The sequence below is a fragment of the Neoarius graeffei genome, chromosome 12 (assembly GCF_027579695.1).
Source record: "Neoarius graeffei isolate fNeoGra1 chromosome 12, fNeoGra1.pri, whole genome shotgun sequence".
NCBI classification, from domain to species: domain Eukaryota; kingdom Metazoa; phylum Chordata; class Actinopteri; order Siluriformes; family Ariidae; genus Neoarius; species Neoarius graeffei.
The window spans coordinates 66,676,187-66,917,194 of record NC_083580.1 but is presented as its reverse complement, the minus strand read 5'-3'; the positions used below and the strand labels follow the sequence as shown (position 1 = coordinate 66,917,194).

General features: G+C 42.4%; 3 protein-coding genes across 4 annotated transcripts in view; all 3 read left to right on the top strand.

The window, feature by feature from the left end:
* The first annotated feature begins 69,258 nt into the window (after positions 1–69,258).
* Positions 69,259–215,200, top strand: ppp3ca (protein phosphatase 3, catalytic subunit, alpha isozyme). 2 transcript variants are annotated; one of them, XM_060935185.1, is made up of 14 exons: positions 69,259–69,501; positions 119,162–119,362; positions 165,842–165,966; positions 174,495–174,606; positions 181,770–181,915; positions 182,028–182,167; positions 202,123–202,200; positions 202,377–202,471; positions 206,617–206,742; positions 206,855–206,932; positions 207,130–207,214; positions 207,346–207,443; positions 207,870–207,920; positions 214,752–215,200. In XM_060935185.1, the coding sequence occupies exons 1-14, from the start codon at positions 69,453–69,455 to the stop codon at positions 214,928–214,930; spliced, it is 1,563 nt and encodes a 520-aa protein (XP_060791168.1). In that variant the 5' UTR covers positions 69,259–69,452; the 3' UTR covers positions 214,931–215,200. The 2 variants fall into 2 exon arrangements, with proteins under 2 accessions (XP_060791168.1, XP_060791169.1); XM_060935186.1 differs by lacking the exons at positions 207,130–207,214; positions 207,346–207,443.
* A 4,194-nt stretch (positions 215,201–219,394) lies between these two features.
* On the top strand, positions 219,395–231,117 carry ecscr (endothelial cell surface expressed chemotaxis and apoptosis regulator). The gene is made up of 8 exons (XM_060935184.1): positions 219,395–219,662; positions 222,931–222,999; positions 223,502–223,561; positions 227,329–227,385; positions 227,475–227,570; positions 227,660–227,693; positions 227,802–227,872; positions 229,895–231,117. Exons 1-8 carry the CDS (start codon positions 219,605–219,607, stop codon positions 229,954–229,956), a joined length of 507 nt encoding a protein of 168 aa, XP_060791167.1. The 5' UTR covers positions 219,395–219,604; the 3' UTR covers positions 229,957–231,117.
* Positions 231,118–235,496: 4,379 nt separating this feature from the next.
* Positions 235,497–241,008, top strand: part of dnajc18 (DnaJ (Hsp40) homolog, subfamily C, member 18) — a 17,059-nt gene continuing 11,547 nt past the window's right edge. Inside the window, exons 1-4 of the mRNA XM_060936278.1 lie at positions 235,497–235,768; positions 235,872–236,090; positions 239,461–239,665; positions 239,777–239,922. Coding sequence (XP_060792261.1) covers positions 235,949–236,090; positions 239,461–239,665; positions 239,777–239,922 — 493 coding nt within the window. The 5' untranslated portion in view covers positions 235,497–235,768; positions 235,872–235,948. The remainder of the gene's footprint in view (positions 235,769–235,871; positions 236,091–239,460; positions 239,666–239,776; positions 239,923–241,008) is intronic.

Sequence of the window (241,008 nt, the reverse complement as noted above, 5' to 3'; positions counted from 1 at the left end):
TGCCATTGCAGTTCCACAGCCGATGGGCTTTTACTGCTCTATGAGCAAAAGTTGATATGTCCTCATACCTCTTTAAGACTCAACTTTCTTTGAACACATTCATGTTTACAGTGAAACAATGTCAAACACAGATGCACGTGGTTACCGGGGGCGCTATTAAAGCGCCTTGTTTTGCGGATTGTTTTGGATTGGCTTGTTTTTCTGGACAAAACAAAATAATGAAGAATAATACATGATACATAATACGTAATATATTTTAATGATGATTTTAAATCAGCAATATTTTATCAGCTATATATACACATAAAATTATTATACATGCAGGACACTTTTTCCATGGAATAAAAACGTGTTCTATTCCCTTCTAGCAAGTTTCATTTGTTTAGTTCAAAAGCATGCAATATTATTATTATTATTATTATTATTATTATTATTATTAAGGGGTGGCACGGTGGTGTAGTGGTTAGCGCTGTCGCCTCACAGCAAGAAGGTCCGGGTTCGAGCCCCGTGGCTGGCGAGGGCCTTTCTGTGCGGGGTTTGCATGTTCTCCCCGTGTCCGCGTGGGTTTCCTCCGGGTGCTCCGGTTTCCCCCACAGTCCAAAGACATGCAGGTTAGGTTAACTGATGACTCTAAATTGACCGTAGGTGTGAATGGTGGTCTGTGTCTATGGGATAGGCTCCAGCTTGCCTGCGACCCTGTAGAACAGGATAAAGCGGCTAGAGATAATGAGATGAGATATAGACGTAAAATTATTATACATACAGGACACTTTTTCCATGGAATAAAAACATGTTCTATTCCCTTCTAGGTTTCATTCGTTTGGTTCAATAGCATGCAATATTGTTATCATATCACTTATCCTACGTCACTCTACCCAATGGAGAATAAGTGTTGAATATAGTTTACGATATTGCATAGTTGTCAAGACTACATGACTTAACAAATCAGAGCTGATGAGACTATCCAATGAGAATGTTTTCTGCTGCGCATGCACAAAACCATTTGCTCACTGGGAAAGAGAAAGACGTGTTGAACACACGAAAGGCTACCAAAACTTCATTAGATATTCTTCACACATATTTACAGGAGAAAAACATACTAACGGACATAGAAAAACTGGAAAAGAGACATGTCAGAGATGTAAAACTTCCATGCTAGCAAGTGACTGGGACAATTTGTAAACAAACATGGCCGCCAGGTTTGCTTTGTGAAATATGGAAGATTTTGAGAGAATTTTGAAAAAGAAAGACATGTTGAACACACGAAAGGCTACTAAAACTTTATTAGACATTCTTCACACATATTTACAGGAGAAAAACATACCAACGGACATAGAAAAACTGGAAAAAGAGACACATCACAGATGTAAAACTTCCATGCTAGCGAGCGACTGGGACAATTTGTAAACAAACACGGCTGCCAGATTTGCTTTGTGAAATGTGGAAGATTTTGAGAGAATTTTGAAAGAGAAAGACATGTTGAACACACGAAAGGCTACCAAAACTTCATTAGACATTCTTCACGCATATTTACAAGAGAAAAACATACCAACGGACATAGAAAAACTGGAAAGAGACACGTCAGAGATGTAAAACTTCCATGCTAGCAAGTGACTGGGACAATTTGTAAACAAACATGGCTGCCAGGTTTGCTTTGTAAAATATGGAAGATTTTGAGAGAATTTTGAAAAAGAACATGTCGAACACACGAAAGGCTACCAAAACTTCATTAGATATTCTTCACGCATATTTACAAGAGAAAAACATACCAACGGACAGAGAAAAACTGGAAAAGAGACACGTCAGAGATGTAAAACTTCCATGCTAGCGAGCGACTGGGACAATTTGTAAACAAACATGGCCGCCAGGTTTGCTTTGTGAAATATGGAAGATTTTCAGAGACTTTTGAAAGAGAAAGGCACGTTGAACACCCGAAAGGAATGTATAATAATAATAATAATAATAATAATAATAATATTGGCTGGCTTTTTTTTCATGGTATATCAAATATTATAGTAACAATAGTAACAGGATTACTATTGCAACAACACATCATCAGTAGGGTAAAACTAACCTGTCTCACGACGGTCTAATCCCAGCTCACGTTCCCTGTTGGTTCCCTGTTTTTTTTGGAACGCCTGTATAAAGCGTCCTTGGGTTTGTGAAAGGCGCTATATAAATTGAAATTATTATTATTATTATTATTATTATTATTATTATTATGGGGTCGCATGGTGGTGTAGTGGTTAGCGCTGTCGCTTCACAGCAGGAAGGTCCGGGTTCGAGCCCCGTGGCCGGCAAGGGCCTTTCTGTGTGGAGTTTGCATGTTCTCCCCGTGTCCGCGTGGGTTTCCTCCGGGTGCTCCAGTTTCCCCCACAGTCCAAAGACATGCAGGTTAGGTTAACTGGTGACTCTAAATTGACCGTAGGTGTGAATGTGAGTGTGAATGGTTGTCTGTGTCTATGTGTCAGCCCTGTGATGACCTGGCGACTTGTCCAGGGTGTACCCCGCCTTTCGCCCGTAGTCAGCTGGGATAGGCTCCAGCTTGCCTGTGACCCTGTAGAACAGGATAAAGCGGCTAGAGATAATGAGATGAGATGAGATTATTATTATTATTATGGGGTCGCATGGTGGTGTAGTGGTTAGCGCTGTCGCTTCACAGCAGGAAGGTCCGGGTTCGAGCCCCGTGGCCGGCGAGGGCCTTTCTGTGTGGAGTTTGCATGTTCTCCCCGTGTCCGTGTGGGTTTCCTCTGGGTGCTCCGGTTTCCCCGACAGTCCAAAGACATGCAGGTTAGGTTAACTGGTGACTCTAAATTGACTGTAGGTGTGAATGTGAGTGTGAATGGTTGTCTGTGTCTATGTGTCAGCCCTGTGATGACCTGGCGACTTGTCCAGGGTGTACCCAGCCTTTCGCCCGTAGTCAGCTGGGATAGACTCCAGCTTGTCTGCGACCCTGTAGAACAGGATAAAGCGGCTAGAGATGATGAGATGAGATGAGATAAGATGAGATGAGATATATTCCATTCAGCTACTCGTACCCCTTTCCCTACAGGTGCAATATCCTGGGTTGCATGAATGTGTGCATACAGGGTTGGTTTTGGTGATGGTGATGTGATGTGGTGATGTGTCTGTCGGTGTCTGCGCGCTCAGCTCCTCTGTCCTCTCCGCGGTGAGCTGGAGTCCACTCCGGCTCTTTGGAGAAGCCGCTCCGCTGGCAGGCGGCCAAGTCGAGTGTGTGGAAATGACACCGCCAGGGCGGCAGAGATTTTCCTTCATTTCTCTCCTTCCCGATCGCAGACGGGCTGACATTGGCTAGAAAGTGGAGCAGCTCGTCAGGGACAATCGATGCGAATCGATCGGGCCGCGCGGCTCGAGGCTTTCCGAGCTGGAAAATTACGAGAGAGAGAGAGAGAGGATGTTCCACTGATAGCGGTGCATGCAACCCTTTTTTTTTTTTTTTTTTTGCGCACAAACACCCGCCGCTCACAGCGCGTTTATAGCCCGCGTTAATCTTCCATTGAATGCTTTGCGTTTCGTTTCACTGAACCGACACATAACTTGGGATTTTTGGATCACACATTTTGTTCCCAATCCACTTAGGGATGAACTCATAATAACCTGTGTCTCTCCACTGTACAGACAAGTTTTGTTCTTTATTATAACAGTCTTTGTGGACTAGGATGTGTTTATTCTGTCCTTTACGCACAGGTTGGTTTGGTTTGGTTTGGTTGATTACTAACCTGCATGTTAGCACTGTCGCCTCACAGCAAGAAGGTTCTGGGTTCGAGCGAGGGCCTTGCTGTGTCGAGTTTGTATGTTCTCACCGGGTTTCCTCTGGGTGCTCCGGTTTCCCTGACAGTCCAAAGACATGCAGGTTAAGTTAATTGATGGCTCTAAATTGACTGTGAGTGTGAACGGTTATTTGTGTCTATGTGTCAGCCCTGTGATGACCTGGCGACTTGTCCAGGGTGTACCCCGCCTTTCGCCTGTAGTCAGCTGGGATAGGCTCCAGCTTGCCTGCGACCCTGTAGAACAGGATAAAGCGGCTAGAGATAATGGATGGATGTTGATACTGGGGGCGGCACGGTGGTGTAGTGGTTAGGACTGTCGCCTCACAGCAAGAAGGTCCTGGGTTCGAGCGAGGGCCTTGCTGTGTCGAGTTTGTATGTTCTCACCGGGTTTCCTCCGGGTGCTCCGGTTTCCCTCACAGTCCAAAGACATGCAGGTTAGGCTAATTGGTGACTCTAAACTGACCGTAGGTGTGAATGTGAGTGTGAATGGTTGTTTGTCTCTATGTGTCAGCCCTGTGATGACCTGGCGACTTGTCCAGGGTGTACCCCGCCTCTCGCCCGTAGTCAGCTGGGATAGGCTCCAGCTTGCCTGCGACCCTGTAGAACAGGATAAAACGGCTACAGATAATGGATGGATGGATGGATGGATGGATGGATGGATGTTGATACTGGGGGCGGCACGGTGGTTAGTGGTTAGGACTGTCGCCTCACAGCAAGAAGGTCCTGGGTTCGATCGAAGGCCTTGCTGTGTCGAGTTTGTATGTTCTCCCCGTGTCTGCATGGGTTTCCTCCGGGTGCTTCGGTTTCCCCCACAGTCCAAAGACATGCAGGTTAGGTTAATTGGTGTGAATATGAAATTGACTGTAGGTATGAATGGTTGTTTGTCTCTGGCGACTTGTCCAGGGTGTACCCCACCTCTCGCCCATAGTCAGTTGGGATAGGCTCCAGGTTGCCTGCGACCCTGTAGAACAGGATAAGCGGCTACAGATAATGGATGGATGTTGATACTGTTAGTTCAGCTCTAAGTAGTTTCACTAGATGAGGGACACTCAAGTGCTCTTGCATGGCACCTTTGATTTTAAATCTTAATGCGCTTGACAAAATTTAGATTAGGAATAAAAAAAAAAATCACACACACACAATGAAACAAGGTTAACCCTGAAAGGTTTTTTGTATAACCTGAGACTTTTATCATAGAAAAAAAGTATAGCAAAAAAAAAAAGGTTCTTTGTCTTAATTGTAAAAGTCATGGAACAATTTTTATGCCATGTAGAGCAGTTTCTTTTAAAAAGTCAAATAAAATTAACTAGAAGGGCACTTGTTAGAGTGCATGCCTCCGCCAAGCCACATATTATCATCATCAAAATCAACTCATTTGAACCTAGGATGGGTGGCACGGTGGTGTAGTGGTTAGCACCATTGCCTCACAGCAAGAAGGTTCTGGGTTCGAGCCCAGCAGCCGACGGGGGCCTTTCTGTGTGGAGTTTGCATGTTCTCCCCGTGTCCGCGTGGGTTTCCTCCAGGTGCTCCGGTTTCCCCCACAGTCCAAAGACATGCAGGTTAGGTTAATTGGTGGCTCTAAATTGACCGTAGGTGTGAATGTGAGTGTGGATGGTTGTTTGTCTCTATGTGTCAGCCCTGCGATGATCTGGCGACTTGTCCAGGGTGTACCGCGCCTCTCGCCCATAGTCAGCTGGGATCGGCTCCAGCTTGCCCACAACCCTGCACAGGATAAACAGTTACAGATAATGGATGGATGAAGCTAGGATAATACTAAAGCTGGACACCAAATTTCATCCAAATCCGTTCATTACTTTTTGAGTTACATTGGGAACAGGCAAAAAAAAAAATCCTGGATCCACATACATATATGGATTTGCATCAAAATCTAATCGAATGTTCATTGGCCCATGTTTCATTAGAGGCATTTAGCAGACGCTCTTATCCAGAGCAACGTACAACAAGCACACACAAATACACATACATCCCCAGCACCTGGGGAGCAGTTGGGGGTTAGGTGTCTTGCTTCACTTCAGCCATGGATTTTCCTGCCAGTCCAGGGAATTGACCCAGCAACCCTTTGGGCCCATTGCTGCTTCGCTAGTCTTCAGGCCATGGTTGCCCTCAAAACTTCCTCAAAATCCGTTCATTACTTTTTGAGTTACATTGGGCACAGACAAACAAATAAACAAACAAACGGAGGTGAAAACATAACCTTCTCCAACAAACTTAGTGGTGGTCATAACAAACTATATATAACACCATATAGTCTACAGAAGTTTCCACATGTAGTGTATTAGGATACTAGAAGAAACTATGCTTTCTTAGTTTATGATTGTCCTAAATGGATTTTTTCTTTTTGACATTATGCCATGATAATAAAATATAATATTAGCGATGCTATTAAGCGATGCATTATCGATGTCTCATCAATGGAATAAGAAGTAAATACAGTAATAATGTGAAGCAAACTCTTACACACACACACACACACACACACACACACACACACACACACACACACACACACACTTAAAGGCAGATAGGCAGCTGCATTCAGGATTTCTAATATTTCTAATTTAAATGTTTTAAGTCCCTCATGCCAAACTGGCTTCATACTGTGTTCATTATACCCATGACTGTATTCACACACACCTTCTCAATCACTGATAATGACATGATAAGGATGTGTCAGTCAAGAAGGCTCAAACATGGAGTCCAAATGGAGGTGGTGTTCCAGTCTATGGAATAACCTGACACCAGGCTTGTAGTACTCGAGTCCAGGACTAGGACTCAAGTCCGACTTCATCTCATCTCATTATCTCTAGCCGCTTTATCCTGTCCTACAGGGTCGCAGGCAAGCTGGAGCCTATCCCAGCTGACTACGGGCGAAAGGCGGGGTACACCCTGGACAAGTCGCCAGGTCATCACAGGGCTGACACATAGACACAGACAGCCATTCACACTCACATTCACACCTACGGTCAATTTAGAGTCACCAGTTAACCTAACCTGCATGTCTTTGGACTGTGGGGGAAACCGGAGCACCCGGAGGAAACCCACGCGGACACGGGGAGAACATGCAAACTCCGCACAGAAAGGCCCTCGCTGGCCATGGGGCTCGAACCCGGACCTTCTTGCTGTGAGGCGACAGCGCTAACCACTACACCACCGTGCCGCCCAAGTCCGACTTGTGCCCTAATTTTAAAGACTCATGACTCGACTTGGACTCGGACTCGTGCATTAACTCCATTAAGCCAGTATCTCACTAGGCTGTGACAGCTTGCGACAAATTGCGAACGTCATTCGTGAGAGAGTTTCAAAAGTGTCTTGAAACATTCGCGGGGCTTCTTAATTTCGTCGCATGAGTCGCAAAGTGTTGCTCCTTCATCACTGAAATTTTGAACATGTTAAAAAAATTTGCGTGACAAAATTTCTCTCAAAATAGCCGCAAATGTGTCGCTGGTGTCGCAAAGCCGTCGCGACCCCTTCTCAAGTCAATTTCCGTGAAGCTTCCTCTACTTCCCTGCCTGCCGAGGGAAAGCCAGGCTGCGACAGCCTGCGACTAGTTGGAGACAACAATTATGGTAAAATATGCGAATATCAATTCAGTGTGATTCCAAGTGAAAATTGTCACTAATTCGCATATTTTATCGCAATTGTTGTGTCTCCAACTAGTCACAGGCTGTTGCAGCCCAGTGAGATACTACCCTTAGGACTCGGAAAATGGAAACGAGGACTTGGATTTTTTTCTTTATTTTTTGTAACATATCATAATAATTTGACATAAGATATTTATATCTAGGGCGGCACGATGGTGTAGTGGTTAGGACTGTCACCTCACAGCAAGAAGGTCCGGGTTCAAGCCCAGTGGCCGGTGAGGGCCTTTCTGTGTGGAGTTTGCATGTTCTCCCAGTGTCTGCGTGGGTTTCCTTCGGGTGCTCCGGTTTCCCCCACAGTCCAAAGACATGCAGGTTAGGTTAACTGGTGACTCTAAATTGACCGTAGGTGTGAATGTGAGTGTGAATGGTTGTCTGTGTCTATGTGTCAGCCCTGTGATGACCTGGCGACTTGTCCAGGGTGTACCCTGCCTCTCACCCATAGTCAGCTGGGATAGGCTCCAGCTTGCCTGCGACCCTGTAGAACAGGATAAGCGGCTACAGATAATGGATGGATGGATGGATATTTATCTCTACATTAATTTTATACTAATTTCGTGTAAGAGTGTCACACCTGCATGCTTTGGTGCATGTATGAAATAGATTCTTGGGCGCTCTCCAGACAGCACGTGTGTGCCAAGCGGACTCTCATGCGCACGCCGTAAACAACTCGCACCTGCACAGGATTAAGATGCAGTCAGCACGCTTATATAAAAACTGTGAAAAACACACTTACTTTGCGAAGTATTGAGTCGCATTGCTGATACATTACAGAGCCTTATTTCCTTGTTTGGTTTCCTGATCCGCCCTGCGATAACCTGACGACTTGTCCAGGGTGTACTCCACTTCTCACCCAGAGTCAGCTGGGATAGGCTCCAGCCTGCCTGCGACCCTGTAGAACAGGATATGCGGCTACGGGTGATGGATGGATGGATGGTTTCCTGATCCCTGATTTCCTGTTTCTCGTCTTTGATTCTGCCGAGTCTCCGATAGCCTGTTTGTGCCTCGCTCGACCTATTGTCTGTTTCCCCGTTTTACGATTTTGCCTGCCATTCTGGATTGTTTACCTGTCTTGACTTGTATTAATAAACACACCTTCTGTACTCACATCCATCTCCCAACCATCTCTGACAGAATACTTCACACTCCCTGATAAAGAGAAGCACATTCACCTATTCATACATCATGTTCAGGAACAAACTAATGTTAATGGCGTTAAAACAGCCACCGTCAAATGGGGCGGTTGGAGTTTTGTTCTTGGACTCAACTCAGATCAATAGTGGACTCGACTTGGACTTGACTTGACTTGAATTTTTTTTTAATGACTTGGACTTGACTCAGACTTGAACACTGGGGACTTGAGACTGGACTTGGACTCGAGTTTTAGTGACTTGACTACAACACTGCCTGACACGACTGTCACTGGATCTACAGTCTGAGCTAGAAAGAAATCAGACCCAGTGTCATACCTTCATATCCTTCTGTATGATTTCCTTATGAGCATTTCTGAAGTGGTTGCACTTGATGTACCAGCAAATAAAATGATGGGAATGCCATAAATGAAATCTTATATTGATGTCTTTTTATCTTTGAACAACAGGGTGTTACCCAGTTATACCAGCCACCCCGATATAATAATAATAATAATAATAATAATAATAATAATAATAATACACCCTAAACATTAACACATTGGCATTACTTAGAAAATAAATCAGGTAACTGATTTAATTGAAAAATTCAAGTTGTTAAAAACAGCTCTGGATCTGTTTATTAACTCAGAATCGGTTATAATTAAACATATAAGTTATTTTAAGTGCAGTATTCTCATATTTTGTAACAACACAAAATGTATATGAGAAGAGGACTCATCATGAGACATAAGCACTACATTTCTTTTGAATTTTTGTTTTCTTTTTCCTGCATCTTGTCACACTGCACATTTTTCTGTCGTCAGAATCAAAACCTACAAAATGAGTAACATGAAAAAAATATCATTGTCAAACACTGCAGTTTATTGTTTCAAAGTGATCATGCCAGTGTTCTGAGGCAAGGATGGGCATGTGTGTGTGTGTGTGTGTGTGTGTGTGTGTGTGTGTGTGTGTGTGTGTGTGTGTGTGTGTGTGTGTGTGTGTGAAATTGAACTCAGAAAAATGTATTAAGCTTCAACAGAAAAAATGTATTAAGCAATTTTAATACAATTAAAAATGTATTAAGCTTCAACAGAAAAATGTATTAAGCAACTACTCTAAAAACCTAAATAAATAAAAATGTATTTTAAAGGAATCTCTGACATTAAAACATATTAAACTCTACTTGAAAATGTCTGCAAATTTATCTAACTAGACTATCTAGTTTAGCTAGTTAATGTTATTTCACCTGAAGCAACTATGTGATCATAAAAATATACTTGCCCATCCTATCACACTTGACCTAAAGTGATTTCTCTGTATGTTTCCCACTGCTCCTGTTTAATCTCTGTTCCACTGTGGCCCTATTCTCCGCTATTTTTTCCTGCTTCACCATGACCCAATTCAAGCTACTATGTCATGCCTGACGTGATGGGCTTTCCCCGTTCATGCAAGGCATTGTGGGATACAAATTTGAAACAGGAGAGAAAAATGAAGGATGTCTCATCTCATCTCATTATCTCTATCCGCTTTATCCTGTCCTACAGGGTCACAGGCAAGCTGGAGCCTATCCCAGCTGACTACAGGCGAAAGGTGGGGTACACCCTGGACAAGTCGCCAGGTCATCACAGGGCTGACACAGAGACACAGACAACCATTCACACTCACATTCACACCTACGGTCAATTTAGAGTCACCAGTTAACCTAACCTGCATGTCTTTGGACTGTGGGGGAAACCGGAGCACCCGGAGGAAACCCACGCGGACACGGGGAGAACATGCAAACTCCGCACAGAAAGGCCCTCGCCGGCCACGGGGCTCGAACCCGGACCTTCTTGCTGTGAGGCGACAGCGCTAACCACTACACCACCGTGCCGCCCAGCTGATTAGATAACTGTGTAAAACCGCAGGTGTGCCTAATAAAGTGGCCAGTGAGTGTATAACCATTGCCTTTACCAGAGAACCCTTGCAAAACTTTTTCTTTTTTTTTAAGTGTATAAAAGTGTTTTCCAGTCAGAAATGGTTCTTGAAGGAAGCTGAGAAGCCTTAATTATAGCTAGAACCCTTGAGGAACTCCTGAAGGGTTCTGTATATACTGACTAGCCCATCACCCCATCATAATTATATACTTGGCCACTACAGACACATTAACCTTTGTATTTCATGATGTAGTTACATGCTTAGAGTCTATAGTACATGTTTTTATGACACAATTTGTATTAATCACCATCTACCCAAATATTGTACTATCAAGCCATCAGTAGTCCTTTAGTGGTCCCTTTCCAATGATGTTCCTCATAAAGAAGGACTGCAAGGAATGGTGCAAGTTGGAAAGCCTAAAATGTCATTATTTTTTATCATACCAAAGCACTGTTGAATTCTCGATGATGATTGGTCTAAAAGTGTTGATTAATTTTCCAGAACAGTAGCTCTGACAATCATGCCAATTGTTATTCAAGTCACAGGTTTATATTAATGCACTTGTTCTAATATATTTAACAGTTATTCTACGGGCGGCACGGTAGTGTGGTGGTTAGCGCTGTCACCTCACAGCAAGAAGGTCCAGGTTCGAACCCCGTGGCCGACGAGGGCCTTTCTGTGCGGAGTTTGCATGTTCTCCCCGTGTCTGCGTGGGTTTCCTCCGGGTGCTCCAGTTTCCCCCACAGTTCAAAGACATGCAGGTTAGGTTAACTGGTGACTCTAAATTGACCGTAGGTGTGAATGTGAGTGTGACTGGTTGTCTATGTCTGTGTGTCAGCCCTGTGATGACCTGGCGACTTGTCCAGGGTGTACCCCACCTTTCGCCCATAGTCAGCTGGGATAGGCTCCAGCTTGCCTGCGACCCTGTAGAACAGGATAAAGCAGCTAGATATAATGAGATGAGATGCGTTATTCCACAAAATCGAGTCGTACATGAGCTGATAGCCGACGAGGAGCGTAGTGCCGAACTACAAACATGGCTTCCCAAGACTACAACGCCCAAGTTCACAGCACCCCCGTCTCCCTCTTATTAAGTTCAGCTGACTGTCATTAACTGTTAATCAGCAGTGCTACTTAAAGGAGATACACAGAACCTTTATTTTTAAATACATTTCTGAGTGGTTAGTATCTCCATCTTTGACTCTTGTATGCTGCATTAATGGGAATAAAAATATATATTTTTGAGAGTTAAAATCAACCGCAAAGTTGGCATTCGAGTTGCCCTGCTGAGCCAGCCAGCCCTGAGTGCGTGACATCACTGCGATGACCGGTTTTAAGGCCAAGGCCTTTGACAGCTATAGACCAAAGTCATATCAATAAAAATTTATGGTGAAAGTAAGAAGTACTGTCACCGACTTGCTCAACTAAGACTGATTTGACTCAGGGCTGTAGCCAGCATTTTAAAATCGCCGAGGTCCGTGATGCGCAAAGCACGCGGCGAAAAATTTTCGACATATTTAAATGAGAGGGGTGAATTACATGTCACACAAGATATCTACTCCTGAAATGACCTTTAATGGTGTTTGAACTGAATATCATCAGTTTTGAAAACAAAAAATCATGTATGTGGCAAGAGTAAGAATAATTTAAGCTTGTTTAATGGTTTGATCTGGGCCAAGCAATGAGGACAAAACTGCGCTGCTTCGAAAATGTAAATTTAACAGCTTCATGAAAGTGTGCTGATGGCTACCATGAAAACCCCGTGCCTACTGCACTGCATTCCTCCCCCGAGTCATGTGCTCATTCGCTTTTGTATTCTTGGTCTCACAGCGGTGTGCACGAAACAGACACAGAAGACAGAATCAACGTTTAACATAATTAACAATGCACTTTTTACGGAGACATTTTAATGTTATTCTTTATTTTTTTTATCCAGTTGAATATTTAGCGTACAAATGTATTTTTAGCTCTTAAAAATGACCGAGGTCTGGACCGCGGGGGCCTCAGAGCTGGCTACGGCCATGATTTGACTTCATTGATTGTGGGTTGACTCTCATTAAAACAGGATAGGTGTTATGCAACATACATGTACATGCATGCATTTTCACTGACAAAAGGCTAATTAAATAATCAGATGAACTGAGACAATCACATTCTGAAGCAAATTAAATAATCTTATACTGGTAACTTAAATACACAATACAAGTTACATGGATTAATCTAAATGCAGGTAAACAAATGAGAGTTGCAGCTTACCCGTCTGTGTTCTTGCTTCTTGAAGGCCGACCTTGTAGCCGATTGTTTTGAAACAATCTGACTTTCAGTTCTCCGTTCATTCACTTCTTCCACATAAGGGCGAGATATTGCTGCTGAGGCAAGCGTATCCAGGGGAGAAATCAGATGGCTGGTCCACTCATTCTCCATTTTCTCCATACTGAGTACTCCGCCATTACTGCGCGGCTCAGGCAATTATTAAAACCCGGGAAGTGACGTCACCAGTTTTAGCAACAACCATGGGGAGGTCACTGCCTGAGTGATAATATGTCACGTCACGTCCTGCCCCGGGTTTTAGCAACAACCCTTGGCTCATACTCTGGGAGAACTGATCCAACTGAATTTACTTTCCTTTTCTTGTAGTTTTCTTTTCCTTTAATTGTTGGTACTACACCCTCTTTCAATACAGGCTTATAGCCAGCGCTCCTCAACAGATCAGAGGTCTCGTACGAGTCTTCAGTAAAATGTGCAGAGCAGAGGAGAGACCACTTTGTAGGTGCCCAATACGCCCGTGAACTTCTCACAAAACATGTCCAAATCTTTGCAGTTTGAACATTCTTGGGCCATGAATGCAATGTAAATCCAGCTTCTGTCATGTTGCTGCACTGGCTAGCAACACATCTACGTGGCATGGTGATAAATTAGCTCAAAATGGAGGATCGGAGTTGCAGTCAGCTCTGTGTTTTAGGATAGCGGAAATGGCGATGAGACCGATAGCCTTCCTGCGGTGACATCACAGATGTCAAGGTCATTCACTCAGACTGCTACCTATACGAATCATTGTAATCGTAAAAATTACTATATTAGATTTATTGTTAATGCTTAAAACTATTCCTGTGCCATTCTTGAGGTCTCAAGGCATTTATAAACTAAAAGTGAGGCCATGGTTCTGCATATATGCTTTAAGCCTCTCCCTCACACACCTTCAGTGTGAAGTATCATTCTGTGTTTACCCAGTCATACCAAGCCTTTCTTGCCTGCCTGCCTCTAGTTTCCTGAACCTTTGCTACGTTTACCTATTTAACTCTTTAGTCTGCTGTCTACTATTCTGTTTGCTGATCGACCGACCCCTGCATGCTTTCTGACTACGAGTTTGCTTACTGGTTTGACTACGCTTCCTGTTTGCATCCCCGCTCTCCCCTGCACTTACATCCATGAGTGCCTGCATCCTGACATCGAAGAAATGACAGTAGCAATTTGTGAAAAATGCTATAATAATAATAATTCTTGAAAAATAAAAATGATATGTTCTTACCATCAAATACTTTCATTCCATATTTTGTTGCTTTTTTGTATTTTGGGGGGTTTCGTTTTGGGGTAGAGTTGTTATTTCATCCTTGGTCGGTTCAGCAACATGCTCTGCCTTTTTGTTTTTCTCTTCTCATTGTATATGAGCTGATAGTGTACCGGTAGTAGTAGAGTAGCCAATCAGAGCGCGCAATTGCTCATATCCAGTGAATGCGGATAGAATAATATAATTTGTAGAGTAACAACTCACATCTTGTATCATGGACACGCCAAATAATCTAATAATAAATAATTTTGATATTTAAGAAAGAACAGTGTGTACTTACTGAGATTGGGAAGCTTTCTTGAAATATTTATGAAAGGAGTCCTGCCTGGGCGGCACGGTGGTGTAGTGGTTAGCGCTGTCACCTCACAGCAAGAAGGTCCGGGTTCGAGCCCCAGGGCCGGCGAGGGCCTTTCTGTGCGGAGTTTGCATGTTCTCCCCGTGTCCGCGTGGGTTTCCTCTGGGTGCTCCAGTTTCCCCCACAGTCCAAAGACATGCAGGTTAGGTTAACTGGTGACTCTAAATTGACCGTAGGTGTGAATGTGAGTGTGAATGGTTGTCTGTGTCTATGTGTCAGCCCTGTGATGACCTGGCGATTTGTCCAGGGTGTACCCCGCCTTTCGCCTGTAGTCAGCTGGGATAGGCTCCAGCTTGCCTGCGACCCTGTAGGATAGGATAAAGCAGCTAGAGGTAATGAGATGAGATGAGATGAGATGAGATGAGATGAGATGAGATGAGATGAGATGAGAGTCCCGCCTGTCAGCAGTTTATGTAGTTTTCAGGATAGAAGACTTTGCACATTCTGGTTTCTTAGTAACATGATAAGCTGTGGGATTTTTTTTTTTTTTGGTCTTATTAACTTTAAGAGAGAGAAAAAAAGAGAGGCTGGAGAGGAACTCACTTGTCTGGTGGACGTTTCCCAACATTAAATGCAACTGCAAGTGGCAAATTATGACACGTCCTCCATTAATTAAAATTGATTGCTATCAAATTGAAAATGGTAATCAGACCACTGCAATCTGAAATTATAAGAATAAGAGGAATCATAGTTTTGGACATCCTTTTCTTGGAAAATAATCAAGTTTGGGCTTGAAACCCCATTTTTCTTATAACAACATTGTCTGTCATGCTTTATTTAAGTAAACTACACTGAAACTAATATTACGAAGAGAAGTGCCAGAACTTTACACTATTCCTTGTAACTCTTATTTATTTATTTATTTATTTTACTAATGATACTTTTGCAAAGATTAATTTTTCTAATAGAGTTTCCTTTATAATATAAATATCACCCATGCAGAACACTCGGAGAAATACAGGGTGCAAAATCCACTCAAGCTCCATACAAGCAAGGTTTGAATTAACATGAATGGCGGGGGGCGGCACGGTGGTGTAGTGGTTAGCGCTGTCGCCTCACAGCAAGAAGGTCCTGGGTTCGAGCCCCGGGGCCGGCGAGGGCCTTTCTGTGTGGAGTTTGCATGTTCTCCCCATTTCCGTGTGGGTTTCCCCTGGGTGCTCCGGTTTCCCCCACAGTCCAAAGACATGCAGGTTATGTTAACTGGTGACTCTAAATTGACCGTAGGTGTGAATGTGAGTGTGAATGGTTGTCTGTGTCTATGTGTCAGCCCTGTGATGACCTGGCGACTTGTCCAGGGTGTACCCTGCCTTTCGCCCGTAGTCAGCTGGGATAGGCTCCAGCTTGCCTGCGACCCTGTAGAAGGATAAAGCGGCTAGAGATAATGAGATGAGATGAATGGCGGGTTTGTGATTTATCTCTATGGACCAGTTGTTGTGTACGGAGACTACGTTTCACAAATATTGCAAAGTGTGATCACAGCAGATCGCCTCCTGATAACTATCACACAAGATGCTTCAAAAGGAAAGAGTAAAAGGAAGGGAAGAGAATCGATGAAAAACCGGGTGCCCAAGGTTAAGAAAATCTATAAACAATGAGACTGGATTATTCACAGCAAATGAAAGACCGCAGAATTTATTCTAAAACTCTAAATCATTAAGTCGAAAGCACTTGTTTCAGCATTGACGTAATTGGTGTTTGTGTGCGCTTTCATGCCAAAAGAAGCTGCGTGCAGCCTCTCACGAGGGGAAAACATTGGACACGCATTGCTTTCTAAAATCCCTGGAGTGTCTCCATTTCCCGGCCAGGCCTCACCGTGTCTTACATTAAGCAGACGTCCTTCTGCGCGTCCTGTTTTAGCTTTTCAAAATCACTTCCATGCCTAAGTGGCCAGCCGTTTTCTGTGCTCTCCGGGAGAAGGAGGGAGGGAGGGAGAGAGGTAGAAAAACAGTTGGCGTGGACTGCCGCACTGTTGACGCCATTTTTAGTCACTGTTTACCGTAGACCTGAATGGCCTGAATGGTTACCACAGCCTGCTTCAATAGAACACATCAAGTGACTCTATAAATGGTCACACTGATTATGGATACTCAACCTGGTTCATGACCCCAGTCCCCTCTCTCTGTCTCTCTCCCTCTCCCTCTCTCACTGAGTTCTAGCTATCTGTCTATCTGCCTGGTGCACGCTTTACTACAACAAAATACCACTGGACCAAAGCCAAGATGTAGTGACGTCAGCAGCCTGGAGAAGGAAATTACCACTTTGCAGGCAATTACAACTGAGCTATATCACTAATGCTAATGGGTTTAGCCTGTAAACCCCCCAGACTCACTGGTGTATCCACACTTCATTTTCACTTTTGTAGCTAAACATACCTTCCTACTTGCTTTCCCATAGTTACTGGATAATTCATCGTAGCAAGTAAAGAATGTATTGTTGCTTTTTGTGCATAATCATTGTCTATGAGTGTGTATATATTCTGTCCTGTGTACAGATGATTTGGAACTGATCTATGGGAGAAAAAATAACATGAATATTTAGTCACGGGAGAAAAAATACTGAATAATATGATGATCTGCTGTGAGTCACGCTGACAATCCTGTAAGAGTACAGCTGTAATTCACAGCCAGGGGTGTTGGGTTGGAATTGGCAGATAACCAAAAGTCATCATGGCCTAACTTTAGACATGAAAGAAGTCCAGTGCATCGTGACTGGCAGGAGCCAGCAGCCAATTAGGTGTGAGAAAGGGTGTGAGAGTGCAAACAAAGCAAACTGGAGTGTGAACATGTGATAGGATGCTATAAGAGGAAAGAAGATTCAGGACTGATGGAGTTAAAGATTTTTTTCTCTTCTAATTTGGTGGGAAGTTAGTGAATGATAAATGACAATCAGCTGATTTTTCGGAACTGGGATTGTCACCCAGTTGTTGAGTTACACAATTCATGATTACTGAATCGTGACTAACTGGAGGTGTTGAGTTTATGTGTAATTTTGTAGCAGAGCTCCCACAGGATACCATAAGAGAATATGGTAATGCATTGACCTGATTTTTGATGGCTTTTGCGACCGTATGACGTCCGTATGTACGAATGATGTAAAGGAAAAAGGGGTTGGTTGTCACCCGGGTTGGTCATCACACTCATCAAAACTCACTCACTAGAGGGCGCTGTCATAAACTGATGAAAAAAATCCAGAATTGGGGTCAGGGGTCACCTACAAGGACATTTCTGCAGAAAGTGCTGAGTCATTGCGGTGAGAGGAATATTAATGTTTTTCATGTCAAAATGTAAATATTTAACACTTTGGTATTTCTCTTCTAGTTTTTTACACAATGGGTTTAAAAATCTCACCTCGTTATCTCTAGCCGCTTTATCCTTCTACAGGGTCGCAGGCAAGCTGGAGCCTATCCCAGCTGACTACGGGCGAAAGGCGGGGTACACCCTGGACAAGTCGCCAGGTCATCACAGGGCTGACACATAGACACAGACAACCATTCACACTCACATTCACACCTACGCTCAATTTAGAGTCACCAGTTAACCTAACCTGCATGTCTTTGGACTGTGGGGGAAACCGGAGCACCCGGAGGAAACCCACGCGGACACGGGGAGAACATGCAAACTTCGCACAGAAAGGCCCTTGTTGGCCACTGGGCTTGAACCCAGACCTTCTTGCTGTGAGGCGACAGCGCTAACCACTACACCACCGTGCCACCCGGGTTTAAAAATAATAATTATTATTATTAGAATTAAATAGTTTGAAGGGAGAGCTATAGTTTTAATATGTTTTTTTTCTTAACTATGCTACAACAGGTGGATGCTAGTATTCATCTCATCTCATTATCTCTAGCCGCTTTATCCTGTTCTACAGGGTCGCAGGCAAGCTGGAGCCTATCCCAGCTGACTACAGGCGAAAGGCGGGGTACACCCTGGACAAGTCGCCAGGTCATCACAGGGCTGACACATAGACACAGACAACCATTCACACTCACATTCACACCTACGGTCAATTTAGAGTCACCAGTTAACCTAACCTGCATGTCTTTGGACTGTGGGGGAAACCGGAGCACCCAGAGGAAACCCACACGGACACGAGGAGAACATGCAAACTCCGCACAGAAAGGCCCCCGCCGGCCATAGGGCTCGAACCCGGACCTTCTTGCTGTGAGGCGATAGCGCTAACCACTACACCACCGTGCCACCCTGCTAGGATTCAAAGGTGGACAAAGTACCCAACTTCATTACTTAAGTCAAAGTACAGATCCCACTGGTCAAATGTTACTCCAATACAAGTGAAAGTTGTACAGTCAAATTTTTACTTAAGTACTGAAGCACTTGCTTTTCAAAATACTTAAGTATTAAAAGTACATTTTCTGTCAACGCATTATTGTATTATTGCCACAACACTTACAAAACCTAATGCCTCTGAAGCAACCTACTGGATTTACTGACTAGCTTGTAGAACCTGTAGCACTGAAGATCCACCTGGCATGCTAGCAAACTCTTTTCAAACTCAAAATCATATTGGGTAGCTAATGTTACTAGAAAAGAAAGATTTCTACATTCTGTTTATTTGGCAAGATTATGCTAAAACATATTTCTGAAAGGACTTCAGATAAGTTAACGTTATTCATGTTAGTGTAACTCCGTTTTTACATCCTAACTAACAGTTTCAATGTTAGCCGTGGACAAGGCGGGTAACTTGGCGGGCAAATCCATCGAAAGTCATTTGACTAACCAGACTGCATAGCTATTGCAACGTCATCGCAAGCTCTAAAAGCACAGACAACTTTATTGCAAGCTTTCTCTTGGATTAAAACATTTACATCCTTCAATATGCTTCCGCAGGTTGGATGGCAAATTTTTGTAGGCTGTGATGTGGTTTGTTTTCGGCAAACAAAGCAAACATTTAAAATGAAACGAATCTTTATTCCTTTCAGAAAACTGAAACATGGGTTCTAGGTATGGCCATGAGTGCGTGCATTCCTCAGGAAAACCACCTCCTTCCATTCTGCCATCAACTGAACAATCATGTTCAAATAATGCTGCGGAGAAATCCTTGAACTTGATTTTATCCAGTCTATGGATGTGACGTTACCCTAGTGATTACTGATAGGCTGTCTCAGTGTCACCTACGAAAAAAAGAATCACATTTTAGAAAAGAAAAGAAAAAAACATCCACTTTCAAAGCCACTTCATAGAAACAAGTAATGAGGACCTTGATCGAAATGTAGTGGAGTGAAAAGTACGATATTTGTCTTTCAAAGATAGTGAAGTTAAAGTCATAAGTTTCCAACAAAAATAATACTCAAGTAAAGTACAGATATTCAAAAAGTGTACTGAAGTACTGTACTCAAATAAATGTACTTTGTTACTGTCCACCTCTGCTAGCATTAGCATTAGCAAAACAGCTCAGTTGGGGATGGTTGTCACATTCTCTTTGTTGGCATAGACATACATAGTGTGATATATCTACTCCTTTTTTTCTTTTTAGATAGAACAATGGGTGGGATATTTTTTAAAGAAGACAAACCAGGGTCAGACTCCACCAGATGTAATGCTAAGGGCAGTCAGAGAGGTGAAGCTGCACAACCAAACCATCAGAACCACTGTGAAGGAATTTCAGATTAATTACAGAACACTGGCAAGATACTTTAATAAAATAAGTCCATCAGAGGTTGCTGGAGATGCAATTTAACGATCCCTCCCAGTAGGGTATGTGAAAAATCGTTTAGTTTTCAGTGAGGAGCAGGAAAGTCAGCTGGCAGAATACACAATGACTGCGTCTGACATTTATTTCGGCCTATCTGCTATTGAAGTTCGGAAACTTGCCTACACATATACTTTCCTGTTTGCTTCCTTAATCCAGGATATTGTTAGGTTGTTTCATTTCCATGAAATAAATGTATATTTTTTTAATTCATTTTTAATAATGACTCCACTTTTTTATTTTTCCCCATGAAGTAACATAGGGGCAACCAACCTCACAGTGTGTGACTACCAACCCCACAATGGGGATGGTTGTCACAAATGCGCAAGACATATTTGACAGTACACATCTTTTAAACAGAATAAGCTGAAGGAGAGTAAGGGCATTCTATTTCTACCTGACACTGTAGGCTTCCATTACAGATTGAAAGGGACACTATAAAGGATATATCCATCCATTATCAGTAACCAGTTATCCTGTGCAGGGTCGCAGGCAAGCTGGAGCCTATCTCAGCTGACTATGGGCAAGAGGCAGGGTACACCCTAGACAAGTCACCGAGCTCATCACAGGCCTGAGACATAGAGCCAAACAACCATTCACACTCACATTCATGCCTACGGTCAATTTAGAGCCACCAATTAACCTAAACTGCATGTCTTTGGACTGTAGGGGAAACCGGAGCACCCGGAGGAAACCCATGCAGACACGGGGAGAACATGCAAACTCCACACAGAAAGACCCCTGTCAGCCACTGGGCTCGAACCCAGAACCTTCTTGCTGTGAGGTGACAGTGCTAACCACTACATCACCATGAAGGATACAGTTTTGGAGGAATTCAAATAAAAGTAAAAAGTGTGACTACCAACCCCACTCTCCCCTGCGTGTACCACCACAGGGTAGCTGATCATAAGTGCAAGGCAACATATCTCATCAACACTTGACCAGTGGACAACGAAATTTGTATCTTTATTTACATAAGATAAATGAGTTTTTGTCCAGCACTTATTTTTAATTTGATTTTGAAAAATTAATATGGATTTTTTTTTAACTAACACTGTAGCAGCCCGTGGTACATCCTTGTGTGTTGGTGGTATAGTGGTGAGCATAGCTGCCTTCTAAGCAGTTGATGCGGGTTTGATTCCCGGCCAACGCAGTCTCTGATTTTGAGCGACACAGTGGTTAGCACTGTTGCCTCACAGTAAGAAGGTTCTGGGTCTGACGGGGCCTTTCTGTTGTGAAGTTTGCATGTTCTCCCCGTGTCTGTGTGGGTTTCCTCTGGGTGCTCTGGTTTCCCCCACAGTTCAAAGACATGTGGTTAAGTTAACATGGGGTGGCCTTGAGCTGAAATGCCCTTGAGCAAGGCACCTAACCCCCAACTGCTCCCCGGGTGCTGTAGCATAGCTGCCCACTGCTCTGGGTATGTGTGTGTGTTCATTGCTCACTTATGTGTGTCGAGGAGGAATTTCATTGTGTGCTTAAGTCTGTGCTTGAGTGTACGTGTGACAAATAAAGGCTTCTTCTTCCTCTTCTATTAAGAACAACAGCTGAGAGTCTCTGATGATTGCATACGTGTTTTATTCCCCTTGAACACAAGTATAGCATTGAACACTGGACATCAAACACTATACACCGTCCACCGAGCACCATGAAAACCAAAGGAAACAAAACAAAAATAATGAACACAACATGGCTGTAAACATGCAATTTTGCAGAGCAATGTTTACAGACTATGCTCTGAATGTTACACACCTTGTTCTGCTCAACCAAGGGTGATAATCTCTAGAAGTTAGCCAAACATGCACCATTAGCCTCTGTGCTCAAAGTCTTCTGCTAAACCACAGTTCAACCAAAGCACCAGGGCGGCACGGTGGTGTAGTGGTTAGCGCTGTCGCCTCACAGCAAGAAGATCCGGGTTCGAGCCCTGTGGCCGACGAGGGCCTTTCTGTATGGAGTTTGCATGTTCTCCCCGTGTCCGCGTGGGGTTTCCTCCGGGTGCTCCGGTTTCCCCCACAGTCCAAAGACATGCAGGTTAGGTTAACTGGTGACTCTAAATTGACCGTAGGTGTGAATGTGAGTGTGAATGGTTGTCTGTGTCTATGTGTCAGGCCTGTGATGACCTGGCGACTTGTCCAGGGTGTACCCCGCCTTTCGCCCGTAGTCAGCTGGGATAGGCTCCAGCTTGCCTGCGACCCTGTAGAACAGGATAAAGCGGCTACAGATAATGAGATGAGATGAGAACCAAAGCACAGAACACAAACACAACACACTCAATAAACAGCACACAAATTTTACATTGTATATGAATGACATATCAGGATGGCAGACAGCAAAGCTTTATAACATACCACGTTAAACCTCTAATGGAGGCACAAGGTGGAATTAAAATGGATTTGGGGGGGTGGGTTAGCACCATTTGATTTACACAACACTCCTACCATTTTAAAGTGTAAATTGTTTTTTTTTTATTGTGACACAAACAATAATTAAGATGAAAAAAAAAACAGAAATCTGGAGCGTGAATAGGTATTTCCCCCCCAAGTCAATACTTTTTAGAGCCACATTTTGCTGTAATTCCAGCTGCAAGTCTCTTGGGGTATGTTTCTATTAGCTTAGCGCATCTAGCCACTTGGATTTTTGCCCATTCCTCAAGGCAAAACTGCTCCAACTCCTTCAAGTTAGATGGGTTGCGTTGGTGTACAGCAATCTTCAAGTTATGGCACAGATTCTCAATTGGATTGAGGTCTGGGCTTTGATTAAGCCATTCCAAAACATTTAAATGTTTCCCTTTAAACCACTTCAGTGTAGCTTTAGCAGTATGTTTAGGGTCATTGTCCTGCTGGAATGTGAACCTTTGTCGCAGTTTCAAGCCTCTGGCTGACTCAAACAGGTTTTCCTCCAGAATTGCCCTGTATTTAGTGCCATCCATCTTTCCTTCAGTCCTGACCAGCTTTCCTGTCCCTGCAGATGAAAAACATCCCCACAGCATGATGCTGCCACCACCATGCTTCACTGTAGGAATGCTGTTCTCAGGGTGATGGGAAGTGTTGGGTTTGCACCACACATGATGGTCTCATTTGACCACAGAATCTTCTTCCATCTGTTTGGGGAGTCTGCCATATGCTGTTGGGCAAACTCCAAACGTGTTTTCTTATTTTTTTTCTCTAAGCAATGGCTTTTTTCTGGTCACTCTTCCATAAAGCCCCACTCTGTGGAGTGTATGGCTTAAAGTGGTCCTATGGACAGATACTCCCATCTCCGCTGTGGATCTTTGCAGCTCCTTCTGTGTTATCTTTGGTGTCTTTGTTGCATCTCTGATTAATGCCCTCCTTGCCTGGTTTATGAGTTTTGGTGGGCGGCCTTCTCTTGTCAGGTTTGTAGTGGTGCCATATTCTTTCCATTTTACTATAATGGATTTAATGGTGCTCCCTGGGATATTCAAAGTTTGGGATATTCTTTTATAACCCAACCCTGATCTATACTTTTCCACAACTTTGTCTCTGACCTGTTTGGAGTGCTCCTTGGTTTTCATGTTGCTTGCTTAGTAGTGTTGCAGAGTCAGGGTCCTTCCAGAACAGGTTGATTTATACGGACATCACGTGACAGATCATGTGACACTTTGATTGCACACAGGTGGATCTTAATCAACTAATTATGTGACTTATGAAGTGAATTGGTTGGACCAGCTCTTGTTTAGGTGTTTCATACGAAAGGGGGTGAATACCTATGCACACTCCAGATTTCTGGTTTATTTTTTCATCTTAATTATTGTTTGTGTCACAATAAACAGTTTGCATCTTTAAAGTGGTAGGCATGTTGTGTAAATCAAATGGTGCTAACCCTCCAAAAATCCATTTTAATTCCAGCTTGTAATGTGACAAAACAGGACAAACACCAAGGGGGATGAATACTTTTGCAAGACACTGTACAACTCGATTTCATGGAATAACTGTTAAATATCATGAGCAAAGCTTGTTTCATGGACGTTCCACAACAGTACATACAAGTAATTAGGTCAAAAGTATGGTGTCATTCTTTAATTAATGTAAAAAGAAGTTGCTGTGCTATATGAGGAGTTTGGGACATGCTGCTATTGGATGGTTAAAGCCCTCAGATTCACACCACCTGGCTGTTGATTGTTTTCCTATAACAACATACACTGTTGTGTTTTATTCCTTACATAATACGCTCACCGGCCACTTTATTAGAAACACGCATCCACTTGCTGTTTGATGCAGTTCTCTAATCAGCCGATCCCTTGACAGTAGCACAATGCATAAAATCATGCAGATACAAATCAAGAGCTTCAGTTAATGTTCACTTCCAACATCAGAATGGGAAAAGTTGTGATCTCAAAGTGTGACTTTCACTGTGGCATGGGTGTTGGTTTGAGCCAGATGGACTGGTTTGAGTATTTCAGAGACTGCTGATCTCCTGGGGTTTTCACACACAACAGTCTCTAGAGTTTACACAGATAGAATGGTGCAAAAAACAAAAAACATTGAGTGAGTGAGTGAGTGAGTGACAGTTCTGTGGGTGGAAACAAACACCTTGTTGATAAGAGAGGACAGAGGAAAATAGCCGGACTGTTTCAAGCTGCCAGGAAGGATATAGTTACTCATATAATCACTCTTTGCAACTGTGTTGAGCAGAAAAGTATCTCAGCATGCAACAGCAGAAGACCACATTGGGTTCCACTCCTGCAGCCAAGAACAGGAATCTTAGAATCAACAACAAGTTCCTATTAAAGTGGCTGGTGAGTGTATGTTCATAATGCCACTTCATAATATGAGGATAATACCTATTCAAAATTGCTCATTTGGGGTCACTGTATGTGTACCATTTCATACAAACTGTGACTTGTTTCTTACGAGCATAATGATAAAGGTCATAGTTCAGTAAAGCAATAATAGAGAAAGTCTGAGTCAGAGACCTTCAGGTTATAATAACAACACTACTCATCTACTTTACGCTTAGATTAAAGCAAGTGTCCAAGTTATCACAGAAACGCATCATATTACATTAACGGTCTCACGTAGTGGTTTCCATTTAAATGAGAGAATCATTTAGAGCTATTTGAAATCATTACTGGCTGAAAATTATTGCGGCTGAAAAATACAGCTGACTGTGTCACAGTAACCTGTAATAGTCTTTTATTTCTGGTTCCAGAGCTGATGACTAATCTTGAACCATTACACACTTTACCCCTACAAAAGAGACGACAAAATAGTACTGGTCTGGAGTCAAGAACTGATGACATCAACAGCTTGGGGAAGGAAATAACCACTTTCCTGGCAATTACTGTACAACTAAGCTATATTGCCACTGCTAATGGGATTGGTTTTTAAATTTATAGGACTCATTGGCATTTCCACACTTCGTTCGCATGCTTGTAACTTGCTTTCCTTTAGTTACTGGATAATAATAATAATAATAATTATAATTATAATAATAATAATAAGTGTTGCCAGGCAAAACAAACCTCGCCCGGTAGCACTTATTTTAGTGTTATAACAACTGATTCAATCTCACAAGTCAAAACTCGTCCCAAGTCTCCTCGCTCTCCCCTACCGATGTTAGTAGCAGAACCGAATGAAGTGAAGCTTATCCCTGAAGATCCTCTCACTCTGTCAGTGTTTGTCTGACTCACTTATGGCATCACATCTGTCTTATTTCGTTTCTAGTTCTGATTAGTTCCGAAGTTTAGAACGGGCAATCGAACTTGATCAGGATAAGTGCTGATTGGTTACAAACGCTGTGTCCTAAATCACTCGTTCACTATGCCCTACTCACTATATAGGGAATTACTATATAGTGAACTCATTGATTAAATGATAAAACTTCTTTGCCGTGGCCTTTTTTTTCTTCTTTGTCGCGGCATTACCATACTTTTCGTGATGAATTGTAAGATACTTTGAGTGCACTGTATAGGGTGTAATAATGCTCACTGTACATTCAGACAGCACTACAAAATGGCGACCTGACTATATAGTCCACTATGTAGTGAGTAGGGAGCAGTGGCGGCTGGTAGTCTTTCAAACAGGGGAGGCTGGTCGGTTACGATATTTCCAGATTTTAAAAGAAAAAACACATCAATTTTGCCCATACTCTTGCCTCTCATCTGGCTGATTGTTGGCAGGGTCACAAACTGTGAAATAACAGGTTCTTTTGGCCCATTAGCCTACTGTCCAATATACATGATGGTGGTGTTGGGGGGGGGTATTTTAACATTTTATATTTTAAAATTGTCTCATGTTGTTTAAAAATTGACCTCGGCTGTGTTTTTGTTTAAAAATGTTTTCCAAATTGTAGCGGTGTTTAATTCATATCCAGAAAAACATATATTCCAATATAATATACTCAGCATAAACATTTTAAATAGATTCTATATTTTTGGTCCATCCATGACATATTACTAAAGTAGCCTATTTACTGTTGTTGATGTGGGTCACTTGCTGTTAGCCAATTCACTTTCTCGTACCAGGAGAGCTGAAAGGAACGAGTATTATTCCCTACCTTTTTCACCAAGTCAGTTTGAGGCGTTGGTCTACCCTGCTCTTTAATTTTAATTTTTTCCTCGAAAGGAAGACTGGCAAATGGCTTCGCCAAAATTAAATCAGCAATGCTTGGCATCCGTGTGCAGCTTTCTTGCTAGCTGACTAGCCCCCTCAAGTTCAAGTTCAGTCACTCAAATAAACTAAATTTCTGGAACTAAGATAGCAAACTTGACAACACTATATTTACACTTTATTTACAATGAAAATATATACAAACTAAAAAAGCTGGTAGAAACCGTATGTAATGAATGAAATCGAAATGTAAGCTGATCTCTTACAATACATCACAGCACTTGCGAATCCGCATGGGACTGAACTGATGTTGCCAGATACTGCTGACGTTATCCAGCCCAAAATATGTTCAAAACCCGCCAAAATGCACTTAAAACCGCCCAATTGGGCGGGAAACCCCCCAATCTGGCAACACTGTACCGCTGCTTGTCTATAGTTCAAACGAGCTGTCAATCAAAGAAAATATCCGGCCGCTTTCACCAATCACCAGTCTCCTCGCGGAAACTGCCATGTCCCTCCCATGTGAGGCTCGGAGTCCATGGGCGGGCATTTTCGCAGTACTTGTCCAATAATCGTCTTGCATTTTGAGATTGAAAAGCGCATAGCTCCCAAATGCCGTTGAAGTCCATTGAGGCTGGGAGTCCGTGAGACTCCGTGGGCAGGCATTTTCGCAGTATTTGTCCAATAATCGTCTTGCATTTTGAGATTGACAAGCACATAGCTCCCAATCCACTGAGGCTGGGCTGCATCGCGCTGTCACGAGGGGGAAAAACTCACGCACACATTAGGCGAACTGGGGAAAGTTATAACGGAATGATTTCGCAGTTGGGTTGAGCACATATATTTCTATGATTCTGGATCTGAAATAGCAATGTTATAAGGTCGGCTATAACATAAGCCTAGCGCAATTCATCCTACACAATGTTCGTCATTTTTAAAGGAGGCTGAGCCTCCCTCGTTGTCTTAGAGCAATCGCCTGTGGTAGGGAGTGATTTGGGACACATTCGGGATATTGGGACACCATTTGCACCAAAAATGATTTTGACCTTTTTGGTGACCTTGACCTGATGACCTTTAAAATGTTGTCGGTTCTATTTGAGACTAATGCTCATCTATCCTCAAAGTTTCATGAAGATTGGTCCAGCCGTTTTCCCGTAATGTTGCTAACAATAAAAACAAAGAAACCCCACCGAAAACAATACCTTGCCCCCTGGTGGACTCTGTCCCAGGCGAGGTAATAATAATAATAATAATAATAATAATAATAATAATAATAATAATAATAAGTGAAGGGATAGTAAGCTCGGACTTTACAGGGTTAAGGAGCTAGACACTAACTAGAAAGAATTTCTTTTGTACACTGTTCATTATTTAACTTCTACTTGTTCTTGAAAAATGCTTCAGATGTTCGATTAGTGGAAATATAAACCACTTTTTAGTTCTTGGAAAAGGTTCACTGGTTTCCTGAACAGCCAATTGAAATAGAAATATGACAGAAAGTTATTTTTGCTACCACTAAAATATTTAATTAAAAAAAATTATGTGCATTGATAAAATATGAGATTCAACTGTTTAAATAATATTGGCCAGTTTTTTTCATGGTATATCAGATATATTCCATTCAGCTAGCCAGTCGAAGACAAGTTCAATATCATGCTAGCTGAATGGAATATAGCTGATATATCACAAAAAAAGCCATTATTATTATTATTATCTCATCTCATTATCTGTAGCCGCTTTATCCTTCTACAGGGTCGCAGGCAAGCTGGAGCCTATCCCAGCTGACTACGGGCGAAAGGCGGGGTACACCCTGGACAAGTCGCCAGGTCATCACAGGGCTGACACATAGACACAGACAACCATTCACACTCACATTCACACCTACGGTCAATTTAGAGTCACCAGTTAACCTAACCTGCATGTCTTTGGACTGTGGGGGAAACCGGAGCACCCGGAGGAAACCCACGCAGACACGGGGAGAACATGCAAACTCCACACAGAAAGGCCCTCGCCGGCCCCGGGGCTCGAACCCAGGACCTTCTTGCTGTGAGGCGACAGCGCTAACCACTACACCACCGTGCCGCCCATTATTATTATTATTATTATTATTATACATTCCTTTCGGGTGTTCGACGCATCTTTCTCTTTCAAAATTCTCTCAAAATCTTCTGTATTTAACAAAGCAAACCTGGCAGCCATGTTTGTTTACAAATTGTCACAGTTGCTCGCTAGCATGGAAGTTTTACATCTCCGACATGTGACATCATGCTATCCTGACAACCATGCAATATCATAAACCATATTCACTGCTCATTCTCCATTGGGTAGAGTGATGTAATACACATCGGATAAGTGATTTGCTAACAATATTGCATGCTATCGAACCAAATGAATGAAACTCATGAGAAGGGAATAGAATACATGCTTTTATTCCATCGAGAAAGTGTCCCGTATGTATAATAATTAATACATATGGGATAAAAATCTACACACAGCACGCATATATTAAATCTTCCTCCAGTAGATGGTTTATGTCACCCAGAACCTACCTGATCTGAATGATAGTAAAGCATAGGATGTGATATGCTCTCTTAAAGTGCACTTAAGCTGTCTGATAATCTGTTATCTGATCATACATAAATTTCACAATCAATATCCTCATTCTTCAATTTCAGTTTTGGCGTATCTGGGGGCTCAAACTCATGTCTCGTCAGAGTGTGGGTCAGTTTGAGTGTGGCATTTTAACAACCTGGAAGAAAAAAAATGCTTCATTCATAGTTTTAAAAAATCCAAATCAATATTTATATCAGTAGTCACGTCAAGAACAGAATATTAATATGCATTCATAGGTAATGAGGTTTAGTGTCAACATGTAATTTGTCATTGTGAATCAGAATCTGCAGATGTAGACCTTTATTAGTTTATTGATCCTTTAACTAAGTATAAATGCATTTACCTGGACTCCTGTTCAAAGAAGAATACTCTGTAAATATTGCTCAGTTCATAATGAACTATCAACCCATTACTTTATTATTACTTACTGAAGAAATAACCAGGAGTGGCATGGTGGTGTAGTGGTTAGCACTGTCGCTTCACAGCAAGAAGGTTCTGGGTTTGAGCCCAGTGGCTGGCGAGGGCCTTTCTGTGTGGAGTTTGCATGGTGTCTGCGTGGGTTTCCTCCGGGTGCTCCGGTTTCCCCCACAGTCCAAAGACATGCAGGTTAGGCTAATTGGTGACTCTAAATTGACCATAGGTGTGAATGTGAATGGTTGTCTGTGTCTATGTGTCAGCCCTGTGATGATCTGGCGGCTTGTCCAGGGTGTACCCCGCCTTTCGCCCGTAGTCAACTGGGATAGGCTTCAGCTTGCCTGCAACCCTGCACAGGATAAGCGGTTATGGATAATGGATGGATGGAAATATCCAGCATTCATTCGTAGTTAGTGATGTCAGTGTTAATCTCATGCTATGTCTTTATTCCTGTTTAGTCCCTGTTCAGTTACTTATGAGTTATTGAACATGCTTTTACGTACATTCTTACCTTCATCTTTCTCCACCCATAAGCTATCAAATTAATCTTTGGCTTATCTCTTACTGCATCATCCTGGTGCTCAGCTGCATGTTTTCGTACAGTTTAACCTTGCACTGACTAGCTGTATGCACAAAATACTGTAATTTGAAAGGAGGACTGCTTCTTTGCAATGATTGGTTATTGGTTAAAACACCTTGACTGTATGAAAAAGTTTCATTAACTGAGACGCAATCTATTCATTTTAATTCATGCCATTTTACTGATAGTGAAAGCTATCATGATGTAAAACCAAAGAATATATAACCAACTTTGTCAAATGTGTTTTTCTAAGAATATTAGTCAATTGTTTCCCTATATATATTTTATATATTGCTGAAATTCACTAATTGGTTTGGATACATTTGCCACTTACATGACACATACTCCATCTACTTTTATTTTTACTTTTCTCCAATGCCCAAGCTGTAGTAGACGCGTGAACGCAGTGGAGTGTCATTTTTGACACCTTGGGCCTGAGATGTGTGAAATTCCACAGGTACACAAAGCTACGCACATGGCGCTCAGCTGCAGGTGAAAAGTGTAAAGGTGGCAATAGATTTGACAAGCTTTCTTTCAAGTAGTTGCATGGGAGACATTTAATGGAGAAGCACAAGTTTGGTTGCATAGTCCTGATGAGTTCATGCAGTCTTAAGTGCAAGTCAATCATTATTCAAAGGTCAAAATGGAAATTCAGCTGTACACATGTCTATAGTAAGGATATTTACATAACCGGCATCTAGCAGACACTCAGTCTTATCGAAAGCAACATACAACAGGAAGTTGACACAGCAGTGAGCAGCCCAGGAAGCAGATGGGGGTTAAGTACCTTGCTCAAGTGCACTTCAGCCATTCCTGTTGGTCCAGGGAATCAAACCAGTGACCTTTTGGTTCCAAAGCTGCTTCTCTAAACTTTAGGCCATGGCTTCTCCAACAAGTCAGAGTAAGATCACTAGTTCATCCATCTATTTTGGCATATCACCACAGTGACATGGCTGCTCTGACAGCTTCAGCCATCAAAGGTGGTGTTTACATTAGACCGTATCAGCGGATCATCAGATTAACATTTTTAAAATGATTCGCGTGCACACAGCAACGCCAATACACGATTCGCGTGCACACAGCAACGCCAATACACGGATACACTAATCACATGACTAATTAGACGGCACGTCACATGATCCCAGTGCATATCGGGCATGCGCAAGTCACTCACCACTTGCAAGTGGAAGGATGGCAAGCAAACACCTTCTCCAGCAGATAAACACACCTGGCTGTGATGTTCATGTTCTCACTGAGTTTAAGCGCCTGAAGGAGGTAAATAAGTTGAAATGTGTAAATAAACCTCAGTGCGGCTCAGCGCTTCCTCCTGCGCTCCAAATCACTCCGCCCTGAACAGCGAGTGCCCTCTGGAGGGTGCGCACTCCGGCCCTGCGCAGCTCACAGAGCGCGCAAGTGAAGCGATCCGGGACTGAGCCGCTGTGTGTGTGATCCCAACGCCAGCGAATCAGGAAGGTGGATGTCACAGTGACATTGTCCAATGATGACGTCAGCTAGAGCTCAGCACTGCGTTTCCTCGTTCCTCAATGTTTACACAGCACCGGATCAGATACGAACTGGGTTGAATACGTGGGCCCTGGCAGATTCAAGTTGTTCCGCCTGTGGAGTCGTTTCCCGGCATTTTAATGTGCACGGACAGTGCATCCGCGACGAAAACGAGACGGATACGGTCTAATGTAAACACCACCAAAGTGTCTAGAGAACATTACTATTGGATTATTATAGAGGTTTTCGCTTCTCAACCATTCACACTCACAATTTGGACAATTTAGGGCCATCGATTAGCCTAACCTGCATGTGTTTGGACTGTGGGAGAAACTGGAGCACCCAGAGGAAACCCACGCAGATAACATGCAAACTCCACACAGAAAGGCCCCCGTCGGCCACTAACCTCGAACCCAGAATCTTCTTGCTGTGAGGCGACAGTACTCACCACTTACACCACTGTGCCGCCCGATCACTAGTGCATGGGGACAAATCAATACATTTTAACTTTCCTAATAGTAAAAGACTGAGAAAAGTATCTACATGGTTTATGCTGGGGTATTTCAGCTTTTGTTCTCAAAGGATCAATGCATCAATCAAAGATAATTTATTAGCGCTGTTTAAAAACTTATGTTTTAATTATTTAACATATTAAGGAAGTTCCAAAGTTATCCTCGGTATCAAAATCAGATCAATATTGGCCTGAAACTCTGCACACTTATTAGACTAGGTTCTATACCAGTCCATTAACAGAGTTCTCGATATGCTTTGAATGAACCAAAGCACATGATGTTTACTGAAACAACACAGAAGAAGCAAATTATCCGAAAGTACTTAGCCATCACACCTGTGATGTTTTGCATAACTTTGCCACAAAAGCTTGCTAAAAGCTTAGTCTGTGGATGTGACTTATTTGTATTTCTTGTCTTTATGCAAAGTCATGTACCTTTGTTCGGATCATGTTTATCGTAAGCATGTTTCTTTAAATGTGCATCTTCCAAAAAGTTATGGGTTGATATTAGACTTATAATATGTGCCATGACATCACCTTGAACTAGGGACTTGAACTTGAATTTTAACTTTAACAGACAAGCTGTCAGAATGGAATATTGTGCTTGTGTCTGCTTGTGCTTGTGATCCAAACACCGACTTAAGAGCAACTTGTATTAATTCTTGGGTTTCACATGATGTCACATCTGCCTCATTAGTTATTCAAAACTTTAGCTGGTGGTCTACCAAAGCTCAATTGACAAAGCGTTTGTATGGAGAAGGTGCACTGCTCGCATAAAAATGCCTTACGCTTGCGTTGTTCAAGGTTGTTCAAATCGATCAAACCGTGAAACTGATAAAAGTTATTTCAGGGTTCCCCGTGAACTAATAAAAAAGGGTGAATGAACACAGGATTTCACAAAAAGGCATCAAGAAAGGTGGCTTTTGAACCTTTCACTGAATTTGAAGGGAGCCGAGTCGAAGCATGCTCAAGTTTGCTGTGATCACTCGGTGAAAGGTTTGTATATCCCTTTCAGCTATGTCCTTAGTGTTTTACAAGTATTTTTCTTGTTATGTGTCTTTATTTTATGGTACTTTTTTTTAGTCATGAAGCGCTAAAGTCCCCAGCTGTTTCTTTGTTTCCTCCTCAATCCTCACAACGTCCATAAGCATGAAGGTCGCAACAAAATTCTTACCCAGCCATACAGTTACAATGTGCCATGATCACTTCTCTGTCTTGTTTAACTGAGATCCAGGTCTTTAAAGGGGTTTCTGATGATCTTTGTGAATGATTTACCTGAGAGATAAGAGCCAACACAAGTGAGAATCAAGCGAATTGTTGTTTGTTTACACTTCAACTTGCAGTGCTTACTTGTAAAGACGCGAACGAAAAGCTTAAAAAAACATACTTACACGGGCAAAAACAATACAGGATTCATTTGGCAGCGATTTGATATCGGCGTCCTTTACCCAGCCACATACAAAAAAGTTGTAAGCCTCCATACGCTTCCGTATTTTCATCTGTGTTGTAGAAGGATGTCTGCAACACCAGATAGTTCGAGATGTCGGGGAACTCGACTGAAGGGTAGTTTTCGAGATCGTATGACAAATCCTTCTTTCCCAGACTGTAGGGGTCGATTCCATTGCACATAGCAATCTTCTGAATATATCTAAAGCGAGCAATGGCTTCTAGGTTACGAGCATACTCTGATAAGTTATCGCTAGTTGTTTGCACTACAGCAGCTGGTTTGGTTTGCTAGACCACCAGCTGTTTTACCGGAAGTGAAATCGCTAAGAAAAGTCACATGACTAAAACCCAAGAATAGCCAGTTGTGGCAGTGGGGGTGTGGTCGAGTGTTAGCTGGGGACAGAGAGGAGGCAGGCAGAACCAGAAGGTAACACGTGATGAGTTTCACCTGTACTGAGTTATCGGCAATTTATTTAATGTGTGTTTTTCTCTGCTTACAGAGAAGACAGTATCCAGAGAGAGAGAGAGAGAGAGAGAGAGAGAGAACACTGAGCATGCCAAGTGTGCCCTCTGTGTGCTTAAATTAAAATAAAGACGCTGGAAAGTGTCAGTGATGCTAAATAAAACATGCCTTGTGTTGTCGCAAGTCTGCCTCCAGTTTCCTCACTTCCCAAGAGCCACGAGTGTTACACTGTTGGCGAAACACAAGATTTGAGTAGAAAATGCTGCCACAGAGGCCACGCTAGTCACACAACTTTTATATTACACACCCTTCACGAACTATATGAATTATTGGAAATTAAATCGATTCATACTTGTGTTTACCATCCGCAAATGGACATCCTCGTTGAACAGTTTAAAAACGTGATTCATAAGTTTGTGCAAGGCAACACTAAAAATTGGGACAGGTAGCTGAGCCCCTCTTATTTGCAGTATGAGAGGTCCCGCAAGCCTCTATGGGGTTCTCCCCATTTGATTTATTGTATGGTCGCAAGCCTTGGACCATCATTAGGGAAAATTCGCAAGAGGGACCTTCTGAGAGTAAGAATGAAATTCAGTAAGTTCTTGACCTGAGAGCAAAACTCCACACACTGAGTTACTTAAACCGGAAGAATTTCCTCCAGGCATAAGAACAACATTCCCGGCTGTACAGAGCTCAGCTATGGGAGTTTGCAATTGGAGAAAACATACTTGTTTTACCACCCAAGTTGAGCTCTAAATTACTTGTGAAGTGGAAAGGACCCTTTGAGGCCACACAATGAGTCAGAGACATCAATTATGAGGTGAGGTGAACGGATAGAGGTAGAGCACTTCAAGTATACCACCTCAATCTCCTAAAACCATGGAGGTTCCTGTACCGTAGCTTTGGTGACAGTAGTCCCCAAGAGGGAGGAGCTGAGATCAGAGGTAAGTCCAAAAAGTATGGTCCAATCCACCCTGGTTCCCTGTGGAAACCACCTCATGCTGTCCCAGAGAACACAGGTTATCAGGTTGCAAGGGGAATTTTCTGGTGTGTTCTTGCCTCTGCCCAGTTGCACTGATCTCAGAGCACCACATCGAGGTGTTCTCCAGGTGTGGTTGTATGCAGCCACTCAGCCCGCTTACTTGAACACAGAAAAAATTAAGTTCTGGATGAACTCAGGGCTATGCTTGACATGCTTGGGGTAATCAAGGAGTCCCACAGCGACTGGAGCAGCCTGGTGGTTTTGGTCCCCGAAAGCGACTGGCTGGTCCGATTCTGTGTGGACTGAGGAAACATATGGGGTCATGAAACTGGTTGGTCCGATTTTGTGTGGACTTTAGAAAAGTAAATGTGGTGTCTAAATTCAGTGCATCTCAAAATCCTTGTATTGATGAACTGCTCGATCGGTTAGGTGTGGCTCGCTTTTATTCAACACTGGATTTGACTAAGGGATATTGTCAGATTCCCTTGACTCCCATGTCCTGAAAGAAAAAGGCTTTTCCACTCTGTTTGGGTTACACCAGTTTGTCACCCTTCCGTTTGGATTGTTTGGAGCCCCAGCAACGTTTCAACGACTCATGGACAGAATCCTCCACCACAATAGTGCATATGCTGCTACCTATTTAGATGACATCATTATTTACAGTAATGATTGTATCTAATTTTTCGGATGTTACCATCCCACTGACTGACCTCACTAAAAAGAGGATACCAGATCCGATCCAGTGGATGGAGCCATGCAGATGGACTTTCACCCAGGTTAAAGAGGTTTTGTGCAGGGGTTGGCTGTTGTATTCACCTGATTTTTTTCTCCCTTTAGCTTTGGAGACTGATGTACTGGACAGAGGACTGGGGGCCGTATTGTCCCAGGTGGTGGAAGAGGAGGAGTGCCCCATGCTGGACATCAGCTATAAGCTCTTGGTGTGGGAAAATAGGTACAGAGAAGTACAGAGATAGAGAAGGAGTGCCTGGCCATCAAGTGGGTGGTCCTTACTCTCTGATAATACCTACTGGGACGCACTTTCACCCTTTGTTCCGATTACACCCCACTTCAGTTCCTCCACCGCATAAAAGATACCAATGCATGGATCACTTGTTGGTATCTGGTGCTTCAGCCTTTAAGTTCAAAGTGGTCCACAGGCCGTATAAATAAAATGTACCCTGTGTTGTCGGAAGTCTGTCTCCCAGTTCCTCATTTCCCAAAAGCCACGAGAGTGGCACATCCATGCTTAATAAGTGAGCCAATTGTTCTATCAACCAGCTGACTGAAGATACATGAGATGATGCATTCTATAAATAAAACAGTTAAAATGATGATGTTCCACCTTGCTATTGGAAACTGTAGTTAAACCAGTTCCTTTGCTTCAGCAATCAATGTCTCCAAATCAAAATGACATTTTTTAAATGAACTGAAATGCATATAAATTATTCCCCAAATCATGTACATATAAATGTATGTACAGTGAATACAGCTTGTTATCAGACTGGCTATCTTCTGCCAACAAACAAGTGGTGATAAAAAAAAGTGGTGATGAAAAAAGTCGACAAAGTTTGGATTTAACAACAAAAATAATTTTATCATTGGTGCTGCCAAGTTTACTCCCGTCTGCAAGAAATTGGTGTTGTGGATAGACAGATCATGGCCCATTTGATTCTTAGGAACTAAGTCTTTCCTCAAATAGATACAGACACAGTGACATCATTGGTAGCTGTGATTTCTTTCAGAACTTAGGCATGATTCAGCACTTTGCCCTAATAAAATAGAAACTGTTCTCCTTTGTAGCTTGTATTTAAAAAAAAAAAAAGATTAGTATTAGTTTTTGCCCCATCACCAGAGCTAATACTGTATATCAGGATTGTATTGAAAAATCTATAGTTTGCATCCCTAGTGTATACCTAAGCCTAAGGGTTCTTCGCTTCCTAAATAATTTCTACTTTGAACCCGTGCTGGAAGCAAAACCCTGTGTTATAGTGCCCTTACAATTTATTATTACCTGATTAATTGAATCAGTACTTTGAATCAGGAAAACACAGAACTGTATACAACAAAGGATTTCCAGGAAGACATACCATAGACCAGTGGCGAACCGTGACTATTAGAGCTGGGACTTCAGCTCAGTCAAACCTTAGCCAGACACCAAAAAAGCAACAGGGCAAAGGATTTTGCAAGGGATTAGCGGCAGGCTGCCAAGTCGCTCCGTTGTGTGTAGCTGTTAATGTGGATTTCAAAAGCAACTAAGTAAATTACACAGGGAAATGAATACTTGAGTATGAGTGAAAAATACTGTGGTGAGCATGTGTGGAAGAAGAGTCTGGAGACAGAAATCTTAGTTTCTCAGTCATTAGCATGTGTTACTTGCTCTGAATAGCACTGGCTTGACTGCTTTATTGCTGGGTTTCATTCAGGTGACTTTTCTAAGTGGTTTTACCAGAAGTGAAATAGCTGGTGGTCTAAACGGCTGCCGTAGTGCAAACAACTCGCGATAACTTATCAGAATATTCTCATAATCTAGAAACCACTGCTCGCTTTAGATATATTCAGAAGATTGCTATGTGCAATGGAATCGACCCCTACAGTCTGGGAAAGAAGGATTTGTCATACGATCTCGAAAACTACCCTTCAGTCGAGTTCCCCGACATTTCGAACTATCTGGTGTTGCAGACATCATTCTACATCGCAAAACAGATGAAAGTGTGGAAGAGTATGGAGGCTTACAACTTTTTTGTATGTGGCTGGGTAAAGGAGCTCGGTATCAAGTCGCTGCCGAATGAATCCTGTATTGTTTTTCACGTCTTAACTGTACAAGGAAGCGCTGCAAGTTGATGTGTAAACAAACAACAGTTGGCTTGATTCTCACTTGTGTTGGCTCTTATCTCTCAGGTAAATCATTCACAAAGATCATCAGAAACCCCTTTAAGGACCTGGATCTTAGTTAAACAAGACAGAGAAATGATCACGGTGCATTGTAATTGTATGGCTGGGTAAGAATTTTGTTGCAACCTTCATGCATATGGACTTTGCAAGGAGTGAGGAGTAAACAAAGAAACAGTTTGGGACTTTAGTGCTTCATGACTAAAAAAAAGTACCATGAAATAAAGACACATAGCAAGAAAAGTACTTGGAAAACACTAAGAACATAGCTGAGAAGGAAATACAAACTTTTCATGAAGTGATCACTGCAAACTCGAGCATGCTTCGACTCGGATCCCTTCGAATTCTGTGAGAGGTTCAAAAGCCACCTTTCTCGACATCTTTTTGTGAAATCTTGTGTTTGTTCACCCTTTTTTATTAGTTCACGGTGAACCCTGAAGAAACTTTTCAGTTTCACGGTTTGATCGATTCGAACAACCTTAAACAACGCAAGTGTAAGGCATTTTTCATGCGAGCAATGCACCTTCTCCTTACCAACACTTTGTCAACTGAGCTTTGGTAGACCACCAGCTAAAGTTTTGAATAACTAATGAGGCGGATGTGATGTCACGTGAAACCCATCAATTAGCATTTGCTAACATGACACATGACCACTATACCAGCTGGAAGCCCCCTAACTTCCGTACCCCTTTCAGTCACGGTTGTCAGCTACAAACAAAGCTTAACCCTATTTATAGGCATACGAACATAATTGCACAACATAACTGCAATAACTTTCGACACAAACAGCAAATTAAACAATACAAACATCAGCACAAAATCCAAACATTTACAGTCCCATGAGTCCCACGGCAGCAAAACCCGGAACTGTCCATCCCGTGCGACCGCCCAAGTCGCCACAATATTAAAAAAAAAGAAAGTAAAAGTACCCAAAAGAATGACTCATTTACAATAATTTGAGTAGCTGTAATTAATTCCTTCCACCTCTGGGAAATATAAAACTATAATATAAAACATAAATATATAAATATAAAACCACCCAACTCACCTCAATTAGGTTACTTGAAAATAAAGTCCATCTGTCTGTCCTTCTTTGTGAAATTGGCAATGGTAGCATCTTAAAGTTTGTCCTTAGATTTAAGCTCCAACAGAAGTCCTTTCTCGATTGACATCAGAGCCAAGGCTCCCAGTCGATCCTGTCTACAGGTAGCATTGATAATTCTCAACTCTGAAATGCCTTTCAACAGTTTTCCCCTTTTCTGTTAAGTCCAGTGCTGGAGTTGGTCTTCCCTTTTGTATTATAATTTGTTTCTCCACAAAAGACCACTTTGAAAAAGGCAATGCTATTAAGCTAGCCACGTCAATCTTCTCTGCCATCGCTGCGGACATAACGATCCTATTTTACTGCTGCGCTGACAGCGCCAACTCGCGGCTAAGCTCATGTTGGCCTTCGAGAAGGCTAAGAGCAATACATTTTTGGTCCCGCCCACTATAAATCAAAATCTGATTGGTTAATTCATCTGGCACTTCTTACATAAACATACACTGCCATGGCCTTCTGTCCCGGCAATGAAATCCTAACCAATGAGTGAGCCAGCTCTAAACTCTTCTCAGCCTAGAGACAACAAACAAAAAAAAGCTCATTGGATAACTCTATTTTAATGTTTTCAGGACAGTAACCCTTTCATTTCTGAAGCAAATGTGATAGAAAATGAGGCAGAATTAGAAGCGAATGATTATAATTAAATTATTAAAGAATGAAAGAAATTAAATATAACATTTGAAATCCTGATATGTTTGGGCTTCTCTGAAGGCCTAGAAGGCCCTGACGGTTCGCCACTGCCGTAGACACTCCAGCAGACAGGAGTCAGGAACTTACAGGACCACTATAAAAGTGCGTATATGATTCCAGAGATGATTCCAGAGATAATGAGATACACCGTATTATATGATGTGGTATGATCAGGGTTATTTCTGAACCACAAATAAATATAGTATTAATAGTATATAACAATTCTGCATTCTTACAGGGCCCCCTGGTGTCTTGGGGGTCCTAAGCATACCCTTAAATCTAGAAACAGTCCTGGTTATGGTTACCATTGGATGATTAGATGAAATGTTTATCATGGATGAAGGTAGAATTTTTTGGTACAAACCCAAACAAAGATATGAAACAGGGACGATGAAGATGGCAAGAGGTAATAAAATACTGCAGAATAGCACTGTTTGGTGAAACAAAACAATACATTTCTGTCCATTAACAGTTCATATTAAAAGCACTGAAGCAAAATAGGTTTTTTTTGGGGAGCTGTTGTTACAGAACAGGTTGATTTGGTCTGGATTTTTACTTAGTATATGTGTGGTGGAGGGTGGCACGGTGGTGTAGTAGTTAGCACTGTTGCCTCACAGCAAGAAGGTCCTGGGTTTGAGCCCAGTGGCCGGCGAGGGCCTTTCTGTGTGGAGTTTGCATGTTCTCCCCGTGTCTGTGTGGGTTTCCTCCAGGTGCTCCAGTTTCCCCCACAGTCCAAAGGCATGCAGGTTAGGCCAATTGGTGGCTCTAAATTGGCCGTAGGTGTGAATGTGAGTGTGAATGGTTGTCTGTGTCTATGTGTCAGCCCTGCGATGACCTGGCGACTTGTCCAGGGTGTACCCTGCCTTTCGCCCATAGTCAGCTGGGATAGACTCCAGCTTGCCTGCGACCCTGTAGGACAGGATAAGCGGCTACAGATAATGGATGGATGGATGGATGGATGGATGGATGTGTGGTGGAGTCTGGAAACCCCATCAGATGATGAAATTTTTGAAATTTTCTTATGTAGTGATATTTTTGTACATCTGAAAACTACAGGCATTGCTGAACTGAAATATATTTCTCTTTTATGTGTCTCTGAATCATAAAGTTCTAGCATTTTAAAATCTGGTTACCTTCAAAAGTGAAGTACAAAGTTACATTTTAAGATTTCATTTTGGTCATGGACATTTTGACTTGATTACGCTAATGTCTGATTTGCTACTGTATATAGCTAGATGGCAAGCTTTCCAACATCTTTAAGCAGACTGATTGCTCTTACCTCGGTAATTTTTTTTCTCCTTCCACAATGATCTTCACAGAAAGCCTCAGCAACATAAAATTTCAATTAAAAAAAAACATTTTCATGTAGCTTTGGTGAAATACCGGTATGAGGCTTCGAATTCAGGTGGCACGGTGGTGTAGTAAATAGCACTGTTGCCTCACAGCAAGAAGGTTCCAGGTTTGAACCCTATGGCTGATGGGGACCTTTCTGTGTGGAGTAAAATACCCAGCCACTGGGGTTGTACAAGCCAGTACATACTTAGTGCCAGTCCCAAGCCCGGATATATTGGGGAGGGTTGCGTCAGGAAGGGCGTTGAGTGTAAAAACCTATGCCAAATCAAATATGCAGAACAGATCTGCTGTGGCGACCCCTAACGGGAGCAGCTAAAAGAAGAAGATGAGGTTTCAAAGTATGTTATTGACAGAGAAACTCAATTCTGGCAAAGCCATTAGTTGTATTGTTCGTCGTTTTTGGCTGTTTGCCTGAATTTAGTCGCAGTGACATCAGACAGGTTTTCCCAGAGCGCTGCACACTTCTTCTCAGAAACACTTGCCTCTCCTATCATGAAATGCTGACGCAGACAATTGAATTTCAGTTGAACTCTATTCACTTTGACACTTTCAGTGGTCTAATAAAACTATTTTTAATGCACTTCACAAACTGAAATCCTGCAGCAGGCTGTCTTGAGAGTAAAGTTATCACATGAGATTACAAATGTTTTTGTAGTGGTTATTTTTCCCCAAAATAACCTTTTATTACTGGCTATGGTTGAGCTAGTTCCTCACTTCTGACCTTTGCTGATAAAGGTTTAATGTGGCAAACTTGACAAACTATAGGACTGTGTGATACTGAGAATACAGAAACCAGAAAGTGTGTGGGTGAATATCATATATGTGTCTTTGTTTTAAGTCGCACACAAGACACCTTCTAAATGCATAATCTGTGTTAATGGCTGTGTAGTATATTATGTATATGTACAGTACCAGTCAAAAGTTTGGACACGCCTTCTAATTCAGTGGTTTCTTTATTGTTATTAATTAAAAGACACTTCATGTCTTAAATTAATGATGGATGTCGTTTCTCTTTACTTACAGTGGTGCTTGAAAGTTTGTGAACCCTTTAGAATTTTCTAGATTTCTGCATAAATATGACCTAAAACATCATCAGATTTTCACACAAGTCCTAAAAGTAGATAAAGAGAACCCAGTTAAACAAATGAGACAAAAATATTATACTTACTCATTTATTTATTGAGGAAAATGATCCAATACTGCATATCTGTGAGTGGCAAAAGTATGTGAACCTTTGCTTTCAGTATCTGGTGTGACCCCCTTGTGCAGCAATAACTGCAACTAAACGTTTGCGGTAACTGTTGATCAGTCCTGCACACTGGCTTGGAGGAACTTTAGCCCATTCCTCCGTACAGAACAGCTTCAACTCTGGGATGTTGGTGGGTTTCCTCACATGAACTGCTCGCTTCAGGTCCTTCCACAACATTTCGATTGGATTAAGGTCAGGACTTTGACTTGGCCATTCCAAAACATTAACTTTATTCTTCTTTAACCATTCTTTGGTAGAGTGACTTGTGTGCTTAGGGTCGTTGTCTTGCTGCATGACCCACCTTCTCTTGAGATTCAGTTCATGGACAGATGTCCTGACATTTTCCTTTAGAATTCACTGGTATAATTCAGAATTCATTGTTCTATCAATGATAAAAAAAAAGCTGTCCTGGCCCAGATGCAGCAAAACAGGCCCAAACCATGATACTACCACCACCATGTTTCACAGATGGGATAAGGTTCTTATGCTGGAATGCAGTGTTTTCCTTTCTCCAAACATAACGCTTCTCATTTAAACCAAAAAGTTATATTTTGGTCTCATCCATCCACAAAACATTTTTCCAATAGCCTTCTGGCTTGTCCACATGATCTTTAGCAAACTGCAGACGAGCAATAATGCTCTTTTTAGAGAGCAGTGGCTTTCTCCTTGCAACCCTGCCATGCACACCATTGTTGTTCAGTGTTCTCCTGATGGTGGACTCATGAACATTAACATTAGCCAATGTGAGAGAGGTCTTCAGTTGCTTAGAAGTTACCCTGGGGTCCTTTGTGACCTCGCCGACTATTACACGCCTTGCTCTTGGAGTGATCTTTGTTGGTCGACCACTCCGGGCGAGGGTAACAATGATCTTGAATTTCCTCCATTTGTACGCAATCTGTCTGACTGTGGATTGGTGGAGTCCAAACTCTTTACAGATGGTTTTGTAACCTTTTCCAGCCTGATGAGCATCAACAACGCTTTTTCTGAGGTCCTCAGAAATCTCCTTTGTTTGTGCCATGATACACTTCCACAAATATGTCTTGTGAAGATCAGACTTTGATAGATCCCTGTTCTTAATAAAACAGGGTGCCCACTCACACCTGATTGTCATCCCATTGATTGAAAACACCTGACTCTAATTTCACCTTCAAGTTAACTGCTAATCCTAGAGGTTCACATACTTTTGCCACTCACAGATATGAAATATTGGATCATTTTCCTCAATAAATAAATGAGCAAGTATAATATTTTTGTCTCATTTGTTTAACTGGGTTCTCTTTATCTACTTTTAGGACTTGTGTGAACATCTGATGATGTTTTAGGTCATATTTATGCAGAAATATAGAAAATCCTAAAGGGTTCACAAACTTTCAAGCACCACTGTAGTTGAGCGATTCTTGACATAATACTGTATGGATTATTACAGCTGTAGAATAGGGTTATTGACTGTATTTGTATTATTTACTATTTAATGTTTGATCTTAAACGCATTAAGAAAACAAGAAATTGCACTAATTAACTTTTGAAAAGGTACACTTGTTAATCAAAAAGCATTCCAGGTGACTCCCTCATGAAGCCGGTTAAGAAAATGCCAAAAGTGTGCAAAGCATCATCAAGGTAAACGCTGTCTACTTTGAAGAATCTAAAATATCAAACTTTTTTTTAACACTTTTTTGTTTGCTGCATAATTCCATATACGTGTCATACCACAGGATTTTTGTACCAGATGCCCTGTTTACAGCATGCATAGAAATGGCGTTGATAAGCGTGCGTTTTTACTGGCTGATCCAGTAACTATTAACGAATAATCACCTCAATAGCGCCCCAACAGGATACATTTACCACTTTTAACATCATCCATGACTGAGACAAGTATAATAGTTCACCACGTGTTTTCTTGACCTTCCGAGCAGCATTTTGTGGTCTGTCGTTCAACAAATCTGGGAAATTTGCCAATAATCTACAGTCGAGATTGCCTCCTGATGGATTCACAAGGTTTTGTATCATCTGTAGTCAGTGCCTGGAAAATGGACCATTTTGGGTAGCATGTACATGATTTCATGTCAGATTTACAGTAACTTCCCTTGGTCCAATTTCACTTTGATTTCTATTTCCTGCATACAGAGGTTTGGTAGTGTAATGCAGCAAGTATAACTCAAAATCCATAATCTGAGCATCTGGTAGGAAAATCTGGTGGACTGACATATATGGTCCAGATGTTATTTCATAGTTTTGATGTCTTTAGTATCGTTCTACAATGTAGAAAATAGTCCAAATACAGAAAAATCTATGAATGAGTAGAGTAGGGTGTACAAACTTCTGAGTGATACTGTAGATGTTCATGAAGAAAGTGTACCAGACTTAGCTTGCTAGTGAAGTGATTGGCTCAAAAATTTGTCTTTGTACCTTGTAAGAGAAACATCGCTTTTGATTAATATTATTTAACATTCATAACTGGAGGAAACCCTGTTAAACTGTTAAACCCTCATGGGAAATGTTTGTATATTAAGAAACAAAAACGGTATGGTACTTCACCTTTTCTATGGAGCCCATATTCACATAATTAAAATGTGCTTCAAATTAATTGGAAGTTGATACATTTTAATAAATTATGATTAAATATAAGCATGATTATTAACTCTAATAATGTCCCATAAATCTAAAAAAAATATCTCATCTCATCTCATTATCTCTAGCCGCTTTATCCTTCTACAGGGTCGCAGGCAAGCTGGAGCCTATCCCAGCTGACTACGGGCGAAAGGCGGGGTACACCCTGGACAAGTCGCCAGGTCATCACAGGGCTGACACACAGACAACCATTCACACTCACATTCACACCTACTGTCAATTTAGAGTCACCAGTTAACCTAACCTGCATGTCTTTGGACTGTGGGGGAAACCGGAGCACCCGGAGGAAACCCACGCGGACACGGGGAGAACATGCAAACTCCGCACAGAAAGGCCCTCGCCAGCCACGGGGCTCAAACCCGGACCTTCTTGCTGTGAGGCGACAGCACTAACCACTACACCACCGTACCGCCCATTACAACAACTAATAATAATAATAATAATAATAATAATAATAATAATAATAAAAAGCTGTAAATTTTACAGTAATTAACTGGTACCTTGAGGACCCTGCATCATCCAAATGAGCAAATGCACTGGATTACAATATTATAAGTTTTGCAGTTGTATACATCCTTACTTTAGTGTAAAATCTACAGTAAAGGTTTTACAGTGCATGCGATACAGCACAAGCTTTGTAACTTATAATAATCTGTGCATAATCACAAAGCAACTGTAAACATTACAATGATTTAAAATGGCATCACTGAGAGCTTCAAGTAAAAATTAATGATATGATAAATTATTAAATTATTCCTATATTTATTAACTCGGGGCGGCACGGTGGTGTAGTGGTTAGCACTGTCGCCTCACAGCAAGAAGGTCCGGGTTCGAGCCCCGTGGCCGGCGAGGGCCTTTCTGTGCGGAGTTTGCATGTTCTCCCCGTGTCCGCGGGGGTTTCCTCTGGGTGCTCCAGTTTCCCCCACAGTCCAAAGACATGCAGGTTAGGTTAACTGGTGACTCTAAATTGACCGTAGGTGTGAATGTGAGTGTGAATGGTTGTCTGTGTCTATGTGTCAGCCCTGTGATGACCTGGCGACTTGTCCAGGGTGTACCCTGCCTTTCGCCCGTAGTCAGCTGGGATAGGCTCCAGCTTGCCTGCGACCCTGTAGAACAGGATAAAGCGGCTACAGATAATGAGATGAGATAATAATAATAATTATAATAATAATTATAATAATAATTGAACACTAAAGAAGTCAGTCTCCTTGTGATTGCCAAAGACTATGAAAGAACGGGGAAAAAAACATCAGTACATCATGAAGCTACCAATTTCAGAAGAGAGCTAAACATACAGGAAATCAAAATAGTGGAGAACAAGCCAGCCACCGTCTATGCACGAAGAACAAAGTTGAAATCTAAACATCAAGCTTTAGAACAACTAAAGAGTAAATGGGAAGAAAAACCTTTCCATGGACAGTACCCAAAACGAGTCAATGACAAAAATGTTGATCAAGCCCATACAAACCAATCGCTAAGAACAGCTGGCCTAAAATCTGAAACTGAAGGGTTTATTATTGCAGCTCAAGACCAGTGCATCAAGACAAATTATTATCGGAGCAGGATCTTGAAAGATGGTACCAACCCAATGTGTAGGATATGCAATAAACAACAAGAGACAATAGACCATCTAGTCTCTGGATGCTCAGAATTAGCCAAAACAGAATATGTACAAAGGCACAACAAAGCCACAGCATACCTCCATTGGGCTATCTGTAAGTATTATAACATCAGAGTCAAAGACAAATATTATGAACATGAGCCATTAACTGTAACAGAAAACGATGACACTACTATACTCTAGGACATGTCAATCCAAACTGATAAAGAAATTAAGGCCAATAGACCAGATATAGTAGTGAAGGACAAGAAGGAAAGTGCTTGTCTGCTCACTGACATGTCTGTCCCCACCGAAAGAAACACTTCTCTAAAAACTACAGAAAAACTCTCCAAATACAAAGATCTAGAAATATAAATTTAGAGAATGTGGGGTATGAAGACCACAACCATACCAGTGGTAATAGGTGCTCTCAGTCTGGTCAAGAAAGGGATTGAAAAATACACCAACAAAATCCCTGGTAACATCAAGATACAAGAAATTCAGAAGATCGTCCTCCTCGGCCCAGTTCACATATTAAAGGAGATACGCAGAACCTTTATTTTTAAATACATTTCTGAGTGGATAGTATCTCCATCCTTGACTCTTGTATGTTCCATTAATGGGAATAAAAATATATATTTTTTGAGAGTTAAAATCGACTGCAAAGTTGGCATTCAAGCTGCCCCGCTGAACCAGCCAGCCCTGAGTGCGTGACATCACAGCAGGAACTGGTTTTAAGGCCGAGGCCTTTGACCAAAGTCATATAAATAAAAATTTATGGTGAAAGTAAGAAATACCGTTACCGACTTGTTCAACTAAGACTGATTTGACTTCACTGATTGTGGGTTGACTCTCATTAAAACAGGATAGGTGTTATGACTTATGCAACATACATGTACATGCATGCATTTTCACTGATAAAACGTAAAAGGCTAATTAAATAATCAGATGAACTGAGACAATCACATTCTGAAGCAAATTAAATAATCTTATACTGGTAACTTAAACACACAATACAAGTTATATGTATTAATCTAAATCCAGGTAAACAACGAGTGTTATTGTTTTTGTTGTTTTATATCCAAATGAGAGTCGCATCTTACCCGTCTGTGTTCTCGCTTCTTGAAGGCTGATCTTGTGGCCGATTGTTTTGAAACAATCTGACTTTCAGTTGTTCGTTCAGTTCTCCGTTCATTCGCTTCTTCCACATAAGGGCGAGATATTGCTGCTGAGGCGAGCATATCCAGCAGAGAAATCAGACAGCTGGTCCACACTTTCTCCATTTTCTCCATACTGAGTACTCCACCATTACTGCTCAGCTCAGGCAATTACTAAAACCTGGGACGGGACGGGACATCACCGGTTTTAGCAACAACTGCAGGGAGGTCACTGCCAGAGCGATAATATGTCACGTCACATCACGTCCCGTTCCATCCCGGGTTTTAGCAACAACCCTCGGTTCATAGTCAGGGAGAACTGGTGCAACTGAACTTACTTTCCTTTTCTTGTAGTTTTCTTTTCCTTTAATTGTTGGTACTGCATCCTCTTTCAGTATGGGCTTATAGCCAACGCTCCTCAACAGATCAGAGGTCTCGTATGAGTCTTCAGTAAAATGTGCCGAGCAGAGGAGAGACCATTTCATAGGCGCCCAATGTGCCCGTGAACTTCTCACAAAACGTGTCCAAATCTTTGCAGTTTGAACATTCTTGGGCCATGAATGCAATGTAAATCCACTTTCTGTCGTGTTGCTGCACCCGCCAGTGACACATCTACATGGCATAGTGATAAATTAGCTAAAAAGATATTTTTTTGGGCTTTTTGCACCTTTATTGGATAGGACAGTGTAGAGACAGGAAATGAACGGGAGAGAGAGAGACGGGAAGGGATCGGGAAATGACCTCGGGCCGGAATCGAACCCGGGTCGCCCGCATTCACGGTATGGCGCCTTAACCACCTGAGCCACGACGCCCCCATAAATTAGCTAAAAAAAATGGAAGCTCGGGGTTGCAGTCAGCTCTGTGTTTTAGTATAGCGGAAATGGCGATGAGATCGATAGACTTCCTGCAGTGATGTCACAGATGTCAAGGTCATTCACTCAGACCGCTACCTATATGAATCATTTTAATCGTAAAAAATACTATATTAGATTTATTGTTAACACTTAAAACTATTCCTTTGCCATTCTTGAGGTCTCAAGGCATTTATCAACAAAAAGTGAGGCCATGGTTCTGCATATCTCCTTTAAGGAGGACCTTATCTATCAAGTACCGTAGAGCTGTCACATCCTCATGGTAGCCCAAAGTCCAAGGCTTGGTGAACAGAACAGGATATTAAGGAAAAACTCATAATAATAATAATAATAATAATAATAGGGCAGCACGATGGTGTAGTGGTTAGCGCTGTCGCCTCACAGCAAGAAGGTCCGGGTTTGAGCCCCGTGGCCGGCGAGGGCCTTTCTGTGTGGAGTTTGCATGTTCTCCCTGTGTCCGCGTGGGTTTCCTCTGGGTGCTCCGGTTTCCCCCACAGTCCAAAGACATGCAGGTTAGGTTAACTGGTGACTCTAAATTGACCGTAGGTGTGAATGTGAGTGTGAATGGTTGTCTGTGTCTATGTGTCAGCCCTGTGATGACCTGGTGGCTTGTCCAGGGTGTACCCCGCCTTTCGCCCGTAGTCAGCTGGGATAGGCTCCAGCTTGCCTGCGACCCTGTAGAACAGGATAAAGCGGCTAGAGATGATGAGATGAGATGAGATGAGATGAGATGAGATGAGATAATAAAGGGTGGTACATGTGTGTCCTTGTCATTTTTGGAAACAATTCATGATGACATTTCAAACATTTATTGCTTTTTTATATTTGTCACAAAATATTACAATTGTTGTTCAATTATTCATTAATTATTCATTATTAGTGGGAAAGGTTGCAGAGAATTGAATGGTGTATTATAAGGAAGTGACACCTGTGTTATAACACGGTTATAAATAATCAAGGAATTGTTAATAGCATATTATTAGAGTTTTATGATGTATTCTTAAAAATGTTTACAAGGAAACATTGCCACTTTAGAAAGTTCATAATTACATGCATCTAAGATTGGACATTCGATTGACGCATGAGGCACTGGAGTAAAGACAAAATGGAAAATCAGACCAAGTGAAGAAGAAGTGGAGTGAACATTTTGTCTCTTGTGGAGAGAGAGAGAGAGAGAGAGAGAGCAAGCTGTGACAAAGGAGAGGTTTGGGTGGGTGCACTGAGCCTCAAGGCTGTGGCCACACTCAGATCTTTGTTGTTTTCTCCATGTGCGAGAAGAGGCAGCATGCGTTTCCTGACAGGGGAGGGGGGATTAGTGTTCCATGCCTCCTTCTCCAGCTGCACACAAGACCAGTGCCACAGGAGTGCTCCTAAACACTGCCCGAAAGAGCGAGAGACACAGAAAGAAAGGGAGTGGTGGGAGATGTACTGCTTCTCAGACACTGAGGAATGTTGTGAGCTGCGTAAGCTTTCCAAACAAACACCGCTGTGCTGCTCTCGCCTCCCCTCCCCTCTCTCCCCCACAGCACACATGGTTCTGCTTCTGTCTTCGTCCATGTCCTCGTGATGTACAGCACTACAGCAGGACAGGATGGGCTCCCCTCATTAATATTTGTCCCTGTATACCTCTGGTGTCTGTTTATCACGTAGATACTGGGCCAGTCCTTGCTCTGCTCGAAGGAGCATGTGAGAGGTGACTCACATTTGAACTTTGAGAGCCATGAGTACTGTCGAGTCTCCACAGAGAAGACAAGGTTTCAGTGTCTTAACCTGAGTGATTTGAACTGTCAGCGCAGGAACAGGTGCAGCTAACACAAACATCGCCACATGACGTGCTGATAGGACTTCTCCATAACTGGGCATTCAGCATCCAGATAAAGATGTTCTCAAATCAAAATGCAGCTCATTTGTTGTCCAGGAAGATATCTTCAAAATACCTGGAAATACTGGAAGACACTTTTAACAGAAATAGGTAGAGTTCTGAGTAATTGTGAGTGAATAAAAATCTCAGGAAATGATCTCTCAATAATCGATCGCCATCTGGTGGTGTGTTGTCTGCATTACAGATGATAATCCAATACTGTATTAGGATGGATCTCAACACCTAAATAATATAGTGATAGTACTGTCCATTAATGTCACCCTAAACATTTACGAAACAGGGAAGCTTGAACATTGGCAAATCCTATTTTCAATTCACTAAATATTTGCAAATCGTTTCCAATTTGCATATATTTTGCATATGGATCTCTTAACGAGGATAAAACTGCTGGTGCTTCTGTGGATTTTTTTTATTATATTCCTCATTAATCACCACATCAGCCTTTTTTATTTAATTATTCCATCAACCATTTCACACCACCATTATCCCGCCTTAAGATACATAACAGTAGCCCTTAAGATCTAAATTCTCTCACACATTCACTCAAATTTAACGTCACATGCAAATGTTGTTGGGTAATAAAATATAAGAGCCAGTCAGGTCTCAGCATGCAAACGAGGCCTTAAAAATTCCACCAGAGTATACAAAACCTTACACTGGTTTATCAAGAGAAGGGGGTGGGCATAACAAGGTTTGGGGGCGTTTCCAATTTGCATATATTTAGCATATGGCTCTATTAATGATGTTAAAACTGTTGGTGGGCGGCACGGTGGTGTAGTGGTTAGCGCTGTCGCCTCACAGCAAGAAGGTCCGGGTTCGAGCCCCATGGCCGGCGAGGGCCTTTCTGTGCGGAGTTTGCATGTTCTCCCCGTGTCCGCGTGGGTTTCCTCCGGGTGCTCCGGTTTCCCCCACAGTCCAAAGACATGCAGGTTAGGTTAACTGGTGACTCTAAATTGACCGTAGGTGTGAATGAGAGTGTGAATGGTTGTCTGTGTCTATGTGTCAGCCCTGTGATGACCTGGCGACTTGTCCAGGGTGTACCCCGCCTTTCGCCCGTAGTCAGCTGGGATAGGCTCCAGCTTGCCTGCGACCCTGTAGAAGGATAAAGCGGCTAGAGATGAAACTGCTGGTGCTTTTGTGAATCCTTTTTTTCCAATTATATTCCTTATTAGTCACCACATGGTGGCATGGTGGTGTAGTGGTTAGTGCTGTCGCCTCACAGCAAGAAGGTTCCAGGTTTGAACCTCATGGCCGACAGGGGCCTTTCTGTGTGGAGTTTGCATGTTCTCCCCGTGTCTGCATGGGTTTCCTCCGGGTGCTCTGGTTTCCCCCACAGTTCAAAGACATGCAGATTCGGTACAATGGGGCCACTGTAATTGGTGCAAGCTGTAGTGGTTTCCCAGCCATAATGTATGTACATATATAGATCTTGCTATGGCAAAGCTAATAAATCACATCAGCTTTTTTATTAAATTATTCCATCAACCATTTCACACCACCATTATCCCACCTTAAGATACATAAGTAGCCCTTAGGGCCTCTGCATGCTCTTGCGACAAGGCTTTCGCAGATAGATTTTCGCAGACAGTTGTAATTTATCGTTGAGCGGGGAGTAATAGGCGTGCGCGATGTTATTCACCGCCACAACGCAAGGGGGCGCGAAGTCGCGAAATCGCTAGGAGTAGTTGGTGGGTGTGGTTAGTGGAGTGTTTATCCTCCGGTTACTTATAATGACTAGAACTGGAGTCGTATAGATGTACGTACTTCCTCACTTCCTCGATCAACCGCTCTTCGTGCTGCTCCATCTTCGCTCGTGTTTTTAAAAATGGCGGTCGTGAAAACAAAACAAACCGGGAAAGTAGGGAAGCAGAAGTGCGTGTACAGCGGATGTAGAGTGGATTAATCAGAGCCCTCTTGTCTGCGACGCTGTCTGCGAGGCTTCTGCGGTGGTCACAATTTTTGGGAGGTGCGCACAGAGCGTCTGCGAAGGTGGGGGGGCTACGCAGACACTGTCTGCGACGCCGTCTGCGAGGACTGGGTTGTCAGCATAAATTGGCCTTTAAGGTCTAAAAGAAGAAGAAGAAGAAGAAGCCTTTATTTGTCACATGTACACATGCGGGCAATGAGCACACACACATACCCAGAGCAGTGGGCAGGTATGCTACAATGCCTGGGGAACAGTTGGGGGTTAGGTGCCTTGCTCAAGGTCACTTCAGCCCAAGACCACCCCATGTTAACCTAACCACATGTCTTTGGACTGTGTGGGAAACCAGAGCACCCAGAGGAAACCAACGCAGACACGGGGAGAACATGCAAACTCCACACAGAAAGGCCCCCATCGGCCACTGGGCTCAAACCCAGAACCTTCTTGGTGTGAGGCAACAGTGCTAACTACTACACCACTGTGCCGTCCTTTCTCTCACACAGTCACTTGGGTTTGTTGATGGTGTAGTGGCTGGCTGCTTTATGTCTCAGGGCGCCCTCATGTCTGTGTTAACTTCTGGCTCTCTCTTTTAGTTATGCTGTCATAGTTAGCCTTGCCAGAGTCCCTGCTTGCACGCAGTGCAAAATGTATACTGTTCTTACTCATTAGGTGACATTGGGCATACCTAACAACCTCTCTCTCTCTCTCTCTCTCTCTCTCTCTTTCTCTCCCGTCTCTTCCCTCTGTTCATCTCTCTCTGAGTTACGTGTCAATCCTGACACACCAGTGACGCTGACCTCTTCTGCTTCTCAGACCCGCCTGATCCATCCTGACGCCCTACTTCTGGCTGGAGTCTCATCACACCACTCTTGTGGAGGATGGCCCCATATGGTCAGTTGAAAGTGTCACTTGGAAGACGCTCTGGACACTTACAGTAATGCATCTGTGGCTGAGGACTACAGTTGACATGCTAACTTTAGCACTGCAGTTGTCATGAACAGTTTTGCACTCAAGTTTCCATCAATGAACAGTTTATAACCAGTAAAACAGACTTCATGTTAAAACTATTATGATTTTCTGGTTACACAGTTGTACTTTGTGACTCTATAAGACACAGTTATAGAAGCAAATTATTTATAATCACACAATCTGTTATCATCCAGATGAGGATGGGTTCCCTTTTGAGTCTGATTCCTCTCAAGGTTTCATCCTGGTGTCCTCCGAGGGAGTTTTTCCTTGCCACCAAGCACAGGCTTGCTCATTGGGGATAAATAAATTTATTAGGGATAAAATTAGCTCATTTTTAAAGTCTTTAATTTTCTTTAAAGCTGCTTTGTGACAGTGTCTGTTGTTAAAAGCACTTGTATAGTATTGTAAATAAACTTGACTTGACTAAATTAGTCCAATTAAAGTTAAAGGAGATAAACAGAACCTTTATTTTTAAATACATTTCTGAGTGGGTAGTATCTCTATCCTTGACTCTTGTATGCTGCATAAATGGGAATAATATATATATATTTTTGAGAGTTAAAATCGACTGCAAATTTGGCATTCGAGCTGCCCCGCTGAGCCAGCCAGCCCTGAGTGCGTGACATCACAGCAGGAAGCGGTTTTAAGGCCGAGGCCTTTGACAGCTATAGACCAAAGTCATATAAATAAAAATTTATGGTGAAAGTAAGAAATACCGTTACCAACTTGCTCAACTAAGACTGATTTGACTTCATTGATTGTGGTTGACTCTCATTAAAACAGGATAGGTGTTATAACTTATGCAACATACATGCATTTTCACTGATAAAACATAAAAGGCTAATTAAATAATCAGATGAACTGAGACAATCACATTCTGAAGCAAATTAAATAATCTTATACCGGTAACTTAAATACACAATACAAGTTATATGTATTAATCTAAATGCAGGTAAACAACGTGTTGTTTTTTTATCCAAATGAGAGTCGGATCTTACCCGTCTGTGTTATCGCTCCTTGAAAGCCGATCTTGTGCCCAATTGTTTTGAAACAATCTGATTTTCAGTTGTTCGTTTAGTTCTCTGTTAATTCGCTTCGTCCACGTAAGGGCGAGATGGCAGCAATATCCAGTTTAGGAATAAGACGGCTGTTCCACTCATTCACTTTTCTTCATACTGTGTATTCCGCCATTACTGCTTGGCTCAGGCAATTACTAAAACCCGGGATGGAACGGGATGTCACCGGTTTTAGCAACAACCACGGGGAGGTCACTGCCCAAGCGATATGTCCCGTCCCATTCTGTCCTGGGTTTTAGCAACAACCCTTGGCTCACACTCTAGGAGGACTGGTGCAACTGAACTCCCTTTCCTTAAAAAAAATAAATAAATACTTTCCTTTTCTTGTAGTTTTCTTTTTCTTTAATTATTGGTACTGCACCCTCTTTCAATATGGGCTTTTAGCCAATGCTCCTCAACAGATCAGAGGTTTCGTACGAGTCTTCAGTAAAATGTGCTGAGCAGAGGAGAGACCACTTCATAGGCGCCCAATGTGCCCGTGAACTTCTCGCAAAGCATGTCCAAATCTTTGCAGTTTGAACATTCTTGGGCCATGAATGCAATGTAAATCCACCTTCTGTCATGTTGCTGCATCGGCCAGCAACACATCTATGTGGCATGGTGATAAATTAGCTCAAAATGGAGGATCGGAGTTGCAGTCAGCTCTGTGTTTTAGTATAGCGGAAATGGCAGTGAGACCGATAGACTTTCTGCTGTGACGTTACGGATGTCAAGGTCATTCACTCAGACCGCTACCTATATAAACCACTTTAATCGTAAAAATTGCTATATTAAATTTATTGTTAGCACTTAAAACTATTCCTGTGCCATTCTTGAGGTCTCAAGGCATTTATAAACGAAAGTGAGGCCATATATGCGTATATGCTTTAAGGTTAAAATGGTTTTAATTTAAGCAATACATAGAGTAAATGGAAGCTATCTTTACAAGCAGGGGATTTTACATCGTTTGTAGGTCTGCATATTAGCCTTTGAACTGCCTTCTTCAGCCATTAAGACAGCAGTAATATGGAGTGATGTTCAGCTTGCTGGAAAAGATCAGATGAGTGGATTTTAAAGTGGGATGCCAGTCTTGCCATCTGGAAAAAATCCGAGGAGAACCACTTCAGAGCACACCTCATTTACGCAGTAATGTGCAATGTGGAAAGTACTATTCGGGCTTAAGCTGGTGTTTTATGCAAAACAGGTTAGCACCATTTAGCAAGTAAAATATGCTCTTGTTCTTTATAGCTACAAACTCTGCTGTATGCATGATGGGTGCTGAGGAGTGATGTAGCAAAAGCAGTCATTACAAACTTGGGAAAAAAATCACTTAAACATCTCAAATCAACTCAATGTTTAAATAAAGGCAAGATGGTGTCTTTTTGGAAGTGGTGTTGCGTTTTGAAGTAATGAAGTGGGACTGTTTATAGCCCATTGTGAGCTCAAGTAGGTGTCACAGCGACAGAGTGCAAGAAGATTGAAATGAGTTATTATCACTTTCTGGGTTGGAGAAAGAAAAAGCTCAAAGTCCACAGCTCTGGCTTTATGTGTCTTAGAGGAACATGGTCAAGTTTGGTTGGGGCAGAACTAGCTAGTGGGTGGGAACTAACCAAACTGAGAGAAAATGGGGTGAGGAAGGAAGGAAGGAAGGAAGGAAGGAAATAAATAAATAAATAAATAAATAAATAAATAAATAACCCTTTATACAGATCACAGGTGAAAATATTCTGACGTGGCTCCATCTGAGTCACAGAAACTTGAAAGAACATCTTCTTCCAGCACCTATAAATGTGATATGTACTAATTAGTGGACAAAAAGAGGATGGACTGGATGCAAAGTGCAGTGTTGCAGATCGTGCAGCTCAAATAACGCAACCCAGTACAAATTGGTTTTTACAGTTCTCTGTGTCAAGTCTCCAAAAGAACAGAGGACAATTTTCTGAGTCCAAAGCAGCACCTTTACATCAATTCTAACTCTATTCTGTCAGAGCAAAGAGCTGAATTTTATATACAGTATATGTATATATATATATATATATATATATATATATATATATATATATATATATATATATATATATAAAATTCGGGGTATATTCCACATCTCCGAGATAAACCTTTTGTTATTTGCCACACAAAATAAAATCTTTATTGGATCAGTTTTGAACAATTATGTAAATTGTGACAAACTTTCACCAATAGCAATGCTTGATGTACATTTTAGACCCAATTTATCCATAAATCATTAACTAAATGACTCCCACCCCTCCCCCCACATTACTGGCTGTCTTCGACTCCTGATTCATCCATCCATCCATCCATCCATCCATTATCTGTAGCCGCTTATTCTGTACAGGGTCACAGGAGCCTAGCCCAGCTGACTATAGGTGAGAGGCGGGATACACCCTGGACAAGTCCCCAGGTCATCACAGGGCTGACACATAGAGACAAACAACCATTCACACTCACACCTACAGTCAATCTAGAGTCACCAATTAACCTAACCTGCATGTCTTTGGACTGTGGGGGAAACCGGAGCACCCGGAGGAAACCCACGCAGACACGGGGAGAACATGCAAACTCCACACAGAAAGGCCCTTGTCAGCCACTGGGCTCGAACCCAGGACCTTCTTGCTGTGAGGCAACAGTGATAACCACTACACCACCATGCCGCCCCCCGATTCATCCATTCAACCTGAATAAACATGAAGTGATTCAGTCTAACAATCTGTTTTTTAACTATCAAATCAATTGCACAGAAAGTCTATTTTCTGTATTATGTGAAATTTCAGTCATAAAAAAAATATTTTTTGCCTGTCCCAATGTTCTTGTCAACTCTATTAAATCTGTTATAAAACCACATAAAATCCACAAAGACTTTTAATAATATGCCTGACACCTGCACTGAGAGATGTCACTTCCTCTGGCAGGAAACTTCAGAAAGGCAGTGAGGTATGTGATGTTTCTTCTTTCATTAATTTGAACCCAATGTTAAGGATTATACTGTACACCAGCAGTAGATTAATTATTCGTCAAATCTCTTATTGTGATATTGGAGTGACTTTCTCACTCATTTTTTAAAACCAATAATATGATTAAAATCCATAAAGTTCTGTTTTTATACATGCCATGTGGTAGCTAGTTTGAGGTTAGCATTTGGAGTTAAGACACAAAATGGTGGGGAAAGTCAACTCTGTTATCGTCAATTCTGTTAACGGATTGCCCAGTTTAACAATAACAGAGCTGACGATGACTAACAGAGTCAACACTTGAAATGCACCCGCAATTATACAATAAGCCATATAGACATATCAAGATGGAGTACGTGTGCGTGAATGAGGATGAAGACAGTGGAATGGTACAGCTACAAGGAATAAAGGTGGTCAAAGCAGAAGACGTGGTGAGTGCAGAAGAGAAGTGAAGAAGAGAGTGTAAGCAGGTTGGAATGGATGGAGGAGAAGAGGATGTCAGGAGTGATTTGTGACAGAAGGTTGCCAGCAAGAGTCAAAGGGAAAGTGTACAAGACAGTAGTAAGAGCAGCGATATTGTACGGTTTGGAGACAGTGGCACTGACACAAAGACAGGAAACTGAACTGGACATAACAGAGCTGAAGATGCTGAGATTTTTACTGGGAGTGACAAAGTTGGACAGGATTAGAAACGAAGAGTACAGTGGCATGCAAAAGTCTGGGCACCCTTGCTGAAAATGTCTGTTACTGTGAATAGTTAAGTGAGCAGAAGATGAACTGATCACCAAAAGGCATAAGGGTAAAGATGACACATTTCTTTAATATTTTCTGCAATATTAAATTTTTATTTCCATAATTTACAGGCGTAAAATACCAAAAAATGAAAAGGACCTGAAGCAAAAGTTTGGGCACCTGACATGGTCAGTACTTAGTAACACCCCCTTTGGCAAGTATCACAGCTTGTAAACACTTTTTGCAGCCAGCTAATAATCTTTCAGTTCTTACCTGGGGGATTTTCACGCATTCGTCCTTGCAAAAGGCTTCCAGTTCTACAAGTTTCTTGGGCTGTCTTGCATGCACTGCTCTTTTGAGATCTATCCACAGATTTTCAATGATGTTTAGGTCAGGGGACTGTGAGGGCCAGGGCAAAACCTTCAGCTTGTGCCTCTTGAGGTATTCCATTGTAGATTTTGAGGTGTGTTTTGGATCATCGTCTTATTGTAGGACCCATCCTCTTTTTAACTTCAACTTTTTTACAGATGGTGTGATGTTTGCTTCCAGAATTTGCTGGTATTTATTCAAATCCATGCTTCCCTTGACCAATGAAATGTGCCCTGTGCCACTGGCTGCAACACAACCCCAAAGCATGATCGATCCACACCCATGCTTCAGAGTTGGAGACGTGTTCGTTTCCTGGAATTTGGCACCCTTTTTTCTCCAAACATACCTTTGCACATTGTGACCAAAAAGTTCTATTTTGATTTCATCAGTCCATGGGATTTGTTTCCAAAATGCATCAGGCTTGCTTAGATGTTCACTTGCAAACTTCAGACACTGAATTTTGTGGCTAGGACACAGGAAAAGTTTTCTTCTGATGACTCTCTCATGAAGGTCATATTTGTTCAGGTGTCGCTGCATAGTAGAACAGTGCACCACCACTCCAGGGTCTGCTAATTCTTTCTGAAGGTCTTTTGCAGTCAAACAGGGGTTTTTATTTGCCTTTCTAGCAATCCAATGAGCAGTTCTTTCAGAAAGTTTTCTTCATCTTCCAGACCTCACCTTGATCTCCACTGTTTCTGTTTACTGCCATTTCTTAATAACATTACAATCTGAGGAAACAGCTACCTGAAAACACTTTGCTATGTTCTTGTAGCCTTCTCCTGCTTTGTGAGCATCAATTATTTTATTATTCAGAATGCGAGGGAGTTGCTTAAAGGAGCCCATGGCTGTTGATTTTTGGGACAAGTTTGAAGAGTCAGAGAATTTATACAGCTTTGAAATCTGCATCATCTGACCTTTCCTAAAGACGAATTTGAACAAGCCACAGCTCAATAAGCTAATGAAGGTCTGGAACCTTGGTAAAAGTTACCTGAGAACTCAAATGTATTGGGGTGCCCAAACTTTCGCTTGGTGTTCCTTTACTTTTTTCACTCTCCAATTGTACAAAACAAGAATAATACACAAATCTTGCATAAAACGCTGAAAAGAAATGTCTCGTCTTTACCTTTATGCCTTTTGGTGATCAGTTCATCTTCTGCTCACTTAACTATTCACAGTAACAGACATTTTCAGCAAGGGTGCCCAAACATTTGCATGCCACTGGAAATTAGAGGGACAGGACATGGAGGACGGCTTGGAGACAAAGTGAGGGAGGTGAGATTGAGATGGTTTGGACACATACAGAGGAGAGATCCAGGGTATACTGGGAAAAGAACACTGGAGATGGAATTGCTGGGTAGAAGGAAAAGAGGAAGACCAAAGATGAGATTGATGGATGTGGTGAAGGAGGACATAAGGGATGTTGGTGTGACAGAAATAGATACGGAGGACAGGAGCAGATGGAGGAACATTGTCTGCTGTGGCGACCTCTAACAGGAACAGCCAAAAGAAGAAGAGGAAGATCCAGCACTGGGTTTGGATCAAACATCAGGGAATAGATGCAGGTAGGGAGAAAGTAAAGAAAAAAGAGTCACTACTTATCCTGCCTGTGCATGCATGCCTATACAAGCCCCATGTTAACCTTTGGCTGGTGACAAGCACAGGTATTTCCAGATTCTCAGATACCGAAACACAGGAGCAGAACAGTGTTTCAGTTTGAAACACAGGAAGCGTCTGAGTTGACAAAATAAATTATAGGAGTTCTAAGGGAAACTCACAGAGCTGAACAGTTCAGTGATTTTGAACATTTAGGACATATTGTCATTTAGATGATTATCTTCACATTCCTGTGTTTTTAAACTATTCAGGATAACTGTCAGTCGTATGTCCTCCCTACATGTCATAAATATTTTTTATGCATGAAGAAGCATATAGAAATGACACACCTTCCCATATTTTTGGATTACAGTATAAGACATATTTCAGTTTGCCCTCTCGTAGATGTTTATACAGTAAAGTAAGATATACAGCATGTGATGATTTTAATCACTTTCTTGTCATGGCATGCAGAAGTCACCAAATGAAACCAAGTCACCAAGTGAGCCAAAGAAGAACTCACATCTGAGAGACATGCGGCTACAGACAGGTGAGAAATTGCTCACCTGGAGACAGTGGCTCTATTAAAAATTTTGCAAGCATGGATTGTCCCACGAGAAAGAAGAACAACTGCAAATCAATGCAAAGTTCTTCTGACTGATCACCTTCATCCCGTGATGAAATATTTCTATCCTGATGGGAGTGGTCTCATTCAGTATGACTCCGCCCTCATCCAGAGTGAGTGAGGGATCTCTGAATGGTTTGATAATGATGAAAATGATGCAAATCAACTGTCAGATTCTGTGGCCTTCACCATCAGGAGATCTCAACCCAATAGAACACCGATAGGAGATTTTGGAGTGGCATGTTAAAGAGAGCTCTGGACCACCATTATCAATCAATAATTGAAAGATTATCTTTTGGAGGAGGGCGGCATGGTGGTGTAGTGGTTAGCACTGTCACCTCACAGCAAGAAGGTCCTGGCTTCAAGCCCAGTGGCCGGCGAGGGCCTTTCTGTGTGGAGTTTGCATGTTCTCCCCGTGTCTGCGTGGGTTTCCTCCAGGTGCTCCAGTTTCCCCCACAGTCCAAAGACATGCAGGTTAGGCTAATTGGTGACTCTAAATTGACCATAGGTGTGAGTGTGAATGGTTGCTTGTCTCTATGTGTCAGCCCTGCGATGACCTGGCAACTCAACTGGAATAGGCTCCAGCTTGCCTGCAACCCTGTATAGGATAAGCAGCTACAGATAATGGATGGATGGATCTTTTGGAAGAATGGTGCTTTGAATGTTCATTACGTCTCTATGCCAATGTGATTAGATAGATAGATAGATAGATAGATAGATAGATAGATAGATAGATAGATAGATAGATAGATAGATAGATAGAATGCTGTGCTCTTATAATTATGGTATCAGTTTTACCATATAGTATAATTTTTTCCCTTTGTTTTTCTTTTTGTGATTGTGTAGTTTGAGGTTTGTTCTTTGTTTGAACATTCTTTGTTTGGGTGTTTTGTCCACCGGTTCTGGCATGGCTCCGGGACCCAGTTTTGGATGCCCATTCCCTTTGGGCCTTGGTCCACCATGGGTGGTACCTGTGCTCCTTGCTCTGGGCTGAGGTAGGTTCATTGCTCTTTTTGGCATCGGGGTTGTCCAGCGCTCTGTGCAGCGGTGCTTCTGTGCTTGGTGCGGTGTTCCAGGCGATGTTGCCCGGTGGTGTCACGGTGGATATCCTGGTGGTTTGGGACATGTCGGCGCTCTGTGCAGTGGTGCTTCTGTGCTCACTTTGTGGATCTGTGGTGCAGTGTTCTGGGCGCTGTTGCCCAGTGGCATCACAGTGGCTGTGCAGGCCGTGTGGGACAAACCTTCATGCGTCTTTTGGTGGAATTGTGGGCAATTATGCCACTGGAATTACATCCTGACTGTCTTTTGGTGGACTTTTTTTTTTTGTAATTGTAAAGCAACCTTGTGTGTGAGAAAGGTGCTATATAAGTTGAAATAATAATAATAATAATAATTATTATTATTATTATCTAAGGCGGCACGGTGGTGTAGTGGTTAGCGCTGTCGCCTCACAGCAAGAAGGTCCTGGGTTCGAGCCCCGGGGCCGGCGAGGGCCTTTCTGTGTGGAGTTTGCATGTTCTCCCCGTGTCCGCGTGGGTTTCCTCCGGGTGCTCCGGTTTCCCCCACAGTCCAAAGACATGCAGGTTAGGTTAACTGGTGACTCTAAATTGACCATAGGTGTGAATGTGAGTGTGAATGGTTGTCTGTGTCTATGTGTCAGCCCTGTGATGACCTGGCGACTTGTCCAGGGTGTACCCCGCCTTTCGCCCGTAGTCAGCTGGGATAGGCTCCAGCTTGCCTGCGACCCTGTAGAAGGATAAAGCGGCTAGAGATAATGTGATGTGATGTGTGATTATTATCTAGTTAAGCAATAGGTATAAAACTGTTGAATAGTTATTGGGAGACCTCTTGAGGCAAAACTAAGTATTGCAAATAGCAAAGTGTGGATGAAGCTTGCAAAAATAGGGTCTGTCTAACATTTGGTAGCTGGAGTGAATAGTTAAAAAGTTATGACAAAGTTATGACTCTGATATCGACAGTCATTGCTTTTGTTGAATTCATTGAGACAAACAAATGAATCTTTGCAGATATTATACAGGGTGTCTGAAAAGTCAGGAACCAATGTTGAGCAAATATGTCAATCTGAATATGTTGAATAAAATCTGCAAAAGCTGAGAAAATAAGGGCATTAGGGTAAACATGAGCATGCTGTATGTTGTATACAGGGCTAGACTGGCCATCTGGTATACCGGGCACTTTCCTGGTGGGCGGGTACATCTTTGGGGCTGACAGATTTTTTATTTATTTTTATTTTTTGATTGGCTCTTAAATCTGATAGAGCGACCCATTGGTTGGTTTCTCAGTTGACACTGGGATGGCCCAATGGTCCATTCCTATCTCACAAGGCACCTCCCTCTTGGGGCTCTGTATTAAGGTCTGCAGTTAACAGTATATCAAATATGGATAAGTCAAAAAAAAAAAGGAGGTGCAGAGACATTGTGGGTGAAGAAAAGACAGGCCCTTGAGCCAGAATCCCATGAAGCTTCCCATGATAAAGTTGAGCAAAAATATGCTAGCAGGGTATGCCTGCTAGCTAGCATTGGTAATAATAATAATAATAATAATAATAATAATAATAATAATAGCTTGACACTATTACAACAAAACAAACCGCATGCCTTGCTCTACCTCCATTTAGTGATCTGGCTAGGCTTACTTCATGACCACAGACATAGCTAGTTAACATCAATGCTAGGTTTCAGTAGCTATTTGTGCACGCTGGTAACTTGGCTCACGACTAGTTAGCTCTCTGTGTTTTGCCTGGTGGACTAAAAATATCTTGTAAATGTTGCTCGAACACAATACCTTGTCTTGTGGAGGAGGAATGGTGTTAACCCACGTTATTATTTTGTTAACCATGATTAAGCCATCATGTCCAGTTAGCTAACAGTTGATGATGTTTTATTCATTTATTATTCATATAGGATGACCTCTTTCCAATTGTACATTGAGGAACGTTATTCTTAAATTGTTGCACTGTTTGCCCATGCAGTCTTTCACAGAGTGATGAACCCCTCCCCATCTTTACTTCTGAGAGACTCTGCCTCTCTGGGATGCTCTTTTTGTGCCCAGTCATGTTACTGACCCATTGCCAATTAACCTAATAAAGGAGGTTTGTTTGGTTTTTTAAACACAAAATCTACACAGCTTTTCCAGTATTTTGTTGCCCTGTCCCAGCTTTTTTTTAAACGTGTTGCTGGCATTAAATTCAAATTGAGCATATATTTTTCAAAAAACAATAAAATTTCTCATCTCATTATCTCTAGCCGCTTTATCCTGTTCTACAGGGTCGCAGGCAAGCTGGAGCCTATCCCAGCTGACTACAGGCGAAAGGCGGGGTACACCCTGGACAAGTCGCCAGGTCATCACAGGGCTGACACATAGACACAGACAACCATTCACACTCACATTCACACCTACGGTCAATTTAGAGCCACCAGTTAACCTAACCTGCATGTCTTTGGACTGTGGGGGAAACCGGAGCACCCGGAGGAAACCCATGCGGACACGGGAAGAACATGCAAACTCCGCACAGAAAGGCCCTCGCCGGGCACAGGGCTCGAACCCGGACTTTCTTGCTGTGAGGCGACAGCGCTAACCACTACACCACCGTACCACCCCAATAAAATTTCTCAGTTTCAACATTTGAGAGACTCCGCCTCCCTGGGATGCTCTTTTTTTATGCCCAATCATGTTACTGACCCATTACCAATTAACCTATTAAAGGTGGTTTTAGTTGTTTTTGTACTATTTTCAATGAAATATATAGTTTACATGATTTGCAAATTATCGCATTCTGTTTTTATTTACAGTTTACACAGCATCCCAACTTTTTTAGAAACAGGGTTGTAAATTGTACATATTTTCATCAGTCAGAAAAACAATGTTTAAAGGCTTGTTATTTTACAGCACATCATAGTTAGTTATTGATGATAGATCAGCAACCACTAAAAACACTACAAACCAGTAAGGGAGAGCGGGGAGACTGGGGACAGTTTGCCTCATCACATCTCATTATCTCTAGCCGCTTTATCCTGTTCTACAGGTTCGCAGGCAAGCTGGAGCCTATCCCAGCTGACTACGGGCGAAAGGCGGGGTACACCCTGGACAAGTCGCCAGGTCATCACAGGGCTGACACATAGACACAGACAACCATTCACACTCACATTCACACCTACGGTCAATTTAGAGTCACCAGTTAACCTAACCTGCATGTCTTTGGACTGTGGGGGAAACCGGAGCACCCGGAAGAAACCCACGCGGACACGGGGAGAACATGCAAACTCCGTACAGAAAGGACCTCGCCGGCCACGGGGGCTCAAACCCGGACCTTCTTGCTGTGAGGCGACAGCACTAACCACTACACCACCATGACGCCCGGGACAGTTTGTATTCCTATAAATTGATTTCAACCAATCAGGTTTTAGATGACATCAGAAGTTAGATGTTGCCCCTGAGAGTAACTGACTTCCTTTGGAGCCACGAAGCTGGACACTGCAGTAAGGCTTGTGCAGTTCAATATTTTTCAGCAAAAACTTGTATTTTCTACTTCGCCTCCACCTCCATTCTATCGTATAATTTGGGATTTGTTAGGAATTAAAGTATGTAGTTTAGAGTTACTATATAGTATCATTTCTCATCTCATTATCTCTAGCCGCTTTATCCTTCTACAGGGTCACAGGCAAGCTGGAGTCTATCCCAGCTGACTACGGGCAAAAGGCGGGGTACACCCTGGACAAGTTGCCAGGTCATCACAGGGCTGACACAGACAGCCATTCACACTCACATTCACACCTACGGTCAATTTAGAGTCACCAGTTAACCTAACCTGCATGTCTTTGGACTGTGGGGGAAACCGGAGCACCCGGAGGAAACCCACGCGGACACGGGGAGAACATGCAAACTCTGCACAGAAAGGCCCTCGCCGGCCACGGGGCTCGAACCCAGGACCTTCTTGCTGTGAGGCGACAGCGCTAACCACTACACCACCGTGATGCCCGGGACAGTTTGTATTCCTATAAATTAATTTCAACCAATCAGGTTTTAGATGACATCAGAAGTTAGATGTTGCCCCTGAGAGTAACTGACTTCCTTTGGAGCCACGAAGCTGGACACTGCAGTAAGGCTTGTGCAGTTCAATATTTTTCAGCAAAAACTTGTATTTTCTACTTCGCCTCCACCTCCATTCTATCGTATAATTTGTGATTTGGGATTTGTTAGGAATTAAAGTATGTAGTTTAGAGTTACTATATAGTATCATTTATTAAACTTAAATTCTGGGGAGGGCGGCACGGTGGTATAGTGGTTAGCACTGTCACGTCACAGCAAGAAGGTCCTGGGTTCGAGCCCCATGGCCGGCGAGGGCCTTTCTGTGCGGAGTTTGCATGCTGTCCGCGTGGGTTTCCTCCGGGTGCTCCAGTTTCCCTCACAGTCCAAAGACATGCAGGTTAGGTTAATTGATGGTTCTAAATTGACCGTAGATGTGAATGGTTGCCTGTGTCTATGTGTCAGCCCTGTGATGACCTGGCGACTTGTCCAGGGTGTACCCTGCCTCTCGCCCGTAGTCAGCTAGGCACCAGCTTGCCTGTGACCCTGTAGGACAGGATAAGCGGCTTCAGGTAATGGATGGAAATTCTGGGGGAAAAAAAACATTTAAGGATTTTTTTTCTCAAAATGCTCAGATGGGGAGAGTTGGGACAGTTCATCATGTTACCGTTTTTTTCTCGTGGTTTGCAAATATAAAACAGTTTAAAAAATGTTTGTTAAAAATGTGGGCGTGTCCCTGAATGAGGATTAAGTTTATTTTATTCCTTCTTGAGAATGGAACTGTTTTGTAAAGTTGCTGTACCAGCACTGTGTGTCCATACAGTTCATATGTCACAAGTTTTGATCATAAAAATTAAACATGTAGGATTAAGCTAGGTATTTTATTTTTGTTCCATGTCTCCCTACTCTGTCCCAAGTCTCCCAACATAATGTCCCATGTCTCCCTGCAAAAAAAATGACAGAAGGCCAGTATATTTCTGACAAACTGAGAAACTAATGTTGTGGTAAGAGGGGATAGTAAATACTCTCTAATGCAAGATGAATGTGACGCTACCTGCAAAGAATTTCACACAATCTACAAAAGCTGAAAACTCATCCCAAGTCTCCCTGCTCTCCCCTACTGTACTGGAGGTGGTGTATAGTTTTGACATACTATGTGATTTTGGATATATTCTTCAGGGGTGGCATGGTACTGTAGTGGTTAGCACTGTCGCCTCACTGCAAGAAGGTTCGGGTTCGAGCTCAGTGGCTGATGAGGGTCTTTCTGTGTGGAGTTTGCATGTTCTCCTTGTGTCTGCGGGGGTTTCCACTGGGTACTCCGGTTTCCCCCAAAGACATGTAGGTTTGGCTAATTGGTGGCTCTAAATTGACTGTAGGTGTGAATGTGAGTGTGAACGGTTGTTTGTCTCTATGTGTCAGCCCTGCAATGATCTGGCGACTTGTCCATGGTGTACCCCGCCTCTCGCCCATAGTCAGCTGGGATAGACTCCAGCTTGCCTGCGACTCTGCACAGGATAAGCGGTTATGGATAATGGATGGACTATTCTTTGGATAGATAATGGTTCTAGTTGGAGACCTTTCAGATGGCCAAGAAATTTGTTGTGGGTTTATTATAAAACATTTTAGATCAACCAAGTTTTTTTTTTTTTTTTTGAGAGTGCAGTCTATTCTCTTGGCTAGTGCTGTGACTTTTATATTGTGGCTGACTGTGAAGGCAGCAACAATGCTCAGTGAAGCTCCCTAATATGTAGATTTCAGAGTAAAAGCTCCTTATTAACACAACTATTAGTACAAAAAAAAAAAAGAAGAAGAAAGGACCTCGAGTAATAGACTAATATAGTATTGCGGGTAAACTCATTCACCTGTGGGTCTATAACCTACTGTTTTAAAAACCATTAGATATCAAGCATATGTTGCTTGATTGCATTCCTCTTATTTATAAAAGAAAGAAAGAAAGAAAGCACAACTTTATTCATCACACAATTGTGAAATTTCCTCTCTGCATTTAACCCATCTGAAGCAGTGAACACACACATGCACGTGAGCAATGAGCACACACACATACCCAGAGCAGTGGGCAGCCCTGCTAACAGCGCCTGGGGAGCAGTTGGGTGCCTTACTCAAGGGCACCTCAGCCCAAGGCCATCCCATATTAACCTAACCGCATGTCTTTGGACTGTGGGGGAAACCGGAGCACCTGGAGGAAACCCACGCAGACATGGGCAGAACATGCAAACTCCACACAGAAAGGCCCTCGATGGCCGCTGGGTTCGAACCCAGAACTTTCTTGCTGTGAGGTGACCGTGCTAATCACTACACCACCGTGCTGCCCACTATAATTTCCTTTTGGTATAAAATATGTCTATTTCGTAAAACATAATCCCACACAGGCGGTGTAGTGGTTAGTGCTGTCGCCTCACAGCAAGAAGGTCTGGGTTCGAGCCCCGTGGCTGGCGAGGGCCTTTCTGTGCGGAGTTTGCATGTTGTCTGCGTGGGTTTCCTCCAGGTTCTCCGGTTCCCCCACAGTGCAAAGACATGCATTTTAGGTTAACTGGTGACTCTAAATTGACCGTAGGTGTGAGTGTGAATGGTTGTCTGTGTCTATGTGTCAGCCCTGTGATGACCTGGCGACTTGTCCAGGGTGTACCCCGCCTTTCGCCCGTAGTCAGCTGGGATAGGCTCCAGCTTGCCTGCGACCCTGTAGAACAGGATAAAGTGGCTAGAGATAATGAGATGAGATGAGATTATTGTCGGCTTGGGTTATATGGCTTCAGCGTGCTCAGTGCGCCTTGATTGGTAGCTGCCATTCAGTGTTAGGGCGGTGCTGAAGGGAAGCCCTGGGTTTTGCTAAACTGGCAGATTTTTTATCCTTCTTTGCAGCAGATACAGTACATGACCAAAATCAGATCCCAGGTGCTGAAGCTCAAGCTGAAGCTGGTGCTTGCAATAAAAAGATCATTAGTTTGCTTTTGTTGAGGTTTTTTTTTTCCATAATAATAATAATAATAATGCAGAACAGGATGCCAAAGACTCTTGCGTGAAGTGGATATTGATTAGCAAACATGGCGTGTCTTGTTGTCGGGAAACCCCTCCTCACATCCACCTGATGGCAGCATCAGGCAGCCCCTTCAGATGGGTGCGTGGGAGTTCCCTTCTCCCTTCTCCAATGCTCATGCATGGTTGTCCCGATCTCTCTCTCTCTCTCTCTCTCTCTCCAGCCCCCTCCCTATCCGCTCCCTCCATCCTCCCCCACATCATCATCATCATCACGGCAGCAGCAGCAGCAGCAGCATCCTCAGCTCAGCCTCAGCAGCATCAGCATCAGCATCCACCCTTTTCTAGTTTAACGCGACTCTTTAGTGGATAGTGGCGTAGTAACCTCCTGTCCAGAGGCGTTGCTGAGAGCCGGACAGAGTGTCCAAGGTGATGCCACTGCAGCACCCGCAGCTCGCCACCGCGCCAGCACACCGAGCCTAAAAGCCACTTCCTCTGTGAGGAGGGACAATAACCGTTCGCCCGGAGACATCAGCCGCACAGGAAGATGTCTAACGCCGACATGGTCCTCAACGCCACCGATCGGGTAGTGAAATGTAAGTGTGAAGCTATTTCTGCACCTTCACTTAGGGGTTTCGATCTGGGACTGAAAATGCGCGACGGGGGCGTCGATCAAAACCCAATCGGCCGGGCGCGCACGCTCTTTGGATGATGCATATGTCTGATAATAATGGCATTTTCTCTGTGTTCATGGGGGCCGAAAGGGAGTCAGATTATTAGCAGTGTGTGGAGGGATTCGAGCTGCAGGATGTCTGATCTAATGGATGGATGGATGGATGGATGAGGCAGGCACTTTCTGTGGAGGCGGTGATGCAGCAGGATTGCGTTTGGCACAGTGGTAGAGGGCGCATGCTGGCTACACACACACACACACACTCCATCATATGCACAGAAATAAAGATCATCCAAGATCTTTCCACTGGCATAAGTGTTCAAGCACTGTCTGATATTCTTTTGTATTTTTTGGACATGGAAACATAGGATGGGGGATTCCACCTTGAGGTTATGTGATCCCAAAAAAGCTGCCTTCATTTCATATAGCTAAAGGTCGGGTTATAAAATAATGGCTTCGACACCCTAATGCGGTCTGTGTGGAGACTGAATAACTGTATCATCTGGTTGGCTTCCCTTGCGTTTAAATGATGTGTTTGTATCTATGCACCGTGTGTCTGGATGATGATCGTGTAATATTTCTTACAACTACACCACTAGACCTGTCAGGGGTGTACCCCGCCTCTCGAACAATGTTGGCTGGGATTGGCTCCTGCTCATCCGTGACCCTCAGCAGGATATGCAGGACAGACAATGGATGATAGACCAGTAGACTCGTTTTTATTTCGAGCAACACTTTGCTGAAAATTAGCCCAGGCTGCATATCTATATTGACACTGATATATATGGAATTCTTCTAATAGTCTCTAGGTGTCCATCTCGATTAAAGATTTTCCGAGTGTCTGTGTGGGTGGGTGTACACCACTGTGTACCTGCTAATGACATGTCTTTACCAGTCAATTGGTCTACAATAAAAATGACTTATCCCGAAGTCGTCTTCTCCGAATGATACTGCAATGCAGAACAAAATTCCTGTGGCATTTAAGCTCGTGGCACATTTGCCAATATGTTGGGAAAAAATGCACTTCATCTGTTATATCTTTTGTGCCAAATATTCGAGCATTAATTGAGCCTTGCACTGCCAAAAATAAATTGGCACTGACCTGCAGAAGGACCTTAAACATATTTTAAAATGTGCAGCAATGCACCAACAGAGACTCATCTTTGTCCTTTAATACTGATATTTGGAAACCCTAATTTCATATTTTGCATTATATTTAAGACATGATCATGATCATCAAGAAGTTTCTGGAAGAGCCTGGTCAGCAAATCCCAACCTCATTATTGGTTCACATGAGCATTGGCTCTGCTTTGGAATAGCCTGATCATTATACCTGAATTTGTTCCTTGTTCATGGTTTTGAAGACTCTGCATACTCCCAGTTTGCTCTGTATACTCCCAGGTGCTTCAGTTCTTTTCAAATGATACTAATAATCTCTCATCTCATCTCATTATCTGTAGCCGCTTTATCCTGTTCTACAGGGTCGCAGGCAAGCTGGAGCCTATCCCAGCTGACTACGGGCGAAAGGCGGGGTACACCCTGGACAAGTCGCCAGGTCATCACAGGGCCAACACATAGACACAGACAACCATTCACACTCACATTCACACCTACGGTCAATTTAGAGTCACCAGTTAACCTAACCTGCATGTCTTTGGACTGTGGGGGAAACCGGAGCACCCGGAGGAAACCCACGCGGACATGGGGAGAACATGCAAACTCCGCACAGAAAGGCCCTCGCCGGCCACGGGGCTCGAACCCGGACCTTCTTGCTGTGAGGCGACAGCGCTAACCACTACACCACCGTGCCGCCCGACACTAATAATATTCTGTATTTTAACATAGTGTCATGGTAACTTTTTTTTTTTGCCTCTATCTTCCAGTAGTCATAACTATTTCACCCTATTGAAAAGACACATCTCTAAAAATGTTATAATGGAAAGATTTGAGTCCACTGCTTTGTAGCCAAGGGTGCAAGTTGATGCACTGTTAACAGTAAAGATCCATATTTTTGTTTTATTGTTATGGTTTGCAAGACTGTAGAGAAAGAAAACCGTAAGAAATCTGTTCAGGAAGCCAAAAGTAACCTTAACAAGCCTTATTTGTACAGACACAGTCACTAACAGTAGTGAGTCATGGTGGCCTGCACCCACACACAGACCTCAGGATATTCACTCAACACAGCTTAACAGAACGTCCACACAGTCACTGTGACAGGCCACTGACTGTTTCCTCCCCACATGTCTTATAGCTGGATCGGTGGGAATGCACTCTTGTAGATCAGCCTCACTGATAGACTGAATGTGTGCTAACACACTCCGAAACTCAACCCAACACTACACAGCTCCATGAGGCTTTGTGTGTAATTGAAAGATTTTATCATGAGCAAATGCGTCAACGACAACTGCTTGTAACAACCTCAGTGAATAAGACAAATAAAAGGAATTTACTATATTGCAGAGCCACAGACAAACGTAAGAACGGTCTTTACTTGTCTGTGCAGTGCCACTTTATAAGGTATATTTGATGTTTATGGCAAGCTCAAACATCATCAGGCAGCATATCGGCATTCATTGAGACGTTTGTTTTTGGTTTGTGCAGTCAGTCAGGATTTATTAGCTATTATTCTCAGAGGAGTTGTGCGCCTGTTCTTTGGAATAAAGAATAAATGAATAATAGATACAGCTTTTCATAAATGCATGCATGAGCTACGACAAGTTTACAATCTATAGATCATTGTTGAATAACTAACTTTATGTTTCCGAATACACCAATCAGCCATAACATTAAAAACACTGACAGGTGAAATGAATAATATTGATTATTTCATTACAGTGCCACCTGTCAAGGGGTGGGATACATTAAGCAACAAGAGAACAGTCAGTTCTTGAACTTGATGTGTTGGAAGCAGGAAAAATGGGCAAGAATAAGGATCTGAGTGACTTTGACAAAAGCCAAATTGTGATGGCGAGATGACTGGGTCTGAGCATCTCCAAAATGGCACAGCTTGTGGGGTGTTCCCAGTATACAGTGGTTAGTACCTACCAAAAGTGGTCCAAGTAAGGACAACCAGTGAACCGGCGACAGGGTCATGGGCAGGCAAGGCTCATCGATTCGCATGGGGCACGAAGGCTAGCCCATATGATCCGATCCCACACAAGAGGTACTATAGCACAAACTGCTGAAAATGTTAATGCTGGCTAAAACAGAAAAGGGTCACCATTAATTTTTCAGTAGTTTGTGCCATCACAATTTGGTCCTTGTCAGAGTCATTCAGATCCTTACGCTTGCCCATTTTTCCTGCTTCCAACACATCAACTTCAAGAACTGACTGTTCTCTTGCTGCCCACCCTTTGATAGGTGCCGTTGTAATGAGATAATCAATGTTATTCTATCCACATTCATTGGATATGAGCAATCGCATGCTCTGATTGGCTACTCTACTACTAAGCTATCAGCTCATTTACCGTGAGTAGAGAAAAACAAGAAAGAAAAACATCAAGTCAGATATATCACTTTATCAAGTATTTAATAGTAGAAACAGAAATGGCCAAAAGAATATATTTTTTCCTCAAGTATCTCCTGTTCCACACTCTAGCCCAGTAGGTGGCGGTAATGCACATTTAAGTTGTTTTGCCTATCGCAAAAAAAAAACCCTCAAGAAGAAGAAGAAAATGGCAGCGTGTGTTACTGAACCAGCCTAGGACAAAATAAAAACTCTACTCGAAAATAAAACTCCCAAAAATACAAGAAAAAAGCAACAAAATATGGAATGAAAGTATTTCATGGAAACATATCTTTTTTTTTCAAGAATTATTAATATAGCATTTTTCACAAATTGCTACTGTCATTTCGCCGATCTGTTCACATTCTAAGCGGAAATGATTTTGTCTGAAGTTTTGTACAAAGTTTTTATTTATCGAATTTGCAAAAAATAAAAATGCTCTGTTTCTCAAAATCCAGTGAATGTGGATAGAATAAAACAGTTATTCCACTCAATCTCGTCATACATGGCTTATAGCCGACTCGGCACTACGTGCTTCGTCGGCTATCAGCTCATGTACGACTCCATTTCGTGGAATAACTGTAAATTATTCACTTCACCTGTCAGCGGTCATAATGTTACAGCTGATCGGTGTATATACACAACCAATATACAGTATAACATTTAATTTGCTTTAATAAAAGTTCATTATGGAGTCCGTGGAAAAAGAGGTTTGTGTATTTATTCAAAAAAATAAAAGAAATCTGTGATGATGAGAAGCACGATAGAGATACCCGTCAACTACTATTAAAAATTTATTATTTATTATTATTATAGTTTTATGGCAATATGACTGCTAACTTGAATCAAATGGGTTAAAATGATGCTAGTTATGCTAATATGTTTCTTGTAGGGAGTTCATTTGTGGAATTAATTCATCTAAAGCTCAATAACTGAGCCAGTATAAATAATGGCAATTTGAATAAAATGTCGATTTGGATAAGACCATGTAAAGTGCTGTTGAGATGATACAGAATGTTTTGAAATTATTTGAACATGGTGTAATGGTCTCGGTCCTGTTTGTAAAACTCTGTAATAACTTAATAAGTAAATATAATAACAAATATTAACAAGTGAGGGCGGCACGGTGGTGTAGTGGTTAGTGCTGTTGCCTCACAGCAAGAAGGTCCGGGTTCGAGCCCAGCAGCTGACAAGGGCCTTTCTGTGCGGAGTTTGCATGTTCTCCCCGTGTCCGCATGGGTTTCCTCCGGGTGCTCCGGTTTCCCCCACAGTCCAGAGACATGTAGGTTAGGTTAACTGGTGACTCTAAATTGACCGTAGGTGTGAATGTGAGTGTGAATGGTTGTCTGTGTCTATGTGTCAGCCCTGTGATGACCTGGCGACTTGTCCAGGGTGTACCCCGCCTTTCTCCCGTAGTCAGCTGGGATAGGCTCCAGCTTGCCTGCGACCCTGTGGAACAGGATAAAGCGGCTAGAGATAATGAGATGAGATGAGATGAGATGAGATTAACAAGTGAGCGGCATGATGGTGCCGTGGGCAGTGCTGCTGTCTCATATCAAGAAGGTTCTGGGTTTGAACCTCGTAGTTGACTGGGGCCTTTTCATGTTGAGTTTGTACGTTCTCCCCATGCCTGCATGGATTTCCTTCAGGTGCTCTGGTCCAAAGATATGTGGATTCGGTCAACTGGCTACTCAATTGTCCATTGGTGTGAATGGTTGTGTGTAATAGATTGACGACCTGCCCAGGGTGTACCGTCAACTGGGATTGGCTCCAGTTTCCCTCATGGCCCTGATGGATAAGCTGTATAGATGGATATATCCTGGGTTCCAACCTGAGGTCTGGTTCCAGTGGAGTGTGTGGACTTTTATATGTTATCCAGGTGTCCTTGTAATATCCCTCAGGTACTGCAGTTTCCTTCCACTGTCCACAAAACATAGATGGTAAGTGACTCTAAGTTGCCCCAGGGTGTGAATGAGTGTGTTAGTGTATGGTGCCATGCCCTTCCAGGGTGTATCCTTGCTTTTCCTCCAGATTCATCACATCTCTGAACTGGCTACTGAAGATAAATGAAGATTCATACATCAGCGTCTTTTGTTCTTTTATTCTCCAAATTTAATTTGCTTTGGGTTTAGAGTGTAACATAATGTCTTCACATTCAGGTACACATTCATTTCCTCTAAAGGCAGGAAAGCTGTGTCATACCTGACAATAATATTATTTCACACTGGCACCTGGTTTCATTTAGGTCAGCAGCTGGCTTGGCTCGCTTAGTCCCAGTAATAAATGGCCTAGTCTGGTGACAGGAGTTTAGTGTGCTGTAGATGCCACTTAGCCACATATCGGGGTCCCAAAAGGATGTTTCTGAGTAGCCTACTTTACAGAGTTTGATTCTAGGGCATTAACTGTGTTAGTGCTGGCAGGACCTGGTTGATTACTGGAGTTATTCTCAAGACAGATGTGGAAAATTCCCTGAAAAGCGTGAAAATGTGTTTTCATGTAAATTATGCAACATTTTGTTTGCTTGAATCAAATTGTATTTCTCACCAATGACTGAAGTTTATAAGTAGGTTTTCAGAACTAGACAAAACTTAGTCAACTTTTTTTCTTTTTTCTTTCTTTTTTTGGTCTGTTTAGTGTGAAAGGAAATCAAACCAAACAGCAAACAAACGAAAAGTGTTAATTTGGACGAAAAGGTCAGTCACTGTATGTGACTGTTAGATGCTAGAATTAAAATGAACTGTACAAGTATGATGTTTTGCTGTCATGACGGTTTATCTCAACATGCACCACCAATAATAAAAGAGTAGTACATCATTAACAGTTATTCCACAAAATTGAGCTGATAGCTGACAAGGCGTGTAACGCCAAGCTGGCTATAATCCATGTACAACGAGATTGAGTGGAATAACTGTTTTATTCTATCCACATTCACTGGATTTTAAGAAAGAGCGTGTGGAACACTGGAGTGTGGAGTGTGGAACACTGGAGTGTGGAACAGGTGATATTGGATGGAAAAAAATATATATATATTAGGGTGCATAAATATATATATATTAGGGTGCATAAATATATATATATTAGGGTGCATCAGTTGCCCCCTAAAAATGAAAAGTTCCTCCGATCATGATGCATTTTTGTTTTTATGTTCCTTTTTGTAAGAAAACACACTGGGTGAAATATTTTGACAAAATTCAAAAGTTTAATGGTGGCACCAGGAGCTCAAAGTTATGGAAAAAGCTGCTATTTTATGACTTTTATGACAAAATTTTGATCACTTTTCATGAAACATTATGGCACCTTATAGAGTATACCAAATATCTAAGATACACATTTTTAGTACATATTCTAAATATATTATCAAGCACAGTTTGAGTTTTAGCTGTTCATTGAATCATTGTTCAACTACTTTTAAACAATACAAATGTATTATGAATCACATTAATGCTTCTCAATCCCTTGCAAAGGTTCTTAACATGATCTCTGGGTCACAAGAAATCAATAAATGGAGTTCAACATTGTGATTCAAACCTTACGCGAAAACATAAGCGTTTTTTTGGCAAAAAATGAACCTCATGGTGCCACCATTAGACTTTTGAATATGGTCAAAAAATTTTACAGGATGTCTTTATTGGTGAAAAGGAACACCCAAACAAAAATGCATCAGATTTTATGAAAGTGAGGGCAACTGATGCACCCTAATATATATTCTTTCAGCTATTTCTGTTTCTTTTAAATACTTGATAACACTTTTTGGGTTTTTGTTTTGGAGTAGAGTTTTTTATTTCATCCTCGGTTAATTCAGCAACATGCTCCGCCATTTTGTTTTTCTCTCTCACGGTATATGAGCTGATAGCCTAGTAGTAGAGCAGCCAATCAGAGCGCGCGATTGCTCATATCCAGTGAATGTGGATAGAATAATCATGGATATTGAAGTTCTCAGAGAAAACATCCTATGTAAAACGCTCGAAGACGTCTTCTACTTATGGCCAGTTTTGATCACTAGCTTGATGCTTTTTTTTCACAAACACCATTCCACAAGGCCTTGCTTCAAGGCTTTAATGAGTGAAATGGTCTCATCCATCTTTCTTTTATGACTGTATAATATCTAAATGTACGTGTTTTGCCTAATCAAATGTAGAAGATTGAATGGACCTGAATGGTCATGTTCACACAGTGCTCGCTCTAATGGCCTATCTAATGTGCGAGGCTCTGAAAATCCATCTATTATACAGAGAGCTGCTGTGTGTAAAACACACTATGTGTAATCTGATACTAAATTATCTGCACAAAATAGTCATATAGCAGAACAGAGACGTGTCCACGTGCTCAGGGTCTGCTTCCAGCAGACACCACAGAGGTGAATGGTGAAGAGGTGAATGGGAAGGTGTAATAGCCAGAAGGCTGAGAGGGGGAGCAGGGAGCTGGGGCGATCTGCATGCAGGATATACGCTCGCTGGCTTTATTTAGCAGTGCGGGTGAATTATTTAAGCATTGATTCACAGCAGTGTTTTACTGCACACTGCTCTCTTACATAATGAAACTTTGCTGAGATCTATGAGATGCATCGGGGGAAAGACAGATAGAGATGGAGCACAAATGCTGGATGATAGAGGAAAGAATAAAATGGGGAGAGAGAGACAGAATAACAGACAGAGAAAGAGAGAGAGAGAGAGAGAGATGAGAACTGAAGATTTAGAATATGCAAGCTTAAGGCATGAAGCATGAAATTGGACATGTGGCTACAGGGGCTGAGGAAAACACAAAAGGAAAAGCCACATAGCATCACACAGCGGCACTTACAACTGACCAAGTGCAGAAAGTTAGTTCGCTAACAGGGGTTAACCTTGAAGTTCCAACTCTCAGGGAGTAAATCTCATCCCCGTCCTCACCAGCACCAGCATACCATCCTGCCCCAGAATCAGCTCCATACAGACTGCAGTCCTCTGAGCTCTCCTGCCTCCAGCATATTGCCTTTTCATGCATGGACTGTGCTAAGTTGAACAGCCAGCTGACACTTTATGTGTGCATCCCTTGCATATCTAAATGGATATTTCAGCTAAAGTGTGCTAATGCGGGGCAGCATGGTGGTGTAGTGGTTAGCGCTGTCGCCTCACAGCAAGAAGGTCCGGGTTCGAGCCCCCGTGGCCGGCAAGGGCCTTTCTGTGCAGAGTTTGCATGTTCTCCCCGTGTCCGCGTGGGTTTCCTCCGGGTGCTCCGGTTTCCCCCACAGTCCAAAGACATGCAGGTTAGGTTAACTGGTGACTCTAAATTGACCGTAGGTGTGAATGTGAGTGTGAATGGTTGTCTGTGTCTATGTGTCAGCCCTGTGATGACCTGGCGACTTGTCCAGGGTGTACCCCGTCTTTCGCCCGCAGTCAGCTGGGATAAGCTCCAGCTTGCCTGCGACCCTGTAGAACAGGATAAAGCAGCTAGAGATAATGAGATGAGATGAGGTGTGCTAATGCTAATGTTGTTAACCATTTCAGATCTACATTAAGGGTAGCGTAATGCCATACAAGCAACAACGCAAAGTAACTTAAATTTTCAGTGATGCCCATACCAAAGCATCTTAGAACAAACAACTTAGAAGACACTTAGACTTGTTGTGGTGCATCTTATCATAGCAGAAACATTTCAAATAGAAAAGAAGTATCTAGTGAACTCACTAATCAGATGCAGTGGCAATTCAAGAAGAGTGCTTCAGTGAATGTTCTGCACATGGAAACAACTCACTGACGGGAGAGGTCAGAGGAAAACAGTCAGACTGGTTCAAGCTGATAAAAAAGCTACAATAACCCAATAACCACTCTTTACAACCATGGTGGACAGAAAAGCATCTCCGAATGCACATTGAACCTTGAGCTGGATGGGCTACAACAGCAGAAGATCAGATGGGGTTTTATTTCTGGCAGCCATGAACAGGAATCTGACGCTACAGTGGGTACATACTTCCCAAAAGACCTGGCGATGGATGATTGCATGAATGAGCAGGTCCATGAATGAAGGTTTTCCTAATAAAGCGGCCAAGCGAGTGCATACTGTAATAAATAGCATTAAAGGTCCCATGGCATGGTGGTTTGTTGATGCTTTAAATGGGCTCGTGGAGGCTTCCGGATGTTGTATCCGCAGCCTTTCTCGAAGTGAACCCTCGGCACGTAAATATAGCCTCCTGGGAGAAAGCCCCATTTCAGCGCTTTTCCCAGTGCGTCATTTTGCTAATGAGAAGCAGGAGGCGGGAAGGGTAGAGGGTGGGGGCGGGCCATGGGGGAGGGGGAGGGGCTTGGCCAAGCTGCGCACACACATACTCGCTGCTATCAGTGCCTGTAGCCACGCTGCTAAGACAAAACCCCGTTCTCCCTCGGACTCCTTTCGTAAACTCAACGTGACACAGAGAACAGAGAGTGAGAGTGTTCGGAGTGGTAGTTTACGAACGTATAATACCCTAGGCTTGAACACGCACTCCATAACCAAAGAGGATAGAAGCAGCAACTACAACAACATATCGCTTATCCAACAGAAGACATGCATTGCGGAGCAATAGTCAAACATAAGCTCATAAGTTACAGTCAATTTCCAGACTAAACTCAGTTTAACAGAGCATGCTGCATGCTCTTTAGTTTTGTAGCGCAGATTACCTGGCTAACTGCAGGAAGCGGTTAGCTGCACAGCTAATGTAGCCATTGCTAGGCTAACGCACCGATTTTAAAACACGGCAAAACGACCAGTTATACACTTACTTGTTCAGTGTTTGTGGCTGATGCGGCAGGGATGCTTGGTACGGACCCAGGCTTCAGTGACAGTTGATGTGCAAAACCTGCCCTGTACTGTCCCAAGTTGTGGAAATATTCCTCAGGAAAATGCTTCCGACAAACATACACCGTCTTAGGTAGACTCGACGGCATATTATTGAAGTAAATAAAATTAAGCCACTGCGTCTTCAGGGGCTCTCCCGTCGGCAGTAAAAACAGACTCTTTTCTGTGTTGTCACATCCATGTACAGCGCAATTTCCATGTTTCGCTCGCTTAGGTGATGCCATGTTGTTGTGTCCTCTATGGTCTCCTCACTACAACTGGGCGGGGCAATCCATACAGTGGGTGGGAATCCAGAGGGGGGGCGTGGGGATCATCTCCCTTGCTGACGTAGTAAAGGGAAGAGCTTATCAACGCGCCGTTTTGACTCACCATTCTCAAATGTTGGGCATAGTTTGGTTTACACATTATGAAATTTCTAGCCACTGGTGTGACTTAAGAAGGTCAGAGGAACTCATTTTAATGTTAAAAAACCTCAGAAAGTGAAAATTTCATGCCATGGGACCTTTAATGATTGCATTTTGATTTATGGTGGCACGGTGGTGTAGTGGTTAGCACTGTCACCTCACAGCAAGAAGGTCCTGGGTTCGAGCCCAGTGGCCGACAGGGGCCTTTCTGTGTGGAGTTTGCATGTTCTCCCCGTGTCTGCGTGGGTTTCCTCCAGGTGCTCTGGTCCAAAGACATGCAGGTTAGGTTAACTGGTGGCTCTAAATTGACCGTAGGTGTGAATGGTTGTCTGTGTCTATGTGTCAGCCTGCGATGACCTGGTGACTTGTCCAGGGTGTACCCCGCCTCTCGCCCATAGTCAGCTGGGATAGGCTCCAGCTCACCTGTGACCCTGCACAGGATAAGCGGTTACAGATAATGGATGGATGGCTTTTGATTTATGTATTCAAGGCTAGTCTTGACAAAACTTTTTTTTTTGGTAAAACAAATAACTTGTACATTCCCTAATTCATATTGTAGTTAGAATAGTTTCCAGAATTTCAGGTTAACTATCACAAGGTGTAAGATTGTGGGTTACTTAGGTAGACAGCAGGCTTGCAGTATTCGAGTCCAACTTGTGCCCTAATTTTAAGGACTCGTGACTTGACTTGGACTTGAGCACTGATGACTCAGGCTCAGACTCCTGCATTAACTACATTCGGACTTGTAAATTGGAGACGAGGATTCAGATTTTTTCTTTATATTTTGTAACCTGCCATAATAATTTGACATAAGATATTTATATCTACATTAATTTTTATACTAATTTTGTGCAAAAGAATGCACATTCACCTGTTCATACGTCATGTTCAGGAACAAACTAACATTACTGGCACTAAAATGCCTGGAGAGAACGTCCCTAGGATTGTCCACTTTGCTTATACAGACTTCTCGTGCAGTGGGGGAAAAATGCACTGCGATGTGTTCCATATGTAGAAGAACTATCGAGGAGATGACGGGGACAACCTCAAACTTCAATCGTGAAGCTCGAACTTCAAGCTATCAGTGTGTTTTAGAGAGTGTGTGTGTGTGACAGCTGTGTCATTTGTGTCAGATTTGACTCGGATCATTGTGGACTCGACTCGGATTCGGCTTGAAATTTTCTTTAATGACTTGGACTTGACTTGGACTTGAACACTGGGGTCTCGAGATTGGCCTCAGACTCAAGGTTTAGTGACTCAACTACAACACTGGTGGACAGTGAGGGGTTCGTGTCTGTTTCAGCCAAGACCATTTGGGGAAACTGCTTGAAAATCAGTTGAACGCCAAAAAGCTTGAGTTAGATATCTCCATCGCTGCCGAACCCAATCCAAACCATGTTTGGTTGACTTGGCCAGAATTGCAGCAGTTGGGTGGCCACTTCCTTTTTGCACACTCACATACGGGCAATTTAGAGTAGCCAGTTAACCTAACTGATTGTCTTTGGGGGGAACCCTTGCAGATACGGGGAGAACATGCAAACTCCACACAGAAAGGCCCTTGTCAGCCACTGAGCTCGAACCCAGAACCTTCTTGCTGTGAGGCAACAGTGCTAACTACTGCCCCACCTCAGTTACAAATATTATGCTCCAAACCAAGGCTCAGTTCCTTTAGCTGCTTCCTCAAAGTGTTAAAAACTAACAGTGAGTTATCATACAATTATTTTTCAGCTTATAATCACATAATTCCTTTATCATTATTCCTGCCACTCTGCAGTGTTCTGCTCCTTCTTTTTATCCTGTTCTTATTTCTTTTCTTTTTTTTTCCTCTCTCATGACCTCCGGATAGGTCGGTCAAATACCATATGTGCATTCGTTTAAACAAACTCGCACAAGTCACGGACATGCTAATGAGACAGGGCGTCTTTAAGGGGCTCTGGACAATTGCCTGCCTTGCATATCCTGTAGATATCCTGTTTTTGATGACAGAAGGAACTGGGCTCCAATTCCAAACTGGGGCTTGCTAATTTAGCAAAATAACTTTATTTTCATGTGAGAGTTCTGCATCTCTTCTACTCAAACAATTGAGAAGCAGAAATGTTCTAAGAACAGATGGTAGATAAGAAATAAATGGAGATCAGTTTTGCTAGTTAATGTTGTGTGATAGCATTAGTTTTTTACTGACACTTATGCTAGCATGGTTGAGCTTAACTCTTGCCTTTTTGGGTCACATTCCTCACAGATCAACCCACGTTTATCAGAGCAGACACATCAAATGTGCCTGGTGGATTTTGGCTCCCAGAAGTGTTAAGGCATATTTCGTTCTTTCCTAATGCAATCACACAACAACAAAAATGAGCCGTAATAGCCAGAGCTAATGTTTCCTCTTAAGTCCAGCTGTACAGATTCAGTCAGTGTAGGCCTACAGTTGATCCAGCCACAGCTAATGTGTTAGACAGGGAGGAGGTGGTTATGCAACCTGGTTTGCTCAGTTATTTATAATGTCCCATCAACGTGTCTACTTTTCTCTGTTCTCAGAGCTCTATCCAGCACCTAGATGCAGCAGTTGGCAAAGAGTTTGATGTTTGAAAAAACGAGATTGTATCAGATTATATGAGGTGTGTTTGAGTGCAAGTGGAGATGATAGATTTGTTTGCTTTCCTCCATGGCAGTTTTGTCCAAGAAATGCAAACAATGGATGATGAAATGTCTTACAACCATCACAGTTCAGTAAAGAATACAGCTGGGTATTTTTTCAAGTTATATGAACTAGTTCAGCACTTTAGGTGATCGTATATTATGAGAATAACATTCTCAACTCCTATTCTATATTCCTGTGCTGATTAAGAGTGCATTTAGTGCTATTGGTTGCTTACTTTACCTGGTCTGATTTCTGATTTGGTTTTACACTGCATGCATTTAAAGCAGCAGTTTGTAATGTTAGCCTTTTCTGTTAGCTGTGGGGTAAATAGCAACTGTAAGGGGAGTATCTCACTGGGCTGTGACAGCTTGCGACAAATTGCGAACGTCATTCGCGAGAGGGTTTCAAAAGTGTCTTGAAACATTCGCGGGGCTTCTCAATTTCCTCGCATGAGTCGCAAAGTGTCGCTCCTTCTTCGCTGAAATTTTGAACATGTTCAAAAAATTTGCGCGACAAAATTTCTCTCAGAATAGCCGCAAATGCGTCGCTGGTGTCGCAAAGCCGTCACGAACCCTTCTCAAGTCAGTTTCCGTGAGACAGGAAGTGCGAGTTGAGACGGGAAGTGCGAGCCAGTATTTCACTGGGCTGCGACAGTCTGCGACTAGTTGGAGACACAACAATTGCGGTAAAATATGCGAATATCAATTCAGCGTGATTCCAAGTGAAAATTGTCACTAATTCGCATATTTTATCGCAATTGTTGTGTCTCCAGCTAGTCGCGGGCTGTCGCAGCCCAGTGAGGTACTACCCTTTCACTGTGGCATGGGTGTTGGTTTGAGCCAGATGGACTGGTTTGAGTATTTCAGAAACTGCTGCGGTATCTCCTGAGGTTTTCACACACAACAGTCTCTAGAGTTTATACAGATAGAATGGTGTGGGGAAAAAATTATTGAGTGAGTGACAGTTCTGTGGGTGGAAACAAACGCCTTGTTGATATGAGAGGTCAGAAGAAAATGGCCAGATTGGTTCGAGCTGCCAGGAAGGATATAGTAACTCGTATAATCACTCTTTACAACCGTGGTGAGCAGAAAAGTATCTCAGCATGCAACAGCAGAAGACCACATTGGGTTCCACTCCTGCAGCCAAGAACAGGACTCTTACACTCAAGAACAAGTTCCTATTAAAGTGGCCAATGTGTGTGTGTCTATATACAGTATATAGATATATATATTACAGATATTGGTTCCACTGAAGTCCACTTCATGCCGTATGTTAATGGCAAATCGTAGCAAACACTGAACCATTTTTTATTTCATTTTTTTTTCCTTGAAAGAGAGGGAAGACTTAGCCCTTCTAGCCCATTAATTCCAGCCAGCTACGGTCTGCTGGCTTTCTCTGAGCTTACATTCTACATTTCCAGGTTAACCGAGATTAATGAGGTAATCTCCCAACTGACCGAGCAGTTTTCCGGTAGTGATATTCTTTGTGCTGTGTGCAACCACAGATACCTCAGGCTTCTGGTTGTCTTTATAGCTCACAATGGAAACACTGTGTTGTGGTTTTAGACCCATTTGGCCAGCTTCAAAATATTTTTCCCTTATTGTTGCGTTTCATGCCATCTGTCAGTGCCAAAGTGTTTACTGCTGAAATAATAACCCCCTGTAAAATGGAATGACATTCAGCAGCTATTACGTTCTGTATTAAGCATGCTGCTTATGTGGACTTCATTGTCCACTGGGAAAACAGTCACTTGTTCCTGACATCAATAAACCCATGGAGGAGCATACTAACAGGTCTGACATCATGACTGAACTAAGAGACATGGCAGACGTGGGAAAACTTAGCATACACAGGTTACCTGATGTTCATGCTAGTTGTTTGACTATTCAATCGATTGCTATTGACCAAAAGCTTGTCAATTATACTGGCTCTCTGGCTTCTCAAGAAATAACATACCATAAACATTATTTGTATTTTTCTTCTATATGTTGGTAAGAGCTTAGTACAGGTACAGGACTGTAGCATCCAGCTCACTAGCAAGCATCTCACCAGCTAGCAAAACAATATGCTCAGTAATAAGAGTGTAATGGCATATGAAATCATATAAAATCACTTGGAAATTGTTGAACTGTTCACAACTTAAGGTCCTGCCTATGAAAAACCTTCAGTGCTGGACATACAGTATATTTTAAATCATATTTGAAAGACGTGTAACAGAAACATTGCCCGTCCCTGCATCTTGTTAGCCTGATACAGTAGCCTATAGCAGGGCTTCTCAAAGCCCTTTCAAGCATTTAAATATGTTCACAGCCCCTCTTACACTCTCAGAAAATAAAGTACATTACTGTACCTTTAGGGGTACAATGGCTTGTCATTGGTGCAGTTCCCTCTAGGGTACTTACTTGTCCCCTTTATATACTGTTTGGGAACATATATGTTCATTTTTGGCCCTAAAAAGGTACACTCTTACCCCTTTTCCACCAAATCAGTTCCAGGGCTGGATCGGGGCCAGTGCTGGTGCTGGTTCACAACTCGTTCAACTTGCGAGCCAGCTGAGAACCAGTTTGCTTTTCCATAGCTCGCGGTGCTAAGGGAAGCCACGTTATTACGTCGCTGTGTACGTCAGTTACGTCGTTGTATACGTCATTACGTCGCTGTATACGTCAGTTACGTCACTACGTTTGCATAAACCTTGGCGCGAATATCGAAGCAAAAACAACACGGAAGAAGCAGCAGCAGCAGCAACAACAACAACAACAACAACAATAATAATAATGGATGACTTCACGTTTGTACAGCTGCTGCTTCTCGTCGCTTAAAAATGGCGATCTTTCGTGGTCTTGTTATTGTTGTTGGTCTTAACAACTCCCCCCCCCCCCCCCCCCCCCCCCCCCGCTGACGTAAGCGGTTCTTTCCTCTGGCCCAGCAGAGAGTTGGTGCTCGCCTGGAACCGGTTTTTCTGGCCCCAGAGCCAGTTCTTTGTCAGTGGAAACAGAAAACCCGGTTCCAAACTAAGCACTGGCCCGAACCAGCCCTGGAACTGCTTTGGTGGAAAAGGGGCAATAGTTACCTTGAGGTCCGATCATGAGGCCTAGGGGGTACATTCGTGTAGACTATACTTTGGGGGACAGAAACGGACTCCTACTGTACCCCTATTTCTGACAGTGTATGATGGCAGAACAAATTTGTTTTATGAATAAATTTGAAAACTTAGCCACATTAGGCAATTTATTGGACCCATTGTTTCCCCCTAAACGTTCCAGGTTTTATTCAAATTTCAGTGAAATTCAATCTGATTATTTGTATTTTGTTTTAACTTATTGAGATTTAGATTAAACATTGTAGTTCAAGTGGCCAGTCAGGTAGTTCAGGCTGAGCAAAACTGCATGATGGTACAGAGGGTAGCATTGCCACCTGTCAGCTTCAGGGTCCCTGGTTCAATCCTGAGCTCAGCTTGTGGCATGCACATGTCCTTCCAGTGTCTGTGTGCAGTCCTCCAGGTTCTCTGGTTTCCTCCCACCACCCAAAAGCATGTCTGTAGATGGACTGGGTATACTAAATTGGTTCTAGGTATGTATGAATGAATGAATGAATGAATGAATGAATGTGTGTGCGTGTGTGCGTGTGTGTTCATGGTGCCCTGCAATGGTCTGGTTTCTAATCCAGGGTGTATTCTCACCTTATGCCCATTGTTCTCTGGAGCCACCAAGACCCTGACAAAGATAGAAGAGCTTACTGAAGAGGAATGATTTAAAATAAACAAAATAGCAGATACCCGAGCTATATATCAGTGAATCTTGGCGTTTCGAGTTAAATCAGTGCACAATATAGAGCAGGAACAGATCCAGATGACCATATTAACAGATGATAAACCAGAATATGAGATTTAGTCTCATTTAAAAAAAAAAAAAAGTATCGTGTGTTACTTCCAAACAAACGTATCCTGTGTATTCTAAATGCTGATTCAAAGCTGCATTGATGTTAACAGCTATAAAGGAAGGATGCATGACTATTTACACTGTGATTCACTTAGCAGAGCTAAAGTAATGGATTTTGGGCATAGAAACAGCTCACACTTCAGGCTGCCGTGTCTAATTGGTGTGTGTTTGTTTGTTTGTTGGGAACTTTGAGTTTTTTTTTCTGTCTGTCAGTAAATGTGAGTGTGTGTTGGAGGGTTTGTGAGCTGCATTCTTGTGTTAATGTGAGCAGACCTGCATGTTCAAGATTTACTCTCCAATCACAATGTATACTGTGTCAATGCTGGCCGCCCTCCAGTAGTTGGTGGCTGTTGCTCAGCAACACACACCGCAGTTTCAACAGCTTGGCTTTGGGTGTAAGTAAGCAGCAAAGCTGCTGTTGGCCACCTCAGCCTGCTAGAGCGCAATCAAGCATGACCACTTTCTCCAGTGCAGCCTGCTCGTTCTGTCTCTTCGACATCTCAGTTCCTAGTTTGTTTTATTGGCGTGACTGCTCTTTTTTACAGTACTACCAAAGCAATTAGAGAACGTCAATAAATGTAGTAGTAACAAAGCTGTGTAATGGGTACAATATAATCTATTAACCCTATTGGCAGGGCGGTGCGGTGGTGTAGTGGTTAGCACTGTCGCCTCACAGCAAGAAGGTCCGGGTTCGAGCCCCGGGGCCGGCGAGGGCCTTTCTGTGCGGAGTTTGCCTGTTCTCCCCTTGTCCGCGTGGGTTTCCTCCGGGTGCTCCGGTTTCCCCCACAGTCCAAAGACATGCAGGTTAGGTTAACTGGTGACTCTAAATTGACCGTAGGTGTGAATGTGAATGGTTGTCTGTGTCTATGTGTCAGCCCTGTGATGACCTGGCGACTTGTCCAGGGTGTACCCCGCCTTTCGCCCGTAGTCAGCTGGGATAGGCTCCAGCTTGCCTGCGACCCTGTAGAACAGGATAAAGCGGCTAGAGATAATGAGATGAGATGAGAACCCTATTGGCGCAATCTATCTGCAATCGACCCCACACAAGAAGTGGGAAAAAGATGTAAGAAGTGGTGGAATTTCATATATATACACGAAATCAAGTAGCACCGAGTTGGCTAGAAGCCGTGTACGATGAGATTGAGTGGAATAACTGTTTTATTCTATCCACATTCACTGGATTTTGAGAAACAGAGCATTTTTATTTTTACTTTTTGCGAATTCGATAAATAAAAACTTTGAAAATAAAGGTCCAACAAAACCATTTCCACTTAGAATGTAAACAAACTGGCGAAATGACAGTAGCAATTTGTGTAAAATGCTATAATAATAATAATAATTCTTGAAAAATTATTTTTAAAAATATACGTTCTTACCATCAAATACTTTTATTCCATATTTTGTTGCGGGTTTTTTTTAGTATTTTGGGGTTTTTTTTGTTTTCAAGTCATTTTTATTTCGTCCTCGGTTAGTTCAGCAAAACGCTCCGCCATTTTGTTTTTCTCTACTCCTGGTATATGAACTGATAGCCTAGTTGTAGAGTAGCCAATCAGAGCGCGCGATTGCTCATATCTAGTGAATGTGGCTAGAAAAAAAGAGAATATACAGAACACAGTAAACAAGCCGTTTCAAATCTTTCACTTATATTGTATTGAGATAGATATATACACTCAGTAGCTACTTTACTGAGTGCACCTATCATAGATCAACTGCAGACATGCAGTTACTGACTGTATGACGATTTGTTTTATTGCTATACGTACATAACCTGTCCACTAGTGTAAAACAGACTAGCATCTCATCTCATCTCATTATCTCTAGCCGCTTTATCCTTCTACAGGGTCACAGGCAAGCTGGAGCCTATCCCAGCTGACTACGGGCGAAAGGCGGGGTACACCCTGGACAAGTCGCCAGGTCATCACAGGGCTGACACATAGACACAGACAACCATTCACACTCACATTCACACCTACGGTCAATTTAGAGTCACCAGTTAACCTAACCTGCATGTCTTTGGACTGTGGGGGAAACCGGAGCACCCGGAGGAAACCCACATGGACACGGGGAGAACATGCAAACTCCACGCAGAAAGGCCCTCGCCGGCCCCGGGGCTCGAACCCAGGACCTTCTTGCTGTGAGGCGACAGCGCTAACCACTACACCACCGTGCCGCCCACAGACTAGCATAGGACTAGATATTTTTTGGGTGTTGGATTATTCTCAGTATAGCACTGACAGTGATATGGAAGTGTGTGTGGCATTGGCTTGAGTGTTTTACATAGAGAAGTGTTGCAGTGTCACTGCTGGGATGAGGAGTAGTCCATCAGCATATATATATATATATATATATATATATATATATATATATATATATATATATGATGGGTTTTTTTCTTTTTCAGCCAGCAGTAGTGTTACAGTCAGATACAGATACTGAAGAAGGGTAGAGAGTCACTGAGATTTATGTGAACATTAACTGAAGCTTTGTATCTGTATGATTTGATGCAGTGCGCTGCTGCTACATAATATTTATAATATTTGGACTGCTGCATGAAAGAAATGTCTTTGGGGCAAAAGTGTTCCTAATAAACTGGTCAGTCAACTGTAATTCAGTTGCAGTAGGAATAATAATACTGCTTGTATTAATGTATGCATGTATAATGTAATAGTGTCCATAACATGTTAGATATTCGCCATGCTGTTTAATTTGACCTATTATAGTTCATAAACCTTCAAATATCCTACAGGCTTCATTCTGTTCCGCTCTGTCAGTCTCATTATTTAACACATAAACACTTATACTGTGTGTGTGTGTGTGTGTGCGCGTGCGCACACACATATGCGCCTTTGGCCTCCAGGACACTGGAAAAGACAGAGACAGATAGGCACATAATGTGCTTGTGCCTTTGGAACTGCATGAGACAGTGTGCTAAACTGCTGCTTCTTCCCAGATCTCTCCTTTTAATATCTCTCTCTCTCTCTCTCTGTGCCTGCAGTATGAAGTCAGTTGGCATTGAACGAAACGTTCAATAGATGTCACTGATTCTTCATCTTGTATCTCATCTCATCTCATTATCTCTAGCTGCTTTATCCTGTTCTACAGGGTCGCAGGCAAGCTGAAGCCTATCCCAGCTGACTACGGGCGAAAGGCGGGGTACACCCTGGACAAGTCGCCAGGTCATCACAGGGCTGACACATAGACACAGACAACCATTCACACTCACATTCACACCTACGGTCAATTTAGAGTCACCAGTTAACCTAACCTGCATGTCTTTGGACTGTGGGGGAAACCGGAGCACCCGGAGGAAACCCACGCGGACACGGGGAGAACATGCAAACTCCGCACAGAAAGGCCCTCGCCGGCCCCGGGGCTCGAACCCGGACCTTCTTGCTGTGAGACGACAGCGCTAACCACTACACCACCGTGCCGCCCTCATCTTGTATCTTTATCTTCAAATCTCTGTTTTATTGTTTAACCCCATTTCCTCCCAGTTTGCTCATTTTGCCCATGTCCCCTACTTGCTAGTTCACCCCTAGATGAATGAGATCTACCAACCGCAGAGGATGAAAGTTAGCAAGTGCTTCTTCTGGAGCCATGTGAAACTCGCCACTGTATTACAGCACAGTTTAATACAATCAGAGGGAAGTGCAGAGATGCACAAGTCTTACATTTATTCTAACTTGGAATAGATTTAATAATAAATGTTTTAGCCATTTAGCATTTCTTTCTAGACAGAAAGACATGTCAGAGTATGAAACTCTGGTTATTGGTTTTATCCCTTTTATTATTATTATTATTATTATTTTTTTTTTTTTATAAGAAGCTGCTCATTTGCTGTTACAGTGATGGTAATTTCTGCTAGTTCTGCTCTGTGATTTCTTAGTGCCGAGCTAACAGTAACACGCCATATACAACCTTCCTGTGCTAAAGTAACATTATATTTCTCTGAAAACAGTATGGATTAATGCTTCAAAGGAAACACACATATGTCTCATCTCATCTCATCTCCTCTAGCAGCTTTATCCTGTTCTACAGGGTCGCAGGCAAGCTGGAGCCTATCCCGGCTGACTACGGGGCGAAAGGCAGGGTACACCCTGGACAAGTCGCCAGGTCATCACAGGGCTGACACATAGACACAGACAACCATTCACACTCACATTCACACCTACGGTCAATTTAGAGCCACCAGTTAACCTAACCTGCATGTCTTTGGACTGTGAAAATGCACTCCCCGTGTCCGCGTGGGTTTCCTCCGGGTGCTCCGGTTTCCCCCACAGTCCAAAGACATGCAGGTTAGGTTAACTGGTGACTCTAAATTGACCGTAGGTGTGAATGTGAGTGTGAATGGTTGTCTGTGTCTATGTGTCAGCCCTGTGATGACCTGGCGACTTGTCCAGGGTGTACCCCGCCTTTCACCCGTAGTCAGCTGGGATAGGCTCCAGCTTGCCTGCGACCCTGTAGGACAGGATAAAGCGGCTGTTAGGACTAGGACTGTTTTGGCCTCTAGAGGCCGCTGTTATTTCCTTTTCATGTCGTGTTTATTTTGGCCTCTAGAGGCCGCCACTGTTCCTGTGTTTTGTGTTTGTGTTAATTGCCTAATTATCTTCACCTGTGTCCTTAATTAGTTTGTCTATTTATACCCCTGAGTTCAGTCCTCTTGTCACGGAGTCTTTGTGCTGTTATGTTTATCTCCAGTTTCCTTTGTACTGTGTTTTTTGATCTTCTTAGCTTTTGTATTTTTGCACTTTGCTTTTCTTTTGGATTATACTCTTTGGTTTTTTTTTTTTTGTCTTTTGTTTTGCCCTGTATATAGTGTATATAGTTTAAATAAACCTTTTGATTCTTTTTCTACTTCCGCCTCACGCCTCTGCATTTGAGTCATCCCCCTGGTGGCCTAGTGGGGGTTTGCTGGATTATCACACCAACGAACCAGGTTCGAATCCCAGCAAAACCCTAACAGAAAGACTCCGTCATGACCGACTCAGCAGAGGCTGCTTCAACTGTCTACCCGGCCAACCTTCAGGGAATTATGGCAGCTTTGACACGCTTCGGAGCGACCATGGACGCTCATGGACGTACGCTCACCAGCCAACGTGAGGCCCTCGCTCGCCACGAGGAACTGCTTCAGCAAATTGGGAAAACCCTGGCACAGCTGACATCTCTGCCTGCATCTCCTGCCCCTGATCCAGTTCCTGCTCCTGATCCAGCTCCCACTCCTGCTCCAGTGCCTCCTGCAATGCTGCCTTCTTCACCTCGCGAACCCAGCCTTCCTGCACCACAGAGGTATGACGGCAAGCACAGTGAGTGCCGAGAGTTCCTTACCCAGTGTCAACTCACCTTTGAGCTTCAGCCTACCACCTACACTACGGATCGCCGCAAGATTGCCTTTGTGATCACCTTATTAGCTGGTAAGGCGCGAGCCTGGGCTACTGCTATCTGGCAAAGACAGGGACCTGAGTGCTTTGATTTCCAGCTGTTTTCTGAAGAGATGCTTCGGGTCTTCGATCAGGCAGACATCAGTACCGACGCAGCCCGAAAGCTCATGTCCATCCGGCAAGGAGGAAGCGTCGCAGATTACGCCATCTCGTTCCGAACACTCGCAGCAGTAAGTGGATGGAACGAGACTGCCCTGGTGTCAGCCTTCCACCATGGTCTGTCTGACCCCATCAAGGACGGTCTGGCCTCTATTGGATGCCCAAGTGACCTCGAAACCCTCATCTCACATGCTATTCGTCTGGACAACAGGATGAGAGAACGCCACCAAGCCTTGAGCCCCCCCAGCCTCCCTACCTCTACCTGGAGACCGTCTACCTCCTTCAGTGACTGTCCAGAACCCATGCAAGTGGGTCGTACTCGCCTCTCCGCATCTGAGAGGGAGCGCAGAAGGAGGGACAAGTGCTGCATCTACTGTGGCAAGCCTGGTCACTTCCGAGCATCATGTCCCGAACTCTTGGGAAAAGGACCGCCCCGTCCAGCCGAGGGAGGGTTGTGACGGGGCCTACCCTCTCTCCCGGACTCCCTGGCCAAGGAATCTACATCCCGGTCTCCATCTCCTGGGGTGAGTCTGTCCACTCTTGTCAAGCTTTGATAGACTCAGGGGCGGCTGGGAACTTTATGGATATTCACTTCGCCCAAAGCATCAATATTCCGACTGCACCTCTTGAAGTCCCACTGTCTGTGTCTGCCCTCGATGGCCAAGCGTTAGGTGATGGAAGAGTCACCCAAGTTACTTCTCCAGTTTTCCTCCAGTCTCAAGGTCACAAGGAAGAAATATCCCTGCACCTGATTCCTTCACCTGAGTTCCCAGTTATTCTAGGCCTTCCTTGGCTTACTCGCCACAACCCTCGCATAGACTGGGTAACAAGCCAGGTTGTGGAATGGGGCCCTGCATGCCATGCCTCTTGTCTGCTCTCTAGCTCTCCTGTGTCTCCTGCCGAGCCCCCTGATCTCACCGAGTTATCTCAAGTTCCCACAGAGTACTGGGATCTCAAGGAGGTATTCAGCAAGAGCAGGGCCGCCGTTCTTCCTCCGCACCGGGCCTACGACTGTGCCATCGACTTGCTCCCTGGGACTACCCCTCCTCGTGGCAGACTGTTTTCACTCTCTCAGCCAGAACGCAAGGCCATGGAGGAATACCTCAAAGATGCCCTGGTCTCTGGGTTTATTCGACCCTCCACTTCACCTGCTGGAGCCGGCTTCTTCTTTGTCGGCAAGAAGGATGGGGGGCTCCGACCATGTATTGATTACAGGGGCCTGAATAAGATCACTGTGCGCAACCGATATCCCCTTCCGCTGATGTCCACAGCTTTCGACCTGCTCCAAGGCGCCACCGTCTTCACCAAGTTGGACCTACGGAACGCATACCACCTCATCCGTATCCGACAGGGAGACGAGTGGAAGACTGCCTTTAACACCCCGTCTGGGCACTACGAATACCAGGTGATGCCCTTCGGACTCACCAACGCACCAGCTGTTTTTCAGGCCCTAATCAACGACGTCTTAAGGGACATGATTAACCTATACGTTTTTGTCTACCTCGACGACATCCTTATCTTTTCCAAGACCGTGCAGGAGCACCGCCACCATGTCCGCCAGGTTCTCCAGAGGCTGCTACAGAACAATCTGTTCGCCAAGGCCCAGAAATGCGAATTTCATGTTCCCGAGGTCTCCTTTCTGGGATTTATTGTACGGACAGGCCAACTCCAAATGGACCCTGCCAAGACCCTGGCCGTCCGGGATTGGCCTACTCCCAAGTCCGTTAAGGAGGTTCAGCGGTTCTTAGGATTCGCTAACTTCTACCGCAAGTTCATCAGGAACTTCAGTTCTGTGGCAGCACCCATGTCAGACCTCACCAAAGGGACAGGTGGATCTTATGGCTGGTCTCCTCAGGCAGAAAAGGCGTTCAAAGACCTCAAGGACCGCTTCTGCACGGCACCCATTCTGGTTCTCCCGGACACCTCCCAACCATTCATCGTGGAGGTGGACGCCTCGGACAGTGGTGTCGGCGCGGTGCTCTCTCAACGTTCGGAAGGAAAGCTGCACCCCTGCGCTTACTTCTCCCACCGCCTGAGTCCTGCTGAGTCCCGGTACGATGTGGGGGATCGAGAACTGCTAGCGGTCAAACTGGCCCTTGAGGAGTGGAGGCACTGGCTGGAGGGAGCACAACATCCATTCCTGGTTTGGACTGACCACAAGAACCTGGAGTACCTCCAGCAAGCCAAGAGACTGAACCCTCGACAGGCTAGGTGGGCCCTGTTTTTCAGTCGGTTTGACTTCACCCTCTCATACCGCCCCGGCTCCAAGAACACCAAACCTGACGCACTGTCCAGACTGTTCTCTGCCACTAACAGGGAGAATGAAGTCGGGCCTATTATCCCTGTGTCCCGGATTGTGGCCCCTGTCCGCTGGGGTATTGAGGAGGCTGTCCGACGAGCCCAACGCCAGGACCCCGGTCCTGGGACGGGGCCACCAGGCCTCTTGTACGTCCCACATCAAGCCCGGGCCAAGGTTCTCCAGTGGGGTCACTCTTCCCCTCTCACCGCCCACCCGGGAGCTCGGAGGACCCTGGACTTCCTGAAAAGACGCTTCTGGTGGCCTAACATGGAGAAGGAAGTAAGGTCATTTGTCCTGTCCTGTGAGGTTTGCACCAGAACCAAGAACCCACGACAGCGTCCCCAGGGTCTCCTGCATCCTCTGACCATTCCCCGGCGTCCCTGGTCCCACGTAGCAGTCGACTTTATCACGGGTCTCCCTGAGTCACAAGGTAACACGGTCATTTTGGTCTTAGTTGACAGATTCTCCAAGGCCTGCCGCTTCATACCACTGTGCAAACTCCCCTCTGCTCTTGAAACTGCGAAACTTTTGTTTAATCATGTCTTCCGAGTCTTTGGTCTTCCACAGGACATCGTCTCAGACCGAGGGCCCCAGTTCTCCTCCCGAGTGTGGCACGGGTTCTGCAAGGTCATCGGAGCCACTGCCAGCCTCTCCTCTGGGTTTCACCCACAGTCCAATGGTCAGACGGAGAGGCTCAACCAGGACCTGGAAACCACCCTGCGAGGCCTGGCTATGGATAACCCGACATCGTGGAGCACCTGGCTGCCATGGGCGGAGTACGCCCACAACACCCTGCAGTCATCGGCCACCAAGCTGTCGCCATTCCAGTGCCAATTCGGGTTCCAGCCACCTCTGTTCCCGGACCAGGAGGAGGACGCGGGGGTGCCCTCGGTCAACCAATATGTGAGACGGTGTCGCAAGACCTGGAGCAAGGTCAGGAAGACCCTCATACAGACCTCCAGAACCAACCAGACTCAGGCCAACCGCCATAGAAGACCTGCACACGCTTTCCGCCCTGGGCAGCGGGTTTGGCTGTCCACTAAGGACCTTCCACTGCGGGTGGAGAACCGCAAGCTTGCTCCTCGCTACATTGGCCCCTTCAAGGTGGTGCGCAGGGTGAACCCTGTCTCCTACCGGCTCCAGTTGCCCCGGACTCTGAGGATCAACCCCACTTTCCATGTTTCCCTGTTACGGCCCGTACTGACGTCTACGTATGCCCCTGCCCCTAGGAACCCCCCACCCCCCCGCATCTTCCAGGGGCAGACTGTGTTCACTGTGAATCGCCTGCTTGACTCCCGCCGGGTCCGCGGCGGGTTGCAATATCTGGTGGACTGGGAGGGCTATGGTCCTGAGGAGCGCTGCTGGGTTCCTGCTCGGGATGTCCTTGATAAAGAACTATGTCGGGACTTCCATTCGGCCCATCCAGATCGCCCTGGGAACGTCAGGAGACGCTCCTAGAGGGGGGGGTCCTGTTAGGACTAGGACTGTTTTGGCCTCTAGAGGCCGCTGTTATTTCCTTTTCATGTCGTGTTTATTTTGGCCTCTAGAGGCCGCCACTGTTCCTGTGTTTTGTGTTTGTGTTAATTGCCTAATTATCTTCACCTGTGTCCTTAATTAGTTTGTCTATTTATACCCCTGAGTTCAGTCCTCTTGTCACGGAGTCTTTGTGCTGTTATGTTTATCTCCAGTTTCCTTTGTACTGTGTTTTTTGATCTTCTTAGCTTTTGTATTTTTGCACTTTGCTTTTCTTTTGGATTATACTCTTTGGTTTTTTTTTTTTGTCTTTTGTTTTGCCCTGTATATAGTGTATATAGTTTAAATAAACCTTTTGATTCTTTTTCTACTTCCGCCTCACGCCTCTGCATTTGAGTCATCCCCCTGGTGGCCTAGTGGGGGTTTGCTGGATTATCACACCAACGAACCAGGTTCGAATCCCAGCAAAACCCTAACAGCGGCTACAGATAATGAGATGAGATGTATACGTCCTATACCAATTCAATTCACTTTGAACAATGGACATTTTCACAAACCAGCTATAAATTGTACATATATGAATTTATAAATTTATCTCTAATGAGCAAAGCCAGAGGCGACATGCTAGAAAGGAAAAACTCCCTGAGATGACATGAGGAAGAAACATTGAGAGGAATCAGACTCAAAAGGGAACCCATCCTCATCTGGGTGACATCGGATAGTGTGATTATAAACAGCTCAATTCTATAACTGTGTGATATATCATCAAAGTGTAATTGTGTAACCAGGAAATTCATTGTAGTTTTGACATGAAGTCCGTTTTGTTAAAATTATCAACTGTTCAGTGATGGAGACTCGAGTGCAAGACTGTTTATGGCAATTGTAGGCCTAAGGGCCCGGTCCCACAACACCGATAACTATAACTCTACCTATAACTACAACTCTGACTGTCCCTCTGCCTGAATTTAGTTCCAGTCTGGAGCAGTCACACCACAACTATAATCCCAACTATAATATCGCTTGGTCCTGACACTCAGGTAAATAAATGCATGCAACTGAGGAATAGTCATGGAAGTTTTTTCCAAGTAGTAGCACATTATTCCGGGTCATACTGTACAGCTTGGACTTCAAAACAACCCATGTACACACTCCGGTGGTTGACAAAATACACATAGGTCACAGACTATGGAAATATAATAAAAAAGGATACAAAATACAGAGTGGTTACGGATTTTAATACGGATGCATCATGGATGCTAATAATTTATGGATTGGTCACGGATGTTTCAGTATATTACAGATTGATTACCGATTTCATAGGGCTGATGCATCATGGATAAAAAATTAAGAAGTCTAAAACAATTAAATGTTTGGACTGCCAAAGTTCATCATTAAAATATCTTACCTGCATTTATATGTTTACTTCATTAATTTACTATTGATATTTCATGGAAAATCACATATCCGTGAATAAAAGATCCGTACTTTGTATTTTTGTTTTCCGTGAATCTGTATTCCGTGACTTCATAATGCAACAAGGGTGTACAAAGATGTCCGGGAAAAATAGCACGTGCTCAGACAACGTCACATGTAAACAGTTACCTGATTGGTCAGATGTTTTATCGGATCAGGTCCAGGCCGGGCGGCACGGTGGTGTAGTGGTTAGCGCTGTCGCCTCACAGTAAGAAGGTCCTGGGTTCGAGCCCCAGGGCCGGCGAGGGCCTTTCTGTGCGGAGTTTGCATGTTCTCCCCGTGTCCGCGTGGGTTTCCTCCGGGTGCTCCGGTTTCCCCCACAGTCCAAAGACATGCAGGTTAGGTTAACTGGTGACTCTAAATTGACCGTGAGTGTGAATGGTTGTCTGTGTCTATGTGTCAGCCCTGTGATGACCTGGCGACTTGTCCAGGGTGTACCCCTCCTTTCGCCCATAGTCAGCTGGGATAGGCTCCAGCTTGCCTGCGACCCTGTAGAAGGATAAAGCAGCTAGAGATAATGAGATGAGATGAGGTCCAGGCCTGGAAAAATCGCTCCAGAAGTAATCTCAGCAATACGGATAAACCCAGGCCTGGGCTATAGGTATTGTTATCGGTCTGGTGTGACCACCAACCACATAAACTGCAGGGGACTGATTTATTTATAGTTATTGTGATAGTTGTAGTTATAGTTATCGGTTTTGTGGGACCAGGCCTTATGCCATCATAGCAAAGCTGCTTGTATCAACTGCAGTCCAAAGCCATGTTCCTGATTTCTAAATGTATCTTTAAGCTGTCCATATGAGGCCATCTTCAGCAGGAGGAAAGTGATGAGAACTCCAAGCAGTAGCAGGGCATCAGGATGGGGGGACAGAGAAACACAGAATTTTAGGTATGCTCATTGTCACGTATTGGTTAAGAACAGTGTATATCATGTGTTGAGTACAAGCAGGGACCAGCTATCACAGCATGCCACATACAGTAATACCACTGCCCTGTCTCTACACACACACAGTGTAAATAAATCCCACACTAGACCTGGGCCCATTATGTCACCAGCAGGTACATGAGATTCATACATGTCAACCTTTGGTCAATCAAACCTGTATAACCAACCTCCAAAATCCGTATTTCCCTTATAAAATCCGTATAAGTTGCAAATTAAAATAATTTACCTAAAATTTGAATGATAATTAACAATGATATATCCCAGTTACTTTTTATTCAATATTAATAACAATAAACCTTCAGAATGAATACAAAGCTCCAATGTTTGACAAAAACACAAAGTGTTATCAGCGTAGTTACGAAGGAAATACTTCGTTGTTTGGAGACAGGTTTCACCGAGCGGCTATTATGCATGAGACTTCATATTAGCCACTAAGTCAGAAAAATCTGTTTGTAAAATTACGTTATAATGACCAAATACAATGAAAAGTATTTTTCCAGTCTCACCTGTGAAAGGTAATCCTATGTGATCTCGTTTGGACGGCAAACCTGTTGGTACAGTTAAACGCAGCACATGAATGAGGCATCTTTATTCTCAGCTACTGTCTAGACACTATACCAGAGACGGGTGAAGAATCTCCACTTTGCCACATCCAATATGGCGGCGAGGATGACGTATGATTCTACGCAGAAGGCGGCGTCTATGTTTATCTATGACTTCACGGTTGGCGGGATTCTCGCAATGCGGTGTGCGCATGATCAAAAGTGGAACGAAGTCTCGCTACCACAAGATAACACGCGATTTCATAAGACTCTTTACTGACTGTCTGTGCTTTCTGTGATGTACAGTACGTTTGTGTTATGCACTCTTTTATCATCGTGGGAATTGATTATAGCTCTAAATAAATATTGAAGTTTTTTTAAAGAATCCATACAACTTTATTTATACACCCGTATACTACGTTTACTGACTCAAATCCGTATAAAATACAGACATTCCGTATAGGTTGACATGTATGGAGATTCCACTCTTTTCTCCCTCAAGTCAAACATGAATTATTTAAATCTGTGTTGTTCCTGTTGAGTCTCCGTTCCCAAAACCTCCTCCTGTCCCCCCACCCCCTTGTTTGTGTTGCAGGGTTCTAACTAGGCCTTTTCAGCGTATCGGGCCGGTACGCAATGTTTCCTTACTGTTGCGTCCACAATATTGCCGACAAGCCTGTAAAAGTTGCCGCTACACTAATAAAAAGACTTGCCAGTCTTGAAAATGTGGTCTTTTTTAAAATTTTCTCTTGTTATCCCCATGCGGCGGTGACAGCATGCCACCGTGCGAATGTTCTACATTCGGACACACTCCACTCCCCATCCACGTCCCGTAAGCGCTCAGTGCATAGCTACCTGAGTAGTTCCGTGTGGAGATAGTCACTGATCATGCTAGTCCGATTTACCTCCTTCCTTATGCTGTGTTCGCGGTACAGTGCCATCCGTGTTAAGAGGCGCTTACACGCCATGCATGTAATACACGCTGGTCCCCGAGTTAGATCTGGATCATCATGGATTGTAATTGAATGGCTGAAGCTGAAAATAAAGCTGACACTTGGTGAACATCAACTGGTTGTTTTATTCTTATTCCATAAATATGTCATCAATACAGTTGAATATTAATTATAATAAGTCTTCAGTCAAAAACAATCACAGCAACTTTTGGCAAAAATCTCATTAATATTACCAAAAAAAGAGTGACTTTCAGGGAGACCTGCAAGTGCCAGGAAATGCACTAGAATATATCTCCGAGCATGTAGAACCCATGAGCTTTCGGGGGCCTAAGGTGGCCCTTGAACCCCCGGCCGTTATGTCTGGTGCCACTACACTGATATTTTGGTCTAGTTAGAACCCTGGTGTTGCACATATTTCATTGCCATGTACGCTATATACCTTATCTACTCAGCTATGTAGGCTTTTTTGTCTTACAGCAAATAATATCTCATAACACTATTGGCAAAACTTGAAAATTGCACTGACTATCAGAGCTTGAGCAGTTTTGCCAAGTATCAGTGTATCAGTCCTAACCAGTGAGTATCACTGTATCAGGATCCTGATGTTCAAAGCTAATAGAGACATATCCCAGCTGTACTTACAGCCAAAGGTGGTTCTACCAAGCATTGACCCAGGGGGGTGAATAATTATGCAACCAACATATCTCTTTCTTTTTAACCTTTATGTAACAATGAAAACATTTTACACCTTCAAGTGCTAGACATTCCGCATAGCTCTTTGTAGCAGTTTTCCATCACAGGAAAGTCTTCTCTCTTATTTCTGAGGACAGGAACAACTGTTTATAGCTGCTATATAATAAGGGATAATAGGAATTTGTGGATGTTCCACAACGTTAAATGTAACTATACAGTAGTGCTTGAAAGTTTGTGAACCCTTTAGAATTTTCTAGATTTCTGCATAAATATGACCTAAAACATCATCAGATTTTCACACAAGTCCTAAAAGTAGATAAAGAGAACCCAGTTAAACAAATGAGACAAAAATATTATACTTGCTCATTTATTTATTGAGGAAAATGATCCAATATTACATATCTGTGAGTGGCAAAAGTATGTGAACCTTGATGATTAGCAGTTAATTTGAAAGTGAAATTAGAGTCAGGTGTTTTCAATCAGTGGGATGACAATCAGGTGTGAGTGGGCACCCTGTTTTATTTAAACAGGGATCTATCAAAGTCTGATCTTCACAACACGTTTGTGAAAATGTATCATGGCATGAACAAAAGAGATTTCTGAGGACCTCAGAAAAAGCATTGTTGATGCTCATCAGGCTGGAAAAGGTTACAAGACCATCTGTAAAGAGTTTGGACTCCACCAATCCACTGTCAGACAGATTGTGTACAAATGGAGGAAATTCAAGACCATTGTTACCCTCCCCAGGAGTGGTCGACCAACAAAGATCACTCCAAGAGCAAAGCATGTAATAGTCGGCGAGGTCACAAAGGACCCCAGGGTAACTTCTAAGCAACTGAAGGCCTCTCTCACATTGGCTAATGTTAATGTTTACAAGTCCACCATCAGGAGAACACTGAACAACAATGGTGTGCATAGCAGAGTTGCAAGGAGAAAGCCACTGCTCTCCAAAAAGAACATTGCTGCTCGTCTGCAGTTTGCTAAAGATCATGTGGACAAGCCAGAAGGCTATTGGAAAAATGTTTTGTGGATGGATGAGACCAAAATAGAACTTTTTGGTTTAAATGAGAAGCGTTATGTTTGGAGAAAGGAAAACACTGCATAAGAACCTTATCCCATCTGTGAAACATGGTGGTGGTAGTGTCATGGTTTGGGCCTGTTTTGCTGCATCTGGGCCAGGACGGCTTGCCGTCATTGATGGAACAATGAATTCTGAATTATACCAGTGAATTCTAAAGGAAAATGTCAGGACATCTGTCCATGAACTGAATCTCAAGAGAAGGCGGGTCATGCAGCAAGACAACGACCCTAAGCACACAAGTTGTTCTACCAAAGAATGGTTGAAGAAGAATAAAGTTAATGTTTTGGAATGGCCAAGTCAAAGTCCTGACCTTAATCCAGTTGAAATGTTGTGGAAGGACCTGAAGCGAGCAGTTCATGTGAGGAAACCCACCAACATCCCAGAGTTGAAGCTGTTCTGTACAGAGGAACGGGCTAAAATTCCTCCAAGCCGGTGTGCAGGACTGATCAACAGCTACCAGAAACGTTTAGTTGCAGTTATTGCTGCACAAGGGGGTCACACCAGATACTGAAAGCAAAGGTTCACATACTTTTGCCACTCACAGATATGTAATATTGGATCATTTTCCTCAATAAATAAATGACCAAGTATACTATTTTTGTCTCATTTGTTTAACTGGGTTCTCTTTATCTACTTTTAGGACTTGTGTGAAAATCTGATGATGTTTTAGGTCATACTTATGCAGAAATCTAGAAAATTCTAAAGGGTTCACAAACTTTCAAGCACCACTGTACATGGTTAAATGTAGGCTGTATCCTTCTTAAACAAGCAAAAAAAAAAAATGGTAATTGTTGGCAGTTACTATTTAATAAAACACTTCCAGTGATACTGTTCTGGAGAAATAATGGTGGTGAACTGAGACTATTAGAGCTGGGACTTGAGCTCAGTCAAACCTTATCCAGACACACTAAAAAAGCAACAGGGCAAAGGATTTTGCAAGGGATTAGCAGCAGGCTGTCAGGTCGCTCAGTTGTGTGTAGCTGTTGATGTTGAATTTAAAAGTAACTAAGTAAATTACAGAGGGAAATAAATACTTAAGTCTGAGTGAAAAATACTGTGGTGAGCGTGTGTGGAAGAAGAGTCTGGAGACAGAATCAGTTTCTTGGTCATTAGCCTGTGCTACTTACTCTCTATAACACTGGCTTGACTGCTTTATTAGCATTCGCTAACACTACTGATGAATGCTACACCGACTGGAAGGTGACTTCACTGCTGCGCTGATGGTGTCAATTCGCGGGTAAGCTAGCGTTGGCCTTTGAGAAGGCCTAGGGCGAAAAAATTTTGGTCCCTCCCACTATAAATCAAAATCTGATTGGTTAATTCATCTGTCACTTCCTACATAAACATACGCTGCCATGGCCTTCTGTCCCGGCAATGAAGTCCAAACCAATGAGTGAGCCAGTTCTAAACTCTTCTCCGCCTAGAGACAACAAACAAACAAATCCTACTGGATAGCTATTTTAATGTTTTCAGGACAGTAACCCTTTCATTTCTGAAGCAAATTTGATAGAAAATGAGGACAAAATAAATTAGAAGAGAATAATTAAAACAAAATTATGAAATAAATTAAATATAACATTTGAAATGCTGCTATGGGGCGGCACGGTGGTGTAGTGGTTAGCGCTGTCGCCTCACAGCAAGAAGGTCCGGGTTCGAGCCCCATGGCCGGCGAGGGCCTTTCTGTGTGGAGTTTGCATGTTGTCCACGTGGGTTTCCTCCGGGTGCTCCGGTTTCCCCCACAGTCCAAAGACACGCAGGTTAGGTTAACTGGTGACTCTAAATTGACCGTAGGTGTGAATGGTTGTCTGTCTATGTGTCAGCCCTGTGATGACCTGGCGACTTGTCCAGGGTGTACCCCGCCTTTCGCCCGTAGTCAGCTGGGATAGGCTCCAGCTTGCCTGTGACCCTGTAGAAGGATAAAGCGGCTAGAGATAATGAGATGAGAATGAGAAATGCTGATACGCTTGACCATTTTAAGTCACATCACTCGCATCACATCATTCTGTCATCCTATAACAGCATAGTTTTAACTTACTTCTTGGCTGATTAAAAATGGTCGCGGGCCACAGTTGGCCTAGAGTCATATTTCTGTGACACCTGTAATAACCAGTCTACTTCGTTATCAGTTCTGTTGAATATTGAGGGGTTTGTAACCAAATTCTGTAGAAGAAGAAGTCTTTATTTGTCACATGGACACTCAAGCACAGCGAAATTCATCCTCTGCATTTAACCCATCTGAAGCAGTGAACACACGCATGCACACACACACACAAGTAAGCAATGAGCACACACATATACCCAGAGCAGTGGGCAGCTATGCTACAGTGTCCGGGGAGGAGTTGGGGGTTAGGTTCCTTGCTCAAGGGCACTTCAGCCCAAGGCCGCACCATGTTAACCTAACAGCATGTCTTTGGACTGTGGAGGAAACACACGCAGACACGGGGAGAACATGCAAACTCCACACAGAAAGGCCTCCGTCGGCCACTGGGCTCGAACCTTCTTGCTGTGAGGCGACCGTGCTAACCACTACACCACCATGCCGCCCAGAAAGGTAGTCCAAGGTTAGTTCTCTTTTCACTGTCTTAGGCAGCTTAAGATATCTACACACTTCCCTTCACAGATATAAAGACCACAGTTTCAGTCTAGCGCCTATTCTTTATCATTCCATTCTTACAAATTTACCAATATCATTTATACAAATGGTGACCGCGTCATCCATTTCAAAGCTGCTTTGTCTCGTGTTCATCGATCCTGTAACCACACTCTGTAATTACAGTGCGGCTCATCAGCACCAGCACACGCGCGTAAATAAGTCACCATTTGGATGCTTTGTTGAAGCTCCATCATCGCTGCACACATTTTATAATGAGTCACTCTTTGCACCATGTTCAACATTGCACTCTGTGTCTGATCAGGAACCGAAAATGTTACTCAACTGAGTATCAGCATACAGTTTTACTACTGCTTTATCAATAATTCATGTGGTGGCAGTGTAAGCAATTGTTGTAGAGTGTCATTCACCCTGTTTGCTGAAGCACTCCTATTGTTTCAATGCGAAAAGGCCATTTTACTTTGTTCATTTATGTCAGTGAATGAATGATAATACTAATGAAGCATGTGTGATCTTAAAGGGGAACTGAAGGCAAATTTGTTATTATCAAAATTCTATTTGTCTCATTTTATTAAATGTAGAAATGCATTTCTGACAGCTATTTTTTCACTGCTATACCAGGTTGTGAGGGTTTGAAATATGCTATGTAATATAGCGGTCCATATGTCAAAGCAATGGCCGTAAACGAGATTCGCTGAGACCTGTGCAAGACATCGTAGGACGGAAGTAAAACATACAGCGGAAATCAAAGTGACCAACATCTGCCAACGTTGTCAAAAGACGCGCGCCCTCCTACGAATGCTGACGTAATCAAGCCGGAAGTTTTCCCTGTGTCCGAAATCGCTCCCTACTCACTATATAGGGCACTATATAGTGGGAACGCCATTTTGTAGTGCTGTCTGAAACCTTAGTGAGGATTATGTGGGAAATGCGCTCAGTATAATATGTATTTATCACAAAAATACATGCATGCATGTATTTATTATTTTGAAAACCCACCAGCCGCCTGATCTGGCACGTTTTAATTGTGCGACAGTAATGACGTAAATACCAGCACGACGGACTTGTCCTTATCCTGTCGTCTTTCCAACTCTTCTCTACTCCACGTTGGTTCGAAGTCGTATGGAATAATCTCCATCACTGATGAAGCTGGCAAATCTCGAAATTAATCTAAATTGGAATGATATGGCGATCTGGGGCGGCACGGTGGTGTAGTGGTTAGCGCTGTCACCTCACAGCAAGAAGGTCCGGGTTCGAGCCCCGTGGCCGACGAGGGCCTTTCTGTGCGGAGTTTGCATGTTCTCCCCGTGTCCACGTGGGTTTCCTCTGGGTGCTCCGGTTTCCCCCACAGTCCAAAGACATGCAGGTTAGGTTAACTGGTGACTCTAAATTGACCGTAGGTGTGAATGTGAGTGTGAATGGTTGTCTGTGTCTATGTGTCAGCCCTGTGATGACCTGGCGACTTGTCCAGGGTGTACCCCGCCTTTCGCCCGTAGTCAGCTGGGATAGGCTCCAGCTTGCCTGCGACCCCGTAGAACAGGATAAAGCGGCTAGAGATGATGAGATGAGATGAGATGGCGATCTGGCCGCTGTGTAAACAGTTTTCAAAATGGTGGCACTGACACATCACGTTTGAAGGCTCGCATAAGTCTCGTAAAGATCGCGCGGATAAGCGACGCCTGCCGTGGACCAAATTAACTACATTCAACATGGCTAAAAACCAAAAAGGCTGATAAGTGTAATATAATATGTCATAATATAAGGTTAATAAAACCAAAAACGTAATTGAATAACACGTTAATTAAGAAATAAAGCAAGTTTAAAAATGACACTAGTTCCCCTTTAAGGATTTGTTTTCAGCAATGAGCCATTCATGACAAAGCGCCCTTATGATCACGCTAATATATATATTTTTTAAAAAGTCCTGCTTTAGCTTTTTACTGTATTATTATGTTGAGAAGGATGCTTGAATATATTAGATTTTATTTGGCATTGATAGATGATGTGTTAGTTATAGAGTCTGCTTCCGGCAAAGTTTCACTCCTTCTTTCTTCTTTTGTTTCAGCCCTGTCCATAATTGCACTTTTCATTTCCAGTGTTTGTTTCTAACTTCCATCTTAGATGATTTCCATCATCTGTGTTAGACCATGCATGTTAATTAATAAGTAGTTGAGTTTTAAGTGGCAGTCACTCACACAGTGCACTCTGAGGCGTTCTAGTTTTTAGCTCATCCAGCCGTAGGCCAGGCCGGATGAGCTTATGCGATCACGCCTCGTCCGTCCATTGTCGTTGTCCATCCACAATTTACAAAAATTGCTACTCCTCCTACAGAATTGATCAGATTTCAATCAAACTCACATACAGTACATTGTTCCCCAGGTGGGTGTGCATAAAAGTTGTCAAGATGGTGGCGCCCCCGTCATATTTACAGTTTTATGGGCGTCTGAAATTTTTGGGTGACTCCTCACATTAAACGGACGTTTTCACTGAAACTCACCCAGAAGACTCTAAAGACATATTCCAACAAGAGTTGTTCACCAGGTGGCGCCGTCTACCATGGATGAGGCTACAGAGGGGTCACATGCAATTTCACAAAAATCGCTACTCCTCCTACAGGAGTGATCAGATTTTGATCAAACTCATATGGAATGTTCCCCAGGTTGATAAGTATAAAAGTTGTCAAGACGGTGGTGCCACCTGTCATATTTAACATTTTATGGGTGTTTGAAAATTTTGGGTGACTCGTGTAACAGAGTTAAAAATGGCCTTTGGTATGTGAGGTGAATTTGTACAAAATTGTAGATCACATACAGTATTATTATAATGTTATACTTTTTGATTGGTTTCCTTGTAAAGGTTTCGGGTGTCGTCCTGCATTCACCACTGTTGAATATGGGGCTGCGCGACTGCTCGTTCATGTGTACACTTATGCTTTTTGGGTCCGCGCGCTACCCGTACCTTCCAGCTAGATTTCCCTGCGCTGGAAGGTAAGCATGCTTTGGAAGCGCTCCGAGTACAACTTTGATATTTTAGTAAATTAACATGTGCAATCCACAAAATGTTTAATGCATATTGATGTATATAAGGTGTACTAACGGGTTTTTCCGAAATTGTAACGAATGAAATGCTATGTAAATTGTAAACAAGTTTAAGTGTATTTTGGCGCCAATCACGCCATGCTATAACTTAAGCATGGTCCTGACTAATTTTGGTTTTATGCTATTTTTAGACATGCATGCAGTCGCGACATAGAGCCCAACATTGTTTATATTAATGTGTGAATGCAGGTACGTGTTTTATATGCATTGCATATGGTTAAGAATCTGTATGTATTGCCAATGTTATGTTCATGTTATTATACAAACTATACGATTATTCAGTGTGCCAGATATTGCCTGTTATTTTATCCTGTCTACTTCACACTATTGCTTGCATAAATATTAGTGAGCTGTTATTTCACATAATGCTTTATGAAGCTTTTTTTAAGTAATCCAGCAATAGTAATGCAGCAATAGTTGCTAGCTCCTGTATCCCAGCTAGATTTCCCTGCGCTGGAAGACATGCATGCAGTCGCGACATGGAGCCCAACATTGTTTATATTAATGTGTGAATGCAGGCAAGCAATAAAAGCCACTGAGAAATCCCCTGGGTCCAGTCCGTCATTCACCTACACCTGGAGCAGACAAAGAGAAGGTCGTTACACTGGTGCCGTGACCTCTTCTGGATCGCCTGGATCAGCTTCGCAAGCAGGTCGCCGAGGGTGCTGCGTGGAATGTTCTGGTGATTTTATATGACCGCTAGGGGGTATTCTAAAATAGCATTCGCAAATGTTTTAAATCTCATGTGTATCCACATCAAGTGTCTAGCTGTTTATCCTTTATCTTAATGTACTATTTTGATATATTGAAAAAATTTTCCCACATCAAACTACAATTAGTATTGAGTGTATTTCAAGTATTGTGACAGTAATATTCTGTATTAGTCATTTTGTATTTTCTCAGTTTTTGTCTCTAATAGTGTATTGCTCGAAATTGTCATGGCTGAAGGGCATAGCAGTCAGAGCAATGGGTTTAAGGGTTTCCCTCTGAGTATGGGCAGGGGTGTTCACTGTGATAGTCTTAATGCTAACACTAGTGGGTATGGGAGTAAGGGGGCAGGTGGTCTTCAAGAACATGTTGGTGATGTTAGGAGCAAGGGGCATAGTGTGAGCCCAAGCTGGTCTCCTAGTGAACAGTTTTTGAAGGAGGATGCACATACTTCTGCTCCAGTGAGTGATAGCATTGCCATGCAACACCTAACTGATATGGTAGGCCAACTGGGAGAGCAAATAGGTAACTCCATTGTAGCTAAACTTTTCTCTTCTGGGTTTACTGATCGCACTCATACACATGACACACATCTGACTGACGAACCAGCGACTGTTTCGACTCCAAGGTCAACACAACAAAACACAACGCCAGTAGTAGTCCATGTTAAGACTAACTGAGAACCTGTGACTTTTAGGGGAAATAGCTCTGACAAATATTCTGTTCAAGAATGGATTGCCATGACAAAAGCTGACCTCAGGAAACAGTCCTACACAACAGCTGAAAAGGCAGATGAGATACAAGGAAGGCTTTTAGGAAAGGCGAGGGACATTGTTAAAGTAGCCCTGAGGAGTGATGACACACTTGATGTGAAGCAAAACCCAGACCTCATATATGACATCTTAATGCAATATTTCAGTCAGTCTTCATCATCACTTCCCTTGCAAGATTTTTACACTACACTGCCCAAGCCAAAAGAAAATCCAGTTGACTACTGGATTAGACTAAACAAAGCAGCAGACACAGCTGATGAGGGATTGCATCGTCAGGGTAGGAGAATGGAGAACATAAGTGGAGAAGTGGCACAAATGTTTGCAAAGCACTGTCCTGACCCACAGCTCTCTTCTATCTTTAAATGCAAGCCTGTCAGTGAGTGGACTTCTAAAGACATTCAGCTCAGGATAGATGAGTACCAAAGAGAATCAGGAGCGTGTGCTATGTCTTGCAGTGTCCCACAGCTGAAAAGTTACCCGGCAGCAATTCTTGACAATGATCCACGCACTTGTACACACTCTGAGACAGAACCCCAGTCAGCTTGTCCGCCATGTTATGATGCCACTTCCAACTCCTGCTCAGGCTCTGCTTGTGTCCAGCAGCATGTTCAGCGTCCACAGCGTAACCTCCCACAGCGGCAGGTCCAACGCCCTCAACACATCACACCACCACAGAGTACTCAGCAGCTCGATGATGGCGTCCTTGGCCGCATGATGAACATGCTTGAGAGAGTCTTGGCCAGAGTGGAGCCACGCAGTCCTGAGCGTAGTCAGAAACACTCCAGCCCTTTCAGCTCACCACCATGTAAGGTTTGTGGGGGCGCAAATCACTCCACCCTGTCACACTGCAAATCTGATCATCTCTGTTTCAAGTGCCTGGCCCCTGGTCACTCAAAGCAGCATTGTCCAAATAACGCCCCGCCCCAGTTCAGTCCTGCTTCGGGAAACTAGATGACCTGTATTCAGGGGGAGGCAGTACAGGTCGCAAAGACTACTCCCACTCGTTAGACACCAATATTTTTGATTTTGACAATTTTTCTCAAGCTCAATCGATGAACATTGTATATCAAAACACTCAGACTGTAGGTGGCAGTGACAGTTTGTTTTATGTACCGGTGAAAGTGGGTGGCCTTGTGACTCTGGGGGGTATGCTGGATAGTGGCTCAATGGCGTGTACAGTCAGTGATACTGCCATGAGTAACCTACTCTTGGCTGGGGCTGTCTGTGAAGCAGACAGATTCTCCACAGATGTGACACTCATTGGTGTTGGGGGTCGACGGGTCTGTCCGAAGTCAGCATTCAACATTAACATGGAAGTGAACAACTGCAAAATGTTAGTGCCTACAATTGTCGTTGAAGGACAGCATGATGACCTAATTATTGGAACCAATGTAATAAAACACATACTGCGTGAGTCAAAGAAATGTAGTTCATATTGGACAGCAGTTTCTGCACCATCATCCACCGACATTGAAACCGAACATTTCCTCTCCATGCTGGCTGGCTTGCATAGATGGCGTGATGGTGAAATGCCTGACAAGATAGGCACAGTTCATTGCAACTCGGCCACCTGTCTTGAACCCGGCCGTGAATACCTCCTGTGGGGAAGGCTGCCGAAACCCACACGAGTGTCCCCTGGCAGTGCAGCAATGACAGAACCTACGTCGGCACGGTCTGCACCTAGAGGTCTCATGGTTTCCAGAGTTGTCGCTCCCTTGTGGGCAGATGGATGGGTTCCGTTGAAAGTGATGAATGTCTCTGAAAAGCCTATGTTTTTGAGACGCAACGCCAAGCTTGCTGACCTGGTGCCCTGTGTTGCTTTGGAAGATTTAGACCTGGTCAATGGTCACCAGAGCACTTCTGACATGCCAGTTCCTCCTGTCTGCCCTGATGTGAAATACGCTGAGGAGAAGCTACAGTCCATTGGCCTAGGTGAGCTAGACATCAGCCTGTGTGATGCGTCGTCTGAATGTAGAGAAAAGTTGTCTGAACTCATTGTTCGCTACCAGGATATCTTCTCATGCAACCACCTTGATTGCAGCAAGGCAAAAGACTTTGTCCACAGAATTCACTTGATTGACCAAAAGCCATTCAGACTTCCTTTCAGACGGGTGCCACTGAGCCAGTACCAAAAGCTATGCCAAGTCTTAAGTGAAATGGAAGAAAAAGAGATAATTCGAAAGTCAACAAGCGAGTATGCCTCACCATTAGTCCTTATCTGGAAGAAGAATGGTGATTTGCGTGTATGTACTGACTTTAGGTGGCTGAACAAGAAAACTCTGAAAGACGCTCACCCTCTGCCACATCAGGCTGATTGCTTGGCAGCACTCGGTGGTAATTCACTCTTCAGCACAATGGATTTGACTTCAGGTTTTTATAACATGCCCTTACATGAGGATGACAGGAAATACTCAGCATTCACTACACCTATGGGCCTTTACGAGTACAACAGACTGCCCCAGGGGCTCTGTAACAGTCCTGGAAGTTTTATGAGAATGATGACTGCCATTTTTGGTGATCAAAATTTTTTAAGTTTGTTATGCTACTTGGATGATATTTTGATTTTTGCCCCTGATGAAAGCTCTGCCCTCACACGTCTTGAAATGGTGTTCAGTAGACTCCGTGCCCACAATCTGAAACTGGCCCCTAAGAAATGCCACTTTTTGAGGAAATCTGTCAAATTCCTGGGCCACATTGTCGATGAGCATGGAGTTTCGACAGATCCCAGCAAAGTTGAGAGCATAAGCAGTATGGCTGTAACTGATTTGATGGAAGCTGACGGGGTGACGCCATCAGAGAAGTGTGTGCGGTCTTTCCTTGGCATGCTGAATTTTTATCAACACTTCATCCCGGGATACTCAGCCCTTGCAAAGCCTCTGTTCTCACTGCTGGCTGGCCAGAAACAAAAGAAAGGCAGAAAGACTAAAGATGCTGTAGTGAGCCGCAAACTGAGGTCGGCTGACTGGACCCCTGACCACGACCGGGCATTTGCTGAACTCAAACAAGCCCTCATACATTCTGTCATTTTGGCCCACCCTGACTTTAGCCGACCATTTTTGCTGTCTTCAGACACGTCACTGGATGGCCTTGGAGCCATTTTATCTCAAGTGCGTGAAGGTGACTCAGTGCCTAGACCAATTGCATTTGCTAGCAAGTCTTTGACCCGGTCACAGAAGAACTATCCAGCCCATAGATTAGAGTTTCTTGCACTGAAATGGGCAGTCTGTGACAAGTTTAGCCATTGGTTGAAAGGCCATGACTTTACTGTGTGGACCAACAATAATCCACTGACACACATTATGATGAAACCTAAGCTTAACTGTTGTGAGCAGCGATGGGTGTCGAAACTAGCCAGTTACAATTTTGACATCAAATATGTGCCAGGCCCAAGAAACACTGTTGCCGATGCCCTCAGCCATGTTCCTTTTTGCAGTGTTGGCTACAGACTGGTTAGTGAACCACTTCATGACCTTGCTACAGAAGCTGCCGTTTTGTCTGACACAGTTGTTCAACAGACTCTCAGGGAATCTACCGACCAGTCTGTAATGGCAGAAAAGCTAACCCGTCTCGTAAGCACAAATGCCCAGTCCCTTCACTTGCCAGCACAGTCTCTCTCTGCACAGGAAGTCACTGGTGTTCTCCAGTCACACACTGAATGGACCTCTGGAGCAAAGACTCATGCGACAGCACTTGTGTGTCACCTGCCTCAGCTAATTTCTGACAATTTGCCCAGCCTGCCTGCCTTCTCTGTTGACGATCTGAGAGATGCTCAGTCCAAAGACAAATCGTTGTCTCGAATTTGTTTTTATGTGGAAAGGTCCCGGAGACCATCCAGACGTGAAAGAGCACAGGAGACAGGTCAAGTCCTGAGGTTGCTGAAACACTGGGAAAAGTTTGTCCTGAGTGATGACGTCCTGTACAGAGTGTCACGTGATCAGATTTCAAAGACAAGATGCCATCAGTTTGTGGTTCCTGATTGCCTGAAGGCTGAGGTTTTGAAAGGGGTACATGACAGTGCAGGTCATCAAGGTCAGTCAAGAACCTTGAGCATTGCCAGACAAAGATTTTTTTGGCTGCACATGGACAGAGATGTGAGGACGTATGTTCGTCATTGTCAGCACTGTATAGTGAGTAAGGTCACTGAACCCGCAGGAAGAGCTCCTCTTGAAAGTATTGTCACCTCCCGACCACTGCAACTTGTTTGCATTGATTTCTGGTCAGCTGAAGATTCGCACAACAAATCTGTAGATGTTTTAGTAATAACCGACCATTTTACCAAACTGGCCCAGGCTTTTGCCTGCAAAGACCAATCAGCCAAGCAAGTAGCAAAAGTCTTCTGGGAGAAGTATTTTTGTGTCTATGGGCTCCCTGAGAGGATTCACAGTGACCAGGGCCCAAGCTTTGAAAGTGAATTGATCGCCGAACTTCTACAGTTATCTGGTGTGCGAAAGTCCCATATTACCCCATACCATCCGATGGGAAATGGCAGTGTTGAACGCTTTAATCGGACTTTGGGCAGTATGATCAGATCTCTTCCCCCTGAGTCAAAGCAAGACTGGCCGAGACGCTTACAAACTCTCACATTCATGTACAATTGCACTGTCCATGAGACTACTGGGTATGTGCCATTCTACTTAATGTTTGGGAGGGTTCCCCGCCTTCCAGTTGATATCCTGTTCGGAAATATTTTGTCTGACCCTGAGGTGACCAACTTTGGCAGGTATGTCACAAAGCTGTCTGAGGACTTGAAAGAGGCCATGTGAATTGCTCAAGAACATGTGTCAAAAGAACAAGGCAGACAAGCAAGACTGTACAACAGGGCAGCGAAAGGGCCAACCATTGAAATTGGAGACAGAGTGCTTGTGGCTAATAAAAAAGAGAGAGGAAAGAGGAAAGTGGCTGACAGATGGGATTCTACTGTTTATACTGTGACTGAGTTGAACCCCCAAACACACACATACAAGATACAGGACACTGTCACAGGGCGCGAGCGGGTTGTCCACCATAATCTACTGATGTTAGTGAATTTCCTTCCAGTTCAAGATATGCACCATGCCTCTCAGTCTGGTCTCTCAATGTCCTCCGTCCAATCCTCTTCCTCTGCCTCTGCCTGTACTATGGCTCCAGGTCAAGTGACACCCGAACACACTCAGAATCAAGCGCCTGCTCAACTACATGAGTCTCAATGTGCAGCAGACGATGTGTGTAGCCTCATGAGCATCTCCGGCCTTGACAATTACTCAGACATCCCACCTGTACCTGGGGAGAGAACGAGAGAATGGGTCAGTTGCCTGAATGCCTCAAGTCAACAGTCTTCTGAATCATCTGCCGATTTGACTAGTGACATATTGACTGACAAAGTTCAAGACACGCACTCTGAACACTCTGACAACTCACACACGGTTGACACTTTTGTTAGGGACGATGCTTCAACTGTTAGTGATCACCATACAGTTCTATCGGTAGCGACTTCTGACCGTTTAAGTGACACTGACCACACTGAACAAAAGTTTGCACCACACCACACGTCTAGGTCGTGTTGTTCGACCAGTTAACAGGCTTCTTTACACAATAGCTGGACAGGATGTTACTAGACGTTTACAGCAAAATGTTCAAACTGTGTGCAGCTCTGTAGTTCAAGCTCTTAGGGCATGAGTCTTTCTTCATCCCTTTTTGTACATCTCTTTAGTGATTTATTAAAATTTTATACTTATTGATATGTGTATTGACAGTTCTGGGCGAGTGTAGAATGTGTAAGGCATTCTATAGCCGGTGGTTGGGTCGGAGGGCCTTGATACTGCTCTCTGTCCACTGCATCCTTAAGGGATACTTCTAGAGTCGGTCTTGTATTGTTCCATAACGTCAGATGAGACATTAGTATGGTGTTTTGAAAGTATGTAATTTTGTCCAGAATTCAGTGGGGGTGGGTGTAACAGAGTTAATAATGGCCTTTGGTATGTGAGGTGAATTTGTACAAAATTGTAGAGCACATACAGTATTATTGTAATGTTATACTTTTTGATTGGTTTCCTTGTAAAGGTTTCGGGTGTCGTCCTGCATTCACCACTGTTGAATATGGGGCTGCGCGACTGCTCGTTCATGTGTACACTTATGCTTTTTGGGTCCGCGCGCTACCCGTACCTTCCAGCTAGATTTCCCTGCGCTGGAAGGTAAGCATGCTTTGGAAGCGCTCTGAGTACAACTTTGATATTTTAGTAAATTAACGTGTGCAATCCACAAAATGTTTAATGCATATTGATGTATATAAGGTGTACTAACGGGTTTTTCTGAAATTGTAACGAATGAAATGCTATGTAAATTGTAAACAAGTTTAAGTGTATTTTGGCGCCAATCACGCCACGCTATAACTTAAGCATGGTCCTGACTAATTTTGGTTTTATGCTATTTTTAGACATGCATGCAGTCGCGACATAGAGCCCAACATTGTTTAGATTAATGTGTGAATGCAGGTGCGTGTTTTATATGCATTACATATGGTTAAGAATGTGTATGTATTGCCAATGTTATGTTCATGTTATTATACAAACTATACGATTATTCAGTGTGCCAGATATTGCCTGTTATTTTATCCTGTCTACTTCACACTATTGCTTGCATAAATATTAGTGAGCTGTTATTTCACATAATGCTTTATGAAGCTTTTTTTAAGTAATCCAGCAATAGTAATGCAGCAATAGTTGCTAGCTCCTGTATCCCAGCTAGATTTCCCTGCGCTGGAAGACATGCATGCAGTCGCGACATGGAGCCCAACATTGTTTATATTAATGTGTGAATGCAGGCAAGCAATAAAAGCCACTGAGAAATCCCCTGGGTCCAGTCCGTCATTCACCTACACCTGGAGCAGACAAAGAGAAGGTCGTTACACTCGTCACACCAAACATGACTGTTCCTAAACTGCTAGGATGTTTTAACTGAAACTCACCCAGAAGACTCTAAAAACATATTCCAACAAGAGTTGTTCACCAAGAGGTGCCACCTGCCATGGATGCGGCTACACAGGGGTCGTATGCAATTTCGCAAAAATCGCTACTCCTCCTACAGGACTGATGGGATTTCGAACTCACACACAACAGTAGTGGCCGGTATGAGCTACAGCCTCATCGAGGCTATTTTTTGTTGAAACCAATAAGGCTTACACTCTAATCCAGAACCCTCAGTCTTTAATGAGTTGGAGTCATTATTGACTTACCTGCCTGGTTCTTTTTGGCCCCTCAGTCCCATAGCTTTTAAGTATGTAGTTCTTGATCCTCTCATGAGAAAAGAAGGTGTAGTCCTATCCCCTCTTTGAGAAAATTGTATTTCCTCTGGTCTTGGTTTTATCTCATAACCAAATGCTTTGAGAGAGCAGGAAACCACAGGTAGAAGATTTGAGCAGTTGATGGATTGTATGAGTTTAATCCTTGTTCTGCAGGTCACGTAATTTCAGCAAGTTCTGACTGAGATCAACAAAAAATAATGCCTATAACATGTACGTAGTGATTTGATTAGATAGAATAATGTGACTGGCTTGTAGCCGTGGCCAAAGGTTAGAGAAGCAGGTCTGAGGCCAAAAGGTCGCCGGTTTGATTCCCTGGACCAGCTGGAAATGTGTGGGGAATGAACAACCCCCAACTGCTCCCTGGCCACTGTAGCGCAGCTGCTCACTGCTCTGGGTATGTGTGTTCACTGCTTCAGACGGGTTAAATCCGCAGAGAAAGAATTTCACTGTGCTGGAATGTATATGTGACAAACAAAGGCTTCTTCAAAAAGCCATGTTCTTCTTGTATTTTGTAACACATTCTCCTGAGAAACAGAGGCACGAGCCTAATATTGAAATCAAGTGCTTGGGAGCTGTGGTTAAAAGATAGAGCTCAGATATAAGTGGACATTTCATAGTGATACAATCTGCAAATGAAACGGATTAAATTGAAAATGAAATTATAAGTCGTGAATCTAATAGCTGATAATCTCATCTCATCTCATCTCATCTCATCTCATTATCTCAAGCCGCTTTATCCTTCTACAGGGTCGCAGGCAAGCTGGAGCCTATCCCAGCTGACTACGGGCGAAAGGCGGGGTACACCCTGGACAAGTCGCCAGGTCATCACAGGGCTATAGCTGATAATATTTAATATTTAAGTAGTGAAATCAAGTTAGGTTGCAAAAGTATTTACAAATAAACATGGTCAAAGTTCTGATTGGATAAGTATTAACTCTGCCACTGGTGTGAAACCCTGAAATTAGGGCTCATGCATTCAGTTGACATCAAAAGCTACAAAATTAGTTGAATGGAGAAAATCTGTGCGCAATTAAACTGCCATGTGATCTCTGTCAGGCCCCAGAGTTTGTCAGGGAGTATATCTATACAAGACCAAGGAGTAATCCAAATAAATCTGGGATAGTATCAATCAGGGTTTGGTTATATATATATATATATATATATATATATATATATATATATATATATATATATATATATATATATATATATGTAAAGAAAAAAAATCACAAGCAATGAACATACACACACAAAATCCATTATTTAAAATAAATAAATAAATATTGCCCAACCATGACTCTGCCTAGAGAACCAAAATTCTGTGATGAGGTAAAAAACAGATTAATAGGAGAAAAAATAAAAGCAGCTAAAATGAGGCTGTAGCTCATATCGGCCACTTGTGTTGTGTGTGAGTTTGAAATCCGATCACTCCTGTAGGAGAAGTAGCGATTTTTGTGAAATTGCATATGACCCCTGTGTAGCCGCATCCATGGTAGGTGGCACCACCTGGTAAACAATTCTTATTAGAATATGCCTTTAGAGTCTTCTGGGTGAGTTTCAGTATAAACGTCCCAGCAGTTTATGAAGAGTCGCATTTAATGTGACGAGTCACCCAAAAAAATTTCAGACCCCATAAAATCATAAATATGACAGGTGGCACCATCGTCTTGACAACTTTTATACACACCCACCTAGGTAGCATTGTATGTGAGTTTGATCGAAATCCGATCAGTCCTGTAGAAGGAGTAGTGATTTTTGTAAACTGTGGACAGACGACGACAGAGGGATGACGGACGGACGATGCATGATCGCATCCTGGCCTACAGCCGGATGAGCTAAAAAAAAAACATGAGGTGAAGGGAAGCTAGTAATTTTACAACAACAACAACAACAATTTTGCAAAACCCCCCCCCATTTCACTATTCATGGGTTGTTTTGTGTACGTTCTTGGCATATAATTCCAAGTCTGTTTCAGTTCCAGGTTGTAAGCCTATAAAATGTGGAAAGGTTTAAGGAGAGTGAATACTTCTGCAACTTTTGTCACTGTATCCGTAATCACAAATTGATTTGATAAATAACCTCCTGGGCGGCACGGTGGTGCAGTGGTTAGCGCTGTCGCCTCACAGCAAGAAGGTCCGGGTTCGAGCCCCGTGGCCGGCGAGGGCCTTTCTGTGCGGAGTTTGCATGTTCTCCCTGTGTCCGCGTGGGTCTCCTCCGGTTGCTCCAGTTTCCCCCACAGTCCAAAGACATGCAGGTTAGGTTAACTGGTGACTCTAAATTGACCGTAGGTGTGAATGTGAGTGTGAATGGTTGTCTGTGTCTATGTGTCAGCCCTGTGATGACCTGGCGACTTGTCCAGGGTGTACCCCGCCTTTCGCCCATAGTCAGCTGGGATAGGCTCCAGCTTGCCTGCGACCCTGTAGAACAGGATAAAGCAGCTAGAGATAATGAGATGAGATGAAAAAAAAACTGCCGGCAGGGGCCATTCTATGTGGAGTCTGCATGTTCTCCCCGTGTCTGCCTGGGTTTCCTCTGAGTGCTCCGGTTTCCCCCACAGCCCAAAGACATGCAGTTAGGTTAATATGGGATGGCCTTGGGCTGAGGTGCCCTTGAGCGAGGCACCTAACTCCCAACTGCTCCCCGGGCGCTGTTAGCATGGCTGCCCACTGCTCTGGGTATGTGTGTGTGCTCATTGCTCACGTGTGTGTGCATGTTCACTGCTTCAGATGGGTTAAATGCAGAGAGGAATTTCACAAGTGTGCGATGAATAAAGTTGTGCTTTCTTCTTTTTCTTTCTTTCTCTCCTTCCCTTTTCCTAGCCGTGCCCTTTCCTCTGAGCCACCGCCTCACTATGAAGGAGGTGTTTGACTGTGAGGGCAAGCCCCGGGTGGACCTGCTCAAAGCCCACCTAACCAAAGAGGGCCGAGTCGAGGAAGCCGTGGCCCTGCGCATCATCAACGAGGGCGCTGCAATCTTACGCCAGGAGAAGACCATGCTGGACATCGAGGCACCTGTGACAGGTGAGAGACTTTATGTTGTGTCTCACCATCTGCCATATTGAAAATGACTGTATGTGAGATCTGATCTGATACATGCCTTTGTTTTGAGGGTCCTGAATTTCTTCCGTCCTTTAGTTCTGTCTGATTTGGAGGTGTGTTCGAGAGTTCTCTTTAATGCTGTTCTGGGGTTTCGGTGGTTTAATGGAAAATGAAGTTATCTTGATTGCTTTTTACTCGGTTGGATAAGGGGTGACAGTGAGCTGGCTATCATTCCCATGCTTCAAGCGCTTGCAGTAGCAAGCTGTACTGAGAAAATTAACACTTAATTGCAAGGAAGCTGCTACATTTTTTGTGGTGTTTTTGTGTTTGACTCACCAGCAGAAGCATTGAAACATGGAAATAAGTGTCCAGAAACAAAAAACGTGTTTATGTGTCGAAAACTGCTCCATCAAAAATTATAATGAAATTGAAAAAGTGTGAGGACAAAATATTTAGGAAAAAAAACCATCCCAGATGTACCATTAAACACTCTGAAATATTCATATCTTAGCGAACGACACCATTATTCATCTAGTCATGGTGCAAACCGTTGTTGTTTATGAACAAACTAATTGGCTAGTTCTTTCACGTGGATGTATTTCTTTATTAAACAGATAAAATATGACTTCCTTGCAGGTAAATATGATTTTTTTTCCAGAACCTTGTATCTGTGAAAATGTGGTTTGCTTTTCCGTCCACTATACTGCAGTGTGCGAGAAAGCATGTTTCATGTTCTTACTGTGAAAACAAATGAAAAGGATGTAAGTGACATAAAGGCCATGGATCAGCAGGAGTGGAAAATATGCAAATGAATTTTACCATGTTACTGTTAGGTGCTCTTTTGGAAGATTTGTACTTTACTGAACTATTATTGAACTCTTTTTATTCAATTAAATTTCCAAGAGACAACATACACTACACTCTCAAAAAATAAAGTACATTATTGTACCTTTAGGGGTACAATGGCTTGTCACTGGGGCAGTACCCACTAAGGTACTTATTTATACCCTTTATATACTGCTTGGGAACATATATATGTACCTTTTTGACCCTAATAAGGTACACATAGTTACCATAAGGATCAATAATGAGCCCTAGGGAGTATATTAGTGTAGATTGTAACTTGGGGAACAGAAATGGACTCCGACTGTAACTGTACCCCTATTTCTGACAGTGTATATGACCAAAGTCGTGGGCTCCTGACCATCACACTAACGAATATGTGGTTCCTCTCAAATATTTTGTCACAAAGTTGGAAGCACACAGTTGTATAGGATGTATTTGCATGCTGTAGCATTAGAATTTCCCTTCACCGGAACTAAGAGGTCCAAACCTGTTCCAGCATGACAATGCCCCTGTGCACAAAGCAAACTCCATGAAGACATGGAGTGCCAAGTTTGGAATAGAAGAACTCAAATGTCCTGCACAGAGCCCTGACCTCAACCCCATTGAACATCTTTGGGATGAACTGGAACTCCAGGTGAGCCACAGACCCCCTTGCCTGACACCAGTGCCTGACCTCATTAATGTTTTTTGTGGCTGAATGAGTAAATCCCTCCAGCCACGCACAAAAATCTAGTGGAAAGCCTTCCCAGAGGACTAATGGTTATTATAACCGCAAACAGGGACTCAAATTTCTAGTGCATTTGAACTTCAGTGATATGAGATTTTTCTCTCTTTTTTCATTTTTTTTAACAATGCAGACATTTTGTAATTTTACACTCATTAAAGGAGAACTGAAGGCAAATTTTTTATTATCAAAATTCTATTTCTCTCATTTTATTAAATATAGGAATGCATTTTTGATAGCTATTTTGTCATTGCTATAGCAAGTTATGAGTGTTTGAAATATGCTATGTAATATATCAGTCCATATATCAAAGCAACGGCCGTAAACGAATCGTTGAGACCTGTGCGAGACATCGTAGGACGGAAGTAAAACGTACAGCAGAAATCAAAGTGACCAACATCTGCTAGTGTTGTCAAAAGACGCGCACGCCTTCTTTCGAATGCTGATGTAATCAAGCCGGAAGTTTTGTTTGTTTTGATAGCAATCAGGAAAGTTTGAAAAAAGTAGGCAGTAATCGTCATTTAAACTCGTTTTTGTGCAATATTTCATTTGGAAAACAGTTTTCAAAATGGCGGCACTGACACCTGGCTGACACTTCACGTTTTGAAGTCTTGCACAAGTCTCGTGAAGATTGTGCAGATAAGCGACGCCTGCCATGGACCAAACAAACTAAATTCAACATGGCTAAAAACCGAATAGGCCGATAAGTATAATATTTAATTGCAATTAGTTGCCAATGCAAGTCATGATATAAGGTTACTAAAACCGAAAACGTAATTGAATAACACGTTAATTAAGAAATAAAGTAAGTTTAAAAATGACTTCAGTTACCATTTAAATTGGCTAGCTAGTTAGGTTTTGTACCTTAGTTTAGGTTAGGTAGCTAGTTGAATATGTGGTTTTGTTGTTCATGTGTCTTAGCAGTATTTCCAAAGGCATGACTTTCCCCAAAGCGTGGATATGCGGCACTCCACCACGCTGTGCGACATCAGTGCGGCTAGAGATAATGAGATGATATATATGAATACCATAAATTGAACAATGCAGAGTACTTTCCACACCTAAATATCTCCTATTCCCCTCTAAAAATGAATAATAACTAGCGAAATCGGAAGATATTGTAAAATATAGGTCTAGACTATTCTGGTACTCAACCTAGAAGTGAAAATAAATGGTTTCACTGCGTGCACTGACTGCCATTCACAACCATACATAAAACCACGTTCTCGGCGCTGGTTGCTAGATGGCGCTGTTGTGTGATTTTACCTCGATTCTGTTCCTGGCATCCTGGAATTGGAAAATGAAGAGGTGTGATACGAAGTGTTTTCATTTCAAATCTAATTTTACCCTTTAAATTTTGCCCCTTGCATATTTAACAAGATAAAAAAAAATAAAATAAAAACAGCAAATTTAATAATGTTGAATTGTGCCAAAATCAGCCCTAGATGTCACCAGAATGCACCATTTGAAGTCTCTAATTTCAAAATTTTCAGAGGGAGCATGCCCCCAGACCCTCCTAGCAGCCATCAGAGCCCTCCAGGCGAGGGCCAGCCTTTACGGGCTGGGCTCCACATCAGTAGCACCACTCTGATATTTTTTTCTGCAGAAAGCCCTGAAAGGGATTATTAAACATGAGCTGACCAGCAAACAGTATTATGGGTTTGTCTGAGATATTTTCATTAGTTTAAATAAATGATACTTTTTACTCTTGAATATTTGCATGTATTTAAATGCAAATAGGTTTTGACTTTCATGCAAGTAGATTTTTGCCTCCATACATCTCATGTTGATTGAGTAAGAGTTTGACACAGTTCCTATCCTTCTTCTTAAGTACAGTTTCTCTGGACTTTTTTTCTACCCCTGTGGGTCGGACACACAGTGTGTATGCTCAGCATACTGCTACTTAGCTTTGCTCTGGGGTACAGAGCATTTTTAACATAGTTACGGGGAGACCAAATGGTCTCCCAGTGGCCAGATTTGGTCTCCTAGTCAATGCCAAACCAGCTTCACTGGGAGACCAAATTTTAAACCAAGTTATGTCTTATCATTTGGTTCAATCAGTTGCAATTAATTAACCAAGTACCATGTAAGTATACATTTAACAAGGAAAACTTGGCACTGCATTAACTATGTTGATATTATGCTGGCTGAAACGAGGATTCGTAATGCGGCAATTTGCATCACAGAATATGCCACAGCGGTGCAGCCGCATGGACTCTGGGGCCTGTGATTGTATTGCCCAGACCAGTTGGTCTCCGTTGCCCCTTTTCCACCAAAGCAGTTCCAGGGCTGGTTCGGGGCCAGTGCTTAGTTTGGAACCGGGTTTTCTGTTTCCACTGACAAAGAACTGGCTCTGGGGCCAGAAAAACTGGTTCCAGGCTAGCACCAACTCTCTGCTGGGCCAGAGGAAAGAACCGCTTACGTCAGCGGGGGTGCGGAGTTGTTAAGACCGACAACAATAACAAGACCGCGAAATATCGCCATTTTTAAGCGACGAGAAGCAGTAGCTGTACAAACGCGAAGTAATCCATTATTATTATTGTTGTTGTTGCTGCTGCTGCTTCTTCCGCGTTGTTTTTGCTTCGATATTCGCACCAAGGTTTATGCAAACGTAGCGACGTAACTGACGTATACAGCGACGTAATGACGTATACAATGACGTAACTGACATATACAGCGACGTAATGACGTGTCTTCTCTTAGCACTGCGAGCGATGGAAAAGCAAACTGGTTCTCAGCTGGCTCGCAAGTTGAACGAGTTGTGAACCAGCACCAGCACTGCCCCTAAACCAGCCCTGGAACTGATTTGGTGGAAAAGGGGTACTAGTGGAAAATCATTAGAAAATACTGTGTCTGGGGATCCTATTCAATGCACATTCAGGTGTGTTGTAATCCACATTTATTACAGTTGTTACACATTTGACCAGGTATGTACAAGCAGGAAACATATAAACGTGTACTGGAGTGAATTGGTTTATCAGGACTGAGCCTGCGCTATTCAGTGTGTGCAGCAAGTAATGTGTGTTCTGCAAGTCAATGTTTTTTTCTTTCTCAAGGATCCTGTTTTATGGAACTGAATGCAAAGGGCATGTCAGTGTACTGTTCCTCATTTCCTGTTTCCACTGCCTCAGTTTACAACTGCCATGTACTGCTTTCATGTCCTGCCCAAGTCGAAGTGCTTTTTGCTGTATTCATCCCAAAACTGGCTTTGACTCAAAGAGCTAAAGAGAGAGAGAGAGAGAGTTAAGCACAGAGAGTTTGAGTCCCAAACATGACAACAGAAGGAGAGAGATATACAAATAGTGACTTGAAACACAAAAATAAACTCACCTGATTGAAGCTCTCACAAAACCTTCACTTAACTAAGAGTGCAGCTAAAGAAGAACACAAAAGACAGCTACAATGGTGCTTGAAAGTTTGCGAACCCTTTAGAATTTTCTATATTTCTGCATAAATATGGCCTAAAACATCATCAGATTTTCACACAAGTCCTAAAAGTAGATAAAGAGAACCCAGTTAAACAAATGAGACAAAAATATTATACTTGGTCATTTATTTATTGAGGAAAATCATCCAATATTACATATCTGTGAGTGGCAAAAGTATGTGAACCTCTAGGATTAGCAGTTAATTTGAAGGTGAAATTAGAGTCAGGTGATTTCAATCAATGGGATGATAATCAGGTGTGAGTGGACACCCTGTTTTATATAAAGAACAGGGATCTATCAAAGTCTGATCTTCACAACACATGTTTGTGGAAGTGTATCATGGCACGAACAAAGGAGATTTCTGAGGACCTCAGAAAAAGCGTTGTTGATGCTCATCAGGCTGGAAAAGGTTACAAAACCATCTCTAAAGAGTTTGGACTCCACCAATCCACAGTCAGACAGATTGTGTACAAATGGAGGAAATTCAAGACCATTGTTACCCTCCCCAGGAGTGGTCGACCAACAAAGAGCACTCCAAAAGCAAAGCGTGTAATAGTTGGCGAGGTCACAAAGGACCCCAGGGTAACTTCTAAGCAACTGAAGGCCTCTCTCACATTGGCTAATGTTAATGTTTACGAGTCCACCATCAGGAGAACACTGAACAACAATGGTTTGCATGCCAGGGTTGCAAGGAGAAAGCCACTGCTCTCCAAAAAGAACATTGCTGCTCATCTACAGTTTGCTAAAGATCACGTGGACAAGCCAGAAGGCTATTGGAAAAATGTTTTGTGGACGGATGAGACCAAAATAGAACTTTTTGGTTTAAATGAGAAGCGTTATGTTTGGAGAAGGGAAAACACTGCATTCCAGCATAAGAACCTTATCCCATCTGTGAAACATGGTGGTGGTAGTGTCATGGTTTGGGCCTGTTTTGCTGCATCTGGGCCAGGACGGCTTGCCATCATTGATGGAACAATGAATTCTGAATTATACCAGCGAATCCTAAAGGAAAATGTCAGGACATCTGTCCATGAACTGAATCTCAAGAGAAGGTGGGTCATGCAGCAAGACAACGACCCTAAGCACACAAGTCATTCTACCAAAGAATGGTTAAAGAAGAATAAAGTTAATGTTTTGGAATGGCCAAGTCAAAGTCCTGACCTTAATCCAATCAAAATGTTGTGGAAGGACCTGAAGCGAGCAGTTCATGTGAGAAACCCCACCAGCATCCCAGAGTTGAAGCTGTTCTGTACGGAGGAATGGGCAAAAATTCCTCCAAGCCGGTGTGCAAGACTGATCAGCAGTTACCGGAAACGTTTAGTTGCAGTTATTGCTGCACAAGGGGGTCACACCAGATACTGAAAGCAAAGGTTCACATACTTTTGCCACTCGCAGATATGTAATATTGGATCATTTTCCTCAGTAAATAAATGACCAAGTATAATATGTTTGTCTCATTTGTTTAACTGGGTTCTCTTTATCTACTTTTAGGACTTGTGTGAAAATCTGATGATGTTTTAGGTCATATTTATGCAGACATATCGAAAATTCTAAAGGGTTCACAAACTTTCAAGCACCACTGTAAGTGAAAAGTTTTAGGAGAGTTGGCAGTTTGATGACAGCCGTCACTGTGTCCTTGCTAGATTCATGGTAATTTTTCACATGCAGTCATGCTGTCACAAATGTAAGGTCAAAGATACAGTCTCTGAGCATGTTGAATAAGGTTTGAATCACAGTTGGCTGCTGTAGTATTGAGAAAATACTAGGGCTTTCAATCGATTAAAATATTTAATCGTGATTATTTGCAAATTAATTGCACTTTTTAAAAAAAATCTGTTCAACATGTACCTTAAAGGGGTATTTTTCATGTATTGGTGAGTGGGAGTGGACAAATATACTTGCTTCATGCAAATGTTTGTGGGCCAGGTCAGGAAAGATAAGGCTGGACACAGCAAAAAAAAAATTTGTAGGTATTTTATTCCCCCACTGCATTTAAAAAAGCAAGAGTCGTCAGGAGATGACGTATCCACCTGGCCCCCACATGAAACCCCACTCCAAATTTTCCTAAGTTGAATTGGTTGCCATGGAAATACAGAAAAAATAAAAATCACAGAAATCCAAAAATGTCAAAAGGCACAACTCCTCTAGGCACTTAACTGACAGGTTTCGTGAAAAAATTCCTAAGAGTTTTTGAGTTATGCTCTGGAAACTAAAATGTTTACAGGCGGACGGACGAATAGACGGACAAAGCAATAGCTATCCAAACCCCCCCCCACCCCCCCACCCCACATTATATGCTGGGGGGACAATAAAGCAGCGTTAACTTTATAATTCTGAGGGTTTAGCACAATTCATTGTGAACAAAACAATATCATATTTTCCTCCCTTTCTGCCCTTAACTTCCAGCCTCAAACTATGCAATAAAATAAACTAAACAAATGAGGTGATGTGGAGTCTGGACAACAGTAGGGGCTATCTTTAAAATAAAGAAAATAAGAATACAAAACCCGAATAAATTTGTTGAGCCACACAGCTCATAAAGATGCTTCCATTAAAATGCAAAAACTCACTGGTAAATATACAGAACATTCATGAGCAAAAACTGCATTATAAACACTTTTACATCACTCGGAAATTTCTCAGAATAAAACAAATTCTCTCACTCTCACTCCAGTGTGCAGCCTGCATGCTCTCTCACACACACACACACACACACACACACACACACACACACACACACACACACCTGGACCTTAACACATCTTCTCTTCTCCCCTCTGGACCATTAAAAACATATAAAAAATACACACATTTTATGTAAACAGTCAGAATGCAGCAATATAAGTTGATTCTGTACATAAGTGCACGTTATCACGACTTATGCTGACCAGCTACTTGCTACATCACTTGCTCTCACTACTTCACTTCCTGATTTCCCAAACTACAGGACAGGGGGCATAGAACGTGCATGCATTAATCACGCGCCAAAAAAAAAAATTGTGGCGTTAAAAGGAGTTTGCGTTAATACGTTATTATCGCATTAACTTCGACAGCCCTAGAAAATAGCAGCGACAATCTACAACCCCAATTCCAGAAAAGTTGGGACAAAGTACAAATTGTAAATAAAAACGGAATGCAATAATTTACAAATCTCAAAAACTGATATTGTATTCACAATAGAACATAGACAACATATCAAATGTTGAAAGTGAGACATTTTGAAATTTCATGCCAAATATTGGCTCATTTGAAATTTCATGACAGCAACACATCTCAAAAAAGTTGGGACGGGGCAATAAGAGGCTGGAAAAGTTAAAGGTACAAAAAAGGAACAGCTGGAGGACCAAATTGCAACTCATTAGGTCAATTGGCAATAGGTCATTAACATGACTGGGTATAAAAAGAGGATCTTGGAGTGGCAGTGGCTCTCAGAAGTAAAGATGGGAAGAGGATCACCAATCCCCCTAATTCTGCGCCGACAAATAGTGGAGCAATATCAGAAAGGAGTTCGACAGTGTAAAATTGCAAAGAGTTTGAACATATCATCATCTACAGTGCATAATATCATCAAAAGATTCAGAGAATCTGGAAGAATCTCTGTGCGTAAGGGTCAAGGCCGGAAAACCATACTGGGTGCCCGTGATCTTCGGGCCCTTAGACGGCACTGCATCACATACAGGCATGCTTCTGTATTGGAAATCACAAAATGGGCTCAGGAATATTTTCAGAGAACATTATCTATGAACGCAATTCACCGTGCCATCTGCCGTTGCCAGCTAAAACTCTATAGTTCAAAGAAGAAGCCGTATCTAAACATGATCCAGAAGCGCAGACATCTTCTCTGGGCCAAGGCTCATTTAAAATGGACTGTGGCAAAGTGGAAAACTGTTCTGTGGTCAGACGAATCAAAATTTGAAGTTCTTTATGGAAATCAGGGACACCGTGTCATTCAGACTAAAGAGGAGAAGGACGACCCAAGTTGTTATCAGCGCTCAGTTCAGAAGCCTGCATCTCTGATGGTATGGGGTTGCATTAGTGCGTGTGGCATGGGCAGCTTACACATCTGGAAAGATACCATCAATGCTGAAAGGTATATCCAGGTTCTAGAGCAACATATGCTCCCATTCAGACGACGTCTCTTTCAGGGAAGACCTTGCGTTTTCCAACATGACAATGCCAAACCACATACTGCATCAATTACAGCATCATGGCTGTGTAGAAGAAGGGTCCGGGTACTGAACTGGCCAGCCTGCAGTCCAGATCTTTCACCCATAGAAAACATTTGGCGCATCATAAAACGGAAGATACGACAAAAAAGACCTAAGACAGTTGAGCAACTAGAATCCTACATTAGACAAGAATGGGTTAACATTCCTATCCCTAAACTTGAGCAACTTGTCTCCTCAGTCCCCAGACGTTTACAGACTGTTGTAAAGAGAAAAGGGGATGTCTCACAGTGGTAAACATGGCCTTGTCCCAACTTTTTTGAGATGTGTTGTTGTCATGAAATTTAAAATCACCTAATTTTTCTCTTTAAATGATACATTTTCTCAGTTTAAACATTTGATGTGTCATCTATGTTCTATTCTGAATAAAATATGGAATTTTGAAACTTCCACATCATTGCATTCCGTTTTTATTTACAATTTGTACTTTGTCCCAACTTTTTTGGAATCGGGGTTGTACTTGGGGTTCGCAAAGCCAAAGAGCTTGAAATAAACCATATTAGGCAACATGAAAAGATAAGACCTGTGGTCAATAAGCTGGTTACTTGGACTGCTGAAAAAACAAAATGCAACAATGGTGGAATGGGATCGGAGCCCAACAGTGTTTATCACCGGCAAATGATGGCAAAAACAAACTTTACTGATTTCTCCTTTATTAACTTTATTGTGTATTGTAAAAGATGCACCTTCAGTGTTACAGGATGTCTTCAGGCTCATTTGAGGCGTGTCTATATAACTACAGTATAGTGACAATATAAGGCAGTTGCAACTTGGTGTCTATATATCAGTAAAGTCCAATATCACTCATTCAGTTCCTTTTTTATTAAAAGTGCATTGTTACTAGAAATATTTAACAGTTATTCCACAAAATTGAGCCGTATATGAGCTGATAGCCAACACGGCACATAACACCGAGTCGGCTATAAGCCAGGTATGACGAAATTGAGTGGAATAACTGTTTAATTCTATTCACATTCACTGGATTTTGAGAAGCAGAGCATTTTTATTGTTATTTTTTGCAAATTCAATAAATAAAAACTTTGTACAAAACGTCTGACAAAATCGTTTCCACTTAGAATGTAAACAAACCGGCGAAATGACAGTAGCAATTTGTGAAAAATGCGATAATAATAGTAATTCTTGAAAAATAAAAAAGCTGCGTTTTTACCATGCAATACTTTCATCCAATACTTTGTTCCTTTTATGTATTTTGTTTTCGAGTAGTTTGTATTTCGTCCTCGGTTGGTTCAGTAACATGCTCCGCCATTTTGGTTTTTTTCTACTCATGGTATATGAGCTGATAGCCTAGTAGTAGAGTCATCAATCAGAGCATGCGATTGCTCATATCTGGTGAATGTGGATAGAATAATTTATATTTTCTCATATTTCTAAATGTTTCCTTTGCTACTGTATATTTCTGTTTCTGTCACATGACATTCCTTGTGAAAGAGGCATGTTTCTCTGTTATCGAAGGACCTTTTCAAAGTCTTCAAAACAACTGTTCCACCATTGCATCCTATTGCATCTGGGATACCACTGGAAACCACCTTGTGCTGAGATCTTCCAGCAAAGTCACATAATGACGTAGGGTCCAGTGTTTGCAGTAAAAGACTGCCGTCATACAACATCTATTCTTTTTCTTCTTGCCTTGTACATGTCAAACCATGTACACCATATGGAGCTATGGTTACTTAGGTACACTTAGCAGCTTCTGGCTATTGCCAGATATACTGTACAGTACAAAACTCCTATCATCTCCTAGCTTCTCTTCTACCCCATGGAGTGTATTTTTTATATGTTTCAGGCTTTTCTATAGTGATGTATTATGGCGGTCAGTAACCTTGATTTGGCTTGCTCATTAGCATTGCTAGCCTTTTTAGCCCTCACTCACCATGCAGTTTGCTAGTTATCTGAACAAACTTGTTCTGTGCTGTTGCTCGGTAACACCACTTCTTCATTCTCATTATCCCCACCAGGTTGGGTTCTCCCTTGGTGCCATCTCCTTTGAGTAAACCCCTTATTTGGAGCCAAATCTGACCCAACAGTCTCAACAGCTTGCTAGTTTCAAACACCCACATTCAGCAACAACTGATAAGGACAAAAAGAAGCCCAGAAAGCAATTTGAGGGTTTTTTGTTTGTTTGTTTTGGATTTTTTCTCAGTGAATTAATGACCTAGTGGCAGACATGGATCAGCTGAAATAGATGATTCAGGAGCTGGGACTGGGCATCTTGGAGGCTCATATTCTTAAACAGAGCCCTGTTTATCTTGGTAAACCTCTTGTTTCATCGTCAGAGGAGCATGAGTTTGCTATGTCTATAATTTAGCACTTCATCTCATTACTGATGGTCTCACAAGATAAAGCACTACATATATATGTGCAGTGCAGTGCAGAAGAAGTATAAATGCAACAACACTGATGACTGATTGCATTGCATAATGTTAGCCATTGGAAAATTCACCCAAATTTGCAGCAGTCTGATCCCTGTATAAGGGAGATGACGGTCACCTCACTCCTAGTACCTCATTGGTACGTCACTGATTGGTAGGATGTAGGGCAAGTCTCCACCAACCTGTTTTACATACAGTGCCATGTGTAATTAGCACAAGACATTCTGCCAGACATGTGCAAATAAACTCTGTGTATCAGGGTCACTCTTTCCGTCTGCTGCCAAAGATAACCTGGAAGACATGGCTCAGGTTTTATAATCATGAAACCAGCATGGCCAAACAAACCATCCACCAAAGCACTTTTAAGTCACCACAACCCAGCTTCCTACAAAGGTTCCACCTGTCTCATGCAGCTCTTTGGCAGGGAGCCTCATATCTTCAGTCCCCTACTGGTTGAGCACTACTTCATGGGGTGGTCTCTAAAAGGCAGATTACATTCCCTACCACCATCATTAAAGGTTCCCAAGGAGCAGGCCCATCGATGGAGGGCGGGTGCTAGTGGCAGATCATTTTGACGGTGGAAATCATCGGTCATTAGTCAGCAATTACATCAAATCAGAGTCCTGAAGACAGTCACTACGTTTACATGCACATAGAGAGAATCGAATTTCTGCCGTTGCTCGACTGAAATCGAAGTTCAAAATGCCATGTATACACCTTAATTCGGCTGAAATTGAACCGAACTTGATTTCTCGGAATCGAGCTACACGACCTAGTTTATGCGATTTCTGCCGAGCTATTTTGTGCATGTATACCCTATCGAGCTAGTTGTCGAGCTACTTCCGGAAGTGACGAGTGACGAGACCACAAGCGGGAAACACAACAGCCTTGGTCGGCATGACAACAGTAGTAGCGAGCAGCATAAGAGGTCAGGAGGAACAAACAAAGAAGAGAAAATGGCGATGTAGAGCTCTCTGAAGTGTGGGTGGAGCACAGAGGACGGCAGGACAAAGCTTCTGGTACTAATAGGCTTTTTATTGTCAGACTTTTCAGTTTAACAGCCTACTTTTATTCTTGAGAGACAAACAAACACGCGCGCTGTGTTCTAGTCCCGGGATGAGCTGTCCCCTCTGCTCTCCCTCTGCCTCCTTAAATAGGGCGCGGTTACTGGGAAGACACACAAACAGGTTAATTACCGTCAGGTGTACAACCCCGATTCCAAAAAAGTTGGGACAAAGTACAAATTGTAAATAAAAATGGAATGCAATAATTTACAAATCTCAAAAACTGATATTGTATTCACAATAGAACATAGACAACATATCAAATGTTGAAAGTGAGACATTTTGAAATTTCATGCCAAATATTGGCTCATTTGAAATTTCGTGACAGCAACACATCTCAGAAAAGTTGGGACAGGGGCAATAAGAGGCTGGAAAAGTTAAAGGCACAGAAAAGGAACAGCTGGAGGACCAAATTGCAACTCATTAGGTCAATTGGCAATAGGTCATTAACATGACTGGGTATAAAAAGAGCATCTTGGAGTGGCAGCGGCTCTCAGAAGTAAAGATGGGAAGAGGATCACCAATCCCCCTAATTCTGTGCCGACAAATAGTGGAGCAATATCAGAAAGGAGTTTGACAGTGTAAAATTGCAAAGAGTTTGAACATATCATCATCTACAGTGCATAATATCATCAAAAGATTCAGAGAATCTGGAAGAATCTCTGTGCGTAAGGGTCAAGGCCGGAAAACCATACTGGGTGCCCGTGATCTTCGGGCCCTTAGACGGCACTGCATCACATACAGGCATGCTTCTGTATTGGAAATCACAAAATGGGCTCAGGAATATTTCCAGAGAACATTATCTGTGAACACAATTCACCGTGCCATCCGCCGTTGCCAGCTAAAACTCTATAGTTCAAAGAAGAAGCCGTATCTAAACATGATCCAGAAGCGCAGACATCTTCTCTGGGCCAAGGCTCATTTAAAATGGACTGTGGCAAAGTGGAAAACTGTTCTGTGGTCAGACGAATCAAAATTTGAAGTTCTTTATGGAAATCAGGGACGCCGTGTCATTCGGACTAAAGAGGAGAAGGACGACCCAAGTTGTTATCAGCGCTCAGTTCAGAAGCCTGCAGCTCTGATGGTATGGGGTTGCATTAGTGCGTGTGGCATGGGCAGCTTACACATCTGGAAAGACACCATCAATGCTGAAAGGTATATCCAGGTTTTAGAGCAACATATGCTCCCATCCAGACGACGTCTCTTTCAGGGAAGACCTTGCATTTTCCAACATGACAATGCCAAACCACATACTGCATCAATTACAGCATCATGGCTGCGTAGAAGAAGGGTCCGGGTACTGAACTGGCCAGCCTGCAGTCCAGATCTTTCACCCATAGAAAACATTTGGCGCATCATAAAACGGAAGATATGACAAAAAAAGACCTAAGACAGTTGGGCAACTAGAATCCTACATTAGACAAGAATGGGTTAACATTCCTATCCCTAAACTTGAGCAACTTGTCTCCTCAGTCCCCAGACGTTTATAGACTGTTGTAAAGAGAAAAGGGGATGTCTCACAGTGGTAAACATGGCCTTGTCCCAACTTTTTTGAGATGTGTTGTTGTCATGAAATTTAAAATCACCTAATTTTTCTCTTTAAATGATACATTTTCTCAGTTTAAACATTTGATATGTCATCTATGTTCTATTCTGAATAAAATATGGAATTTTGAAACTTCCACATCATTGCATTCCATTTTTATTTACAATTTGTACTTTGTCCCAACTTTTTTGGAATTGGGGTTGTAGTTATTCTGCCACTCACCTTCCCTGGCTCCGCCCTCCTGTCACAGACCGGCGCTTGACCACGCCCCCACTGCCACAGGCAAGCAGAAACGTGCACTTCTGGAGCAATGAGGAGAAAGAGTTCATGGTCTTTCAGCTTAAGGAGTTGAATATATTAAAATTCATGGACGTGAGAAAAACGCGCAATGGAGAACACGGAACTGATAACTTTGTTTACACTCTTGAATAGCTCTTCTTCATGACGACAACCGGAAGTGTACCAACATCATGGGGCGTGTTGCGCCACCTGTGGCTCGGGTGCACAATGCACCTCACACAATAGCCCGATTTCAGTTGTGTGCATGTAGGATTGGATTTCTCTGGCACCCTGCTGGGACCTTCCGCTCGATTACCGACAGCAGCTCGATTTGGATGTGCATGTAAACGTAGTCAGTGTTACAGAGACATTCCAGTTTCTTTAGTTTCGGGTTTGGCGAACCTTATTGTACCTCAGGACCTATTGAGATTGCACTCAACATGCTTCCTTGTTCAAGATTGGAATGTGTTGAACTGGTTCCTAAACACCCACTCTTTCCATATGCTAATGTTTTCCTTCCAAGGACTGGCATTTCAAGTTCTACTCTTTGATCTTTTGAATTTCTGTGTATGAATACTGCTGTTCTTGGATGATCGATCTACATGACTTACTTACTTTGGACACACCAATCCTCCTTGTACACAGTGTGGCACTGGGCCTCATGCTGAGTAGAGAAAAGAGGTCCTTAACACTGAAGCAATTAAATGGTGATTGCTAGTCACCCTAAGATGTGGAAGGCATTATTATTCTTGCCAATATCTCGCTGTATCTGGTACTGTTTCCTGTTGAGGATAATGGGATTGTTAATGACAACCACGGAGGTAGCAAGCACCCTTGGGTATTGTGGCACGACAACAGAGATGTCCACAAGTCCCAGCGACCAGCGGTTTTCTCCGCCTACACAGACGGTCTGCGCCGGCTACTTGATCCCCCAAAAAAACAAATTGTCTTTCAATGTTCAGGCAATTTATATTGTCTCTGCTGCTCATAATTTACTGCAAATCCAATTATTCCACCGTGAAATTGTCTTCGATTCGGGTCTAGCAAGATCAGAAGTGACGCCATATTTGTTGATTGATTCTCATGCTCTGATTGGCTGAGCCAGACCACGTGACCATGCCGTAGTGTATGTAGTTATGTTACAGATCCAGGTAGCAGTTTACTGAGGGTATCTGAGAAAGCAAAGTACACATACATCTGGAGGGAAATTTCATGCATATTTTGCAAATATTTTACAGGGAAATGGGTCGTAATTTATGATCTGAGAATGCACCATAAGCCACAAGGTATGTAAATTTCAAAATGTTTTGAGGGGGCATGCCCCCAGACCCCCCGAGCATCAGCATGCCTTTGGTGCATCGCAGTGGCTTTGCCGCCACAAATTCCAGAGTCGCCTACTACTTTCTTTAGCCGGTGACTTCAGATTTTCTGGAGAAACATGTGACAAGCTTTTCAATAATGGGCTATCAGCTGAACTCCAAAATTTAACAATCAGAGATGTGTAAAAAGACCAGAGACGGGGAAGCCATGGCCTAATGGTTAGAGAAGCAGCTTTTGGACTAAAAGGTTGCCAGTTCAATTCCCTGAACCAGCAGGGATGGCTGAAGTACCCTTGAGCCAGGCACCTAACCCCCAACTGCTCCCCAGGTTGCTCTAGGTATGTTGTACGTTGTTCTGGATAAGAGTGTCTGCTAAATGCCTGTAATGTAATATGTACTTGTCAGGGAGAGGCACACTAGCTATAGCTTCCTGACGACTCAAGGCTTTTCTTTCTAATGAGTCTGTTGGGGAGCGGTGCCCCATCTGAGAGAGCTAGTCACCATGGACACTTCCTTTACTAGCATGAATAATGAGATAGGAACTTTTAACCAGAGGGAAACCAGCAGCTGTGTTTCTGAAAGCATCATCAATCTGAGTCACTCAAACTGAGTGCAGTAGCGCAGTTCAACCATCCCTTCATATTTCTTATCCTTTTTTTTCTAGCACAGCTGCTTAAATCCATCAGTATATCAAAACTGTAGAGAGGAAAGAAACAGAATAAGAAGGAGAAGAGAGAGAGAGAGAGAGAGAGAGAGAGAAGATCTGTCGAGCAGAACACACCTACACCTCTGAGTCATCTCTTCACAGCCCAGCTTTCTCTCTCTCTCACGGCTGCCGGGTGATTTATATCTGTGTGTGTGTGTGTGTGTGTGTGTGTGTGTGTGTGTGTGTATGCTCATGTCTCGTACATGTTCATAAATATGTGAAATTGTGCTTGTGTGTCTGCATTCATATGTGTAAACATGTATGTTTGTCTGGAGGGCCCCAATTATTTCCTCAGCACAGGCAACATTAGGACAAGTGAAGTTTTCCTTATGTATTGTGCTAGTGTGTCTTTACAATGTCAAGAGCATATGAAAAATGCAGAAGGCGACATGTATGCAAGGAGATGTCACTGTGAATAGGGCCGCTTCCTTTTGTGATCCACCAAAATGGAAAACAGAAGTCATCTCTGTGCACGCTTGTCATACTTTCACACAGCTCTATAGCTCGTCATGTAGTGCTATTGTTAATAAAGACCGGATGCACAAATTTGCATGTTCGCACGTACACACACATACACACATGCTGTTTCCCAGTTCAAGCTGAGGTCAGGATCGTCAATTCAAACTAAGGCTGATTTGTTCGTTGTGCTTTCTCATGCTGGTTCTCATTAAGTCCAACGATGCTGTAGCCAGGCTTCATTTGCATAATGCTACTGTCACCAGAAAATCTCCATTTTGCTTCTTTCAATTCTTTTCCAGTGCTGACTGTCCTCTTTCTGGATGTTCTCATTCCATTGTTTTTCATTTGCAACATATTATACCAATATTAGAGTTCTACGGTAAGCATTGATCGATAATCATACTGACCAGATACAGTATTAACGTTTATTTTGTCACTTTAATAAGGTATATCAGATGCTCGCTGGCTGTGCTGTGAAAATTGTCCATGCAGACACTCATCTAAGTTTACAAACCTGTCATTGCTTAACTCTTGAATATTTTGTATTGTGAATATGGTAATTAAAAAGCTTATAATCTCTGCTTTCTGAATAAATTGATCTCGTTAAGATCTGTTCAGTACTTTGGGAGTAATGGCAGGTTGAAGTTGGTACAACAGAGTTCACTCTGCTCGAGGGACATCGGGAAACTGCCAGTGCTTTTCTTTTCTGAGTCACGGGAAAGCGGTCAGGCTCTCTCTCTTCTGATCGGTTTCCGACTGGATTACTCATGAATATTAATCAGATCACTTTTATAGGGATGTTCTCTCGTTCTCACTGTTTCTGATGAAGTATTCAGCGAAATTTCCCCTCTGCTAGTTTTGATGTTATGATTCACGGGAGACTTTGAAGTGAGTTTTCAGAGCTTTACCTACTTATTTTTTTGAAAATAAAACTGATTCATGTAAATAAATAACTATTTTAGAATATAACTGTAGTTGTTTTGATGAGAAATATTGAGATCTTAGTGGTCGGAATGATATTTTAAAAACTGGAAGTCATAAACGCGAGTGTCAATTTCAGTTCGATGAATGTGAATTGTTTATTGGATGTGGATCTCACAGTTTTTTTCAAGGTTCGCCTTGAAAGCTGTGAATATTAATTGAAATAAGAATCATTTATATTCTTTAATATAAACACTAGTAGGCCCTACTTTTGAGAAATACAAAGGCCTACAGAGCACAAAGAGGATATTAGAAAAACTCTTTTATTACTTTTTTTACTGAGTGTACCGATTTAACATTTTTACCTAATTAGCATAATCAATACTAATTAAATACTAAATGCATAATTGGTTTTTACTAATTTTTCAAACTTTGTATTCAGTATACAACCATCTATGTGCCTGCCAATTTCCATGTAAATATCTTGAAAAATAAAAATAAAAAAGTTGTTAAGAAAAAACATTTGATCTCATTGGTTAATGAGGCCCATTTTGGACCATGTGATCCTCATACAGAATATTACGGCAGTTTTCTAAAAATTAAGCCGTTTTTTTTTTTTCAATCTTTGATTTGTAATATCTCAAGAATAGATAAATATTTTAATTCTGTAAAAAGTATGTTGTTCTGCATTCAGTTCTGAATTCAGTGAGAGCCGTTTCAAGCAATTTGGATTGAACTTGAATTTTCACCTGATACGCCTACTTTAATAAACACAAAGGCTATTTCACAGATGTTGCTGTGAAATACTGCATTGACCATAATCCTTTTTAATATGAAGACATGAATTATCAGATATCATTAGTGATGGCTGTGTGGCGAAAACATATTATGACATTCTTTTCATTGTGCACTGCATCTTTTTTTCTTTTTTTGAAGGTTAGAGAGTACTATAATGGAGTAAATGTACCTTGTTACTGAATTTCTGGAAGATTTGTACTTGACTCAGGCATTATTGAAACTGAATACTTGTACTCTTGTCCAAGTAAATATCTGGGGGGGGAAACACTTTTTCCTCCTTACATTTTCATTTTGATATTCAGAATACTTGTTATAACTCTCAAATACCATGAGATTTTTTTTTCTTGCCCATCTGCTATGCCAGTAAGGGTTGTTTGTTTGTTTGTTTGTTTTATGAAGATATCCAATCAAAATGAATACATCCAATCCAACTGAAGTGCTTAGACACAGGATACATTGATTTCCGGCAAGCCTTAAAGCCGATTGTTTACCATAGAAACACTGCTGTTATTATCACCTTCACTAGCAATGGGAAACTTTTTCACATCATCTTTGCCAACACTGCTGAGACTAAACTTGGATGATGTGATCCATTATCCATAACTGCTTATCCTGTGCAGGGCAAGCTGGAGCCTATCCCAGCTGACTATGGGCGAGAGGCGGGGTACACCCTGGACAAGTCACCAGATCATCGCAGCGCTGACACATAGAGACAAACAACCGTTCACACTCGCATTCACACCTATGGTCAATTTAGAGCGACTAACCTGCATGTCTTTGTACTGTGGGGGAAACCGGAGCACCCGGAGGAAACCCACGCAGACACGGGAAGAACATGCAAACTCCACACAGAAAGGCCCTTGTCAACCCGGAACCTTCTTGCTGTGAGGCAACAGTGCTAACCACTACACCACCGTGGCACCCCACAGTACCCATTAAATAATTGTAATTAAATACAATTTCTCCGTAATTTGCCACCCCTGCTTAAGATGGAATATGAGGAAATAAGTGTTAAAAACAAGATAAAAATAATAGTATCATTATAGACTAAAAATTGATAGTATAAAAGTCCATGTCACTAGGCACATCGGGAAGCACCGATCTCCATTTTAGCCTTACATTACATTACATTACAGGCATTTAGCAGACATTCTTATCCAGAATGACATACAACACACCCAGAGCAGCCTGGGGAGCAGTTGGGGGTTAGGTGCCTTGTTCAAGGGCACTTCAGCCATTCCTGCTGGTCCAGGGACTCAAACCAGTGACCTTTTGGTCCCAGAGCTGCTTCTCTAACTGTTAGGTCATGGCTTCCCCTATTAACCTATTACATAGCTAGGGTTATAGTGGCGGGTGGCACGGTGGTGTAGTGGTTAGCACTGTCACCTCACAGCAAGAAGGTCCTGGGTTCGAGCCCAGTGGCTGACGAGGGCCTTTCTGTGTGGAGTTTGCATGTTCTCCCTGTGTCTGTGTCTGGTTTCCCCCACAGTCCAAAGGCATGCAGGTTAGGCTAATTAGTGGCTCTAAATTGACCATAGGTGTGAATGTGAGTGTGAATGGTTGTTTGTCTCTATGTATCAGCCCTGCGATGACCTGGCGACTTATCCAGGGTGTACCCCACCTCTCGCCCATAGTCAGCTGGGATAGGCTCCAGCTTGCCTGCGATCCTGTACAGGATAAGCAGCTACAGATAATGGATGGATGGGTTATAGTGGGGGACTAGTCCTCTGGTAACCGCAAGAGTTTGACTCCTTACTCACATCCATATTGTGGCGTGCCTCGCCAGATGGCAGTTGGTACCATTTTTATGATGGTCTTTGGTATGACCCGACCACTAGTAGAACTTACAATCTCCTGGTTGAGAGGTGAACATGCTAACCACTAGGCCAATTTGCAATATATGGATCGTATAATACCACTGTTTATTTATAGTCTTGCTATAATTAATTCTAATCAAATATAGATAGATAGATAGATAGATAGATAGATAGATAGATAGATAGATAGATAGATAGATAGATAGATAGATAGATAGATAGATAGACAGACAGTCTTCCTAGATGAACTAAACAGTATATTGAGACATAATGTATTGCAATACTGATAATCTACCATCATAACGCTCACATTTATGCGATAAACAGTGGGTCTGAAAGTCAATCCAGCCATTTAGGACATTATTGACTTGATAAGCTCAATATATTCAGCACTAGGCTGATGCATCCTCAGCCCCTTTTGTAGCTTTGTGAGTTGAAAGTGAATTTCTTACATTCAGTGGTAAGCTTTAAGAGTTCTCACCTCTCCTGAAATTCACTTCTCAGAAAGAGGGATTATTGGAGAGGAAGGAAGCAATAGAAAGGAGGGCAGTGAAGAGATGAAACTCCTGTGAGCTTGTGGGCGGCAGTGGATCTGTGAACTGTAAGAATGAGTTGAAAGCAAATGAATCCAAACAGCAGTGTTCAGCAGAGAAGGTTAGATATGTTAGAGATAAATGACCTGCTACCGGAGCAGACGAAATACAAAATGAGCACTGATGGATGGAATTTTTCGGTGGTCACCAACACTTCTGCCAGATATCTGTGTCCCTGCTGAGCAAGAAAACCAACCGAGACATTAAGTAGATCAACTGTGAAAAATGAGGTTTAAATGTAGGAGTGGAACTATATTAAAAATTCATGGTATGATAACTACAACTAAAAATAATAATAAACCAGGCATGTTTTGCTGAGCTTTTGAAGTTTAATCTCACTCAGCTGAGGAAGGCCTGGATTTATTACTAACAATTACTCAGTTCATTTGGGGGAAGATCAATAATCATATCAGTTTGCTCAGGTTCCCTCATCCGCACTGGGATAGTTTTATTTCATATCGGAGAGCTTGCTACAAGTCCTTTGTGAACTTTGGCCTTCTGTCTCAGTACCTAATCAGTGGGCCGCTCACGCTGACAAAGTCATACGAAAACTTCTGGTTGGTCTGGGTGCCTTAAATTACACAAACGCCAAGGAAATACTCCAAACCATAATAATAATAATAATAATAATAATACATTTTATTTATAAGCGCCTTTCAAGGTACCCAAGGACACTGAACAGTAAAAACAAACAAAAAAAGCAAAACAATAGAATAACAACAATAATAAAATAATAAGAAATCAATAATAATGATCTCATCTCATTATCTCTAGCCGCTTTATCCTTCTACAGGGTCGCAGGCAAGCTGGAGCCTATCCCAGCTGACTACGGGTGAAAGGCGGGGTACACCCTGGACAAGTCGCCAGGTCATCACAGGGCTGACACATAGACACAGACAACCATTCACACTCACATTCACACCTACGGTCAATTTAGAGTCACCAGTTAACCTAACCTGCATGTCTTTGGACTGTGGGGGAAACCGGAGCACCCGGAGGAAACCCACGCGGACAACATGCAAACTCCGCACAGAAAGGCCCTCGCCGGCCATGGGGCTCGAACCTGGACCTTCTTGCTGTGAGGCAACAGCGCTAACCACTACACCACCGTGCCGCCAATAATAATGATAACGTTATTAAAAATCAAAGAGAAAAGGCCAAGCTAAAGAGATGTGTTTTTAGCTGTTTTTTGAAAGAGGACAGTGTTGAGCATAGTGGCAGGGCATTCCACAGCTTAGGGCCATTTACACTGAAAGCCCTGTCACCCATAGAGCAGAGCCGAGAGTAAGGGACTGCTAATAGGTGGACATCTGTGGAGCGAAGATTTAGAGGTAGCTGATATGGAGTTAGGAGATTTGATAAATAGGGAGGGGCCAGGTTATGCAGGGATTTGTAGACAAGTAAGATAATTTTGTACTGGATGTGGTATTTAACTGGGAGCCAGTGCAGGTTATATAGAATAGGAGTGATATGATCCCAGGGCCTGGTGTGAGTGAGTACCCTAGCAGCTGAGTTTTGGACATATTGCAGCCTATTTAGTCACTTGGCTGGGATGCCATCGAACAGGGCATTGCAGTAGTCCAGTCTTGAGGTGACAAAAGCATGTATAAGCATTTCAGCTGCAGATGAAGTTAAAGAGGGACAGAGTTTGGAGAGACTTTTCAGGTGAAAAAAAGCTGTTTTAGTAATACTTTTAATGTGTGAGTCAAAAGAGAGAGTAGAGTCCAGAATAACACCCAGATTTCTTACTTCAACAGTAGTGAAGGTGAAATAACCAGGAATAGATAGCTGTGAGTGCTCCAGTTTTTTCAAGATAGAAGGGGTGGAAATGAGGATGGCTTTTGTTTTGTCTTGATTTCATTTAAGAAAGTTCTGCACCATCCAGTTGTTAACTGCATTTAGACAGTTGACAAGATTGGATGGAGGGAGTGGGTAAGAGGGTTTGGTTTGAATGTAAATTTGGGTGTCATCTGCATAACAGTGAAAGTTAAGCCCATAATGCTGTATTATGTGGCCTAGAGGAAGGATGTATATTACAAATAATAAGGGTCCCAGGACAGAGCCCTGAGGGACACCATGAAGGAGGGGTGATTTAGGGGATCTAACATCTCCAATTGACACAAACTGTTCTCTCATGGCAAGATAAGATTTGAACCAGGCTAAAGAAGAACCAGTGATGACAAGCAGAGTTTCTAAGCGGCTCAATAAAAGATTGTGACATACAGTGTCAAAAGCTGCTGTAAGGTCGAGGAGAACAAGTGTTATACTTTGTTATATTCACACTTGTGTTATACTTTGTTATATTCACACTTGGACTACTGTGCCACTGCCTGGCTGCCATCTCTTATGCAGTGCAACAAAACACAAATATACAACTACTGTAAATAGGTTGTTAAAGCTAGACTGCCTTTCGAGTTCATAAAATCGGTGAAATTTAGTTCCCTGTGAAATCTGGTCATTGTGATATATGTTTATTTCTGTAATATCTCACAAAATATCAGGCCATTCTGTGGCTGGGAAGTTATTTAATTTGAGGGGATTCCCGAGCAAATAACGTGCATTAAATCACTCGCTTCGTGCAGTCAAGCAGACAGAGGAAGTCCATGTGGGCATGCGCAGGTTTACCTTCTTCTTCTTCTTTTGTGTTTTACAGCAGCTGGCATCCACATTGTTGCATTACTGCCATCTACAGGTTTACCTTGACTGTGCACTGACAGTTACATCATTCTATCATTAAATAAACAGCTGATCACACCGAGGTGCTCGCTGACCACCGATATTTATCAGTTTGGTCCTGCGTTTCCTTTCCTTCACAACATAAGGTCTTTTCTTCTCACTTTTCATTACTGTAGTCGGTCTTTCACGTTTCATTCGCACACTCACATCCTCCATTGTTCTCGCGTGTTTCAAATTTATATCCCACAATGCCTTGTGCGAACGGGAAAGGCCTACCACGTGATGCATGACATAGTATCTTGAATTGGGTCATGGTGAAGCAGGAAAAAATAGTGGAGAATTTAGGGCCATGTGGCCCTAAATTCATTAATTGCTCTATTTTCTAAAAAATGAATAAAATTGTAAGTCTGTGATTCGAATTCAGTAGCTTTTGGTCCACTAAACAAAAATAATTAGGTGTCGGGGAAAATTTTTTATGACCTACACTTGAAAAATCTGAAAGGCAATCTACCTTTAAACTGAGCTGCAAGGATCGTCACAGGCCATATACTCCAGCACCGTGTCTCTACTAAGATTTTGTTAGCGGAGGTGGGGATGGAGCCCCTGAGTAAGAGGTTTGAAGTCAACATTCTAATCACTGTGTTTAAAGCAGTCCGCAAAAGAGCTCCACCCTATATATCAGGAAGTCACCTCCTGTTATAAAGGTTCGTACCCGAACTGCTGTCAAGCTACTCTCGGACTGGGATCCCCATCAGCTTAGCTCTTCTCCAGCAAACATCAAATCATTTAAAGGCAGTCTACAATACTACGGGCCCCGGACATGGAACAAGTGACCATTCGAAAGGAGACAAGTACTAGGCCAGAAGACATTTAAAAATGGACTTTAAAGTAGCAGTACATAGCATTTGATATTTGAGTACAGATTTAGTTGTTGCTGTGAAATTGTTTGTAATGTCGCTGGTTTTATTTGTGTTTAATTGGTTTTTCAAATGTTACACCAGACTAACCTGAAAAACAGGTCAAGGACCTGAGTGTGTATTGCTGGTCAAACAAATAGACTTGAACTTGAACTTGAATCACAGACAGCCTTGATTATGTTTAATCAGAAAAGTGATTTGTTACTTAATATGTTGTTTTCTTCACTGACATACAAACACCTTAGAAGTACAAAATATCAAAGACAAAAAAAAATGGTGGTTAGACCTTTGCACAGTTCTGTATGTGTAGTCTGAGAAAAGAAGGATCAATCTAAAAGCCTTAGGGGTTCTTTTGTTGACCCTCTGGCGAAACCTGGAAAGGTTCTTTGCAGAAGCTTACAACAGAATGTCAGACAAGGCTCCATTTAAACCTCTTTAGGAAGCTAATAACAACAGACGAAGAACCCTCGAGGAACTCGTTTTGTCTAAGAATGCATTTCATAATATGGAGTAACGTTCATAGCCTTGTAGTTCATTTATTAATGATTATATATTGTGTAATGTATTGTTCTGTTGAAGTGCCTTATCAAGAATACCTTCATCTTCTCTAATGAATGAGCAATATGTACAGTACCAGTCAAAAGTTTGGACACACCTTTTAATTCAATAGATTTTCTTTTGTTGTTATGAATTAAAAGTTACTTCATGTGTTAAAGTAATGATGGATGTCATTTCTCTTTACTTCACTGAGCAGTTATTGACATAATACGGATTACTACAGTTGTGGAAAGGGCTATTTACTGTATTTTTATTATTTACTATTTACTATATGATGGTCTCAAAGAGGTGACTATCTCATGAACCTGGTTAAGATAATGCCAAAAGTGTGCAAAACGTCATCAAGGTAAATTTTAAAGAATCTAAAATATTAAACATTTTGTTTTTTAACACTTTTTTTTGTTTGCCACATAATTCCATATATGTTCCAGATGTTGTTTCATAGTTTTGATGTCTTCAGTATTGTTCTACAATGTAGAAAATAGTCAAAATACAGAAAAACCTATGAATGAGTAGGGGTGTCCAAATTTTTGACTGGTACAGTAGAGCACATTTATCTCAATTTTATTGAGTTAAGTACAGTATTTTGGTTTCGCTTAAAGCTAGACGGCCTTTCGATTTCATAAAATTGGTGAAATTTAGTTCCCTCTAAAATTTGGTCTTTGTGATATACATTTATTTCTGTAATATTTAAAAAAAAACAAAAAAACAGGCCATTCTGTGGCTGGGAAGTTATTTAATTTGAGGGGATTTCCTAGCAAACAATGTGCATGTAAACGCTCACGTCACGCAGACAAAGAAAGCCCGGTGTGCACATGCACAGGTTTACCTTCTTCTTCTTTTCCTTCTTTTGGGTTTTATGGCAGCTGGCATCCACAGTGTTGCATTACTGCCAACTACAGGTTTACCTTTGAGTGTACACTGACAGTTCCATCATTCTGGTGCTAAATGAACAGCTGATCACACCGAGGTGCTCGCTGACCTCCGATATTTATTAGTTTGGTCCTGCGTTTCCTTTCCTTTGCAACATAACATCTTTTCTTCTCGCTTTCCGTTACTGTAGTCGGTCTTTCACATTTCATTTGCATCCTCAATTGTTTTCTCCTGTTTCAAATTTGTATCCCACAATGCCTTGCATGAACGGGGAAAGCCCACCACGTGATGCATGACGTAGTATCTTGAATTGGGTCATGGTGAAGCAGGAAAAAATAGCAGAGAATTTAGGGCCATGTGGCCCTAAATTCATTAATTGTTCTATTTTTTTTTAAATGAATAAAATTGGAAGTCTGTGATTCGAATTCAGTAGCTTTCAGTCCACTAAACAAAAATAATTGGGTGTCAGGGGAAAAAAAGTTTATGACCTACACTTGAAAAATCCGAAAGGCAGTCTACCTTTAAGTTTCCTTTAACTTAAACTTAAAATCTAACTAGACAGGGACACTCTAACGAGTGCAAACCCCGCCTTTTCCCTATTAAAATACATTGGGCGAAAATTTAGAAGTTCTGCCATGACCTTGACCTTTGACCTTTGACCTCCAAAATTTAATGGTTTCCTTCCTGGGTGATTGGCAACACATGTACAAAATTTGGTCCAAATCGATCCATTGGTTCTTGAGATATCTTGCAGACACACAGACAGACAGACAGACAGATACACACACACACACAGACTGACGCAGGTGAAAATAATAACCCCTCCGACTACTGTCAGCGGGGTTAATTAATAAATAGCGTGCATTTTTATCCAACTTGTAGCCTAATTTCTAATATTACTGCCGCTAGCAAGCTGATTTGGCTTGTAATATTATCAGTAGTCTAAGTTATAAATAAATAAATAAATAAATAAATCTGAGGTTAGCATTCTTGCATAAGCTCAAATATTTATATCATAAGTGTGTTAGATATTAGCCTATAATACACAATATGGTCAAAAGTATGTAGACACCCTTCTTAATAATTATTGATTTCAGGTGTTTGAGCCACACCCATTGCTAAGAGGTGCATAAAATCAAGCACATAGCTATGCAGTCTCCAAAGACAAACACTGGCAGTAGAATGGGCCGTACTAAAGAGCTCAGTGACTTTAAACATGGCAGTGTCATAAGATAGCACTAGTGCATAAAATGTTTGTTCTTCTATGTCAACTGTAAGTGCCCCAGTCATCTGTTATGTCCCTTACAAAAAAGAAGTTTATTCAAGCGTGCTTCTAGTATACTTCTTTTAAACTAAAAATAAGAGAGTATGCTTTCAGCTTACTTTTTATTTACTTATCAGAGATATACTTAATAAAGTTATACATAAGTGTACTTGGCTTATTCTGAAACGTATATAGAAAAGTCTAAGTATATTAAGCTTATACTTAAACATTTGATCAAGATATACTTAACAAAAGTGTAATAAAGTATTAAAATAGTTGTACCTTATAGAGATCTTGCAGTCACGTGACCGGAAAGTACACAACCGCCATCTTGTCGGTCAAAAACACCGCTGAATACTGCTGCACTCGTGTACAGAATGGATCAATTTCAACCGACGGACTACACGGCTCATTTTTCTAATGAACAGATAACTAGATATATGTCTAAAATAAATGATCTACAGATTAGTGACCCTTATGGCTTTCCGGACGGAGTTTTCATGACCGGATTTTGAACTGCCAGCGGAATACCCGGACGTGTATAATTACCTCATTAACTTTCCCTCGCTGTTCAGTGGTGAAGCACTGCGTGCTTATAAATCTCTGGACAGTTTTCTTTACAGAAATTCAGGATTTGTCAGCGACTCAGATGTGGCATCTTGTAAGCAAGAAAATGATCCTCACTGGATGGGTAAGTCACTTAAGTATTGAGTATAGCACTGACCAGCCGATTATAGAATAAGGTAATTCCAAATCGTCCGTGTTGTTTACATGGATCTGGCGTTGGAGAGGTAGAGGCTTGGCAGTGGAGGTTTGAGTAGCTGTTTTCTGAGCTTAGTCAACAGGCCGGCTCTGCCTGTAGCCTCGCTTTTGCTTCGGCTCCCGGCGCCGCCTCCTTCGCTTTGCTTCCGATAACAATCCACGGAGACCCCGCTGGTCTCGCAATCTGGTCTCGTCCGGAATGTTTTTTTTTTTTCTCGTCCGGAATGTTGTGCATGCGATGGAAATCGCTACAAACCGTCATTTTCTGCTGGAAACCAATGTCCAGTAAGTCCATACGGTTGTAGTGGATATTGAAGTCTGGTACAGACGAACAACACGCAAAAATACACACAAAAAACATAAAAACTGTGCACAGGTAGGGACAGCTTGTAGCCGCAGCCGTTGTAGTAGAATTGTATATAGTAGGGTTTTCCAGAAGAAAAGGTAGAAGTAAAAGCAGAAGTAGAACCAGAAGTAGAAGTAGAAGGCGGAATATGGCGTTTGACCGACACGATGGCGTCCGTCACAATCTGGATCGGCTGTGACGTCACATGCAAGATCTCTATAGACAGCATTGTTGACTCTTAGGTATGTTTGTGGTTCCATATATGAGTAAGTTTTTTTTTTTATTATTTCTTCTGAGTGGGATAATTAAAATGTTTTATTTATTTCTTTGTCTTTAGAGCTTGGAGGTCAATTTCAGTTGTCACTGCCATGTTTGGCATTTAATACAATACTGCTTTAAATTTAAAATTTTAAAGAAAATGGATATGTTCTTAATCCTATCTGTTGTTATTTTGTGAATTCTTACCTTTATAACTTAATTGTAACTTAAGATACAAAACAAGTTGTCTACTGGTAGTGTGCATGAGGTAAGGGTGAGGGCTAGAAAACTAATAGTATACCTCGAAGGGTAATTGCAGTATACTTCAAAACTAAAAAGTGGACTTGATGTATATAACCAGTAACTAATAGTATATTTCCAATATGCTATTAAGTATACTTTAGTAAACTAAAAAGTGGACTAGAAGTATAAAACAAATAAACTCAGTATATTTCCAGTATACTATGAAGTACGCTTTTGTAAACTAAATAGTGGACGACAAGTATAGAACTAGTAAACTATTAGTATACAAGTTTACTTGTGGTATACTTGCAGTACAAAATAAAAAATACTAGTTGTATACTTAGAGTTTACTTCTTTTAGACTTAAATTATACTTTTTATAAACTAAAAGTGGGCCAATTTAGTCCCAAGAAGTATTAGATTAGTTTACTTACAAGTATACTGTAAGTGCATTGATATCAGTATACTTGGTACACAGAAGTATACTTTAACTTTACTTAAGTATACTTAATAAAATGAACTTGAAGTATACTTCTTTTTGATAAGGGGTGCTATTAATGTGAAATGGAAGCATCTAGAAGCAACAGCAGCTCAGTGACAAAGCAGTACACCACACAGACTCAGGCTACATCCACACGACAACGGCAACGAGATGTTATTTAAAAATATATCGCGTCCAAATGGGCAACAATCAGTAAAATATCAGGTCCATATGGCAACGCAACGCTTGCTGAAAACGATGCAATACACATGCCACACCTCTAGGGGCGCTGTAAGACGGTCCCTTCGGAGACACCAGAACAATAGAAGAAGTAAGGACGCATGCGCATAAACTATTATTTTTTTTTAAGATATTTTTTTGGGCTTTTTGCACCTTTATTGGATAGGACAGTGTAGAGACAGGAAATGAGCGGGAGAGAGAGAGACAGGAAGGGATCGGGAAATGACCTCGGGCCGGAATCGAACCCGGGTCGCCCGCATTCATGGTATGGCGCCTTAACCACCTGAGCCACGACGCCCCCGCGCATAAACTATTATGCGCGAGACTTCATAATAGCCACAAAGTCAGGAAAATCTGTTCGTAAAATTATATTATAATGACCAAATACAATGAAAAGTATTTTTCCAGTCTCACCTGTGAAAGGTAATCCCATGTGATCTCGTTTGGACAGCAAACCTGTTGATACAGTTAAATGCAGCTAATCTTTATTCTCCGCTTTGACCTATCCAAAATGGCGGAGAGGATGACGTATGATTCTACGCAGAAGGCGGCGTCTTTAATGGTCCGGAATAAATTGAATGATACACGTTGATGGATTAATTTGTTGTTTCTCACCTGTGAAAGGTAATCCCATATGATCTCGTTTGGACGGTAAACCTGTTGGTAGAGTTAAACGCAGCACATGAATCTTTATTCTCTGCTTTGACCTATCCAATATGGCGACGAGGATGACATATGATTCTACGCGGAAGGCGGCGTCTTTAATGGTCCGGAATAAATTGAATGATACACGTTGATGGATTAATTTGTTGTTTCTCACCTGTGAAAGGTAATCCCATATGATCTCGTTTGGACGGTAAACCTGTTGGTAGAGTTAAACGCAGCACATGAATCTTTATTCTCCGCTTTGACCTATCCAATATGGCGAAGAGGATGACGTATGATTCTACGCGGAAGGCGGCGTCTTTAATGGTCCGGAATAAATTGAATGATACACGTTGATGGATTAATTTGTTCTTCTACGCCCTTTTTGAGGAATGTATTGTAGGACTTAAACCCACATCTGAAGAGGTGAGATCGCTCCTTTTTTTCCCTATTTTTGCTGGCGGGATTGACTCTGCCCTAAGGGCAGAGTCTCTCTCTCTCTCACTTTGCACCATTACACAATAAATATTCACAGTGAAAATATTTTGTAAGCGCGTTTCATGAACCAAGTTATAGGATTTGTTGACAACTCGCATCGAGTTCGTTACACTTCTACCCGGCTTGAAGCACTCACAGTCATGTGGTTGTGACGTCATCGTAAACAAATCCGTTCTACTCATCCAGACGACTTCACAATGGCAACGTTGCCAGATCTTTCCACTCTGGAACCCGTTCTCAAAAAGATTGCGTTTTGGGCACCCAAAACGCCGGTGCCGTGTGGACGCCAGGCCTAAACGATAAGCAATTGTATCGGAGTCACCTGAATCCGTTGCCGTGTGGATAGGGCCTCAGAGTGGGGTTGCTGAGTCTGAAGCACATAATACATAAAAATTGCCTCTTCTCTGTTGCATTACTCACTACAGAATTCCAAACTGCCTCTGGATGCAACATCAGGATAAAAGCTGTGTGTCAGGAGCTTCATGAAACGGTTTTCCATGGCCGAGCTGCCGCACATAAGCCTGAGATCACTCCATTGTCTGGAGTAGTGTAAAGCACTGCCACTGGACTCTGGAGCAGTGGAAATGTTCTCTGGAGATCTAGTTATCAGTCTGATGGATGAATCTGGCTTCCCAGGAGAATGCGACCTACTCGTATACATAGTGCCAATAGTAATATGTAATAGAGGAGGGATAATAATCTGGGGCTGTTTTAGGCAATCGTATGCTTTCTTGTTCCAGCATGACAATACCCCTGTGCACAAAGCAAGGTCCGTAAAGACATGGTTTGATGAGTTTGGTGTGGAGGAACTCCAGTCTCCTGCACAGAGCCCTGAACTCAACCCCAGTGAACACCTTTGGGATGTGGACTGCGAGCTAGGCTTTCTCATCCAGCACCAGTACTTGACCTCGCTGATTTTTTTTTTTTTGACTGAACAAGCGCAAATTCTCACAAACACACTCCAAAATCTGGTACAGAGTCTTGTACAGAGAGTGGTGGTTGTTCTCATCCCAAACATGGGGGCAACTCCATATTAATGCCCATGGCTTTGGAATGAGACGTCCAACAAGCTCATATACATAGGCGTGATGGTCAGGTGTCCACATATTTTTGACCATATGGTGTATGTGCATTGCATATCTCTCAACATGACATCTGGTAATGCAGTTTGGTAATACCATGGTCAAGCCGGCTATGGAAGAAATGGAGATATGATGGATGTATACGTATATGGGGTTTTACTGGAGCCAATAGGTGCTTGAGGAAAAATGCTGGTGCTCATCTGTTTTAGTTAAAATGTAGACACCAAAAAATGTACATGTACACTTTACTATTAATTTTACTGTACATTGCATTTTTTTTCAGTGGCGGCTGGTGGTATTTTTTTTTTGGGGGGGGGGGAGTGCACAGTCAATATATATATATATATATATATATATATATATATATATATATATATATATATATATATGCGTTAACTTTTGCATTTGAATCTGAACTGTGTTTCATCTGAATAACAAACACGGTACACAGAAAAGTTGGAACCTTTTTTTTAAAACAAAAAAACCTACTAAACTTATATTTTTGTCATCTGTCCTTTTGTATAATTTGTACTTTGATTAGACAATATGCACTCAGGCTATCAACTTTCAGTTTCTCCTCCAAACATATTTTAGCGGAAAAATAATGACAGAGTAAATAATCCACTTCGTTCATTTTAATCTGTGACTGAGTCTGTAACACACCTACTACACTGCAGCTCGCCTGCTCTACAACCTCCCTCGTTCTTCCCATGTCACCTCTCTGCTTGCCGACCTGCACTGGCGACCTATTGCAGCTCTCATCAAATTTAAGACATTGGTACTAGCTTACCAGGCTTTCAAGGGGGTGAGGGCCAGCATACCTCCAGAGTCTATTCTATCCCTACACGCCAGCCAGATCTCTACACTCTGCTACTACTGGTCGCCTGGACCCTCCTCCTCTCTGCTCTTGCCCATCCCGCTCAAGACTGCTGTCTGTCCTGGCTCCCTGTTGGTGGAATGATCTTCCCATTGAGGTCAGAACTGTCGACTCCTTGACCACCTACAAGAGCAGACTGAAGACTCACCTCTTCAGGCTGCACCTCTCCCCTTCTTCCCTGCCCACTGTGTAACTGCGTTTTGGTCTTGACCAACCCAGGCTGTGTACTGTCTAGCTGTTTTTGAGTGCTCTATTTTAGCTATACTTTATATGGTTGGTTTGTTTCCTTGGCTGTTTGAGTATTGGGATTTCAACAAAATATTACACTAAATATTGCTGCCATTTGTTCAGTTGGCACTGGAACTTTCTTGTCTAGAAGTTCAGCACTTTGTGTACCTGACTTTTGCACTCGCTGTACAGTGGTGCTTGAAAGTTTGTGAACCCTTTAGAATTTTCTATATTTCTGCATAAATATGACCTAAAACATCATCAGATTTTCACACAAGTCCTAAAAGTAGATAAACAGAACCCAGTTAAACAAATGAGACAAAAATATTATACTTGGTCATTTATTTATTGAGGAAAATGATCCGATATTACATATCTGTGAGTGGCAAAAGTATGTGAACCTTTAGGATTAGCAGTCAATTTGAAGGTGAAATTAGAGTGAGGTGTTTTCAATCAATAGGATGACAATTAGGTGTGAGTGGGCACCCTGTTTTATTTAAAGAACAGGGATCTATCAAAGTCTGATCTTCAAAACACATGTTTGTGGAAGTGTATCATGGCACGAACAAAGGAGATTTCTGAGGACCTCAGAAAAAGCATTCTTGATGCTCATCAGGCTGGAAAAGGTTACAAAACCATCTCTAAAGAGTTTGGACTCCACCAATCCACAGTCAGACAGATTGTGTACAAATGGAGGAAATTCAAGTCCATTGTTACCCTCCCCAGGAGTTGTCGACCAACAAAGATCACTCCAAGAGTAAGGCGTGTAATAGTCGGCGAGGTCACAAAGGACCCCGGGGTAACTTCTAAGCAACTGAAGGCCTCTCTCACATTGACTAATGTTCATGTTCATGAGTCCACCACCAGGAGAACACTGAACAACAATGGTGTGCATGACAGAGTTGCAAGGAGAAAGCCACTGCTCTCCAAAAAGAACATTGCTGCTCATCTGCAGTTTGCTAAAGAGCATGTGGACAAGCCAGAAGGCTATTGGAACAATGTTTTGTGGACGGAGGAGACCAAAATAGAACTTTTGGTTTAAATGAGAAGCGTTATGTTTGGAGAAAGGAAAACACTGCATTCCAGCATAAGAACCTTATCCCATCTGTGAAACATGGTGGTGGTAGTATCATGGTTTGGGCCTGTTTTGCTGCATCTGGGCCAGGACGGCTTGCCATCATTGATGGAACAATGAATTCTGAATTATGCCAGCGAATTCTAAAGGAAAATGTCAGGACATCTGTCCATGAACTGAATCTCAAGAGAAGGTGGGTCATGCAGCAAAACAACGACCCTAAGCACACAAGTCGTTCTACCAAAGAATGGTTAAAGAAGAATAAAGTTAATGTTTTGGAATGGCCAAGTCAAAGTCCTGACCTTAATCCAATCGAAATGTTATGGAAGGACCTGAAACGAGCAGTTCATGTGAGGAAACCCACCAACATCCCAGAGTTGAAGCTGTTCTGTACGGAGGAACGGGCTAAAATTCCTCCAAGCCGGTGTGCAGGACTGATCAACAGTTACCGCAAACGTTTAGTTGCAGTTATTGCTGCACAAGGGGGTCACACCAGATACTGAAAGCAAAGGTTCACATACTTTTGCCACTCACAGATATGTAATATCGGATCATTTTCCTCAATAAATAAATGACCAAGTATAATATTTTTGTCTCATTTGTTTAACTGGGTTCTGTTTATCTACTTTTAGGACTTGTGTGAAAATCTGATGATGTTTTAGGTCATATTTATGCAGAAATATAGAAAATTCTAAAGGGTTCACAAACTTTCAAGCACCACTGTATATCGCTCTGGATAAGAGCGTATGCTAAATGCCATGTCATGTAATATTGTATTATGGAAACATTACCAAAATGGGCTCAAATATATTAGCCCATTGGAGCTCAAAACTAGGTGGGCGTGTCACACTGTGTAGTCACATGACATGATATGACTGTTGCTGATTGGCTGCATGAACCTACAGCAAAGAGCATTTCTGCCTACAGCACTGGGCTCATTACAGTTTGCCCACAACCTCACTTCATATCATTCTTGTGTGTTTTTTGTATGACCGCTAGTGGTGCTACTATATTCAGATTCCAACAACAACAAAAAATCACAAATAATCCTCTTTAAAACTTTTGTTAAGCTCAGATAAGATGATGGGGATGCCTCACATGAGACCTTATATTGATTTTTCTTCTACTTTTGAAGGATTTTGGGGGTAAACTAGAACAACTGATTTTTCTTCAACCTGGTAATAATAGAATGCAACATTCCCATGTTGTTATAGGCTACATTCTGCAACTGCATGATCAGCAAGACACTTTTTCCACATTGAATTTGATAACTGGAGGGAGGAAAAAAAAAACTACCAAGGTCCAGACCTCAGGCAGTGTCCTCATAGCTAGTTATGGTCATGGTGGTCATGATGGTGGCGGTGGTGGTGGTGGTAATAGTAGTAGTAGTAGAGAACCATCAGGGCCTTCTAGGCCTTGAGAGAAGGCCCAAACATATCAGCATTTCAAATGTTATATTTAATTTCATTCTTTAATTGCTTTCATTATTTCATTCTAATTATTCTCTTCTAATTCTAATTTAGCATCATTTTCTATCAAATTTGCTTCAGAAATGAAAGGGTTACTGTCCTGAAAACATTAAAATCAAGTTATCCAATGAGATTCGTTTGTTTGTTGTCTCTAGGCTGAGAAGAGTTTAGAGCTGGCTCACTCATTGGTTAAGACCTCATTGCTGGGACAAAAGGCCATGGCAGTGTATGTTTATGTAGGAAGTGACTGGCAGAGGAATTAACCAATCAGATTTTGATTTATAGTAGGAGGGACCAAAATTTTTTCACCCTAGGCCTTCTCGAAGGCCAACACTAGCTTAACCATGAGTCGTTCGTCGGTAGTGTTCGCGAATGTTAAAAAAGTGGTCAAGCCAGTGCTATCGAGAGCAAGTAGCACAGGCTAATGACCAAGAAACTAAGATTTCTGTCTCCAGACTTTTCTTCCACACACGCTCACCACTGTATTTTTTCACTCACACTTACGTATTTATTTCCCTGTGTAATTTACTTAATTAATTTTAACATTGCAAGCTACACACAACGGAGTGACCTGGCAGCCTGCTGCTAATCCCTTGCAAAATCCTTTGCCCTGTTGCTTTTTGGTGTGTCTGGCTAAGTTTTGGCTGAGCTCAAGTCCCAGCTCTAATAGTAACAGTTCACCACTGAGGAGTAGTAGTAGTAGTTCCATAGTTTATCCAAAGAATCTAGAAATGTAATTTTCCTCAGATTTGCATCTGGTATATTTGCTCTTCGGCGGCACGGTGGTGTAGTGGTTAGCGCTGTCGCCTCACAGCAAGAAGGTCCGGGTTCGAGCCCAGCGGCCGGTGAGGGCCTTTCTGTGTGGAGTTTGCATGTTCTCCCCGTGTCCGCGTGGGTTTCCTCCGGGTGCTCCGGTTTCCCCCACAGTCCAAAGACATGCAGGTTAGGTTAACTGGTGACTCTAAATTGACTGTAGGTGTGAATGTGAGTGTGAATGGATGTCTGTGTCTATGTGTCAGCCCTGTGATGACCTGGCGACTTGTCCAGGGTGTACCCCGCCTTTCGCCCGTAGTCAGCTGGGATAGGCTCCAGCTTGCCTGCGACCCTGTAGAACAGGATAAAGCGGCTAGAGATAATGAGATGAGATGAGATATTTGCTCTTTCTATACTGTTTTGAAGTCCTAAATCATATTTCAAGGGTAGAACTAGTTTTTCTATATTCTCTTTTGAGGATAAACCACCACACCCACATCCCATTACACAGTTTAAACCTAAAGGAAAGAGAGCATGGCCATGAATCCCCCTCTTCCTGGACGTGGTGAAATCACAGAAATATGTGGTCCAATATATGATTTGACAAAGAAATGTATGCGCCCCTTAGTCAGAATGGGAATAAAAAGAATGGGTTTTCCAATGTAGTCACGTACAGTACCACATGCTATTCCATTCACTGTAACAGTCAGTCCGTCAATATTTATATAAATACTGACGTGTTTGTCGGCAGTGTGGTGTTTCACAATGCGCTACCCACTGCATCCCGTTTGCAGCAGATGCCATTTCCTGCTTTCCTGCTCACTTATGTTCATTTGATTTCACCATACATTATACAGCACTCTTTATGCAACGTGACTGCCTTTTTTTCTTCAAGGGATAAGGGGCAGAGATTATATAAACCTTGTCCTATCTACAAAGCCTTTAAAACACATGGCTGACAGTAAGCAACAGAGTCGTGCCTGGCTGGAAGGGTTTTGAAGTTGCCTTCAGAAAATCCCAAGCTCTGCAGGAGATGTTAGGAAAAAAAAAACCAGCAAGCTTGGAGATGCTTGTAGGAGTAGCATATTCTCGACGTGCACAGCACTTCACAAGGCCTACTCATTCCTTGTACCAATTAAACAGAAAACTGTTGGAACAGATGAATTGAATGGAAAAAATTGGTGGTTTTGTTTGACATACTGCTGCCTTATAGTATTTCTTTTGAGCACAGCTGGTGTCGAACCCTTGAACGGTTGCTGCCAGGTTATAGCTTTCTGAAACAGTTCTTTAGAACACATTAAAACTCCTTTTTGGTTTCATCTTGGGTCTCATCTCATCTCATTATCTGTAGCCGCTTTATCCTGTTCTACAGAGTCGCAGGCAAGCTGGAGCCTATCCCAGCTGACTACGGGCGAAAGGCGGGGTACACCCTGGACAAGTCGCCAGGTCATCACAGGGCTGACACATAGACACAGACAACCATTCACACTCACATTCACACCTACGGTCAATTTAGAGTCTCCAGTTAACCTAACCTGCATGTCTTTGGACTGTGGGGGAAACCGGAGCACCCGGAGGAAACCCACGCGGACACGGGGAGAACATGCAAACTCCGCACAGAAAGGCCCTCGCCGGCCACGGGGCTCGAACCTGGACCTTCTTGCTGTGAGGCGACAGCGCTAACCACTACACCACCGTGCCGCCTTCATCTTGGGTGTCTACTGAAAATTGTAAGCATGCAAAAACATTTAGAGGGAGTTAGAGTTACAAATAGACTGAGATTGAGTGATCAGTGGATAGGGAGAAACTTGCATGTAAAAAGCACTGAAATACTGAGAGGACGATTAGAAAAGAGTGCAGGTAGGTGATGGAGTGCGTCCACTTATCTACACAGATCCTGTCACATCGCAGTCATTCATCAGCTCGAGTTCCTGTATGTAGGTGTGTGGATACAGGCAAGCCAGACGGCACTGCTCAGATCACTTCTTTTTAATTTTCAGTATATATGAGAGCTTTATGTATAGTCTGATGCAAGATACTAGAGGTGTGAAACAATGGCACTAGCACTATCTGTATCTATATCTATTTAGTACGCCAAATATCCATATTTATTCTATATGGATATGAGCAATCAGGCGCTCTGATTGGTTACTCTGCTACTAGGATAGCAGCTCATATACTGTGAGTAGAGAAAAACAAAATGGCAGAGCGTGTTGCTGAACCGGCATGGTGGTGTAGTGATTAGCGCTGTCGCCTCACAGCAAGAAGGTCCTGGGTTCAAGCCCAGCGGCCGGCGAGGGCCTTTCTGTGTGGAGTTTGCATGTTCTCCCCGTGTCCGCGTGGGTTTCCTCCAGGTGCTCCGGTTTCCCCCACAGTCCAAAGACATGCAGGTTAGGTTAACTGGTGGCTCTAAATTGACCGTAGGTGTGAATGTGAGTGTGAATGGTTGTCTGTGTCTATGTGTCAGCCCTGTGATGACCTGACGACTTGTCCAGGGTGTACCCCGCCTTTCGCTCCAGCTTGCCTGCAACCCTGTAGAACAGGATAAAGCGGCTACAGATAATGGATGGATGGATGGTGTTGCTGAACCAACCGAGGACGAAATAAAAACTCTACTTGAAAACAAAGTCCCAAAAATTGTGATCAAGTACTTAAAAGAAACAGAAATAGCTAAAATAATATAGCTCATTACACACACACACACTCAAGCCATTGCCGGCGCACCCGAAGGAAACCCACACAGACACGGGTAGAACATGCAAACTCCACACAGAAAGGCCCCCATCGGCCCCTGGGCTCGAACCCAGAACCTTCTTGCTGTGAGGTGACAGTGCTAACCACTACACCACCATGCGTTGAAAGCTGTATGTTCATGTTAATGAACTCTCACTCACACCTGTATGAAAGTAAAAACTTCTCGCTCACGTGACTTCTTTGTTGCTTGTTTCAACCAAATGCCCTGTGGAAATTTCTGGCAAGCTTGCTAATAAATAATAAAATAAAAGGTGCCTCCTATCCGTTTGCATTTGTACCTGTTTAGAGCACATCTGTTACTCTGGAAAAGAAAAGTGATTACAAAATAAGACTTTATTTTCTCTCAAATAATTATGTTTATGATGGGAAACAATGATCCTAACTATGCAAGCTGGCAATGCCTAAAAAAACCTCTCTCTCTTTTTTCTACAATTTATCAACAAATAAACCCTGTGTCCAAAATCACTCACTCGTTCACTACTCCCTATTCACTATATAGAGAATTACTGTATAGAGGACTATATAGTGAGCTCGTTGGTAAAATGTAAAAACACTTTCAGACACTACTCCACCACACCGTTATTTACGTCATTACTGTCACACAATTAAAACGTGCCAGATCAGTCGGTTAGTGGGTTTTCAAAATAATAAATATATGCATGCATTTTTGTCATAAATCCATATTATACTGAGCGCATTTCCCACATTAATCAATACAAAGTACTTTGTGTCTGCTGCATCTTTCAGTTCTTTTAAATCAAGGCTGAATACTTTCTTCTTTGCCGCTGCCTTTTATTAAATCAAATTTGAGGCTTTTGATTTGATTTCTTTCAGAGCGACCGCAATGCATGATAGGATATATTGCTTGGTTAGTGACCATTGGTTGTACACTACTTTTCATGATGCATTGTGGGATTCTTTGAGTGCGCTATATAGGGTGTAATAATTCTCACTCTACATTCGGACAGCACTACAAGATGGTAACCTCACTGTATAGTCCACTGTATAGTAAGTAGGGAGTGATTTCGGACACAGGGAAAAAGAATTCCAAGAAGTTAAACATAAAATTGGGGTTGTCTCATCTCATCTCATCTCATCTCATTATCTCTAGCCGCTTTATCCTTCTACAGGGTCGCAGGCAAGCTGGAGCCTATCCCAGCTGACTATGGGTGAGAGGCGGGGTACACCCTGGACAAGTCGCCAGGTCATTGCAGGGCTGACACATAGAGACAAACAACCATTCACACCTACGGTCAATTTAGAGTCACCAGTTAGCCTAACCTGCATGTCTTTGGACTGTGGGGGAAACCGGAGCACCCGGAGGAAACCCACGCGGACACGGGGAGAACATGCAAACTCCACACAGAAAGGCCCTTGCCAGCCACTGGGCTCGAACCCAGGACCTTCTTGCTGTGAGGCGACAGTGCTAACCACTACACCACCGTGCCGCCCCCTCTTGGTATACTGTATATTAAATATCTTTTTGATTTTGTTCAAACTTTTGCACTCCCCTGTAAAACCTGAGTAAGTTATGCCTTTAAAATTTATCCGAATGAAATTTTGGCATAGGTTCTTTAAAGGTCCCATGGCATGAAATTTTCACTTTCTGAGGTTTTTTAACGTTAAAATTAGTTCCTCTGACCTTCTTAAGTCACCCCAGTGGCTAGAAATTTCATAATGTGTAAACCAAACTATGCCCAACATTTGAGAATGGCGCATCAAAACGGCGCATTGATAAGCTCTTCCCTTTACTACGTCAGCAAGGGAGATGATCCCCACGCCCCCCCCCCGGATTCCCACCCACTGTATGGATTGCCCACCCAGTTGTAGTGAGGAGACCATAGAGGACACAACAACATGGCATCACCTAAGCGAGCGAAACATGGAAATTGCGCTGTACATGGATGTGACAACACAGAAAAGAGTCTGTTTTTACTGCCGACGGGAGAGCCCCTGAAGACGCAGTGGCTTAATTTTATTTACTTCAATAATACGCCGTCGAGTCTACCTAAGACGGTGTATGTTTGTCGGAAGCATTTTCCTGAGGAATGTTTCCACAACTTGGGACAGTACAGGGCAGGTTTTGCACATCAACTGTCACTGAAGCCTGGGTCCGTACCAAGCATCCCTGCCGCATCAGCAACAAACACTGAACAAGTAAGTGTATAACTGGTCGTTTTGCCGTGTTTTAAAATCGGTGCGTTAGCCTAGCAATGGCTACATTAGCTGTGCAGCTAACCGCTTCCTGCAGTTAGCCAGGTACTCTGCGCTACAAAACTAAAGAGCATGCAGCATGCTCTGTTAAACTGAGTTTAGTCTGAAATTGACTGTAACTTATGAGCTTATGTTTGACTATTGCTCCGCAATGCATGTCTTCTGTTGGATAAGCGCTATGTTGCTGTAGTTGCTGCTTCTATCCTCTTTGGTTATGGAGTGCGTGTTCAAGCCTAGGGTATTATACGTTCGTAAACTACCACTCCGAACACTCTCACTCTCTGTTCTCTGTGTCACGTTGAGTTTACGAAAGGAGTCCGAGGGAGAACAGGGTTTTGTCTTAGCAGCGTGGCTACAGGCGCTGATGGCAACGAGTATGTGTGTGCGCAGCTTGGTCAAGCCCCTCCCCCCCCATGGCCCGCCCCCACCCTCTACCCTTCCCCGCCTCCTGCTTCTCATTAGCAAAACGACGCACTGGGAAAAGCGCTGAAATGGGGCTTTCTCCCAGGAGGCTATAATTACGTGCCAAGGGTTCATTTCGAGAAAGGCTGCGGATATAACATCCGGAAGCCTCCACGAGCCTGTTTAAAGCATCAACAAACCACCATGCCATGGAACCTCTAAAAATGAATAAAAATGTGAAAAAAATAACAGTGATGGATGAACAGGATCTGTGCTGTGCCAGTTAACACCACATAATTTCAGTGCTTGGGAAAAAAATAACCGAAGTTTGGAGACGAAAAGGTGCAAAATCTGATCTGATACCAATTTTTCACTTTGGGTCAATGTTGATTTAACACCAGTGCACAATATTACCTTCTCAGCGAACAGAAAGCTTTATCATGACATACAGCAATGCATTTGATAGTTTCTAAGAAGCTTAGGAATTACCAAAAGAACATTCCTGCAATGTTTGAAAAACATGTTGAAAGAATAGTTAGCTTCACAATATTTACAGTGTACTAGAATATGCACTCCTCACACAACATTCCTAGTTAGACAAATACTAGTTAGAGTATGGTTTGTGTTAACATTCCTACAGTGTTTATGTAAAAATATGATATTTAATAATTATTTGCCGAAGGTGAAGTGAATATTGGTGAATAATAACTGAGACGAAGTCGAGGTTATTATTTGCCGATATTCACTGAGCCTGAAGTGGATAATTGTTTTAGTATAAATACACAGGTGATTTTTTTTAATTAAAAATTATATGAAATAATTTCTTTCAAACTTCAAAAGCGGCATGCAAATGTAATAACAGCACGGCGCAGACTTGTGTCACTTATCTACGCCGACTCACGTAAAATACTTTGTTTGAAATGTATAAAATGAATCACGGTTCCACCTTACCTTTGAATAGTTTTAGACCAAACTTCGGAGCATCTTTAGTGCTTCTAGGAACAGCATTTTCTTTCATAATTTGTAATTCTTCCTCACTTATGGTGACAACGTGATTGGCCGCCATTTTGCCGAGTCGCTCAAGTTGATTATCAAAAATAGTCTGAATTTCTCAACCAATCAGCGCAGACGATTTTCTCTAATCACCTGCGTATTTATACTAAAAATAAATAAGATTATTTGATTTATCATCCTTTTTCCGCACAAAATCTCTTAGAGGAGACATTAAAGTAGGTAGACTAAGCGCACAGTTAGTTACCCCCTTTCCATTAACACAAACAAGATACTAATTCTGGACTGGTGCTGGTTCAGAGTTGGATCAACTTGCAAACCTTCTAAGAACTGGTTTGCTTTTCCATGAGTGAGAGCGGCACCATCGAGCCACATCATTACATCACTGTATACATCTGTTTCCCAGCAATGCTAGCACCAAGTGCAACAACAATGCCAGACTACTGGATTAGCCAGACTAGATGTTAGATCTTTTTTTAACTAGTAGTTATTGCCCATGAGCCAGATTTCCTCTGAATGGCCCAGTAGAGAGTTGAGTGGACACATGTGATATATGTTTTCACTGTGTTCTGTCAAAATGACGTAAATCGCTCCCTGCGTCTCCTCAGTGATGTAGACTGGGCCCTAGCGGAAGTCTCTGGTGAGGAGCGCTGATTGCGAGGTCCTGTACAATTGAAATTCTCAGGTGAGTCGGGGAGGGGCTTCCCCGCCAAGGCTGTGCGCAGTGTCTGAGCATGAGCATGTAGCCTATGGGAAATGATAGTGTCTTGGATTAGCACAGTATGTTAGCGCGAGCATGTAGCCTACAGAAAATGAATAGTGTGTTGGATTAGCACTAATCCCATGTTTTGGAAAATCAAAAATGTTGTCTTGGGTGACTCTGGGGTGTCACCAATTCACGTGCAAAGTATGGAGTACATGCGTCCAGCCATGTCGATTTGCATAGATGAACAGACAGAGAGACAGACAGCCTTTCTTTAGTAGTATAGATGATGGTCACACAGGTTTAGTTGGTCTTGTTGGTCATGATAATCCCATCACCAGCCCCTGACGTAAACTGTTCTTGGTTCTAGGCCAGTGAAGTTTTAATGTTGCTCTCGAACCAGTTTTCCAAATGCAAAGAACTGGTTCAAGATAAGGCATTGGCTCCAAACCGGCCCTCGAACTGCTTTGGTGGACAAGGGGTAACTTTTCCACTTGTCCAACTAAAGTACAGATGGTAGAACTGTTTGTTTCGTGTTTTATGTTTGTTTGAATGAATGAAAAGGTTTAAATTGAAAGGTTTTCTGTGGGCGGCATGGTGGTGTAGTGGTTAGCGCTGTCGCCTCACAGCAAGAAGGTCCGGGTTCGAGCCCCGTGGCTGGCGAGGGCCTTTCTGTGCGGAGTTTGCATGTTCTCCCCGTGTCCGCGTGGGTTTCCTCTGGGTGCTCTGGTTTCCCCCACAGTCCAAAGACATGCAGGTTAGGTTAACTGGTGACTCTAAATTGACCGTAGGTGTGAATGTGAGTGTGAATGGTTCTGTGTCTATGTGTCAGCCCTGTGATGACCTGGCGACTTGTCCAGGGTGTACCCCGCCTTTCGCCCGTAGTCAGCTGGGATAGGCTCCAGCTTGCCTGCGACCCTGTAGAACAGGATAAAGCGGCTAGAGATAATGAGATGAGATGAGATGAGATGAGATGAGATGAGATGAGATGAGGTTTTCTGTTTATGATGTTTGGTTTTCAGAGGAACCATGGTGTGAAGCCAGTTGGGTGTTTCAGTCTTGAAACACTCATGATATAATGAATTGCCCAACAAGAATAAATTCATTGTCACGCTACTGATAGCCATTTCGCCCTCCTGGATATCATGACAAACCATCATAGATTCTCTCTCACTAGTTCTATCTATCTGTCTGTCTTTGAGATATCCCTAAGGCAGGACAAAACTACTTGGCTGTCTCAGACTGCTACATTGCTGCTAGGAGCTTGTCACTATAAAATGTGTTAATGGCTCATCCTAATGGCTCAGCCCCGGCTCTCAATGCCCATGGCTCTAGTTACCTCAACACAGATAAGACTGCCATCCATTTAACACAGCTTATGTTCACTTCAGCTGCATCCCTGAAGACCATTCAGGTCTAAATGCTTTGTTTGTCTGATTGATGGATTCAGCGGATTCAGCGATGGATGTATTGAATGTATTGCTTGAGAGATTGTGGTGACAAAATGCCTCTATTCAGCTGCAGAGGACCACATGGTAAATTTATCGAGCTTAAAATATACATACCTGTGTCGGTGTTTGAGGTTGCAAACATTTTTGAGGCTGAAAGGGATGGCTGGCACTGTTTGTGTTTTTGTGAAGCGTTTTGCAAAGCGTTACCGGTGTTGCTCCGAGCCCTGAGTGGGTGAAGGCCACAGCGGAGCAGATCAGCAGAGACAGAGATGGCAGGTGGGAGGGAAAGAGAAAAAAGAGAGAGAGAGAGAGAGAGAGAGAGAGAGAGAGACTGTGTGTGAGTGTAAGAGAAAGAAACGAAGAAGGGCAGTGAAGACAGAGGATGTGAAGTGCATTTTTGTGCACCACAGTTTTGTCAAAGATCTAAAGCAGAGTGATGCAGTGATAGTAGGTAACCTCGCACAAGATACCTCCTTTGCATATACACTAACAGATACAAAAATAAATAAATAAATAAATAAATACTGATACCGAACACAGATATAAATACCCTGTTCTCAGTCTCGTAGGTGGTCATAATTGTAACAATCCTTCCAGTTACGTCAGAGATATTGATATGTCTGGAGATATTGATACTGTGGTTAAAATAAATATTTTCTTCATCAGTTTCTTTGTTAAGCTTCCAACAGTGGCTAATGCAACATAACTAGCTAGTTAACATCGATGTAGCTCTCGTAGAACTGCATGGAACGAGCTGTGAAGACTTTGAACCAAGAATTAATATTGTTCAATGTTACGAAGTTGTGTTGATAACAATAACAACAATAACACAAGCACTATGAGTTGTATTTTGTTAGATATACAGTATGTTGTGTGCTATACTGTATGTTGTGTGTGTGTGTGTGTGTGTGTCTATATATATATATATATATATATATATATATATATATATATATATATATATATTTCCATGTCCTGAAGCCACACCCACATTCAGATATGAACTGGCTGATAGGCCTCATGGGTAAACGCTTAGGCAGCATCTCCATGCCAACGCAAGAGAAATGAAAACTCATTTATTTCATTATTTATCCTCATCAAATTCATGTCGCCATGGCAACTGGAGTTTGCATCTCTCTCTCTCTCTCTCTCTCTCTCTCACTCTCTCTCTCACTTCTGCTTCCTCCTCCTCAGGGAAAGAATGATCAAGCTGAAAGACAATAGAGATCTTCTGGCCATAAGATCTCCTGCACCCACAGTCATAAACACACACAGTTGCATGAATCCCCTGATACCACACATACACACACAGAGTGGTATTTTAAATTCACAAAGTCTTTCTGCAAATCTGTCCCTCTTTTTGCAGTTTTAACTTTCAATAATCAGACTGGAGCAGGAGTGACTGTAGTGCCTCTACATACTGTAACAGAGTACACAAGTTTCTATGGAGTAGTGATTCTCCTGGTGGTAGAGATTAATAGGTTCTATTCCCTAACTCCTCTCTCTCTCTCTCTCTCTCTCTCTCTCTCTCTCTCGCTCTCTCTATCTCTCTCTGTGTGCTGCCAGTGTGCGGGGACATCCATGGGCAGTTCTTTGACCTGATGAAGTTATTTGAGGTTGGGGGCTCACCCGCTACAACGCGATACCTCTTCCTGGGAGACTACGTAGACCGGGGTTATTTCAGTATCGAGGTGAGGAAAACACATACAATATCTAACACAAGCACCTGAAAAAAAAAACCATGCTGTTACTCTAAATTGCCACTAGTTTTGAATGATTGTGTGTATGGTGCCCTGCAATTCCCATTTAATGCTCGGTGTTCCCAAGATAGACTCTGGATCCAATGTACCAGCTTACTGAAGATGACTGAATGAATGAATGAATGAATGAATGAATGACAAAAGCGCTGCACATTGATGGAATGGAAACTATGATTAGTATAATCTTAGGGTCCGGTCCCACAACACTGATAACTATAACTATACCTATACCTATAACTACAACTATGACTACACCTCTACTTGAATTTAGTTCCAGTCTGGTCACCACAACTATAATCCCAGCTATAATATCGCTTGGTCCTGACACTCAGGGAAATAAATGCATGCAACTTAGGAATAGTCATGGAAGTTTTTTCCAAGTAGTAGCACATTATTCCGGGTCATACTGTAGAGCTTGGACTTCAAAACAACCCATGCACACACTCCAGTGGTTGACAAAATACAGACAGGTCATGGACTACGGAAATATAATAAAAAAGGATACAAAATTCAGAGTGGTTACGGATTTTAATACAGATGCTAATAATTTACGGATTGGTCACGGACGTTTCAGTATATTACAGACAGTGTTGGGAGTAACACGTTACAAAAGTAACGAATTACTGTAATGCATTGCTTTTTGCAGTAACGCGGTAATGTAAGGCATTACAGAAAAAAATTTGGTAATATTTTACTTGGTACAAATGTCAGTAACGCACGTTACAATGCATTTTTAACCTGGAATGAAGTGGTGGGCTTTTTTTTCCCTTCATACAAATTCGCCAAAATCACGCGAGATCAGCAGAGGTGAAACGTCCGTGCAAAATGTTTCACTTTTCCTTTAGGCTAGACAGACAGGAAAGAGAGATGAGTGAACCTGCAGCTGATCTAATGTCAGATAGCACATTCTCCAGATGGGCACACGCCCATTACTTTAAGTTTGTGAAAAATAAGGATGTGAAGAACATCGTAGCCAAATGCACTTTGTGTGCTAAACCTAAAGAACTGTCCACTTCCCGAAATAGCACCAGTAATTTAACTAAGCATTTACAGAGGTGCCATAGTAACATGAAGTTAGCAAGGAAGCAAGCGGAGGATGAGAGTGGCGATAAAATCACAAAGCAGCCAAAATTAACGTTCTGCTGCTCTGAGATGCTCCTTCAGCCTCAGGAGGTTAGGAGACTTGTGGCGGAGTATGTTGTTGAAGATATGCTGACGGTTTGTTTACATTTTTGTCCTGTATAACTGAGTTTTTTTTCTGGTCGGAAGTCAGACTAAAGTGATTGAGCTGCCTTTCCTTCGAGGGCTAATATGTCTAAGCACTTCAATATCATTAAAAGCACTTTGATTTTGTTATTTCTAATTCCGTTTTTCGAAATGTGACTGGGTAGCCTCATATAGCTAATAGTCATTGTCTAGCCATGATTTAAAAGGCTTGTGGGTTTTTTTCAGGCCAGTTTTATTGTAGGCTACGGTTTGCCATAATATGTTCATTTTTGTTAAATTTCTGAAATGGAGTCATATCCCTTAGGGCTAATCCTTTTTTTTTTATTTTTTTTTTTTTATGAAGCATAAACTATGCTTAATGCTGTAAACTTGAAAACAATAAAGGCATAGAAATGCTAATTTTGTATCCTGTCATATCTTTAGACATTACAATACAATACAGTTCAATTAATGTTAATATGAATAGGCCTAAAGTTACAGTATTTCTATCACAATTTGCCAGAATTTCACCTTTTGTCTGTTCTTGCGATGATTGTTCCTTGTATTGTGCCATGAGCCGTCACTGTGGCTGTTATATTCGACTGTTTTTAACCATAAGCCTAGCTCAGTCAGATACCACATCACCTTCCACTGGATGTGTGATGAGCTAATTGAGCATCTTGAGCTACATTTAGACTGCCAAATCCATACTTCCAGTTATTTTGGTGAGAGTAACTTAAAAGTAATGCAATAGTAGTGTAATGCCTTACATTTTACAACCCTGATTCCAAAAAAGTTGGGACAAAGTACAAATTGTAAATAAAAACGGAATGCAACGATGTGGAAGTTTCAAAATTCCATATTTTATTCAGAATAGAACGTAGATGACATATCAAATGTTTAAACTGAGAAAATGTATCATTTAAAGAGAAAAATTAGGAGATTTTAAATTTCATGACAACAACATATCTCAAAAAAGTTGGGACAAGGCCATGTTTACCACTGTGAGACATCCCCTTTTCTCTTTACAACAGTCTGTAAACGTCTGGGGACTGAGGAGACAAGTTGCTCAAGTTTAGGGATAGGAATGTTAACCCATTCTTGTCTAATGTAGGATTCTAGTTGCTCAACTGTCTTAGGTATTTTTTTGTCGTATCTTCTGTTTTATGATGGGCCAAATGTTTTCTATGGGTGAAAGATCTGGACTGCAGGCTGGCCAGTTCAGTACCCGGACCCTTCTTCTACACAGCCATGATGCTGTAATTGATGCAGTATGTGGTTTGGCATTGTCATGTTGGAAAATGCAAGGTCTTCCCTGAAAGAGACGTCGTCTGGATGGGAGCATATTTTGCTCTAGAACCTGGATATACCTTTCAGCATTGATGGTGTCTTTCCAGATGTGTAAGCTGCCCATGCCACACGCACTAATGCAACCCCATACCATCAAAGATGCAGGCTTCTGAACTGAGCGCTGATAACAACTTGGGTCGTCCTTCTCCTCTTTAGTCTGAATGACACGGCATCCCTGATTTCCATAAAGAACTTCACATTTTGATTTGTCTGACCACAGAACAGTTTTCCACTTTGCCACAGTCCATTTTAAATGAGCCTTGGCCCAGAGAAGACGTCTGCGCTTCTGGATCATGTTTAGATACGGCTTCTTCTTTGAACTATAGAGTTTTAGCTGGCAACGGCGGATGGCACGGTGAATTGTGTTCACAGATAATGTTCTCTGGAAATATTCCTGAGCCCATTTTGTGATTTCCAATACAGAAGCATGCCTGTATGTGATGCAGTGCCGTCTAAGGGCCCGAAGATCACGGGCACCCAGTATGGTTTTCCGGTCTTGACCCTTACGCACAGAGATTCTTCCAGATTCTCTGAATCTTTTGATGATATGATGCACTGTAGATGATGATATGTTCAAACTCTTTGCAATTTTACACTGTCAAACTCCTTTCTGACATTGCTCCACTATTTGTCGGCGCAGAATTAGGGGGATTGGTGATCCTCTTCCCATCTTTACTTCTGAGAGCCGCTGCCGCTCCAAGATGCTCTTTTTATACCCAGTCATGTTAATGACCTATTGCCAATTGACCTAATGAGTTGCAATTTGGTCCTCCAGCTGTTCCTTTTTTGTACCTTTAACTTTTCCAGCCTCTTATTGCCCCTGTCCCAACTTTTTTGAGATGTGTTGCTGTCATGAAATTTCAAATGAGCCAATATTTGGCATGAAATTTCAAAATGTCTCACTTTCGACATTTGATACGTTGTCTATGTTCTGTTGTGAATACAATATCAGTTTTTGAGATTTGTAAATTATTGCATTCTGTTTTTATTTACAATTTGTACTTTGTCCCAACTTTTTTGGAATCGGGGTTGTAAATACAGTAATATTGTAATGTAACTAATTACTTTAAAATGACAGTAACAAGTAATAAATAATGCAAAACAGTTTTGAAGTAACTTGCCCAACACTGATTACAGATTGGTTACCGATTTCATATAGATTTCATATGCTTTGTATTTTTTATTTTTATTTTCCGTGAATCCATATTCCATGATTTCCTAATGCAACAAGGGTGTATAAAGATGCCTGGGGAAAAATAGCACGTGCTCAGAGAATGTCACATGCAAACAGTTACCTGATTGGTCAGATGTTTTATCGGATCAGGTCCAGGCCTGGAAAAATTGCTCCAGAAGCAACCTCACTGATACGGGTAAACCCAGGCCTGGGCTATAGGTATCATTATCAGTCTGGTGTGAGCACCAACCACAAACTACAGTGGACTGATTTATTTATAATTAATGTTATAGTTGTAATTATAGTTATCGGTATTGTGGGACCAGGCCTTTAGCTTGATGCCATCATGACATTGAAAATCTTATGGCTGCACTAGAATAAATTAACATTATTGTAGCCAGAGGAATTAAACATCCATCCATCCATCCATTATCAAAACCACTTAACCATCAGTTAGCTGACTGGAGCTGACTTCCCGTGACTTCATTTGAGAGGCAGGCAGTGTTGTGGTCAGGTCACTAAACCTAGAGTCCGAGTCCAGTCTCGTGTCCCCAGTGTTCAAGTCTGAGTCATTAAAAAAAATTTTTGAGTCAAGTCCAAGTCGAGTCCACTATTGATCCGAGTCAAGTCCGAGAACAAGACTCCAACCGCACCATGTGACAGTGGCTGTTTTAGCTCCATTAACATTAGTTTGTTCCTGAACATGACGTATAAACAGGTGAATGTACATTCTCTTTATCAGGGAGTGTGAAATATTCTGTCAGAGATGGTTGGGAGACGGATGTAAGTGCAGAAGGTGTGTTTATTAATACAAGTGAAGGCAGGTAAACAATCCAGAACGGCAGGCAAAATCGTTAAACGGTGAAACAGGTAATAGGTTGAGCGAGGCACAAACAGGCTATCGTAGACTCGGCAGAATCAAAGACGAGAAACAGGAAATCAGGGATCAAGAACCCAAACAAGGAACTAAGGCTCAGTAATGTGTCAGCAACGCAACTCAATACTTCACAAAGTAAGTGTGTTTTCACAGTTTTTATATCGGCACGCTGACTGTACCTTAATCCTGTGCAAGTGTGAGTCGTTTACGGCTTGGCGCAAGAGTCCGCTTGGCGCGTGCTCTGTCCAGAGTGCGTCCGAGAGTCTATCTGATGCATGCATCAAGGCACATAGGTGTGACACTTTTGCACGAAATTAGTACAAAATTAATATAGATATAAATATCTTATGCCAAATTATTATGGCGGGCAGCACGGTGGTGTAGTGGTTAGCGCTGTCGCCTCACAGCAAGAAGGTCCGGGTTCGAGCCCCGTGGCCGGCAAGGGCCTTTCTGTGCGGAGTTTGCATGTTCCTCCCCGTGTCCGCGTGGGTTTCCTCCCGGTGCTCCGGTTTCCCCCACAGTCCAAAGACATGCAGGCTAGGTTAACTGGTGACTCTAAATTGACCGTAGGTGTGAATGTGAGTGTGAATGGTTGTCTGTGTCTATGTGTCAGCCCTGTGATGACCTGGCGACTTGTCCAGGGTGTACCCCGCCTTTCGCCCGTAGTCAGCTGGGATAGGCTCCAGCTTGCCTGTGACCCTGTAGAACAGGATAAAGCGGCTAGAGATAATGAGATGAGATGAGAGATGTTACAGAAAATAACAAAAAAATCCGAGTCCTCATCTCCAATTTATGAGTCCTAATGCAGTTAATGCATGAGTCCGAGTCCAAGTCTGAGTCACAAGTCCTTAAAATTAGGGCACGAGTCAGACTCGAGTACTACAAGCCTGGAAGCAGGGAACACCAATCTGTCGCAGGGCTAATATAGTGACAAACAACAATTTATACTCACATTCACACCTATGGGCAGTTTAGAATGGCCAGTTGACCTAAATGACATGTCTCTGGACTGTGGGAGGAAACTAGAGCACCCGGAGGAAACCCACGCAGGTGCAAGGAAAACATCCACACAGATAGGCCCCAGTCAGCCACGCGGTTTGAACCTGGAACCTTCTTACTGTGAGGAGACAGTGCTAAAAACTACACCTCCCAGTAATTAAACAGACATGGGCTAATTCTAGTGGATGTGCCAGTATTTAACATAATATATTTTTGATAACTTTGATCAGGGATTATGTTCAGTACTATAGCAAAGATTTGAGCTCATGAATAGACGGTTCATTTAAGACATAATTTCAAAGGTTCTGTCTTCTACTCCAGATCGATGTATTGCCTGGAAAAGTAGGAATGAAAAGGTTTCAAAGTAGATTAACATGCACAAGTGAGGTTTAGCAGTTATATTGGTTACTGAGGAGGTGTTACAGGTATCAGTCAAAAAAGTGCAAACATGTCCCCACCATTATTAAATATGATTATTATACATTTATACATATACTATTATATTATATGGAAACTAATGTTTTACTGGGAAATATACCACTCATATTTTTCATACGAGCTACATCCAGGACATACAGATTCAAAACAGTTACATAAATCTCTATATGTCACTCGTGAGGAAATCGATGAATTGTTTTGATAAATTTGGGGACTTTTTGTTTATGAATGTGTCTATATAATAAAAAGAAAATCACACGTTGGCTTGAAGATATGAAGTTTATCTTCTCATTTTGAAAAACTTGTATTTTTGATATGAAATACATCACTGATCTGAGTGACATATTTAAATAATATTGGCTGACTTTTTCTCGTGGTATCTCATCTCATCTCATTATCTCTAGCCGCTTTATCCTTCTACAGGGTCGCAGGCAAGCTGGAGCATATCCCAGCTGACTACGTATATCGGATATATTCAATTCAGCTAGCATGATACTGAACGAGTTGACGATGAGTTCAATATCATGCTAGCTGAATGGAATATTTCTGAAATACCATGGAAAAAAGCCAGCCAATATTATTATTATCATTAGTATTATTATTATGGGTGGCACGGTGGTGTAGTGGTTAGCGCTGTCGCCTCACAGCAAGAAGGTCCGGGTTCGAGCCCCGTGGCCGGCGAGGGCCTTTCTGTGCGGAGTTTGCATGTTCTCCCCGTGTCCGCGTGGGTTTCCTCCGGGTGCTCCGGTTTCCCCCACAGTCCAAAGACATGCAGGTTAGGTTAACTGGTGACTCTAAATTGACCGTAGGTGTGAATGTGAGTGTGAATGGTTGTCTGTGTCTATGTGTCAGCCCTGTGATGACCTGGCGACTTGTCCAGGGTGTACCCCGCCTTTCGCCCGTAGTCAGCTGGGATAGGCTCCAGCTTGCCTGCAACCCTGTAGGACAGGATAAAGCGGCTAGAGATAATGAGATGGGATATTATTATTATTATACATACACTTTCCTTTCGGGTATTCAGCGTGTCTTTCTCTTTCAAAATTGTCTCAAAATCTTTTGTATTTAACGAAGCAAACCCGGCGGTCATGTTTCTTTACAAATTATCACAGTCGCTCGTTAGCACAGAAGTTTTACATCTCTGATGTGTCTCTTTTCCAGTTTTTTCAATGTCTGTTGGTATGTTTTTCTCTTGTAAATATGCACTACGAATATGTAATGAAGATTAGGTAGCCTTTTGGGTGTTCAGTGCATCTTTCTCTTTCCTGGTGAACAAAGAAATGCTTCTGCGCATGCGCAGCAGAAAACTTTCTCTTTGGATATTCGGATCAGGTCCAATGTGTGATGTCATTTTGTCTTGACAGCCATGCAATATCGTAACCCATACTCAACGCTCATTCTCCATTGGGTAGAGTGACGTAATACACATAGGATAAATGATATGCTCACACTATTGCATGCTATCAAACCAAATGAATGGAACCCGCTAGAAGGGAATAGAATACATGTTTTTATTCCATCGAAAAAGTGTCCTGTATGTATAATAATTCCCAATATTTTACTCCGATGATGTCACTCCCAGTGTTTTCCCAATGGACGTGTGTTGTCAAAATGGCGAACTGGTTCCAAATTAAACTTCTTTTGATTAACTTGAGGGGTTTTTTTGTGTGTGTGGCTGTGTCGATATAATATACGAGGGTAAGTCAAAAAGTTCTAAGACAGATGTTATAATTTCAAAAGGTGTGAAAGACATCCCCCAGAATTCTACAAAGAAGGAATTCTCCGATGGAAACATCGCTTGCAGAAGTGTTTAGACTTAAATGGAGGATATGTAGAGAAATAGCTTTGTTATTTTCATAAATAAAGATTTTTTTCAATTTGCCTTAGAACTTTTTGACTTGCCCTCGTAAAGAACATTAGACGGTGGCGCAAAGATATGAAGTTTATCTTCTCGTGTTGAAAATATTTTCACTCGTTTGTGTCACTCACTCGTGAATATACACATATGTGTCTCCAGTCAAATGTCCCCAAAAGGTCAGAACTGTCATATTTCTACCTTTGTGGGAACATTTGGTCTCCACCAAGAAAACATGTATTCACAAACACACACACACACACACACACACACACACACACACACACACACACACACACACTGTACACAGCCTAATTGGAGGTAGGATGGCAGGATTTGAGTTAGACTCATTAATCATGGCATTAATAATGGTAATATTTTCAAGCTTGTTGTTTGCAGTAATAGGAGTAGATTAAGAGCCATAATCACTTGCGTTTAGGCTGTAAGCAGCTAGGAGGTGTTATAGTTTTCGAGGATGGCAATGGATGTAATCGCATGTAATGGTGTAATTTCTCACAAATGCATCACACTTATTCTCTCCCTCTGTCTGTTTCTGCCCACAGTGTGTTTTGTACCTTTGGTCCCTGAAAATCCTCTACCCAAAGACACTATTTTTACTGAGAGGAAATCATGAATGTAGACATTTGACAGAATATTTCACCTTCAAACAAGAATGTAAGTATGGATTAACGCTTTAATCACCTTATCTTCTTTTCTGCCACTTGTTCAGTTACCCGTGCAGCATTATTTAGTAGTCTGAACGAGAGCTTCTGTCTTCACTCATAAACATGTCATTCTGCATGTTCTACTTCAGAGACTTGAGCGCAAGCAATTTGTCCTCAAATTCTGGGCATGCCATCCCTAGCAATTACTGTTGAGCACATCTGAGTTTTAGTTATAGAAATGTCCTCCAAAGCAGAAATGATCATGACTGGTTTAATCAAGCCACCAATCAAATTCAAAAGCACTGTTTATCATATGCCCCTTTTCCACCAAAGCAGTTCCAGGTCTGGTTTGGGGCCAGTGCTTAGTTTGGAACCGGGTTTTCTGTTTCCACTGACAAAGAACTGGCTCTGGGGCCAGAAAAACCAGTTCCAGGCTAGCACCAACTCCTCTGGGCCAGAGGAAAGAACCGCTTACGTCAGCGGGGGGGGTGGAGTTGTTAAGACCAACAACAATAACAAGACTGCGAAAGATCGCCATTTTTAAGCGACGAGAAGCAGCAGCTGTACAAACGCGAAGTCATCCATTATTATTATTGTTGTTGCTGCTGCTGCTTCTTCTGTGTTGTTTTTGCTTCGATATTCGCGCCAAGGTTTATGCAAACGTAGCGACGTAACTGACGTATACAGTGACGTAACTGACGTATACAATGACGTAATGACGTGGCTTCCCTTAGCACCGCGAGCTATGGAAAAGCAAACTGGTTCTCAGCTGACTCGCAAGTTGAACGAGTTGTGAACCAGCACCAGCACTGGCCCCGAACCAGCCCTGGAACTGATTTGGTGGAAAAGGGGTAACAGAGGAGTAGTCGTAGAGTTGCCTTCTAAGAGAAGCCTTAGTTGGCATTAGGCTCAAAAGAAGGGGGGGGGTTGTTTGTTTGTTTGTTTGTTTTTGTAAAATTTTGTTAGGTTGATATTATTATTTTTAAATGTGATGTGGCCCAACACAAAGCAGAGCACATCCCAAACTGCTTTGTTCCTCTTATACCTCAGCAATTAGCAAAATTTATATAACTCTGTAATTAGCATTAGCATAAACTATCATATTTAGTTGGCATCTAAACAATAAAATACAGACCTTATTTTTATTACCTTATTTTCTAATATCTTAAGATATTAAGATATCATACTAAGATAGCTTCTCTGGCTATAAAGCAGACAAGATAACATGCTAGTTTGGATTTTACTCAATAATGTTATACAACATGCTAATTAGTGTTAGCATAAACGATAATAAATAACTGGCATCTAAACAGTAAAATACTAACATACTAAGGCTACGTTTACATTAGACCGTATCTGTCTCATTTTCTTCGCGGATGCACTGTCCGTTTACATTAAACCACCTGGAAAAGCCGGGAAACGGGAATCCGCCAGCGTCCACGTATTCAATCTAGATCGTATCTGGTCCGGTGCTGTGTAAACATTGAGATACGCGAATACGCTGTGCTGAGCTCTAGCTGGCGTCCTCATTGGACAACGTCACTGTGACATCCACCTTCCTGATTCGCTGGCGTTGGTCATGTGACGCGACTGCTGAAAAACGGCGCGGACTTCCGCCTTGTATCACCTTTCATTAAAGAGTATAAAAGTATGAAAATACTGCAAATACTGATGCAAATACTGCCCATTGTGTAGTTATGATTGTCTTTAGGCTTGCCATCCTTCCACTTGCAAGTAGTAAGTGATATGCGCTGGGATCACACACACAGCGGCTCAGTCCCGAATCGTGGCTTGTGTACTTCACTCGCGCGCTGTGTGAGCTGCGCAGGGCCAGAGTGCGCGCCCTCCAGAGGGCACTCGCTGTTCAGGGCGGAGTGATTTGGAGCTCAGGATGCCTGCGGAGCCGAGTGTATCCGTGTATTGGTGTTGCTGTGTGCACGGCTAACGGTTTTAGTGTAAACGCGAATCGTTTTAAGAACGTTAATCTGATGATCCGCTGATTCGACGTAATGTAAACGTAGCCTAAGATCTCATACTAAGATAGCTGTGATACTGTAGCTAGAAGTATACAAAACAACATGCTAGTTTGCATTTTACTCAGAAATGTTACACAACATGCCCTGACTTAAATTGATCTGCTGGTTCATTTTAAGTTGGTCCTCGTGTGCTTTTTCAGTTCATATGAAGTCTGACACCATGTATACAACCACAGTGGTCTTTTGTACATCCTTATGAGACATGTTAAATATTCAAAGACAGAAAAATAGATATCCCATTAATGTTTGGTATTTTTTATATAGCCAAAAGTATGTAGACACCTAACCGTTACATCCATATGTGCTTCTTCCCCAAACTGATGCCAAAAAGTTGGAAGCATCCAACTGTCTAGAATGTCTCTTGTTTGCTGTCGCATTACTGTAGTTTCCCTTCACTACGAGGCCCAAACCTGTTCCAGCATGACAATGCCGCTGTGCACAATGTGAGCTCCATAATGTTTTCCTGCTCAAGTGTCCTGCTCAGACCTCAACCCCACCGAACACCTTTGGGATGAGCTGGAACTCAGACTGCATCCCAGACCTCCTCGCCTAACATCAGTGCCTGACCTCACTAGTGCTCTTGTGGTTGAATGGAAGAGTGAGGGTTATTATAACAGCAAATGGGGATGAAATCTGGGAAAGGATTTTCAATAAGCATATGGGAGAAGCCATGGCCTAATGGTTAGCGAAGCAGCTTTGGAACCAAAAGGTCACTGGTTTGATTCCCTGGATCAGCAGGAATGGCTGAAGTGCCCTTGAGCAAAGCACCTTGAAGTGCATATCCTGGACCAAATTCGGGTTTTTTAATATGAAAGAATGTCCCTTTACACACTCATCCAGAAGGGTAATTTTGCACAAGGCCATCTGTCTACAGCGGAAAAAAATAAAATAACAAAACATGTCTGGAAAAATCCCAAGGGAGTCTGGAGCCAGATTTGTGGCGTCACCTGTGGAAGCGCCAGCAGGCTGCGCGAGCTTTGCACGGTTTCAGTGCACAGCCTGTGTACACCAAGTTTAGCAGCTAGCGATTTTGCATTGAAATATGGAATTGTCACCTGAGCGCAATGTGGGAAACGATGAGTACTAATCCCATCAAGACTGGTGTTGCTACACCCTCCTACGATACATCTGTTAACCATTTTAATAATTATGCGATAATGTTGAAGAAATTTGCAGAAAGCCACCAGGTCATTTTCTCATAAACAAACCAACGCTGACGTAGGATTCAGAGGGAGGCGTCCCGCACGCGACGTCACGAAAATCAAAGTTTCCCAGGAAATCCAAATGCCAAGTTTTTTCAGCGGTGGACCAATTCGCCTCAAATGGCTTGATTTCAATTGAATTTGTCTGGTATTGTGCAAGGTAAAAAAAATTGCACAAAATGCAAAATGTGACAGATATTTGACCAAAGTTTAATATAAAATAGGAGAATTACATTGATCTTGCTCCTGAATTTACCCGTGATATGCACTTTAACCCCCACTGCTTCCCAGGCTGCTCTGGGGATGTTGTACGTCGCTCTGGATAAGAGCATCTGCTAAATGCCTGTAATGTAATATATGGGTGTAATGGTCAGGTGTCCACATACTTTTGGCCAGATAGTGTATTAGTCACTCGGTTGTGTCGATCCTAATTCCTCCCCCCTGTGAGTAGGACATTAGTGTTAAATCCACATTAATAAGGCATTTGCTATATTAAAGGCTCATGGAAAACCCAAAAATGAGAGGACTTGACAAGATTGAGTCAAAAGACAACTGTAAGTGTGCTGTTTAGGACAGGAGAGATAATACGTTTTGCAGTAAGGAGAAGTGTTCGATCGGGTGCATCAGGTGAAAATAGCCTTGTTCTTCAGGGACGAGCAGCTGACTGAGGCAAAGCTGCAAAACACATGATGAGATAATGCTCACAAGTAGATCTATCCCATGAGGCCAAGCGACACAATACAGACACAGGTGCAGGGGGGCAAGTGCTGAGTTGGTGGCAACCTATTTCTGTACCTACTCTGCTGACCTGTCGCCATGGATACAAATGCCTCTGAGAGGCATTGAATTAAAATTTAATGAAAAAAAGGGAACACACACGTCGTCCCACGCAGAGATAGACCTTTACCAGACTAGCGGCAGTGTTCCTTCTGTTTGTTTGTAATGCAGGGAGACACCCAGGAGGGCTAGAAAAGTTCAGCCCAGAGACCGAACTGGAAGAATGAGAGCACGAAAAAAAAAATCAGCAGCTGTTTCTCGGTATTAACAGCATGAAAAACAGACATGTTTTCCTAGAAAATATCGTCTTGCCAAGTTACCTAATAAGATCAGTACACACAAAAAAGAAGCATATCACAAAAAATGCATTATATTTAATAAGATAATAAGGAATAATAATAATTAAAAAAAAACAGTTAAACTCAGCTATGGGTTACTTTTACAATCCAAACATCTTTTTTTATAATAGCATTTTTCAAATCATTAGTATTCAGGCATTTAGAAATTAACCTGAAGACTTTCCTGTGGTGGAAAACCTACTGACTCTTATAAAGTACTGACAGTGGAGACTCCTTTAAATATTAAATAAACATCCCCTTACAGCAAACTTCATCATATCAATAATTAGATATTTTTCTTTTTTTTAAAGTTAGACGGCCTTTCGATTTCATACTGTAAAGTCGGTGAAATTTAGTTCCTTCTGAAATTTGGTCATTGTGATATATGTTTATTATCTCAAAAAAAAAAAAAAAAACAGGCCATTCTGTGGCTGGGAAGTTATTTAATTTGAGGGGATTCCCGAGCAAATAATGTGCATGAAATCGCTTGCTTCACGCAGTCATGCAGACAGAGGAAGTCCGTGTGCGCATGCGCAGATTTACCTTCTTCTTTTGGGTTTTACGGCAGCTGGCATCCACAGTGTTGCATTACTGCCATCTACAGGTTTACCTTTGACCGTGCACTAACGGTTACATCATTCTGTCATTAAACGAACAGCTGATCACACCGAGGTGCTCGCTGACCGCCGATATTTATCAGTTTGGTCCAGCGTTTCCTTTCCTTCATAACATAACGTCTTTTCTTCTCGCTTTCCGTTACTGTAGTCGGTCTTTCACATTTCATTCGCACACTCACGTCCTCCATTTTTCTCTCCTGTTTCAAATTTATATCCCACAATGCCTTGCGCAAATGGGAAAAGCCCACCACGTGATGCATGACGTACCGGTAGTATCTTGAATTGGGTCATGATGAAGCTGGAAAAAATAGCGGAGAATTTAGGGCCATGTGGCCCTGAATTTATTAATTGTTCTATTTAAAAAAAAAAAAAACTAATAAAATTGGAAGTCTGTGATTCGAATTCAGTAGCTTTCAGTCCACTAAACAAAAATCTGATTTTACCTTTAAAATCATACATTTTTATCTGCTTATTGTTATTGTTATTGTTATTGCCTTGTCTACATTACTAAATTACTTAAATTATTTCTTAAATAATGAATATGTTTTTAACCTGCTGATTATTAGTCTTAGATTATGTGACGTTACTACTGGAAACAATCACATATTAAAATGAGTATGTAAATATAAACGTGTGATTTGAATTACAGGTGTTGACTATTTATCTGCTGTTACAGATAAATAGTCAACACCTTCTGACCAGTTTTTTTTTTTTTTTTTAAGAAATAAAGAGTACTGTGGTATAAATATTACAGCATATCATTAATTTCTATACAGGTGAAGATTTAGCATTACCTATCGAAGTAACATTGTAACCGTGCCGCATGAAAATGAGCATACATAAACAAACAGGAACAGTTATTCTGCTTTTGGGTGTTTTTGAAAGATTCACTCACTGGCCACATTAATAGGAACCCCTGCTCATTCGTGCCAGTTATGTGGAAGCATTGCAATGCATAAAATCATTCAGATACAGGTCAAGAGCTTCAGTTAATGGTTTACCCAGACCTCATCATTGTTGTTGCTCGACGTTTCGGCATGTTGTGGATTCTGAGTTGCTTTTCTGCTCGCCACAGTTGTAAAGAGTGGTTACTTGAGTTACTGTGTCCTTACTGAGAGCTTGAACCAGTCTGGCCATTCTCCTTTGATTCTCCGTAATGATTGCTCTCATTTCTACTTATCAATAACTGGATGGTTTTTGGCGTTGGTGGCTTTTTAGCTCATTCGGCTGCAGGCCAGGCCGGATGAGCTTATGCGATCACGTGCCGTCCATCATCCGTCATCATCGTCCATCCACAATCTACAAAAATCGCTACTCCTCCTGCAGGTTTGATTGGATTTTGATCAAACTTACGTATAATGTTCCCCAGGTGGGTGTGCATAAAGGTTGTCAAGATGGTAGCGCCACCTGTCATATTTACGATTTCATGGGTGACTGAAATTTCAAACTCATACACAACAGTGGCCGCTATGAGCTACAACCTCATTGAGGCTATTTTTTTCCTTCATCCATCCATCCATCCATCCATTATCTGTACCCGCTTATCCTGTTCTACAGGGTCGCAGGCAAGCTGGAGCCTATCCCAGCTGACTACGGGCGAAAGGCGGGGTACACCCTGGACAAGTCGCCAGAGACAAACAACCATTCACACTCATATTCACACGTACAGTCAATTTAGAGCCACCAATTAACCTAACCTGCATGTCTTTGGACTGTGGGGGAAACCGGAGCACCCGGAGGAAACCCGGGAGAACATGCAAACTCCGCACAGCAAGGCCCTCGCCGGCCACTGGGCTCAAACCCAGGACCTTCTTGCTGTGAGGCGATAGCGCTAACCACTACACCACCGTGCCACCCCTTCATTTTTTTCCTTCATTCTGTGTAAATTCTAGAAACTTTTGCGTATAAAAATCCAAGGAGATCAGCGGTATCTGAAATACCTGAACCAGCCTTTCTGGTACTAACAGCCATGTCATCGTCAAAGTTACTGAGATCACATTTTCCACGATTCTGGTTTCTGATGTGAAGATTAATCGAAGCTCTTGACCAGGAGCTGCTTTAATCGCACTGCTACTATATGATTGCCTGATTGAATAATTGCATGAATGAGTCTGCGAGTGTGTATTAGACATGGTAGAAACCGACTACTCTATGTGGCTGAAATATCTCACACTGACCTCGCTGTGCTGATGTTTTCTCTCAGGTAAAATCAAGTATTCAGAGCAGGTGTATGACTCCTGTATGGATGCATTCGACTGCCTTCCCTTGGCTGCTCTCATGAACCAGCAGTTCCTGTGTGTCCACGGTGGCCTGTCCCCAGAAATACACACCTTAGATGACATAAAGAAGGTGCTGCCTTCTTTCAGTTCCATGTATTTTACAGTCTGGGGCATTGGGGAATGGGTTTGGGCGTATACACTATTTAGATTTGTTCTTTACTATATGTCTGTGTGTGGCCTAGTTGGATCGGTTTAAGGAGCCCCCAGCATTCGGGCCCATGTGTGATCTCCTGTGGTCAGACCCCCTGGAGGACTTTGGCAACGAGAAGAGCCAGGAGTACTTCAGCCATAACACAGTCAGAGGCTGCTCCTACTTCTACAGGTAGGAGTCCTGGTATACATTTCTTATTTTAGCTCATTAATCCTTTCTTCTTTTCTTCTGGGTTTGTAAACGTTCTGCTTTTGTGGTTATCCGTGTGTCAATAAGGATTACATTTTGTTTGAGTTTGTAAGTGTGTGAGGATGGAGAGAGGGGTGTGTGTGTGTGTGTGTGTGAGAGAGAGAGAGAGAGAGAGAGAGAGAGAGAGAGAGAGATATCAGCCATGTAGTCTGTCCAGTTTCTCCAAGCTGACAGCATTCTCATCTCTCTCTCTCTCTCTCTCTCTCTCTGCTCTTCCCACACGTACCACCAGGCCGTGAATATTTCACACTCTGCTGAAATTCTGATGGAACAATGGAGGGCATGTATCTGTCTGTGAGGGTGTTTGAGTGTTTGTGTGTACGCATGTGCTGGGCGAAAGGGATTATCATTTTTAAAATGAAAGCGTTGTGTATATGTGCAGTTATTTCAAGAGCCATAAAATGGTCACCATCGAAACCAAGCAAATTGTTTCTCTTTATACCACAGTGCTGCTGAATTCTCGAATCTGATTGGTCAGATGATGTTGATTTATTTCCTACAGCAGCAACTCTGATAGTAGTAGTAGTAACAATAAACTTTTTTTTTTTAAAGAAAAGAAAATAAAATTGTGTAATTATTGATCTTCTTCGGGATAGTGGTGTAGTGGTTAGCACTGTCGCCTCACAACAAAAAGGTTCCGGGTTCAAACCTCACAGCCAATGGGGGCCTTTCTGTGTGGAGTTTGCATGTTCTCCCCATGTCTGCGTGGGTTTCCTCTGGGTGCTCCGGTTTCCTCCCACAGTTCAAAGACATGCAGATTAACTCTTTGATGCAAAACATATGCACGCCCCTTCTAATGCACAACATGGGTCAAAAATGACCCGCATTCATTTTCCAGGTTATTTCATGCTGACTGAGTTTTTCTTTGCTCTATCTTTTGAAATCCATTTATTTTATGATTGAATATTCCAAGTATTCTTTAAATATCTTGTTTTTAATTACCACAAATCATTAATTTAATTTTTTCTTTCCTACTTTATGAACAAAAATACTTTTTATATTACTACACATGGGTCATCCAAGTGTGATTTAAAATTAAATGTCTTAATACTATAATAATAATTTGTTTCAAGTAATTACTTTAGCAGTGAATGGGGCCAGTTATTTATTTATTAACTATGTAGTTAGCTAAGCCAACTACAATAAAATTAGCTAACTGAAGTAGAATACGTCAACAGCTCGGTAGCTAATAGTAATTACTTGTAACTTTCTGACAAGTAATCTACTCACTCTCAAGGTAACCTAAACATAATCCATTTTTTTCTAAGGTAATGTTAGAACAATTGAAAAACATTACTTACATGTATTAGATGGGCAAAGGGTGCTGTGCTGAGCTGTGAAATGTCTGACACAAGCACGATTCATAGTTCCCACCAAACGCTGGAGTAAATGCATGCGGGTCGGTTCTGACCCATGTGTGTAAACTTGATGTAGAATTACAAAAGCTGTGCTTGTTCATAACTTAAGAAAGGAAAAATAAAAATGATGATTTGTGCTAAACAAAAACAAGATATTTACTGCATATTTGGATAAGTAAATGACAAAATGAATTTATTTCAAAAGTATATCATAGAAACACTCAGCCATACATGAAATAACCTGGAAAATGAATGCAGGTCGTTTTTGACCCATGTTGTGCATTAGAAGGGTAGTGATACAAAAAGGGTTTGTATTCAAAAAGTAAGAAAGGAAAAAATAAAATAAGGATGTATGATGATCAAAAACAAGTTAATTGAGGAATACCTTGAATACTGAATGATGGAATTAATTTATTGCAAAGATATAGAAGATAAAAACTCAGCCGGGTCACTTTTGACCCATGTTTTACATCAAAGGGTTAAAATACCCAGCCAAATCTACACTATGCCAAATCTAATATGCGGAACATATCCGCTGTGGCGACCCCTAACGGGAGCAGCCAAAAGAAGAAGATGAGAGAGGAAACAAAGAGAAGCTGGTGAGAGAGAATGAGCATTTATACGTATCTGCAAAAATGTAAGTTATAACAGGAACTAATTTGTTTTGTGGAAGCTGCATAGCATTAAATGTAATTATAAACAGTTAAAACGTATGGCGTGTCTTCATTAATATAGTAATCATGGTAATATAAGAGGAATAAAGCATTTTTGGTGTGCTGTTATTCAAAATTAATCAACAGCAACTCCTTGGAAAAAAAAAATTGTTTCAAAGCCAATGCTTTGTTTTTTAGACACCTGGTGTAAGTCTATCAACTTCTTCTCTTTTTTTTTCAGAAAACTGACTGTATAAATGTATTTCACTTGGGGCATGCTTATTTTCACATTATTTTTAAGTTATGTGTAATAAAATCACTAAATGTGATTTTAGATGGAATAATAATTATACATTTCACAGTCACTTATTGGATTCACACATTTTCTGGGGCCGAATCTCAAATGGCTTTCTTTGAGGCAATACAAATTGTGTTGTGTATAGAAGAAGACAGTGCCATGATTTTCATTCTCCATGATGAATGAGATCCATCCATCCATCCATCTATTATCTGTAACCACTTATCCTGTACAGGGTCGCAGGCAAGCTGGATCCTATCCCAGCTGACTACAGGCGAAAGGCGGGGTACACCCTGGACAAGTCGCCAGGTCATCACAGGGCTGACACATAGACACAGACAACCATTCACACTCACATTCACACCTACAGTCAATTTAGAGTCACCAGTTAACCTAACCTGCATGTCTTTGGACTGTGGGGGAAACCGGAGCACCCGGAGGAAACCCACGCGGACACGGGGAGAACATGCAAACTCCGCACAGAAAGGCCTCCATTGGCCACTGGGCTCGAATCCAGGACCTTCTTGCTGTGAGGCAACAGTGCTAACCACTATGCCACTGTGCCACCATGAATGAGATATTTAACAGTTATTCCATTAAATCAAGCCATATATGAGCTGATAGCTGACGAGACGTGTTGCGCCGAGTTGGCTATAAGCCATGTATGATGAGATACTTTCTTTGTATTTTTTTGTGTTTTGTTTTCGAGTAGAGTTTTTATTTTGTCCTCTGTTGCTTCAGCAACACGCGCCGCTATTTTGTTTTTCTCTCCTCACAGTATATGAGCTGATAGCCTAGTAGTAGAGTAGCCAATCAGAGCACGCAATTGCTCATATCCAGTGAATGTGGATAGAATAAAAACTCATAGTCTGCTAATGTCTGTTTTGTGTGCTCCAAAATTGGGATCAGTGAAGTATGTGTGTATATATATATATATATATATATATATATATATATATATATATATAACCAGTCAGAAGTTTGAACACACCTTCTAATCCAATGTATTTCCTTAATTTTTATTAACTAAAAGTCACTTCATGTCTTAAAGTAATGATAGATGTCATTTTCTCTTTACTTAGTTGTCCAGTTCTTGACATAATATGGATTACTACAGTTGTGGTATAGGGCTATTTACCGTATTATTATTTTTTACTATTTACTGTTTGATCTCAAACACATTAAGAAGGTAAGAAATTGGATTAATTAACTTTTGACGAGACACAGCTGTTAATTGAAAGCATTCCGGGTGACTACCTCATGAAGCTGGTTAAGATAATGCCCAATAGTGTGCAAAGCGCCATCAAGGTAAACGCTGGATACTTTGAAGAATCTGAGATATGAAACTTTTTTTTTTTACACTTTTTTGTTTATTGCATAATTCTATACATGTTCCAGATGTTATTTAATAGTTTTGATGTCTTCAGTATTGTTCTACAATGTAGAAAATAGTCCAAATACAGAAAACCCTATGAATGAGTAGGGGTGTACAAACTTTTGACTGGTATGCTATCTATCTATCTATCACATTATAGGCTCATTAATATCAAAACACTGTCTTATACAAACTCTGTCTTTTATGCGATTGCGATTTGAATGCATTTTTGAAAAATGGTGACAGTCCTAATATCTTCCTATGCGCATCCATACACCTACACACTATCTCACACTGCAGGAGATCACATCACACACTGCATTACCCCCCTGTAGGACACATTAGAGTCTCTGTGTGGGTGTGAGTGTGCCCACATTCATGTTTTATACATTTGTCTATTTTAAGGAAAATCACGTGGCCTGTCCGATGCAGGCTTATTAAACATGCGTAGATCCACGTACCGCACTCTTTATACACACCTAATGTGCAATTTCACACATTAGAACCTTGGACGTTTGTGTGTGATTGGGTGGGGGTAAACCTCCGAGCTATGATACATGACTAGCCTCCCATATTGCACTACAGTACGTGCAGTACGTGAGGGTTGGGAGCTCCCTCTCTCTCTCTCTCTCTCTCTCTCTCTCTCTCTGTGCTCACAGTTGAAGAATGGCTGGTCTTGGTAATGGGGGAACACACAACAAAGCCCATAACCACATATACTAACATGCATACACAGATTTACAGTACACATGTACACACACCACGCGTGTATTTCTCAGCCGTTTTGAACCATGCCTCTGTCCCTCGTATTGAGGATGTAGATGTGGGTGAGACACAGTGAAGGAATGAGTGCAGCAGTGAGCCAGGAGAAAACTGCAGCAGATTTGGGCCAATCAATAGCACTGCTTGATTCATCATTAGGTTTCTATGCAGAGTCAAAGCCTGTCTTGAAGCCATTTGGACTAATATTGTCTCTCTCAAAACAATCATTGCTTTCATTACCTTCTCTTCCCTGCTCCAGGGACTGACCAGTCTGCAGTGTGTGGGGGGGTCGCTGCATAAATGTGTGTCCATGTGTGTGAGTTGTGTTCATTCTTCATGCCGCAGTAGTGATGCTCCTCATGTTCACTCAGGACTGCTTCTAAAGCACAAACGACGCTCTGTGTATTTCCATTAATCTTGTCTATTATGTAAGAGTCACAGCGGCCAATTTTGCTCCTTCCTTATTCGCCATTTTATGAAGCGTCAGCATGAGTCGACAACTGCATTTAGGTTCTCATCGGATCCTTTCCAGGATTAAAACATTTCCCTTATTAATGTGTGCCTTAATTGGATTAACCTAATCCAATGATTCCAATATTAGACACATATATCAAAGTCAACTCAAAGTCCCTCTCTCACCAGAATCTGGTCTTCCCAGGCAGTCTCCTGTCCCAGTATTAACCAACTCTTTAGGCGTATGGGTGCGGCGCAGATCTCCGTTTCAATAGCCCTCAGCCTCTTGCCTATACAGCTAGGGATACAGTGGGGGACTAGTCCTCTGGTAACCATGAGAGTTTGACTCCCCTATTCGCATCTGTATTGCAGCGTGCCTTGCCAGATGGTAGTAGGTACTATTTTTATGATGGTCTTTGGTATGACCCGGCCGCGAGTAGAACTCGCGGTCTCCCAGTCAAGAGGCAGACACGTTAACCACTAGGCCAACTTGCAGTCAGGAAAATATATACTGTCATATTTATCAGCGGGCGGCACGGTGGTGTAGTGGTTAGCACTGTCACCTCACAGCAAGAAGGTCTGGGTTCGAGCCCCGTGGCCGGCGAGGGCCTTTCTGTGCGGAGTTTGCATGTTCTCCCCGTGTCCGCGTGGGTTTCCTCCGGGTGGTCCGGTTTCCCCCACAGTCCAAAGACATGCAGGTTAGGTTAACTGGTGACTCTAAATTGACCGTAGGTGTGAATGTGAGTGTGAATGGTTGTCTGTGTCTATGTGTCAGCCCTGTGATGACCTGGCGACTTGTCCAGGGTGTACCCCGCCTTTCGCCCGTAGTCAGCTGGGATAGGCTCCAGCTTGCCTGCGACTCTGTAGAAGGATAAAGCGGCTACAGATAATGAGATGAGATGAGATATTTATCAGCTCACACGGCCATAGGCTGGTAAGCTATTGTGATCACGTGGCGTCCGTCGTCCGTCCACAATTCACAAAAATTGCTACTCCTACCTGAGTTTTCAATGGATTTTGATTCTGATTGTTTTGTTTGGAAGATCAAATTGTTCTAATTGTTCTCATGAAGAACAGCTTAGCTAATTATAAACAAGTCTGGTTTCTCATGGTACAGCTGTGTGAGCTACTGCGTCGCTGACTCCCTGCTTTATTGGAGTTATTAACCTTTCATTCTTTAGATTACGACCTACTTACTCAAACCAGTCAAAAGTACTATTCCTAAAATCTTATTGGGATTCAGGTTGACATTATGTATAGTATACGCATTTCATTGAGCTTTAAATGAATCCCATTCAGTTCAAGTGGTCAGCCAATTAGGATTACACTACAATAATTAAAATATATGCAGGGTCCAAGCACCCTTTGCAAATAGCACCTCCAGTGGCTAGTTCTTACTAAGTGACATATACTCCTTTTCCACCAAATCAGTTCCAGGGCTAGTTCGGGGCCAGTGCTGGTGCTGGTTCACAACTCGTTCAACTTGCGAACCAGCTGAGAACCAGTTTGCTTTTCCATAGCTCAGGGTGCTAAGGGGAGCCACGTCATTACATCACTGTATACGTCAGTTACGTCGCTGAGTTTGCATAAACCTTGGCGCAAACATCGACGCAAAAACAACACGGAGAAGAAGCAGCAACAACAACAATAATAATGGATGACTTCACGTTTGTACAGCTGCTGCTTCTCGTCGCTTAAAAATGGCGCCCTCTCGCGGTCTTGCGATTGTTGTTGGTCTTAACAACTCCGCCCCCCCGTTGACGTAAGCAGTTCTTTCCTCTGGCCCAGCAAAGAATTGGTGCTAGCCTGGAACCGTTTTTCTAGCCCAGAGCCAGTTCTTTGTTCAGTGGAAACAGAAAACCCGGTTCCAAACTAAGCACTGGCCCCGAACCAGCCCTGGAACTGCTTTGGTGGAAAAGGGGCAACATCCAGTACCTCTTTTCCACCAGGACGGTTCCAGTGTCAGTGCAGAGCCAGTTCTGCCTTGGTGCCTTTTGAGAACTGGCCTGTATTTTGACAAGTTTGAGAACCAAATGTTACTGAGCAGAAGTTGGGGTTGTTTCTGTTGAAATGTTATCGGGGTAAAATTTGTCTTTGGATGAAGTAAAAAGAAAAATCCAGGCTCTTCACATGCAGGCAGATGACGTAGATACAGTAGGTTTCATCTTAACCACATCCAAAGACATACACCTGCCATTTTATGTTTTTTTAATATGTTTTGATACAAAAAGATGAATAAAAATGAGAAAAAAATAAAATGTTACAGTCTATAAAAAATACAGTCCTTAAAAAGTCCATTGAGAATGAATAAACTTCAAGGGCGCACGGTAGAGTTCATACCTCCGCCAAGCCACATTTTATCAACATCAAAATCAAATCACTTGAACCTAGGATAATACTAAAGCTGGACACTAAATTTCATCAAAATCTGTTCACTACTTTTTGAGTTACATTGGGAACAGACAAAAAATCCTGGATCCACAGACATATCTGGATTTGCATCAAAATCTAATCAATTGTTCCTTGGCCCATGGCTCACCTTTCTTCAAATTTTTTATCAAAATTCATTCACTACTTTTTGATTTACATCGGGAACAGTCAAACAAACAAACAAACAAAAAAAACGAAGGTGAAAATAAAACCTCCTCCAGCAAACTTGGCAGAGGTAATAAATAAGCAAACCCCTGGTTATAAGTTTTATACCCTTGGTGGTGTGTGTATCACCCTTTGACAGCTGCAGTATTGGGGGACCAAATATCCTCAAGAACTTGCAATAGAGTCCAACAGACCCCAGTCAGTCAGAGTAGGAAACCGGACATCAGGCATCAGAACTGTGAGCACAGGGACCCCCCAGGGTTGTGTACTGAGCTCTCTGCTGTACACCCTCTTCATCTATGACTGTGTGGCCTCTGAGTCCAACACCAGCATTAAAAGTTCGCAGACGACACCACAGTCATTGGACTGATCACCGGTGGAGAGGAGACAGCATATAGGAGAGAGGTGGCAGGACTGGTGGCCTGCTACCAAGAAGATAATCTCTCCTTAAATACAGATAAGACCAAGGAGATGATTATTGATCCTACGAGGAGGAGGAGGAGGAGGAGGAGGGAGCAGCACGCCCCAATATACGTTGGGGAGACAGAGATGGAGAGGATAAGAACTTTTAAGTTCCTCGGCACTCACATCAGTGAGGACCTCACCTGGTCTCACAACACTCAGCAGCTTCTGAAGAAGTCACAGCAGAGACTGTATTTCTTGAGAAGGCTGAGGAAGTTTGGCATGCCAACCAAAATCCTCAGCAACTTCTACAGGTGCACAGTCTAGAGTGTCATCACCAGCTCCATCACAGTGGGGTATGGAAACTGCACTGCTCAGGACAGGAAGGCTCTCCAGCGAGTGATAAAGACTGCCCAGTCCATCTCTGGAACAGTCTTCCCATCACTACAGGGCATTTACAACACCAGGGTCATCAGGAGGGCCCATAACATTATTAAGGACAACACACACCCAAAATACAGTCTCTTTACACTCCTGCCATCAGGGAGATGCTACCGGAGTGTCAAATCAAGGACTACAAGACTCAAAAGCAGTTTCTATCCACAGGCTATCAGGCTCCTGAACAATACAACACATGAAATACTGCACTCCCTATTCTCCAGCATCCCCACTGCAGCTACCTGTTTGCACAAAGCACAGAGTCACTTTACAAATTACAGTGGTGCTTGAAAGTTTGTGAACCCTTTAGAATTTTCTATATTTCTGCATAAATATGACCTAAAACATCATCAGATTTTCACACAAGTCCTAAAAGTAGATAAAGAGAACCCAGTTAAACAAATGAGACAAATATTATACTTGGTCATTTATTTATTGAGGAAAATGATCCAATATTGCATATCTGTGAGTGGCAAAAGTATGTGAACCTCTAGGATTGGTAGTTAATTTGAAGGTGAAATTAGAGTCAGGTGTTTTCAATCAGTGGGATGACAATGAGGTGTGAGTGAGCACCCTGTTTTATTTAAAGAACAGGGATCTATCAAAGTCTGATCTTCACAATAAGTGTTTGTGGAAGTGTATCATGGCACGAGCAAAGGAGATTTCTGAGGACCTCAGAAAAAGCGTTGTTGATGCTCATCAGGCTGGAAAAGGTTACAAAACCATCTCTAAAGAGTTTGGACTCCACCAATCCACAGTCAGACAGATTGTGTACAAATGGAAGAAATTCAAGTCCATTGTTACCCTCCCCAGGAGTGGTCGACCAACAAAGATCACTCCAAGAGCAAGGCGTGTAATAGTCGATGAGGTCACAAATGACCCCAGGGTAACTTCTAAGCAACTGAAGGCCTCCCTCACATTGGCTAATGTTCATGAGTCCACCATCAGGAGAACACTGAACAACAATGGTGTGCATGGCAGGGTTGCAAGGAGAAAGCCACTACGCTCCAAAAAGAACATTGCTGCTCATCTGCAGTTTGCTAAAGATCGCATGGACAGGCCAGAAGGCTATTGGAAAAATGTTTTGTGGACGGATGAAACCAAAATAGAACTTCTTGGTTTAAATGAGAAGCGTTATGTTTGCAGAAAGGAAAACACTGCATAAAGACCTTATCCCATCTGTGAAACATGGTGGTGGTAGTATCATGGTTTGGGCCTGTTTTGCTGCATCTGGGCCAGGACGGCTTGCCATCATTGATGGAACAATGAATTCTGAATTATACCAACAAATTCTAAAGGAAAATGTCAGGACATCTGTCCATGAACTGAATCTCAAGAGAAGGTGGGTCATGCAGCAAGACAACGACCCTAAGCACACAAGTTGTTCTACCAAAGAATGGTTAAAGGAGAATAAAGTTAATGTTTTGGAATGGCCAAGTCAAAGTCCAAGTTAAAGAAGCATAAAGATAATGTTTTGGAATGGCCAAGTCGGGCGGCACGGTGGTGTAGTGGTTAGCACGGTCGCCTCACAGCAAGAAGGTTCCGGGTTCGAACCCAGCGTCCGGCGAGGGCCTTTCTGTGTGGAGTTTGCATGTTCTCCCCGTGTCCGCGTGGTTTTCCTCTGGGTGCTCCGGTTTCCCCCACAGTCCAAAGACATGCAGTTAGGTTGATGTGGGGCGGCCTTGGGCTGAGGTGCCCTTGAGCAAGGTACCTGACCTCTGACTGCTCCCCGGGCGCGCTGGTGTGGCTGCCCACTGCTCTGAGTGTGTGTGCGTGTGTTCACTGCTTCAGATGGGTTAAATGCAGAGGATGAAGCTTGAAGTGTGCATGTGACAAATAAAGGTTTCTTCTTCTGACCTTAATCCAATCGAAATGTTGTGGAAGGATCTGAAGCAAGCAGTTCATGTGAGAAAACCCACCAACATCCCAGAGTTGAAGCTGTTCTGTACGGAGGAATGGGCTAAAATTCCTCCAAGCCGGTGTGCAGGACTGATCAACAGTTACCGCAAATGTTTAGTTGCAGTTATTGCTGCACAAGGGGGTCACACCAGATACTGAAAGCAAAGGTTCACATACTTTTGCCACTCGCAGATATGTAATATTGGATCATTTTCCTCAATAAATAAATGACCAAGTATAATATTTTTGTCTCATTTGTTTAACTGGGTTCTCTTTATCTACTTTTAGCACTTGTGTGAAAATCTGATGTTGTTTTCGGTCATATTTATGCAGAAATATAGAAAATTCTAAAAGGTTCACAAACTTTCAAACACCACTGTAACTGAGTTTTTTTGGCACTTCTTTTACCTATTTAGTTTTACTACTTTTACTACTTTAAGTACTTTTATTCCCTTTTTGTGCATCTTTTTATCATGTGTTTGTTGAGTGTATGTGTCATTGTTGTGTGTAAGGAGAGCAGCAAAGTAAGAATTTCATTGCATTGTCTGAACCTCCATGTTTTTACGATGCATATGACAATAAACTTCTTGAAATCTTGAAGTAGAAACAACTGATTTTACATTTTATAGAGCATCTTTTTATATTATCAGATTGCTGCAAGTTTATACCGTGTGAAAAATATAGCATCTACATTTCTAAGTCAAAATGTAGAATATGCAAATCTCATAATCTGAATAATCTTCAGTTTGCACAAGTCAGGGTGTGCACAGTCCCTTATAAGAAGAATCACTTCTTTTTTTTTTTTAAACCAGATACAAGGTGAAAAGAATTACTTTGTGAACATACTGATTCCGGGACACGTGAAAAAAAATGAAAGAAAAAAATCCCCCCCAAAAAATCAAGCTAAGTATCAGAAAATGAACAAATGTTTCTGATTCAGTTATCAATTTACCCAGGTTATAATTAAATTATTATATTTCCTCCTCACAGTTTGATTTGCTGGAAAATTATATCATTTTCCACTTCTGAAACATTGCTAATATTTGCTCTGTCTGTGGTAGTATAAAATTACAAGCTCATTAATGTTGTGTTTATACACATTATAGTATCATTGTTTATTTGGTTATGTCCCACTGTGACTGGTCTCAGAGGATGGATGTGGAAAAGATGCTTGTATCTAAGAGTTAATGCAAAGGGAATGAAGTTGCTCAGTTTATAAGTGCATATTTGGAAATATTGCATAATATAATTATCATAATAATCATGATACTTGAATATCACAATATACAGTATGTATTGTTATTACTGTTATATTTGCTTTTGCTAACAAAATTACAAAAAAACAGCTGAGCCACATACTGTACCTACATTTAATCACATTTAATATTTACAAAATTCCCTACAAAGAAAAGTACTTGCTCCTCTGATTAATAACAAACTTGACGAACAGAAGAACAGTATAATTACTGATAATAGCAGTAATGTTGTCAAAATAGAGTATAGTGAATATAACAATTAATTGAAATGTTTAACAGTAATATGATAAAAATAATTCACACTTTATGCTATAAAAACCAGAATTAGCTACATCTATGTGTGAACATTCTTCACGTACAATGCCGTCCGGTGGATTGACGCACCTAAGCTTTCCGTTACTGGTTGTAATCAGGTAGATCATTTATTCTATCTTAGGTTTGTTTTTATTGATAGGTAGGCCATTTATACATTCATGGAAAGAAAAAGGTTAATGTAGAAATTACTAAGAATAGCAGAATTTTTCACTCACCTGGTGTTTTCTACAGCAACATTAATGTCTGGTGGAATGACGCATGTGCCAATCTCTATAGGAAGAGGTGTGTTCTGTACGGTATGGTAGTCAATAAATGCCAAAACTATATACAGTTCTTTTAATATTTGTTATGGTCAGTTGATGCTTGATAATATGAGAAAGTCTTTAAAACAAGAGCAGCAGAAACTGTTAAAAAGGGTGGAGTCTTGCCAAATGATGATTGAAGTTCGAGGTTGTTGCCGTCGTCTCCTCGATAGTTCCTCTACATATGGAACACATCACAGTGCATTTATTCCCACTGCACGAGAAGTCTATTTAAGCAAAGCGGACAATCCTAGGGGCTTCTCTCCAGGCACTTTAGCGCCATTAACGTTAGTTTGTTTCTGAACATGATGTATAAACAGGTGAATGTGCATTTTCTTGCATGAAATTAGTATAAAAATTAATGTAGATATAAATATCTTATGCCAAATTATTATGGCATGTTACAAAAAATAAAGAAAAAAATCGAGTCCTCGTCTCCAATTTACAAGTCCAAATGTAGTTAATTCACGAGTCCGAGTCATCAGTGCTCAAGTCCAAGTCAAGTCATGAGTCCTTAAAATTAGGGCACGAGTTGGACTCGAGTCTAAGTCCTGGACTCGAGTACTACAAGCCTGGTGAACAGAGAGTAAAGGAGAGGGCTAAGCATACAGCCCTGCGGGATGCTGTTGTTCATTTGCTCCATGAGGCTGAAGGACATGCGGTTGTCAAATACTGTGGTCTGTTAATAAGGATGTCTATTGGCACTTTTACTCGTCATCAATTACATGTTTGTTTGTTTGTTTGTTTTCTCAGTACAAGGCAGATATAGGCTATAGATTTAACTAAAAACACTATTCCTTTGAGAAAAATCATTGCTTTGTGCACAAAACAAAATCAAAACTGCATAACTCTGGAATATATTTTTAAAGAAAAAGACCTGTAAAAGTCTCATCTCATCTCATTATCTCTAGCCGCTTTATCCTTCTACAGGGTCGCAGGCAAGCTGGAGCCTATCCCAGCTGACTACGGGCGAAAGGCGGGGTACACCCTGGACAAGTCACCAGGTCATCACAGGGCTGACACATAGACACAGACAACCATTCACACTCACACCTACGGTCAATTTAGAGTCACCAGTTAACCTAACCTGCATGTCTTTGGACTGTGGGGGAAACCGGAGCACCCGGAGGAAACCCACGCGGACACGGGGAGAACATGCAAACTCCACACAGAAAGGCCCTCGCCGGCCCCGGGGCTCGAACCCAGGGCCTTCTTGTTGTGAGGCGACAGCGCTAACCACTACACCACTGTGCCGCCCACCTGTAAAAGTCTGTGAGAATAACTTATATGCTAAGTACAAGTTTATTGAGGATACCTGAGAATTTATGTCTCTGCAGTGGCGGCTTCAACAGTGTGTCCTCTTTTGGCTATCGAGGTCTCTAATATTTGTATCTATGGCCTTTTTGTAGTCTTAGTACGCTTCCAGTTTCAAAATTGGCAACTCGTTAAGTACTACGTAAATGTTTGTATTGCGTTGTGTCACAGGACTCACACAGAATGGCACATTAGCTCAGCTGTATGGTAGTTATATTTGATCATTTCATTGATCTGTGCAGTGCTTAGGATTCCTGTAGAGGTTTTCTGCACCGCACTTATGTGAGTTTGTGGAAAGACATGTTTGAAACTGAAGGAAGACAAGTGTGTGTCTCAACACCAAATCACCTGAATAATGCTTTAGTCAGCAGTAGTGTATAATGTGCATGTGTGTGTGAGAGAGAGAGAGAGAGAGAGAGAGAGATCACTAAAAAAATTTAAAAAAGAAGAACGAGCAGAAGGAGGGAGGGAGGGAAAGGGAGTGAGGCCCACACTGCAGCCAGAAGCAGTGTCAACACAGCTCTGCGATCTATCCCACAATCCCCAGGGGCTTTGCAGTGTGGTGTTGCCATGACGACCCACTCCTCCTGCCCAAATTGGAACGAGAGAGTAAGACAGAGTGAAAAAGAGACAGAGGAAGCACTGATTTGTAGAGGATAGCACTAATATCGCAATGGGGTTGCCACTCGTTAGCAGATGCTGTAGCTCAGAGTGGAGTGAGAAAAAGGACTGTTTCATGCTCGCTTCCTGGTGTATAACCTGCTGCTCCATGCTGCTGTGTCTCTCGTTCGCACACAGAGAAGGAAAGCTAGCTGTAGGCTATATGCAAGCCGCAGGATTAGCTCCTCTCCATTAGATCATACTGTGCACTCCATTAGCTCTTGACAGGGCAGAATTATGTGCACTCTTCATGGGGAGTTGTAAAAATTCTCCATTTAACCCAAAAACATTTGCCACAACACCAAGCTCACATCATAATAATTATAAGAGCAGTATGAGAGCATTTTACAGGGTGTACTGTGTGTGTATGTGTGAAGACTATTTCAAGCATTAAGCTGTAATATAACTGTCAGCATATGTGTAATTATTTGTGTGTTGCCTCTGTGCTTGTGTCATATGCTACTGAATGTGTTCTCTGTGTTTAAAGAAGATTCCTCCTGTACTATTCATGATTTCTGAAGATAATTTTCTAATAGCTCTCATTTTTACCACTTGGGACACATTTTCCAATGGGGTAAAAAGAATTTTGGCTTTCTTTCAGTGTTAAGAAATGCTAATTAGAGTCCAGCGTTAATCAACCTGAGTGCATTTTGGAGAATTTAACCAATACATTTGAGAGAAATGTGGATATACCCAGCCATTTTGTCAGGAATTTTGTTTCCACTGTCACTATGCGTTTACATTCAATAAATTAAAGATTTAATGGCTGCATGTGGTGTAGTGTTGTAGACAAGACCACCTAAACCGAGACCAAGTCATGACCAAGAACAGAGTGTATCGAGACCAAGTCAAGACCAGGACTTTGAGGGGATGAGACCGAGTCAAGACCAAGACTTTGAGGGGTTGAGACTGAGTCAAGACCAAGACTTTGAGGGGTTGAGACCAAGTCAAGGCCAAGACTTTGAGGGGTTGAGACCGAGTCAAGACCAAGACTTTGAGGGGTTGAGACCAAGTCAAGACCAAGACTTTGAGGGGTTGAGACAGAGTCATGACCAAGACTTTGAGGGATTGAGACCGAGTCATGACCAAGACTTTGCTGGGTCGAGACCCAGTCAAGACCAAGACTTTGAGGGGTCGAGACCAAGTCAGGATCAAGACTTTGAGGGGTTGAGACCAAGTCAAGACCAAGACTTTGAGGGGTCGAGACAGAGTCAGGATCAAGACTTTGAGGGGTCGAGACAGAGTCAAGTCCAAGACTTTGAGGGGTCAAGACCAAGTCAAAACCAAGACTTTGTGGGGTCAAGACCCAGTCAAGACCAAGACTTTGAGGGGTTGAGACCGAGTCAGGATCAAGACTTTGAGGGGTCGAGACCGAGTCAGGATCAAGACTTTGAGGGGTCAAGACCGAGTCAAGACCAAGACTTTGAGGGGTTGAGACCGAGTCAAGATCAAGACTTTGAGGGGTCGAGACCAAGTCAAAACCAAGACTTTGAGGGGTCGAGACCGAGTCAAGACCAAGACTTTGATAGGTTGAGACCAAGTCAAGGCCAAGACTTTGAGGAGTTGAGACTGAGTCAAGACCAAGGCTTTGAGGGATTGAGACCAAGTCAAGACCGAAACCAAGTCAAAACCAAGACCAGACGAGTGTGTGTGTGTGTGTGTGTGTGTGTGTGTGTGTGTGTGTGTGTGTGTGTGTGTGTGTGAGAAGGGGGGAGGGGTGACAGCCTTTAACAGTAACAAAAATTTTGAATTCGCAATGAGTCATGTTATTGGGTGCATTTGGAGCAGGAAGTTTTCCATCCAATCACAGTAACAATGTTAACAAATAAATCAGACAATGCATAAGCAATTTCATGATATCCCTGCAGTTGTGGTCTTGACCGGTCTTGAAATAAAATCCCAAGTCTCTATGTCTGAGACCGAGACAAAGCCTAGTAAAAATGCAGTCGATTCCGAGACTAGACAGAGACCTTCAAAAAGTGGTCTTCAGACCGGTCTCGAGTCCTGCAACACTAGTCTGGTGCTAACTCGCAAATTCATTCAGTCATTAGTTAATGTTTGGTGTCTGTTTTTTCCCCAGTTGTTTAGCAAAAGTGATGTCAGGCCATTAATCACTAAAATATTCTCTATACATTCCTAAGCACAAAATAAAATTAACAAAACATCTAGTGTTTTACACACACATTCTGATGTATGGGTTTGATTTTCTTCTTTTTAACTGATTACCACAATCAGGTTCAGCAAAGAGTCCATTTGTTTTGTGGAAGAACTGAAATCCGCGACAGTTGTATACTATAAAGTCAAACAGAACTGCCTGTGTATTGAAATGATGATTTACGATGTTTCTTTATGAATCTGCTTTACAACAGCAGTTCTTAGGTACAAGTGTACAGTATCACTGTGGGATTAATGACTAAAGAAAGGGTGGCCAATCATTTTGCCTGGTATCCTACAGAAACATCAGTAAATCCGAGTGTAATTCAGGGAACCCATGCAGACCACATAGAAATGTGACATTATTAACATTAACATAGTAACATCAGGGCGGCACAGTGGTGTAGTGGTTAGCGCTGTCGCCTCACAGCAAGAAGGTCCTGGGTTCGAGCCCCGGGGCCGGCGAGGGCCTTTCTGTGCGGAGTTTGCATGTTCTCCCCGTGTCCGCATGGGTTTCCTCCGGGTGCTCCGGTTTCCCCCACAGTCCAAAGACATGCAGGTTAGGTTAACTGGTGACTCTAAATTGACCGTAGGTGTGAATGAGAGTGTGAATGGTTGTCTGTGTCTATGTGTCAGCCCTGTGATGACCTGGCGACTTGTCCAGGGTGTACCCCGCCTTTCGCCTGTAGTCAGCTGGGATAGGCTCCAGCTTGCCTGCGACCCTGTAGAAGGATAAAGCGGCTAGAGATAATGAGATGAGATGGTAACATCACTGAGAAAACATGCTCTAAACAGATACAAATGGGAGGTGTAACATTTGTTTAAATTAGGCTACAAATTTGTTGATATTTTAGCAAATGGATGGACTTTCATTGTGAAGTCTAAGACAAGGGGTCCATCCAAATTCTCAGTATGTACAAACATCAGTTAAGAACCTACTACCAGGGTCTTGAGTGGTGGAACTGAAAAGCGCTTGTCCTCTCGTTCAGTTTGAATCCAGATGATGCCACAGCCAACTGTGACCTGGAGCCCAAGAGAACATAATTGGCTTGTGCTCTCATGGATGGAAGGGTGGCATACCCCTGTCAATGCCCTCACTGGTTGGTAGCTATTCCGTGATGCACAATAGTGACCTGTCTGGTGGGTAAGAATTGGCCATATCTAAATTTGGAGAAAATTAGGGGAAATCCAAAAAAAGAGAGATAGAAAGAACCTATTACATAACCATTACTGTAGTACATTCTAGGGGTATGTGAGCGAGCAGTAAGGACACAATTCAGATGTACTCTGCTGCCATCTTACCCATCGTTTGACCCAGATAGTTACAGATGACACATGCCACCAAAATTTAATTTTGCAGTGGCAGAAATGTTTAAACTGTTCCTGTTCCTGATACTTAGATTTGTACATCACCAGAGACACCCCATGGACGCTGCAACCACTCGGCTTCGCTTCAGTCTGCCATTTTTCTTTTTTTCTTTCTCAGGAATTCTTCGGTTATTCAGGCTCCAGCTGACTTATGGAATAGAGTAGCGTACTCTGTTATGTCTGCACACTTCAAAATTTCAGTGGATGTAGTAGATCCTCCAGGTATCGTTCAACTACTTTTAAGAGCCTACCGAGTATTCAGATACCAGACAAGTTATAACGTACTGCTTTTTGCATCCTATATAGTAAGGCAGTATGAGTATTCGAATGCACCCCAGGATTAGCCATGATCAAGTCAAGACCAAATCTTAAGGGGATCAAAGCCAAGTCAATATCAAGTCCAGATGAAAGTGGGACCAAGTCAAGATTGAGACTGAAAACCACCAAATCCTTTACTCCAGTTTCATATTGTATACGCCAGACCACATTTATAAACTCTCTGGATAAATAGATATAGGCATATTGTTTGGTTACCAGACCCAGAACAACAGAAGCATTATTTTTACAAACTCTTGTTCGAGATTATGAAAATATTTAACGAGACCAATGCCCAAGTCCATGTACAAAGTCCAATAAGTCCACGTCAGTACAGAAATCATCTTGAGATTGGATTCATGTCCAACTGATATTAATAGTCAATTAATTGTATAAAGATTTTAATAGTCATCAGAAAATATTGTGGGCAATTTCAAACAAAAAAATAATTGTGTAAACAGAATTTTTTAAAAAGTCTGGTACACATTTCTAGCTGAGAGCAATTACACTCACTTTATTAGGAACACCCATACACCTGCTGTTTTATGCAGTTCTATTTCTCATCTCATTATCTCTAGCCGCTTTATCCTGTTCTACAGGATCGCAGGCAAGCTGGAGCCTATCCTAGCTGAGTACGGGCGAAAGGCGGGGTACACCCTGGACAAGTCGCCAGGTCATCACAGGGCTGACACATAGACACAGACAACCATTCACACTCACATTCACACCTACGGTCAATTTAGAGTCACCAGTTAACCTAACCTGCATGTCTTTGGACTGTGGGGGAAACCGGAGCACCCGGAGGAAACCCACGCGGACACGGGGAGAACATGCAAACTCCACACAGAAAGGCCCTCGCCGGCCACGGGGCTCGAACCCGGACCTTCTTGCTGTGAGGCGACAGCGCTAACCACTACACCACCGTGCCGCCCGCAGTTCTATTTGATTTTATTTATTTAGCTTTGCCATAGCAAGATATATATGTACATACATTGTGGCTGGGAAACCACTACAGCTTGTGCCAATTACAATGACCCCCATTGTACCTAATCTGTATGTCTTTGAACTGTGAGAGGAAACCAGAGCACCTGGAGGAAACCCGCGCAGACACTGGGAGAACCTGCAAACTCCACATAGAAAGCCCCCTGTCAGCCACTGGGCTCAAACCCAGAACCTTCTTGCTGTGAGGCGACAGTGCTAACCACTACACCATCATGCTGCCGATTAGGTCTCTAATCAGCCAATCCGTTGACAGCAGCACAATGCATACGTAAAATCATGCAGATATAAATCAAGAGATTCAGTTATTAATGTTCACTTCAAACATCAAAATGGGAAAAAATTGTGATCTCAGAGTGTGACTTTCACTGTGGCATGGGTGTTGGTTTGAGCCAGACGGACTGGTTTGAGTATTTCAGAAACTGCTAGGGTATCTCCTGGGGTTTTCACACACAACAGTCTCTAAAGTTTAGACAGAATGGTGCGAAAAACAAAAACACATTAAGTGACAGTTCTGTGGGTGGAAACAAACGTCTTGTTGATAAGAGAGGTCAGAGGGAAATGGCCAGATTGGTTCGAGCTGCCAGGAAGGATATAGTAACTCATATAATCACACTTTACAACTGTGGTGAGCAGAAAAGCATCTCAGCATGAAACAGCAGATCGCATTGGGTTCCACTCCTGCAGCCAAGAACAGGAATCTTAGAATCAAGAACAAGTTCCTATTAAAGTGGCTGGTGAGTGTATATCCTTGAGTAATGGAGCTGAGCTTGAGGAACTGTCAGAGCCAGAATTCACAGACCATGCTGTCAGTGCTAACATTCCTACCTCTGGGTTTTGTCCAGTGTTGTCACACTCCTTCTGGAAACATGTCTACACGTCACAGATCCCCTGCTGACTGCATCCTAAACTCACACATACTTGTCCTCTCACTCATTCTTTTGCTCTGTCTGTCTTACAGTTATCCAGCGGTGTGTGAGTTCCTACAGAATAATAATTTGCTATCAGTCATCCGAGCACATGAAGCACAAGATGCAGGGTATGTATGCAGACACATTCTGTCTCACACACACACACACACACACACACACACACACACACACACACACACACACACTCGCTTCTTCAATCTATGATTAAATTCATGTGATGACAAGCCCCCCTACCCTTCCCTTCCTTTCTGATATGGGTGTTGGTGTGTTTTTTTCGTTACAGATACCGGATGTACAGGAAGAGTCAGACCACTGGCTTCCCATCACTCATCACCATCTTTTCTGCACCAAACTACCTTGATGTTTACAACAACAAAGGTGGGTGCAACTTGCGTTCGTGCCTCAGATCTGTAGATCTTGTATACCTCACGCCATAATTTCCTTACAACACGAAATCCGAGCAAGTAGTATGGCAAATATTGACAAATCTGACTGCAGTCGATGTGTTGTATGTGTATGCATGGAGTGTTATCTATAATAAACAGAGTAGGATGGAGGAGATGTGTGGGTGGGAGAGGCTGTCAGCTTCACTGACTCCATCCATGTGGCTTTATTTCTCCTGATGGAACAGGGTCAGCAGCTCAGGCTTCACAAGAGGCCATCTGGTGGATAATTCTTAGAATACAACACACACACACAAAAATAGACAAACATGCTACTGTACTCAGTATTGTACTCAACGTGCTAACAATTCACATAACACATGAATTCTCTAAAAATATCAAGTATGTGCGGGTCAGCTCTTAATATATTCTTTATGTAGCATTCAATCCATCCATCCATCCATTATCTGTAGCCGCTTATCCTGTACAGGGTCGCAGGCAAGCTGGAGCCTATCCCAGCTGACTATGGGCGAGAGGCGGGGTACACCCTGGACAAGTTGCCAGATCATCGCAGGGCCGTGTAGCATTCAATATCTGTATCTATTTACAGTTATTATATGCAAACTTACAGTCCACAGGAACACGTATACGCCTGCACATTCATCCAATGATCCAATCAACCAGTCATCTGGCAGCATCATACTGCATAAACTCATGCAGAGGCAAATCAAGGGCTAATGCTTGATGGACAGGGGATCATCATCATCTCCCATCATCCTTCAGAGGGCATAGGCTGCAAACAAGTTTTCGCCAGTTCTTCTGGTCCTGGGCCAATTCCTCTATCTGTTCCCACTTCTTGCCGATCCTCTTTAAATCCGCCTCTAGATCCCTTCGCCAAGTGTTTCTCGGTCTTCCCCTCTTTCTTTTCCCTTTTGGGTTCCAAGTGAGGGCCTGTTTTGTAATGTTTGTTGCATGTTTACGAAGTGTGTGGCCAATCCACTTCCAGCGTCTTTGGAGGATTTCCTTTTGTATTTGGGTCTGGTTGGTTGTCTCCTACAATTCCTTGTTGCTGATGGTATTCGGCCAGTGTATACGAAGGATTCGTCTGAGGCAGGTGTTGATGAAGGCCTGGATTTTTCTCATGGTGGTGACAGTATTTCTCTGCGCTGTACATCAGGATTGGTTTTATAATGGTATTAAACATTCTAATCTTGGTGTTGGTGGTCAGGCCTGTGGATTTCCTAACGTTTTTCAGCCATTGGAAAGCTGTCCTTGCCTTGCCAATACGGGCTTTTATGTCGGCCTCTGTCCCACCCTTTTTGTCCAAGATACTACCAAGGTATGTGAAACTTTCTACCTCTTCGTGTGCTTCCCCTTCCAGCCTGATAGGATGTTGTCTGTATTAACCTTGAGGATCTTGCTTTTCCCCTTGTGAATGTTGAGGCCTAGGCATGCGGAGTTCTTGGCCACCGTGTTGGTCTTATCCTGCATCTGTTGTTGAGTGTGGGAGACGAGGGCAAGGTCATCGGCAAAGTCAAGACCATCTAACTGTTTTCCAGGGGTCCACTGGATGCTGTTTTCCTTTCCCGTGGTGGATGTCCTCATGACCAAGTCTATGGCTATCAGGAACAAGAATGGTGATAGTAAACATCCCTGCCTCACACCTGTCTGTACTTGGAAAACATCAGTGAGTTCTTAGCCATGTACCACCCTGTAGGTCATCCTTTCATCGGAGTTAATGCAGAGACAAGTCAAGGGCTAATGTTCAATGGACAGGGGATGAAACTCCACTCAGACAATAACCAAGCATGCCCATGACTTTTCATTAATGATGAGATTTCTGTCATTGGTCCAAAAGGTTTTCCTCTATATCAACTCTGGATGATGTATGTCGGAACATTTCACTCAGCTGAAATTCCATCAAGTGAGAATGAATAAACCGTATAAGAGTGACTATTTACATATCTGACTAAGCGGTAGGAGAATGCTGAAGGTTAACACATGCTACTTCTGAGACACATGAAGCTGGCCATCACATATTTTTTGAACTGCTGCTCATGCTGCATCACAGTGCATAGTAACACAATCAAAGGAAAGCGCTATCAACCCTCTTCTACACACACACACACACACACACACACGCACGCACACACATATATATGAGAGAGAGGCTATTACACGCTTGTGTGAAGATATGAAGTTCATCTTCAAGTGGTAAACATAGTTCATGAGTGAGCGAAGCAAATGAATGAAAATATTTTCAACACGAGAAGATAAACTTCATATCTTCACACCACTGTGTGATGTTCTTTATATTATACGGACACATCCACGAAAAAAATATGCAAGTTAATCAAAATAATTTTAAATTTGAACCGGTTCACCATTTTGACAACACGCATCTAGTCACCATGAAAGACATCATCGGAGTGAATTATTATACACACAGGACACCTTTTCATTGAAATAAAAACATGTATTCTATTCCCTTCTGGTAGGTTCCATTCATTTGGTTTGATAGCATGCAATATTGTTAGCATATCACTTATCCTACATGTATGCCATCACTCTACCCAATGGAGAATGAGCGTTGAATATGGATTACAATATTGCATGGTTGTCAAGACAACATGACATCACACGTCAGAGCTGATGCGAATATTCAATGAGAGAGTTTTCTGCTGCACATGCACAGAAGCATTTCTTTGTTCAACAGGAAAGAGAAAAACACGTTGAATATCCGAAAGGCTACCAAAACTTCGTTAGATATTCTTCACACATATTTACAAGAGACATATATATATATATATATATATATATATATATATATATATATATATATATATCTTCGAATCATTCAATATCATGCTAGCTGAATGGAATATATCTGATATACCACTCAACACCAGCCAATATTATTTAAATATGTTACTCAGAGGCAGCATGGTGGTGTAGTGGTTAGCGCTGTCGCCTCACAGCAAGAAGGTCCGGGTTCGAGCCCCGTGGCCGGTGAGGGCCTTTCTGTACGGAGTTTGCATGTTCTCCCCGTGTCCGCATGGGTTTCCTCCGGGTGCTCCGGTTTCCCCCACAGTCCAAAGACATGCAGGTTAGGTTAACTGGTGACTCTAAATTGACCGTAGGTGTGAATGTGAGTGTGAATGGTTGTCTGTGTCTATGTGTCAGCCCTCTGATGACCTGGCGACTTGTCCAGGGTGTACCCCGCCTTTCACCCGTAGTCAGCTGGGATAGGCTCCAGCTTGCCTGCGACCCTGTAGGACAGGATAAAGCGGCTACAGATAATGAGATGAGATGTTACTCAGATCTGCGATGTCAGTTTTTCAACATGAGAAGATAAACTTCATCTCATCTCATCTCATCTCATTATCTCTAGCCGCTTTATCCTTCTACAGGGTCGCAGGCAAGCTGGAGCTTATCCCAGCTGACTACGGGCGAAAGGCGGGGTACATCCTGGACAAGTCGCCAGGTCATCACAGGGCTGATAAACTTCATATCTTCAAGCTAATGTGTGATATTTTCTTTTTATTATATTGACACATTCACAAATGTATCAAAACAATTCACTGATTTCCTCACGAGTGACATATAGAGATTTATGTCATGGTTTTGAATCTGCACTTCCCGGATGTAGCTCATATGAAAAGTGTGTGTGTGTAAGCCCTGTGATGACCTGGCGACTTGTCCAGGGTGTACCCTGCCTTTCGCCCATAGTCAGCTGGGATAGGCTCCAGCTTGCCTGCGACCCTGTAGAACAGGATAAAGTGGCTAGAGATAATGAGATGAGATGAGATGTGCTCACAAATGCCCACAATTGGCTCATGTCACAGTGATCGACAAAAGAGGGAATATATGAGAGAGCACAGTCAATTTTGCTCCTGTGGCATCGTCAGGAGTCATACTTGACACACACTTTTTTTTGTGCGACTCGGTAGCCCCCTCAGTGCCACATTTTACTAGCATTTGGTAGGTGGGCAGGTGCTCATTTTAAGTCCTAGTCACTCACTAACCATCATTCATGAACAAATCACTGTTGATTTTGCTTCAGGTCTTGGGCTGTCAACTTTAGTCAGTGTGCAGATGCATGTATTTGTGCACATGTGTATTTATGTGTTCCCATATCAGCGGCTGTCCTGAAGTATGAGAATAATGTGATGAACATTCGACAATTTAACTGCTCCCCTCACCCCTACTGGCTGCCCAACTTCATGGACGTCTTCACCTGGTCTCTGCCCTTCGTGGGTGAGAAAGGTAACTCTGTTCTTTCAGACTTATGGCATTCAAATGGAAAACACTGATGGTGTGGGTGTGTGTATATTATCTATGACCCCCATAATGATTATCCATAAACTCTCCCCTGCAGTCACAGAGATGCTGGTGAATGTGTTGAGCATCTGCTCTGATGATGAACTAATGAACGACGGCGATGAGATCTTTGATGGTAAGATATTGCCTTGAAATTCTGCACACTGTTCTATCTACTTTCTCCTTTTGGCTTTGTCTTCTAAAGTGCTGTATTCAGAAGTGAGCTCACAGTGTTCTTAAGAAGTTCGAATAGTGTTCTTGCTCCCAGCAAGCCTTGCATTTAAATGACTTTCCCTGTGGCAATATAGTCTGAAATCATATGTCCACCCACAGCCAACGCAGCAGCTGCACGAAAAGAGGTGATTAGGAACAAGATACGTGCCATTGGCAAGATGGCCAAGATGTTCTCTGTGCTCAGGTACATGAAGGACTTTCAGTGATGGAGTCACTTTCAAGATGCTAATCGAAGTCAATCGGTTAAGAAATGCCTCAGACATACGACAGACTAGAGACTTGTATGAGTTTGTGTCTGTATCTGGTTTTATACAGAGAGGAGAGTGAGAACGTGCTGACACTGAAGGGGCTGACTCCAACTGGCATGCTGCCCAGCGGTGTGCTGTCTGGGGGCAAGCAAACTCTACAGAGCGGTGAGCATACAAGCCAACACGGGGTCTCTGGGCATTTTTCTAAACCTGTCCCTGTCTCCTCCACCTGTCTCTCCATCTGTATCTCTGTATCCTCTGAAAGACTCCAGGCTTTGGGGTGCTCTTTTAGCTATACTACATGGACTATGAGTGGCCCCAAAGCCCGGACTGCAGTGGGTCGGTTTCCCCGCAGTGGGTAAACTGGGGTGAGGTGAGCGTCTGTGAGTCTGTGCCAGGTTAAGAAGGACGGCCAGGCGTCCAGGAACGCGTGTGTGTGCCTGAGGGGTTGACTGGCTCTGTGCTCCATAGTCTGGTTGGCGTGCATGCATTTCGCAGGGTCGTCGCTACTGGTGCACTACTGCTGCCTGTGCCTTACTGCCGTATGCATGGCTTGTTCGAGTGTAACCGGGTCCCCTCCTCTCCCCCCAGCCACCATTGAAGCCATCGAAGCCATCGAGACAGAAGCAAGAGACGGAGAAGGTAAATCCAGGACATGTATCTGGGCTTAGCGTCAGCTGTTGCACAGCCATGATCAACTCACGTTCACACAAGGACGAAAGCAGACTAGAGAAATCACTGAGAGGAACAATGCACTGACATCCAAGAAAGGGCAAGGCAGATATCTGGGAACCATTTTAAAGGCTGCAGTTTGTGATTTTTACAAGTGTTTCTAGACTTGTAATAATAATCTACTTCTGAAGCTTAAAAAAAGATTTTTTTTTTTAAAAAGCTGCAATTTGAGATATTACAATGCATCAGCTCTCACTTTTCTTCATTTCAGACATTTTTTCAGGCCCAGAAAATGACCACACCCCCATCCCAAACAGAGATGTTTAGTTGTACTACTTTTCCTTAAAGGTCCCATGGCATGGTGGTTTGTTGATGCTTTAAACGGGCTCGTGGAGGTTTCCGGATGTTATATCCGCAGCCTTTCTTGAAATGAACCCTCGGCACGTAGATATAGCCTCCTGGGAGAAAGCCCCATTTCAGCGCTTTTCCCAGTGCGTCGTTTTGCTAATGAGAAGCAGGAGGCGGGGAAGGGTAGAGGGTGGGGGCGGGTCTTATCATTAATATTCATGACATGTAAACGTGTTACCTCTGATTGGCTAACAGCACTGTGACGCTACCTCCAGTGGGTCAGAACAAGCGGATGTGGGTGTCTTACTATGGCGAGAGAGAAGGAACAAACCGCGAAGGGAAAAATACCGCGCGCTGACGTCATTAAGGTGCGACGCGAGGAAATAAAATAAATTCAACAAATGTTTGGGTTTTTACTGAACAAACAAACAAATAAAATGAACGAGTGACTTAAAAAAAAGAATGTGGGTGTCTTTGTAAAAACTGTTTTGATTGGCTATTATAACAGAGCATGCTGCATGCTTTTTGGTTTTGTAGCGCAGAGTACCTGGCTAACTGCAGGAAGCGGTTAGCTGCACAGCTAATGTAGCCATTGCAAGGCTAACGTGGCACCGATTTTAAAACACGGCAAAACGACTTAACAGTTATACACTTACTTGTTCGGTGTTTGTGGCTGATGCGGCAGGGACGCTTGGTACGGACCCAGGCTTCAGTGACAGTTGATGTGCAAAACCTGCCCTGTACTGTCCCAAGTTGTGGAAACATTCCTCAGGAAAATGCTTCCGACAAACATACACCGTCTTAGGTAGACTCGACGGCGTATTATTGAAGTAAATAAAATTAAGCCACTGCGTCTTCAGGGGCTCTCCCGTCGGCAGTAAAAACAGACTCCTTTCTGTGTTGTCACATCCATGTACAGCGCAACTTCCATGTTTGGTGGCAACTTTTGAGCTGGGCGGGCAATCCATACAGTGGGTGGGAATCCAGAGGGGGGGCGTGGGGATCATCTCCCCATTCTCAAATGTTGGGCATAGTTTGGTTTACACATTATGAAATTTCTAGCCACTGGGGTGACTTAAGAAGGTCAGAGGAACTCATTTTAACGTTAAAAAACCTCAGAAAGTGAAAATTTCATGCCATGGGACCTTTAAAAGGCAAGGTTTCTACATAGGGGGTATGGTCTGTTCAGGGGAAGGGAAAGGGTTATCAGTGTTCATTCACAGGCAGAAGAGGACAGTGAAAATTACAGACTGCTCCTTTAACTTCGGTAGCATTGAGAAAGTCACTGACTTTTTATATCATCATTTTAAGTTTAGTGCATCTGGAGTAAAATATTGTAGCCGAAGTACCTTGTGCTTTTGGTGCAGCTACAGTGGCAAAGGCACAAGTATTTTTTTAGATCTTTATATATATATACAGTGGTGCTTGAAAGTTTGTGAACCCTTTAGAATTTTCTATATTTCTGCATAAATATGACCTAAAACATCATCAGATTTTCACACAAGTCCTAAAAGTAGATAAAGAGAACCCAGTTAAACAAATGAGACAAAAATATTATACTTGCTCATTTATTTATTGAGGAAAATGATCCAATATTACATATCTGTGAGCGGCAAAAGTATGTTAACCTCTAGGATTAGCAGTTCATTTGAAGGTGAAATTCGAGTCAGGTGTTTTCAATCAATGGGATGACAATCAGGTGTGAGTGGGCACCCTGTTTTATTTAAAGAACAGGGATATATCAAAGTCTGATCTTCACAACACATGTTTGTGGAAGTGTATCATGGCACGAACAAAGGAGATTTCTGAGGACCTCAGAAAAAGCGTTGTTGATGCTCATCAGGCTGGGAAAGGTTACAAAACCATCTCTAAAGAGTTTGGACTCCACCAATCCACAGTCAGGCAGATTGTGTACAAATGGAGGAAATTCAAGACCATTGTTATCCTCCCCAGGAGTGGTCAACCAACAAAGATCACTCCAAGAGCAAGGCGTGTAATAGTCGGCAAGGTCACAAAGGACCCCAGGGTAACTTCTAAGCAACTGAAGGCCTCTCTCACATTGGCTAATGTTAATGTTCATGAGTCCACCATCAGGAGAACACTGAACAACAATGGTTTGCATGGCAGGGTTGCAAGGAGAAAGCCACTGCTCTTCAAAAGAACATTGCTGCTCATCTGCAGTTTGCTAAAGATCACGTGGACAAGCCAGAAGGCTATTGGAAAAATGTCTTGTGGACGGATGAGACCAAAATAGAACTTTTTGGTTTAAATGAGAAGCGTTATGTTTGGAGAAAGGAAGACACTGCATTAAAGCATAAGAACCCTATCCCATCTGTGAAACATGGTGGTGGTAGTATCATGGTTTGGGCCTGTTTTGCTGCATCTGGGCCAGGACGGCTTGCCATCACTGATGGAACAATGAATTCTGAATTATACCAGCGAATTCTAAAGGAAAATGTCACAACATCTGTCCATGAACTGAATCGCAAGAGAAGGTGGGTCATGCAGCAAGACAACAACCCAAAGCACACAAGTTGTTCTACCAAAGAATGGTTAAAGAAGAATAAAGTTAATGTTTTGGAATGGCCAAGTCAAAGTCCTGACCTTAATCCAATCAAAATGTGGTGGAAGGACCTGAAGCGAGCAGTTCATGTGAGGAAACCAACCAACATCCCAGAGTTGAAGCTGTTCTGTACAGAGGAATGGGCTAAAATTCCTCCAAGCCGGTGTGCAGGACTGATCAACAGTTACCGGAAACGTTTAGTTGCAGTTATTGCTGCACAAGGGAGTCACACCAGATACTGAAAGCAAAGGTTCACATACTTTTGCCACTCACAGATATGTAATATTGGATCATCTTCCTTAATAAATAAATGACCAAGTATAATATTTTTGTCTCATTTGTTTAACTAGGTTCTCTTTATCGACTTTTAGGACTTGTGTGAAAATCTGATGATGTTTTAGGTCATATTTATGCCGAAATATAGAAAATTCTAAAGGGTTCACAAACTTTCAAGCACCACTGTATATATATATATATATATAGTGTTCCATTTTTATGACTTGACCAGATATTTACAATGCCCTTCCTCAGTGATAACATTCAAGAGAACAGGGACATTCACTCAGAAGAATGCATGATGTTTTGATATGGTGTCTGATACAGACGCATGATTACTTGAGTCCGGTATGTTAAGTGCTGCATTTTTCTCATCCTCTCACGAGGTAACTGTGAGTGTAGCATGTGGTAACTGGAACTCTCAGGAACTCCCAGCCAACCAGAGTGTGTTAGCCACTTCCACAACCTCTCGTGCTCTAAAGCAGGCACACCTCAGTGGCTCACACATGGAAAGGAAACCGATCACTATTTCCTCTCCAGTCTTGTTTTTGGGACAAGCAGCTAAAGGAAAAAGGCCTGGTAATTGAATACAGATGAGAGAGGGGAAATGGGTTTAATATCCTGACTAAACCACCAGTGAGTCTTGAAAGCTGCATTCTTGTTTTTCCTATAACTTTAAGTTAAAGCCGATACATAACATTTATTCTTTAAGATAAGTAGTGGAAAGAACCAAGAGTAGCTATCATCAGAGAGTATCAATATCATATTTTATATTACGATCCAAAAGAGTAATGGTATGGAACAGAAAGTAGGAAGAACTTCAAAACATTTCTTCATGTTATAGGCTTCTGTATATACAACACATGACACATTACAGAACACTGTTTATAGGGAATGAAGACGAAAGTGGCGGGGCCATGATTTTCAAACATGGGTATTGTTTGGTTCTCCATAAAATCCGATCTGTATTTAAAAAAAAAAAAACATCGACTGCTGAATTACATAAGGTGCTAAACATCACAATTCAGGAATGATAAAGTGGTGCTCTTTTAATTTTACTATATATTTTCATTTTCTTATACATACTACAGCACTAAGTCAGAAAGTGTTGATTCATTTTCTACAACCCCGATTCCATTAATTTGGAACGCTGTGTAAAACATAAATAAAAAAACAGAATATGACAATTTGTAAATCCTGGAAACCCTATATTTCATTGAAAATAGCACAAAGACAACATATCAAATGTTGAAACGGAGACTTTTTTTGTTTGTTTTTTGAAAATTATATGCTCATTTTGAATTTGATGTCAGCAACACATTTCAGAAAAGTTGGGACAGGGGCATGTTTACCATTGTGTTGCACCACCTGTACTTTTAACAACACTCTGTAAACATTTGGGAACTGAGGAGACCAATTGCTATAGTTTTGAAAGAGAAATATTGACCCATTCTTGCCTGATATACAGTTTCAGTTGCTCAACGTTGTTTCAAAGTTGCTTCAGTTCCTTTGTCATATTTTGTGCTTCATAATGCGCCACATGTTTTAAATGGGAGACAGGTCTGGACTGCAGGCAGGCCAGTTTAGCACCCGGACTCTTTTATTACAGAGGCATGCAGCTTTATTATGTGCAGAAAGCGGTTTGGCATTGTCTTGCTGAAAAAAGGAAGGCCTTCCATGAAAAAGATTTTGTCTGGATGGCAGCATATTGCTCTGAAATGTATATATTATTCAGCATTAATGACGCCTTCCCAGATGTACAAGTTACCCATGTCATGTGCACTAATGCACCCTCATACCATCACAGATGCTGGCCTTTGAACTGTGCACTGATAACAAGCTGGATGGTCCCTCTCCTCTTTAGCCTGGAGGACGTGGTGTCCATGATTTCTAAAAAAGAATTTCTATTTTTGATTCGTCAAACCTCGGGACAGTTTTCCACTTTGCCTCAGTTCATCATAAAAGAGCTCGGGCCCAGAGAAGGTGGCGGTGTTTCTGGATATTGTTTATATCTTGTTTTAACTTGCATTTTTGGATGCAGTAATGAACTGTTTTCACAGATGATGGTTTTCCGAAGTGTTCCTGAGCCCATACAGTGATTTCCACTACAGACATGTGTCTGCTTTTAATGCAGTGCCACCTGAGGACCTGAAGATCACAGGCATTGTGTCAGTTTACAGCCTTGTCTCTTGCATACAGAGATTTCTCCAGATTCTCTGAATCTTTTAATGATATTATGTACCATCAATGATGTGATCCACAAATTCTTTGCAATTTTACATTGAAGAATGTTCTCATCTCATCTCATTATCTCTAGCCGCTTTATCCTTCTACAGGGTCGCAGGCAAGCTGGAGCCTATCCCAGCTGACTACGGGCGAAAGGCGGGGTACACCCTGGACAAGTCGCCAGGTCATCACAGGGCTGACACATAGACACAGACAACCATTCACACCTACGGTCAATTTAGAGTCACCAGTTAACCTAACCTGCATGTCTTTGGACTGTGGGGGAAACCGGAGCACCCGGAGGAAACCCACGCGGACACGGGGAGAACATGCAAACTCCACACAGAAAGGCCCTCGCCGGCCCCGGGGCTCGAACCCAGGACCTTCTTGCTGTGAGGCGACAGCGCTAACCACTACACCACCGTGCCGCCCTTGAAGAATGTTATTCTTAAATTATTGCACTGTTTGCCCACGCAGTCTTTTAAAGAGCAGTGAACCCCTCCCCATCTTTACTTCTCAGAGACTCCGCCTCTCTAGGATGTACTTTTTGTACCCAATCATGTTACTACCCTGTTGCCAATTCACCCAATAAGGGTTTTTTTTTTTTTTGTGTGTGTGTGTGTGTGTGTGTGTGTGTGTGTGTGTGTGTGTGTGTGTGTTTAGCATTACACAACTTTTTCAGTCTTTTGTTGCCCCTGTCCCAACTTTTCTGAAACATGTAGCTGATATCAAATTCAAAATGAGCACATATTTTTCAAAACAATGATAAAATTTCTCATTTTCAACATTTGATATGTTGTCTTTGTACTATTTTCAATTAAATATAGGGTTTCCAAGATTTGCAAATTGTCATATTATGTTTTTTATTTATGTTTTACACAGTGTCCCAGCTTTATGGAATTGGGGTTGTATAACAAAAGCTCTCACAGTAGTTCCTGTTGCAAGGTTTATTCAGTATTAATGTGCTTACTTTAATATGTAATCATTTCTATAGTGATAACTTACACAGGGACTTCTATGGTAGATGCTTTACATGAATTATTTAAAAATGTGTGTAATCACTGATATGGTGCAGGTTTCTCTAAGGAGATGTGCGTTAAGCATTTTTGGAAGGAAAGGAATCTTCAGTGTTGATGCTTTGTAACAGTTATAGAGGTACAGCAAGTAAGGAAACCATACTTGTTGGCAAATTGCTGTGGTATAAAAAGAATAAAACGCTTTGGGACCTGCTGTCATAATCAACAACATTGCTTATTTTCCTATAACGGCATGCCCTGTTGTGTTTTATTCCTTACATATTACACTTTTTACAGAATGCAGCTTTGACAGGATAGCTCCATTAAACGTCTGGTGTTCTGGTGTTGATTGTGATCTGTGCCTCTCCACAGCCATCCGTGGCTTTTCTCCACAGCACAAGATCAGCAGCTTCGAGGAGGCTAAAGGCCTAGACCGCATCAACGAGCGCATGCCTCCTCGTAAAGATGGCGTTAATCACGTCGGTCACTCCATGGGCAAAATGAACATGTCCGAGGCCAATGGTACCGATGACAACAGCAACATCCAGTGATGCCGCGGCCACCTGCAGTGACTGCATGCCCAAACCCGTGCCACTGTTCTGTTGGGTGGCAGGATATCGCCAAAACCTGAAAATTTAAAGCCTCCTGATAGCAACCAAACCCAAACGACATAACTATACGTATGCATCCACTACTGCTATGTCAAATTAGGGAAGCAAACTATCCAATTTCAAATCTGTCATGGATGTGAGTGGAAGGCGGTCGCTCTTTTTCGCTGCCAGTTTACCGCATGCGGGTTTCTCGCCATTTCGGGCGAGTTCTGCCGCTTTGTGGGTGTGACGAACAGGGTAGGGGGTAGGGGTTTGCTTGGGGGAGGGGAGGAATGTCAGTCAAGGGCTGAAAGTGTCTTTATCAATTTCTTCTGACTCCACCTATTCACCAAGTGGGCGGGGACTAGGGATTTAGAACTCTCTCTTTAGCCTGATCCATCGCAGCTCATCGGTGGGGGTGACCAGCCAGTACCAATGCCACGCACATATTTGAATATTTTCATTGATGAGTTTTCTTCATGAGCCCATCTCGTAATGAAATGATCGCACTGTTTGACATGTTTTGCTACTAGTATTAACGAATATATGACATTTGACATGACGCAAAAATGAAACGTTTCTAAGAAAGGACATTTAAAGAGAAAAATATGTACATTTTATTACTTGCAATGCAATCTTACCTGAGTATTTTTTTTATTAATTAATTAATTTATTTATTTTGTTTTGTTTTCTTTGGTAAGATGCCATAAAGCTGCGTGGATATAAGGTGTAGGAAGCTTGCGTATGTTGGCTGTGGACTCATTAACCCTGCCGTCTTTCGTGTGGAGTGAACACTTGACGATGGGGAGAGGGGGGAGGGGGGTATAAAGTTGGAGTTTGACCTTTGGCACCACCTATCTGATTGTTTCTCACCTGCCTGTAATTGAGAGAGAATGCACATAGTATGTTTCGCAAGTCGAATGAACCTATATATAAGTATAAATATATACATATATAAATATACTATTAATAATAAATGATGGACAATATCGAGGACATTTTTAACAGCATCTGTGGTATGGAACGCATCAATGCATGCAATTAAGTTCCTTATTGATATGTGAAATTATAAGTGTGATGTGTTTCAATATAGTAGATTTGAATTATTTCCATCTTCAGATTATATTTGTAAAGGTCAACTTTGTTTTTTATATCTATATACAGTATATATATATGATTTTTGTAATCTTTTCTTCTGTCTTTAATTTATTTCATTTTTCATTTTTTTAATGTTATTTTGTTGGTTGATTTTATTTTTTGTATTGTTTTTGCTGTACAGGCACCGATGCTCTTTTTGAGGTATTAAGCCTTTGTGGGTTTTTCTTTTTTTGTTCAGTTGGTGTAAAGAATGTGTTCAATAGTGTGAATGAACATATTACTCAGTGAAAAGCAACATTCAGGCTGCCAAAGCATGATCGCATGGTTTATTCACATGTAAACAATTTGGACACACTGAAAATCCTGTGTCTCACTTTGAAGGAAAACTATATTCTCACTATAATTCTTGATGATATCCTTATACTTCTTATTCTTACAATTAAGCTTACAGTTCTTTTCTCCACTGTTTTCTGATCCTTGTTTGGTCCAGACGTGGTTTATTTCGAAGAAGGAGTTTAATGGATTTTAACTTGTGACTATTTTTTCTTGCAATTTTCTCTTGAGCTAAGTTTTGGCATTTGACTTCCTAAATGATAACACACATTGTAAGCATGCCCTATGGGACAAATCACTTTTTTTACTCTTGAATAAAATATGCATGAACTACTGTGTCTGTCGCCATTCTATCCCTGTGATGTGTGTTTTCCTAAGCATGGATAAAATATGGGCCAGATGTAATTATGCATAAAAATGACAGGGAATCCGGCTGCAATCCCACATTTGTGTGGTTGTTTCCAGTGGTAGCTCATGCATAGGGTCAGGTGGGACAAGACCCAACCACATACTGTATATAACAGTCATTCATTAATCTTCATAAAGTCCTCATTCACACCCCCAATACTAATTACTAATTAATAATTTTGAGTGTCGAACAAAATTTTGCTATTAGACTGATATAAGTCGACGTTTAACAGCATTGATTTGTGATTTGCTCACCTTTCTACATGTTGTACAACAACGGAGCCATAGAGTTATCGAAGGCAACAAGCATTAATAAAGGTCCACTGGAATCACGCTACCCCATGCTCACTCTACGAATGTGTTGTTTATGAGTGGGGAATGGGCAGGAGTCAGGACAATTAAAGAGGTACCGCACACTTCAATGTGTTTTTTGAGCCAGAAAACTAAATGATATGACTGTTCTGTAACGAAACATCAATGCTGGTGTTAATATTGACAAAATTACCATTTTCCGGATTGGAAATGGCTCAAAACGCCATCTACTGGTTTAAATCATCCTGAACCTTGCAAATAAAAGGAAATTTTTATTTTAAAAAAGAATGCAAAGGCCTTCTAATCAAAGGTGGGCGGCCCACCTCTCCTAGACCCTGCCCTTGAATGAGAGTTTGTGAAACCGTGCTCATTTTCAAATATATGCTAATCGAGACTTATCATTATACAGGAGTTTACACCCCACCGCACCACAAACCTCTCCTCGCCTCATCCTCAGCCTCTCCCTGTCCCCTCTCAGCCCCTTGCCCATCCCTATCCCCTCTCTGCCCCCTCTCAAGCCCCTTGCCCATCCCCACCCCATCCTCAACCCCTCCTTCCCCCATCTCAGTCCCTTTCCAATCCCCACCCCAGCCCCTTTCCCAATCCCACCTCCTCTCAGCCCCCTCTCAACCCCTAACAAATCCCCACCCCATCCTCAACCCCTCCTTGCCCCCTCTCAGCCTTTTTCCCATCCCTGCCCTCTCTCAGCCCCTTGCCCATCCCTGCCCCATCCTCAACCCCTCCTTGGCCCCTCAGCCCCTTTCCCATCCCCATCCCATTCTCAACCCTTCCTTGCCCCCTTTCAGCCCCTTTCCCATCCCTGCCCCCTCTCAGCCCCTTTCCCATCCCTGCCCCCTCTCAGCCCCTTTCCCATCCCTGCTCCCTCTCAGCCCCTTTCCCATCCCTGCCCCCTCTCAGCTCCCTCTCAACCCCTTGCCCATCCCTGCCCCATCCTCAATCCCTCCTTGCCCTCTCTCAACCCCTTGACCACTTCAGCATTTTTCAAAATTATGCAGTGGGTGGAGTTACACTTTAATAATAATCATACCTCTTCAGTGTTCATCTCACACACTATGACGATAATGGGAACAACACCTGCTGTATCGAACATTGTTGAATGTCTGGTTTAAAAAAAATCAATTTGAATGCAATCTAGGGCGGCACGGTGGTGTAGTGGTTAGCGCTGTCGCCTCACAGCAAGAAGGTCCTGGGTTCGAGCCCCGGGGCCGGCGAGGGCCTTTCTGTGCGGAGTTTGCATGTTCTCCCCGTATCCGCATGGGTTTCCTCCGGGTGCTCCGGTTTCCCCCACAGTCCAAAGACATGCAGGTTAGGTTAACTGGTGACTCTAAAATTGACCGTAGGTGTGAATGTGAGTGTGAATGGTTGTCTGTGTCTATGTGTCAGCCCTGTGATGACCTGGCGACTTGTCCAGGGTGTACCCCGCCTTTCGCCCATAGTCAGCTGGGATAGGCTCCAGCTTGCCTGCGACCCTGTAGAAGGATAAAGCGGCTAGAGATAATGAGATGAGATGAGATGAGATGCAATCTATCAAAATGAATACTGCCATGTTTATGGAGTTCAGTCCTTTCCATGATTAGCAAAAGGATGTGATTAGCAAATGTAATCTCCACTGTTATCTATCAATTTCTGTAACTAGCTAGCTCTTTGGAGTGCAATTATCAACAACCAGAAACCATTATAATTGAAGCTGTGATCGAAGAATTGCGAAAGATCAAATCAGTCAAACTTCCTTACAAATGAGGCAAAATAAACTGAGGTGTCAATATATGTCTGAGATTTCAACTCAGGGAAATGTACTGTTTACTGGCTTTTAAACCAAACTACGTACATCTTTCCATTCTCTATTGAAAACTGATGTACAGAGAGTTTGTTCAAGTTCATTCAAGTCCCGTTGACTCTGAACTGTCTGTTATGGAGTCGTCTGAAAAATTCACTAGCCTGTAGCATAAGTTAAGTATTATAACCTTTTGACATAATTTGTTTGAGGTTATTAATTGTTATTAATGTTGTCCTGCCCCAGCAAAATCTATGATCATGAGCTGCTCCTGGAGTTTTCACTGTTTTTCAAGAAACCACTCCCTCTTAGCCAGGCTGAAGCACAAACACAAGGCCAGAGAGTTGCTTTTCCATGAGAACATTACATCTGCTTCCTCCTATTCTTTCACAGGAAGCTGTGGGTCACCACGAGGGCCATAGCAGTCTCTCTCTAAAACCAGGAGTGGGCATAATTACACTCAGACACACGGTCAATCACCAGGATATAACCACGCTTTACAACGTCTTATTCCTCCCATCAGCACAGGAAACAGTTTCTCGGGAGCTGCATGTTGCCATGGACTCATTCATGTGTGCACACTTCACAGCTTGACTGCTCTGTCTCTTTTAATCCACATCTATGCCTGGTGACCTTTAATAATCAGCATTTTTCTATAGGAAAATACCTAAAACTCATTGGATTAAGCCATGGCTCTGCTCTTATATCCTTTCATTGTCCTCTGTATGTCTGTATCGCTTGTCGCAGGTAAGTCCGAAACATACCTACTGACAGAAATTCGTTACGTACTTTAAACTAGCCTTTGTACAGCAGAGGTACCATGGGGAGGGGAATTTTACAATAAATGTTACTAATTTACAGATATTTCTCAGTGAGAAAACTACAAAAATATTCACATTGTTGTAATCTTTTTTTAATTATTATTATTTAAAAAGAACATGACTATAAGAAAAGATTCATTGGGATTACATTCTCATTTATGAAGATATCCTGGTTGGATGTTGATATATGCTAGTAACAAATTCCTCATATCGGCAACCGAGATTTAATTCCACAAACTAATAAACAGCTATGCCACCATGTACTGTCATTTATATATGGTTCACAAAACCTAAACAGATGGTACGATGACATAAATGCAATTTGTGACATCATCATTGAATGCTAACAGTTAATAATAATAATAATAATAATAATGTGTGTCCTATATGGGCTAAACAACAAATAAAATATATGGCAGTCTAAGAAAACCTGTTGGATGTCAGCTTATTTCCGGAAACAGCAAAAAAAAAAAAAAATGTGTTTGAGACAGATTTGTTTTTTGTCCAACCTCTTGTAAAGATGAGCAAGAAGGGTTGGGAAAAAATCCACCTGTTAGTGAAGTCGCTTCATCTCACACTGAAAAAATGAGAAAAATCCAACGTATAATTGAAATAAATGAATTCAGAGGAAAACAAATTGCTCATCAAGAAAATTATTTTCAACAAAAACACGTGCCAGAATTATTGGCACCCCTGGAAATGATAGGGAACACAATGTAACAGAAGCTTTTTTCTCATTTAAATTGTACAGTATTTTTGAGTTGATTGGAGTGTGTAGGAACTTTCAAGCTGTAATCCATGACTTCCTGATTAACTGGGGTACAAATATGAGGTGACACAGAGGCCAAATTCCTTTAGTCATCCATCAACATGGGAAAGATAAGAGAACACACAAACTAAATGAGGGAGAAGTGTGTGGACCTTCATAAGTCAGGGAATGGTTATTTAAAAAAAAAAAAGCTACTCACCTGAAAATGTCCATTTCTTCTGTTAGTGCAATAATAAAAAAGTGAACACCAACTGGAACTGTTACAAACTTGCTTGAAAGAGGACCCAAGTTTATTTTGCCCCCATGTACAGCAAGAAGCAGGGTAAGAGAGGCACACCAAAAAAAAAAAAATCCACAAGGATCATTGTTGGTGATTTATAAGAAAAAGTAAAATCTTGGGGTTTCCAAGTTTCCAAAACCACCATCAAGACTCCACCTCCATGCCAAGGTCAGTTAACTACAAAAGTAAGAACCTGAAGTTTGCAAAACGATACTACAACTTTGACTGGAACTGTGTTCTCTGGTCTGATGTCACAAAAAATGGAGCTTTTTGGCAATAAACACTCAAGGTGGGTTTGGTGTAAAAAGAAGGATGGCTATAATGAAAAGAACCCGATCCCAACTGTAAAATATGGTGGAGGTTTTGTGATGTTTTGGGGCTATTTTTCCTCCAAACACCCTGTAAACCTTGTTAGGGTACTGTACATGGCATCATGGATTCCATGAAATACCAGGATGTTTTAAATCAAACTCTGGCTGCTTCTGCCAGGAAACTAAAACTGGGTCGTCATTGGATCTTCCAGCAGGACAATGATCTGAAGCATATGACCAAATCAACACAAACATGGTTCGCTGAGCACAGAATCAAGCTTCTGCCATGGCCATCTCAGTCCCCTGATCTGAACCCCATTGAAAACCTGTGGGGTGATTCGGAGAGGTTGTGTAAAGAGGAATGGTCTCCGAAAATGCTGGACAGCAGTTGGATATCTATGTGCTAGATATACGCCGAATCAGTTTGTATGTCATCAGATAAATGCTGTCAAAATATCCATGATGTTCCTGTGAATGAAATATTTCACTATAGCTTTGTTAAAGCATGGTAAATTTTAGATTAAAGCAACTATATGAGGATTTGGAGAATCTTTTGGTAGAAATAAGTTCTTGCAGAAGACCATTGGTAATATCAGATATCTGCTCCATCACCAAGTTTCATGTCATTGGGGGATGGTACTTGTTTACAGTCATTTTTTTTTATTTCAATATTATAATTAAGTATATTATTCTTGGGTTTCAGTCACGTGACTTTTCTTAGCGATTTCACTTCTGGTAAAACAGCTGGTGGTCAAACAATAAAAAACGGCTGCCGTGATGCAAACAACTAGCGATAACTTATCAGAGTATGCGCGTAATCTAGAAGCCACTGCTCGATTTCGATATATTCAGAAGATCGCTATGTGCAATGGAATCGACCCCTACAGTCTGGGAAAGAAGGATGTGTCATACAATCTCAAAAACTACCTTCAGTCGAGTTCCCCAACATCTTGAACTATCTGGTGTTGTAGACATCCTTCTACACTGCAAAACAGATGAAAGTGTGGAAGAGTATGGAGGCTTACGACTTTTTTGTATGTGGCTGGGTAAAGGACCTCGGTATCAAGTTGCTGCCGAATGAATCCTGTATTGTTTTTGCCCATTTTAAGCTTTTTGTTCGCATCTTTACAAGGAAGCGCTGCAAGTTGAAGTGTAAACCAACAACAGTTCGCTTGATTTTCACTTGTGTTGGCTCTTATCTCTCAGGCAAATCATTCACAAAGATCATCAGAAACCCCTTTAAAGCCCTGGATCTTAGTTAAACAAGACGGAGAAGTGATCACGGCGCATTGTAACTGTATGGCTGGGGAAGAATTTTGTCACGACCTTCATGCAAATGGACTTAGTGAGGAGTGAGGAGGAAACAAAGAAAGAGCTGGGGACTTTAGCGCTTCGTGACTAAAAAACATACCATAAAATAATGACACATAGCAAGAAAAGTACTTGGAAAACACTAAGGACATAGCTGAGAGGGAAATACAAACCTTTCACCAAGTGATCACTGCAAACTCGAGCATGCTTCGACTCGGCTCCCTTCGATTTCAGTCAGAGATTCAAAAGCCACCTTTCTCGACGTCTTTTTGTGAAATCCTGTGTTCGTTCACCCTTTTTTATTAGTTCACGGGGAACCCTGATGAAACTTTTAGCAGTTTCACGGTTTGATCAATTCGAACAACCTAAAACAATACATTTTTCATGCGAGCAATGCACCTTCTCCGTACAAACGCTTTGTCAACTGAGCTTTGGTAGACCACCAGCTAAAGTTGTGAATAACTAATGAGGCGGATATGACATCACGGGAAACCCAAGAATACATTTTGTTTTGTTTCCACAGAGACCAGCAAAAGTCCAGAACTTGAAAACCCTGTAACTACATCAAGTGTGAATGTGACACAACTACCAGGTATCACAATGCCATTTTACATGATTTAAACGGCATATGAGTCATTTATAGGCATTTCTAGACTTATCAGGTGAACAGAGTATTAAACCTTGTCTTCGTTTTTTTTATTATTGTCCTTCTAGAACATTTCAGCAGATGATACAACTTGACCTGCTTCTTTAGCTTGTACATATTAGTGGAAAATATCAGCGAGAGTTTATTATGTATTGTATTACTATGTATGCACAACATTTTAAGATAAGTTGAAAATGTTCAACATTTTTTATTTGTCCTTCTCTATTTTTTTAAATCCCCAATCCCTCTCCTTTAAGCCATATATATATATATATATATATATATATATATATATATATATATATATATATATATATAAGTCTTTCATCGTATTGTTGTTTGATGTGTATTTTAATTCTGGGGTAAGAAATGCTAAGGACATTTTTACACAATGGTCACGGGTTTTTGTGGCTTAGACACCATCATAATAAGATACTTTACATTTCAGTTGCAGACAGTATCACTTCTTCTCGTGGCCTTAATGTGACCTTTCTTCGTAACTTAACAGGTAAACATAACATTTTATTTTGGGAAACTGACTCTAGGAAAATTAAAAAGATATTTTAATGGGATTAATTTTGATGGGACAATGTAATTACCTGCAGAAAGATAATCATAATAATTTTAGTTTAGTAAATCGGTACTTGTAATTAAACGTTTTTGGGAAATCATGTCACAAATGGCTCATAAGGAAGAATTTTATTGACTGTTCCCTAAGAAATCACTAATCTGTTCACATAAAGGCTCAATCAAATCCATGTCAAGTCCTGAATGGAGTCCCGGGGTGGGGGGGACTTGGGCTTATATTAAAGAATTGCATTTTTTTTTTAAAAATCTGAGTCTCATAAGATGTTCAAATCAAGCTAGTGAGTCAAAGTAAAGTTAAGAGTCATGAAACCAAGTCCAGAAAAGAGTATTTAAATGTATATAAATTAGCAGATTGTAACTGAAAAATGAATGAAAGCCTTTCTCTTTAGTGTTTTACCTGTACAAGTACAGTAGGTATCTGTACTTGTACAGGTAAAATTCAATTCAATCATAAAACAATCAGTGCAGGGTTAACTCATATTATTTTATCCACATTCACTGGATATGAGCAATCATGCACTCTGATTGGCTACTCTACTACTAGGCTATCAGCTCATATACTGTGAGTAGAGAAAAACAAAATGGCAGAGCGTGTTGCTGAACCAACCGAGGATGAAATAAAAAATATTCGAAAATAAAAAAACCCAAAATACAAAAAAAGCAACAAAATATGGAATTAAAGTATTTAATGGAAAGAACACATCGTTTTTATTTTTCAAGAATTATTATTATTATAGCACTTTTCACAAATTGCTACCATCATTTCGCCAGTTTGTTTACATTCTAAGCGGAAATTATTTTTGTTGGACATTTTGTATCAAGTTTTTATTTATTGAATTTGCAAAATATAAAAATGCTCTGTTTCTCAAAATCCGGTGAACGTGGATAGAATAAAACATTTATTCCACTCAATCTCGTCGTACATGGCTTATAGCAGCTCATGTACGACTCAATTTCGTGGAATAGCTGTTAATTACACAGAATATCTTTTACCCTTAAGCTACTGTCCTGTTGGTAAAATATCAACATTGTACAGTGGTGCTTGAAAGTTTGTGAACCCTTCAGAATTTTCTATATTTCTGCATAAATATGACCTCAAGCTTCATCAGATTTTTACACAAGTCTTAAAGGTAGACAAAAAGAACCCGGTTAAGCATATAAGTAAAAAATATTATACTTGGTCATTATTTATTGAGGAAAATGATCCAAAATTACATATTTGTGAGTGGCAAAAGTATGTGAACCTATAGAATTAGCAGTTAATTTGAAGGTGAAATTAGAGTCAGGTGTTTTCAATCAATGGGATGAAAATCAGGTGTGAGTGGGCACCCTGTTTTATTTAAAGAACAGGGATCTATCAAAGTCTGATCTTCACAACACGTTTGTAGAAGTGTATCATTGCATGAACAAAGGTGATTCCTGAGGACCTTGTTGAGTTGTTGATGCTCATCAGGTTGGAAAAGGTTACAAAATAATCTCTAAAGAGTTTGGACTCCACCAATCCACAGTCAACAGATGGAGGAAATTCAAGATTACTGTCCCCCTCCCAAGGAGTGGTACATCAGCAAAGATCACTCCAAGACCAAGGTGTGTAATAGTCTGCGAGGTCACAAAGGAACCCAGGGTAACTTCTTAGCAACTAAAGGGCTCTCTCACATTGGCTAATGTTAATGTTCATGAGTCCACCATCAGGAGAACACTGAACAACAATGGTGTGCATGGCAGGGTTGCAAGGAGAAAGCTCTCCAAAAAGAATGTTACTGCCCACCTAGTTTTCTAAAGATCACAAGCCAGAAGGCTATTGAAAAAATGTTGTGGACACATGAGACCAAAATAGAACTTTTTGGTTTAAATGAGAAGCGTTATATTTGGAGAAAGGAAAACACTACATTACATTACATTACATGGCATTCAGCAAACGCTCTTATCCAGAGTGACGTATGACGAGTGCAAAAGTCAGGTGCACAAAGTGCTGAACTTCTAGACAAGAAAGTTCTTGTGCCAACTGAACAAGTGACGACAACAACAACTAGTGTAATATTCTGTTAAAATACCAATACTCAAACAGCCAAGGAAATAAACCAACCAGATAAAGTACAACTAAATAGAGAACTCAAACAGCTAACCCCAGCCTAGATGGTATACAGCTTGGGTTGGTCAAGACCGAAACAGTTACACAGTGGGCAGGGAAGAAGGGAGAGGTGCAGCCTGAAGAAGTGAGTCTTCAGTCTGCGCTTGAAGATGGTCAGGGAGTCAGCAGTTCTGACCTCAATGGGAAAGTCATTCCACCAATGGGGAACCAGGACAGACAGCAGTCTTGAGTGGGATGAGCAGGAACAGAGAGGAGGAGGGGGCCAGGTAACCAGTAGTAGTGGAGCATAGGGATCTGGCTGGCGTGTAGAGGTGGAACAGACACTGGGGGTATGCTGGCCCTAACCCATTGAGAGCTTGGTAAGCTAGCAGCAATGTCTTAAATTAAATGTGAGCTGCAGTAGGTCGCCAGAGCAGATCGGCAAGCAGAGGGGTGACATGGGAAGAATGACGAAGGTTGTAGACCAGGTAAGCGGCAGCATTCTGGATCAGCTACAGGGGTCCGATGGCAGAAGCTGAAAGGCCAGCATTACAGCATAATAACCATATTCCATCTGTGAAACATGGAGGTGGTAGCATCATGGTTTGGGCCTGTTTTGATGCATCTGGGTTTGCCATTATTGACGGAACAGTCAATTCTGAATTATACCAGAGAATTTGAAAGGAAACTATCAGGACATTTGTCCATGAACTGAATCTCAAGAGAAAGTGGGACAACTGAGCACACAGGTCGTTCTACCAAAGAATGGTTAAAGAAGAATAAAATTATTGTGTTGGAATGGCCAAGTCAAAGTCTTGACATTAATCCAATAGAAATGTTGTGCGAGTTGCTCATGTGATGAAACCCACCAACATCCCAGAGTTGAAGTTGCTCTGTGCAGAGGAATGGGAAATGTTTAGTTGCAGTTATTGCTGCACATGGGGCTCACACCAGATACTGAAAGCAAAGGTTCATTTACCACTTCGCTTTTACCACTCACAGATATATATGTAATATTGGATCATCCATCCATTATCCATAACCGCTTATCCTGTGCAGGCTCACAGGCAAGCTGGAGCCTATCCCAGCTAACTATGGGCGAGAGGCGGGGTACACCCTGGACAAGTCGTCAGTTCATCACAGGGCTGACACATAGACACAGACAACCATTCACACTCACACCTACGGTCAATTTAGAGCCACCAGTTAGCCTAACCTGCATGTCTTTGGACTGTGGGGGAAACCGGAGCACCCGGAGGAAACCCACGCGGGCACGAGTAGAACATGCAAACTCCACACAGAAAGGCCCCTGTCGGCCACTGGGCTCAAACCCAGAACCTTCTTGCTGTGAGGCGACAGTGCTAACCACTACACCACCATGCTGCCATATTGGATCATGTTTCTTAATAAATAAATGACCAGGTATAATAATTTTGTCTCAGTTGTTTAATTGGGTTCTCTTAATCTACTTTAGTACTGAAAATCTGATGATGTTTAGGTCATATTTATGCAGAAATATAGAAAATATAGAGAAAAGTTCACAAACCTTCAAGTACCACTCTAAACCATATTGTACTGGGTGCAGTCCAATCTCTAATGACTTCTTCTGTGTGTAGGTGGTGCTACTGAACCAACACAGACACCAGACAACGGGCTCACTACGTTAGCCTTCGGTAGGCTGCATGTGGACTTGCGGAACCAGGATTGTTCTGCAATATCTGTCAGATTCACTTCTGTAATGGTTTTGTTGTCTTTCTGGCAGGTGTGATGAGCTTCATTCTCATTTTAATCGTTGTTATGGTAATCTTGGTAACAACTGTCAACGTCAAAGGACGGTGCCATAATACAAAGGAAGAGGGTGAGATTTTGTGTGTGTGTGTGTGTGTGTTTCTTCCACAGCTTTAATGTACTAGGAAATAATATGCTTTTTTTTTATCTACATTACAGGTGTCAAAAACTATGGCTCTGTGATATCAGAAGGGTATGAACTAAAACTCAAAAATTCATTTTAATGTATTTGAATTATCACCAATTTTATACATATAATATATATTTAATTATATTTGTGATTTGTTCAATGTTTTTACAGCCATATAAGCAACACTGGAGAGAAGGAAAGCATCATGCTAGTCTCGATGAGATCAATAAACACAGACACTGGTAAAAGGCCAGGCAGTGTAAAATCCATGATTATTGGCACCCCTTGTAAAGATGAGTAAAAATTGTTAGAAAAAAATCTACGTTTTGATGAAGTTGCTTCATCTCACGCTGAAAAAAATGAGAAAAATCCAACCTTTAATTGAAATAAATGTATTCAGAGAAAAACGCATCCTTAATCAAGAAATAATTATTTTCAACAAAAATGCATGTGACACTACTGGCACCCCTGCATTAAATACTATGTACAACTTTCCTTTGGCAGTACTGAGTCTCCAATAACAGTATATAAGGTTGGAGACACAGAGCAGGGCATCTGAGACCATTCCTCTTTACACAATCTCTCCAGATCATCCTGGGTCCTCAGCCCTCTCTTGTGCTCTCTCCTCTTCAGCTCACCCCACAGGTTTTCAATGGGGTTCAGGTCAGGGGACTGAGATGGCCATGGCAGAAGCTTGATTCTGTGCTCAGCGAACCATGTTTGTGTTGATTTGGTCATATGCTTCAGATCATTGTCCTGCTGGAAGATCCAATGACGACCCAGTTTTAGTTTCCTGACAGACACAGCCAGAGTTTGATTTAAAACGTCCTGGTATTTCATGGAGTCCATGATGCCATGTACCCTAACAAGGTTTCCAGGGCCTTTGGAGGAAAAACAGCCCCAAAACATCACAGAACTTCCACCATATTTTACAGTTGGGATCGGGTTCTTTTCATTATAGCCATTCTTATTTTTATACCAAACCCACCTTGAGTGTTTTTTGCCAAAAAGCTCAATTTTTGTTACATCAGACCATAGAACACGGTTCCAGTCAAAGTTGTAGTATCATTTCGCAAACTTCAGGTTCTTACCTTTGTGGTTAACTGACAGAAAAGGCTTTTTTTTTTCTAGCAAACCTTCCAAATAATCTGTTGGCATGAAGGTGGCATCTGATGGAGGTTTTGGAGACTTGGAAACCCCAAGATTTTACCTTTTCTTATAATTCACCAAGACAAGTCCTTGGGAATTATTTATTTATTTATTTATTTATTTATTTTGCCTCTCTTACCCTCCTCCTCACTGTACATGGGGGCAAAATAAACTTGGGTCCTCTTCCAGGCAAGTTTGTAACAGTTCCAATTGGTGTCCTTTTTTATTATTATTATTATTATTATTATTATTATTATTTCCCTAACAGTAGAAATGGACTTTTTAGGCGAGTAGCTATTTTTAAAAATAGCCATTCCCTGACTCATGATGGTCAACATACTTCTCCCTCATTTGGTTTGCGTGTTCTCTTATCTTTCCCATGTTGAGGGATGACGGGAATTTGGCCTCTGTGTCACCTCATATATGTTCCTCAGTTAATCAGGAAGTAATGGATTACAGCTTGAAAGTTCCTACACACTCCAATCAACTCAAAAATACTGTACAATTTAAATGGGAAACATACTTCAGTTACATTGTGCTCACTATCATTTTCAGGGGTGCCAGTATGAGGGGCATGCATATCTCATCTCATCATCTCTAGCCGCTTTATCCTTCTACAGGGTCGCAGGCAAGCTGGAGCCTATCCCAGCTGACTACGGGTGAAAGGCGGGGTACACCCTGGACAAGTCGCCAGGTCATCACAGGGCTGACACATAGTCACAGACAACCATTCACACTCACATTCACACCTACGGTCAATTTAGAGTCACCAGTTAACCTAACCTGCATGTCTTTGGACTGTGGGGGAAACCAGAGCACCCGGAGGAAACCCACGCGGACACGGGGAGAACATGCAAACTCCGCACAGAAAGGCCCTCACCGGCCACAGGGCTCGAACCCGGACCTTCTTGCTGTGAGGAGACAGCGCTAACCACTACACCACCGTGGGCATGCATGTTTTTGTCAAAAATAATTATTTCATGATGAGGGATTTGTTTTGTCTGAATAAATTACTTTTACTCATCTTTACAAGGGGTGCCATTAATCATGGAGAGCACTATATCTTTCTTATTCATTCATTCATGCATTCATTCTGTCTTCTCCTCTGTTTACAGATACAGATTCAGCACGGATCTCCTCTATTTACAGTACAGCACTGGACAATGAAGACCAATAGCTCAGAATCAGATTAGGACAGTAAACTGGCTCAATTTACTGAACAAAGCTTTTCAGCAATAACAGATCAAACAAGTGTTGCCAGGCAAAATAAACCTCCTCCAGTAGCACTTGTGATGAATATGAAGGAAGATATTGCAAAAAAAAGATTTTGACCTGTTTGGTGACCTTGACCTTGATTTTGACCTTGTGTGTGAACATACTTGGCCAGTAAACATGGTTCTGATTCTCATTCTCTGCTGCTCTCAGCCAATCAGAACACACTGTACTGCTTACTGCTCTCAGCCAATCAGAACACACCATACTGCTCTCAGCCAATCAGAACACACCATACTGCTCTCACATCATACTGCACGATTGTTGCACTCTTACATTCTTATAGCACAATGACATAGTGGCTACCACCTCTATATGAGGCAGTAGCCACAAAAACCGTGACCTTGACTGGATGACCCCCAAAATTTTGGAGATTCTATTTGAGACCAATGCCCATCTATCCTGAAAGTTTCATGAAGATTGGTCCAGCCATTTTACCATGACATCATTAACAAAACAAACAAACAAACAAACAAACCCGACCGAAAACAATACTTCGCCCCCTAGTGGACTCCGTCCTGGGCCAGGTAATTATTATCAGAATGACAGTTCAATATTTTTGTCCAGTTTTTCTCACATTTGCAAATATTTATGCCAAATTAAATGATCACAAAGAATAAACTAATGAATGGTGACTTTGTGATGTTTGAATATATTTAAACAACTTACAGGTGTTTAAAGCAGCCATATGAGGATTTGGAGAATTTCTTGGTAGAAATAAATCCTTGCAGAAGAAGATTTAAATAATATTGGCTGGCATTGAGTGGTATATCAGATATTCCATTCAGCTAGCATGATATTCAACGAGTCAAAGATGAGTTCAATATAATGCTAGTTGAATGGAATATATCTGATATAGCACAAAAAAAAGCCAGCCAATAATTATTATTATTATACATACACACTCTCGTCATACCAGACCCACGAGTCGGCGCTGTCAGAGCAGCAGTAAAGTAAGCTCCCAGCCAGTGTAGTGTTCATCAGTAGTGTTAGCGAATGCTAATAAAGCGGTCAAGCCAGCGCTATCGAGAGCAAGTAGCACAGGCTAATGACCAAGAAACTATGATTTCTGTCTCCAGACTCTTCTTCCACATATGCTTGCCACAGTATTTTTCACTCATACTTAAGTATTCATTTCCCTATGTAATTTACTTAGTTACTTTTAAAATCAACATCGACAACGACACACAACGGAGCTACCTGGCAGATCTGCTGCTAATCCCTTGCAAAATCATTTGCCCTGTTGCTTTTTTGGTGTGTCTGGCTAAGTTTTGGCTGAACTGAAGTCCCAGCTCTAATAATAACAGTTCACCACTGCTTGTAAATAATGCGTGAAGAATATCTAATGCAGTTTTGGTGGGCCTTTCGGGTGTTCAATGCGTCTTTCTCCTTCCTGGTGTACAAAGAAATGCTTTGCGCATGCGCAGCAGAAAAGTTTTTCATTGGATATTCACATCAGCTCCGATGTGTGACGTCATGTTGTCTTGACAACCATGCAATATTGTAAACCATATTCAACATTCATTCTCCATTGGGTAGAGTGACGTAATACATGTAGGAGAAGCGATATGCTAACAATATTGCACGCTATCGAACCAAATGAATGAAATCCATTAGAAGGGAATAGAATACATATATGTTATTTACCAGCTGGGAGGTCCGTATGGTGAAATACCGTGACCGAGGCCCTCTGGACCAAGGTCAGTATTCAAGGCCGAGGTCACAGTATTTCACCATACAGACCAACCTTAAGCTGGTAAATAATATTTTTTTCTTTACCAAATTCTAACAGAAAACGAAAGGGAAAACCGAGCCGAGCCGCCATTTTGAATCCTCATTCACGGCTGTAATGCAAATTGCTTCCTCCTCGGTATACAAGTGCACTTCCATGGCAGGAAAAAAACTACATTTTGCCACCTATGTAGTCCCCTATTTATACAAAATTGAGTCATTCAGGATTCAGCCATGTTTTTGCTCAGCGTTAGCAACAGTTACAGGTTTTTAGCTTTCTCCTGAAATGTTTTCTTTTATTTCTTCTTCCTCAGGGTAATAAAACTCGCTTTCACTGTGAAGACTGTCGTTATCGCTATCCATGCTGTAAAATTAATGCTATTCTCCTGAGAAATGCTGGCAAAAATTTATAAGATTTTTGATAATCTTATAAATAAATCTTATAAAAAAAGATAAATGTTGACAAAAAATGCTACTATGTTTGTTGTTGTTGTGAATGAGCGAGTCGCCAGAGGTCCATAACCGGGGTCCGTACCGTAGGATATGGACCCACTCGCCAGCCAATCAGAGCGCAGGATTTGATGGAAACCAGAAATAATTTTTTTTTTTTCGCGGTCTGGTTTCCATCAAATCGTGCACTCTGATTGGCTCGCGAGCGGTCCGGAATCCTACGATCCAGACCTCGGTTACGGACCTTTGGCAACTCGCTCATTCACAACAACAACAAACATAGTAGCAATTTTTTGTCAACGTTTATTTTCGTATTTCTCAGTATAATAACATTAATTTTACAGCATGGATAGCGATAATGACAGTGTTCACAGCGAAAGCACCTGATTTTGTGTCGCCTAGATCAAGTTTTTTACTTTTGGAAAATTCCGAGCTGACGTAGCTTGTCAAACAAGTTTTTGACGAGCTTGTAGCAGGTTTGTTCTAAATATGGTTTCCCTTTCGGGCGCTCTCATTTTCTGTTAGAATTTGGTAAAGAAAAAATACATATATTATTTACCAGCTTCAGGTCAGTCCGTATCGTGAAATACCATGACCTTGGCCTTGAAAATACTGACCTTGGCCCAGAGGCCTCGGTCAGTATTTTCAAGACCTCGGTCACAGTATTTCACCATACGGACCTCCCAGCTGGTAAATAACATATATTTATTCCATGGAAAAAGTGTCCTATATGTATAATAATTTGTAATATCAGATATCTGCTCCATCACACAATTATTTGTCTTAACTCATATATGAAAATAAGAAATAAGATATAACAGAGCTTCAGTCTTGGGGCGGCACGGTGGTGTAGTGGTTAGCACCGTCGCCTCACAGCAAGAAGGTTCTGGATTCGAGCCCAGTGGCCAACAGGGGCCTTTCTGTGTGGAGTTTGCATGTTTCCCCTACAGTTCAAAGACATGCGGTTAGGTTAAAGTGCCATTCCACCATTGGATGTATTCTTTGGCAAAAAATACAATATATTTTATGACAACATGACTAGACAGAGAAATCTTTTAGCTTCAAAATGATATATCAAACATAATTTTTTGACAACGACAAGTATATTAATTTTGCGACCAAAGTCACCTACCCTTTTAATTTCCGCGCGGTAGTGAAACGTGATGTCATCGGCAGGTTCCCCTTCTTGTGTACCACGTGTCGGTCTATTTTTAGACCAGGAAACCCCCAAAGTGAGAGAGTCATTTCTCCTCGTATATGGGGGCCAAAAACATTGCGAAAAATTTTGAGTTAATCTTTCAGTTAGCTAGATTTATTGGTATTATTTTTATTGCGGGGTGGCACGGTGGTGTAGTGGTTAGCGCTGTCTCCTCACAGCAAGAAGGTCCTGGGTTCGAGCCCCGGGGCCGGCGAGGGCCTTTCTGTGCAGAGTTTGCATGTTCTCCCCGTGTCCGCGTGGGTTTCCTCCGGGTGCTCCAGTTTCCCCCACAGTCCAAAGACATGCAGGTTAGGTTAACTGGTGACTCTAAATTGACCGTAGGTGTGAATGTGAGTGTGAATGGTTGTCTGTGTCTATGTGTCAGCCCTGTGATAACCTGGCGACTTGTCCAGGGTGTACCCCGCCTTTCGCCCGTAGTCAGCTGGGATAGGCTCCGGCTTGCCTGCGACCCTGTAGAAGGATAAAGCGGCTAGAGATGATGAGATGAGATGAGCTAGATTTATTGGTATTATTTTTATTGCGGGGCGGCACGGTGGTGTAGTGGTTAGCGCTGTCACCTCACAGCAAGAAGGTCCTGGGTTCGAGCCCCGGGGCCGGCGAGGGCCTTTCTGTGTGGAGTTTGCATGTTCTCCCCGTGTCCACGTGGGTTTCCTCCGGGTGCTCCGGTTTCCCCCACAGTCCAAAGACATGCAGGTTAGGTTAACTGGTGACTCTAAAATTGACCGTAGCTGTGAATGTGAGTGTGAATGGTTGTCTGTGTCTATGTGTCAGCCCTGTGATGACCTGGCGACTTGTCCAGGGTGTACCCCGCCTTTCGCCCGTAGTCAGCTGGGATAGGCTCCGGCTTGCCTGCGACCCTGTAGAAGGATAAAGCGGCTAGAGATAATGAGATGAGATGAGCTAGATTTATTGGTATTATTTTTATTGCGGGGCGGCACGGTGGTGTAGTGGTTAGCGCTGTCACCTCACAGCAAGAAGGTCCTGGGTTCGAGCCCCGGGGCCGGCGAGGGCCTTTCTGTGTGGAGTTTGCATGTTCTCCCCGTGTCCGCGTGGGTTTCCTCCGGGTGCTCCGGTTTCCCCCACAGTCCAAAGACATGCAGGTTAGGTTAACTGGTGACTCTAAAATTGACCGTAGGTGTGAATGTGAGTGTGAATGGTTGTCTGTGTCTATGTGTCAGCCCTGTGATGACCTGGCGACTTGTCCAGGGTGTACCCCGCCTTTCGCCCGTAGTCAGCTGGGATAGGCTCCAGCTTGCCTGCGACCCTGTAGAAGGATAAAGCGGCTAGAGATAATGAGATGAGATGAGATTTTTATTGCGTTCTATCCGCCATTGCTGATAATATGTGCCACGTCACACGTCACGTGGTACACAAGAAGGGGAACCTGCCGATGACATCACGCGCGGAAATTAAAAGGGTAGGTGACTTTGGTCGCAAAATTAATATACTTGTCGTTGTCAAAAAATTATGTTTGATATATCATTTTGAAGCTAAAAGATTTCTCTATCTAGTGATACCATTTATATATGTTGTCGAAATATATTGTATTTTATGCCAAAGAATACATCCAATGGTGGAATGGCACTTTAACATGGGGCAGCCATGGCCTGAGGTTGGGCTGAAGTGCCGTTGAGCAAGGGCACCTACAGTAACTCCCAACTGCTCCCCGGGCGCCGTAGCGTAGCTGCCCACTGCTGTGTGTGTGTGTGTGTGTTCATTGCTCACTTGTGTGTCACTGCTTCAGATGGGTTAAATGCAGAGGTAAAATTTCACTGTGTGCTTGAGTGTACATGTGACAAATAAAGGCTTCTTGGCTTGGCGTCTTCTTCTTTTTCTGTTCCATTTCAAATAATTTATTTTATTTTATTTTATTTTCACTTTTAAACCTTGACTGTTTCATTCAAGAAAGTTTTTCTAAATTGTTGACCCACTGAAATAAATGATATTGGAAAAACACTGTGCAGCGGAAATACCATATAAGGGCAATGCTTGCGGAATTTTTTTTTTTTTTTAATACACTGGTCCTTACTGTGCTTCCGGTTCCGGTTAGCGATGGCGGTTGCTAGCTACCGTTATTTAGACAGTTGGTTATCTCGCTTTATAACACGGTTATAGTTTTAAAAAAAATGTGATATTGAGTTTTAGAAATGTTGTTTTTGGGAGCGAATGAAGTGTGTGACAGTGACAGGAGTTAAAACGGTTGTAATTTTGCCGGAAACCGGGAATTAACCTGCTGCTAGCTAAATGTTATTAGCCTGTTAGCTATTTGGCGTCTTCACGCGACAGTTAATCCTAACGCCCACCTGCGTTACCTGAGGTAAATTTGCTTGTTTGCATTATTTTGGTTTCTGCTTTAGTGTCAGCGGCTGTGACATAAAACTTCCCCAGTTTCGGTGTAGTACTTGTTTTTTGTTTTCCAGCCTGTCATTGCATTTGTCACCCGGGTGTCCGAGGTGAAGTAGGCAGTACCGTTATCTGAGGCAGCTGTAGAGTAGCGATGCCTGGCTTTGGATTTGATAAAGAAGAGTCGGACAGACTGATCGAGAAAGCAAAGCTGTGTCTCAGAGCAGGACAGAAGGAGAAAGCCCTGCAGATGTTATATGAAGCACAGAAAATCTACCCCAGCACCCGAGCCCGAGGTGAGTAACCTTAGGCTTTACATGCTGGCACTGAAATAGAAAGTGCAGCGTCTGGATATCACGGCATGTCTCATGATCAACACTTGGCTCAGTTGTCTGTTTGGGTCTTGCAGTCTTGTCTTGCATTGCCAAACACTGGACTCCTGTTTGTTTGGTTTTGTTATTCAGCCAAGATCCCTTGTATATTTAAATAAGCTGGCTGTATGGCCAGAACGTTTGTGCACCCATGATTATATTCAAATATATTCATGACACATGGACACAGACAACCATTCACATTCACACCTACGGTCAATTTAGAGTCGCCAGTTAACCTAACCTGCATGTCTTTGGACTGTGGGGGAAACCGGAGCACCCGGAGGAAACCCACGGGGAGAACATGCAAACTCCGCACAGAAAGGCCCTCGCCAGCCACAGGGCTCGAACCCGAACCTTCTTGCTGTGAGGCGACAGCGCTAACCACTACGCCACTGTGCCGCCCGCAAGATCAATGTAATTCTCCTATTTTGTCCTACTTTGGTCAAATATCTGTAACATTCTGCATTCTCTGCAGTTGTTTTACCTTCCGCAATACCAGAAAAATTCAGATGAAATCTGAGGCGAATTGGTCTGCCTCGGAAAAAACTTGGCATTTGGATTTCCCGGCAAACATTGATTTTCATGATGTCACATACGGGACGCCTCTGTCTGAATCCTACGTCAGCGCTGGTTTGTTTATGAGAAAACGATCTGGTGGTTTTCTGCAAGTTTCTTCAACGTTATCGTGTAATTATTAAAATGGTTAACAGTAGGAGGGTGTAGCAATGCCAATCTTGATGAGATTAGTACTCATCGTTTTCCAAAAGACCGGACAATGAGAGAGAAATCGGAGCGCTTGGTCTGCACAGGCTGTGCACTTAAACTGTGCAAAGCTCTTGCAGCCTGCTGGCGCTTCCGCAGGTGACGTCACGAATCTGGCTCCAGACTCCCTTGGGATTTTTCCAGATGCGTTTCTGCTGTAGACAGATGGCCTTGTGCAAAATTACCCTTCTGGATGAGTGTGTAAAGGGACATACTTTCATAAAAAAAAAAACATGAAATTGGTCCAGAATATGCACTTTAACTCAGTCACCTCACAGCAAACAGGTTCTGGGTTCGGACATGCTAGGGCTTTTCTGTGTGGAGGTTGCGTGTTTTCCTCACACCTACTTGTTTCCTTCCATGGTCCAGATTTGGCCAACTGGCTACTCTAAATTGCCCGTGGTTGTGAATGAGCATGAATGGCGGTCCATGTCTGTGTGTCAGCCCTGCAATAGACTGGCGATCTGTCCAGGGTGTACCCTGCCTCTCACCCGAAGTCAGCTGGGATTGGCTCCAGCTCACCCACGATCCGCAATGGATAAGTGCTATAGAGAATGAATGAACATCAAAAATTTAACCATATACCAAGTCAAGTTTATTTGTATAGCACTTTTAACAATAAGCATTGTCGCAAAGCAGCTTTACAGAATTTGAACGACTTAAAACATGAGCTAATTTTATCCCTAATCTATCCCCAATGAGCAAGCCTGTGGTGATGGTGGCAAGGAAAAATTCCCTCAGACGACATGAGGAAGAAACCTCAAGAGGAACCAGACTCAAAAGGGAATCCATCCTCATTTGGGCAACAACAGACAACATGACTATAACATTAGCAGTTTTAACATGAAGTCTGTTTCGTTGATATTATAAACTCTTCATTGATGGAAACTTGAGTGCAAAACTGTTCATGACAACTGCAGTCCTAAAGTTAGCAAGTCAACTGTAGTCTTCAGCCATAAAAGCATTACTGTAAGAGTCCAGAGCGTCCTCCAGGTGTGACTTTCAACTGTTCACATGGAGCCGTCCTCCACAGGAGCGATGCGATGAGACTCCAACCAGACACAGGGCACCAGGATGGATCAGGCAGGTCCGAGGAGCAGAAGAGCTCAGCATCTCGATCTCAGGACCGGCATGTAACTCAGAGGGACAGATTTGGGGGGGAGAGAGAAAACACAGGTTGTTAGGTATGCCCAATGTCACCTGAATAAGTAGGAACAGTTTACATATTGCACGGAGTACAAGCAGGGACTCCGGCAACTACCTATGACAACATAACTAAAAGGGGAGAGCCAGAAGGTAACACAGGCATGAGGGAGCCCCGGGACATAAAGCAGCCAGCTTTATGTGGTGCGAGACCATTCAGTGCTTTAAAGGTCAATAGTAGTATTTTATAATCAATACGAAATTTGATTGGGAGCCAATGCAGTGTGGATAAGACAGGGGTGATGTGGTCATGTTTTCTAGTTCTAGTAAGGACTCTTGCTGCTGCATTTTGAACTAACTGGAGCTTGTTTATGCACTTATTGGAACATCCAGACAGTAAGGCATTACAGTAATCCAACCTGGAGGTAACGAAAGCATGAACTAGTTTTTCCGTGTCATGTAGTGACACTAAATTTCTTATCTTAGCAATATTTCTGAGGTGAAAGAAATATATAATACCAGCATTTCAGGCCCTGATATCTGATGCTCGGTATTTGATCCATGCATCCCTACTTTCTGTCCACAAGCAGTTGTATCATAATAGCATTTTATGTCCATTCATCCATTATCTGTAGCTGCTTATCCTGTACAGGCAAGCTGAAGCCTATCCCAGCTGACTATGGGTGAGAGGCGGGGTACACCCTGGACAAGTCACCAGGTCATCGCAGGGCTGACACATAGAAACAAACAACCGTTCACACCTACGGTCAATTTAAAGCCACCAATTAGCCTAACCTGCATGTCTTTGGACTGTGGGGGGGAAACCGGAGCACCTGGAGGAAACCCACGCAGACACGGGGAGAACATGCAAACTCCACACTAAAAAAAAAAAAAGGCCCTTGTCAGCCACTGGGCTTGAACCCAGGGCCTTCTTGCTGTGAGGCGACAGTGCTAACCACTACACGACCATGCCACCCTGCGTTTTATGTCAGGTTATTTTAAAAAAAACGCATTTGACATTATATGAAAGCTGCTCAACTTTAGAAACCTATTCAGTTTCACTTCAGTAATTAGTATATTCTTTCAGTATATGATTTAAAAAATGAAAGTGCAGACACTCTGTGTAATGGATCTGTGGAGAACCACAGCTTTAGAGCTTGTTCAGCACAAATATGTGCACATGTAGGTTTGGCAGCAATATCGAATTGCTGTCATGGGGGAAGGTAACTGACTGACTTGCTAATTCAGCCATCACCTCTTCAGACTTTCTTGGCTTTTGAGACGCTTCATTTAGGTGTAATGTTGATACTTAAAAGGTAAAACATCCCATGTACTTCATGTGACAAGCAATCACGCTTACCCCAGCTTCCTCTCTGTCAACAATTAGTCCTCATTGATGCTATCGTGAAGAATGGGAGTGCTGCCGCCCCGGAGACCGAGCGAACATACACACCGCCGCCTGGGTGGAGGAACACGGATGAGGACATCCCCAGCCAGCAGCAGCACCACCGTTACAGCACAGGAGGCGCTGGTGAGGTGTCCAGCGATGACAAGAAGAGTTATACTGAAGAGCAGAGACAGGGAGTCCTAAGGTTCATTCCTTTACCATCATGCGCTGAGATGATCTCAGATCCTATTCTATAGTATTACTGTGTTCTCCTAAGTGACTCAGGCCCTATCTTTATTTTTATCTATACTGGCAGAATACAGCGATGTAAAGATTTCTATGAGATTCTGGGTGTGCCGAAGGATGCCAGCGATGAGGATCTGAAAAAGGCCTACCGCAAGCTTGCGCTACGCTTTCACCCAGACAAGAACTGTGCTCCTGGAGCTACAGACGCTTTTAAAGGTACGGCTCTGCATTCAGCAATGCCATTTGTTAAAATGTAGAGCTTGAAATGCCCAAGTGTTTCATTTTACTGTGGAAAATAAATCTTACTCCCTCAACAGGTAGTGCAGATCAAAATTAATTTAACATAATGCTGAAACAGTCCTTTAACTCTGTACAAGTCAGTGACTTGCATAGTAGCATCAGGAACCACTTACATTTTGCATGATAATATACTATTCAAAAAAAGTAGGGGATATTTTATTTTGAGATCCAAATTTTCACATATACAAAGGGATACGAAAGCATGTTGTATAGTTCCTTACTGAGGAAGCATTTCCAAAGAAATTCATCACCCAAACACATCAATGACACTCTCATGATCAGCACGGGATGCTACTGATTATCAAGGGGGTCGTGCCACAAATTTGCATGACTCTGAATTGGAAGGTTAGAGCCACTCCAAAGGAAGATTTTGAAGAGAAAGCATCAGATTATCAGTGGTTGAAGTCGTTAATTAAAGAGACCATGCGCCGTCTAACACAGGATGAGAGGTTACGTGCCCTTGGCATGCTACAGGTTGGCACAAGACAGGTCGTTGTGGCAAGAGCATTGAATGTTTCCCAGTCTGTCATCAGCAGATTATGGTCCAGACATTGTGCTACAGGGTCTGTTCAGGATGGACCATGATCCGGTCGACCAAGGGCAACAACTCAGGCTCAGGACAGATTCATCCGCACTATTGCCTTGAGAAATCGTATGGTAACAGCAAATCAGATAAAGTCTCAACTTCGAAGGGATACTGGCTTGGTAGTGAGTGGCCAGACCATCAGGAATTGACTGCACAGATTTCACTTACACGCCCGACGTCCTCGTGTCATTCCCTGTTTGAGGGATCGTCACATTAGGGCCAGACTCCAATGGTGTCGTCATCATCAACGCTGGGATAATCGCCGATGGAACCACGTAATGTTCTCAGATGAGTCAAGGTTCACTGTGGACTTCCTGGACAGACGCAGGAGGGTTTGGCGCCGACGTAACGAACGTTTCCATGACGTTAACGTCATTAGACATGATCCGTATGGGGGTGGCTCTGTAATGGTGTGG

Coding starts and splice junctions, on each gene's coding strand:
- ppp3ca (XM_060935185.1), top strand. CDS start 69,453: ATGTCTAACGCCGACATGGTCCTCAACGCCACCGATCGGGTAGTGAAA. Junction 181,916..182,027: donor CCTTAGATGACATAAAGAAG/GTGCTGCCTTCT, acceptor TGTGTGGCCTAG/TTGGATCGGTTTAAGGAGCC. Junction 207,921..214,751: donor AGAAGCAAGAGACGGAGAAG/GTAAATCCAGGA, acceptor GCCTCTCCACAG/CCATCCGTGGCTTTTCTCCA.
- ecscr (XM_060935184.1), top strand. CDS start 219,605: ATGGCTCTGCTCTTATATCCTTTCATTGTCCTCTGTATGTCTGTATCG. Junction 227,694..227,801: donor GGCTCTGTGATATCAGAAGG/GTATGAACTAAA, acceptor ATGTTTTTACAG/CCATATAAGCAACACTGGAG. Junction 227,873..229,894: donor ATCAATAAACACAGACACTG/GTAAAAGGCCAG, acceptor CTCTGTTTACAG/ATACAGATTCAGCACGGATC.